Source organism: Muntiacus reevesi, chromosome 7, assembly GCF_963930625.1.
Source record: "Muntiacus reevesi chromosome 7, mMunRee1.1, whole genome shotgun sequence".
Lineage (NCBI taxonomy): Eukaryota > Metazoa > Chordata > Mammalia > Artiodactyla > Cervidae > Muntiacus > Muntiacus reevesi.
The window spans coordinates 73,769,725-74,054,512 of record NC_089255.1 but is presented as its reverse complement, the minus strand read 5'-3'; the positions used below and the strand labels follow the sequence as shown (position 1 = coordinate 74,054,512).

Below are 284,788 nucleotides of genomic sequence, written 5' to 3'. Positions count from 1 at the left end.
TGTATACAAGAATGTCATCTTGGAAAGGCATGGCTATTTCCTAAATTTAGAAAACACATATACTGGGCTTACTGAGTGCTGCTATTTAAAGTAATGAAACAATTTGAGTGTGCGCCCCTGAGGACAAATTTCTGTTGAGCTGTTCCTTTCTAGGATATTCAACACTAATATGCAATGGAAATAATTTTTAAAACAAAAAAGGGGAAAAAATTTCCAAACCCAAAAGGCTACTTTTATCTACTGCAGAAAAAATAAACAACTATGTTAAATCCACTATTATCTCCTGTCTCATATTTAGATACCTAGTTTTCTAGAATTTGATCTTTTTAAGGAGTTTTATGTTTCCTGGGCTTAACAAATGTCCAGACTGGCGACAGAAGGTATTTTGTTTTAAGCAAAAATCCTTAGGTCAAAGTTCTGTTTTTATAGCTGTTCCTTTCTAGAATATATAATATGGTCATAAACTATAGAAACATATATCTTTCAAACCTTTTACTTTAAAACTTTTTATCTTCTTTAGGAAAACATGCATCTATACTAAGTCTATTAGTATTTCCACACCTGACATTGAGATTGCTGGCTGCCTGGAAATCGATCAGTTAAGGCAGTTTGAGTTTCATGGGTCTGAACAGTCACTAGAGAGGGTCACAGAGGTAAACAGTGACTACAGTACAAAGACTCAGAACCAGCAAATGCCTTTCCATTTCTTGCTAGAGAGTTCAGCAGGAGGACTTAGTTATAGCAGTAGAAAGACTGTTTCTTAAAAGACCACATTTAATTTTAAAGTCTACTCCACACACACAGTAGAAATAGAGGCCAGAGCTCAGCAAACAAACACAAGTCTCATGAATCAAAAATAGTTAAAATCCACTCTCTCCAAGGTTTTTACTGCTTTCAAATTCTGCTTTCACTCACTAGACATTACTAGTAGAATGTCAACCTCTCACTGGAAATGAAGAAAAAAATAATAAAGCCAATATGGGAAAATGTGTGAAGCTAGACAACTATTTGAAATTTCAACCAACCTACCCAATGACAAGTTTTCATTAAGTGCATAAAGGCTCTGTAATATGCCAGGTACACTGGCAGACATGGGAAAAGGAGAGGACAAGGTCTGACCTTGCAAAATTTACAGTGCAACTTGACAGAAAGAAAAAACCTAACATATGGTATAATTTGGAAAAACTGTTAAATCAGTAAGACTGATTATACCTATAATCTTTAATTTATAGGCAGTCTGGAATCCAAATTTCATTCCAGGTCAATTATTTGGAATGCAGAAGCAGTTTCCCACAGAAGTAACATTACACAAAGCAGTTAGGTTCCCAGGGAAATCCAGGGAGTCTTTTAAATTTATACTGCACAAGTCCTATAGAATCTAACCACACAGAGAATGTTTCTGTGGGAAAATATGTCCAGAATTCTCACTTGGGATGCCAGGAACATATCTTCTTGTGCTGCCAGGAATATGGTGGGATCAGGACACTTTTCACCCAAATTGGCCAAGTTAGGACAATCAGAATTCCCCTTAGTCATTCACAGAGATCTTCAAAGGCTCCACCTGGGCAAAGCCTGAGGGAAGTGATCTGGAAGAAATGGTGGGATGGGTGGAATCCTCTTTGGGCAAGATCAGATCCTGTGTTTTACACCAAGGGTCCCATGGGCCTCTTTCCTCTATTGCTGCTGCTACTGCTAAGTTGCTTCAGTTATGTCCAACTCTGTGTGACCCCATAGACGACAGTCCACCAGGCTCCCCTGTCCCTGGGATTCTCCAGGAAAGAACACTGGAGTGGGTTGCCATTTCCTTTTCTGGGCTTCCCCTATGGCTCAGCTGGTAAAGAATCCATCCGCAATGCAGGAGACCTAGGTTCGATCCCTGGGTTGGGAAGATCCCCTGGAGAAGGGAAAGGCTACCCACTCCAGTATTCAATCCAGGGCTGCAAAGAGTCGGACATGACTGAGTGACTTCCCTCTATTAGTACCTGCTAATTCTGACCCTCGGTCCTCTCCTTCCCTGGTCCATACACAAAGAAAAAGCAGTCTCAGTTTCCCTCTTCTTTCCTGAGGCAAAAATATAGCCCTTTTAATGGATTTTAGGGTAATATAAAAAATACAGGATGCCTGTAATCACAACTTATTTTCCATTTAAGCTCTGTACTTATGTCTCTACTTTCCCCTCAATACTTGCCATCAGAAAACCTTATTTTAACAACATTGTTTGTTAAAAATGAATCTGTTTAAAAACAGAATCTTTATCTTTTAGAGTTCATACTGAAATATTTACAGAAGTAGGAAACGTTTGGGATTTGCTTCAAAGTAATCCTGAGAGGTACAAATAAAGCAAACTGAAGCTGAGAACTGAAGATTAATACACTACTCTGCCTTTTTCTCTTTGGCCACACCCCGTGACACGCAGAACTTCCCTGACCAGGGAGTGTACCTGAGGTCCCTGCAGTGGAAGCATGGAGTCTTAACCATGGGACCTCTGGAAGTCCTAGTCTGCCTACTTCTGATTTAAATTTCTCATAAGACATTTCAAACAAAGCAAAACATTACCAATGGTGGAATCCCACCCTGAACCTGAACTACTATTGGAATAAGATGGGGGCTGGAGTGGGGTGAGGCTGAGGAAAGTAAGTCACAGCAGCTGAGATGAGGAGTCCTTGGGGTCATCAGGCTGAGATGGAAGTTACCAATTGGCTAGTCACGAGTTGGGGGCTGCAATGGATACAAGAAGAGTTCAAAAAAGGGCTGGATTACTAAGCAGCAGCAGGAGGCACAATTTAAGTACAGCTTAAAAGAGGTAAGGTTTAGTTCGCTTGAACATAGTGAAAGGGACAAGTTAAGTAAAGGAAAGAGCAGAAATACAGACAGTGATACAGAACAGGGCAAGCACCTCGCGTGAGGAGCAGCAGAGCAGTGTCAGGAGATTAATTTGAGGGCGGTGTGCACAACTACAGCATACAGACTGCTGCAGTCCTCTAGGTTTGAGCGGAATCGTCCTTCACATGAAGCGTGACACTGGAGCCAAACAAAAGAGAGAAACAAAGGGAGGAAGGAGGGCAGACAGGACATCAAGGTTAGAGGAGGAGATCTATAGGCTTCACCAGAGACTGAGTATACGTGTGCTCGGTATCTGAGAGAGTAAAGAGAAGGTTCCTAGACCAGAGGCCAAAGCTCAGGAGAAAAGATGTTAGGGAGAAATAGGAAAGGAAACCACAGAGAAAGCAAGGGAACTTTCAAAATGATTTAAAAAGAAAGAAAAAAGTCTAGCACTATGGACCCCAGAGGACAAAATGCTCCAAAAAGACCATGGTTAACAAAATCAGAGTCAGAAAGATGTTAAAAGAGAGATGAGAAAGCAATCTCACAGGATTTGGCTACATTATAGGGAATCTATGAGAGAATAATTTCAGTAAAGTGAAAATGAAATTTGAAAGTAAAGTGAAATTTGAAATTCGAAAGTAAAGTGAAAACCAATTTGTAGATTGTTAGGAGAAGCAAAAGGAAATAAAGGAAAATAGGGTAAAGAGCTATTCAAGTAAAGAAGCAAAAGGAAGGAGAGAGATGATCAGAGATGAATCAAAGAAGCAACTGAGTGAAACGAAAGGATTTTAATTTACTTTTAACAAATAGAGAAGAACTAAATATATTTAATGTAAAAATGCTTTAAATCTCATTGAGAAAAAGCTAGGAGGAGAGAAGGTAACATGAAGTTCCTGAGGAAATGGTTTGTGGGGATAACAGAGAGGAAATAAAAATTTCTACAACAGGAGGGAAGGAGGAGAGACTAAAGCTGGGACAATGCTATGAACGGTGTGCAAAAGGAAAGCAGTGAGAAATGAGAGAAGGGGAGGCTGCCAACCCAGTGAGAACCTTGGGATGGGAAGCTTGGACAGTATACAGGAGCTAAAGGCAGCTATTTTAGACAAAGCCAAAGAGGTAGTCTGAAAGCATCATTTTAAGACAAATATGCTGATAGCAAAATAAAGAACATGGGGGTGGCAGGGAGTGGATGTTGGGAAAGAGAGGACTGGAGGTAGAGTCCAGTTTAAGAATTTTTTCCCAAGAGAATTCCACACTCTCTAGGCATTGTGACTACAGCCATCTTCCCTGCCCTTCTTCCTTCCCCAAAGGAACTTCTGGGACAGCTTTGAAAATGGCTGTGCTCGGTCATGATGGAAAATCTGCTAGGCTCTGGTCTCAGGGTGCTGGCACACTATGGCTCAATTAGGGCATGAACAGGCAATCTCAAGATTCACTTAGGGACTCTAAAAACCTCACAGGAGCTTCCGGAACCGCTGGAAAATAGTTATAAGCACACCTGTCCTTCCATGAATGGAGAGAGATGCTCCTTTAAGTACTTGACATGTTCACTGCCCTATTTGGTCACTACTCATTCACGTGAGACCTTGATTTTGCCCAAAGAGACACCTATCAGATAAGAATCTTTGAGGCATAATTTTTGGATGCTGGGGAGATGTGGTCAGGATGTTATTTAGATGGACCACAAGATATTAGACCAGATTCTGACAGGTGAGTAAGTGCCTTCTTACTTACTTACTTACTTACTACTTCATTATACCACATTGAAGTAAAAATGAAAGTGGTTCTCTTGCACTATTTTATAAGATTCTACTGTAGAAGATTTTTTCCCTAATCATAGTAGTACCAAAAGAAAATTCCCTTGAGAGTAAAAAGCTCTTATCTGCTGTTTATATCCTATGAACATGTAGTTCACAGGAAATAACTAACTGAATCTTGAAAGCGGAGGCAGTGAGGGATGGACACAGGTGAGTGTGTCCTTGGGCTTTCCAGTTTGTCTGTGGCTCTCCCCCACTGTCCAGCTTTTCTTCCTCACCGTTAGATCTGTGGATCTTCAGCAACTGCAGGCCTATACTAGCCTGTAGGATTTTGTAGAATTCTTCACATGCTCTCACAGTTGTATAAGGACTAATCTTTTAATAGATCCCTATGCTCTACCCTTACAGTGGTTCAGCTTCTCTCCTCCAACCATGATACACCTACTGTTTTACTTCTCAAATAATATTCAAATATCCTATCAAAATTGAGACCAGAGTTGCTGACTACAGTCCAAGGGAAACAAAGATAATCTCACTATCATGATTTCCATGCTCTATAAGAATGGTGGCAGTGGGCAGACCAACACTTAAAGCCAACGATTGTGCAATCAAATAACTGGGTAGAGAAAAAAGAGGCACAGGGGTAACCTTGTAAGAAGCCATAAGGTGCTATTCTTTATAAGCAAAAATGACAGGACAGAGATATCATCTGTAAGGCATGCATTTTGCTTTGTGATTCTTGTGAAGACAGGTTTGAACAGATCCACCCACATCTAAAGTGTCTGTCTCAGTTTGCACAAGTGGAAGAGAGGGACGGTCTCCTCTAATATCTGCGAGCACTTCATTTATGAAGATTATACCTAGATTTGTCAAGGGTACTCTTCTTATCCCCCTTCCCCTCAATAACACACCCACATATATACATTTACCTGAAATTCATCCATGATACTGAATGTATACTCATGCCTGGCTATTACGTGATGACAATTCTTACAAAGATCTGCTGAAACAGAGAGAGACTTAAAAAATTAAATCTTAGATGGTGTCTGAAGACAGTAAAATTTCTATTCTTAGCATGGTATTGCTTTAAAAGAATCTTAACTCTGTCAAATTTAACACAAAAGAAATCCATTGTAATGTCCACCTTGATAAAAAAAAAATACAGACTCTATTACACAGCAACACTATATAATTAAGGGCCTGAACTCAGAGACTTAATGTGCAATTCCCACTAGAAGCTCAGGTAATCAATTAACAGATACGTGTATTTTTTAAACTAGCTGGACCTACCTAATTATATAGGAGCTTTTATTCTCAGGAATGATAGAAACTGTGCTACTACCCAAACAAACAAAAAGCTAACACAAGACATTAAAGTGAATTTAGCAGTAACAAGACTCTAGTAAAAACAGTATTATAATAACTATTATATATTGAGTGCTTATTGTGTGCCAGATACTGTTTTAAACACTTTTTATCTGTTTACTCAATCTTCTCAAAAACCCAACAAGGTAGATACTATTCTTACCACCTTTGTGAAGTGAAGTTAAAGTCACTCAGTCATGTCCAACTCTTTGCGACCCCATGGACATACATGGAATTCTCCAGGCCAGAATACTGAGGTGGGTGGCCATTCCCCTTTCCAGGGGATCTTCCCAACCCAGGGATCGGGTCTCCCACATTACAGGTGGATTCCCTACCAGCTGAGCCATCAGGGAAGCCGTTTGTAAGGATAAGGAAAGAAAGGCACACTGTGTGTAAGTAACTAGGAAGACCACGCTGAGTTAGGAAGTGTTGGAACCAGAATTCAAACCAAGCTTTCTCACTCCAGAGCCCTTGCTTTTGACCACTCTCCTCTATCTAGAAAAATAAAAACTATATATGCTAAAAGAAAGAAGATTCTTCTAATGTAGAACATTTTTCTTTTTTCTGACTCTATTCTAAAGGCTTAGTGTCTTTTATACCCTTCTTTAAAAATGTCATTATTAACACATTTATTTCACATAGTCAGAACATACCAAAAAATCAGGAGACAATCAAAAAGGAAATGTGAATAGTTAAATCAGCTGCCACAATATCTGAGCACTAAAGTGCACATGTACATAAATTTACTCAAAGATTCTTAGTGCCAACCTCAGAACTGATTTTTTTATTATACATAGTTATTTTTTTCATTTCCCAGTATAAAGGATGAAGAACAGCACATGAAGATGGCATCCATCCTTACAGCAGCAAAAGAAACGATAGACTGACAGGAACAAAAGACACAAAAGCTATAAAACCAGAAATAAAACTTAAAAAAACAGTTTCTCAGAGCCATTTAGTGTAAGGACAAACAGGCCTAAACACTTAAGAGCTGCTGAAGTACATCATTGCATTATACTATAGTAGAAGGTGAAAATTCACATGGATGACCCTAAGTTTAAAAAAAAAAAAATCCCTATATCTTGTTTCAGAAGACATAGTCTTTAAAGATAAACAAAAGAAAACTGGTGCCTAATTATAAGCTTCAGCTATCTGCAAGTCATTTATATGGAATATATGATGTTGCTAGATACATGAGATGTTACCTATATTCTCCTCTTAAAAAACTAGTATTATGCGTTGCAGTGCGATAGTAATATAGACCTCATAATACTCTGCACAACCTAATTCCCAAAAGATGACATCTACTAACAGACTTAGATGTTAAAGAGTCTACTTACGATCATAGGTAACTATTTCTTCTCCGTCTTCCTCTTTCAAAGATTTGTTTGTGATCAGCATAAAATCTCGCTTACCGCACACTGCACAGCCTGTAAAGTTCAGCAAGAAAGATCCATTTTCCAGGCAGATGTTACCCTAAAGTAAGAAAAATAGGGATTTAATTTTCTTTTGGGGGGGGGGATTTAATTTTCTTATATTTCAAAATCCTTGGAGAAAATCATTAACAGACTTAAACTCTCTAAAGTCAAAAAACATGACCACAATTTACTTGCTTGAAGTTTGTGCCAAGTAACTTTTGAAGTTACTAGCTTTCCTCTAGAAGTATTATTCATAGTAAATAAACCTGAGGCAGTGTTAGAGCTCTAAGTCTCTGAAGTCTGCAACTGTGTTTAAGAGAGAAGACTAAATGCAATTGGATATTTAGAAACAACTTAATGAAGTCTTAATATAACACATGAAAAGGAAAAGTTAGAAAAGTCTAATAGCCAACACCACTAAATGAGGTATCATAAAACTAGAATGAAAATTTAATCAAAATGGAAACTCTGAACCAATAATAAAAATGACCTTATGCAATGTGATGCTCAATTGACTGTTGAAAAAGCATTTTCTCAAGCCTTAAAAATATCAGAAAATAGAGAAATAAACTTTTTTTTTTTTTTTTTTTTTTAAAACTTTCAGCTCTTATAGATACCAGTCCTTAGGATATACGTGATTCATGCGGAGAAGGTAATTTCTGTAATTTATCAGATTGACATCGTGACATTTAAGAGAGAAAGAAACTGTAACTAAGAAACTGTAAATAACATATGTTCCTGGCTCAAATGAGGTCTTTGTTGAAGCCTTACTAGTAATTGTTCAGAACTTAATCCATAAGCAACCTAGTTAGTCTTATTTATTTTATATTGAGGTACAGTTAGCTCCAAGTGTACAGCACAGCGATTCAGTTATACATACACATGTATCTATTCTTTTTCAAGTTCTTTTCCTAATTAGATGGGTAGTGTTGTTCAGTTGCTAAGTCATGTCCGATTCTCTGTGACCCCATGGACTAGAGCATGCCAGGCTTCCCCTTCCTTCACAATCTCCCGGAGTTTGCTCAAACTCATGACCATTAAGTTGGTGATGCTATTCACCCATCTCATCCTCTGTTGCCCGCTTCTCCTCCTGACCTCAATCTTTCCCAGCATCAGGGTCTTTTCCAATGAGTTGTCTCTTTGCATCAGGTGGCCAAAGTATTGGACCTTAAGCTTCAGTATCAGTCCTTCCAATGAATATTCAGGGTTGATTTCTTTGAGGATTGACTGGTTTGATCTCCTTGCTGTCCAAGGGACTCTCAAGAGTTTTTTCCAGCACAATTCAAAAGCATCAATTTTTAGCACTCAGTCTTTTTTTTCTTTTTTTCTTTTTCAGTCTTCTTTTACAGTCCAACTCTCACATCCATACATGACTACTGGAAAAAAACAGTTTTGACTATACAGACCTTTATTGGCAAAGTAATGTCTCTGCTTTTTAATATGCTGTCTGGGTTTGTCATAGCTTTTCTTCCAAGGAGCAAGCATCCTTTAATTTCGTGGCTGCAGTCACTGTCCACAGTAATTTTGGAGTCCAAGAAAATAAAATCTGCCTCTATTTCAACTTTTCCCCCAACTATTTGCCATGAAGTAACAGGACCAGATGCCATGATCTTAGGTTTTTTAAGGTTGAGTTTTAAGTCAGTTTTTTTCACTCTCTTTCAACTTCATCAAGAGGCACTTTAGTTCCTCTTCACCTTCTACCATCAGAGTGGTATCATGTGCATACACCTGAGGTTGTTGACATTTCTCCTGGCAATCTTGATTCCAGCTTGTTATTTACCCAGCCTGGCATTTCACATGATGTACTCTGCATAAAAATTAAATAAGCAGGGTGACAATATACAGCCTTGATGCACTCAATTCCCAATTATGAACCAGTCCACTGCTCTATGTCCGGTTCTAACTATTGCTTCTTGACCTTCATACAGGTTTCTCAGGAGGCAGGTCAGGTGGTCTGGTATTCCCATCTCTTTCAGAATTTTCCACAGTTTATTGTGATCTGCACAGTCAAAAGCCTTAGTGTAGTCAATGAAATAGATGTTTTTCTAGAATTCCCTTGCTTTTTCTACAATCCAACAAAAGTTGGCAATTTGATCTCTGGTTCCTCTGCCTTTTCTAAATCCAGCTTATATATCTGGAAGTTCTTGGTTTATATACTGTTGAAGCCTAGCTTGAAGGATTTTGAGCATTACCTTGCTAGCATGTGAAACGAGGGCAATTCAATGGTAGTTTGAACATTCCTTGGCATTGCCTTTCTGAGACTGAAATAACTGACCAGACCGGAATAAACTGACCTTTTCCAGTCCTGTGGCCATTGTTGAGTTTTCCAAATGTTCTGGCATATTGAGTGCAGCACTTTAACAGCATTATCTTTTAGGATTTTAAATAGCTCAGCTAGAATTAATAAACTTTGACAAAAAGCCTGTTGAGGTCTGAACTGGTACTGCCTTGAATTCAGAAAAGTTGATTATCAAAGACTCCAAGATATTAAGGAATTTTTTTTAAAACTCTTAAAAGAATAAAGATCTAAATATCATGTTCAAATAAATTATTAACAGCACTCTGAGCAGAAGTGCACACATAAACACAGGCACTTTATACAATATGGTCTAAACTCTGTAATCTGACCATACAAGCAGGCCAAATGTAAACTCTAAATACTGAAGGAAGAGAAGAGATACATATGTACCTGTTGTGAGGTAAGGAAATAAATTCTTGAAATGGCAAAATGTAAGTAAAGCACCTAAAAAACTGATGGGGCTTTCTCTAAGGGCCCTGATCACTTGAAAGTGAGGGTAACCTTCATCAGTGAGGCATGATTATTTTATTAGATGAAGCAAGATTATTAATGTCCAAATTTGGGAAAGAAAACTAAAGAATACAGTACTCAGAGAAGCGTTTGAGGTTTTCACAGCAGGAGGGAAGAGAAGAATAAAATCTAAATCAACTTCGCAGTAATAATAGTGAGCTATAACAGTTTCAAGAAGACAGGAAAAAAGTCAAAAGTTAACAATCTTTAGAAAATGTGGTTCAGTCAAATCCTGGTTGAAGATCTGTAAAGGTATATAAATACGCAGGAAGAAATGGTTAAATACTATGATGATAATCAGTATGAAAGTATACTATGATAAAATCTTACAAATTTGAGAAATCTGCAAAGATATTGACAAGGATTGGGCCAGTTTGTTTCTTTCAAAAAACTATTATTTCAGATGGTGTAACTTATCAGTGTATGTTTTGACAAGGAGTACTTAAATCTGGAAAATACAGCTTTTAAAGAACCAAATTTTAATTTTGCTGATTTTCTCTATTTTCTATCTCCTACTTCATTCATTGCCACTCTAATCTGTATCATTTCTTGTGCTTGCTTTGGGTTCAGTCTGCTCTTGCTTTTTCACTGTCTTAAAATGGAAAGTTAAGTTACTGATTCCAGATTGTTTTTATTTTTTTTTTCCAGATTGTTTTTAAAATATTTATTTATCTGGCTGTTCCAGGTCTTAGTTGTGGCATGTAGAATCTAGTCCCCTGACCATGGTTCAAACCCGACACCCCTGCGCTGGGAGCAAGGAGTCTTAGCCGCTGGACCACCAGGACAGTCCCCTGTGTTTTGTTTTGTTTTTAATACAGACATTTTAAAATGCAGAACATCATTTTAAAGCATCCATTTCCATACAACTGCTTTACAAATTGTATATCAGACTCCAATTTAATTAAATATGGTTTGATGCTAAACAACAATTTGGGCTTCCCAGGTGGTGCAGTGGTAAAGAATCTGCCTGCCAGTACAGGCAATGACATGAGTTCGAGTCCTGGGTCGGGGAAAATTCCCTGGAGTAAGCTATGGCAACCCACTCCAGTATTCTTGCCTGGAGAAACCCATGGACAGAGGAGCCTAGCAGGCTATACTCCATAGGGTCGCCAGGAGTCAGACATGACTGAGCAAATATGCACATGCACACAACAATCTGAGTACATGAACTTTCATAGTTTAATTTTAAAGTAAAGTATATAAAAAATAATTTCTAATTTACACATGTAACTAATTTACACTGATTGCTTCCCTCTGATTAGTCTAAATTTATGCTCTATTTCTGTATTGCTGCTACATTACTAAGAATGTTAAAGCTGAAACGAACTATATGAAGTATAGATTTCATTTCTAGTTTGATATAGGAATGTTTTATTACAATTTTGTGCCTAATCAGTTATTTTAGAAAATGCAGTAGAGTTCTAGTTCTAACTGGTTTGCTAAATGCTTTTCTAAATGGAAAAAAGTAATCTGGTTCATAGTTGAGTAAAAAAAGTTGAGTTCAAAAAATTAGTATGGTTCATTTCCAATTTGATTCAAGTCTGAGTTCAAATTCTTGGCGTAATATTACAAACAAGAGGGCCAGAGCTCTGTAAGAAATCTCCTAGGCTGTGAAAAACATTTGCCACCAAAGTCCAGACATTTTAGGAAACCAAGTGAAATGAAAGTCCCTCAGTTGTGTCCGACTCTTTGTGACCCCATGGACTATACAGTCCATGGAATTCTCCAGGCCAGAATACCGAAGTGGTTAGCTTTTCCCTTCTCTAGGGGATCTTCCCAACCCAGGAATCAAACCCAGGTCTCCTGCATTGCAGGTGGATTCTTTACCAGCTGAGCCGCAAGGGAAGCCCAAAGATAAATAATTAAATATTTATTACCTACTCATTCGGCATTTAGACCTATCCAGCATGTTAACCTATTATTTTTCTCTGCCAAATTTAATAAGTGGACTATACTTGCTACTACCACCTTAGTACCTTTACCTTTGCCAGGTTCAAGCAGAATGGCTTCTGCTCTTACTGTCCTTAAAAATATCTCATGACTTCAAAAAATCCCAGAGTTGGAGGGAACCCTGAGACTTCAGGACATCATTTAGTCTCTACTGAATGAAAGGAAGAGTTCAATTTCTCTAAGGTTACCCATTCCATTAAAAAAAAAAATTTTGTTAGAAAGTTCTTTACTCTGATTTAAAGCCTATAGCCCCCTAACATCCATCCACTAATTATTTCTGAATCTGCCTTCTGGAATTTCAAATAAAAGTCCAATTCTTCCTCGTGACAGTTTTTAATCATTTTAGAACAGAATAAAAATCAGAGAAAACTGCTTCAGGCACTTTCCTGGTTTTCCAATCACCTCAAAGCTTTACTTTTATTTTCTTCCTATACTTTTATTTTCTTCTTCCTGTACTTTTATTTTCACATTCAAAATTAATTTAATCCTTGAAGCTCTTTTATTTCTTCCTATACTTTTATTTTCACTTTCTAAGTTAATTTAATCCTTGAAGCTCAGTTCTCAGTGCTGGCTGATTCTCTACATTCTTTTCCTAAGTGAACAAATTCTTTCTGACTCCTTTATTTGGTTGACTCATCTGTGTGAGTCTCTTACCAAAACTGTCTTCCTGTATTTTTACCCTATTCCTGGAATGTTACAGTTTCAACATCAGATGAAACATGATTTAAAAAAAAAAAGCAATCTGATCATTTGCTCCCCCAATTTTGGTTCTCCTTCCCATATGGCTCAAACTTCTGTAATACTTTCAAACTTCCCAGCTGCCAAGATAGAAAACTCTTGAGATTATGAATGCTCTTCCCTTCTTCCCTCCTACATTAAATTGGTTTAGCCCTGTTAATTCTTTCTTTGATAATGAAGTCTTCATCATCTCATACCTATACTACAGCTGCCATTTGGTTTCCCCAAAGGCTCTGTAGGGCTGTCCTTTTACATTTTCCCCCATCCCATCACCTCAACATACAACCATTTGATCCACTTTCCTATATAGCAGATTTCAGAGTCATTTCTTATTTTTTTTTGGATGGCTGCCCAAAGTCTAAAGTGTATAGTCTAAACTTCAATATAATTTTTGTCTTTTGATGAGCTCAACTCTTAAAAATCCATCCATATATATATATATATATTTTTTTTTTTTTTTTTTTTCCTTCCCCCCCTGGCCTCACCTCGGCATATGGGATCTTCATTCCCGGACCAGGGATTGAACCTGTTTCCCCTGCAGTGGAAGCCTGGAGGCAGGGAATTACCCAATTTAATATATGATATTATCCACAGCAAACATCTTCCTCATGGTGCTTATAATGTGCAGTTTTCAGTACTGGATTCACAAAAATCTCTCTTTAAACTTAAAAACAAAAAGTATGAAATAGACCACAATACAGAAAAGTATGTGAAATGTAAAGGTATGGCATAAGGCCTCTACTTATTAAATGTTAGTAGGACTGCAGTTGCGATAACCAAAAATATCTCCCGCTCTTGTCAAATGCCCCTCAGGAGGCAAAACTGCTCGCAGTTGAGAGCCACTACTCCATTCACTCAAGGCGTTCCATTCTATGACCACACCACATTTTTCCAGCCTGGCAACCCACTCCACTATTCTTGCCTGGAGAATCCCATGGACAGAGGAGCCTGGCAGGCTATAGTCCACGGGGTCGCAAGAGTCACAGGACTTAGCGGCTAAACCACCACCACCACCACAAACAACGCTGTTATGAACATTCTTATACCAGTCTCCAGGAACATGCATTTATTTCTCCAGAATCGGAACCACCAGGTTATTCAGCATACATCCTTTTTTTTTTTTTAATAGTGCTAGACCTTTATTTTCAAAGAGGTTACATCATATGAGTGTTCATGATGTATTATAAAACCCTCCCAAAAGACTAAGACTTACTCAAATTATTAAGAGACAGAAACAACTACATCTCCCAGCCTATATGAGAATCCTTGTTATTTCCCCCTGCCTTCAGTTCCTCCTTTCCTTTTCCACCCCAGTCACAAGTATCCTTTAAGTCTGAAGTGAATTCCACCTTTCTTTGGGGAGAACACCACTATTTCCTATTGCTCTCCCCTTTCTCTACACCTGAATAGCATTTAGGTACTAGTCAGTTTTTGCTAGTCACGTGATTCCTGTAAATGTAGACTCTTCGACCGCTCGCAAGTTACACGCAAATGTTCAGTAAGTATACGTTGAACGAAATGAGAATAAACAAGCTTCACAATCTCCTGAACTTGAAAGGAACAGCGATTTCAAAGAAAGTTAACAGTAAGGAAACCAGAATTCCAGTCTTGCCTTTCATACTAACTAGAAAGTGAACTTTGGAAGAGATTTCCCGCCTCCAGGCGTTAATTTCATCAGCAAAATTGGGTTCTACAGATGACTTCAGAGGTCCCTTCTAGCGCTCGAATTTGGGAGGAGCACTGAATGCCATCAAATCAAGCTTGAGGATAAAACCAGGGTAGGGGTGGGGGCTTCCTCTGTTCTCGGCTAGGTTGTTGGTGGTAGTGGCAGGCTTTTTTTTCCCTCCCCTGGAGCTCAAGAGAAGCGAAGCGACGGCTGCTCCCAGTCTCCAGGGTGGGGATCTGCAGAAAACGACGGCTGCAGGCCGTACCCCTATTAGGTGCTAAATACAGCTACCGGGTCACTGGCTGGGGTGCAGCGGCGGAGGCCGCCCCACGCCAGACCTCCCAGGGTTACGAGAAGCCTCAGGGGCGGCCATGGGGCAAGGGAGCGGGCAGTTCTCGGCGCCCACTCGCTCACCCGGTTGGGATATTCCTTCTCCACACAGTCCACACACATCGCGACGCCGTTAACAGCGAAGATCCTTCGGGACTTCCGGGAAGACGAAACCTCGCGAGAGTTCAAAGAAGGTCGCCGCATGCGCCCAGAGTTCTAGATCCTGAAGTATTTGGTCTCAGGAACCAATTCCAAGTCTCCGCCCCTTATCAACGGTTGTTAGGGCAGAGTCTGGTCTCTCAGACAACAACTGAGAGCCAAGGGGACTTGGAAACCTTCGTAATAGAGCGGAAGGGACATGGACCTTGTGGCGGGAAGGGGAAAGGGATCTTGGACCAAGCAAAATTCTAATGGGTGCCTTCCTGAGGCTAGGCTGACAGAAAGGCAAGTCACAATACTCACGAGAGGGAATTGTTTCTCACTTCCTCGACTTCCTCCATATACATAAAGCTGAAATTATAATTTGGATACATTTTTATACCATTTCATAGGGCAGTGAGAGTGATAGTTCAGATCTTGGCATGTGAATAAGCAATAAATGAAGTGTTTGGGAAGAGCCACTTATAGCTCTGCAGAGAATCTCTTAAAAAGAACACAAAGTGTTAATAAGAAATGACCATCCCAGAGTCCTCTGGAGGGAACCAAGGAAATGAGTGGTTAAAGGTCTTATCTAGGATAACAAAGCTACTCTGCCAACCAAGATAAGTTTTGGTTCCTACCCTGCTCTCTGCGTCTTTTTAATACAATAGCCAGTAGCCACATGTGGCTATAAAAGCACTTTTAATGTGGCAAATTTGAACTGAAATGTGTTGTAAGTACATCCTGCACACTAGCTTTAGAAGACTTAGTATGAAAAAAATGTAAAATATTTCATAAGTAATTTTTATATTGATTACATGTTGAAATAATGGGGCTAAATAAAAAATTATTAAAATGAATTTCACCTGTTTTTTAAATCTGGCTACTGTCAAATTGAAAATTACAAATGTAACTTGCATTTTATTTCTACTACTTGGGGCTGGCCTATGCAGTTCTCTCGATCCATTTTTAAATGTGTCATCTGTTTTTAAAGCCTAATGCTGACAATTTTACTAACTACTGTATCTATTTTATTCAGTTCTATAGACATTTGTTGAATGCCTTCACTATGCAAAGAATTGTGGGAACAACAGGAAGTTGAAAAATACATTGTTCTTTCCTACTGTCCAGATACTCACAAGGGAGTCTGAGAGAGAAAATAAGCACAAATACGTATAATTAACTGGCAGATTGTGGTGTAGGCGCATAAAATGGACAGACTACTTCCAGGTGGATTGGGAAAGAGGAGTTTAGATTGTGAAGAATGTGTAAGATTTCAAAATGCAGAGAGTTTTAGTACATGAATTTCAGGTGGACCATGCCAAGGCGTTTGGATTTTATCCTGCAGGTAATAAGGAGCCACTGAAAGTTTGAGCAGGAGAGGGATAACATAATGTGATTTAGAAAGATTATTTTAGCAGCATTTTATTGGGGTTGATTAGGACTGGAAGAAATTGGACATGGAAAGGCAGACACTAACAGGAACCACCAGGGGGAGATGTATAGCTTTCTGTCTCATCAATAATAGAAAACATGCATGATTAAAAAAAAAAAACTTAACAAATAGAAAATTACGCTGCAGTCAAAGATCTCAAAGATTCAGTTTTTAGCATGAACTGATTTAATTTTCTGAGGCATAAAAGACAATCTTCATATTTACCAGCATCTTTTCTACCTTCCCAGCGTGAGGTAGTATCTTGTTACTAAAATGAGCAAGTGAGTAAAAGGCCATCTTATTCACAGGCATAAAAATTCGAGAGCTGATGGCTATCCACCTGATCTTGGGTGGCCTCAGCCTGCAGCTCTTGAAGCAGGCTTTCAGTTCCCCAGCCAGAGACTGAAGTCAGACTGCAGCAGTGAGAGTATAACAAGACCCAGGTTTGAACAGCTTTGCAGAAAGTGAACTTCCACAATGAAATGGAAAGTAGTGAAACAGTGAAGTGTTTATCAGGAGAAAGAAGAGTAAATGTGGACAGACACACAGGCGAGCTCAGAGAGAGTCACACCCTCGTGTGCTGGCTTAGTTGCCCAGTCATGTCTGACTCTTTCTGACCCCATGACTGTAGCCCACCAGGCTCCTCTGTCCATGGGGATTCTCCAGGCAAGAATACTGGAGTGGGTTGCCATGCCCTCCTCTAGGGAATCTTCCCAACCCAGGGATCGAACCCAGGTCTCCCGCATTTCAGATGGATTCTTTACTGTCTGAGCCACCAGGTAAGCCCAGTTCTGCATCCACATGTGATTTAACTCAGGGCTTGCCTGTTTGTGCATGCATCTCTTAACCAAGATAGATTCTAACTAAAAGGCCTGTGGATGGGTTGACATCACTCCCTTTTTGATCTCCCAGGAGCCTGTCTACACATGCATAGTTAGGAAGGTCTTCTTGACCTCAAAAAAGAGAAATATGTTGTCTCTATTTGGGCAGGGCTTAGCTCCTCCTTTGCTTCATCTTGGAGTATCTGTCCACAGGGGCAGACTCCAGCTGCTCAGCCTGGGGCCCCTCTATCTCCTGCTTCACACCCAGTGAAGTTTTCCATCCAAATCTATGTCCAGGGGAGACAGGCAGCAAATGAGACTGGTGGCAGGAGGTGAGCAGGATCAGAAACTGAAGTGTGATTATGGTAACAAACTTGAAGTTCTCTCAGATTGACAGGTGGAAGAAAAGAAAATAGAAACTGCAAAACAGAAGCAGATTAGCACCTGAAAGGAATGGACCAAGTAGTGGTATAAAACTAGCAAAAAAACAAAAAAACAAACAAAAAAAAAAAACAGTTGCAAAGAAATGTATTTTCTTTTCTTTTACATTAACTATATAAAACAAAGTTTGCAATAACAATTTACGGGTTACCTTCTAATAGCATTTTCACTGAGACAATACCCACAGGAATCTTTAATAAATATGTGACATCAATAATGTATATCATACCTGCCCATGTGTTGCAATTTATTCATGATATTATCTTTTGGTAAAAGGAATCCATTTAGGAAACTAAATGTTAAAATGGTTCAATTTCATATGCTAAACTACATTTCTGGGGCAAGATTTAAGTTTTCCGTTAAGACTGCAAATTGAATCTCTTTTTAACATCCTTCTTTTCTAGTACCTTTTTTCTTTTGCCTTTTATGATGCTTGAAGCCCAGAGGCTGCAAGGATGCAATGCGAGCATGCCTGTCCTCTTCATCCTTTGTTGAAAGGGATAAGGAAGCACCCCAGAGCCTTAATTACACAAGTGGAAGGAAGCTCATCTCCAAGCAGAAGCTCTTTTGCTGGGTGAAGTTATGTGTCATTCTTTCCATTGTCTCCGAGGGAAGTCATGAAACAGGAGTGGTGTCTTTACCTGACTTCACCTCCCCGGGATGAATGAATTAGCAGCAATCCTGGGTTACCCCTGTGAGCCCAGGCAAGCCTGGCTAAAGGCAGGTACAACAGAGCTTCTGAAAATTCAGGGCTGGCCTCTGTTTTTTTAATCTCAGTAGCCAAGTTGGACTTTCTTCCTTTTATGTTTCTTATAGCTATTAAGGCTATAAACCCAAGCTTTTAAATATATGGCATTAAAAAGCATGGGACTAGCTACTGTTTCTTTTTATTCTGTTTTCCTCAGCTCTCCTCTCTTTTCACGCACAGATGATCATTTCCATATGCAATTTTCATGATTTATGTCAGAATCTAAGATGTAGTAGCCTTCGGGAAAATATTATCACTCAAATCTTACATGGATTTAATAATCAAAATGTATGTAACTGTGTTTTAGATATGCTTTTATTTTATTTTAATCTATTTCTAATATATGCCCCAAGGATATAGTAAGTTTCAGAGCAGACTTTTATTCACTACTACCTATATCAGCTCTGAGATGCCAATGAGTTTGGAATTTTCAGAAAAGTCAAGGGAGTGAGGAAAGGGAAACTAAGAGGCTCCTGTTTTGCCCTGGACAATGGCCAGCAGAGGGAGGGTTTGCATCAAGGAAATGCAGACACAAAAGCCATAGGAATCAAAAAGCTTGGGTAGGTGAGCGACTTTCACTTCACTTCACAAGGCTTGTGGGATCTTAGTTCCTCTACCAGGGATTGAACTCAGGTCCACAGCAGTGAAAGGCTGAGTCTTAACCACTAGACCACCAGAGAATTCCATGAAAAGGGTAGTTTTGACTTGGAATGGAGGAGGAGTACATAAACGGTACATGATAGTCTGAGGAAATAACTTAGTGATATAAAGTTAAAAGTTTAGATTCTAGCCCTAATCTTATCTTAATAAAAGTAGGGCCATAAGCAAGCCTCTTACTAGCTTGGCGTCAGTGTTTTTATCTGTAAAATAATGACAACAATGAATAGAACTACTATACAGGATTGCTTTATAAAATGGTACACAAATGTTTTAGATATATGAGTAAATACACATGATTCAAGCCTCCTAAGAAAAAGAACTCTGGCCATAAGCACAAGGTGGTAGAAGAGAGGATATTAAATTAGGAAAAGGGGATGGGTAATGACTAATAGCCTGCTCAGCTTCCCTTGTGGCTCAGCTGGTAAAGACTCCACCTGCAATGCAGGAGACCTGGGTTCGATCCCTGGGTTGGGAAGATCCCCTGGAGAAGGGAAAGGGTTCTGGCCTGGAGAATTCCATGGACTATACCCATGGGGTCACAAAGAGTCAGACATGGCGGAGCGACTTTCACTTTCAACACCTGCCCAATGTGTGAATCTATATCTAGCTGAATTGTATGAGACTCTGTATTTTAATTTGTGCAAGGTGGTTTGTGTGCACTTGGAAAGACTGAGTGAGTATGTTGCTTTGAAAAGGACGCTGTTGGGGAAGAATTGTGCTGGGGAGGGAAACCACAGGAAATGGAGAGCAAAAAGGCTACTCCAGAAAGCGGTCTTAGAAAGTTACCTAAAGGTCCAAAGAGACAGGCACTTCCCTGGTGACTCAGATGTTAAGGAATCTGCCTGCAATGCAGAAGACCCAGGTTCAATCCCTGGTTCAGGAAGACCCCCCTGGAGAAGAGAATGGCTAGTATTCTTACCTGGAGAATACTGTGAACAGAGGAGTCGGACATGACTGAGTGACTCACACACCACACAAAGAGGCAGGAGCTTTCTGTGCAAGTGCTACTTTGGGTTCATACCTCATCAACAATTCCCAGCCCTGTTGCTGGTTCCTTGTAATTTTTTCTCTTGAAAAAGCCACCTTTGAGAATTATGAGAAAGTGTATACCAAGGTCTGAGAGAACTGAGGCATATTATTAAACAACTATGCAAGTCAGTGGGTTTCACTTGTGGCTCAGCTGGTAAAGAATCTGTCTTCAATGTGGGAGACCTGGGTTCAATCTCTGGATTGGGAAGTTCCCCTGGAGAAGGGAAAGGCTACCCACTCCAGTATTCTGGCCTGGAGAATTCCATGGACTGTATAGTCATGGGGTTGCCAAGAGTCTGACATGACTGAGTGACTTTCACTTTCATGCAATTCAGCACTGAGACTGTAACAGAATCAGTCTCATTATGCCACTTAAAAAGCTCCATGATTCCCTATGGCCTTCAGGATAAAGACCAAGTTGCTTACTTCAATATTCACAGCCTTTTTAAAAATGTGGTCCCAGTCTACTTTTCTCACTGCATGTCCTTTTGCTGCATGTCCTTCTACTTTGCTCACTACCTCTCCTTTTACTGTCCTTTCCTCTTCATACACATTTCCTATTTGTAGTCTCCCCAAACTTCTCATGGCCCTACCACACTAACTTCTTCCAGGTCTTCTTTCAAGAAGTGTTTTTTGTTTGTGCTTTGCTCCCTCTGCCTAGAATGGCCCTTTCTCTGCCTGTTGGAGTTGTATTTAGTGTCTCAGATGCAGTTCTAACATAAGCTCTTCCAAGAAGACTGCATATTAGTTTCTTAAAATCACACTTAATTCATTCTTCAATATGGAAGCCACAGTCATCACTTCATTCTGAAATTCTTGAGAACAATGCCTGTTTCCCAGCTTTTAGCATTATGCCTGACACATAGTGGGTGCTCAGTAATGTTTTTTGATTGGTTGCAAAACCTGAACACACAATTTCATCCCACCTACCACCTTATACCAAATTCCATGGGCAAAAGCAATCACCATTCCACCTGTCTCATTTAGACTTCACTGTGTTCACTCCAGGTCATTTGCTTTAAATGATTTTAAAAAGTGAGAAGGAAAACATTTTTTAGGAGGAGTTTTGGTTAAAAAAAATTTTTTTTTAAGTTCAATATCCTTTTCTTTCACTCATCAAGAATTTATTGCTAAGTCATATCGTCATGCTGTGCCCACCAAAAGGAAGATTCTGCCTAAGGAACAGATGATTCAACAAGGAAAAGAAAAGTGCCCCAATATCATTCAACTTAACACCTCATTGCTGCTCTCTAGTAAATGATCTGTAAACTTAGAGTTCAGTTTGTCACCTCATTCCTGGAAATTTAACAATATCTTTCTGACTTAAATTGATTCTATACACTGCTTTTCCTTTTGTAGGTAATTAGACCCACAATGGTTTGTTGATTTGGGTTGAAGGGAGTAGGTGACTTCTACCAGTGTGATTTGTTAGTCCTCTCTCACCAATTCACTTAATACTTAAGATGTTGACATCAAAGAACCTTCCATCACAAAATTTTAAATGGTGTTCAAAATGTAAATATATCTGGAAGAAGTAATATTATAACATTAAAACTCAAGGATTCAATTTGGTTCCATTCATATAATGTTTGGAGTACCTATTCCATGCCTGCCTTCATTTGTGTGTTAGTCAGTTGTATCCGACTCTTGGCGACCTCATGAACTGTAGCCCACCAGGCTCCTCTGTTCATGGAGTTCTCCAGGTAAGAATACTGGAGTGGATTACCATTTTCTTCTCCAGGGGATCTCCCCGGCCCAGGGATTGAACCTGGGTCTCCCCCATTGCAGGCAGATTCTTTACCGTCTGAGCCATCAGCAGCTTGCAATCTGGGGGGAAATAAAACCCAATTATCACAATATAGTGTAATAATTGCTCTTAGGGATGTGATTGGGGCCCAGAGAAAGGGCAAGCATCTCAGGCTGGGGGAGGCTGGAGAGAGAAGGGACACAGTGTCAGCAAAGGTTGTCCAGAAGAGTTGATATTTCATTATTGGGAGAGAATTTGTAGTTGTTGTGCTCAGTCATGTGTGAATCTTTGCAGCCTCATGGACTGTTAGCCCCACCAGGCTCCTCTAGTATGGAATTCTCCAGGCAAGAATACTGGAGAAGGGTGCCATTTCCTCCTCCAATGGATCTTCCCGACCCGGGGATCAAACTGCATCTCTTGTGTCTCCTGCACTGGCAGGCAGATTCTCTACCACTAGCACAACCTGGGAGAATGAATACACGTCTATGTATAGCTGAGTCCCTTTGCTGTTTACCTGAAACTATGACAATGTTGTTAATCAGCTATATCCCGATACAACATAACAAGTTCCAAAAAAAAAGAAAGAATTGGTGGACAGTAGGGGTTATTGGGCAGGATGTTCTCTAGACGGGAGAACATGTGCAAAGTTACAGAGGCATGTGGAAACAAGTTTGTAAGGCTGGTGTATAAAGTAGGTAGCAATCAAGTGAAGGATAAAGTTTTGACCATAATGTCAGGGAAGACTCACTTCATAATTATGCATAATATAGTCCTGGTAGAAGTTAACATGTGATAAATTTTTAAGTTGCTCACCTTTCTTCCTGGTATATATATCAGCATTGCATTTTTCACCCAACTGGTTGTGTGGAGACACAGATATGGATTCACGCCCTGACCCTGGCCCTTATTAGCTGTGACACATTGGGCAAGGTTTTTAACTTCTCTGTGCCTTTCCCCTCATTTGCAAACTGGGAATACATCTACCTCATCAAGTTGTTGAAAGAATTAAAAGAGATAATCTACTTAGCATAAGGTCTGATATACATACTAAGTTAGCTATATTGATGAAAATGAGTCCAGAGAACCTAAAAAATATATAAGAACAAGTGGGCGGTAATCAAGGTATTGTAGTTAACTGCAGCCCCAGAGTATGCCAGAGGAAAAAGGACTGTCAAGAAGCTGTCTAACATCACACTCTGCCTCTAAGAAAATCAATGCTTAAATCAACAGTATTTGGCCCTGCCTGCCATCAAAGGCCCTAAGTATATGTGAGGAAAGATGAGGTAGGGAATTGAAAAAAATAAAATCTCAAGCAGAAAAAAAGAAATGAAAGAGAAAGGGGAAAGGAAGCAAAATGATCAGACAAAGGGGATAGGAGACACATTTCAGAGGCACATCTGCCATTAGTTGCCTATTTCTGGCTTAAACTTTCTGAAAGAGATGGTGACTTTGAGATAATGAAATGAAAGGTTTGGGAACAATAAGAGGTTATATATTCAGTGGTACCAGAGAGGGCTAGATATAAAAATATCCCAAGTAGAAGGAAGAGGGGCATCTCTGGGAGTATTTGAGAATCATCTTTTCCAAGGAGCTCTTCCTCAAACTTTGAGAACACTTAGAGACTTGCTAGGTAGATTATTATGTTTTTAAGACCACTGGTGTCAGGAAGGGCTGAGAGATTGCTACTCAACAGAAGGGAAAATGTTAGGACAAAGGTTTACAGATGAAATCTCTCTGAGAACCAAATTTTAGAAAAGCAATCCAGAGTAAACTTCCTTGTGTTATTCCATTTAGAAACATGAAGGCTGCCTGATGCTAGTCATCTAGTTGGTAGGAGGCATTTTAGTAAGATCCAAACCATCAGTAGTTTGAATGAATTGGTTTTCCTTTCAGGAGTTTTCCAACAGCCCCTGACACCATCATGTGCACCTTCATGTGAATATATATATATATATTTATTTGACTGCACCGGGTCTTAGTTGCAGCATGCAGGATCTAGTTCCCTGACCAGGGATTGAATCTGGGGCCCCTGCATGGGTAACGCCAAGTCTTAGTCACTCTACTGCCAGGGAAGTGCCTCCATGTGATTTTTGACTTGATGCTCTTTGGTAATGTGAATCTCTGTCCTGTGTTTACTCTTGAGAGATGATTCTGTCCTAATTATTTCTTTTCCACTTGTCTTTCATTTTTCAGTTTGTATTCTGGTTTATTTTTGGAACCTAAGCTATCATGACTGCCTGCTGCCTTTTTCTGTTCTTAGGCCTTAGTTTTTTCCTCTTTTGATTATTGCTAGTTTAGCAGGGATGATGCTAAAAATGGGGCAGATGTTAATTAAGCAAAACAAGTCAAGCAAGTCAAAACTTCTAAATATTTGGTTTCAGGTTAGTTAGAGACAGCAGCATTTTCTTAGATGTGGTTTTATTTTGATGTGAGTTACATAAGGCCTCTGGTTGAGACTGTCAGCTTTCTCCTGGGTGGCATCATGACAGAGCAATGGAGAGGAGATTCTGTCAAGATAGAGAGCAAGGACATAGCTAAGTAACAAGGCCACAAGGGAGAATCATGTGTCAGAGGCCACGACCCAGACCTCACCAAAATCTTGAAGAAATTTTTTGATGTTACTGTATCTTTCTAGGGACAAAGAGAATTTTGTCTCCCTGCCAGAATGATAATTCAGTGAATTTACAGCTTTTGTAAATTCACTTGTAGCCCAAGTTTCACTGCTAAATAACAGTGAAAACCTCATCACGATGAACAGACAATTCTTTGTATATTATGTGTAAGACACTGGCCAGGCAGCAGATGAACAAAGAGGGAGAATGCGTGATTTGTACTAAGATGATTGTCTGTCTTGAGGTAAAGCACATACACTTAAATACATCCATTCATTTTAACAAACAAACAAAACCTGCCAGGCAACACAGACTGAGTGCTAAATGAGTAATATGTAAGTAACTGATCATACGCCTCAGTTTGCCCCAGCTTATGCCTGTTGTTGCAGAGTACTCTGTAACTCTCAAACATCACAGTTGAGATAGTAAATTATATGGTCACCCTGTGTATAGACCAGTGGTCTAGGAATTAAGGGGAGGGAGTCCTTATCTGTGGGTAAGGCAGTTGGTGGGGAGTTCATGGAGCTGACAAAACTCGAGTTGGGTCTTAACAGAGGCAAGGGGAGAGCATTCTAACAAGAGTATCTAGGGCAAAGGTACCACCATGGATGTGGGAATAAAGATAGCCATGGCCCAGTTCCAGGGGACACTGCTCACATTATGTCTCTGTGCCTGATGCCCTCTGGATTGTGCAAGTGTTGGCTCTAAGGATGTGTCTTATTTGGGGAACGATTAGAAGATCCCTGTAGCTGGAAAAGAGAATTTGTGTAGAGGATGTGTGTGAGGTAAGAATAGAAGCAAGCAAAGAACAGAGAGTGGAGGATATTAAATGCCAGATTAAGAAATTTAAATTTTTATCCTGTGGTGGGTTGGAATTTAACTGAAGAGTTTTGAGCAGGAAATGATACTTTCAAGAAAAAGGTTTTAGAAGATTAGTATCCCCAACTGAAGTGTTTAGTGTACTGAAAGAAGAACTTGCTTCAGAAGTGTTGGAGGGACTTCCCTGGTGATCCATTGGTTAACAATCAGCCTTCCTAGGCAGAGGATGCGGGTTCGATCGGTGGTCCAGGCGGATCCCACATGGCTCAAGGCAGCTAAGCCCAACAAGAGAAGTCCTCACACTGGAACTAAAGAAAGCCCATGCACTGCAATGAACAGCCCACATGGCACAAAAACAGTGTTGGAAATACCTACGTATTAACGAGAGATGTGTTAACTGTCTACAGTAATGGCAGTAGAAAGAAATACGAGGAGACAGACTTGAGAGAATTTGCAAAGTCAGGATCGATAGTATGTTGGTAACTGGGCCAGTGATGCGAGGAGAGGAGACAATCAAGAATGACTCAAAATTTAGATCCTGAGAATTGAGAAAATGATAGGATCAGTGATAAATGTGGCAGAGTTGAGAGACGTTAGCTTTTAGGGGGCAGAGAGGAGCTTTGTTCCAGACACAAGGAGTTTGAGATGTCCATTTGAAAGTGTCCGACAGGATGTACTGGAGCTGAGAGAGGTAGTGATAGCTAGAGATGCGGATTTTAGGAATTCTGTAGATCATTGAATAATTGAATGAAAAAGTTTTCTCCTTCAATATCAGAAGTAGTAGGCAACCCAAATTGTCATTTGAATTGCAATTATATTTTGTAGAGTAGGAAGGAATACAACTTGCCAGGATTGCAGAAGAGAGATCCCTGAGGTGGAAGGAAACAGAATAGCGTGTAGTCAAGAAGAACAAAGGAAAAGAAAGGTTCAAGCTTGAGAGGTTGATTGACAGAACCAAACACTGGTCAAGGAGGACTAAGCTGAGAAAATTCATAGTTTTGGGTGGTGAGGATGACATGATTCTTTACTGTAATTGTGGAAATGGGCTCCATGTTATAAGGGTTAAAGGATGAGAGATGAGGATTTAAGGGACATAATAAATGAAGGCTGATCTTATGGCAGTAAAGAGAAGGAAAAAAATATGATGAAAGTTCAAGGATTAGCCAGGATTAAGGAAGGACTTTTTTAAAGAATATGATAAGGAATTCATGTTCTATATTAGACTGTAGATAGCACTTTATTTGCTTGGAATAAATTCTGATTTTTAAAATTGCTCATAGTACCTTTCTTCTTTTGAATTCCAAGCAAGAAGCTTACTAGAGCAAGAAAGGAAAAAATTACAGATAGGAAAAGAACTGATAAGAATTCAACAGTTAGTCATCAACAGGTGATGAAAATAGACCCAATCTCTCCCACATAACCAGGGCCCCTTTCTGTTCAAGTGGAAAGTATATGTATCTGTAGCTGGTGCAGACATTTAAGTTAGGAGAGGACAACTCTAAAACACCAAGAAGACGTGTCTTTTTTTTTTTAGGGTTCTCTAAACCCTGAAATCAACCCCCAGTTAAGAACCTTCAGTTCAGTTCAGTTCAGTCGCTCAGTCATGTCCAACTCTTTGCAGCACGCCAGGCCTCCCTGTCCATCACCAACTCCCAGAGTCCACCCAAACCCATGTCCATTGAGTCGGTGATGCCATCCAACCATCATAGTGGTCTGTAAATTTCACAGCCTGACATCCGTCCTGCTTGCCACTTGCTCGACCACCGCCCTAGTTCAGGCCCCCAGTGTGTCTCACTTTCACTGCTATAATAGCCTGTTTCCTGTCTCCCACTCCAGCTCTCCTGAGCACTGCTGGCAGAATAACTTCCTAAAGCACAGCTCTGATCCTATCTGTGCCTTGCTTAAAAGCCTTCAACAAATTCCAATTGTCAAATGAAACAGGTACAGGCCCCTCACTCTGGCTTTTAAAGCCAGCTACAGTAGGGCTTTGACTTAGCCTTTCTGTCTTAATCTCCACAATTTTCTTATATTCAAACTGATTTATAGCCATGAAAAAGAGAGAGTCAGTTGGTCTTTCTACCAGGATTGGTCATGTGAAATTTCTCCATGAAAAACAACAGGGGCTTCCCACAGAAAGGAAGGTAGGAGGTATGGGGTCATTTTCCTGGTCTTGTTAAATGTGATTTTACTATCTGAACTCTTCTCCAAAATTTTTTGTTTGCAAGTTGTATAGGACATTTACCAGAGTCTGCATTATAGTAGTCATTTGTGTGCTTTTCCTCTCTCCACCTTATGGGAGTGAATGCAGTCTGAGGACAAAAACTCTACGTCCTCATCTTTGATTGCCTCCACAGCCTAGTACTATGCCTTGCACTAGGGGCATTCAATACATTAAAAAAAGAATTCCCTGACTGTATTGAAAACAGGTTGTGGAGCCTTAAATAACTTTGTCTTGGCCTACAACCTCTCAATATGTCCTTACTCGATCCTATGAAGATGCAAATGTTTTTATTTTTCATGAAGCAACTGTATGTCCTTTACATGGATATCATGACATTATGTGTGTGCTATGCTGAGTTGCTCAGTCATGTCCAACTCTTTACGACCCCATGGACTGTTGCCTGCCAGGCTCCTCTGTCCATGGAATTTTCCAGGCAAGAATACTGGAGTGCGTTGCCATTTCCTTCTCCAGGGGATCTTCCTGACCCAAGGATCAAACCCATGTCTTTTGTATTTCCTGCATTGGCAGGCGGATTCTTTAACACTGAGCCACCTGGGAAGTAAATTATAAATAGCTAGAATACAGGAACTTTTTATTTTTTAACCTAGTGTGCATGTCATGTTCAACCTAAGGATTTATGTACATAACTCTCAATAAATGTTTTATAATAATAATTTTAATGATAAATCCATTCACAGTGGGTTATTTAATAAATCAAGTGTTCTTTTTTTTAAAAAAAAATGAGGTATATGGGATTTCCCTGGCAGTCTTGTGGCTAAAATTCCATGCTTCCACTGCAGGGGGCATAGGTTCAATCCCTGGTCGGGGAATTAAGATCTACTATGCTGCGTGGCCAAAAATAAAAGCAAAACAAAATTGAGGTATAATTGACTTATCTATTTCAGTTGTATACTGTAATGATTTGATATTTGCATATCACATACACATATATACAAATACCATATATATTGATATATATTTGTATGACAGTATTTGTATTGCTATGAAACGATCTCCACAATAAGACTAGTTAACATCTATCACTGCATATATTAATAGTCACAATTTTTTTTCTTATATTGAGAACTTTTACCATCTACTCTCTTAGCAACTTTCAAAAATGCAATACAGTATTATTAACTATAGTCACTATGCTATACATTGAAACCTTACCCATGACTTACTTATTTTCTAACTGTAGGTTATACCTTTTGATTTTCTTTGCCCATCTGGCCTGCTCCCCACCTCCACTTCTGGCAACCAATCTGTTCTCTGTATCTATGAATTCGTTTTTTCTTTGTTTGTTTGTTTTAAGATTCCACAAATGAGATCATATAGTATTTATCTTTTTTGTCTGACTTATTTCACTTAGCATAGAGATCCCCTGGAGGAAAGCATGGCAACCCACTCCAGTATTCTTGCCTGGAGAATCTCCATGGATGGGGGAGCCTGGCAGGCTGTAGTCCATGGCGTCACAAAGAGTCAGACAAAATTGAGCAACAAAGCACAATATCCTCAAGGTCCATCCATATTGTCACCAGTGGCAAGATTTCATTATCTTTTATGGCTGAAAAATATTCCATGTGTGTGTATATAAGTACACACATTTCTTTATCCATTCATCCACTGATGGACACGCTTACATTGGTTCCAGATCTTGGCTATTGTGCATGGGAGTGCAAATACCTTTTTGAGTTAGTGTTTTCACTTTCTTTGGATAAATATCCAGTGGCACTAAAAAGCAAAGTTGCTGGATCATATGGTAGTTCTATTTTTAACTTTTTGAGGAAACTTCATACTGTTTTTCGTAGTGACTACACCGATTTACCTTCCCACCAACAGAGCACAGGTGTTCCCTTTTCTCTATATCCTCACAACGCTTATCTCTTGTCTTTTTGCTAATAACCATTTTAATGGATGTGAGTGATGTTGTTTTGATTTGCATTTTGCTGATATTTAATTATGTTGAGCATCTTTTCATGTAACTGTTGGCCATCTGTAAGTCTAGGGTCTTAGACTAGGATGGAAGAGTATGTAAAATTATGTATAAAAATGTTCGATTTTCTCTGGGGAGAGGGTCCATAGCTTCTATCAGATACTCACAGGTGTCTATCAAAGAGAAAAGAGTAAGAGCCATTTTTATGAATTACTATATCTGTGGAAATGTTTTCACTTTGTCCCTATTCATTTCTTGCGAAAGAATTTTTTAAAGTATCAGCAGTTGTCACACAGACAACAGAACTAGCACTGATAGAATCACTTAGAATTAATTCCTGATGCTTCTTCCAAACCTCTATGCTCTTCTCACTTCTGCTAAGAGACTTGCTTTGACTACACTGAAGCACTGAATAATGCAGTCACAGACACGTTGTTTAAGGATCTCACCATTTGTTACATGCATCTTCCTTTTCTCTCCTTTTAATATTAAGAGGGTTTTGCTGTTTTCACAAGAAATTTTTACTCTATGCTCACTATCAAAATCCCCAAGTAATCCCTTCTTTTTCATGCTGACACTTTGGCTGGTCCCACAGTTTTGGTTAAAAGTTAAAGTGAAAAAAACTCTTCTAACAGGGCCAGTCTCAACATTAGATCATTAAATTTTCCTGATAAACTTTAGAAAAAGGAAGTGAAAAGCAAGCATTGATCTTATTATTAAAAACTTGTGTTTTGTTTAATTTTCTTTTTTACAAAAATGATCTCTTCTCTCTGATTGTTAATGGTTTTTTTCTGTATCTTTCTTTCTTCCTTATTCCCTTTGTGATTCACTTCCCTCCAGTGGCTTAATTTAGTTAATGTTCTCATTAGTGCAACTTTTACTCCAGCAGATTTCCTGGGCTTTCACATCAGTGCATATGATAAACTCCATTAACAAGTCTGAACATTCAGGGAAAAGAAAGCAGTCATTCAAAGCAATGGGCTCTACCTCATTTGCTCTCATCTTCTGATCCAACTTTCTTGGCTATTTTGGAGCTTCTTCAGCAGATAATTCCATCCGAAGAAAATAAGCGCTGAGCTATGGCATCAAAGCTGATGGCTGAACAGACTTATTTCCTAATAGGTACTGTCCATATATGTCATCACCATCAGTGAAAAATAAGTGTATATTTTTAGATTCAAGAAAGACACAATCCCTCTGAATGTTTTTTAAGCCATTTTTTCAAATAGTGATATAGATTTGTCCTGATACACTCATCTTTTTCTTCCAATCTCCAAGGCTTCTCCAGACATGGTTAGGAGAATTGTATCATCTGGGTTATGGAATCAAAAACCTAAATGAACCACAACAGACTATTTGGTCTGACATTCTAAGTGATGTTTCTCAACCTATACTGTCAGATGGTAAAGAATCTGCCTGCAATGCAGGAGACTTAGGTTAGATCCCTGGGTTGGGAAGATCCTCTGGAGAAGGGAATGGCTACCAACTCCTGTATTCAGGCCTGGAGAATTGCATGGACAGAGGAGCCTGGTGGGCTAAAATCCATGGGGTCTCAAAGAGTCAAACATGACGGAGTGACTACCACTTTCACTTTACTTTCACTGTTTGTTGGTAGTGACTGGAGAGTCTTAAAAAATTGATATTTGGGTCTCATCTTTAAAAGTTCTGATTTAATTGGTGAGGGTGTGGTGTCGGAGTGAGGATCTTTAATAGCTAATAATGTGTGTGTGTGCTCATTCACGTCCAGTTCTTTTCAACCCCATGGACTATAGTCTGCCAGGCTTCTCTGTCCATGGGATTTTCCAGGCAAGAATACTGGAGCGGGTTGCCATTTCCTACTCCAGGGCATCTTCCCCACCCAAGGATTGAACCCGCGTTTCCTACGTTGGCAGGTGGATTCTTTACCACTACACCACCTGGTCCCCAAAAGTCCCCAAAAGCTAATACAGTGACAGGCAAAGTTGAGGGCCAGCCCTCTAAAGTAAAACAGGACTAATACAATCAGCTTCAATCAATGAAGCCAAAATGAAGTTATCCATATGATGTCATAATACTGTTGTAAGACAGTAGAGGGCAGAGTTGACAAATTTATATAAACTGTTTTAGGAAAGAGCGATTAGTAATGTAATCTTCAGGTAATCTAACATAATCTAATGTAAACATTGTACTCTGTAGTCATCTTTTGTCACAAAGCTTTCATTTACTGCTAAAGACAAATTACTTTTTGTATGCTGGAATTTACTGGGAAGCCCCTTAGTGATGCCTGATCAATAGTGTTATTACATAATTTGTGCATTTTTGAGAGAGCAAAGGGACACTATTGATGATTCTGCCAGGACAATAAGTGTAAGCCACGATTGTCTTAGGTAAGGGACATGTCACCTTAAGGTCACCATGTCTTCTGTGGGATCTAGTAAAAGAGCCAGAATTTGTAACATGGCTTAGGAAGTAAAGTAATCAGTGGTGACTATGTACTTATACTGATTATTACAGTCTTCAGTATTACATTTATGTATGTTCGTCTATTACTGTTTAAGCATCTCCGGCAATTGAAAAGAAAGTAAAGACGTGTTTGATAATGACTGTATCAAGCATTATACAGTCTGCTTGAGAAAAGAAAATTAATACATGAAGCTGCATGGTTTTCAAAGCTGAGTGATAATTGATAAGTATCAAGATTGATTAGGCAACCTTAGGAAAATCAAACAGTTAAGGCAGAAGTGGTAAAGAATACCTTACAGAGATGCTTCGCCTTGGATTGAATCCAATGGCTGGTCTGAAGGCTTGACAAGTCTTCCCACTGTGCACAAGATGTGTGAGGGAGTGAGCATGTATCAGGCAAATCCAGCATGTGATGACTGAGAGGATGTTGAAAAACAGATCAGCTCTGCCCAATTTGTGTAACAACTGTTTTTTACCTTCAAGGCACATATTTATTTTATTATCTGAATTACCGATGAAACTATTCACTCATTGTTTTCCTTTAGTTCACTGCTGTTTTGTCCTTACCCTAACTAACCCTCTTCTCTATCAAAACTTGCTCACAGGAAAGGATCTAATATTTGCTACTTATATTTAATAATATTTTCCCCAAATTAAAAATAACTTTGTCATTTTTTATGAAAATGTTCTATACGTACAAATAACCAAATATTATAGAAGAATAGAGAAGGAAGTAAGAATTACTCTTAATCCTATTAACTAAAAATAACTTAAGATTTTTTTAGAGTATCCTTCCTTAGTCAATTTGGGATTATTTGATGGCTACTTAAACAGTATGTCATGATGTCTTTCCATATCAATAAACATAAAACCACATCATCACTTAACTGGTTACATAGAAGGTGTGCGTGTGTATGTGTATACCCACTATACTTGGTTTAGTGGGTTTAATTGTGATGAACATTGAATTCCCAATTTTTCCTTTTAAGAACATTATTATAATGAGTATGTTTTTACTACAAGTGTAAAATATAGAAAGCTAGAGCTGAAAGAGTCCTTGGAGACTAGCTAGTTCAATGCTATCATTTTGTGGAAGAAAAATGAAGACAGTGAAAGGATAACAAGGAGTAGAAGCCAGGTCTTTTTACTCTATCTACTGATCTTTTCAGATAAGCCTATTACTATCTTTTAAAAAATTGTTTGGCTATTAAAATGCCACTAAGTGGCATTGACTTTTCCTTACTCCAGTGGCTGAAAGCCTGTACCTTAAAAGCTGACTCTTCCCAAGGTCATTTGCATTTTAATATTGGTTGTTAGCTATGGAATAAGTTAAAAGATTCATATATAGATAATATTAGATCTTTGGAATGAGGGTAGGGAAAGCCTTAAGTGCTTGAAATAGTATGGGGCAAGCTCCGACTTCAATTTCTGGCCATATTTGGTAGAGGGGAAGAGTGGGAGTTGAGAAATAGGTTTAAGCAGTAGTTGAGGTCAGTAAAGAAACACGTGTTCATTCACAGCTTTGAAACACTTCCAAAAGAAGGGTCCAAAACTTTCACTTCTTTTGGTTTCTGCTATGGAAGGTCCAGAGCTAGATGCTTAAGTAGGTGTATTTTGATGTTGAGGATGATGATGGAATAGAACAAGCAGCACTGAGTTGTTACTTAAACATACTCAGCGTGCTGCTGCTACTGCTAAGTCACTTCAGTCGTGTCCGACTCTGTGCGACCCCATAGACGGCAGCCCACCAGGCTCCCCTGTCCCTGGGATTCTCCAGGCAAGAGTACTGGAGTGGGTTGCCATTGCCTTCTCTGATACTCAGTATATTTGGGGCCAAGTTTTTAATCTAATTATTGACTTAAAAATTAGTTTATAATATAGATCATTTACATTAACTATCATGGGATCTGTTAATTAAAAAAACTGCTTTCTAGATAAATAACCATTTCGTTAGAAAGGGATTTGGAGTTCTGTGTGATTTTTGGAGAATTACTTGAACTCTGAGTTTCTGGGTTTCTTTGTCTGGCAATAAGGATAATGATAGCAATTTACTTCATGAAATTGAATAAAAATGATTGTATGGCATTTGGCAAAAAGAAAATGATAAATCTTTAAAAAATATAATTTGCCATACACAAAGGAAAATGAAGAAAAATGATGTTTTTTATAAGAACTAGTTATTTTAACAAAACATATCATGTTTGAGTTTCTTGTAGACTTTAAAGCATTCAAGAAATATTCAAGCAGAAGTTGAGCAGCTGCAGAAATATCCCACTGAATAGAAAATGAGATGAATTTGCAGAGGTAATGAAACCTTTCATTGCAATATCTTTCCAAATTTTATTGAAAATTTCCCAAAGGTTTTGGTTAATATTATGGGGAAAAAATGTGTAAATTTGGAAACTGCTCACAAATTAAAGCAATTAACAAGATCATTTATGCTGGCAATAATTATCACATAAGCACAAAATGGTTTAATGGTTGAATTGTTAGCACTCTAGCTGTCATTCTTTGTTAACAAACTCAAGTTTTAAATTATATTTTCTCCCCTTGATTTGAGTTCCTGGCCTGATAAATATTTATAAAAGGAGAGAACAAAGGTTTCAGGTTTAGGTACTTCTGATTATCCGCATACAGATTATTCACTTTGTGGAGCACCCAAGATAGAACGTTAATGTCAAAACAAGTTCAACTCACTGCTTATAATGCTTTTTGATCCATCTTCCTATATTTTTAATCTTTTGGCATATTGGAGCATGGGGGTTGAAGAGGGGCGACTGCCCAAGGATGAAGTCTGAAAACAGCACTGAGATGGTGGAATAAACAGAGACAAAGTTCACAAATCCGAACCATCACTATTGTATTTGCTGTACCTCATTATTGGAGATAATTGGATAATTATTGGAGATAATTGGAGATAATGGCAATGCACACCAGTACTCTTGCCTGGAGAATTCCACGGGCAGGCTACAGTCCACGGGGTCACAGAGTTGGACACAACTGAGCGACTAACACTTTATGAATGAAACATTGGAAGGTGGCAGGTGAACTTGGTAGTGGGTGTGAACATAAAGCCTACTTTATTGATTCCATTTCTCATCCACGGACAGTAAGTTCAGGTGTGAATGTGTCAAGGTGACTGAGGAGTTGGTAAAATTCAGACATAAATACTACCAGCTATGTCTTAGGGATGTGAATTTATTTAGATAACGACCTAAACATAAACAGGAAAATGATTCCCCATAGAAAAATCACAAATATATATATATTTACATCAAATAGAAATAACCTTGAATTACCTGCTTCTTTGGTTGACCTCCAGAATTGCAACTCTCTTTCAGTTTCGATGATTTGTTTACTCATTAGTTTATTCATTCCCTCATTCATGCGTCAGGCCTTTATTAAGTATATCTTGTGTGTCAGGAACTGTGCTAAGTCCTGGGAAACTTAAAACGGTATTCCAAAAGCAACAGGGAGCCATTGGATGATTTAAAATAGTGGAGTGACATGATCAGATTTCCTTTTCTGAAAGTGTATGTTGGCTGCTCTGTGGGGGAAGAATTGAAAGAAAGTGAAACTGGAGAATGGTACAACAATTAGGAGGCTTGTAAGAAGCAATTCATGTGAGAAAAGATGAGGTCTGGGTTATGGACTAAATTATGGCCCAGCCCCCCAAATTCATATGTTAAAATGCTAGCTCCCCAGTACCTCAGAAAGGGACCAGATTTGGAGACAGAGCCTTTAAAGAGGCAGTTAAGGTAAAATAAGGTCATATGGCCAGCCCTAATCCCGTATGGCTAGTGTCCTCACAAGAGGAGATTAGGATACAGACACAAAGACCATGAGAAGACAGAGGGAAAAGATGGCCCCATCTTTGAGTTGTAAACCGAAGAGGGTCAGAAGAAACAACCCTGCCAGTATCTTGATCTCAGACAGCTAATCTCCAGCATTGTGAGAAAACAAATTTTGCTATTTAAGCCACCCAATCTGTGGTATTCATCACGGAAGCCGGAGCAAACTGTTAGTAGTACAGCCTGAACAAGGCAATTGCAGAACAGAAGTGCCTTCAGACATCAGTTTATCAGTACACCCCAACATAAGCCTGGTATTACACGTGCACAAACTCACATCCTTTAGGTAACAGGAAATCTAATCCTGAAAAGGAAGGAAAGCTCAGGCTCAGCTATGGAAGGAAAGATGCTCAAAGCCTGGTTAGTTCTTCCATGTACTGGTGCATAACGGGACGTAAGCCTTGCTCTTCCACTTCTTTCCATTATTGGAGGGAAATATGAAATCAGCTTCACTTGCTGCTTTAAAGAGTGGTCAGTTTGGTATTTAGCTTCAGGTTCCTTCCAGGGACTGATCTGTTTGAGGCACTGGAAGGGGAAGTTTGGTCCTTTGTCCTCTGCACCCCTACATTGTAAATGATTTTCCAACCAGTCCTGCTGCTGCTTTGTCTTCAGAATTTGTGGAGAGTGTGGTTCCCCTAGATGTTTCCAGAAATGGAATGGAAATTTCAGCCAAATTTTATGAAATGCATCTCTTGGAGACAAGGTAAATAAGGAGGGAACATTAGTTTTTTAAACCCTAAGCACTATTTTGAAGTTTTCTCTTCATTATCATGAGTTCTTGATTTTTCCATTGTTAGCAAGAATTTGAATGAAGGGAATATTGGGTAGGGTTGGGTTTATTTGGTTTGGTATTTCTGTTTTTAAGTAGCTTTCTGATACACATTCATTTCTAAGTCACAGGAGTTTTAAATTTCAAACAAATAACTTTGGTTTTATGGTTCAGTAAAAAATAACTTTAGGATTAATTTCACTCAAGGCACAGGAAGGTAGTCTAGCCTATATTCTTGGTTTATGGTTTAATTTTTTTCAAGTTCTTGGGTCTTAATTAAATCAAATTAAATCATAAATTTTAAACTATACCTAAAATTTGTAAACTATGTTTAAAAATCTCCATCTTGCTTTAAGCTGCTTTTACTGAATCTGAAAATTCATAGTTTTCTTCAACTCTGAGAAATTTTATTCTACTTTCTCATTATAATCATCTCATCTATGCTCTCTTTGCTCTTCTTTTGTAACTTCTGTTGAACAGATACTGGAGCTGAGGATCTCACCTCCATGGCTTTCAACCATTCTCACAAACTTCCCATCACCCTGTTTTTCACCCTGTGTTTGAGGAGAATTTGTTTCCACTAATCTGCTCTTTTGGGGAAGGAAATGGCAACCCACTCCAGTAGTCTTGCCTGGAGAATCCCATGGACAAAGGAGCCTGGCGGGCTACAGTCCATGGGGTCGCAAAGAGTTGGACATGACTGAGCGACTAACACACACAATCTCCTCTGACTCGATCGGTTCTTCTGATCAGCTAATGCATTTTAAATTTCAGGAACTACTTTTTAAATTTCTATGTTTTCTCACTGATTATTTTTCATGGATACAACATCCTTTCAAATCTTGCTGAATAAAATTTAAAATCATTTAAAATTTATCTTCTGTTTCCTTTTCTTAGTTTCCTCTGATAATACTTCTTTGTTAGTTGAGTTTGGTGCTTTTCTTTCATGGTATTGGCTCCCCTCCCCTGACAGAATCTTTGGTGATTTTGATTGTCTGATCATTTTTATTTGAGAATCAGTTTGCTTGCCTGTTCTGTTAATCATAGCCTGTCTTCAGGACCTGTGAAGGAAGGGTACAGCATGCTATCCAGAGAGAGTGAAAGTTCCCTCTCACTTTCAGGGGTCAGTGGATACTTGGACTCTGCCCCTCTGGTCCCAAAAGCCCCACTAACTTCATCCCACAGACAAACATTTGATATCTAATGCCAGCAGGGGAGGAGGCTCTTCAGTGAATTATTCTATCCTAGGTTCCCCTTCACCTCTTGTATCCTTTGACTCTGGCTTGGAATCCCCCTAAATGATTCCTTCTCCTGAACCTGTTTTGATTTCCTCTCATTTTGTTTTTCTCTAGATCAGGTCCTGTCTCTCTTTTATATTTCAGCATTTCCTAAGAATTTCTGGAAAATTGATCACATTTTTTCTTATTTCCTTGAGCTGTTAGATTTCTATTCTCTTTAAGACATATATTTTTTTTTATGAGATTTGGGATGGAAGAGAATATAGATGTGTAGGCTCAATCCACCATCTTGATCCAATCTCTATGTATTATTTTCTTTATTATCTCTAACTGTTTATCAAATAATACAAGCTCAATGTAAAAATTCAGAGAATACAGAAATACAAAACTCCTTCTTGTGTCAGATTCCTCTAATGTCCCAACTTATATCCTCTTTTCTCCTACTGATTTTAGCTGGAGCTGGGTCGACATTTCTGTGAGAGCTTACCCTCTCTCCCTGTATAAGTAGAAGTCCCAATTCTTGGTTGACAACTTCTGTCTCAAATGCACACCTTCTCTCTGGCCCTGGAACTGTAGATTGCCTGTTACAAGTTTGCTCGGTAGCTCAGAAGTGTGGGGTGTCAATATGGAATAGGGGTTAGGGTGGCAGCCCCTTGACCAACCAGGATGAGGGCCAATCTCCCACCTTTCCTTTTCTTTAAAAAAATTAACTAATTAATTTTTGACTCTGCTGGGTTTTCACTGCTGCACTAGGCATTTCTCCAGTTGTGGTGAGCGAGGGCTATTATTGTCCAGCTGCAGTGTGTGGGCTTCTCATTGCAGTGGCATCTCTTGCTGTGGAGCATGCACTCTGAGGGCATGAGAGCTTCAGTAGCTGCAGCACCTGGGTTCAGAATTGCAGTTCGAGGGCTCTAGAGCACAGGCTCAATAGTTGTGACTCATGGGCTTACTTGTGGCTTCCCAGGTGGTTCAGTGGTAAAGAATCCGCCTGCCAATGCAGGAATCTTGAGTTCGATCCCTGGATCGGGAAGATCCCCTGGAGGAGGAAATGGCAACACACTCCAGTGTGGACAGAGGAGCCTGCAGGGTTCCACAGGGTGGCAAAGAGTCATACACGACTTAACACCTGAGCACAGGTGCATGGGTTTAGTTGCTCTGTAGCATGTTGGATCTTCCCAGATTAGGGATTGAACCCGCGTCTATGGCACTGGCAGGCAGACTCTCCAATACTGAGTCACCAGGGAAGCCCCCATCTCTCTGATGGACAATTCCAGGAGGTTTTAGGTACTCTTCTCAGAAAGTCCCTACAAAATTAATCCCTGCTGCCCACAACAATGACTTCAGTTTTGAACCCTTATATGAGCTTGTCCTTCTTACCTATTTCACTCTGCCCAATTTCTCATTCCCACTCCCTGGGATCTGCCATTTCCCTCCCTCATTTGACAATACCCTTTTCCTCTGTACTTCTAAACTTCCTCTCTCCCTCAGTCCTAATTTATCATTTCACTGTAACTCTATTAGCTCTAAAGCATTTGGAGATGCTGTCAGGATAACAAGCTCTGGAGCAAATGAGGTTGTATTGAATTATTTAGCTTTCAGCTGAAGTGGAGATAACTAAAGCAGCTGGGCTGGTTTGTAAAATCCTGGGGTAATCTGTCCACTGATTTGGTGCTTTTATCATATTAATTTTTTCCTTGTGGTTGAAAATTATAAATTTTAGGGCTATAAAGAAATATATGTGGGCAACTTCAGTTTAGAGCCACAATCCTAAAGCTAAGGAATTATCTGTTTCTGTAGTATATAATTATGTAGCTGCAGAGCTGCAATTCTATGGAATCATGAATCTATTTAATAAGTTTATTCACACAAGGCTTTTTAAAAACATAAATACATAATTTACTCCATTTTTTTCTTTCAAAAATAGATCAAGGATTTCTACTTGAGATATATGATAGTCTCAGCCTTTGAAGCTGGCCTGTTTTTCTTGAGTGTTCCTTGTCAGAATTTGGTTCTTAATTTTTAAATGAAAGAGGCCTTTTTGTTTCTAACTCAGTAAAAAAAAAAAAAAAAAAAATGAACTCTTAAATGTTATCAGAAAGGGAAAAGGGTGGATCATTGCTAAATCTAATGCATGACCACAAATATTCTTCTATTATCTTCCCTATATTACTAGAGTGTCTTGGGAAATTGAGCTTAATAAGGATCCAGAAACCAAGATGGGGGTGTGGAGAGTTGTGTGATTTTGTGACATCTGTGGGGTTTGCCCCACTTAACACAAATCAGGGTCTAAATACTCACTCTCAAGACGTGTGACTGCAGCAGGAAGTGAAGTATCTTTGCATATGTTCAGTATATAGACTAAGCACTCACATCTGGCACTTAAACACCCTTTTCCTGGTGAATCCTGGAAAACAGCATAATTATACTCCCAAGCAAATAACTCAGGAGCAAGTCTGTTGCGTTGTAAAGAACACCAGGCATCATCAAAGTTAAAACTCTTTTCTACATCTTTGCACTTCACATCGCCACTGCCATCTCCAAAACACCTGAGATTCCCTGGGCTGTTGTCTGGATAGAAACCGTCCCAGCACGGCTGATGGAGAAGAGATGAAAACTGCGGCAAGGTGTATCACCAAGCCTTACTGAACAATGACCTTGTATAGTAAGAAAGTCAAGAAAGTGGACAGGCTTGCAAGCTGCCACTTCTGTGTCTCTCCCGAGGTGAGCGGAGGTGCTGTTGTGTTTCCTCTTTGGCACCAGCGTTTCTAGTGTTTTCTCGGGCCTACAGCATCCCACCCCACCCAGGCTTGCGGTGAGAAGCCTCGGCTCCCTGGAAACCAGGGCCGGCCAGGAGGTGTCGGTGGGCAGGGGTGGCAGCTTGCCTGTTGATTACAGTCCCTGTAACGTGCAAGCCGTGGGACTGCGCGCTGTGCCCCTCCGGCTTTGCCGGGTCCGCCCAGACCCCACCAGGTTTGCAGAGACACTGAGCTCTCGGGCTGGGGGTGAGGGTCTCCAGCCCAGTGCCCACGCCAGCCCTCCCGGCGTCTGCTCTTACTGCCAGCCCCGAGAAGCCTGCTCCACAGTGCGCTTCCTAACACACCAACCCCCGGGAACAATCTCTCTCCCAAACCCGCCGCAGCGAGGGCGCGCTGCCCGGGCGCCCGCCCCTCCAAACCTACGGCCTCAGCGGGTCTTTTAACATATTTGAAAAGCCTGACTGTATACAGTGGGGACGCGGGGTGGGAAAGGTTGGAGGGCTCGTTTTCCTGGCCAGGCTTGCCGTTCTGGGTGCACGAATTAGGCCGGAGCTGCAGCCAAATCTTTTCCCCGCTGCATGGGGCTCGGGGTAGCGCGCGGTGAGGGGAGGTGAGCGGCGATGGGGGCGCTGCGGACCGCTCCGGCTTCGGGTGGCTCGGACTCGGGCCGTCCTCCGGGAGGCGGAGGCTGGCCGGGGGAGCCGGGCGGAGGCCGGGCAGGTGGCCCGGGGCTCGGAGGCTGATTGGCAGGTGCGGGAGTGGGTGGGGAAGGCGGGGGCTGGGCCTGGCGCTGCGGGAGGCTGCGGCCCCGCCTCTCCGCCCCCGCCGCGGGACTATCTGGTCCCGGCAGCAGCGATGTCCCCAGGCAGGAATGTCCCTCCTCAGATAATGTTATTTATATCTCTGGGCGGGTCCGCGGCTCGGCAGCACCAGGCGCCCGGCGGCCGCTGTGCCAGGAGCCCCGCGCTGCCCTCCTCCCCCTGCGCCGCCGCCGCTGCCGCCCCCGGGCTCGGGGTGGCCGCCGCTACAGCCCCAGCGCAGGTGAGTCCCGGGAGGGCCCGGCGGCCGGAGGGAGCTGGGTGCGGGTGAGGATGCGCGAGACTGGGGCGCGCGGCGCGAGCGCAGAGGAGACGCTGGGCCCAGGGGGCGCGTGACGCACGGCGCCCGGGGGACCGGGTGGGGGCCCAGCGCTGGGTGCCGGCGTAGAGCCCGCGGGAGGCCCTGGCGGCTGCGGCAGAGATCGCCCCGGGCGCGGGAATCCGCGTGGGTTTCGGAGGCGCTTAGCGAGCTGGGCGCTTGCTTTGGAGAGCCGGATCCTGGAGCATCGCCCGGGGGCGCTGGGAGGGCTGTGAGCAGGATGCGTGTTCTGCTCCCGGAGCTGCCTCCCCCAGAACCCTGGCATGGGCACGAGAAGGGTCTGCCTTTAGCCTGTCCGACCTCCCCGCTCCCTTCTCTGCTGGGTTTCTCAGCCCTGGGGCTGCTCAGATTCCCTTCTGGGGAACTTGTCTGCGCGCTGCTGGCAGCTCCGCGCTCAGGCAGGGAGGGAAGGGCAGCGGAGGGGCCCGGGGAACGAAGCGGAGTGGCCGGGTGCAGCCCCAAGGAGAGGAGCTCAGCGTGCCCCAAGCCATCCTCCAAGGACCCTTACCCTTCCACTCCTAAAGAGTTCCACTCCTCCAAGCTGCTACACTCTACAGTCACCTGCCTCACCAGTTTCTCTTTCTCCAACAACTTGGCCCTGAGAAGCAGCAGAAAGTGGGAGAAATTAACAGCGTTAACACAAGCCCCAACTTCCACCAACTCGCCCAGACTTCCAAGGGTGGGGAAGTAGCGGCGGGCTTGAGTACCGTTTCCGTGACAACGAGCCCCAGGTAGGGTTCTTGATTTTCAGCCTATTAATATCCAAACCACTGTTTGCAGTGAGCAATTAGAGGCGCCAGGAGTTACTAATAACACGCTGAAGGAAAATGAAAAGAAGCCATGGTTTAGTTTCTTAGGTGCTTCAGATGCGGGTGGTAGTGGTGGATAATCTAGTGACAGTATTTTTGCACTCAGAACTCCTGTGCCGAGAGTCTAGGCTGTCACTTCTAGGTGGGAGGCAGCCGTGCAAGACCCACAGCGGTGAGTTAGTCACGATCTATATACTTCAGTTCCTAAGGGAAGTGATTCAGGTGGCTCTTGAATGAGAGGAGTCTGCAAATCAAAAATTTTAGGCACCTGTATACTATCTGCTACCTGATTCTTAGTTTCACAGATGGTACCAAATTTTATTCTAGAATTCCCTCTTTGATCATCCTCTGGTCCTATGACCTAGAGCAGGTCATTTCCTATTCCAGTTTCAGACTTTAACTCTTTTGCTAGGAGTCCTGGGTTCCAGAAAGTCTTGGGCAACTCTTTTTTTTTTTTTTTTTTTGTAAATGCAAAATATTTAAGAGTGCTGAGTGCTCAGTATCCAGCACAGCTAGGCTTGCACTTGCCCAAAGGCTGTGGGCTAATTAGAAAAAGGAATATTAAGTTCACATTGACGAAAAGCCCACCAGCCTTGAGACCACCTGACTTCTCAGAGGTGAATCATTTACACAGAACTTTATCAAACCCTGAAGTTAAGTATAGCTGAAAGACATCAGCCCTACACTAAAAAAATGTGGCCTTTAGACACCCCCGCCCCTTAGCTCTTGCTCTTAGCTTTATAGGTGGTCCAGTCACAATGACTGGGGATGAGCCAGTCCTGTTAATCCCAGTTCTCGGAAGACTCAGTCTGCTTGTGGAATTGAAAGCACCCCAAACCTTCCAGGCATCCAGGACGGGCCTGGGTGCACAGGCGTATCAAGTTTTCCTGAGTGGCTTGCTCTGCTGAGAGCTGGAATACCGCCTTTTACTCTGGTCATTGCTTCTTCCAAGTGTTCTGAAGGCGTCTTTTAGCAGAACACCTGCTAGATGGTTAGCTTCAGAGTAGGTAAAGGTTGGCCGGAGGTAGACTCCCACCTGGGACCCTATATAACAAACTAAAAATGACTGTTTTAGGCAAGTTAGCTGTGAATGAAAGTGTTGAACTAAATTAAAAATCTGACAAATCTGCCACAGTTCTGGACATAAGCTGTTTTTAGTAAATAAAAATAATGGACTTTTTTTTCCCCCCATTTTTTACATACCAAACCAATGCCTAACCCGGTACCTGGCTGTGGTGGACACTCAGTTAATCTTTGCTACATGAATGAGAGAATGAGTAAATGAACGCTCAGACTTTTCTTTATATTATCCTACTCAGTTGTCACTCTCCAAGGTAGCTCATATTATCAGCATTATCAGCGAAGAAACAGGTTCAAGGAGATTAAATAGTTTGCCTCATGTCACACAGCTGATGAGTGGTGGGGCTAGGATTCAGACTCAGCTGGTCAACCTTCTTTTTGAGATTTGGCAGTCAGCAGTGGATACAGAAGTACAAGGTGGAAAGAGCTGGTTATAGGGTTGTCTCTTAGCATCACAGTCTTTCACTGTCCAGACCTTCGGTGATACTTCTGCATATATCAGAGAAGCTTTAAAAATATTGCTGAAGGGACGGGCCACCACCCGGACTGTTCCCACCAGTGCTCCCTTCCCCATGACAAGCTGCTGCTGACTTGTCCTCCACGGGAGATCCTCCAACCCTAGCAGGATGAAACTTGCTATTCTGAACCAATCCTGCAAAGCCCCCAAGGTTCACTTTCAAATCACATGGGTTATTTCTCTCACATGGTGGCCACTTTCCGGAAGATCTGTTTTGCAGGAACAAAATAATCATGAATATCAGTCAACGCTTTGAGGAAGAGCAGGTATCAATGTTAAAATAAGCTATTTACATCCTGTTGTAAAATATATATATATATATATATTGCTGAAGGTATTGGAGACTCACTTGCTCAGAGATAGTTAGCCATGCCCATTATGTGCCTGTCATTGTTTCAAGGACAGAATTGTAATTTTGGCAGTAGTCAAAGCATAGATTTTTTTTGAAAACAGATTTTCCTTTCAGTCGTGGACGTGGCCAGGAGGGCTTGATGATGCATGGGGACAGGGTGATAGGACAGAAGATAATTATAAAAAATTCATGAGGCAACGCTGTTGGACTGGGAAGGGACCTTGGAGGTCACTGAGTCTAGCCTTCTTTTTTGTGTAGCTGTTTGCTTAAAGGTGAGACCCAGTGGTAACATACCTGATGATTTATGTACAGTGGTGGTATGGACCTTCCCTGCTTCTTATCATTTTAGCCTGTTTCTTTCCTTTCTCCCTCTCAAGGCCAGTATTGGGTTTATTTCCCGAAGTTCTGCCTAATATTAAGCCACTGCCGTTTTCTTTCCTTTGAGAGAGATTGTGAGAGGGTATATTTTCATGTCCAATACTTCCATCCTAGTAAAATCTTTAAAAGGTATTGGAGATAGGATAGAAGACATGAAGGGGCATTCAACTCTAAACTGCTCCATAACCTCCCCATCGCCTGTTAGGTGTGCAGATGTGTGCGTTTTTGCACAATAGGTATTAATATCTTGAGTTGATACAGATTTTAAGGCAGATAATTACATAGCATTTCTGGAGCAGTGGAGAATGAAAAGATTTTAGAGATTTATTGGGACTGTCAAATACCTGTTTTAATCTAAACCCAGTCGCTAAATTGCTCTTGAAGTATGTTGTTCCAAATTTCAAAATCAAACACAAAATTATGCTCTCTGTTCAAGACCTGAAATAGTAGGAAATGTGACCAGCAGAAAGTTTAGAGTGATATAAAGTACATTTCTTCATAAATTTTAAATTATGACCTGCAGATTAACATTTATCAGTTGACTTGGGAGGATCAAGAATGAAAGTAACTCTGCTATGTGGGCTGATGAGAAATTTAGTTTTGAAATGAGGACTGGCAGGGAAGTTCATGGATACTGGGTGCTGAAATCATATGGATATGACTAGTTGAAAATTACCATGGAAAGAAGTATTTTATCTTAAAAGTAGTTTATATCGACTTAGGTTTTTTGTTTTTTTTTTTTTTTCCAGACAGCTGTTCAGTTACTCCTCTGCTTTAGATAAGAAATCTGGGGAGGAAGAGTAAATGCGATGGTCTGTGTGCCAGAATCGTTATGGAGCATTTGCTGGGTTTATCACAGAGAGGCAGTTTTCGCTCTAACAACCCCAGAGGTGAAGGTTACCTGGTTTCAGAGATGGAGCTGGTGATTGAGGGAAGGTGTGGGAGGCAGTCAGGAGAATTCACTGTCAGGTCTGGCTGCACTCACTGAATTGTCAGCTCCCCTTGGTAAATATTTAGAAAATGTCATAGCGTGTTTCCCTTTGTTGCTGTGTTTATTTCTTAACTCACAAGCCCCGCACTCCACCTTCTTCCATTTTCATCCAGCCTTAGCTGACTATCAAACCACCAGGGGATTCCGAGCCTTCCAGCTCACAGTCTTAGAGGGGGTCATAGGCAGAAAATGCCTCCTCAGTGGATTGCTATCTAGCTAGCTTATGACATTCCCAGGCCTCCTTTTCATCTTTCTTTTGCCTTTTCCTGGTAACTAGAGATATTACAAAGCTGTCATGTCTTCCTACCTCAGCGAGGCCTTTTCAGGCTTTGTCATTATGTTTAATTTCTACATTATACCTGTGCAGACCTGGCCAAGGGTATAATTACAAGGGCAATTAAAACCCAGACACGTATCATGTTAGCAGTGGGGGCAAAAGTGGGGCTTCCTTTCTTCTCTTCATTTGAATGCTATAAATTTAGCAACTGAAAAGGTACAGGGCTTAAAAAAAAGAAAAAAAAAAAAAAGACTTTGTGATGAACTGGGCTCAGATCATCCAGGATATTTATGAAAAGAATAACAGGGCACCTTGACAGCTAAAGAACAATAATTGCTTTGAATTATGTTCAGCTCAAGAGTTTCCTCCATCATGAAAAGGAGAAACTTGGATCATCCTGAAAATAGGTTGAAAATCATTTCCATTTATACCAGATGTAAATGTGGGTGTGGCTCACTTGAGAATTCAAAGCACCTCAAAATGAAGCATACCTTGAAGACATAACTTACTGGAAAGAGACTTCTAGCCTCATTCTGTCCCTCTGCTCACTTTCGGCCTATTCCCAGCAGCCCCTTTGTTGTTAAGTTGCTCAGTCGTGTCTGACTCTTTTTCGACCCCATGGACTGCAGCACACCGGCTTCCCTGTCCTTTACCATCTCCTGGAGCTTGCTCAAGCTCATGTCCATTGATTTGGTGATGTCATCCGACTGTCTCATCCTCTGTCATCCTCTTCTCCTCCAGCCTTCAATCTTTCCCAGCATCAGGGTCTTTTTTTTTTTTTTTAAATTGAAGGATAATTGCTTTACAGAATTTTGTGGTTTTCGGTAAGACATCAACAAGAATCAGCCATAGGTACACCTATGTCCCCTCCCTCCCATCTCCCTCCCCGTCATCAGGGTCTCTTTTCAATGAGTTAGTGCTTCCCATCAGGTGGCCAAAGTTTTGGAGCTTCAGTTTCAGCGTCAGTCCTTCTGATGAATATTCAGGACCGGTTTCCTTTAGGATTGACTGATTTGATCTCCTAGCTGTCCATAGGACTCTCAAGAATCTTTTCCAACACCACAGTTCAAAAGCATCAGTTCTGCGCTCAGCCTTCTTTATGATCCAACTCTTGTATCCATACATGACTACTGGAAAAACCATAGCTTTGACTAGATGGACCTTTGTTGACAAAGTAATGTCTCTGCTTTTTAATATGCTGTCTAGGTTGGTCATAGCTTTTCTTCCAAGGAGCAAGTGTCTTTTAATTTCACGGCTGCAGTCACCATCTTCAGTGATTTTGGAGCCTGAGAAAATAAAGTCTGTCACTGTTTCCATTGTTTCCCTATCTATTTGCCATGAAGTGATGGAATCGGATGCCATGATCTTGATTTTTTTGAATGTTGAGTTTTAAGCCAGCTTTTTCACTCTCCTCTTTCACCTTCATCAAGAGGCTTTTTAGTTCCTCTTTGCTTTCTGCCATAAGGGTGGTATCATCTGCATATCTGAGGTTTTTGATATTTCTCACAGCAATTTTGATTCCAGCTTGTGCTTCATCCAGTCCAGCATTTTGCATGATGTACTCTGCATATGAGTTAAATAAGCAGGGTGACAATATACAGCCTTGATCTACTCCTTTCTCAATTTGGAACCAGTTCATTGTTCCATGTCCGATTCTAACTGTTGCTGCTTGACATGCATACAGATTTCTCAGAAGGCAGGTCAGGTGGTCTGGTATTCCCGTCTCTTGAAGAATTTTCCACAGTTTGTTGTGATCCATACAGTCAAAGGCTTTAGTGTAGTCAATGAAGCAGAATTAGATGCTTTTCTGGATTTCTTTTGCCTTTTCTATGATCCAACAGGTGTTGGCAGTTTAATCTCTGGTTCCTCTGCCTTTCTAAATCCAGCTTGAACATCTGGGAGTTCTCGGTTCTGTTGAAGCCCCTTAGGAGTGTTCAGTCAGTTTCATCTTCCTGAATATTTCCTTCAGGGTGAAAGAATTAGAAAAGGCCTTTCATAATACTTACTCCAAGCCATAAGTCATAGAGCCTTAGAGCTGGAAAGGCCTGAGAGAGCCACCTGAGAAATATTTAGAAAGAGCAAACGTTGGATACCTACTGTATGCATTACAATGTCACATCCTGCACATTATATCCTGTCACATGAGGACATAAAAAGGTGTCCAATGGAGATTCACTGATCTGGTAGGGAAAGGACTTGCAAACAGTGATTCTGCAGGACGCCTGAGAAATAGCCCACTGGGGAAGAGTCTAATTCAGGCTGGACAGTGTCTGGGGTTTTCCTGATGGAGGAAAGGAAAATGGGCTCAGGTGGGACCCTACCACATAGCCTGTCAGAGACATGCAATAGTGTGTGATTAGATTAGGAGAAGAGAAGTAGTTCTCTGTGCCTGGAGTATAGAATGGGCTAGATATGTGACCCTAAAGATGGTATGAGTTTAGTGTGTGAAGAAGTTGAACCATTGAAGGTTCAAGTTGAAGTCAATAAACATTTTGAGCAGAGGAGAGACCTGATCAGATCCTTGTTTAGACAAAAATCACTGGAGGCTGCAAAGGGAATGTGAACTAGAGATCAGCCAGTATGAGATGATGACCACACATGATATATGATTCACTTAGTTTTCAGGAGGCCTTTGTTAAGTGTGTTGCTTCATTTTATCCTACAATGACCATGTGACGAAACAGGATCAGAAACATACAAGGGTTTGTCAAAAATCCCTGAATTTGTGGTAGAACTTGACTTCAGTCAGTTTCCTTATTTCAAGGCTGGGGCTTTGTCCAGATCTTCTCAGTGGAATAGTTGAATATTCTGCACCTTCTGGTTGAGATAGTAACTGCTTTCTTTCTCCTTCAGAACTTTTAGTCTAAGTTCTTTGTTCCTGGAGAAAAGGAGAAGAAAATTTGTTACAGTATTTTCTCTGTAGCCACAAAACCTTAAGAATGGCCCATCAGCTTCTACACAGGTGATGTTACAAAGTAGTGTCAAGCATACATGTGGATTCCCAGTATGCTATCGATAAGTGATGGATTTATATATCTATTAATTAATGTTTTGGCTTCTTCAGTCTCTTACCCCAAATTTACTGGGTGTTATTATGCACATGTCTCATTTTGGGCTTCAAGAACCTCTTTTTGTCCAGTGATCCTGTGTGCCTTGATTTGTGCTTACTTCAGTCTTCAACAGATGCTTAATGAGCTCTCATTTACTTGCCAGACATATTTTAGGCCCAGGGGATACAGCAGTGAAGATGGTGAAAATAGTCTGACATCATGCAGCACATTCTCGTTGGGTTAGACAGGTGCTAAACAACAGCAAACCACAGATGAACATCTATCATAATTTTAGGTGATATAAAAGAAAAAATAGTGCGAAGAGGAAAAGATGGAGGTGATTCTACTAGTTGATGTAGGATGGCTGGGAAGGGCCTCTCTGAATTTTCTGTTGAGTTGAGACCCAAATGAAACAAAGAACAGGAATGAGGATGTTTGGGGGTAAGAGATTCAGGTTGAGCTGGAGGGTCCAGAGACGGGTGTCACAGCTATGCCCATGGAGTGGCAGGAAGCCAGTATGACTGGAGTGGAGGGAGCCAGAGGGGAGCACAGGATGTAATGTTGGGGAGGAAACTGGGTCTGGATCATGCAGGCTTTGTATCCAGGTGACAGCTTTGGGTTTCAGCCCTACAATTGGAAGTCACAGGAAGTTGTGGGCAGGGAGTGACTTGTTCATATTGGTGTTTTAGGAGAATTTTTCTGGCTGTCCTGTGGAAGATTGATTGTAGGGGAGTGAAATGAAAGCTACTGCAAGTGGTCCAGGGTAGAGATGTAGACCCAGTGTGATGGTGGTGGGGGTGGAGAGATGCAGCTGGCTTCTGGAAGAATCAGTTAAGTAGAGTTGATGGAACTTGGATACAGAAGATGGGAGAAAAAGAATAAGTCAAGGATGATTCAACTGGTTTTGATCTGAGCTACTAGAATGAAAAAGTCATATAGTGAGATGGGGATATGTCTTATCAAATGTACTGTGGGCTACTATTTTTAATTTTTGTTTTCATTGAGGAGTTGATTTGGAATAGACTCAGGCAGGTAATACCAGAAAGGTGTTTTATTATGAGTGACTCATCTGTTTGTTTTGAGGTAAAGTCTCAAATGTGCGGTTAGTTCTCTATGCTTTGTACCTTTACTTTTAGGTCATTCTCACAACATCTCCTTTATGTGATAGAAATTAAGACACAATACAGACAAGATTGAGATACATTTCACTTTCTGTAATTAGAAATGTTTTCAATTTGCTGATTAGAGCCCACTTTTTAACACTTTTTGGTTATCATTTAAAAAAAGAACTTTTAAAATTATAAAGTGAATGGTTGAAAAGTGTATCCACCCTGTACAAGGGAACACGGTGAAAAGTAAAAGTCTTTCTTCCCCTCCCTTCAGTCCTGCTCCTAAAAGGTTACCAATGTCAACCGTATCCTGTGTATCCTTTGAGAAAAATTCAATGCATCTATAAGTATATGACCTGAGACATACTTCCCGAGTCCTGAACATTTCTCCCAGAGTCCTTTCCATCAGTCTTCCTGGAACATTCCTGGCCCAAGTAATCTGTCCCTTATCCTAGTTTGCTAAAGGGCTAGTTGCATGTACTACTTAATTTGAACATAATTATATACTTCTTCTATTGCTATTTAACTGCTCTTGAAAAGTTTTATTGCTCAGTTGTGTCCGACTCTTTGCAATCCCATGGACTGTCCATGGGATTCTCCAGGCAGGAATACTGGAATGGGTTGCCATTTCCTTGTGTCCATCTATTATTCAACAAGACATATCTTAAGAGGAAGAACTGATTTGAATTGTATTTTATCAGATTATAATTTGATATGAATTGTAGTCACGGGTCTTACATAAAACTCTGCCTAATGATTTTACACATAGAAATTCAGTCAGTCATTTTTGGAATGTGCACTTTGACAGTCAATCCCTAGTGGGATGATGCTGGTACACTGGGATTATTTTAATTAAAACTTGTCAGATGATAGCTGCTGACAGAGCCATCTTCTTAGTGGGTCACAAAGGTGTCCATTCCCAGGGAATGGTAACTGGATACTGCTCCTTTGGATGAAGAGCTTTCTAATATGCTCAGGCTCGGTCTCTCATCCCCTCTTCAGATGGCATTGCATCTAAATGTCAGAAACAAGATATTTTTATTTGCCCTGAAATGATAAAGAACTGGTATTTAATGAGCATGCATTCACGCATGCTCAGTCACTTCAGTCATGTCTGACTCTTGCGACCCTATAGACTGTAACCCTCCAGGCTCCTCTGTCTGTGGGATTCTCCAGGCAAGAATACTGGAGTAGGTTACCATGCCCTCTGCCAGGAAATCTTCCCAATTCAGGGATCGAACCTGCCTCTCCTGCATTGCAGGCTGATTCTTTACCGCTGAGTCGCCAGGGAAGCCCTTAATGAGCATGGCAGCCATTCAATTTTGTAAATTACAAAAAGCATGTGTAACATAAAAGTTACCACTTTAACTATTTTAAGTGCTCAGTTCAGTGACATAGGGCTTCCCTTGTGGCTCAGCTGGTTAAGAATGCACGTGCAATGTGGGAGACCTGGGTTTGATCCCTGGATTGGGAAGATCTCCTGGAGAAGGGAAAGGCTACCCACTCCAGTATTCTGGCCTGGAGAATCCCATGGACTGTATAGTCCATGCAAAGAGTGGGACACGACTGAGCAACTTTCACTTTCAGTGACATAAGCACTTGCTTACTGTTGTATAACCATCATCACCATCCATGTCCAGAATGTTTCTCATTTTCTAAAACTCAAACTCTGTACCCACTGAACACTGATTCCCATGAATCCCCTAGCAACCACCACTTTACTTTCTGTCTCTTTGTATTTGAGCACTCTATGTGCCGCATGTAAATATTAATAGAATCAAATAATCCTGTATTTGTTCTTTTGTGACTGGCTTATTTCATTTAGTATGTTTTCAAAGTTCACTCATGTTGTCATATGGGTCAGAATTCCCTTCCTGAATAATATTCCATTGTATGTATTTTTTTTTTTCACATCTTTATCTGTTCATCCATTGATGGGCACCTGAGTTGCTTCCATTCTTGGCTGTTGTGATTAATGCTGCTATGAACATGGATATACAAACTTCTCTTCCAGAGTCTGCTTTCCCTTCTTTTGGGTATATACTCAGAAGTTACCCCAGTATATTGCTGGATAGTTCTATTTTTAGCTTTTTAAGAAACCAAACCATGCAGTTTTAATATTTCTCCCCGATATTTGTTGTTTTCAAAGGGAAGGACAAAATCTGTTAACAGCCTCACCTTTGGGACTGAACTGATCTTGAAAATTTTTCCTTTGAGAGCTCTACCTTAAGCAGGTAGTTTGTCATCAAAGTTCTTCAATTTGTCCATTTATTAGTTACCTATTTTTAAACTATAGACTTTTAGAGGACAGGCAAGAGATGTTTAATTTGCTTTGTAGCACATGGAGCCCAAGCTCAAGGGGTAAGGGTGTAAATATTACATGATGATTATTTTAGCCAAAATATCTCCTTGAGCTGAATGACAAGAGTTTGGGCTGCTTCCAGCTCCTTTTCTTCTTGCTGTTTGCCCTTGGGCAAAGAACCTTCTTTTCTGACATATTTTTTCAGTGGTCTGTGTGTGTGTGTGTGTGTGTGTGTGTGTGTGTGTGTGTGTGTGATGGCACCTTAATATTTATTATTGTCCTTTAAATTGCTTCAGATTTTCTTGTAATGACTGAATGTTACCTCATCTGACAGCCCCTCTCCTTCCCCAGGACCTGGGGTAGCACCGAGTGCTTCCTCCTGCATATTTTTCTGTGCGGCATATTATATGAGCATCTTTCTCATTCTTTTGTTGCAGGAAGGATCATCTTGTTTTTTAATTGGCCACTTGCCTTCTACACCTTTAGGCCATGCTTCTTGTGATAGGGAACAGGATTGCACTCTTTTTTTTAAGTTAATATTCCCAGCACCTAGAGTCATGGTTGGTACATGGAGGGGAGTGACTCAAAAATAGTTATTGATTTAAAAAGTAAAGACTAATGAAATATTATTATATAATATAATAATGAAACATTACTATAATTGCATAATTAGAATAATGAGTTTTTCTAATTCAACATTTGTTATGTGCTGGCACTATGCTGAGAGTTTTTATATGTATTTGTTATTTCTATTATCATCCTAATTAGATGAAAAAATCAGTCTTAGAGGAGTTTAATTACCCTAAATTACATACCTAGAGGATCAAAGTTGAACCCTGGTGTATTTTTCTAGAGTGCTCGCCTGGAGTCACCACACCCATCATGTTTGGATATACATCAATATTCCACAGGTCTTAATTCTAAGATTTTTTTTCTTTTATCCTGCATCTTTAATGATCTGAATTTGGAAAGATAATTTAGTTGTATACCTTTATGTGTTACTGTATATTTTCAATGATTTACCTTATAGGCTGGAATCCCCTGATTAGCTGTTAATAAATAATTAATGTTCTGAATCCTGTTTCTAAAATAGTTCTTTGACATCTGAGGATGAAGATGCTACTTAGTATGATACAACATACCCTCTGTCATAAGTCAGCTCTCCATGTTGCTGTTTGAAGGGGTCTGATATTGTCAGACACAGTGGCCTCCTACCAGACCCAAGTCCCAGATTCTCTGCAGTATTTGACTGGTAACCACTCTTGCTTTGAAACTATGCCCTCTCTTGGCATCCTTTTTTCTCCTCCCAACTTGCTTACCATTGCATCTTTCTGGTTTTTCTGTCTCTTCCTCTCTGTACTGTGCTAAGTCACTTCAGTCATATCTGACTCTTGGAGACCCTATGGACTTAGCCCATTCTCTGTCCATGGGATTCTCCAGGCAAGAATACTGGAGTGGGTTGCCATTCCTCCAGGGTATCTTCCCAACCCAGGGATCAAACCCACATCTCCTTCCTCTCTACTAGTCTGTAACTATTGGGGTGGCCAATGCATCCAAATCTGTCTCTTTAGCCCCAGTCTCCTCTCTCAGTTCCAGGTCTGCCTTCAGGCTGTCTACTCACTGTCTCCATTTGGCTGTAATAAGAGGTCCAAACTCCCTATGTGGCAATAGGACTTCTCAGTCCCTTTCTTTGCCCCTAGACCTGCTCGTCTGCCCTTTTTCATAGCTAGGTTCATGTTGTCACCATCCTCCCAAGTAAGAACCTCAGCAACTTTGTAGTTTTTCTTCTTTTCACACTTCTACATCCTGTTGGCTGCCAGCTCCTATTCATTTTTTCTCTTAACAATTTCAAGTTAGTTTCTTTCTTTCAATTTCCACTGTCCCTATTCTTATCTTATGTTTGAGTAATTGGCTTCCAGTCTCGGTCTTCCTAACCTAATCTCAGAATTATTTTTAAAAACGAGACTGACTGAGTCGTTCAACTGCTTGAAAATCCTTAATGGCTCCCTGTTGCCCCCAAATAAAGTTTAAACAGACAGACAGGGACCTTTGCAACTTGTTCCAACCTTCTTTCCAAGCTTCCCTCTCCATTAACCCCACGTTGGGATTTTTTTTTTTTTTGGCCACACTGAGTGGCATGCAGGATCTTAGTTTCCTGACCTGGGATTGAACTGTGTGTCCTGTGTTGGGAGCTCAGTCTTAACCACTGAACCACCAGGGAAGTCCTCATTTATCCCACATTGGATGCTTATGACTGTTTACACTTGGGGTGCATTTTCATGCCTCCATGACTTTTTTTATTGTTTCCTAGGCCTGGAATATCATTTTCCTTTTGCTCGGCCTTGAACTTTTACAGAAATGCCACTAAAGGCCCTGATCAAACATAACCACTTTGATTCTTTCCCTCTTCCCTAACCCAGGAAGACACCTCACTCTCCTCTGAGTTCTTACCCTGTCACTTTTCACATGGTACCCTGGCTGCTTGTATACAGGGGTGGCTTTCCTCTAGATTATGACGTCCTTGAAGAAGAGATATTTGTCTGATTACCATGGTTGCCTACCTCAGGGTCTGGCTCATGTTTGATGCTCAAAAAATGCTGGTTGAGGGGACTTCCATAGTGGTCCAGTGGTTATGATTTTGCCTTTCAATGCAGGGGGCGCAGGTTCGATCCCTTGTTGGGGAACTCAGATCCCACATGGTTGAGTTGGGTGATAAGGGAAGTTTTAAGAATATCCAACACAGAAAATAATCCCCCACATTTTGACCTATAGAAGATTGTGAAGAAGGGTTAATGGGAGGCATGGGCTGTTGCCAGGGGTGGGTAAGGAGCAGAGTGCGTGCTTTAGACCTGAGGAGGCTATCTTCCCACCTCTGTATTCCCTGATTGCTTTTTGCTTAGTGGAGGGAAAAATAACCTCTGACTTTTAAGTTACATCATCAGAATATGTGTATTGCTAGAAAAATTTAGTTACTCATCAAGAATACAGTCACTCCTACCTCATTTTTCAGTGAATATTTGAGGCTGCCCCTCAGAATGTAGCTATGTAAGGCTCTTTCAGTGGGTGTTTTAGGCCAATATACACAAGATTTGCTTTATAATGGTGAAGAGTTAAGAAAGGCATTTCAGAAAAAAGACCCCAAAATTCCTGTATAGAGGTTTTGTTTTTTTCTGGGTGCATTATAACCTTTGTTTGTCCTTAAGGCATGTCAAAGTAGAAACAACCTTGTAATATATTACAACACTTATTTCTTGGTATGTTCTGCCCTCCTTCTTGCCTTACCCAGACAAAAAGTGAGTTTCACCAGGGGCTGGACTCCCAGCATACTGCTTGCTCAGGCCTTTGAGAGTGTTTTGTTTCTTTCAACAAAACTCTTTGTCATGGACACACTCCCACTGCAATCCAGCCACTCTCTCCTTTTGCTGTGTTCTGTGCCCAATTGATAGGAGTTGTTTTTTAGCTTCCAAAGGATATGAGTGGGGCTGCTAGGCCTTTATAAACATGTGCAGAGGTTCTGAGGGGAACCAATAAATGAAAGGTCCTCATAATGCCTTGGAAAGGGACCTCCCTGGTGGTCGAGTGGTTAAAACTCCCCGCTTCCACTGCAGCGGCAATGACTTCGACCCCTGGTAGGGAAACCAAAATCCTGCATGGTACAGCCAAAAAGATTTTATTAAAATGCCTTGGAACGATGTGTCTGGGATAAAGAGGGCCATAGAGGGACCCGGAGGTAAGGAAACAAAGGAAGACGGGACTCGACCAAGACAACCAAAGGCCCCAGGGAGCCCTGAGGGGCATTATTAGGTCAGTGGTGAGCAGACAACAGTCAGCAAATCTGATGCAGAGGTAACAGTGAGCATAGGGTCAACTCATAGCAACCTCTAGAAGGTCTAGATAGAATGGCATGGAGGTCAGTGGTCACTATCCGTCTCAAGGATTACTAGGTGCCATCGTAAAGGCTACCAGCAGGCCGACTACTGGTTAGTGGCCTGTCTGCATGCTTTTTGAATGACAAGCCTTTTTCTTTTATTTTCAGGGATGATTTACTTTGTAGTACGTTAGCTGTGCTCTCGTCTCGGTTTTCCCATTTAAAATCTAGGCTACTGCTGACGGCTCAGGCTCTCCTTTCTCTGCAAGGTGGATGTGTGCATTCTGTACGTGCTTTCTGCAGCTGCTGGGAAATCTCGATGCCCAGATGCTTCAAGTCTGAAGCAGGAGGGTCTCTCACAGTAGAAAGTTATCAGAAGAACAGAGGTGTTTACAGGCACAGAGAGTGAGGTGCTGTTTTAGCTCCGAAGCAGACTGCTCTGGGGCAGGAAGTAGATACCCTCTGCAAGGCAGGGACCCGCACCTGTGAGGACAAACGAGGTCACTTGCATTCAAAGCCGTGTGCAGTCACTTTGTCCAGGAGACTGGAAAAATACCCAGACCAGCAGCAGGTCGTTGGGTGAGCTGGTAGGTGCGTAGAAGAGCAGGTAACTCAGTACTGTGCCCTCAATGTAGCGACTCCATCGGCAGCCTTGGTTTAGCTGCTCTCACTGCTTCTGACCCAGAAAACACTCAGAAAATGACTGCAGTGAGACACATCTGCAAGGTGAAGCTTTCAGTCCAGGTGGGGGGAGGGATGCGGAGCTGATCCCAGGGGTTCAATACTTACTTCCTAAATGTGCTGGGAGTGAGCTTGGTTTATGCTCTGACCCAGGGGAAGTCACTTTACATCTCGCCCTGTTTCCACCAGCGAATAGCGCCTTCTGCTTGTTTTGCATAAGCCTTGTGCCTCCTCTGCGGAAGAGGCAGGGAATGAACTGGGAGCTATAAAACTCCTGGCGTCATAAATCTTTGCAAACAGCAGTCTAGTGAGCAGTGTATTTGGTTGGCAAGTAATCATCACAGTCTATACTTGGTTTCTCTGCCTGTGAAATGGTGGGAAAGCTTTCTCATTGAAATGTGAAAAAGGTCAAAATGAAATTTTCCTTTTTAAAAACCTGATGCTTAAAGCATCAAAACAGCTCAAAGAGAGATGTTCTACAGATAAAATGTACTCTCTGAGCGCCTTGCAGACATCCCCTAATAATCTAGAAATTTTCTCCGAAGAACATCTGGTTCAGCTCCTCAGCTCCCTTTTTTTATAAAACCAGTAAGGGAGATCTGCAGAGGGATGGTGGTTTGCCTGAGGTTGCAAAGTTAGCTGGTTGCAGGGCTACAAGTGGAACCCAGTTCTCTTAATCCATGGTGTAGTCCTGCCTCTCTCCCTGTTTCTCCTCCTCTCTTTCCTCCTCCTCTTCCTACAGCTCTTAAAAACTGGCTTTAAAAAATTGCAACATGAACACATACCCATGATAAAAATAATTCAAACAGTACAGAAGAGTGTGAATAGCACTCCTAAACCTATTACTGGAGGCAACCACCATTAACTATTTCTCATATATCCCTCTAGAGATTTTCTAGGCATGTATAGACATATACACATAGATATAGGCATGTGGTTGTGTTAGTGTATGTATGTGCATATGTATGTGTATGTAACACACACAGGTTTGTGTATGCATATGTAAGTGTATATAACACATATAGGTTTATATATGTACATATGTGTGTAACATATATACATGCACATCTGTGTATATGTATGTTGTGGTTGTTTTTTGTACTATTCTGCACCTTGCTCTTTTCATTTAATGATGAGACGCTTTGGATGTCTTCTGTATCAGATTATTAGATTGCCTGCTTTCATTCTTTTAAAAAAAAAATTGTTTGGCTGCACCGGGTCTTAGTTGTGGCATATAGGATCCAGTTCCCTGATCAGGGATCAAACCCAGGCCCCCCACATTGGGGATGCAGAATCATAGCCACTGGATCACCATGGAAGTTCCACCTTCTTGCATTCTTAAAAGCAGTATGGTATCATATACTCCTATCTCTTCATGATGACTTTAATACGTACAAGCAGCACCATGGAGTTTATCATGTTACCGATGTAATAATATTTTATATTAGCATCCAGGGAAGGGAAGAACTTCTGTCAAGGTCAGATGGTTTGAGAAATCTGAGACCTTGCTTCTGTTTCCTGTTGCTAGTTAACTTGTGGGCCCCTGTCGTATGTCAGGTATCATGCTTGGGACTTTAAGTGCCTTAACTGATTTAATTTCTCACAACAGTCCATTGAGTTAGATGTAATTCCTCTTTTACTGGCAAGGAGATTGAGGCTGGTCAAGCCAACTTCGTTTAAGGATCACACAGTCAGTCAAGTGCCAGACTCCAGGTTTGAACCCAGCTCTGCTTGACTCCAGAGCCTTTTTCATAGTCTGAGATCTGGGATGCTAGGAAGAATTGTTATAGTGGGTTTGAAGTTCAGTTTTCATAACTTCCAAGTTTTGCTGGTATAGACCTAGCTAAGGGTGTAGTTAGGAGGGACTAGTGGTAAAGAACCCCCCTGCCAGTGCAGGAGACATAAGAGACAAGGGTTTGATCCTGGGTCGAGAAGATCCCCTGGAGGAGGGCATGGAAACCCATTTCAGTATTCTTGCCTGGAGAATCCCATGGACAGAGGAGCCTGGGGAACTACAGTCCATAGGGTCACAAAGAGATGAGTAAAATGACTTAGCACAGCACGAGGATCCGCCGCATACACCATCCATGATGTGGAGGACCAGGTAGCTGTGGAGCAGAGAGAGAATGATGTCAGGAGCAAGGACAAGAGGTGGCTGCGTTTCAGGGCGCAGTACTGTCTGAGCTAGACTGTGAGGGAAACACAGAGGTGATTGATACACAGCGCTCTGCTCTGCATTGGGAAGTTTCTGGTTTGGCAGTGGGAGAGACTTGTGTGGGACTGAGCGTATCACAAACTGCTCCAGGGTCTCTAGGAAGCTAGGACTGGTCTGGACCAGGGATCCTGGGAAGGCAGCCCTCACTGAGGAGCAGCCATCTGAACTGATCCTAGAGACAAGTGCCAGTTGCCCTCTGGCCACAGAGGGGAGAGGGCATGCCACAGGGCAGATGAGGGCACGTGGAACATAGGAGTCTGGTATGGGTGCAGCAGAGGATGAGGTAGTGACAGGGGGCCTAAGAGGTAGGGTGGGGTTGGACTGTAGCAGCCTTGAATGCTGTGGAAAGAGCTTGTGGTTCAGATCCCAGGTCCTGGAGCACTATCCAGATATTTGAACATGGGAGTGATATGCTGTCCCTTGTGTTTTAAGACATTTCCTAAAGAAAGATAGAGCTTCCATTGTGGCACAGAAATATAACAAAAGGCTCAAGTGGGTCCAAGTCAGGGCAATGGAAATGGAAGGGAGGGGATGAATTCAAGAGATTCTAAGAAGTCAGAATGAGAAGTCTGATCTTCCTGTGTGAGATCAGACCCATTGTTTCTCTTTGTGAGCCCTGACACATAAAGGGTCAAACATGTTAAAATTTGCCAGTATCCTGTATTAAATACAATGCTTTTGCTGCCAAAAATATTTGAAGGGATTTTGGAATTATTTTTTAGCAAGTATATTAGTTTTTTTAATTGAAATATAGTTGATTTACAATATGTTAGCTTTAGGTTTATAGCACAGTGATTCCTGTATATGTATATATAAATAACACACATATACATACATATGTATATGTGTGTGTGTGTGTGTGTGTGTGTGTGTGTGTGTATATATATATATATAGCTGTTGTTGTTTAGTTGCTAAGTAACTTCCAACTCTTTGCAACCCCATGGACTGTAGCCTGCCAGGCTCTTCTGTCCATGGGATTTCCCAGGCAAGAATACTGGAGTGGGTTGTCATTTCCTCCTCCAGGAGATCTTTTCAACTCAGAGATCAAATCTGTATCTTCTGCATTGACAGGCAGATTCTTTACCACTGAGCCACCAGGGAAGCTCATATATATGTATATATAGCCTTTTTCTAATTCTTTTCTCTTATGGTTATTATAAAATATTGAGTATCATTCTCTGTACTATATAGTAGGTCCTTACTGGTTATCTATTTTATATAGAGAGTGTAAATATATGAAGGACAGGGAAGCCTGGCATGCTGCAATCCATGGGGTCACAAAGAGTCAGACATGACTGAGTGACTGAAAACAGTAATATGTCAGTCCCAAACTCCTAGGTCATCCCTCCTTCCATTGATATTATTCTTAATTTTGATTTCACAGTCTTAATTTTATACTTTGGCACAAGTCAGTTTTTTTTCAAGTTAGAGTATTTTTGCCGGTCCTTAAAACTCAGTGGCACAGAAGTAGAGGGGAAGGGGAGCTGATGAATATGACAGCGTTCTCTAGCTCAGGTGTCTGGCATATTGGCATTGCTGATTTACTGAGATTCACATCTTAGAAGAAGGAGCAGCTCTGAGAGTGGGGAAGAGGCATAAAGAAAGAGTTCAGGTGACACTGTGGAGTGGGACGTATCAGCGGCGTGTTTCAGTGGAGCTTCTGCAGTGATTCTGGAGGCCAGAAACCGCTGGGGCTGGGGTGGTTGATCTGACAGCCCTGGGTCAGCCCAGAAAGAAGAGAGGGTCACGTGAAGGCAGAGAGCAGACTTGAACTTTGGGTAATAGCCACATTTAAGGGATGGGTGGAGGATCTTGAGAACATGACTGTGATGTAGCAACAGACTGAGGATGAAGGAACCAAGGAAATATAAAGTCGTGCAAATCTAGCTTCAAGAAAAAGATGGTTAATAGTGTCTGATGCAGGAGGAGCCTGAGAGGAAAGGCTGAGAGGATGCCATTAGCCATATAAGAGGCTCAAGTGACCCTCAAAAGTTTTAGTGGAAGGTTTCACTCAAATTATCAGGAATGAGAGTGAAGCCATGGTGAGGAGCAGAAGGCGGTGAATGCGGACCACAAATAACGTTTGGAGGGATATGATTTTGCACTGAGAGGCTGAGGAATCTTTATCTTTCAAAAGGAAGCTGGACTGAGAAAGGATTGGTTGGCTGGTGGAGGTCTCTGGGGGGCAGAGAAAGTACTGAGTGGTAAAGGAGTCGACCAGCCTGGTCACACCTGTGCCCTGACGTGGATGAAGTGTGATCTGTATTTTTTTCGACTCCAAAATCACTGCAGATGGTGACTGCAGCCATGAAATTAAAAGACACTTGCTCCTTGGAAGAAAAGCTATGACCAACCTAGGCGGCATATTAAAAAACAGAGATGTTACTTTGCCAACAAAAGTCCATCTAGTCAAACCTGTGGTTTTTCCAATAGTCATGTATGGATGTGAGAGTTGGACTATAAAGAAAGCTGAGCGCTGAAGAATTGATGCTTTGAACTGTGGTGTTGCAGAAGACTCTTGAGAGTCCCACGGACTGCAAACTAGGAGATCAAACTAGTCAATCCTAAAAGAAATCATTCCTGAATATTCACTGGAAGGACTGATGCTGAAGTTGAAATTCCAATACTTTGGCCATCTGATGAGAAGAACTGACTCCTTGGAAAAGACTCTGATGCTGGGAAAATTTGAAGGCAGGAGGAGAAGGGGACAATAGAGGTTGAGATTGTTGGATGGCATCACCTACTTGATGGACTTGAGTTTGAGTAGGCTCCAGGAATTGGTGATGGACAGGGAAGCCTGGCGTGCCGCAGACCATGGGGTCGCAAAGAGTTGGACACGACCGAGTACCTGAACAGAACTGAACTGAACTGGTCTTGCAAAGTTTATCAAGCATTTCCACATACAAGGCCCCATGATGGGATCCCAGTGCATCCCACAGTCCTGTGAGGCTGTGAGGTGACTCTGCTCCTCAAGAACAGGGGCTTTATGTTGACAGCTTGTTCTCTGTGCCTTGAGTAGTGCCTATCATGGGATGATGGATGCATCAGGCTGCCAGTCCCACAACATACCGAGGCAGGCTCCATCCCTTCTCTTTTTTCATGTTCTACTGTGGGACATATGATGTAAATTGGGATGCTTAGTTATAATGCAAACATTCTTGCAGGCACGCCTTGCACCTACCTGCAGTTCCCTCCCCTTAGTGGCCCACCATCTCAGGTCCTGGCTGTCTTAAAAATGTGGACAAGTAAGTTTGCACTGGGACTCCTTCTCTGCCTCTCCGTGCCGAATTCTGGGGCATCTCTGGACTTTCTGTAGAAGCAGGGAAATAATATATGATGATCCTTAAGGAGAAACAAAGGGGCTCATTCAATGAGTTGGTGAAAGATGAGTCTCCTTTGTTGATGGAGATAAGAGAGGATCTGGTTTCCTGAAAGCTCTCTGGGTGTGAATGCGCTTGCTTTGCTTGGTTCGTGTCACCAGGGGATTTCCTTGATGCCCAATGAACAAGAGGCATCTTTGCTAGGAAGTCCAGCTCCTACCACCTCAAGCTATATTTTGGGGAAAGGCAGAGACCCAAGGATCAGGCTGTATTTGGCGTGGTTCTCTTCGATTCTAAGAGTATGAGGCATTTTATTCAATGGGAAGAATCTGACTTATGTCTTAGCAATTTTACCTTTCCTGATTGTGATGAGGTGGGAGACTTAACTTGTTATTTATAGCCTTTTCAGGGATACTTATTTTCCTTTCTATTTATAAATATCGTAAGAAGTTTTACTGATGTTAAATATTGCAGAAATACAGACCATAGAAAATGCAAGTTCCTCATTATCCACCTTCCTTATCTACTAGATAATCATTCACTAAAATTTGATGCATATTCTGCCAATATGTTTTACATATATGCTAATAAAATATATGGTTGCTATTTATTTTTACAGAAAACGATTTCTATTATGCATACTTTACTGTTTGACAGTTTAATTATTTTACTCATCAGTATACAAGGTCATCTTTCCACATATGTATACTTGTATATTTTCCTCATTCAACATGGTTTCAATGTATGAAGAAATCATACTACTTAACCGTTTCTTTTTGTCCATGCAGCACAGCTTGGCAGGATCTCAGGTCCCCAGCCAGGGACTGAACATAGGCCATGACAGTGAAAGCCTGAAATCCTTAACCATAGGCTACCAGGGAACTCACTTAATCAGTTTTCTTTTTTTAATTTACTTATTTACATTAAGTGATATGTTAGCATCCAGCATATAGTTATCTCTTTTTAGTTGCAGCATGCGAACTCTTAGTTGTGGCATGTGGGATCTAGTTCCCTGATTGGGGATCAAATCCGGGTCTCCTACATTGGGAGCACGACATATTAGCCACAGGACTGCTAGGAAAGTCCCTAACCAACTTTTTTTTTTAACCAATTTTTAATGATGCCAAATTAGATTATTTTTATTTTTGTGTTTTTTGGCTTTAATCAATAATATGGAGCTAGTTTGAAACTCCTGGAAGCAGATAAATTGTTTAAGCTAAAGTGTGCATGCATGCTCAGTCATGTCTGACTCTTTGCAACTCCATAAACTGTAGCCTGCCAGGCTCCTCTATCCATGGGATTTTCCAGGCAAGAATATGGGAGTGGGTTGCCATTTCTACCTCCAGGAGATCTTTCTGATTCAGGGATTGAAGCCACGTCTCTTGTGTCTCCTGCATTGAGCAGGTGACTTCTTTACCCATGAGCCACCTGGGAAGCCCCATTTAAGCTCAAAGGGCTAGAAAATGAGGCCAAGTTTGTTGGGGAAGTGGAAGGCTGTCTCCATGATTCTCTCCATTCTCTCCTGACAGACAGGATAGGGAAAGACCTCTCCTGCAGCCCAGGGCAGTCCCCTGCCCCATCTCCCCAGCAGGACCCTGGCACAGACATTTTGTGATGAAGTGTACTTGGACCAGATTACACTGCCATTTTGTTTTGCTTCTCCTGCTTCCTTCCTTCCTTCCTGTCTTCCTCCCATCTTCCTTCCTCTTTTTTACTCAGTGTCCAGTTGCAGCTTCCCTCCCAGTCTCCTCTCTTCAGTCCCCCATGAATGTCCAGGCTCTGCCGCCTTCCTCTCCCACAGCCGGCCTCCCACCACTCCTGACTTTGTTCTCATTTTATCCCCTGCTCATGTTTCCAGTTTCTCGAGGTGGTGCCCTTGTTAGTATCCTCTGGCTTCCCCCATGGTCTCATCTGTAAAATATTTTAAATCTACTGCTCTCCCAAGTCACTTGCCCTACCCTTTAAAGGATTTAATATCAATACAAACCAAGCTTAACACAGCTGCCCCTTTGTGCCACGTGCCTGGTACTTATCCTCACCCTCTGTTCACTGTACTCTGAATAGTAAATTTCCATCCCTCATGAGGCGACTTCACTTCTAGTGGAAACTCCTGCTCTGTGTTGTTGCAGAGAGTACAAGTTTTGGCTATGACCTGACCTGGCTTCGAATCTAGGTTTCAACACTTACTAGCTCTGTGGCCTCGGCAGGTAATTTAATCTTTTTGATCTTCATTTTCCTCTTTGGTAAAATGGAGAATAAACATAGCTATCTTGCAGATAGGATTGCGCTATGGACTGAATAAAAATGTGTGTCAGATGGCAAATGGGAGGTGAGCAAAAATGATAGTTGCTATTGTCATGTAACTTGGTTTTTCTTTAGCAAATTTGTTAATTTTTAGTTAATCTCATTACGTGGTATAAGGGATCAAAGAACCAATGTATCCAAGGTTCTACTAGAAATGGATCCTATAATGATGTATAAAAATTTGAACATAAATATTTGGCCAATATTTTTGGCAATAGTAAACAACATATTAATAATAAAATGAAAATTTGGGGCAATAATTTAGATGTCTTTTTTAAGTCCCTTGTGCTAGAAAGAAAGCATTTGTATTTTCCAGAGAATGGCAGTTTCCATTTATCTCGAATGATTTTTAGAATCTGGATTTTTTTCTCTCTCTGAGGTCCAGCAACTGAGTTGAAGAATGCTCTTTGTGGTTTAGTCCTTGCTACAAATATGCATAAAGAGTTTCTCAGCAAAGACTTTCCCAGTTCATTTGGGAGTTTGTCATAGATTAAAATGGCACTGGTTCTCTGCTACCCTCAGAAACCAGCATGTTTGGTTCCTTGCAGAAGGCCTGCTGGGTTTTGCGGTTTCATGCACAGCATTCTGGAGTCACTTGGTTTGGAGTCCATTCTTCATCTACTGATTTCTAGTGCTAATCCACCGAAGTGATGCACTGGACAGCATGGGAAAATGATAAGGAGATTAAAACACAGGCAAATTTTCTTCAAGTCCCAAAGGAAAACCAAGCTCTTTGTTCCCTGCACACAGAGGTCGTGAACTGGTCCAAGTCCTCCAGCAGATCAATAGCAGGTAGACCTTGCTTTTTATCACTTGTACCAGCGAGGCTATGGACTCTTCCAAACTTGGGGTGAGTTGTCTCCCCTTTCATGCCCACTAAGGAATAGATTTTGAGGACTTCTGTTCTCTAGGCAGAGCTCATGTCTTCTGAGGTGTTTTGAATTCTCGTATAGACAGGCATTCCATGAAGCCTGGGAATCTTTCATTGCCCTGGGTAGTTCAGTTTAGTCGCTCAGTCATGTCCAACTCTTTGCCACCCCATGAATCGCAGCACGCCAGGCCTCTCTGTCTATCACAAACTCCCGGAGTTTACTCAAACTCATGCCCATTGAGTCGGTGATGCCATCCAGCCATCTCATCCTCTGTCACCCCCCTCTCCTCCTGCCCCCAATCCCTCCCAGCATCAGGGTCTTTTCCAGTGAGTCAACTCTCCACATGAGGTGGCCAAAGTATTGGAGTTTCAGCTTCAGCATCAGTCCTTCCAATGAACACCCAGGACTTGTCTCCTTCAGGATGGACTGATTGGATCTCCTTGCAGTCCAAGGGACTCTCAAGAGTCTTCTCCAACACCACAGTTCAAAAGCATCAATTTTTCAGCACTCAGCTTTCCTCACAGTCCAACTCTCACATCCATACATGACCACTGGAAAAACCATAGTCTTGACCAGACGGACCTTTGTTGGCAAAGTAATGTCTCTGCTTTTTAAAGTGCTATCTAGGTTGGTCATAACTTTCCTTCCAAGGAGTAAGCATCTTTTAATTTCATGGCTGCAGTCACCATCTGCAGTGATTTTGGAGCCCAAAAAAGTAAAGTCTGACACTGTTTCTACTGTCTCCCCATCTATTTCCCATGAGGTGATGGGACCAGATGCCTTGATCTTCATTTTCTGAATGTTAAGCTTTAAGCCAACTTTTTCACTCTCCTCTTTCACTTTCATCAATGCCCTGGATAGAGGGGTTAGAAAACTCAAGCCATTCTCTTTGTAAAGCTTGCTCCTGCTGATCCTTTGGGGGCAGGCAGGTTGGATAGTACAATCTCTTCCTTTTCAAGTGGAGGAAGGCTTTGTGAGTAAGAGAAATGACTCACCAAGAGCATCCCAAAGTTACCATCAGCAGGACTGAATTTCCCCATCAAAGCCTGGCCACTCTTACTCCCTGGCTGAACTTGGCTGAGCCTTGAGGGGCGTCGTGCTGAGCTCACTGAGCAGATGGCTCCGAGGCAGGTCTGTGGAGCTGACGAAGTTGGTTGGTCTGATGCAGAGGGGAAGAACTTGGTGGTGGGCTCCTCCCAGCCCCACCTCCGGATCTTCCCTCTCAGGTGGCGGTTGTGTGGAGTCCTGGGGATGAGGCTCAGAGAGGGATCCTGGCCTGACCTTGTAACCTGAGCCTCCGGAAGCGCGTGTCTGTGGAGGTGAGCTGCCTTGTAGAACAACAGCAGGCCTGTCTGCTCCCGAAGCCCGGTGCCTGGAGAGACGGCCTCCCTGGCTTCACTGCTTTTTGCCGGCTGAGTCAGTAAAAGCTATAGACCCAGCGTTAGCCCGTGGCTTTCTCTTCCCTCCCCCGAACCAGGCAAGGAGGCTCCGAGGCCCGCTGGGCACTGTGTGTCCTTGCCATCTGCCAGGCCTCGCTCCTCGGGCCAGAGCCTGGGCTTCTGCCAAGGCTTCCGCGGCTCTGCCCAGCGTCCAGCCCGGCAGGCCTCTTGGTGACACCGGCCGGGGTCCCGCTGGGGTCCCGCTCCAGTCCTGGGCGGTGTGGCTGAGAGAAGGTGGGAGGGGTTCAGAACTTCCTGCCCTGCTGGTGTTCAGACACCACACTCAGTTGCTTGCTCTGTTTAATATGTCTATGTGTGTGTTTCGACTTTTGTGGTCCCAGTGGCTGCAAGATGAACGATATCGAAGATCCACGTTTGGAGGCCACTTACTTAAGAAGAGCCTCTCTTTCTCTTCAGCCAGGTACATTATCTTAGGACACAAGGGGCCATGATATCTTGTGATAGAAATACTTTATCTAACACAATCTCTTTCTCTTTTATCAACTCGAACTATAAAGAATAATTGTTTAAGGGGTTGTTTTCATATTTCAAAAAGAATAGTGTTTAGGGGGTGTGTCAGGGTCCCCATGTCGGTGTACTCATTGAATCACCTAGACTTTTCTTCTTCTCCTGGGCATCTCCTTGAAGGTTGTTCTGTTTGTCTCACACATTTTTGCCTTCTCTTGTTGCTTTTTCCAAGCTGCTGTTTGTCTGTTTTATCACTCTTCCCAGCATTCTGCTGGTTGGGAAGCCCTTTGCTTGGTTGGTGGCACATGGGGGTCACCCCAGTCTTCCACGGAGCCTGCTACTCGCAGGAGGCCCTGCTGGCACTCGGCCAGCATGGTGGTGAGAGGTGCCTACTTTCTGGCGACCTGCCGTCAGTCACTGAAGGGCCAGGGTCCCCAGGGTGATTTCACGGGGCGCCACTTCCTGAAAGCCGTGAGCGTGGAGCCAGGCCCATCTAAGGACGTCAGCCGCCCTTCTCAGCCAGCCTCTTCTCAGCCAGCCTCTCTGTGCACAGAGAACTCATTTGTAGGCAAGTTTCTGGGGTGTGGTAGCGCTTTTGTTTTGTTCACCAGGAAATAATGCCAGGTTTCTCCGTGTTCCACTTAGCGAAGGGCAGAGTCTTGGCCTGGAGTGGCAATTGTCTCCCAGATTCCCAGAGGGTGGGGTGGGCAGGGGGTGATTTGAAGAGTGTCCCTCTTCCCCACGTGGCTTTCCGGGCCTGGCCTAGTGAATGGGCATTCTACAATATCAGCTGAGGCCTAAGCGATATAGCGAGTCTGGAATTGGACCCTGTGGTGAAGGGAGAAAGAATAGTGTCCAGTAACAAGTCTGGAAGGTTTTGACCCAATGATAAGTACTGACGTGTACACCGTGGGAGACCCCAAGCTCTTCTGAATTTGTCATCCTTCCCTCTCTCTTGCTGTTTTCCTAGAGCCTCTAGACACGCCCAGGTTTCTCTCATTGGTTAACTGTCCTCTGGCCCTGAATCTCTATCTTGTTATTGTTATTGCTTTAGTCACTAAGTCGTGTCCAACTCTTTTGCAACCCCATGGTCTGTAGCCCCCTAGACTCCTCTGTCCATGGGATTTCCCAGGCAAGAATACTGGCGTGGGTTGCCATTTCTGTCTCTAGGGGATCTTCCCAACCCAGGGATTGAACCTCTGTCTCCTGCATTGGCAGGCACATTCTTTCCCACTGAGCCACTTGGGAAGCCCCACATCTCTGTCTACCCACCCTCAAAGCTTCATACCCTCCCTCAGCAAACACTGTGAAGGAATGGGCTATACTTATGATTTTTCTGTCATTTATTCCACTCCCCATGTCCCTGGGCTTCCATCCCCGCAACTTTACAGAAACTTTTCTCACTGTGGTCACCGGTTGTGGATTACTACACTCCCTGGGTACCTGATGCTGCTCTTTGCTCCCTGCTTCCAGAAATCCTTCCCCCCAAGACTTCTAGGTATGGTCACCTCCTGCCTTCCCTTGGTCTTTGCTGGCAGCTCCTCCTCAGTGTACCCCCAGGAAGGAGCTCCCCAGGGATCCTCCTCAGCTTCCTTTCTGACCACTTATCGCCTGTTTTGGGATAATCTTGCCCACTTTTGGTGGTTCTGATGCCACCTATTTATCGTTGATGATTCAAACATGCCTCCAACCCAGATGATTTCCTTAGGACTTGAACACTCAGCCTCCAGCTAAGCATTTCCCTTGGAGGTCTCACAGGTGCCTAGGAACTCTATTGCTGGCCTCGTACAAGCTCTTGCCCCATTTGTTGCCTACTGATTGTTCTTCCATAGGTATCAATGTAAGGGCCACTTGCTCAGGGAAGCTGTCCCATGTCCCCCGGGGCTAGGTGAAGCTTCCTTGTTAACCTTTAGCCTAGTACTCTACACTTTCCTCTGTAACATTATGCAATTTATAAATGATAAATTAATTATTTGTAAATGTTCATTGGCTATTTGCCTCCTCCACTGCACTAAAAGCACCATGAGAGCAAAAAGCCTCTCTCTTTTGCTTCATTATCACTTCTCCAGCACTTAACACCATGGCTAACACAGCTTTAGGGCTTGATATGTGTTTCTAATGCATTGAAATCTTCATTCCTTCCCCCAAACTTATTCCTTTTCTTGTAACCACCCTCTTGGTTAATAGACCCACCATCCACTTAGGCACTCAAGGTGAAGTCATTCTTGACTTCTCCCCTCTTCTAACTTGCCATTTCCACTAAACCATCAGTATCCTGAATAGTTTTGTGACCTGATCTCTCTTCGCCACCTTGACTACCAGAACCATAGTTTGTGGCCCATGGCATCTCTTGTCTCTGAGACTATTCCTACTATAACATCCTAAACATCTTCTCTGCCTGTTATCTTGTCCCTCCCCCTTTAAATCAATCCCTCCACACACCTACCAGAGGGATCTTTCTAGAAGGCAAATCCAGCCACTCCATCCATTTAGAACCCTTCACTGATTCCCTGTTACTCAATTTCCTTAGCATGGAATAGAAAGGCCAACTGTGATAGGGCACTTGTCCATTTCTCATCCTTCAGCAGGCTCCTGGCAGTTTCCCATTGACTCCAGGCTGTTTCTTCCTTCCTTCATGCCTGGGGTATGCTTTCCTCTTACTGGGAATGCCTTTGCCTGCCAGGCCTGCCTCCTCTTCTCCGTCTCCCACAACTGTACCCGGATAACTCCTGACTCATCCCTACTCCTGGCTTCCCTGGTGGCTCAGATGGTAAAAAATCTGCCTGCAATGCAGGAGACCTGGGTTCAATCCCTGGATTGACAAGATCCCCTGGAGAAGGAAGCAGCTACCCACTCCAGTATTCTGGCCTGCAGAATTCCATGAACAGAGGATCTTGGCAGGCTACAGTCCATGGGGTCTCAAAGAGTCGGACATGACTAAGCGACTTTCACTTCACTGATTTCCTACCCACACACACTTGCAGAGGCCTCCTATTCACTTCTGCTGTGCTCCCGTAAAGCATTGGGTTTTTCTCTCTCTCCACATTGGGGTTACTGTCCAATGTAACCCCCAAACAGGGTTTTTATGACTGTCTCACATACTCATCCCCCAGCGCCTAAGAACAAGGACCAGGTTTTAATCATCTTTGAAACTCCCATGCCTAGCGGAGTATCTGGCACATAGTATGCCTTTTAAAGAAAAGAACGGATGAGCTCAGAACAATGGAATTGAGGAACAAACTACTACTATTGATATTAATAGGTATTTTTTACGCTCTTTCTAGGTGCCAAGAATTTTTCTGGGTATTTTACATATTTGAAGTTCTTAATCTTTTGTAACCATCTCATATAGTAAGTAATGTTAGTTATCTGCGTTTATAGATGAAGGAACCGAGGCACAAAGAGGTTAAGTTATTTTTGACTAGGTGGCCCAGCAAGTAAATGGCAGAGCTGGAATTTGAATTCTGGTGGTCTGCTCCAGAGCCCTGGCTCTGAGTCCTGTCACTGTACTGCCTTTCTGTTAGCAGAGATAACATCCATGGACTTTTAAAAACCTGTGCCTCTAACTTGTTGTGCTGTTCAGAGAGTCTGATATGGGTCTTTGTCCTTGGAGGGTTAAAAGAATCCAAAAAGGGCTAAGTGAGCAGGGAATGGGTCTCTCTAGACATTCTCCCATCCAAGTACTAACCAGGCCTGACTCTGCTTAACTTCCAAGATCAGATGAAATCTGGCGTGTTCAGGGTGGTATGGCCATAGACTCTAGGCATTTCTATGAGAAGTGAGTTATTATCAGGGAAGCAGTGTTAGGTTTATGAGGAATATGACCAGTAGATAGACAGAAAGCAGCCCATATCAGGCCAGCTTGTCCTACATTTAGCACTTCTGTGTCTAATGCCTCAAAGACCACCGTCAACCGTCTAGTCCTTTGACTATCACTCTATTGGACAAGGGTGGAAACGCATTAAACTCTGGCATCGTTGGTCCCTCAGAGCAGAGTTTGATGGGAAGAAAAGGAAGGGGGAGAGAGAGAGAGAATGATGGCATCATCGGGAGAAGAGGCTGTGGAGAATAGGGAAACTGAGGTCCCCATAAAATAATTTAACAGGCAACCTAAAGAATGAGAAGAAAATATGAATTGCTGGTCTTCTACCTATTTGTATTTCCCCCACAGTTGGAACCTACATTTAGAAGAAGGGATGTGAGTATCGTAGTCTAGGTGACAGTGCAGTCTGGGCTCTAGGAGCAGCGGGGTTACAGGCAGGCCTTGGGTGAGGGGTCTGAAACCCGAAGGCCTTTGTCAATGTGTGTGTTTTGATTATTAGGGATGGGGGGAACTGAGGAACAGTGGATTGTTTTGAAAATAAAACTCGGTTGAGTCAATTAGTTCTAAAATCCTGCTGAAAAGTCCAAAGATGGGATTGTAAAGAGACCATCCACAGGTACGTGTGACCAGCATCCAGGGAGGCGGTTATCTTGTCAGCACATCTGTTGTCCTGCTCTCTTCACAGGTGAGAAAGCACGAGTTGGCCAACTTTTTTGTAAATGGCAAGGTTTTTCTGCATTTTTTTACTTTGCAGGCCACAGTCTCTGTCACATACTTTGTTTTACCATCCTTTCAAAATGTAAAATCTACTCTGCATTCATGGGCTGTACAAAAGGATGCTGGGGCTGTCATTGGATTTCTCCTGGTCTAGAGTATAACCCAGCTGTAGCTTCAGGCTCTGCCTTGTGCTAGGAGTGAGTACTCCAGAAACCCCAGGTTATGCTAAATAAACTTTGTCTTTGAGTAGTAGAGCCCTCATGGCGTGAGATGGGTTAATACACTACATCAAGAATCTTCAAACCAAATTTCTTGTTGTTGTTTGGTCGCTAAGTTATGTCCAACACTTTGCGATCCCATGGACTGTAGCCTGCCAAGCGCCTCTGTCCATGGGATTTCCCAGGCAAGAATGCTGAAGTGGGTGCCATTTCCTTCGCCAGAGGATCTCCCTGACCAAGGAGGGGACTGAACACGTGTTTCCTACACTGTAGGTGGATTCTTTACCACAGAGTTATCTGTTCAAACTATATACTGCAGACAAATCTAGAATTCACTTAGGAGTTTCTGGTTATTGGTAAAGGTGTGCAGGATTTTGTTGGCCACAAAGCCCCTCTTCCAGTTCTTTTGGGGACAAGGGGAACACAGGTGAGTTTTGATGAATGACTACAGCAAATGTCCAACCCTACTCTGAGGGTGACTTCATACTAGGAATGGCTCTCATCTTAGTGAGTAAGGTGGGAATCCCTGACATTGGAGCTGGAGAAGGACCTGAAATTAGTAAAATTTCATTCAATAGCCAACAGTGTGAAATGTTCCACTCTTAAGAGAGGAGATGCCCAAGCACTGCTTTGTCTGGGTTGAGTTAGGTTTAGGTGCCCAAGTTTTAATAAAATGGGGACAAAAATTCCAATTATATTGTTACCATTGTTTCCCCCCCCAGGGGACTAAGGTAATTTAAATGTTGCTTTGACACACTCACTTGTCATGTATAGAGTAGGTTTTTAGAATTATTGAGAACAAAGAGAGTAACAGGGCTAACCCACCATTTGTCCAACCCCTACTCAATGGATAGAGTAACTTTGGCTTGCGTTTTCTTTTTCATGTCAGTTATCAGGTTCATGGTCAACTTATTTTGAAGCCAATAGGAGGTATGTGTTTGGAATTCAGAATTTCTTTCTTTTCTCTACTTCTTTTTAGTAAACTATGACCAAGGAGTCAATGACCAAGTGATATATTGACAATATTGCAAGAAACATGATAGAAACTTTAAGGGGATCGATTCAGAATTAGCCTGGAATTGAGAATTTCTTAGATTTGAAAAATTATACTATTTTTAGGGTGGCGTCCTATAATTGAGCATGATATTTTGGCAGTAAAACTTACATTCACATGAAAAATTAGCCTAACCAGTTCAAGGTAGACTCTGCCATCAAATGAATTACAAATTTTTCTGTGCTTTCAAAGCTTTTTGAATTTCAGAATTGTTGCAGATAAGGGATTATGATCTGTATGATGTCTAACTGGGTCTGAAAATTCTGTGAGTATAGATGTGTCCAGTTATGGTGCATGCACATAGTAGGTGCTCATTAAAAGTCAATTAATTTTTTTTAACATAAATGTGATGTAAGTCAAGAGTGTTATGCTTCTGTTAAACAACCAACTCTTATTTATTTTTCTGTTTTTTTTTATTTCAAAATGTATTTTCAAAAATGTTGAGTCTCCCTTATAAGCTGTAACTAAAACAAAAACTGCCTTGATGGATCATAGGTTGAAGGTAGTAAATAAAATAAAAGCAATTGGACTCTGAGTGTAGGTGGGTGAAGCACTGGCTAGTTTTATAATTCAGTAATGTAATATGCACAAGAATTGACATATTAACAGTCAGTTAATGAAAATAATGTCAGAGGAGGTTTGTTGGGCTATAGCCTTAACTACTTATCTAAACCATGAACTGAAAATGACTAAGTGATGACAATATTGCAAAGTTGTCAACAGGAGAGGAACCATGAGGTCATACTTTCTAAACATCTGGCTGCCCTTCACAGGGATAAGTCTCTCTGAGGAGATCCCAGTTAGACAGAAATGAGGGAAATTGGAGTGGGTATTAATGAGACCAGGGGAAAAAAAAAAGGAATATGATTTTTAAGGATCCTCACTAAAAGCCAAAAGGATTTGGATGATGATATTAGAAAACAAGTATACTAAGAATGATTTTCTTTAAGTATGTGTCTATAATCAGACTTCTATCTTTATATTGAAGGTAAACTAGGAGGAGCCATTGTTTGGTTGTTATTTTTTTAAGGTAGATTTAAATGGCGGTAAAAGAATTAAAGTAAAACATAAAACGTATAAATGTGATGGTTGTGGGTCATCAGAGGGGGTCATGAAAAAGCCTCTATTCTCAGAGGATGTTTAAGGGTGGCCTTGGCTGTCTTGCAGGGTATCAAAATGAGGGCACAGATGAGAGGGCTGAGAGCATTTTACAGGGAAGGTAAAATGGTCACCTGGTCAAAAGCTGTAGTGGAAGTGAAGGTGTGTGTTGATGTGGAACAACATCATCCTACTCATTGCCTACAATCCTACCCAGTCCTACTCATCCAATCATCCTACAACATTGCCTACTCATCCACAGGTTGGCATTGAACAGGAAGCTTGTTTTCTCTTTTTTCCCCTACTTTTTCCTCTTTTTTATTCATATTTATTCATTTGTTTTTATTTCAAATTGAAGTATAACTGATTTACAATGTTGTGTTAGTTTCTGGTGTACAACGAAGTAAGTCAATTATGCATATACATATGTATTCTCTTTCATATTCTTTCCCATTATGGTTTATTACAGATTATTGAATATAGTTCCCTGTGCTATACAGTAAGACCCTTGTGGTTTATTTTGTATATTATGGTTTGTATTTGCTAATCCCAAACTCCTAATTTATCCCTCCCCTACCCCCTTTCCACTTAGATAACCGTAAGTTTGTTTTCTATGTCAGTGATTCTGTTTCATAGATAAGTTCATTTGTATCATATTTTAGACTCCACATGTGATACCATATGGTATTTGTCTTTCCCTATCTGGCTGATTTCACTTAGTATAATAATCTCCAGGTCTATCCATGCTGTTGCAAATGACATTATTTCATTCTTTTTATGGCTAAATAGTATTCCACCATGTATGTGTGTGTGTGTGTGTCTCACACACACACATATATATATCAGTCTTCTTTATTCATTCATCTGTAGATGGACATTAAGGTTATTACCATGTCTCAGCTATTGCGAATAGTGGAAGGCAGCTTCTTTTCAAGAGCTGGCCTGCTGTGTCCAACATAACGGCAAAGGGTGGCTTCCCTGTTAGCCATGGATTCCACAGTGAGTTTCAAGCAGTTTATTTAGACTCTGGCTGGAAAAGGAAGGGACTATAACAGGTCAGCGCTTCCCAACAGCTAGCACTATGTCTCATGGTAGTAAATGCTCTCACTTCAGGCTCTGAGTCCTGCTTGCTGTTTTAACTTAGGAATTTGGTGGTTCCTCCAGTCTGGGGTTTACATTTCTGAGTTAATGTTCTGATTCAAGGCCAGTGTGTCCTGAAGGAGCCACAGTCGATCTGTCAAGGTACCTGAAGTCTAGATGAATAGGCTTTTCTCTACTCATCCACTCATCCTCCAGTGCCCACTGGATCCAGCTTGGAAAAGTCTTCCTAGAAGCCCACATGAGGGTCCTCTTAACCTGAGCTATGGTCTGTAGCTGAAGAGTGCTATCTGCAGATATGTTCTGCCCATTCTGCTCTATATGGCTGGGCTACACCTTCAAATGGGGCCAGGATTTTGGTCTTTGATGTTTCTTTGGGAGAAGACCAGCAGCCAAGTTGGTTTTAAACAGGCCTGTTGAATCATTGTTTTGTAGTGAAACTCTACTTCAATTACGTGGGTTTTTTTTAAACTAAATGTGCTAAAAAGTGGTTAGGCTTGATGCTGCAAAGCTTGTGGAAAACTGGGGAAATCACACCTGGAGATGATTTGACATTTAGACAAGTGGCTTTTATGGCTGTTAAGACTTACGGGGCACTTCTCCAGCGGTCCAGTGGTTAAGGCTTCTCTTTCCAGCGTAGGGGGTACAAGTTCAATCCCTGGTCGGGGAGCTAAGATCCCACATTCCTCAGGGTCAAAAAACCAAAATATAAAACAGAAACTATATTATAACAAATTCAGTATAGACCTAAAAATGGTCTACATAAAAAAATCTTTAAAAAAAAAAAAAAAACATATGGGGATGTGGAGCTACTGGTGGATGGTGGGTTCCTGATAGCTTAATGGGCTGCCTGCAGACCACCCTAGGCCTTAATATCCATGCTTTCAACAAATGCTTCTATACACACACATAGACACACACATACACACACACGCACACACACGCACACACAGATGCACATACATACACACAGCTCCTCTGCCCTGAGATTGTGGCTAGAGCTCCTGATGTCCTCTTTTACCTTATCAAGCAGAACTAGAGCAAATTGGAATTTGATTGTTGAGTTGACTTCTTTCTTGCTGTCAGCCTTCAAGAATTTGAAGGATCACTCTGTATAATCAGTGAGACAAAGGCCCAATTTAAACAAGCCGTGCATGTATATGGTTTATGCAGCCCCTGACTGCACTCAGTTACAACATCTCCTTGTCATCATCTTATTGTAAGGTAATTATGAGTTCCTTGAAGGCAGGAGATACTGTCTGTCTTTCCCCACAGTAAGCAGCCATAAGCCCTGCAGGTGCTCAGTGACTATTAATTGAATTAATCAACTGCCACAATGCAGGTGCACACATTTATCTGCCTTGTGCTTCCATCCCGCTATAGATACAACTTGTGCATTCAGCTGCCCCAGGAGCATGGCTCCCCACCCCCACCCCCCATATCTGCAGGGCTTCCTGCAGCTGCCTGTCGTCTAGTCCCCTGTTGTTCTGCAGGGTGTGAGGCCCACCAGTCCTCTTACACACAGCTCACATGATACATACACCAACTTTGAGGGTCTCTACAACCCTGCTTTCTCTCCCTCCCTCAGTGTTTCCTGACCCTTCGAAGGGTTTGAGGAGAATGGGTTGAAGGAGAATGAGGTCCACCTCCCACTCCACTTCTGGGGCAGGGTTTTTAATTACCATGTGGGCTTTTGTTCTTTTGTTGAGATCAGGCTTCTCAGTGCAGGGAGAAGGGAATTCCAGTCATCCTGACGCATTATAATCAAGTTACTTACCACAAGTCAGGAGTAACAGTTCTCTGCTTTCATTCTGATCACAGCAGGTGATACAGGGAAGAAGCAGCTCGAATTTCACTAGGTGCTTTAAGCTGTGGCTGCAACAGTGCTTTACGGTGGTGGTTTTCCATCTTTTAAGAACCGTTCAGCCAGTAAACATTTTATCTCGACTCTGTGATCTACCGACTTTATGCATAAAACGTAGTTCTGTGTTTTTAAAAAACAATCAGCATTGGCCCCAAATGTCTGACCATGAAATATATTTAACAAATGACTAGCATATATTAAAAACCAAAATGCTAAACTTTAGAGTCAAAATTAATTTGACTCAGAAATGAAGGGAGTAGATGAGGCTGTTGCTGAGTCCTTGTTTCCCAATGTTGGAGATGCACAGCAAGGGTACCCCTTGACCCCGAAAAACAATAACTTCATATTGTCAATGGCTGTTGTGCTAAGTCACTTCAGTCATGTCCAACTCTTTAAGACCTTATAGTTACAGGTTACTTTGGATCTTTCATTTTCCCGTGTTTTTGCGTGTTTGTGCATCCCTCTGACCCCATGGACTGTAGCCCGCCAGGCTCCTCTGTCCTTGGGGATTCTCCAGGCAAGAATACTTGAGTGGGTGGCCATGCTCTCCTCCAGGGGATCTTCCCAACCCAGAGATCAAACTTGCGTCTCTTACGCCTCCTGCATTAGTAGGAAGGTTCTTTACCACTAGCACCACCTAGGAAGCCTGTCAAAGGCTCTTACCTCGTGGCAAGTCTGATGCTGGATGGTCCCGTTGCCTCCTGATAGTAGTGTCATACAAAGAACTAGGGGACAACTTTCTTCTCATCTCTAGAGTCCTACAGTTTGGTAAAACTTTAAGAGCACATAGTGCTCAGAAAATATTTGTGGAATGAATGGATGATTCAGAGATAGCAAGTTTTGTTCTCCTGGTTGCTGGAAAGAGGCGAATGGCAGGTATTTTGTAATAGGTTGACAGTTTCCAGAGACACACAGACCACTTGTGCCCTTCAGTCAGTATCTGTTCTGTGTTCATGAGCTTTCTGTACGTGTTCACAATATATATATATCAATAGTTATGCAAAGTTATTGATGTTTGGCAGGCTAAATAGCTACTTCTGTTCAAAGGCAAAGGCTTGTTGTGTGCGGGTATTTTCTGATAAGGATGTCCACACGCAGTGGGTGTAGCAAGCTGTGTAGGTACAAAGAGAGATAAGTTGGGGAGTGGGCTATTCTGCCAAACCCAGATAATGGGCCAGGGCTTAGAGGAGTTCACTTCATACGGGGAGCCCCGGGCTGGTTTGGTTATGGGTTACTTTGGATCTTTCATCTTCTAGTGTTTTTGTGTGTCTGTGTATCCCTCTGTCTGTCTCTTTTACAAGGGAGTGTTATATGTAGACAGAACAATAGCTCGAGGTCTCTGGACATCCAGCTCTTATATCTGGTTGGTTAGTGACCTGAAATGGTCGGGCCTTTATGCGGAGCAGAGTGCTTGCCTCTTCTAAGGTGGCTTGCTGTGGTCACAAAGGGAACAGGATGCAGACAGACTGCTACACACCAAGTGGAAATCTTAGAGTAGGTGGGATCCCCGGAATGTGTTTTAAATGTATTTGGGGTAGAGTTGGGATGCAGTGTTGGGGAGAATAGTAAACCTGACTTTTATACATAGAAGGTGTTTCTATAATGGGAGCTCTAGTATCATCTTCACGTTTCTTTTTGACTGAAGCCCTGCTAGGTGTCAACATGGATTACTGGACTGTTAACAAAGTTAAAATTTACCATGAGTGGCAATTCATCCTAAAGTTGTGCTGTTAGACCAGGGTCAGAGCAGTTGTGGGTTGCACCCCACCCCTTGCTTCTACAGTTGTGTGACCTGGGGAAGTTTCTGAACTCCAGTAAGCTTCACTTTCTTCCTTTGTAAAATGGAGAAAGTGGAAATTACTCGCAGCTGGTTTCATTGTCAATACACTTCTATGTGTAGGCCTGGCATTTGGCATAATATATCTCATGTACTGAGTCATCGCTGAATACCTGTGTTACTGTTTTTGTTATTGTTATTATCGTTAATGTTCTATGATGGTGTTCTACAAACATTTGTTGTTGGAGATACAAATTCCTGTTGTGCGTTGGGACCTGATCTCTTCCCTTGAATAGCCAGAGGTCTGGCTGCATAGAATGAAGGGAGAGGGTTTAGATGAGGAGAGCTGTGGACAGTTCACAACTGAGGGCATTCATTCACTGGTAATCAAGGGTAACTGTAAAAATAAAGGAAGGCTGGGTTTTCTAGCCCTCATTTTTACACAGAAACTCCTGCTAAGCAACTCTTGGCAGGCCCCACTGTCACTTATTCATGTGAGGACAGTCTACTTAGCTTGGGGGCACCATTTTGAGGATGGGTAGACTGCTAATGTCGGATCTCCACTGCAGCCTGTTTTATTGGATTTTCTAAAGGCCTGGCATATAACACTTATATAATTAAAAAATGATCTAGGGACTTCCTGGCGGTCCAGTGTTTAAGACTTTGCCTTCCAATGTAGGTGGTCTTCGATCCCTGGTCAGGGAACTAAGATCCCACATACGTCAGGGCCAAAAAACCCAAAACATAAAAACAGAAGCAATACTGTGACAAATTTCAGTAAAGACTTTCAAAATGGTCCACATCAAAAAATCTTCTAAAAAATATAATAAAACATATTAGGTTGGCTGAAAGGAAATATACCAAATTAATAATGGCCTTGTCCTAGGCTGTTCTGGGAGGTTGGCTGGTGGTGGTGGTGGTGGAATGGTTCAGGTCAAGGCACAGGAGCTAATGCTAGGAGAAGATGGTTAGCGTCCGTGTTCACCATGCCTGCCAAGCGACCCAGGGTGGGGAAGCTGCCCAGGTGCGGCAGGCAGCATCCTCCTCTATGCAAAGCCACTCTTGTCTCACAGCCCAGCTTCTCAGGTTAGTTTGACAGCTGATGGCCTTTATCCAGAGAAGGCAGCTTGAGCAAGCCAGAAACCTGTCCTAACTCTCAACAGAATGTCACTCCCATCCCTTTCTTCTAGCCTGAGAAGTAAGGATTGTGATGGAATAAGGGCACTGTGATGGACTGTGACCAAGTGGAAATGAGAAAGTCAGGAAGTTACCTTTGTGTTTGTTGTGAAGAAGTGTCATGAATATTCAAACACCGATTTTATCCCCACCCCCACCCCATGGAATAAAGACATCTTTCCCTTCTTTGGAAGGAAAGAGAGGGCGTCAGATGACAAATCTGGAGGGGGATCAGCATGACTGCTCTGCATCCCTCCCCAAGTCTTCGACACGCGGGAGATGGTTGCTTCCTCGTGTCTGCTCCTGACATCATCAAAACTTGAGAAGTGCAAAAGTATAGCCTGCTTGTTTTAATCAGAAGTCTGTCATCCAGCATTTAGAGGATCTGCACAGATACCAAAAAGGGCGAGATGGCCAGTCCCTGAGTAGATGCCATGTAAACACTGGATAATATTTCTGATGGTTAAAGAAACCCTCTACTTCTGCATATCCCTGGCTTTGAAGCGCCATCAGTAGAGGCGGGGGAAGAGTAGTTGCTGTTTTCTTGCTGGAGAAACTGAGGTACCAAGAGGGGCAACAATTCATTCTTCTCAGTTGTGAGGCCAGCCACAGACCTGATACAGCACACACATCTTCAGGGCTGCACTCCGAGCCGGGCATTCTGTTAGACACTCTTAAATGCATCATCTCATTGGATCCGAGCGGCAGTGCTGTGAGGTGATGACTGTCAACTCCACCTTGTTTTTATTGGAGTCTAATTGCTTTACAATGTTCTGTTAGTTTCTGCTGTACAATGAAGTGGATCATCTATATGTATGCATGTATCTCCTCCCTCTTGAACCTCGCTCCCACCCCCCAGATCCCACCAATCTAGGTTGTCACAGAACAGTGATCTGGGCTCCCTGTGCCATACAGAAGCTTCCCCCTAGCTATCTATGTACACACGGTAGTGTATATATGTCAGTGCTACTTCCTCAATTTGTTCCACCCTACTCTTCTCTCCCTATGTCCACAAGTCCATTCACTGCATCAATGTGTCTATTCCTGCCCTACCAACAGGCTCGTTAGTCCCATCTTCCTAGACTCCATGTATATGCGTTATGATACTTGTTTTTCTCTTTCTGACTTACTTCACTCTGTATGACAGACTCCAGGTCCATCCATATCCACAGGTCCATGCAAATAACCTGGTTTTGTCCCTTTTTATGGCTGAGTAATATTCTATTATAAATATGTACCAATCTTTATCCATTCATCTGTCGACAGACATTTACGTTGCTTCCATGTCCTGGCTATTGTAAGTAGTGCTGCACTGAACACTGGAGTACACATGTCTTTAATTCCACTTTATATATAGATGAAGAAACAGGAGCTTAAAGAGTTTAAAAAAAATGGCATAAGGCCACACACAGCTAGTGAGTGGCTAAAATCTGGGGTCATCCCATGGCTGCCTAACTCCAGATGTCCCCAACCAGTGGCGCGGCACTGCCCGGTTCACTTTCCCAAGTCAAAGTCACCTTAGTCTACTATTTCTGGACTAAATCCCCCGTGTGCTGCCCTGTGGTTCTTTCTGGAAGCTGGCTCAAGCCCTTGGAATGGTCGAGTATTGCTGCCACGTACTTGAGAATGTTGAGGCGTAGTGAGCTTTTGGGAGCTGCTTGCAGACTATTTTAGCAATGACCGCTCATTTCTCCACACCGTTCAGATGATGTCCCCTGGCTTATGTGTCCACCACCCTGGCCACACACATGCGCCTCCCTGGGAACGGCAGGCTCTTGGCACCTCTCACTGCCCTGGCCCCAGCCAAGCTATTTGGAGTCAGGCCTCTTTAAGAGAGGAATGTGGTAGCGGTTCCTTTGCAAGCAGCTCAGCCTGATTACGGGGTGAGGCACTGACTACTGTCCAGTTGCTGTCCAGTTCTGGGTAGCCCACTTCCAGTGCTCAGAACCCGGGGTACCCTGGCCTCGGCTGCGTTCAGCTGATAACATTTGCCGCGCTCTTTAACAGATGGGCGGAGAGTGTTATCAAGCTGCAGCACCTTGGAAAACCTACAGAAACCCTCTTCTGGCTCCACACATTGGGTTCCCCTTCTTCTGAAAATAGATGGATGTGTGTGGTGTTGTAGAGGGACCCTAAAATTAGACTGCAGCCTCAGAGAAGAGCTGGGGGATTAAACACAGAACATTTCCCTTCCGATGCTGCCGCTGGTTTGTCCTGGGAAAGTTACCCCACCTTGCTTTCCTGTCACCTCTGTGTCTATAAGGATTTGGGGGAGAAAGGTGCCTGGAGATCCTCAGAGGAAATGTGGATCTGATGCCCACTAGAGGCCTGATGTATCTGTGTTCTGAAATCTCAGGGTTGGATTAACTGTGACCCTAAAGGGCCTCTTGGCCTCCCAACATAGATCATCTTTCTTTCCTGTTGCCTTCCTTGATGTTCTTGTTGCCTGGTGTTGAGCTGGGTGTGGAAGAATCTGTCCCGGATGATTTAAAAACTGTTTACAGGCACCCTGCTCCTTTGATGTTTCATTCCTTCCTGCAGAGGGCTCAGGTCAGGCAGGGCTGTGATCACAGTGGTTAAGGGCAGGGGCTCTGAGTCTGATTGCCTGAGTTTGAATCCTGGCTCCATCACTTGCTGGCTAATGGACAGGGGCAAATCACCAAACTCTCTAAGCCTCAGTTTCCTCACCCATAAAATCGGGATAATAAGGGTTATAAGCAAATGAGACCCAAGTAAACTTAAAAAAATTTGACACAATGAAAAGGCAACCTACTGAATGGGAGAAAATATTTGCAAATGGTATGACAGGTAAGGGATTAATACCCAACATATATAAACAGCTCATACAATTCAACATGAAAAAAAAAAAAAAAAAAAACACCCAAACAGCTTGATTAGAAACATGCAAAAGACTTGAATAGACATTTTACCAAAGAGCACAGGCAGATGGCCAACAGGCACATGAAAAGATTCTCAGCATCACTAGTCATCAGGGAAATGCAAATCAAAGACACAGTGAGATATCACCTCATATCTGTCAGGATGGCTGTCATCAAAAAAACAAAAATAACATGTTGACAAGGATGTGGAGAAAAGGTAACCATCTTACACTGTTGGTGGGAATGTAAATTGTTGCAGCAATTGTGGAAAACAGTATGGATGTTTCTCAAAAAACTAAAGATAGAACTGTCAAACTATGATATGACCCAGCAATTCCACTCCTGGGTATATAGCCAAAAAGAACAAAAATACTAATTTGAAAAGATACATGTTCCCCGATATTTGTAGAAACATTATTTACAATTGCCAAAGTATGGAGGCAACCCCAGTGTCCATCAACAGATGAGTGGCTAAAGAAGATGTGGTAGATATATATACACAATAGAATGCTACTCAGCCATAAAAAAGAATGATTTGCCATTTGCAACAACATAGATGGACTTGGAAGTTATTATGCTAAATGAAATAAGTCTGACAGAAAAAAATGTATGATATCACATGACTTTTACAAGTATTTTCTCCCAGTCTGTGGCTTATATTTTCATTTTCTTAACAATATCTTTCAAAGAGCAGAAATTTTTATTTCTGATGTCAAATTAATGAGTTCTTTTCTTTTATAATACTCAGTCTTCTGTGGATCATACTTTTGATGTTGTACCGAAAATATTTTGCTTAACCCAACATTACAAAGATTTTTCTCCTGGTTTTTTTTTTTTCCTAGAGGTTTCAGGTTTTACATTTAGGTCTATAATCTATATTGAGTTACCCTCAATATGTGTTGTGAGGTAGAGTTTCATTTTATTTTTCATTTGATGTCCAGTTGTTCAATACCATTTGTTGAAAAAGACTACCCTTTCTCTGTTACATTGTTTTGACACCTTTGACAATAATCGTTTGCTTATTGATCCTGGACATGTTTTGTTCTGTTTATACTTAAGTATTTCATGGCTTTTGGGAAGTGCTTTATTCAATTAAAAAATGTTGAATTAATAAACAGTACCAAACTACCTGTGAATACTTATCTTGATTCTGTAGTCATATACAAGATGCTAGAATAGCATTGGAAAATTCATCAAAGTCCTTGTTTATGGTCAGGCCAGCGAGGCTGAAAGGTCTGAGTATAACTCTAGAAGGTAGGAAATAGGGCCTCATTCTGCATTTCTCTTGCTAAGTTCTTTGACTCTGGATGGCTCCTTCTCCCACCCAGGGTCTGCCTCCTAGCACAGGTCATATATTGAGTTAAGGCTACACCTTTCAGGGACTCTCTAGGCAAAGCTGGCTTTCCCTGTAGGTAGAATACACAGTTACCTCCCTCATAAAATTTGAATGTGCTGAGTGGTCTGTTCAACCAACCGCTTATCACCTATATGTCTGGTTTGGCTCCAGCGTTGTATCTTTTATATCCATCCTTTGAATAAGGTAATCTATTTTAATAAGGCACTTATTAAGATGAGTTTCCTGGGAGAGATACTCTGCCCCTTGGGAAGGTAGATACATTAGGTTCATTCAATTAACATGTACCAATTGAGTCCCTAGATATGCAAGGCAAAAGGAGAAGAGGGCAGCAGAGGATAGGATGGTTAGACAGAATCACCAACTCAATGAACATAACTTGAGCAAACTCCAGGAAATAGTGGAGGTCAGGGAACCCTGGCGTGCTGCAGTCCATGGGGTTGCAAAGAGTCAGACACAACTGAGTGACTGAACAACAGCAACAACCACAGGCAAAGACTTTCAAGGTGGAAATGGCATCCTTCTGTTTGCGGAGTTTACTGTGATAAGGAATTAGGTTGTCAGAGTCAATTTCGTTTTGAAGTAGGGATGGAAGTAGGTCTAAAGGAGGAATTAGACTTGAGTCATTAGACTCAGTAGAGGAACCTGGTATTAAGGGAGGTTGGAAAAGCTTAGATGCTTGAAGCAGAGTTGAAAGGGAAAGACAGTTACAGAAGAGGCAGAGGGGTAATGACAATAGACTCCACCAACTGTGAACGTTTCTTTTTGCTGTGAGAGTGTGTGTATTGAGCAGACTCAAAACTTGATACTGAGAGATACTGCATTTTTTTGGTAAATAAGAATACCTTGGGGTTATAGGGTACTTTGTAATTTATACATCATTTTCATATAACTTTATAGTATCTGTACAATAGCTTTGTATGGTAAATGATGAGTATATTGATTAGGGCATTGTAACTGCTCTAATAAAGAACTATGAAATAGAATGTTACTTCTGGCTCACATCATAGATGAGTAAATGAGTATAAGTTGTGGGGGAGACTTTGTTCCCCATAGTCATCCAGGAAAGCAGGTTCTTCTCATCTTGGCCCTTTAGTCTAGACCTTGAAGTGGTGTCACTTGTGCTCAATCAATCACACAGCCACACCTAACCACAGGGATGACTGGGAAATGCCTTCAAGTTGTTTGTAGAAAGAGCCATTCATCCATTGTTAGGCCTGATCCTGTGCATGGAAGCACAGGGTATTCCCATTTTACAGATGGGAAAACCAAGGTACAACATGGGTGAGTGACGTACAGATAGAAGAGCACATGACTGCTAAGTATAGGAGTTAGGATCTCAACCCGGGTCTGCTGTTTTGATAGAGCAGGCACAGTAATACTAACAGCAGCAATAACAATAATAATATCTAATAGTTTGTGAGTGTGGGCACATATAAAATGGGGTGTATATATTGGGTTGGACAAAAAGTTCATTTAGGTTTCTCCATGCTAATTCATGGAAAACCCGAAGGAACTTTTCAGCCAAGCCAATATAATGGTCTTAGTAAATTCCAGGTTCCCTTCCTCGCCTTGGGCTTTGCTGCATAGTCCTACAGAGAGCCAAGTCCTTTTCCTGAGGACCATGGGCAGCAGAGTGACTGCATGAGCCAGCAGTGGGGGCTTCCCCATCAGCAGCACCCAGGGAAGAAGGCTGAGTGGATTCCAGGAGCCGAGAGGTGCTCTCCCTGCAGGGTAGGGATTCATGCACAGGCGGGGCAGGCCCTGCGGGGCCGGAAGAGGCTGCCCATGGCTTTGCTGGGAGACAGGAGCCTTGCCAGCAACTTCTGTGTGTCTCCAGGGGACGGCCCAACTGCGTCAGGCTTGTGCCCTGGGCAAGGATGGGGAGTTCTTCCAGCCAGCTCCCGTTCCCTTGGGAGTCCTTGTGGGCCTGAGCAACATCTAAAAGATTAATTTTAATTGAATTATTTGAAAAGCTCTAATGTGAATGAATACCAAATTGGCACCCATAACTTATATATTATTTATAGGTTCAACTCTTAAAGTAGCTCTCTTTGTTTGGGTAGCAGAGCTGTATGGATAGAAACCATTCTGTGACTGATATTTCTGTGACATAAGAAAGAATATCTAAAGACTTCTCAGTTGAGTGGGGCGTGGCATCCCTATCTAGATGAGTTCTGGGTGAGAGGAGGCTGCTTTCATCAGTGTTTCAGTTCTGGGTGAGAAGAGGCAGCTTTCATCAGTGTTTCGGGTGAGGAGATTGAGGCGTGGGTTGAGTCAGAGCTGCTCTGAAAGGTTTCAAGATGGGATCTTAGGAGCTGGGCCCTGTTGCCACTGCCTGCTCTTCTGCCAGCACAGTCCAGCAAAAGAGGATGTGATGGCAGGCTTGTTATGTTGAAACAGCAGGGGCAACAGCGAGACTGTCAGGACCAGCCCGCGTCCACAGCACTCCTGTATGTGCCACGTTCCCAGCCTCTTCACCACCTTGACCTCCAGATTGGCCGTCTAATAGTGTGTCCTCTGCAGTAGCTGTTCTTAGCTCTTCAGGAGCCCTTCTCGGCATTTCTCACTTCTCACCCATTTGTTCAGCATCTTCTAGCCTCATTTTATGTTCCTGGAGCTATCCTGGGCAGTTGGGATGAAAAGAATGAAGAAGAATGTCCCTGGCTTCAAGCAACTTATTATCTATTGAGAAAGACAGAAAAATAGATTATTCTCCTAGGCCATAGAAGTGTTCTGATGGCAGTGAGGGGAGCCTGAAAGATGTGCCCCCACCTACTGCCACTGTAGGGGATGTGAGTGGAGATGGGGAGCTTTCTCAAAAGAAGTGAGGCTGAGATGAGTTCGAAAGGATAAGAAATTACTATGAAAAAGAGGGAGTATGTTTCAGGCTTACGTGCATACATGGGTGCGTGCTCAGTCATGTCCAACTATTTGCCACCCTATGGACTGTAGCCCTCCAGGCTCCTCTCTCCATGGGATTTCCCAGGCAAGAATACTGGAGTGGGTTGCTGTTCCCTTCTCTAGGGGACCTTTGCAACCCAGGGATTGAACCTCCGTTTCCTGAGTCTCCTGCAATGGCAGGCAGACCCTTCACCACAGAGCCACCATTTCAGGCTTAGGGAAAAGTATATGCAATAAGATGTCCAGAGAGAGCTGGGGACCTGATTCGAGTTTGTTACGACTGGGAAGTAGGATTGCGGAAGTAAGGAGGGTTGGATAGAATAATGTTCAGGTAGGGGATAAATCACAAAGGACTTTGACTATGATTTATTATGGGTTTTAAACTTCCTTCTGAGAGAGAGAGAGAAACTACTAAAGTATGGAAGTGACATCATATTTATATTCCAAGGTGATCTTTCTGACCACAAGGTAGAGGATGGGTCAGGATGGTAGGCAAAAGAGTAAACTTGGGTGCAAAGAACTCAGCAGGAAACCACTAGACTTGAGATGGCGGTGGTGAGAAGTGAGGGGGAGCCATGGAGACAGAGAAGAATGGAGATTTGAGAGACACTGAGGGCCTTAGTTGATGAGATCCTGGGTCCTATCACCCCACGTTTGGGTTTGGGCCATTGGGATATCAATGGACCAGGACCATGGGATGTAAGGACTGGGATGGTGATAGATTCAACTGGGGATAATGTTGAGTAGTCCTTCAGGTGGGTGTTCAGAAGGCAGTTGAAGGTGATAGATGGGAGTTGAGACAGACTTGGAAGCCATTCGCATGAAGTCATTTAGGTCATAAAGGTGCCAGAGATAGTCTAAGAAGAGTGCAGACAGACGAAGAGTGGAGGGACCTCAGGATAGAGCTCTGGGGAACATCACCGTTCAAGGACAGTAGGGGAAAAGAAGCCCACAGAGCAAACCAAGGAGGAAGGTCCAGACAGTTAAGGGAGAATGAGGAGTAAGTCCTGGAAGACAAAGGAGGTGATTTCAGGAAACTTGGGGACCACCAACAGAGCCTAAGCCTGCTGAGTAGTCAAGATAAAGGCCTGAAAAACATCTGCTGTTTTAAGGAACTAGGAAGGGAGGTGTCTGTGAATAGTTTCAAGAACAGCTTCAAGAACTGATGGAGGAAGCCAGCTATGCAGTAAGGAGTGAGTTAGGTATGGCATGAGAAGGTTCTCATGAATATATTATAGATAAATACACTGTATCTATTTTTACTTTAGAAGCCCAAGCTTCATCATACTTTGCAGTTCGTTGTCCTCATTTTCTAGTCAGGGCACCTCTCCTGGTTGGTTGGTTGGTTGGTTTCCTTTCATCTCCATTTCCCTAACTCCATCTAGAGGCAACCATTTTCATGCATTTAAAGAGTTTTCCTTTTGTTTAAATGGCTTCTCTGGTGGCTCATCTGGTAAAGAATCCACCTGCAAAACAGGAGACCTGGATTTGATCTTTGGGTTGGGAAGATCCCCTGCAGAAGGGAATGGCTACACACTCCAATATTCTTGCCTGGAGAATCCCGTGGACGGGTGGGCTATAGTCCATGGGGTTGCAGTCAGACACGACTGAGCGACTAACACTTTGAAATTATGTCAGTGGCATGCTATAAATCTCATTCTGTTTATTTTATTCACTATTTTTAAGGTCATCCATGTGTACATACATCCCATTTTACTGTCCATCCCCAAGTGATGGACACACGGTTTGAATTCACCCTCCCACCACCACAGTCAATGCTGCAGTGAACTTCCCTTCATATGTCCTCTTTTTTGACCTGTGTGAGAATTTCTTCAGTCTGTATGCCCAGGAACAGGGTTGTAGATATGTAGCCTGACTGAGAACTACACACTGGCTTCCAGAATGGCTGGGCCAGTCCACACTCCCACCAGCAAGCAGTATACAAGGTGCCTGCTCTGCACATCACCATCTTGTGTTATCCAGTTTGATAATGTTTGCTTCTGGTGTCTCCTTATTTTAATCAGCGTTTCTTGTTAGCTAAAGAACTTGAGCATCTCTTTTTAGGGTCTTAGCCTCTTGGATTTCCTCTTCTGTAAATCACCTGTTTTTATTCTTGGCAACTTTGTCAAGAAATTTGACTTTGAAAGGGAGGAATGAAAGGATGACAAGGAGGAGTTTTATTTAAGACGAGAAAGACTTGAACATGTTAAAATGAAGATGGAAGGAAGAAAAAACTAAAGACTCATCTTCCTCCCAGGATGAGAAAGATGGCTAGAAGAAAAGATGGTGAGGATCTGGCCTCACCAGGGATTAAAAATGAGACTGGGGGAGGGAGTAGGACTGAGGAGGAGGAGTCAGCACACAGATCAGCAGCAGCTTTCCTTGAGCCCACCTGATTGCCCCTGCACTTGGTGATCATAGAAGCACTGTGGGATCCATGGAGATGAATAGAAGGGGAAAGGTGACCTCCCTCAGCTTCTAGGAAAATGCTACATCATGTTTCTAAATGTGTGAAAATAGTATTTATTTTAAATTGGTGGAAGAAAGGGAAGATGCCTGAATTTCAGCATATGGGTTGCTGGCACAAAGTTGTAGACACACATGACCCAGAGGTGGGAGTGCAGGTCACGTGGACCCTCTTGGCTGGAGCAGAGTCAGCATAAGAGAGCGTATGCACTCGACACCAAATGACAGAGAACTCCAGGTCAGAGTGTGCGTCAGAGAGTTGCTGAAAACTAGGGAACAGAGGCAAGTCATTGTGAGGAGGGCTGTATAGATGGATCGAAGAGGTTGAGTGCAGACAAATTTGGGCCATTACCCATGTCCTGGTGGATAACGGAAAGGGCCTGAAGTGAAATGGAAGCTTTAGAACATAAAAGTATGATGGATAGAAGACACTTTACAGAGGCTTAATGACTGGCTGTGATGATGAATCAATATTGAATAAGTGCGCAATGCACATAAGTGGGCTGTGTGAATGCACAATGAATGGATCGGGAATAAAGTGGGATAGTGGATCTTGAGTTTGAGCTTAGGTCTTGAGGAGGAGGAGAATACTCACTGAGCACTTCTGTGTGGTGAGCACAGTGCTAGGCACTGCAATAGAATAATGGATGAGACAGGCTTGGCTGCTGCCTGTAAGGAATCTACAGTCTAGGTAGGGAGAGGCAAAAGCAAAGGTAAACTGACAAATGTGTGATTACAATTATGGTGAGGGCTGTGAAGGGGTCAAGCAAAGTGCCCGGACTGGGGATGACAAAGGACTTAGTCTATATGGCGTGCCTGGGGAGGACTTCCACATGGGACTGTTCTCTAAGAGGAGGCCTGAGGAAAGAGGAGGAGCCACACATGCAAAATGCCCCAGAAAGTGTCCCAAGCTGAGGACAAGGTGTGCACAAGAGCCAGAGCTGGGGGAAGTGACAACTGAGAAGAACTGAAAGAAGACTTGCAGGATGCAGGAAGTGGTGGAGGGGGACTGGATTGGGGAATGAGCTTGGAGCAGGAGGATGAAGCCAGACTGTGCAGGGCGCTAGGGCTATGGTAACATAACCTTTCTGCCATGATCACACCTAACATAATTGACTATCATTCCTGGTCATCATCTACTCTTCAGCCCACTATTCAGATACCCCTGTTTGTCTAAAAACGTGTTTGGGCGTGTTTTGATGTTGATTCAAGTTCCAAAGTATGTGATCCATTCACTGTTACATCTCCTGAGTCCCTTTTGATCTACAGTAGTCTGTACCCTCTGCCTCTTTTTCAGTCTATTTGTTTTAATGCCATTGACTTGTTGAAGAAGTAGAGCCAGTTGTCTGCAAAATGACCTACCTCCTGGATCTGTCTCTTTGTTACCTCTTGTCATTTAACTTGTCTCTTCAACGTATAATTCCTGTAAATGGAAAACTAGTTCTACAGACTTGATCAGATTGAGATTCAACTTTTTTGGTAAGAATATCATAGGCCATGATACTCTTCGTATTGCCTTATATCTGGAGACACAGCGTCTTGTTGTCTTATTGTTAATGATACTAAAACTCATCACTGAATTCAGGTGTTGGAAACTTGATCTTGTATAATTCTCCATCAACCTGTTATCTAATAGTTTCATTTTTCCTTATCTTTTCCAAATCAATTGTTTTATGAGAAATATCTCAACTGTTGTTGTTCAGTCACTAAGTCATGTCTGATTCTTTATGACCCCATGGACTACAACACGCCAGGCTTCCCTGTCCTTCACCATCTCCCAGAGCTTGCTCAAACTCATGTCCATTGCGTTAGTGATGCCATCCAACCATCTCCTTCTCTGCTGCCCCCTTCTCTTGGCCTCAATCTTTCCCAGCATCAGGGCCTTTTCCAATGAGTCAGCTCTTCACAATTATTTCAACCTATTCCTTTTAAAATTTATATTATTGAAGTATAGTTGATTTACAATGTGTTAATTTCTGCTATAGAGCAAAATGATCCTGTTTTACATATGTATACATTCTTTTTCATATTCTTTTCCATTGTATTTTATCACAGGATATTGAATATAGTTCCCTGTGCTTAAACAGTAGGACCTTGTTGTTTATCCATTTTATATATAATAGTTTCCATTGGCAATCCCAAACTCGCAGTCCATCCCTTCCTCATTCCCCTCTCCCTTAGAAACCACAACGTGTTCTTCATGTCTGTGAGTCTGTGTCTTTTTTGTAGATAAGTTCACTTATGTCATGTTTTAGATTTCATGTATAAGTAATATCATATTGTATTTGTCTTTCTCTTTCTGACTTCACCTAGTATGATCTCTAGGTTTATCCATGTTGCTGTTAATACAAGTGGCATTATTTCATTCTTTTCGGTAGCTCAGCAGTATTCCATTGTGTACATGGACCACATCTTCTTTATCCATTTATCGGTCAGTGGACATTTAGGTTATTTCCGTGTCTTAGCGGTTGTGAATAGTACTGCTATGAACCAAGGAGTGCCTGTATCTTTTTGAATAGTTTTGTCAGGGTATATGCCCAGGAGTGGGATTGCTGGATCATATAGCAACTCTATTTTTAGTTTTCTAAGAAACCTCCTTATTGTTTTCCAGTATGAAAATTTACATTCCCAACGGCAATGTAAGAGGCCTCCCTTTTCTCCATAGCCTCTCTAACATTGACAGTTTGCAGACTGCTTAATGACGGTCATTCTGACTGGTGTGAGGTGGTACCTCACTGTAGTTTTGATTTGCATTTCTCTAATAATTAGCATCTGCAGATGGTGACTGCAGCCATGAAATTAAAAGATGCTTACTCCTTGGAAGGAAAGTTATGACCAACCTAGATAGCATATTAAAAAGCAGAGACATTACTTTGCCAACAAAGGTCCATCTGGTCAAGACTATGGTTTTTCCAGTGGTCATGTATGGATGTGAGAGTTGGACTGTGAAGAAAGCTGAGCACCGAAATATTGATGCTTTTGAACTGTGGTGTTGGAGAAAACTCTTGAGAGTCCCTTGGACTGCAAGGAGATCCAACCAGTCCATCCTGAAGGAGATAAGTGCTGGGTGTTCATTGGAAGGACTGATGCTGAAGCTGAAACTCCAATATTTTGGCCACCTCATGCGAAGAGTTGACTCGTTGGAAAAGACCCTGATGCTGGGAGGGATTGGGGGCAGGAGGAGAGGGGGGTGACAGAGGATGAGATGGCTGGATGGCATCACCGACTCGATGAGCATGAGTTTGAGTAAACTCTGGGAGTTTGTAATGGACAGGAAAGCCTGGCGTGCTGCGATTCATGGGGTCTCAAAGAGTTGGACACGACTGAGCAACTGAACTGAACTGAATAATTAGCAACGTTGAGCATCTTTTCATGTGCCTGTTTGCCATCTGAATGTTTTCTTTGGAAATGTCTGTTTAGGTCTTTTGCCCATTTTTTGATTGGTTGTTTGTTTTTATTGTTGAATTGTATGAGCTTTTTATATATTTTGAAAATTAAGACCTTGTTGGTCACATCCTTTGCAAATATTTTCTCCCAGTCTCTAGGTATTTTAACCTATTCTTGACTACTACAAATATTGAGACCATACTACCTCCCTGTGCAGTTTTCATCAGAGAAGAGCGAAGTAACTAGAAAAGTCTTCATGGAAGAACAGCAATTGGGCATTCAGGTTTTCAATTTGATGACCATAGAAATTGCTTATTTGTGGGGAGGAGGCCAGTGGCTATCTTGAAAGAAGTAAGCTTCGGAGAGATAAGTAGGACAGGGTTATAATAGCTTTCTGTAAATGTAGATATTAAGCCCAAGAATCAGAAGAGAAGATAATCTTTAAAAACCATGTAGGGACTTGCCTGGTGGCCCAGTGGTAAAGACTCTGGATTGCCAATGCAGAGGGCCCTAGTTTGATCCCTGATGGTGGAACTAGATCCCACATGCCACAACTAAGTTTTTTTTTTTTTTTAATGTATATTAAGAATATCACCTCTTCCCTCTTGTCTTTAATCATTCCCAGTAGACATTTGCCTCTGTGTTGGATGTGAGGTGCTGATAGGTGTTAAGATAGAGGGTTGATGGGCCAATCCCTGTATCAGAGCTGGGCAGCACCTGTTCCCCAATCAGATCCCTGCAAGAACTGTTGGGGCCAGGATCCCACCCCTCCTCCCCCATCCAAGCAGCTGCAGCATGACTGAAGCCAGTTCTTAGTAGGAGATTTTTCCATGATGAAGACAGGCAAGTTGTGACATGTGGGCCTGAAGTCCCTGCCTGTTGATAGAAACTGGAGCAGAAGGGCTGGGCAAAGCCTTACCCAACAGTAGTGAACCGGAACGGCCAGGATGTTGCAGATAGATGGGGATCCTTGATGGTGGCCACCATGGAGAGAAGTCTTGAGACTTTAAGAACCCCCAAACCATACCCTGCTAATGATGAACTGGCAGCCAGGCTGGGTTGGGATGGGAGCTGTGGAATGTGGGAAAGCAGAGCATGCTCTGAGGAGGCAGCAGCTTGGCCCAGACACAGCTGGTGATGTCCAGAGGCAGGAATGGTCAGCCACAGGTGGTAACGCTTGTCTGGGCGTCACTGTCACCCCTTGGTCCCCAAACTCCCCTGTTCTGCTGTGCTGGGAGCCGTGGGTTCAGCCTCAGCCATACTGAGGCTGAGCCGTAATTTCTAGGTGGAGACGTCTGCTAGACAGATGGAGGTGCCAGACTGGAGCTGGGGGATGGGGAGGCGGTGGGGGTGGAGATAGATTTAGAGTATGCTGCACTGGGCCTCTCACTGGTTCTCGTGCTGTTTCAGTGAGTGCTTATGTATTTATTCTTTAAGGTGTCTGTGAATATGCAGTGAGATTACGTTCAAAGGGAGTAGAGGAATGTTCTGTTTTGGTAAAAAGCATTGGCAGGAAGGTTCCAGGGAAACTTTAGGATTTACTCTTCTGACCTGGGTTGGCATGGTGCCAAAACACATTAAAAGCAGTCTAGAGGTAGCATAAAGGGGCAGGACAAAATAGGAAGCAAGTAAGGGGTCAAATCTTATAGCTAAAGACAAAGATAGAGAGAATCTAAGATCTCTGCTTATGGAAGACTGTATTTAAGCTATTGCAATAGCCTGTACCCATGACCCTGCTAAGGAAACACAGCATCAGCCTGTATTTCTTCCATTTCTCACACCTGGGCTTTGTTACTGCTCATATTTATGTAGTCCAGGAAAGAGGAGATGGGGTGCAGAGAGGAAGAAAAAAGCATCCGTCGTCTTCTGCTCAGCTACCATGACAGCCACTTCCTGGGTTGCTACCTACCCCAGGGATTAACAGGACATAGCACATGGGGTTGAAATTCCAAGGCCTATCACTTGATCTCAAAAGCAGATGATGCCTAGGCACACCAGAAAAGGGTGGAGCTGCGGGTTGCATCAGTGATATTGTGAAATCCATTTCCCAGGCAGGCGCTCGTTATGCAAGGGAGTGTGCTGTGTAATCGCATGAGCTTTTCAGTACAGAGCTGTGGGCAAGTTTTCTAGCGACCCATCCCATCCCACTCAAAAGTGTATCCTGGAGTCATGGGGTGACAGACGCCTCCAGGTGAGGCTGAGCCTCAGATTGTGGTTTTGGAGACAGACTTGCTTAGCTGCTTGTCAGGCCGGTAGATGGACAGGGAAGGCGGGTTCCCCTGGACACAGACCAGAGAAGACCCAGCTACACTCTGATGAGGCCCTGGTGGTGGGTCATGAGAAGGACTTCTAGGGGGCTTCAGAGTAAACTACAGAGTAGATGGACATGGAACTACTTCTTATATCTTTTTTTCCCTGGATTTGCTGGCAGGGAAGTGAGGTGCAGTTTGGGGCCTGTTTTTAGCCATTTAATTGCTGTCTGCCATACTTAGGGCTTAGATGGTAAAGAATCTGCCTGAAATGTGGGAGACCCAGGTTCTGTCCCTGGGTCAGGAAGATCCCCTGGAGAGGAGAATGGCTATCGACTCCAGTATTCTTGCCTGGAGAATTCCGTGGACAGAGGAGCCTGGTGAGCCACAGTCCACGGGGTCGCAAAGAGCTGGACACGACTGAGTAACTAACATACTCATGAAGGGCCAGTCTGACTGCAGAAATTACTTATGTCCTTAAAAACATGACTGAACCGCCTCAGCTCCAGCTTCGCCTCCAAGACCAATTTGAATGTCATTTTCATGGCCCCACATTCGGCTAGGTGTTCCCACCATGTGTCCCCAGCATATGCTATTCTTTTCAGTCATGGTGGTTTCATGGTGCACCATGGTGATCCCGTGGTGCAGGGGACATTGTAGAGGTTATGGGTGACCCTGGGTTGAATTTGTTTCTAGGCGAGTTTTGCTTTGTTTTCCTGGAATCACCATCTGTAGCTTTCCTTTTTTTCTTATTTTCTTCTCCTGCCTCTCACACCCGATTCTCTCATTGCCACTGAGCACATCAGCCCACCCCTACCCCCTTGGCCCTGGTGGGATGCCATCTGGGCAGGCGACTGGGGTGGGCAAGGCTGGGGAGGCAGAGGAAGAGGGCCTTTCTTTAGTTTCTGAGTCTCTTTCCTTGGTATTTGTCTTTGGGATCTGATCCTTCTAAAGAAAAAAGAAAAAAACACCTTGAGTTGTGTATTTAGACACGCACATGTGTCTTTTCACGTTCCCGGCAGAGCCGCTGCCTGGCTGCTACGTCCTCCGAGCTCCGGTCGCAGGAGGCAGGGCGGGTTTAAGCAGGATGAATGGCTGTCGAGTGGCTGCTCCTCTGCACCCAGGGCCATCAATCTTGTCTTGAACGCCCGGCCTGCTGGTCTGCCCGCTCAGGCTCATCTTTCTGGGGCAGACTTATTTACGGAGCCACGGCAAAGGTAATCTCACTCCCCAGGCCCCACGGCCAGCCTGGGCCTCGCTCAGCTCAGCCACTCTTAAAAATAGCCCGAGATGAGAAGGAGAGCCAGGGTCCGGTTACCTCCTGCACGCAGGATCTGATCTCATCTCCCCGCGTGCGTCTGGCAGCTCAGCCCAGTTCAGACGATCAGCCTGTTGGTCCCGCCCCGCTCACAGCTCCGAGCTGCTGGTGATGTCCCTTAAGGGGTCCCCCCCAGCCACCTCTGCCTGGCCAGCTGAGTGGGACATCTCAACCCTGAAAGCAACACACCTGACTGTGGAAGATGACAGGTTGTCAGAAGGGACGAGAGTGTTCTGGGTCCCAGATCTGGAATCACAGGGCGGACCTGGTGGGGTGATGGCTGACTCCCCCATCTTTACCCTCCCCTCCCCCAGTAGCAAATATCTTGGCAAACTCTGGAAGCTGAGGAGTGCCCTCTGCCTCTTGGGCCATGTTCTTTCCTCACCTTCTTCTTTAAAATCCACCTGCCCACTCGAAGGGGGTACAGCGGCCCCTTCCCAGGCTGGCCTCCTTCCCAGCCAACAGCCGTCACTCCCTAGATGACCTTGGGGAGGCTTCATCCTAGCAGGCCCTGATTTTCTCCCTTGCACAATTAGGGTGGATAACTCAGGCTCCAGTCTTAGCTCAGAAGGGATGTGGTGGGATTGATTAGTCAGATGAGGGAAAAAGCCTGAAGGGATTCTGTCTGAAAAACAAGGGCCCTGGTGCTGCAGTGATGTTGGGCTGGTTAGCTTGCTTCATTTCTTCCTCAGGCACACGTCTGCTTCGGTGGCTGCGTGTGTGTGTTGGATGACTGTGTGTGTGTGTGTGTGCGCACGCTCCTGGAGGGAGTGGCTTACCTCACAGCTCACTAGTTGTCAACACTTGTCATTTGTCTGCCTCACGGCCTCCCCACCCCCGCCCCCTTTTGTCCTCTTGGATAGGAAGGCTCCGGGCTCCCTGTTCTCTTTTACAGACTTGATCTTGGAGTCCCTTAAGCTCCCTGGGGGGATGACTGAAGCACAGGTACAGGTTAGGCAGTTAAGACTGAAGGGAAGCCCGTCTTGCTTCAAAAGCCCAGGACATCAGGTCGTAGCCTGGCTGCTCTAGCCTCCCTCTCCCTGACCTTGCCCTCATCCTCCAGCTACATCATAAGATTGCTAAATTTTGCCACACCCTTTCTCACCGTCAGAACTTTGCACCTGCTCTTTATACCTTTTTTTGGGACTCATTCCTTTCCATCTTCCCTTTATAGGAAGCCTCCAAGCTTCCTCTAGGAACCCACTTAAACTCTCTTTCCCCTGACACCCAGCGTCCAGCATCACACTACCCTGTTCTTTCCCAGTGTGGCACAGCATCACACCTTATTGTACTTGCTGCTTTAATCATCCTGCTTGCTGCCAGGATATAAGCTCCATGAGGACAGGGCCCTTCTGTCTCACTCATAAGGTGCTATGCCTGGCATATCACCCCCCACCTCATAGGGACTTGGCGCATATGTGAATTAATCATGAATGAAAGCATAAACGTGATACGTGACAGGCGAGTGAGGACCCAGGGCTCCTGCCGCCCGTGTGCATAGCATGGATGAACACACACAGCTCTGTTGTCTGTGGGATCCCCTCGCCACCCCACCCCACCATCATGCTGACAGCCTCGAAGGGACAACAGGCTGATCTGGCTCCATGGTCTGTCCCGAGATGCAACCAGAGAGCTTGTTCAAGCACCTGGGCACAGTTCAGAGAAGGCAAAAGCAAGAGCCAGCTTTCTGACTATTGGCTGCAGGCCAAGAACTCGGAGGGCTCTTGGGAGCCTCTGGGAGGAGTTGACGTTCCCCAGCGCAGCTTCCGGGCTGGTGGCACCGGTGGCATCTCAAAGCTAATGCTTGCCCCGCTCCCTCCTGATTCATGTTTGAGTCAGACTCCACCAGCTCCCAGCTTCTCCCTCTCCTGCCCTGTCCCCACCTCGCCTCCAGGTTGGGTCCCCAGGTCACAGGGTAGCGTTGCTCTGCCCAGTTCGTCCCAGCCAGCCTCTGGCTCCCAGGAGAGCCCCCGCCTCTCTGGCCGTAGCAGCGGGTTTGGAGGAAGCAGGCTTGCTGCGTCTGACATCTCCACCTGCTGGCCGTCCTGACCCTTGCTGCCTGCAACCCTCTGTCCCTGCTGGCACCGTCCCAGTTACTGTTGCTGCTGCTGCAATATTTTCTACCTGGTGACCCGGTGACCCCGGGTAGGAAGCATGGCCAGGCGCAGGGCACCCTGTGCTGCTCCCACAAAGATCAGCTCCTATCGGCTGCTCCAAATAAGTTTCCCCTGAGACAAAGTCCGAGGGGCTGGGTGCTAACCCTCTGACTGTGTTACTGTCACCCCCACCCCCCAGGGACCCTTCCATGAAGACTGAGGCAGGCGTAGCTGCGGACAGCCTGCTGACATGACATCAGCCACGGAGCTTGAAAACGTGGGCAACCAGCCACCGTACAGCCGGATCAATGCCCGCTGGGACGGCCCGGATGATGAGCTGGATAATGACAACAGCTCAGCCAGGCTCTTTGAGAGGTCCCGGATCAAGGCCTTGGCAGGTACTCTTTGGGGCCATGGGGGTTAGGACAGCCGCTCTCCTAATCCCGAGGTTCACCGCCCTCCCGCCTGTGATGAATCCCCTGGGTGTGTTGGCGTGAGCCCTGGCAGGGAGGCGATGGAGAAGTGGCCACGTGGCTCAGAGGCCAGGGCCCCTTGGGAGTGAGCACAGGGCAGGCAGCCCCTCCCCCTACGTGTCCTCCACTTTCTTCCAGGTGGGAAGTGGTGCCAGGTGGGCCCTGTCCTCTGCCCTGAATGACCTGTGGCCGCAGTTAGAAGTAAAGAGGAGGTCTGGGTGAAAGAGCCTGTGAGGGGTGGGTCAACTGAGCAGAGGGGCGTGGGCCTCATTCTGTATCTCGATCTCCTGCCTGGCCCTGGATAGGGGAATTCTCATCATCTCCTCTGGGGCCCCAAAAGGAAAAAGGGTGATTCGATAGGAAATGGAGAACAGATAAGATCTTCCCCACACTGCCTCAGAGAGGAGGATTTTCTGGACTAAACCTCTTATACTTAAACTGGAATTAGATTTTTACTTAGGTTCATGATAGATGTATGTCTGTGTATGTGTGGGGTGGGGGGAGAGGGAGGGAGGGAGAGGGAGAGGCAGAGAGAGATCTTCAAATCTCTAGTGGAAATGGCTTCTCTTTCCCCTGCTGGCTGAGATCTGATTCTGAGATTTTTTTTTTTTTTCCCCCACCAATCACTATGACTATTGCCTCCCTGGAACCTGTCCCAGGGTAGCTGTGTTCTGACCCTAAGTCCTCAACCAATAAAGAAAACTTAGGTCCTGTGGTGGTTGGGGGGGGTGGGGGGGTGGTATGTGTGGTTTTATCCCAGGAAAGGGGTGGATTCCTTCACCTGCTCCATCAGTGACTGGCCCAGATCAGACTTGTTTCCCCGACATTGGTTGTTCCATCTTCCACCTGGTACGAAGCGCACAGCCTTTCCCGTGAGCACTCTCTGGGGTGATTCTCCCTCTGCCAGTGCTCATGGCCCTCTCTGAGCTTCCTGGTGTTTCTCTTCCACCTTCCCTCCCCGCATTCTGCTCCCAGGTACCCAGGTCCCCAGTATATTGAGGCATGAGCAGGGCCCCTCTGAGACCATGATGACAGCTCACCTCAGTAGTGTCCGGGCTTCCCATCCCTGTAAAAGGGATGGTGTGTCTCTTTGTGATGGTGAGGAATCTTTTCAGGTCTCAGCCGTCACCCATATGATCCTTGCTCTTTGCAGGAAACTCCCTTTCTTCTTCCCTCCTTTCCTCCTCACCACCCCTGACCCCACAAATCCTTCCTTGGTTTTCCTTGGCAATGTGTAACAGCACCAGTCCCTTGCTTTTGCTTATGTAATTTTAACCTCTTTAGATAACCAAACTTGAAGCCTTTGCCTTTGCCAGTCTGGTTTGACTTTGTTTGTGTGTCTTGTGCTGGCTAGGACTGGCTGCAGTGACCCTGAGATACAACTGGGGGGAGAGGGTAATGTACTCTGTAAAGTTTGTCAAAGGGCAGCTTGAGGGGTGGGGCTGTCTTTTGTGTTTCACAGGTAGCCTGTTTTTGAAGAAACCGGGGTAAATTCCATTTTAACCATTATCAATCATATTCCTACTATGTGCAAAGCCGAACCCCTACCCAGACATAAATGTGGATAGGGGGAGCATAGAGTTGGATTCAACATAATATCTGTCTCTGAGGAGTTTATGATCTATTAGGGAAATAAATGATGTTCATAATTAATTAGCAAGAATAGAATTAGAGAAGAACTATGGGAAAGACACATAATTAGCCATGAGGGAACAAAGCGGGAGACACAGGGAGAATCAGGGACTTGTTTGTGGGAGAGGTGGTCCTTGGGCTGAGGACTGAAGGGTGTGTGTGGCTCTCAGGACAATGGGCTTAGAGCTGGTCCAGTTGGCTGATAGGTATGGCAGCCTGGTCTGATTGATGCACACAGCCTGGGAAACTGGTGGAAGTAAGCTGAGCCAGTTGATCGGGAAAGAGGGTCCTTCAGCCTGTGTATTCCTCACTGCAAGTGTGCATCTCCTCTATCAAAGCATCTGAAAGCCCCCTTGGGAGGAGCAGAACCACAGAATATAGAGTTACATGCCTGGATCTCAGCCATTTAGAACATCTGGCTAGCAAGTAAACACACAAGTTTGGGGCCTATTCAGGGGTTTTTTTAAACAAATAAAACCCTAACAAGTTAACTGACTTTCCTTTCCTGAGAGTCTACTCTGAGTGATCTGTGGGAGAAACTAAAGCTTTGAGAAGGTCCGAGGTAGAGTGGTTGAAATAACCATTCTGGTGGGTGGGCAGAGCAGAAGCAGGGAGCAATAGCCTCCCACTCCCAGATCCCCACTGGTTTTAACTTCTTGATGTTTTTCTCTTCAGCGCTGTCTTTGGCAGCACTGGCAGTCTAGGCATCGGTTGGCCTCTCCAAAGAGGCTGAGGGAGCTGAAGCTGCCTTTGGTCACCACCATTTCTGCATTCTCCATGGCCACTCCCCCACTCCTAGGTGTATTACTGCAAGGAAGGCATGCAGCCCTGTTTTTCTTTTAAGATGGTGGTGATCTGCTTCGTGGGTATACGTGATGGGGCTGGAGAGGTTGGCCTGGCCTTTTCCATCTGAAATTGAAGGTCTTGGAGTGAGGAGGAAAATGTCACAAGACCCAGATTCAGGTCCTGGCTCCACCATTGAGGCTACCGCCAAGGAGGACAGTTCACTCAGTCTCCTGTTTTACAAAATGAAGACCGTAGTATTTTCCCAAGATTGTTGTGAAGATCAAGTAAGATAAGGTTTATGAAAGTTTTTTATTAATTAAATTTCTGGATGAATATTAGTATTTACAGGAAATCTACTTGGGAATGGTATTTTTTTTCCTAGCCCAGTGGCTTGTGGGGTCTTAGTTCCCTGACCGAGGATTGAACCCAAGCCCTCAGCAGTGAAAGTGCAGAGTCCTAACCACTCGGCTGTCAGGGGACTCCCAGGAATGTTAATAGTATCTTTCTGTCCCTTGTCTTCTCCCAACTTCAAATATTTGAGATCATCAGTCCAGACAATGTCCCAGTTACCTTGGCCTGTTCCAGGGCCATTTTCTACCTTCTTAACTCCCACCCCACTTTGTCTTAGAAGGGTTGGGTCTGAAAAGGAGCAGGAACCCCACTTTGTCTTAGAAGGGTTGAGTCTGAAAAGGAGCAGGAACCAGTGAAATTAGGCTAATGCTTGTGCCTGGAGCGCTTGGCTTGGTCCCCAGGGACCCAGTGGCCATGGGGACGATGCCCCCTGCTGCGCAGCACTTTCTTCTCAGCACACCTGGATCCCAGGTGTGTCTCTGCCATTAGCTGGGTGATGGGAGGACCCGAGAAACCAAGTACCATGCAGCCGTGTTAGATGCCCTTCTTAGTGTGGCGGCGCCTCCTGGTCCCTCTCTACTTAGAGACCCGTGGTTAGAAGACTTGCATTTGGCTAAGTGGACTCTGTCTATTCTGCCTCCTAAGTCACCTTCCTCAAAGCGCCAGAGGAGACAGTCTCTCTCCTGCCTTTCAAATCATCCCCAGCTCTTCCTCCTGGAGTCAAAATAAACAAGCCATCTGGTTATTCTGCCTGGAAACCTCCACGTTGGTATACAGATACCTGACTTCTCTCCAGAATGAATTACTCTGCATTTGAAACTGGATCAGCCTGACTAAAGCAAAGGGGGAGGTGGGTAAGAAGATGCTGCAGGAGGCTCCTGGATGGGGATGGATTTGACCTTGGCGATGCAAGGGGAGGTTTGGAAGCCCGGGAGGTCCCCAGGCAAATGCTGCTCTCAGTGTTGGCCTCTAAAGCTGGCAGCGCTTCTTGAGGTTCGGTGGTGGGTGAGTCCTGAGGCTTCTTCCCGAATAGGAGGCCGTCCTCCACTTTGATGCCTGCGTCTGGCACCTGCCTACTTGTGGGACTTGCCTTGAAAGCCTGGAGGCAGGAAGGCAGCTGGAGAGCCCGAGTTCACATCCCTCCAAGAGGTTCCAGCCTTTGTGTCTCCCCGAGCCCCCTCACTGCCACTCACCCCATTTCCTGTCCTTCACCCTGGGCGCCATTGGGTAAACACTTGCGGTCTGGAGGAGGGACTGCAGGCTATGGGGAATTTCTGGCCCGAACGCCTGCCGTCTGTGCCCTCGCTCCTCATGCCAGAGGAGGCCTCTGCGCTGCACACACCCTTGCACTTGATTGTGTAACCCTGAGATTTGGGTGAAGACGCTGCCTCAGGGCAGATATGACCCAGCTAGGGGGCTGGGAGTGGAGGAAAGCAACAGAAAGGTGCCCTGAGAAGAGAAACCTGGGCCTTAACCTCCTCCCCACGTCCCCTGCCTGTCTTACACACACAAAGCTCAGCTTCCCCGCCTCTCAAGCGCCGCCCGTGGTGTAACTTCCAGCTCCTCGGTGCAGAGACATCTGGATGGCGGTGATGCAGAGAGCAGACTGGGGCCTCCTGGGAGGCTCTGGGGAGGGGAGGACCGACGTGTCCTTCCTCCGCTTCTTTGGCTCCTTGAACACTTACTATGGGACAGACTACACAGAGCCTCCCTTTTAAGACCAAGTACGTGAAACTGTGTAGCCCACTCTGCTTTAGCCTCTAAATCGGAATGCAAGTGATGTTTCGAACTAGAGACGTGGCTCCTTCCCGAGTTCTCTCTTTGTCGCCTTCTTACTAGAAGTGAGGTGAGGCCGATGGTGAGTTTGGTCAAGGATGATTCAGAGAACACAACAGGGCAATAGGTGCCCTGCAGGCTGTGTCCCTGTGCTCTGAAGCATATGGTTGCTCCACTTGGAACCTGGAACGTCTTTCAGACCCACTGAACCAGGCCCCAAGGTTAAGGTCTGTGGCCAGCTCCATCAGAGCTTCAGGAGTGTGGTCCTCGGACACAGCGGTCGGTGCTGCTCCCCAACCACTGGCCTTGACACCCCAGACACTCCCCAGGGAGGGTGCTGTGGATTCCTGCCTGTTCTTGGTGGCAAAAAGTGATGCCTGGCCTCCTCCCACCTCCCCCTTTCCCCACCTGCCCCAGGATGATGCTGAGTCCAGGTGCCCTGGTTGCCTGAGAAGGGCTTTGTATCCAGAGGGTGAATGATTTCTTTCAGAAAGCAGGGTTTCACTACGATTGTGCCAGGAGGGTTCAGCAACTTCTTGGCAGCCTGGTAAGATGACAATTTCAAAAGCAGCTGCTGGAGACCAAAAGGCATCCATCAGGTGTACACAGCCCAAATGTCTCTCTTAAGCTACCTGTGAGAACAAAGATGGTGTCATTAGTGAGAGCTTTTTAAGATGTTTTCTTCTCCGATTTCAAAACGTGGAGTGGAGTTCTATTTAGAGACCACATATTGGGAAGATGTACTATTCACGGAAATATCTTTAATCATCAGCCATCATTTTAATGTACTGTCAGAAGGGAAAAAAAATGGTTCAGCAGCTTTCTCTTGGAGGTCAGCCATTGTGAGTCCTCCTCTTTCCCCTGAGACAAGCCACTGTGCAGAGAAGGCTGCCAGTTACCTGTGCAGCCCAACCTACGAGAGAGGCCATCGTGCTGACTGCGCTGTGTGGTCAGGGCAGTTTTCTCCTGCCCAGGACATAACCCTTTCTCCCATCATCCCCTCTCAATAGAAGCTGTTCTTCCTCTCTGAGAATGCTTTGCAGAACTGCAGCTCTTCCCCTTCTCTGGGTGACTGCTATCTATCATCATGAAGATGTTTTATCAAATATTAATACCCCGAGGTTAATAATGAGACGCTGTTCCCTCCCCGTGGCGTGCAGTCTGAGTGAGCCATGTTAATAGCTTCCTTCATCTTTAGGCCATTCCTGTGAACTGTCAGCTTCGTTCCCAAAGGCAGGTCCTGACACCAGACCTTGCCTGTGCTTCTGGCTCCTGGGAGCAGCTGACAATCCCGCCCCTCTACCCCCACGGGGCAACCCCTGCCCGCTGCTTGGCTGAAGAGGTGCCAAGAGTGTCATTTTCAGAGCAACTGTAGCAATTGTTCATTTTCCCTTTATATCTTGTCACAGAGAAAGAATGACAGGGAGCCCAGTAGCTGAGTCCCTGGCAGCATTTTGTTTCCAAACCCTTTGGCCTTCAGACTCTGAAAACTGGATCAACCAGGGAGTCTCAGTCTACAGTCTAGTGAGAAAGAAATTGATCAAATAGTCACACATGAGAGAGTAGCCTTGAAACATACCGTATGTAAAATAGATAGCTCAGTGGGAATTTTCTGTACCTCACAGGGAGCTCAGCCCAGTGCTCTGTGACAGCCTGGAGGGGTAGGATGGGAGTGAGAGGTGGGAGGGAGGTTCAGGAGGGAGGGGACACATGTATTCCTATGGCTGATTCATGTTGCTGTATGGCAGAGACCAACACAACATTGTAAAGCAATTATCTCCCAATTAAAAATTAAAAAAAAAATAACCACACATGTGTCTTTGTACACATAGACAGGTATGTCATGACAAATTAGGATAAATGCTATGAAGACTTACTAGGAATTGTGCATTTATAACATAACCCACAGTTTATAATTCATCCAAGGAGGAGTGGGGGCTTGTTTGAATAAGAGTGTGGGATGAGTGAGTGGAGGTAGGAGGGGCAGGTGAGAACCAAGTCACCAGGGACCTTCAAGGCCCTGGGTATCTTCAGGGTCCTGGCAGGAAGCAGCAGGTAACTCATAGTGGTGATGTTTATGAGGGGATGGCTTGCAAAGGACCGGCAGAGTTGAAGGGTCAAAGGGTGGGAACTTTCAGCAGAAAGAGCTGTAGGCTTTCAGGACAAAGGCTGTGGCCTTCAGGAAAGGGCCTGACAGACAGACGGTGCTGCTCCCAACCCGTCAGCATGTATCCCAACCCACCACAAAGAAGTGATGTAGTTACATTTAGCTTTGAAAGATCACTGTAGCCTCAAGGGGGAGAACAGGTTATGGTGAGGCTCCACAAATGTCCAAGAAAGAGAAGGTGGCGGGGAGAGTCAGCTTGGTGGCCACTGGGAGCAGGAAAGTGGTTCGTCCCCACCACATAATTCTTCTGTCCTGTTGCCATCACAGACTTTCCCCAGTGTGGTGACCTCAGCCAACTTACTTTCCTGCTCCTCCAGGCCTCGGTTTCCTCACCTGTAATGTAAGGGGCTTGAACCAGACATCGCAGAAGGACTTTCCAGCTCGGAACCTGGGGAGAAGCTCCCTGAGGCAGGGCTGACCATGTGTTTTTACCCTGAACCTCGGAGCTTTGGCTCCTGGCTTGGGGGAAGGGGAATCGACCCTTTTCAGTAAATCAGTGGGTTCTCCAGAAATTCTCTGTGTTCATTAACAGCTAGGCTGAGGCCGAATCCTAGACCGTCTTTGACTTCTGCGGCCTCATGTTCTCAGCAAGTATCCTCTCTCCACGCGGCCACCACCTGCGTGCGTGACAGCAGGGCTTGGTGTTTGTTCAGCTGCTTCGTGTTCTAGGTGCTTTTTATCCAGATCTCACTGGCCCGTCAACCACTCTGAAGTTGGCAAGGTGTAACTATTACCCTCCCCTTTCTAGATAAGGGAAGTCCCGCAGCAGGAAGGGCCAGGACAAGCCTAGAATCCCAGGCTATTACGATCAGCCCTCTGCTGTTGAGGCGACAGCACTTGAATGTCCTTCAGGTCTGCATTATCTCCTCCTCGGCACTCCATCTGAGACATCTCTTCCCATGTTTCCTTTCACCACCAGCCTCTTGAGCCTCTTTAATCAAAACCCTGAACTCATTTTTACTTCTGTCTTACAGCCTCCAAATGCTGTCACCTGCCAGGGCCAGCTGCTCCTTGTCCTGTGACGTTGTCCAGATCATCTCCTGTCATTTCATTCCCACAGTTCACATGTCAGTGAGGCCTCGGCACATCAGACAGACTTTTGCTGCTGCCTCTGAGCGAGTTTCCTGGGCTCCAGCCTCTCCCTTGTCCAATCCCATTTATGCAGGGTGGTTAGGATCTTTCTCCTGCAGCAAATTTTTAGTGAGGTATCACTTTATCTGGCTCTTCCTTTCCTGGAGGATAAGGTTCAGTTTCCATAGACTGTCCTTTGACTTCTTTGCTCTGGTAAACTCTTCTCACCCTCACCCCAAAAGCATGCACGCATATACCTTCATGCACATATGCACATACACATTTGGGATTGCAAGGTTCCACCAGAGACCCCTCCTTCCTTCCCTGCCATTCTAGAAGTATTATCATCTTCAAGCCCTGGATCAAAACTAGCCTTCTTCACATGCTGTGCTGTGCTTAGTCGCTCAGTCATGTCCAATTCTTTGCCGCCCCGTGGGCTGTAGCCCGCCAGTCTCCTCTGTCTCTGGGGATTCTCCAGGCAAGACTACTGGAGTGGGTTGCCATGCCCTCCTCCAGGGGATCTTCCCAACCCAGGGATCGAACCCAGGTCTCCCACATTGCAGGCAGATTCTTTAGCACCTAAGCCACCAGGGAAGACTGGTGGCTTCATTTGTTCACATGAAATATTTTAAATTTAAACTTTTCCTATAATATATAAAAACCCTATTTTATTAAAAAATACATTAAAATCCTCTTTTATATTTTAAAATTAGAGTGATTTATATCTTTAAACATTTCTACTACATAAGAATATATATTTAGCATAGAAAAGATTAGAAAAACTGATTAAAAAGAAAGTATAGACATTTGTGAATATCCCATATAGATACTGTAATGTCTATGGATACATTTTTGTATTTATACATATACATAGACTGTGTATATATATGTATAAATATGAACATCATCTATAATCTTAGACTGTTTTTCACTGAGAAATATATTATGAATATCTTTTCATGCCTGTAAATATGCAGATTATCATTTTCATGGCTTTATAGTCTTCCTTTCTGTTAATGTACCCAGGTCTAGTTAACCAGCATCTTAGTGTTTAACTCTGCTCACTTTTAGAGTCAGTCTTGTGTACTTTATTCTTGCATTTAAAGGAATCTGTATATATTCAAATATGCATTGGCATGTGTAGTAAGCATCTTTAAGTTTTCTCTTAGGTTCAGCCCTAGTTGGCTTTGAAATCCTTTGGGGCGGAAGAACTGTACCCAAGCTGTTCACAATACCAGTATGATGAAAGTTGGTTGGCGGAAAGAACAATTCCTCCCCAAACTAAACAGGAAGAGTAGAATTTGTGCAAGCAGGATGGTTTATGACGTATCCCTGAGAGTCTGCCCCATGCTAGGCTTTATAATAGGTTGGTATCTATACCATTGGGGTTTGTCACAAGTTCAGATATCCCTCTCTCAGATTCTATAAGTTCTTGACTTCCTGGCGTGAAATGGAGGGAAATCCCTTTGTAAACCTGCAAAAAAAGTAAATGCTTATTTCCAGGCCCAGGCTATTGATCCATGGCCTCCCTTGGTACCTTTTCTCCCACTTGCCTTTCTGACCACCTAGCTTTACCCAAAGCTTAAAGCCATGCACTGGTGAAAATTCAGACTTCCTTAAGAAGGATACATTTTGACTTTTAATCAGTCATTTGTTCTTTGGGATTTGAGTTCTATGTCCCATTTTTCTTTATGACATCTGTTGTTTCTTATTATAAAAGTTATGTATGTACATTGCAGACATTTTAGTAAACATAGATAAGCAAAACAAAGTGTCACCCACAGTCTTAACACCCAGCTATAATATAGTATATCGTTAGCTTTTTTCTATGAATCTATGTATATAGGTCTAAAATATTATATTGTAGTTTTATATTATACAGGTAGTTTTATAATCTGAATTTTCCCTTAAAATATAATATCTTTTCTTGCTATTGGAAGTTCTTCCACTTTATATATATATATATAAATGTGCCAAAATTATTAAATAATCCTCTGTTGGATATTTAGGCTACTATTCTCTACTTTAAAAATTTTTTTTATTTTCTACTTTTGAGAGCAGGTTTCTAACAGAGATAAGAGAGAGAGACATGAAACAGTCAAGGAATTTTATAGGAAGCCATAGCAGGAATAAATAGATGGACCACCCTTACCTGCCTCTTGAGAAACCTGTATGCAGGTCAGGAAGCAACAGTTAGAACTGGACATGGAACAAAGACTGGTTCCAAATCAGGAAAAGAGTACGTCAAGACTGTATATTGTCACCCTGCTTATTTAACTTCTATACAGAGTACATCATGTGAAATACCAAGCTGAAAGAAGCACAAGCTGGAATCAAGATTGCTGGGAAAAATATCAATAATCTCAAATACACAGATGACACCACCCTTATGGCAGAAAACAATGAAGAACTAAAGAACCTCTTGATGCAAGTGAAAGAGGAGAGTGAAAAGGTTGGCTTACAACTCAACAGTCGGAAAACTAAGATCATGGCATCTGGTCCCATCACGTCATGGCAAATAGATGGGGAAACAATGGAAAGAGTGACACACATTTTGGGGGGGTGGGCAGATGGTGACTGTAGCCTTGAAATTAAAAGATGCTTACTCCTTGGAAGAAAAGCTATGTCCAACCTAGATAGCATATTAAAAAGCAGAGACATTACTTTGTCAACAAAGGTCAGTCTAGTCAAAGCTATGGTTTTTCCAGTAGTCATGTATGGATGTGAGAGTTGGACTATAAAGAAAGTGAAAGAAACTGAAAGTGAAGTCGCTCAGTCGTGTCCAACTCTTTGCAACCCCATGGACTGTAGCTCCCAGGCTCCTCGGTCCATGGGATTTTCTAGGCATGAATACTGGAGTGGGTTGCTATTTCCCTCTCCAGGGGAATATTCCTGACCCAGGGATTGAACCCAGGTCTCCCTGAGCTTTACCATCTGAGCTACCAGGGAAGCACATAAAGAAAGCTGAGTGCCAAAGAATTGATGCTTTTGAACGGTGGTGTTGGAGAAGACCCTTGAGAGTCCCTTGGATAAGGAGATCCAACCAGTCCATCCTAAAGGAAATCAGTCCTGAATATTCATTGGAAGGACTGATGCTAAAGCTGAAACTCCAATCCTTTGGATGCAAAGAGCAGACTCATTTGAAAAGACCCTGATGCTGGGAAAGATTGAAGGCAGGAGGAGAAGGCAACAGAGGATGAGATGATTGGATGGCATCGTTCACACACTGGACGTGAATTTGAGCAAACTCTGGGAGACAGTGAAGGACAGGGAAGCCTGGTGTGCTGCAGTCCATGGGGTCACAAAAGGTCAGACACAACTGAACAACAACAATTCCCATCTCAGTTCTCCAGACTCAGTTATTTTCCCATAACCAGCGTTATCAGCTTTTCATGTATCTTTCCAGGTATGTTTTTTGCACATATTAGCAAATAGTCTATATTGTTTTTCTCAAATTTTCCCCACCTATTTTGTACCTTATTGTCCTTTTTTCCCCACCCGGTGTATCTTGAAGATCATTTTATATTAGTACACAAATGGGCTTCTCATTCTTTTTGCAGATATTCCATGGTCTAGACATAATTTTAATTTAACCAGTCCTCTACTGGTAGACATGTAGAGTGTTTCCAATCTTCCGTTATTTCCAAAAATGCAGTGAATAAACTGATATGTGTCATTTTGCAAATGTATGTCTATCTGAAGGATAAATCCCTAGAAATGGAATTACTGGGTCCCAAAGTAAGTACAATTATAATTCTGATCCATCTTGCCAAATTGCCTTTTACACCCTCTCCAAAAACATATGACTGTTTTCTCCCCCACTTCCTTGCCAACATGGTATTTTATCACACTTTTGGATCTTTGTGAATCTGATAAGTAAAACATAGTGTCTTGATGTACTTTGATTTTACTTTTGTACTTTTAGTATGAAAATTTTCAAGCATGCAAAAAAGTAGAGAAAAAGTAAAATGAATTATCACCTAGATTTAAGAACTGTTAATACTTGGCCATATTTGCTTGTTCATGTTGGGGCTGAAATATTTTTAAAGTAAAGTGAAGATTATCATGACATTCTACTCTTATTTTATGATAATAGGTTAGCATGAATATCTGAATAACAAGAGCATTTCCCACTTAACTATAATACTGTCACTACACCTAATAAAATGAATAATTCCCTTATACAATCTAATACCCAATTAATATTCAAATTTTCCTGTTGTCTCAAAGATGTCTTTTATCATTAGTTTGTTTAAACTAATTAAGGACTGTGTATTAGGTTTATGTGTGTATGTATGTTTTTAATTTGTATTTCTATTATGAGTAGCTTGGATAATTTTTTATACATCTGAGAGACTTTTATAATTTTTTTCTGTTAACTCTTTGTTCACATTCTTATTTCGTTATGCTATTGGATTATTGGTCTTTTTTCTCATTAGTTTATAGATGTTCTTTACCTACAAGGTAAGTTAGCCCTTTGTGATGTGAGTTACAAATACTTTGCCTCATTTGTCTGACTTTGCTTATGGTATTTATCCCACACAAACATTTTTTATGCACTTGAACTGTTAGTCTTTCATTTTATGACTTTGGATTTTGTGTTGGAATTAGAAATCCCTTCCCTACACTAACATAAAAAACATTCTACTATAATTGATTTTGGTATTTTTATGGGTTTTTTTTTACATTTCAATTTTTGACCCAAATGAAATTTGTCTTAGAGTATGAGATGTGAATTTAACTTAATTTTTCCTGGATGGTCACCTAGTCTTATCAGTTCAGTTCAGTCATTCAGTCGTGTCTGACTCTTTGCAACCCCATGGACCACAGCACACCAGGCCTCCCTGTCCATCACCAACTCCTGGAGTTTACCCAAACCCATGTTCATTGAGTCAGTGATGCCATCCAACCATCTCATCCTCTGTCGTCCCCTTCTCCTCCTGCCTTCAATCTTTCCCAGCATCAGGGTCTTTTCAAATGAGTCAGTTCTTTGCATCAGGTGGCCAAAGTATTGGAGTTTCAGCTTCAACATCAGTCCTTCCAGTGAACACCCAGGACTTATCTCACTGGTTGGATCTCCTTGCACCCCAAGGAACTCTCAAGAGCCTTCTCCAACACCACAGTTCAAAAGCATCAATTCTTCTGCGCTCAGCTTTCTTTATAGTCCAACTCTCACATCCATACATGACTACTGGAAAAACCATAGCCTTGACTAGATGGACCTTTGTTGACAGAGTAATGTCTCTGCTTTTTAATATGTTGTCTAGGTTGGTCATAATTTTGCTTCCAAGGAGTAAGCGTCTTTTAATTTCATGGCTGCAATCACCATCTGCAGTGATTTTGGAGCTCCAAAAAATAAAGCCTGTCACTGTTTCCACTGTTTCCCCATCTATCTGCCGTGAAGTGATGGGACCAGATGCCATGATCTCGGTTTTCTGAATGTTGAGTTTTAAGCCAATTTTTTCACTCTCCTCTTTCACTTGGATCAAGAGGCTCTTTAGTTCTTCTTCACTTTCTGCCATAAGGGTGATATTATCTGCATATCTGAGGTTATATTTCCCGGCAGTCTTGATTCCAGCTTGTGCTTTATCCAGTCCAGTGTTTCTCATGATGTACTCTGCATAGAAGTTAAATATGCAGGGTGACAATATACAGCCTTGACATACTCCTTTTCCTATTTGGAACCAGTCTGTTGTTCCATGTCCAGTTCTAACTGTTGCTTCCTGACCTGCATATAGATTTCTCAAGAGGCAAGTCAGGTGGTCTGGTATTCCCATCTCTTTCAGAATTTTCCACAGTTTATTGTGATCCACACAGTAAAAGGCTTTGGCATAGTCAGTAAAGTGGAAATACATGTTTTTCTGAAACTCTTGCTTTTTCGATGATCCAGCAGATGTTGGCAATTTGCTCTCTGGTTCCTCTGCCTTTTCTAAAACCAGCTTGAACATCTGGAAGTTCACGGTTCAGGTATTACTGAAGTCTGGGTTGGAGAATTTTCAGCATTACTTTACTAGCATGTGAGATGAGTGCAGTTGTGTGGTAGTTTGAGCATTCTTTGACATTGCCTTTCTTTGGGATTGGAATGAAAACTGACCTTTTCCAGTCCTGTGGCCACTGCTGAGTTTTCCAAATTCGCTGGCATATTGAGTGCAGCATTTTCACAACATCCTCTTTTAGGATTTGAAATAGCTCAACTGGATTCCATCACCTCCACTAGTTTGTTAGTAGTGAAGATTCCCAAGGCCCACTTGACTTCACATTCTAGGATGTCTGGTTCTAGCTGAGTGATCACACCATCATGATTATGTGGGTCATGAAGATCTTTTTTGTACAGTTCTTCTGTGTATTCTTGCCACCTCTTCTTAATATCTTCTGCTTCTGTTAGGTCCATATCATTTCTGTCTTTTATTGAGCCCATCTTTGCATGAAATGTTCCCTTGGTATCTCTAAGTTTCTTGAAGAGATCTTATCATCAGCACCCTATACCCAATAATCCATCTTTCCTCTTCATATTTGAAGTGTCACCTTTATCAGATGTTAAATGCCTGTATATATACTTGGGACTATTTCTGTTCAATTAATTTGTTTATCCATATGATAGTATCACACAGTTTCATTATTATAACTTTATAGTATAATATTTGTTAGAAAAAACACCTGGGAAGGTTGGTTACCTTTATTACTCTTCTTTTCTGAAATTTTCCTAGCTATTTTTATCATGAGTTTTCTAGTTGTTTTTCTAGTTTCCCCTGAAACTTAAATTATATATATTTTTAAATAATATTAAATATATAAATTTAGGATAAATTGACATCTTTATGATATTGAGTTTTCCTATTCAAGAATTTTGTGTGATTTTTCCATTTGTTCAAGTCTTTGGTGAGTCTTTGGAGACTTTCTAGATGTATATAGAATTTGCCCAATTATTTTCAAATTTAAGCTGAAATGTTTTGTCATTTTATGATCATTGGGAGTTTTCCAAATTCCTTTTTCAGGAAATGATCTTGCCATCACTCAATGGGTCCTTTAGCCTCTAGGATTAAATCTGAACTTTTTAGCTTTTCCTTCAAGCCTTTCCACATCCGATTTAAAACCTGTTTTCCACGTATTTTCTTGTTACCTGTAGCTAGTCAGCAACTCTTGAACAAGCACCACCCTTTTATGTATCCCATGTCACGGGTCCCCTCCTTCCTCCTCTGCCTGTGCAAAATGATTTTCTTCATGAGCCCCTTCTTAAGTGATCCAATTAGAAATGACCTCTCTCCTCTTTGATCCTTGACCATTTATTCTATGTGCCTTTTATCTGATAATAATCCAATATTACCTTGTGACAGCTTTTGTATTATTAAAATGAACTGCCCTTTCTCTCTTAGGTGGCTATAAAACTATTAGTGGGTCTTTGTCTTGTTTCCTCAACTAGATTGCGAGGCCTTTGGGGAGACTGAGCCTGTCTCATCCTTCTTGCAGCCTCTGGGCCCTGCAGGCAGTGATGATAGTAGCATCAATGATAACAATGATAGTTCACATTTACCGCAAACTTTCTCTGTGCCAGGTAGATTTTAAGCACTTTCCATGTGTGAACTCATTAGCAGGTAAATACTTGAGTTGTGTTGGGTTTATTTGACCTCAAACTAAACCTTTGAAGGGGAAGGTAAAAGAAAGATCAGCTGGTCACAATACCCAGACAGTGATTCTAGCTTGCTGGGCAGAGAGGAAGGCGAATTTTCTAGAGAAGAAGGAGGATGACCAGAGTCAAGGAAGGGAGGGGAGAGAAACAGGCAGGAATGGAGAGGCCCTGAGCTTGATGGTTGTGGAGATGAGTATTTTCCGAGGTTCTGGTGGTTTCAAGTCAGGCCATGCGGTGGACTTGCCCCTTGCTTTATACTGGCAGAGTTAGGGCCCTGGAAATAAGGCCTGGCCCATGGCAGGGCTTTGTTGAGGCCTCTTTTCCACAGTGGTTCCCTGCAGGATGGCCCGGGTCCCCTGGGGACAGCAGTCCCAATGCTTGACTGTCTTCCTCGTCTGTCCACACCCCAGGGTTCCCAGCCCAACTTGCTCTGCTCGTCTGCGCCCCTCTCCTGCACTCAGACAGCTTTGCTGAGCACCTGATGGGAGTGAGCGTGGAGCATGTTGATGAGAAGCGGCCAGGGCTACAAGCTGACGGAAATCCTCCCCACCTCAGGGCCTGCCTCTCCACAACAGTCATGAGCCTCTTGGAATATTTCCCCCATCTCAATACTACAGACGGTTTCAGGGTGCCTGCCTGGTGTCCTAGGCAATTGCATACCAGCCTTCAAGTAAAAGGCAGTCAGGAGGCTGCCTGCCTGAGCTCTAAACCTGCAGCTCCAGCATTTAGGGACCCCATACGCATTATTTGTTGAGAACTGAAGAGCTCTAAGGGTGATTTACATCTGCACTGACCCACATGCCAGGTAGGCAGCCTAGAATCAAATTCCATGTCCCAGCTAGAAGCTCTTCCTTACACTTTGCTGAGCACAAGTAAACAGGTCTCAGCACCCACATAATGAACTCTTTTGATTCTTAAAGACAAGAAAAGGTGAAGGAAAGAAAGGACTTTGACTTTTTGAGACAGTTACCTCTTAAGGGACAAAAAATCCCAGCCCCTTGGACAAACCCTCCACAACGACTGGAAGGGTTAGCCTCTTATGGAGCTGGTCTGATCTCTAGGGAATGCATCATGGCATGGGGCTGAGGCTGGCTCTGTTGAATCTAAACATGTTCCCACTTAAATTCAATTGCTTTCCTTCCAATATATCATCAAAAGTTCAGTTACATTTTGCTGAAGCAGACCTTGAAATCAGGGAAGGGTCCAGTAGCATAAGGGGATTTTCCCCCCTGGAACTTTGCCCAGAGTCCCAGAACGAATAAGCCACATTTTAACTTTATATTTATTATGGTGGATTTGTATAGTCAGTTGTAGTATTTTTCCTCTTCTTAGAAGTCTTATGTAGATGGTTTCCATAGAATTCTTTACACATGACTCCAGAGCTTATCATATTTATAATCAAGTTTGTCTGTGTCAAGGAGGGGACTCTTCCTGTCCTTGAATGCCCCACCTCCACTCGGAGCCTGGCACCTAATGACTGTACAATGAGCAATTGCTGAATGAATGAATAAGCGAATAAAGGGTCTGAGTTGCTAACACCAAAATAGCCACGAAGTGGAAAGGAATTGGATGCTGTGAGCCTCAGGAACCGCCAGGAGTATCCCCTTGAGGCCATGCTGGCCGGGCTCCTCTTGTTGTTGTTAAGTCAGATATTTAATCATTGAAGAAGCCAGCCCTTCCACGGTTTGGGCTCAGCTGAGCTGACATTTAGCCTGCTTTCACGTCGCTGACGTTCCCTCCTGGCTGGACTGCTCAGAGTCTGCCCTGTCTGTGACCAACCTAAGCACACTCTCTCCGGGGACCCTCTGTGACCCAGCCATACTGCCAGGTCAGCTCCCACCTTGAACCCTCAGCCACCATGCCCAAAAGCAGTTTGCCAAAGGCTGTTCACTAAACTGCTCTCCTTGTTTCTATCTTTTCTGCTCCTCTTCTCTCTTTCTTTTACCCTGTCCCCCATTCTTTTTGAAGTCCCAGTCCCTGTCTTCTCTCCAGCATCTCAATCAAGCTTCCCAGCCCTAACCAGACAGATCCCAACATTTATTTTACAGTAACTGTTTTAATGGAAGTACTAAGAGGTACCCACCTGAACTGGCAAAGCCTGGGCCAGCAGCCTGTTTTGGACTGAGGCTCATTCAGGCCGAGGGTGTCAGCTTCCCAGGTCTGAAGATGGAAAATCATGCCTGCCATTCTGGAGGCAAGAAAGAGAACTTAGTGCACAGCCCAAGCCCCACGTGGATCGCATTTTCCACCTGGTCTCATCGTCTTCATGTTCTTCCTTCTCCTCTACATACCAGCAGCTCCTTGAGGGCAGGTAGTGTGTTTTGCTTTTATGTATCAGGAGCCCTGGCATAGGAGCTGGCCAAACCTCCACACAGCCAGCTACAGTACGGCTCTGGAGACCTACTGTGTGCCAGGCTCCAGGTTTTGGGGATATAGAGATGAACAAGACAGACAACTTTGCTGGACTCAAGAAGCCTGCAATCTTGCAGGAAAGACAGACTCTCAACTAATCCAAGTACGAGGAGAGAGAAATGAGCAATGCAGATGTAGGGTTCAGGGCACACCAGGTGAGACCCAACCTAGGGGTCACAAAAACTTCCCGGAGAAGCTCTGTTTCCACTAACTCTTAAAGGATGACTAGGAGTTAGGTGCAATGGATGGGATGAGGTAGAGGGGCAGAGAGAAAGCCTTCTAGACAGAGAGAGTATTTGTCGGATGAGTGGACAGGTGAACCTGAGGTTGAAATCTGAGCTCGCTGACCCAGGGGCACAGAGCTTTCTGATTGGCACAAGCAAGCAGGTGACTAGGTTTGGGGCACCTTGATACCATGGTGCTGGAAGTTACCTTCTCATTACCCTAGATATGGCGCATGGACCTGTGTCACCGAAAGGTTGCGCTCTGGTCACCAATGCTTCCCAGAGCAGGGATAGAACAGATGGGCTAGAATAAATATACCCACCTCCTCTGCCAGGGATGGGGCAATTCTGGGTTAAGGCGAAAAATCCTCTGGTCCCGTATCACATGGCAAATGGACTCTGCCAATCTCAGGCACCTCACCCAAGGCTCTTCTCCCAACCCAGATGAGCGGGAAGTTGTTCAGAAGAAGACCTTCACGAAATGGGTGAACTCACACCTGGCGCGCGTGTCCTGCCGCATCACCGACCTCTACAAGGACCTGCGGGACGGGCGGATGCTCATCAAGTTGCTGGAGGTGCTCTCCGGAGAGATGCTGGTAAAGCCCCTCCTCTGGGCCCTGTGGCTGGTCCTGGGTCCCCTCTGCAGCAAAGACACGGTCTGGGGCCTCTCTACTTCTCACAACCTGCAATAGTAATGATGCAATGTATCCATGTAACTGATTGGTTCTCTGAACTTATTCATCTAAAAATGTGCTGTGCTTAGTCACTTAGTCACATCCACCTCTTTGCAGCCCTAAAGACTGTAGCCCACCAGGCTCCTCTGTCCGTGGAATTTCCCAGGCAAGAATACTGGGATGGGTTGCCATTTCCTTCTCCAGGGTATCTTCCCAACCCAGGGATCAAACCTACATCTTTTGTGTCCCTTGGATTGGCAGGCAGATTCTTTACCACTAGCCCCACCTATATGTCCCAACATAAATGCAATGACTTTCCATCCAATATATCAATCAAAACTTTAGTTAATTTTGCTGAAGTGTCTCAGAATTTCTTGCTTTTTTCCTGGTCACTCCCACCTCCTTCATATTCCTTCAGAAAAAGAGCCCTTGACTTTCTTCTCTTGGGATCTGGTTATCTTTGTCTGGCCTGCAGTGAGTTTACCTTCAGCCTCCTAGCAAAGGCTAAGACAGATGCCATTACCCAGCTGAAGAATTTGCCTCCTTCATGGAACCAGGAGGAAAGAATGGAAGAGATTTTCTTGTGTGTCCATCACTCTTACAAGTGGAGATTTATTTCTGGCCCTCTCAGTTGTAACTCACCCAGCAGCAATGTTGCCCCTGCAGGAGAACCAGGTCAGGGCTCATGTTTTGTTCAGTCACTTCCACTGTGACCTTGGACCTACCAGGCAGGACCTTCTTTGTCTCATTTCTCCCCTGTGTAAAATGATACCTGTGCCTGATGATGTAGGCTAAGAGAGTGAAAGATTCCACGTTCTTCTGTTTCCTTTTCAACTCCAGGCTGAAGTTAAAGAATACCTCTTACCCTTCACTGAAGGCCCACTAGAGAGAGTTACCGCTAAGAACCCTTCAGATGATGCAATTACTCAGCAATGGTGGTCCCTTGAGCTTCAGTTGGGGCCATTCAAGGGTGAGGAGGGAGGAGGTTGGATGGCAGGATGAACCCATTATCAGTTACCAAACTGAAAGCCACTGTTATCACCAATCAGCAGTAAATAGTTCCTAGAAGTGTGCCTGGCACATAGTAAGTGCTCAGTTAACTCCCTGTTGTGTTATTCATCTGAATGTCATCTATTACCACTCACAAAGCTCTGTTTAGACTGAGGAACAGCACTGGTACAGCCCACTTGCAGAGCTCTGGGTGCTCAAAGAGGGAACCCCTGAACTTTGCTGAAAGGAAGAGGTTGAAACGTTGTCAAGGAGTGAGCTAGGAGGTGGAGTTGGTGTGGAGGGTGGATGCTGATGACAGGAGCTGGTCCAGGCATGACCGTGAGGTTCTCCCCTGCCCGTGGGGGCAATGCTGTCCCTCAGCCAAAGCCCACGAAGGGGAAGATGCGCATCCACTGCCTGGAGAATGTGGACAAGGCCCTGCAGTTCCTGAGGGAGCAGCGCGTGCACCTGGAGAACATGGGCTCCCACGACATCGTGGACGGCAACCACCGCCTGGTCCTCGGCCTCATCTGGACCATCATCCTGCGCTTCCAGGTGGGTCCCCGGGACCTAAGAAGATAGTGAACGAGTGTGAGTGTTCATGCATGTGTCCCCCGGGACAGTGCTTGTAGGACGGAGAGACCATCCTGAGCATCACCAGCTTGCTGAAGCTGAGCGCAAGCAGCTCAGCCAGTGTCGTGGTCGAGAGAGAAGCTAGAAACTGGGAGCTGGACTCAGATCTGGTTGCTTTCGCCAGATCTCCTTTTGCCCCCTTCCCCCTACATGGGTAACTCTTTGGTTTTCTAAATAGTTTGATTCAAAAATTGCAAAGACAGTGCAGAAGATCTGCTGCTGTGTTTTCCAGTCAGAAGCTTTTCTCTTCCCACCTTGAACGTCCATGTCTGTTATGTAAGGAAATTTAGGAAGCCCAAGGGAGGGAAAGCAGGGTCTTCCACCTGCTGGTTTGGGGCAGAAAGAACCTAGTTGGAGGAGGGAAGGGCCAGGAGGAGAAAAATAACACTCAACTCCCATCCCGAGGATCTCCTGCAAGTGGTCTCAGGTGTCCAGTCTCACTAACTGCAGATGTGTATGATGAAATGGTAATAACGGCAGAACCAGGGAGGATGAAAAGGCCCCAGGAGCCGCTAATCCAGATGCAACACCTTCCAACAGTCATGCCGTCCACGGCCCTCACAGCGTCGTGCCTCCTGAGGAGGAAAGAGGCCATCGTGCATTTATTCTCGGCCTCCCCTTTGAGTTTCTGATTGGAGCCATCTCCTCTGACCTGGGGAGTGCAGCAGGGTAGCAGGCCTCCGGGACTATAGGCCTCAGCCTGTGGTGTGGCTGCAGGGCTGGTAACCAGAGGAGGAAAGAGGGAGGGGGGTCTTCCAGAGAGCCCTGGGCCAGATGCAAATCTCAGTCTCCCTTCTCTTGTTCCCGTGCCCCCAGATTCAGGACATCGTTGTCCAAACTCAGGAAGGTCGTGAGACGCGCTCGGCCAAGGATGCGTTGCTCTTGTGGTGTCAGATGAAGACGGCAGGGTATGCCCTGGGGGACAGCTGCTACCGTGTTCTCACCACCCTCTTCACCCCACACCCACGTATTACCCAGAACTATAGCAGCTTGGACGTATTCAATGCACAGTCTATCCCGACCTGATTCTTAGAGGCCCGGAATATAGGATTCTATCCCAAAGTTGCCTGGGTCAGACCATGGGGTCTGGGGGTGGGGGGTGGTGGTGAGTGTCTCTTGGGCCCTTCGGATGGGGGAGCCTCTCTGTGGGACTTAACAGCTGCTGCCTTGTTGAAGCTGTTCGAGAAGGGTCAGGTCCACCCCTCTCCTTCACACACTTGTAGGGACCTCTAGAGAATCTGTTTCTTAGGTCTTAATGTTTCTCTTGGATGCAGCTACCCCCACGTCAATGTCACCAACTTCACCTCCAGCTGGAAGGATGGCCTGGCCTTTAACGCCCTGATCCACAAGCACCGGTAAGAAGGGGGAGTGGGCTGCGGGAGCCTGGGAACCCTTGGAGGGAGGGGGGTTTGGATACTTTGCACTTAGTGTGTAGGTTACTGTCCAAGCTCCACAGGAATGTTAAACCCGCTGTGCCTGCTCCTCTCACCCTCAACATCCTGCCTCCCTTAAATCCTCCTTCCCCACAGGCTGGTGCTCACAGATCCCTCCTCCAGCCCATGTCCTCTTCTCAGTCCTCTGGCTCAGCCACTTCCTTGCATCTGCCCAGGGTCTTTGCCCTGTTGGTGGGGGACACCATGCCCCCTGCCCTCTAATAGTCTGGCTTCATTCCCAGGCCCGACCTGATCGACTTCGATAAGCTGAAGGACTCCAACGCCCGGCACAACCTGGAACACGCCTTCGAAGTGGCCGAGCGTCAGCTGGGCATCATCCCGCTCCTTGACCCTGAAGGTGAGCCGGCACCCACCAGACGGGCAGGGCACCCGGAGGCGTGTGGTGGTGTTGGGCAAGCCGTGGGCACAAAGTGGGCCTGGGGGCCGGCCCAGGGCCCTGTTCCGTCTGCTCTTCAGCTCCAGACTGGCTCCGATGCCTCCCCTGCCCGCTCGGGAGCCATTGTAGTCTTGCCCACCTTGTTCCTTCTTCCTTGTTTTGTGGTTGTAATATGGATTTCATCCTGTGACTTAAACCGCAGCCCCATTCCTCTTCCACTCTCGCCTGTTACTCGGTACGTGTAGTTGAACTTCATGCTGGAGACACAGGGAGATGAACCCCTTGAGCCTGACATTTCCAGCTTCTAACTGGTCCTGAGAGCCCACGCTTTCCCCTTGCAGATGTCTTCACAGAAAACCCTGATGAGAAATCCATCATTACCTACGTGGTGGCATTTTACCACTACTTTTCCAAGATGAAGGTGCTGGCGGTGGAGGGCAAACGAGTCGGTAAGGTACGGAGCTTCTGTGAAACCAGGGCCCCCGGATCCCTGCTCACCGTGCAAAGGCCTTGACAGACGCTCCCTTTCTCTCCTAAGAGCTTTATGTCTGGACCCCAGCCATAGGAAAGGGCTCACATCACTCCCACCAACCTCCTCTGAAGCCAAGCATTGCCACATTAATGGCTCCCAAGCTGAATTCCAGTGCAGGTTGATGATCTGTCCTCAATGAGGTCATAGCTCCGGATCCACCTTCCTCCTGCAGACCTATATCTCATGAACTTTCCCTCAGGAACAAAACGGGCTTTTACTTGTTAGTCTATTGTGATGTCAGATCCCTCAGGCTCCCATAGCCTACCCGGGAGCCACCCCGTTCTACAGATCCTCCTGCTGGGTCCTCAGCTCCTCCAGGGTAGGGCCCATTTCTCATTCATCTTTGTGCACTGGTGTTGAGCAAAGGCAGTGCCTGGAAGCCTTCCACCCTTGTTGTTCAGTCACTCAGTCACACCCAACTCTGCGACCCCATGGACTGCAGCATGCCAGGCCTCCCCGTCCCTCACCATCTCCCAGAGCTTGCTCAAACTCCTGTCCATAGAGCCAGTGATGCCATCCAACTATCTCATCCTCTCTTGCCCCCTTCTCCTCATGCCCTCAATCTTTCCCAGCATCAGGGTCTTTTCCAATGACCTTGATCCTTAATACCCGTTTTTAAACAAACAGGACTTTGGCTCCTCTGGTGACTGATGTCCTGGGACAGTGAGCTTTCCAGTCTTTTACAGGATGCGGGAAGGGGAGCGGCTCTTGATCCCAAACACGGCCAGGTCCCTCCTGCACCTCCTGTCCAGCCCTCTACTCAGCAGTGGTCTTGGGCTCTGGGGACAAAGCCGACATAAACACTCTAGGGATTGCGAGGAGGAGGACCACCTCGACTGTGGTCCCCGCTGGCATCCTCACTGATGTCCTCACCCTTCTCATGAGGATGAGTCACAGGGTGATTCCCTAGGTGATTGACCACGCCATTGAGACCGAGAAGATGATTGAGAAGTACGGTGGGCTGGCCTCGGACCTGCTCACCTGGATCGAGCAGACCATCACCGTCCTGAATAGCCGCAAGTTCGCCAACTCCCTGGCTGGTGTCCAGCAGCAGCTGCAGGCCTTCAGCACCTACCGCACCGTCGAGAAGCCACCCAAGTAAGGGCCCGGGCACCCGGGAGGGTGGGCAGCAACTGCTGAGAAACGACCTCCCAAAGGTGGGAGGGCCTGGAGAAGGGGTCCCGGAGGCATATCCTGGAGGCTAGCGAGCTGCCTGCCTGTCACCTGCTTCATCCCGTCTTCTCTCCCTGCTCCCGAGCTGTCAGCCTGCAGGAAATGGGCATTGAGTAACCCCTGACTCATAGCCAAGGGAAGTACTTTCTCAGATCCAGATCCCTGAATGGGGAGCAGGAGTGAAATCTCAGGCTTCAGAGTCTCTTCAAAGAGCCTGTGCCGGAGACTTCCCCTTCCCTGCGCAGCGAGCTGCGGGTTTGTTCTCTGGTAACGACCTCTGCATCTGCAGCCCCAGAGCTCGCCACGCGCAGCCTCCTTGATCATCAGACACATCCTTCTTCTTCTCTCCGCCTGTCACTGCTCATCCATCAGCAGAGCACTTAGCCTGCCTCTCGGGACTCCTGCTCCACTGCGGTGTGTGCAGGGCCTGTGTGCACATATGCACATGCAAATACAGCCATGCGTGTGCACACACATGCACACATACACACACGGCATTCTAGCTCGCCTGCCCTCAGCTTGTCCAGCTCCCCTGAAACGGATTTCTAGCTCATCGGTGGTACCTGTGCTTTGCTTCTCCCCTGCTCATTCATTCATGACTCGCTAACTGGGAATGGCCAGACGCGGAGTCTAGAATGTACTATAAATAAATGTCTGATTTCTGGCCTGACACTAACCATGTTTAAAGTCCTAAATCCAATCCAAGTAATATCTCCCATGAGTCTACCAGGCACTGCACACAGGGGTGGTATCTCTTGGCTACGTAAGACAGTGTTCGAGGTCACAGACTCCTTGACGTGCCTATGAGCAGCAGGTATATGGGCTGGCCTCGGACTGGCCTGGGACCTTGCTTACCATCTGATCTGCAGCTGCCACAAGGAGGAGGGAAAAGTGGGTAGATAACTTGGCCACTTGCAGAAATGGGAAAATACTCAGTTACCTGGAGCTCGTCTGGACACTGGGTTCCAGACATCCATCCTGCTGCCATCCTCCCCTCCCCCTGAGATCCTCCCAGAGCCCAGCCTTTCCTCCCCCCTCAGAAGCATCTGGACTTTTGGACAGTTGTCAGGACAGCCAACTCATTAGTACTCAGGTGAAAGTTGCTTTCTGTGCAATATGTTCTTACGTGGATAATGCTGCTTCAAAGGCTTATTGACTCACACCATAAAAAACTGAGTAAAGAGCTAGTCAGGAGCCTTTAGCATTTGTAGAACAGGGAAGAATTTCTTTGTATTGATTGGTAAAACTTGATACCTACAGGAATTTGCAGAACACTTAGCCATTCCCCCATGGAAACAAATGATAAGCAAACACTGCAGTAGTTGTGTTTTCTTTGATTTATGTTGCAAAGACTCAGCCCCTATTAGGTCCCAGTTGGTGAGTATGATAGACTAATGTTGTAACAGGTAAAACATATAGATCCTCTATCTTTTTTTACTTTTTAAAAATTTTACTGAAGTATAGTTAATTTACAATGTTGTGTTTCTTTTTACTTTTTAAAGCGAAATATGCTTTGCTATCCAAGCTCCAAGATGCCAGGGTTCCACGTTTACTTAAACAAGAAAAATTGTCTGTGGGAATCTCCATACTCATCACCCAACCTCTGTTTTTTCAACAGGTTTCAGGAGAAGGGGAATCTGGAAGTCCTACTTTTTACCATCCAGTCCCGGATGAGAGCCAACAATCAGAAAGTTTATACGCCCCACGATGGGAAGCTGGTGTCCGACATCAACCGGGTACAGCGGCGTTTTTCATTTCTCGTTGCCAGGGGGTTGATTCAGCTCCTGAGAGCAGCACAGGGAATGGTCCTGGAAAGGGTTCAGTCAAGCCACTCTCTGTGCTGTTGTCAGTGACACAGCTGGCTATTGAGGGTGCTGTCTGAGCCTAGCCCTGAGGGGTCAGACTCTACCCACCATCCTTCCATTCAGGGGTGGGGAGAGGGGCAAGATAGGAGACAGGGATGAAGAGGTACAAACTACTACCTATCAAATAAGTAAGATACAAGGATTTAAGATACAGTATAAGGAATGTAGCCCCTATTTTATGATAACTTTATATGAAGTGTAATCTATACAAATATTGAACCACTATGTGATACACCTGAAACTAATACAATACCGTGAGTCAACTATACTTCAATTTAAAAAAAATAAAAAAGAAAAAGAGGCAGTTGCTACATAGTTCCAGCTCAAATGCCATGAGAATGGGGATTCAGCAGGCTTGCCAGTGGGTTAACTGAGCTTCTCCTAATGAGGGCATAGGGAATGGTAAGCCAAGCCACTCTGTGCTGTTAATAATGGCCAGCTGGCTGTTGAGGGTACTATACAAGCCTGGCACTGAGAGGTCAGGCTCTACCCACTGTCCACCTGTGCAGTCCCCTCCTCAGATGCCCAGAGTCCAGTTTATAGCATATTCTCCATAGAACCTGGAGAGCTTTTAGGGAATATCGACTACTTTTAATGAAGGCGAATGCCTTGACACTTTGGAGATTTGGAGGCCTACCACCACCTGGAAATTCCAGTGGAATGGTGGTGGCCATTTACTCAACAGGAATTTACTGAGCACCCACAGAGGCAATAACACTATATGAGACCAAGACCAATTTACGGGAAGGCCAGTGTAGGGGAAGAGGGACTGGGAGGTCGTGATCAGTGCTCCCTGAATCTTCAGTTGGCTTAAACAGGAAAACCGGAAGGCTAGGTTCTGTCTAGATTCCTCAAATCACTCAGTCCTGGTGAAAGAGTTGGGATGGTACCCCAAAATCCCAAGAGCTCTCCTCTGCCACCCCGCACAGGCCTGGGAAAGCCTGGAGGAAGCTGAGTACCAGCGGGAGCTGGCCCTGAGGGGTGAGCTCATCCGGCAGGAGAAGCTGGAGCAGCTGGCCCGGCGCTTTGACAGAAAAGCGGCCATGAGAGAGACGTGGCTCAATGAAAACCAGCGCCTCGTGGCCCAGGTAGTCGGGTGCACTTGGGACTGCGATGGTGGGGTGGGCGGAGCGGGATAAGCCTCTCCACAGGCCTTGCATCCCTGCTCCCTGTGATTGGGTGGGTCAGGATTGACATCTGAAAAGGAACTCTCCCAGATTGATTAAGTCTCACTTTTTAATTATTTATTTTTGGCTGCGCTGGGTCTTCATTGCAGTGCACGGGCTTAGTTGCAGCATGTGGGATATTAGTTCCCCTCCAGGGATCGAACCTGGGCCCCCTGCATTAGAAGCATGGAGTCTTATCCACTGGACCTCCAGGGAATTCCCTATTAAGTCTCATTTTAGGAAAGAGCCCCACAGTCCAAAAATGGCCCCAAAGGCTATCCCCCATGAACCAGGAGCATCACCCAGAGCCAGAGTTCAAGGCAACATTTCAGGTGTCCTCTGGGGATGTGATAGAAGCCATGCACCTTGTGGGTGTCAGACATGCCCCTTGGACGCTGGCCTTCAGGACTGTGTCACATTTCACTTACTAAAACCTGACCCCAGGACTGATTCTCCATGAGAGCATCTGTCCCTTCCCACTTGGATCTTGGCATCAAATCAATTCCATCCGGAAGGGCGAAAGCAAGCATTCTGAAAGAACTGGAGAGTGTGTAGTTACCCCAGAGAGCATGGGGCAAGCCCTCTGGGTGCAGCTGCAGGGTTTCCAGTAAGAAGCCCCTTCCTGCCCAGAACGGGGCAGGTCCCTCCAGGCAGGGTGGCGAGTGCCAGCAGGTGGGAAAGAGCTCTGTTCATGATAGTCACCCAGTGTTACACCCACACGGATAGTGCAGTGAGTGAAATCACGAGCTTCTTGCAAAGGTTCTTATGAGACATTTAGTCTTTGGAACTCGTCGCTGATAAGATAGGCTGGAAAAGCTGGCAGAAGTAACCTTTTGGGGAAAGACTTTCTCCTGCAGAAGTTGCTCCTAAAAGACCTGCCGTTTCTCTGAGCTTGGGGACCAACCGAGAGGACCCTAACCGAGCTGCCTGTTTTCCTTCCTGGGGGACAGGATAACTTCGGGTATGACCTGGCAGCAGTGGAGGCCGCCAAGAAGAAGCACGAGGCCATCGAGACGGACACGGCCGCCTATGAGGAGCGGGTGCGGGCCCTGGAGGACTTGGCCCAGGAGCTGGAGCTGGAGAACTACCATGACCAGAAGCGCATCACGGCCCGCAAGGACAACATCCTCCGCCTGTGGGACTACCTGCAGGAGCTGCTGGGGGCCCGGCGCCAGAGGCTGGAGAAGACGCTGGACCTGCAGAAGCTCTTCCAGGACATGCTGCATAGCATTGATTGGATGGACGGGATCAAGGTGGGCCTGGGCACCCCCACCCCACCCCCACCCCACCCCGTCCCCCTGGGGCTTCAGCAAGCTCTGCTTCCATAGGCACCTCCCAGCCCCACGGCCGAGTCAGAGCAGAGCATCTAAGGCAGCAGAGTGTCTGATGGCATCTGCCTCTCCACGGCTTGGCTCGCTCTGCTCCAGTCTGCTGTATCCCCAGTGATCAAGAAATCTGGGGTTCATAGTTACACAGGTGCCTGCCTGCAGGGCCTGGACGAGACAGACCTCCCTCAGGAGCCTGGAGAATCAGGCTCTGAGTAATCACAATCTGACTCTAGTTGGCTTCCAGACCTTGGCATCCAGGGCCCCTGAGAAGTCTGAGTCTCCTCTCTCGCTATCACAGTGGCTCTCAACTGAGGACGTGCATCAGACTGACTGGGGCTTGCTTTTTTTTTTAAGATTTTCTGATATAGGCCATTTTTTAATATCTTTTTTTTTTTCTTTTTCATTTGTTTTCATTGGAGACAAATTACAGTATTGTGGTGGTTTTTGCCATACATTTGCATGAATCAGCCATGGGTGTACATGTGTTCCCCATCCTGAAGATATAGGCCATTTTTAAAGTCTTTGTTGAATTTGTTGCAGTGTTGCTTATGTTTTATGTTGCGGGTTTTTTGGCCCTGAGGCATGTAGGATCTTAGCTCCCCGACCAGGGATCAAACCCATATCCCCTGTACTGGAAGGTGAAGTCTTAATCTCTGGACCATGAGGGAAGTCCCCCACGGAACTTTCTGAAAATACGTACACCCAGGTCCCACCCCTGGGGCACACACGGGCAGACTGAGTGTAGGACTTGAACTCTTGAAAGATGCTCCCTGGATGATTCTGATGGGCACCCCCAGTGGGAGCTCCTGCTCTGTAGCCTCTTTCCCATTGAGAAACTGCATTTTCCAGCTGCATCTGACACCCTGGTCCCCAGTGCCCTGGACCCTCACTTAGGAAGGTTATTCTCCTAGCACGTGGGTCTCTCCACCTCTCCTGACTCCCTCTGCCCTGTCTGTCCTCTTCGCCAGGCTCACCTCTTGTCTGCTGAGTTTGGGAAGCACTTGTTGGAGGTCGAGGACTTGCTACAGAAACACAAGTTGATGGAGGCTGACATTGCCATCCAAGGGGACAAAGTGAAGGCCATCACCACAGCCACCCTGCAGTTCACTGAGGGGTCAGGTGAGGCTGCGGGTTGAGGTTTTCCTGCTGAGGCCTCTGGCCCAGCACTCCAGCACACCCGGGTGGATAAATCTAGCTGTAGAATTCTGCCTCTTTCATCAACACGCGGTACAAGAAAGAAGTTTGAGGGAGAGCAAAATTGTTCAGAAAGCAGGAGACTGCTTCGGTCATCTGTTATCAGAAAGCTGTGTAAGCACCAAGAAGGCATCCTTCGTCTTTCATTCTCTCGGCTAGTTCAAGTTATGGTGGAGACAAGCTAGGTTTATAGCTTCTGGTCTTAGATAGGTGACCCCTGCTGCCTCTCGGAAGAATCATCTAGAAATTAATGCCTGGGTCTTTTAAAAAATAATTTCACATTGTGCATTTCTACTGAGAGTTGATCCAACTTTTAACCTCTCTTATTCCTGGAGTTTTAGTGGGAACTAATCCCACTAATTCCTGAAGATTTAGTGGAAACTCATTATAAAGAACTAATTAAAAGCCTGTCCTCTGAGCAACTGAGACCTCCTGCATCCCAATCCCATCCCAATCCCCAGTGAGATGGCAGGTTCTAGGTGTGGTTTTAGTCTGGCACCTGATCTGAAGCTTGCCCAGAGATAATGAAGCCCTTACCCTCTTTGTCCTTCCTCTTCCCATGTCACCCAGGGTACCAGCCTTGTGACCCCCAGGTCATCCGGGATCGCGTCAGCCACCTGGAAAAGTGCTTCGAGGAGCTGAGCAACACGGCAGCTGGGCGCAAGGCCCAGCTGGAGCAGTCCAAGCAGCTCTGTAAGTTCTTCTGGGAGATGGATGAGGCCGAGAGCTGGATCAAGGAGAAGGAGCAGATTTACTCCTCCCTGGACTATGGCAAGGACCTGACCAGCGTACTCATCCTGCAGCGGAAGCACAAGGCCTTTGAGGATGAGCTGCGCGGGCTGGATGCCCACCTAGACCAGATCTTCCGGGAGGCTGAGGACATGGTGGCACGCAAGCAGTTTGGGCACGACCGGATTGAGGTCCGGATCAAGAAGGTGTCTGACCAGTGGAATGAGCTGAAGGACCTGGCTGCCTTTTGCAAGAAAAACCTCCAGGACACTGAGAACTTCTTCCAGTTCCAGGGCGACGCGGATGATCTGAAGGCCTGGCTACAGGACGCCCACCGGCTGCTCTCGGGGGAGGATGTGGGGCAGGATGAAGGGGCCACACGGGCCCTGGGGAAAAAGCACAAGGACTTCCTGGAGGAGCTGGAGGAGAGCCGCGGAGTGATGCAGCACCTGGAACAGCAGGCTCGGGACTTTCCCCCAGGGTTCCAGGATTCCCCAGATGTGAGCAACCGGCTGCAGGCCCTCCGGGATCTCTACCAGCAGGTGGTGGCCCAGGCGGACATGCGGCGGCAGAGGCTGCAGGATGCCCTGGACCTGTACACGGTGTTTGGGGAGACAGACGCCTGTTTGCTGTGGATGGGCGAGAAGGAGAAGTGGCTGGCCCAGATGGAGATCCCGGACACACTGGAGGATCTGGAGGTCGTGCAGCACAGGTCAGAGCTGGCCCTCCCCTCTCACCGCCCCCTACAGTCTGCGCTCCTAGTCCCCAGATCAGCAAGCCTCTCTCTGAGAGGCTTTTGGGGACGCCCTTTGTCGCAGAGGCCAGGCACCAAGAGTCACGAGTTCTCATCTGGCTTTGGGTACTTCACCCCCAGGGCCTTTCCCAAAGGGGCTCTTTCTAGTCCAAGTGTTCGATGACTTTTCAGTGACAGCAGCCTTTGTTCAAATGAATTGTATGTGGGACCCCTGATATGTAACACAGAGGAAAGCGGAGGGGACGTGACTAAGGGGGAGGTGAGAGGCAAGACCCCATAAGCTCTTTCGGTGGCAGTCCCTAAACCACATGAACCCTCAGGGGCCTCAGAGACCAGTTTGTAAACTGTCAGTCCAAGGCCACTCTCATTTCCAGTATTTGAGTTCCATCAGCACTCTGGCATGGCAAGGCTTGCCCCCAGCATTCTGAGTACAGAATCCAAGGAGCTAAGAGCAAGAGGCTACTCCTTGAGCCTGCCCTGGTGGTCCCATGCCGATGCTGGAGGGACCTGGGTTCTTATCTCAGAGGGGTCAGCTTTCATAACAGGATGTCCACAGCCTCAGCAGCTCACCCTTCTCCTCCCCAGGACGGAGCACCTGACTGGGGAGGTATCCTTCAGGTAGAGGCAGTGGAATTAGGGTTCAGGAGCAGCAGCTGAGCCAGTGGAGGTGTGGCAAATGGTTTCTGTGGCCATCAACACCACCCACACCTCATTTTTCCTCCATCTCTGTTGAGACATCGGCCTGTATAAGTAACCAGGTCTCTCCTAGCCTCATCCAGGAAATGCTAAACCATGAAAGTGGACCCATGGACCAGAAAAGAGGGAGTGTCAGCACATCTTTCTCCTTTCTCCCCTCTTACCTGGTGGAAGGAGGTGGAAGAAGAAAGCAAGAACGGGGCAGAAAGCAAAAGCCGCTGCTGCCTTAGCAATCCTCATTTTCTCTGTCCACATCAGGTTTGACATCCTGGACCAGGAGATGAAGACGTTGATGACTCAGATTGATGGCGTGAACCTTGCTGCCAACAGCCTGGTAGAGAGTAATCACCCGTGCAGTGCAGAAGTGAAGAAGTGCCAGGATAACCTGAACACCAGGTGGGGTGTGGGGAGGGCTTGGAGATGGGGGCGTCTTTTCTAGCTCATCTGTGGGGTGTGGCCCAGAAGTCAGGAGGCCTGCTGTGTGTGCCAGGTTTGTACCCTCAGAGTTCCTGCCTCCATCTGCCATGATCTCCTTCGGACCCTGGAGCTCTAGCCCCAGGGAGGAGGGACCTGGGTGGTGACCAGCCCAGGGAGAGAGATGTGTTCCCAAAGCTGCAGTGCTGTGCCTGGAATGGGTGTGTGCTGAGCAATGGAGGAAATGCCCTGAGTGCATCCACAGTTAGAATCAGGCCATGTGGTTCTCAGGCCACATTTCCCTGGACGTCCTTAGGCGGGGAAGATTGCTTTCTGAGAGCTCTTAAGTACTGTCCATAAAAGAAAGCTCCTGCTTGTGCCAAGATGCAGCATTGATAATGAGACTGGCTTGAATGAAGAGGAGAATTAGCAAGAAGCCTTGAGCACACGCCATGGCCAGAAGGAAAAACAGGCCCTAAGGAGCCGTTGGAGAGGGACTGCTTTCAGTACAGGATGTGATTGCCACGGGTTCCTGGGGAGTCTCTGAGGACGGTGCATGCACCTGTGTTCCATTCGGTATCCTGGGCTCTACATGCGCAGCGCCACGTTCACTGCCTCGCCACCGCCCCAGCCCAGTACCCCACACCTGCCTGAGCCCTGCGCTGCCTGAGGCAACCTGGGAGGTGGGGTTAGGGAAGACTTGGCTGTAAAGAAAAGGAGCAGCACGGGGGGCTTAAGAGGACGCAAGGGGTAACCCCTGGTACTTGGAAGCCACCAGATTGTCTCAGCATCCGAAGACGGGGCTGTAGTTCAGGAGGGTCCTCTGCCAGCTGAGGTTTATGCCAAGGAGGAGGATGCCTCCAGTTCTTCTTTAGGCTTGGAGGTAACAGTGATACATGTATTTGTGTGTGTGTGTGTGTTTGAGAGACAGACAGGAAGAACTTGTCAGCCAGTAATCTACTGCTTTGAGGAGCTATAGTCAGAGAATGCTGTTATAGACCCCTAAGCCATGCACTGTCCTAAATGGAATACGCCAAGGTACTTGCCATCCTTAGAGGAAACCCGAGGCCTGAAAAGGTAAGATGGCTTTCCATTACACCTGAGAGTTGAAAGCTTCCTGAGCCACGTATCCCAGACAGCCTGCATCCTGCACAAATGCTTCCTCCACATGTAGCCCACCCCACTTGGGGTCAGTCCCTTTTGTTAGAAAGTTGGATCTCATCGTGAGTGGAAATCTGCCTCCTTGAAATTTATATACATCGGTTCTGGACTCTGCCTGTTAGAGATACTGAAACGTACTCCAGTTCTTCTTCCACGTGATAGCTCTTTGACTCTTTTTAAAGACAATTGTCCCCCTTCACCTGCACCCACGGTCCTGCCTCCATGTGGGTGCAGTTCTCTCTACAGGGTCCATCCTCCTCCAACAATATGGTCTAAATTGTGCTTGTTTTCAGGCCAGTACAGATTTCTCTCCCTCCCAGTTTCCAGGATGAAAAAGTATCTTTCCCTGACTGATTTAGAGCTTCATACTCTACCTTGTATTATAATTACTTTCATCTTTTAAGAAATTTTCTACTAGACTGTAAGTGAATGAAGAGCAGTATCTTATAGTGTCCACAATATCTTATACAGTGTCCACAGTATCTTATAGTGTCCACAGTGTCTTATTCAGTGTCCACGGTATCTTCTATAGCGTCCACAGCTCTGAGCGCCAAGATTTTATTGTCTGAGGCTCCCTCTGTTGGGAATATTCTTTTCACAGGTATCCTCACTCCCACACGTTACTCAGACTCTCAGGTCATGTCCTCTTCTTGGTGCAGTTCACACTGACCAACCCATTCACAGTATCACCTCCTCCTTCCCATCCAGCTCCTCTGCCTCAATACCTTTTTCTTGCTTCCTTTTAATTTTAAAGATTTTTTAAACTGTTTATTTATTTTTGGCTGCGCTGGGTCTTCACTGCTGCATTCAGGCTTTCTGTAGTTGCAAAAAGCGGAGTCTGCTCTCTAGCTGCAGTGAGCAGGGGTTACTCTCTCGTTGGTGTGTGGGCTTCTCATTGCAGTGGCTTCTCTTGTTGTGGAACCCAGGCTTTAGGCATGTGGGCTTCAATAGTTGCCATCCACAGGCCTTAGAAGTTACAGAAAAAGGGCTTAGATGCTCCGCAGCATGTGGGATCTTCCTGGATCAGAAAGTGAACCCCATGTCCCCTACATTGGCAGGCAGATTCTCAATCACTAGACCACCAGGGAAGTCCCCCTTTTTTTCCCCCTTTAAATTGGATTTTTTAAAACGGTTTATTGGGGGGATTTTGGCCACACCACATAGCATGTGAGATATTAGTCTCCCAGCCTGGTATTGAAGCAGCGTCCCCTGCATTACAAGTGCAAAGTCTTAACCACTGGACCACCAGGGACCAGTGCTTAACTTTTCTCCTTTGTACTTGTCACTACTTGATGGAGTAAACACTTACTTGCCTCTGCCCGTTTGAATGGGAGCACTTTACTTCATTTGTGGTTCTATCCCCAGAGCCTAGAACAGTGACTGGCACGAGACATGTACGTGATGGTTGTGTGATGTGAGTGACCGAGGACAGACCTGAAATGTGCCAGGCTCCGCACACCTGAGTCACTCAAGTACTTACCGAATATGTGATTACCTCCCACCATACACGTTCTGGTTGGCCAGTATTATCCTATAATATCTTGGGCCCAGGACCACACCTGGACTCCTGACATGGTCTGGCCAGTACTGCCTAGAGCAGCTCTAACAACGTCCCCCCTTTTGGAGATGCTGCAGGGAAGGGGAAGGTGGGTTTGGGAGGCAGACTAGACCCAAACGTCACCCTGTCCCTATGTGGCCCTTGCCTGGTGTCGCAGTGAGGCCATACCAAAAAAAGCCTGGAAAGTCACTATGGAACCTCCTTCCTAGGGGCACTGCCAGATGGTCTCCTGTGGCTTCTGGATGGAGTTGGGAGGCCTCCCAGCCCTGGGGCACCTTGCTTTCCTTTCACAGTAGTTTCAGATCACCTTGGGGGGAACCTCCAGCCCTTTTCCCTTAACATCCAGCCTCAGCAGCATCCGTCTAACAGGCACAAAACTCCCCAGAGGTCGGGGGCCTTACCTCTGGACTCGTCTCCCCTCTTTCCTGGAATTTCCCATCCTTTCTCTGGGCTCGTCCTCCTCTCTCTCTTGGAATTCCCAATCCTTCCCAGCCCTCCTCCCACTGCTTTGCAGACCTGTCTTCCACCCCCAGACTGAGATCGCCCTGGGAATGCCCACAATGCACTCGACCCAGTCCATCTGCCTCCTCTGTCCACTTCCATCCCCAGGCTTCAGAGATGAGTGACTCCGGGCCCTCTCCTTAAATAGCTCACTGCTGGTGATGCGTTCACTGGAGCACAGCTCAGATGACCACCATGAGACCTGCTCTTACCACCCCTCCTGCTCCTCACAGCTCCCTTAGTCCTCTCTGCCTGGTGTGTGCTGTGTACATTGTACTTTATACTATGGTTGTTTGATGAGTTTATCCTACTTTCTTTCTAACTCATACACTCCGTGGAGCAAAGTCTGGCTGTGACTGTATCTTCCCAAAGGCCCAAAGCCAGAGCAAAGTCTGGCTATGACCGTATGTTCCCAAAGCTCTTCATAATGCTTATACATTGTGGATATTCAAGAGAGATGAGCTCAATTAGCGACTGCACGTTCAGTGTACTCTCGTGTGCTTCCAGTTCACAGTGATGCAGAGTGAGTAAACCCAGGTCCAGGGGAGGTGTCCCTGGTGGTGTGGGCCCAGGCTATTGAGCAGCTCTTTAGAAGAGGCTTACTGTGGGCTGCAGACCAGTCGCAAGACATCTGCCCGACTTTTGCACGCTCCCCAGGCTCATTCCACACTGCACATGAAGGTTAAGATGATGTTTTAATTACAATCCCAGTTTCTCCTTCCCTCTTCCTCTTCTTCCTTCTCTTCACTACAACTCTTTTCTTTGACAGCCATGCTGGCTTTCCTTAGGCCCAGGGCACTTAGAACATGGTCTTAGACATTTGTGTGGTTCCTCTGTGGCAGCTGGGATCCTGTGTCATAAAGCTTTCTTATGATTGATAATGGGGCGTTTCTAATTATTTTCAGTATAAACATACCTCAGAAATAACGTGGGTTCAGTTGCAGGCCACCCCAGTAATCAAGTATCAAAATAAAATGAGTCACACACAAATTTGGGGAGTTCCCAGTGCATATAAAAGTTGTTTACACAGTACTGTAGTCTACTAAGTGCGCAACATCATTATGCCTAGGAAACAATGTACAAACATTAAAAATACTTTATCACTAAAAACTGCTCATCCTCTGAGCCTTCAGTGAATCAGAACCTTTTTGCAATAGTAACATCAAAGATCACTGCCCACAGAGCACCATACAAGTATAATAATGAGAGAGTTTGAAATATTGCAGTAATTACCAAAATATGATAGACATGAAGTGAGCAAATGTTGCAAAAATGGCACTAATAGATGTCTCAACAAAGGATTGCTACAAATCCTTGATTCATAAAAGAAAACAAAAATGAAAAAGCCCCATAGTATCTGTGAAGTACAGTAAAGCAAAGCTGAATAAAACGAGATATGCTTGCATTTCAAAACATCTGGGAAATTGTATGTTTGCCTGAATTTCAACTACATATAGAGCTTACATACAGAGCATCATGTTCCTTTATTGATGGTTGTAATAACATCATAGTTCGCCTCCTGCTAATAGAAGCTCTGGCAGTTCTGTTGTCTTGGGTAATATTGGATAAACTGACTCATCACAGTTTGCTAGAGAGATGACTCTTTTTTCAAAAATCTGGAAGGGACACCCTGGGGGAAGAGTTAAGGAAGAGGCTGTCTGACTCCCATCTCCTTCGGCAGGTGGCAGGACTTCCAGACCATGGTGTCCGAACGGCGGGAGGCCGTGGACTCGGCTCTCCGGGTGCACAATTACTGTGTGGACTGCGAGGAGACTGGCAAGTGGATTGTGGACAAGACAAAGGTGGTGGAGTCCACAAAGGACCTGGGACGGGACCTGGCAGGGGTCATTGCCATCCAGCGCAAGTTGTCGGGGCTGGAGCGTGACGTGGCTGCCATCCAGACCCGTTTGGGCATGCTGGAGCGGGAGTCACAGCGGTTGATGGAGTCACACCCCGAGCTGAAGACGGACATTGAGCAGAGGCAGGCGTACCTGGAGGAGCTGTGGCAGGGCCTAAAGCAGGCCTTGAAGAGCCAGGAGGCCTCCCTGGGGGAAGCCAGCCAGCTGCAGGCCTTCCTGCAGGATCTGGATGCCTTCCAGGCCTGGCTCTCCACGACCCAGAAGGATGTGGCCTCCAAGGACATGCCCGAGTCCCTCCCGGAGGCCGAGCAGCTCCTGCAGCAGCACGCGGCCATCAAGGACGACATCGACAGGCACCAGGAGAGCTACCAGAAAGTCAGGGTGTCTGGGGAGAAGGTGACCCATGGCCAGACGGACCCAGAGTACCTGCTCCTGGGCCAGCGGCTAGACGGCCTAGAGAAGGGCTGGGACGCCTTGAGCCGGATGTGGGAGAGCCGCAGCCAGGCCCTCACCCAGTGCCTCGGCTTCCAGGAGTTCCAGAAAGATGCCAAGCAGGCTGAGGCCATCCTCAGCAACCAGGTAGGGAGAGGCACTAGGGGCTGGGGGCATCTCTCAGGGCAAGAGAGAATTTGTAGGTTATCAGCCTGCAGAAGTGCTACAGGGCTCAGGGATCAAATTGTGCTTTTCTTAGCTTCTCTCTAGTTCAGGGGAGAGTCCTCTGTGTTCCTTATCGTGTGCCCTTTCCAGTCCCGTGTCCCAAACTGTGTCTTATTCTTGGGCCAGTGAGAGGCTTGTTCAGTCGCTCAGTCATGTCTGACTCTTTGTGACCCCGTGGACTGCAGTGTACCAGGCTTCCCTGTCCTTCCCCATCTCCTGGAGTTGGCTCAAACTCATGTGAGTTAGCGATGCCATCCAACCGTCTCGTCTTCTGTTATCCCCTTCTCCTCTTGCCTTCAGAGAAGTGAATTTTTCCCCTGGGTGGCTCTCCTTCCAGGTGGCTTCTGGCACCCTGCTCATCAGGTGCCCTGGGCAGGGGCAGGGAACAGGACTCAGGGACCTTCCCCCACAAGTGCAGGGGCTGCCGTTCATGCTGTGACCTGCATGGCTGCACACACAGCTCCTGCCTGGCAAGGGCCCCCTCCTCCACCTCCTCACCTCCATGCCTTGTCTGGAAACTTGCTTCGACAGGAATATACCCTGGCTCACTTGGAGCCCCCAGACTCCCTAGAAGCTGCAGAGGCCGGGATCCGGAAGTTTGAGGATTTCTTGATGTCTATGGAGAACAACCGGGATAAGGTTTTGAGTCCTGTGGACTCTGGCAACAAGCTGGTAGCTGAGGGGAACCTCTACTCAGACAAGATCAAGGAGAAGGTGCAGCTGATTGAGGACAGGTACTGTCTGCCCCGAGGGTCAGGGGGCCGGAGCCAGGTAGGGTAATGGTGCAGTCCACAGCACCCTCGTGACTTGTGGTTCCGGCTTTCCTTGCAGGCACAGGAAGAACAACGAGAAGGCCCAAGAGGCCTCAGAGCTTCTGAAAGACAACCTAGAGCTCCAGAACTTCCTGCAGAACTGCCAGGAGGTAAGGCTCCAGCCAGGCTGGCCACTTTGCAGGAGATTCCCTCTAGGAGCGTGGTGCCCTGGAGGTGGGAAGTCCTTTCTCACTCAGGAGTCTGGATTCCACGAGCAAGGAGCTCTGGGCACATGACGTTATTAAGTCCTTCATCCTCTAGAATCTTTGGTTTCACAAATTTTTTTTTTCAAATCTGTAAAGATATCTTTTAATTTGTCAAGTCTGGGGCAAGATTTCTCAAAAAGTGCCCCGAGGACTATCTGTATTAGAATCACCTAGGGCCCTGGTCAGGGTTGGCCTGAAAGTCCTGTGACCTTTGCATCCATATGGGGCCCAGTGTGTACAAGGGCCTCAAGTTTGGTTTATTACTCTGCTGTTGCCGTCTTGCAATTCTTAATGACTTTGAATATTCCAATTTTACACCAGGCCCTGCAAATTATGGAGCTGGTCCTGGCTCTAGTTGAATGCAGACTTCTGGGCCCCAGTTGGGCCCAGATGAATCAGAACTTAGGGGGTGAGATAGAGAGCAGCATTCTCAACAAGCGTTTTGGTTGGAGAACCACTGACTCAGAAGGTCCTCACTCAGCCTGGGGTGAGCTCTCCAGGAAGATCTTTGCCCTGTACTCCTAGGCCTCTCCATGAACAGTGCTTCCATGTGGAATGGGGCTTCCCCTGACATTTTTGTTGCTTCCATCCTCGTACCCCTTTCCTCTCAATTCAAGTGACTTTGTCCTCACCCATCTCGGCCCTTGGTACAAACCAAGCTTGGTGTAATGCCAAGACATCTTGGAAACATGAGAGACTCAATAGTTCTTCCTTCACTGTTATTATAGGGTCTGCTCTTGGCTTTGTCCTCAGATAACATTTTTTCACCCTACTGCCAAAGGGTGGGTTTAACCATCCATTCAGTAAACACATGCTGAGCTACTGCCAATAGGCCAGGCCCTGTCCTCAGTCCTGGAAATGTGGAGAGAAGTGTGAATATCCCTGGTGTTGTACTGCACATGCTCTAGAGGAGAAGACACAGTGGTGCCTGTGTTTCAGCCCTGAGACCTCACGGGTTAAATTTCCTGTGCTGGGAGTTAGGGATCCCGAGTCAGAGGGGAGTACTCTGCTGCATTCATACTCCCTCCCCTTGGCCTTCTTCTGCAGCCAGAGGTGGGCAGCAGGTCCAGCCATGAGCCCCTGGCCAAAGAGGGACTCTCAGGGACCATGGATCCCATTCTTTCTGCCCACAGCTCACTCTCTGGATCAATGACAAGCTGCTAACATCTCAGGATGTCTCCTATGACGAAGCTCGAAACCTTCACAACAAATGGCTGAAGCACCAGGCGTTCGTGGCAGAGCTGGCTTCCCACCAGGGGTGGCTGGAGAACCTTGACGCGGTGAGCAGAGCAAGTGGTGGGGTCTCTGCTTGGGGATTCTTCCTTGAGTAGGGCTGCACGTGGGGCACGGACGCTGGCCGGGAGCTTGCCGAGCAGTATAGGTCCTGGATGTGAAAAACTTCTCCAAGTAGTGGTTAAACCTTGGAACTCCTGATAATCCGATGGTAAACCTGCACAGAATGGGTGCCTCCTGTGGGTCACTTGAGTCTCATGACAGTCCAGGACACTAAGAACACAGGGCCTGAGTGTCCAGTGCCAGGACAGTAGTAATCTCTTGTCTGCCGTCCATCATCCTCACCAGAATGTCCTGCCCAGAGGCAGGAGGATCTCTGAGATGAGCAGAGTGGGCCAGGGACTACTGACCCTCATTGTTTGGATGGGCAGCACCACCAGGGAGTTGTCATTCATAACAGAGGTCCCATCTGTAATAAGCTTGTCCAGGGGCCCAAGTCAAAAATATGGCTGGAGTCAGGCCTGGGAGAAGAGAGAGAGGAGAAAGAGTAGCCTCTCACTCCTGTGACTGTCCGTAAAAAGCAGGCCTGGGAGCCACACGAGTTTGTATCCATCGTGGTTAAGCATGGGGCTCCAAGCCAGGCTGCCTGACTCCTTAACCTCCATGTGCCTCAATTTCTGCTGCCAATAACTCTGGAGGTGCAGAGTTTTTCACTAAGCCTCACCCAAGTTCTAGGCAGATCCATTGCCTCACTGACCTCTCCTCAGTTAGCACTTGGCAACCACCTGGGGCAAGGGGGCTCTCCGAGGGTCCTCTCCAAGGTCGTAGGGTGAACACTTCTTCTTCCCCACACAGGAAGGAAAGCAGCTGATGGAGGAGAAGCCCCAGTTTGCAGCCCTGGTGTCACAGAAGCTGGAAGCCCTGCACCGGCTCTGGGATGAGCTTCAGGCCAATACACAAGAGACGGCTCAGCGCCTATCAGCTGCCAGGAGCTCCGACCTGCGCTCGCAGACCCAGGCTGACCTCAACAAGTGGATCCGGGCCATGGAGGACCAGCTGCAGTCAGACGACCTGGGCAAGGACCTGACCAGCGTCAACAGGATGCTGGCTAAACTGAAGGTGAGTGAACGGGTTGCAGACTGGGGCCGTTGGCATGGAGGGAGTCTTGGCAGCAAATCTGCAACCTGAAAGGGAGTACCCTCCTGTCCCTTTAGCTAGGCTGACTTTTATCACATCTGTTGGTTTATAACCCAGCTCCTACCCTCTGCGGTGGGTAAGACAAGGTAATAAAAGCATGCATGAGAAGTATAGCATAGGTGGTCAGAGGGGCAAAAGATGAGGTGGGGGAAATCCAAGAAGACTCCCTGGGGAAGATTGAGCGCAAGCCAGGTCTTGGAGGATCAGTGGGACGTGGATGAGGAGGAGGAGGAGGGGCTGGCCAGGTGCAAGGGCTGGTGCCGACACCATCCTCTCATGTCCCAGCGCGTGGAGGACCAAGTGAATGTGCGCAAGGAGGAGCTGGAGGAGCTGTTCTCCCAGATGCCCTCGCTGGGAGAGGAGGCGGGGGATGAAGACCTGAGCATTGAGAAGCGGTTCCTGGATCTTCTAGAACCCTTGGGGAGGAGGAAGAAGCAGCTGGAATCATCCAGAGCCAAGCTGCAGATCAGCCGGGACTTAGAGGATGAGACGGTGAGTGGGCGCAGCGCCCCCCGCCTTCCCCAGCTGTCATCAGGGTGGCTGGCTGCTGCCCAGGGCAGTACTTGGCAGGGGATGTCTGGTCATCTCACCACCTCATTTCATAGGGTGGTTGTAATGATTACATTAAATATAAAAGTAATCCAGTGCCCTTTGAAGGGTGGCTCGCTCATGGCTTACCAGACAGACTTGGGCTCGAGGTCCAGCTATGTTGCCACCTGCCTTGAAGTGACCAGGAGCAAGTTACTTGGAAGCTCGGTTCAAAGTATCAGAATGCCCCTCCTTTTACAAAACACTGATGGGGTGTTGGGAGGAACCAGAGGGACACGGGAGGCAGAGCTGTGTCTGGCCCGTGGTGAGCGATGGAAGGTTAACTGTGGTTGTCATCCGCTGTCCCCTGCCCTCTGGTCTCCGCAGCTCTGGGTGGAAGAGAGGCTGCCTCTGGCCCAGTCGACTGACTATGGCACTAACCTGCAAACCGTGCAGCTGTTCATGAAGAAGAACCAGGTGAGTCCTGCCACCTGTCAGTCCCTCCTGCCCCGCCGCTCCCCAGCAGCAGATTACAGACCACTATTTCTTGTTAACAGTCTCAGGGTTCCCAGTCTGCGTGTGTATTCTCCTGCAGCTATGGTGATAGCAGAGAGAATTCTAGGGGAACCATGGGAGGTGGTGAGTGGGAATGGGGGTCCAGGTGCTTTCGAATTTGGGGCCATTCGGGGCACAGGCGAGTGTAGGACCTGGAGGCCGTGGCCTGGGCTCTCGTGTGCTTTGTAGCTTCTGTATTCCGTGGCCTCCCTGCGAGGAGGCTGATAGCTCCTGGGGTCTCTCTTGTTGCTGCTTTGTCCCTCTTTCAGGGCTAAACTTGACCTGTTAGGTCTCCTCAGAGCAAGTAGGCCTCTACTCTCTGAAACACATGAGGGTGCTTGTGGAGCTCTAACCCCCACTTCCTTTAGAGGAAGCCACTAAACTTGGACTCTGAGCCATAGGAGCAAACATCCATTGGCTGTTCTGCTGTTTTAGGCCTGATTGGGAACCTCTGTGTCCTTGGGCAGAAGCCTGGAAGCAAGCAAATGCTCTTCCTCTGTCAGGGCTGCAGGGAAGCCTGTGTCCTCTGGGAAGGCCGGTGGCATGGGTTTGTGGTCTGACCATGCGATCTGGCCAGGGGCTGACTGTACCCCTGCTCTTAGGCGGAGTCCGTCCTGGCTCAGGAAGTGGGGGCAGCTGCAGCCTCGATCAGGGAGAATCTGGGAACTTAGAGAAGAGCAGAGTGTCCCAGAGTGACAGTTGGTACTGCAGCAACTGGGGAAGGAAGGTCATGGCAGACAGTACTTCCTTCTTGCAAAAATGCCAGCAGCCAACATCTTCCCACAGAACCCAGCAACTGTGCAAGGGCCTGAATTAATTATACTAAAAGTGGTTTCTTGAAGGCTTCTTCTAACCCTTTGCTTCCAGTTGGCTTGGTCATGGCACTGAGGCTCCAGTGGCAGCATGTAGGGACCCGAACTAGAAGGTGGTGGAGGTGGGGCTTCCACTAACACATCAACCTCCAGTTAAAGGGGGAAGGCTGGGAGAAGACAGTATCCTTGAGGCCTCAGTTTCCTCTACTATAAAATGAGCCAACTCTAGTCCTTTCAACACTCACTCCTTTAGCCTCAGAGTTACTGCCAAATGATTTTCACTTCCCCAAGCTGAAGATGGCTATTTCAGGAGAAGGGCAAGAGTGATATGGATGGGGTTCCCCTTAACGTGAAGGGAAAGACAGTCTCTTCGGTGAGTGTGGCTGCTCCAGTAAAGATGATTTTAGGCTAGCCTCACTAAAGCCGAAATCCCATTTTATCATCCCTTCTATTGCAGTGGTCCGTGTGCATCAGACTCACCCAGAGGGCTTGTTAAAACACACTTGGCCAGGCTCCACCCTAGATCTTCTGCATCACACTCTGGGAGCAGAGCCTGATAGTTCGCGTTTCTATTAAGATCCTAGGTGATGCTGATGCTGCTGGCCTGGAACCCCACTTTGAGAACCACTGCTCTAATGGCCATCACTGTGACTAGAACCCAACCTGCAAGGTGCCTCCTGAAGGGTTCTCAACTCTAGCTGCACATTAAAATCACCCAAGGGAACCTTTAGACATACGAATGCCTGGGTCCCATCTCAGATCAATTAATCAGGATCTCTGGGGATGGGGTAGCCCTATCTATGTCTAGTTTCCCCAGTAATTCAATGTTCAACCACTGTCCAGCCTGGCCTGGCTCCCACCTCCCCCTGAATCTTCTGTCTTATCCCTTTCACCCTCCTTCACAGTATTCAAGTTTGCCTGACCCTTTGGACCATCCAGGTTTCCTTCCAGGGACTTCCTTGACACTGGCTCTGTCCCCCTGCCATCAACACTCATCCTCCAAATCTCTTTGGGGTTTCATTCTCTCATCAGTCACGTCTCACTCAGACGTTATCTATACAGAAAACGCTTCCTGGACCCCCAGCTAGAGTGGCCACTGCCACGCCTTGGAGAACAATCTTCATCTCTTTGCTTAAAAGGAGACAGAAATAGCCTTCTAGTATACCTGAAGAGTTCATAGATCTCAGGGAAAGTAAACAGGCGAGTGGAAGCTGACCCCCTGGGTTGTTTGAATACAATTGCAGAGACCACAGGAAATTGTCTTAATCGAGATCCCAAGCATCAGGTATAAGGTGCCTTTCAACAAGCTAGGTGACTTACAGGTATTGACAGTTCCATGTATTTTGAATGCTGACAGTCGCAACACTGGCCATGTATCCTGCTCTTGCCCATCACCAAAGTGGGAAGAAAATACCATGTTGGTAACCGAAGTCTCAAGCAGGAAATAATTCAAAGCTCAGAAAAGATTTGAGAAATAGAAAAAGGAGAAAACAAAACAAAATCCTACCCTGAATAAGGAGCAACTGCTGACTATTGTTTTATACAGAGTAAAAGTTGCTAAAATCAGATCTCAGAAGGCCATTTTAAGAGTCATTTTCCTCTCCTCCACCACACACAGCTAAGAAATCGAGCTCTACTGAAACAGGAGGAGTAGGGAACCATCAAGAACTCCGGCTCTGGGATCCAAGAGAGCCGTGTTCAAACCCCACCCGGTCACTCGAAGCCCACAGTGACCTAACCGCTCTGTGTTGGCGTCCAGTGCTTATCTCAGAAGCTCACAGGAGGGTGAGGGGAGAGCGGGTGGATGCAGCACTGCGCTGGGCACATGGTCACAGGCCGTTTTTACGGCCACACCTGCTCTGCTCAAGCTTCCCTAAGTGGTTCTGGGCGAGAGGGGCCCGGGAGAGGCCGTGGGCTGCCCTGCACGGTGGGAAGGCCAGCCCCTGAGCCCTTCCCCTCTGGCCGCAGACGCTGCAGAACGAGATCCTGGGCCACACGCCCCGGGTGGAAGACGTGCTGCACAGAGGCCAGCAGCTGGTGGCAGCGGCCGAGATCGACTGCCAGGACGTGGAGGAGCACCTGGGGCAGCTGCAAGGCTCGTGGGACACGCTGCGGGAGGCAGCGGCCGGCCGGCTGCAGCGCCTGCGGGAGGCCAGCGAGGCCCAGCAGTACTACCTGGACGCGGGCGAGGCCGAGGCCTGGATCAGCGAGCAGGAGTTCTACGTCTTCTCCGACGAGAACCCCCAGGTTGGCTCGGGCAGGGTCCAGGGCTGGGAGCCAAAACCAGCCGAGAAGAAGAGCCAGAGGGGAGATGGGCTGTCGGGGGGGGCACCTGGAATGCCATGTGTGAGGAGTGAGGGCAGGGGTCCGGGTGCCCTCAGGACGCCCCTCCTCTTGAGAACGTATGATGCACGTGCTTCACCCGGGTGCCCTGTTTGCCAGTTCGATTTGCTCTAACCCAAGAGTTCTTCACGTTTTTTGTGTCAGGGGCTCTATGCAGGTGAACTGTGGTGGGAGGGAGTGAGAGGCGAGGTAAGGGGGTCTCTAAAAGCTGGGGTGATACAGGAAGTTTTCATGAGCGGAGAGGTTGGACCAGGGCCTGGGAGGGTGGACGTCAGATGAGAATTGAGGGTGTCGAGAAGGTAGGACGTGGGCATTGCCAGGCACCGGGAGTAGCAGGAAGAGACCACGCGTGGTGCTCCTGGGGTGTCCCGCGACCCTGGCCCTCCCGCATCTCGGGCACCTCCCGGAGCTGGGCTGTGACCCCGATGAGATGAGCTCGTACCCTGACAGTCCGCTTCCTCCCAGGATGAAGAGAGTGCCATCGTGATGCTGAAGCGGCACTTGCGGCAGCAGCGGGCGGTGGAGGAGTATGGGAGGAACATCAAGCAGCTGGCCGGCCGGGCGCAGGGCCTGCTATCCGCAGGCCACCCCGAGGGGTGCGTGTGCCTCTGGGGGTGACCTGGCCAGGTCCTGGGCACAACCCACCCCCGCCAATCAGGATCTCTTCAGGTCCAAGGGGAAAACAGGAATGGTTTTCCCCAAGACTACGGGTTTGAGAAGGCTGCCTTCTGGGCTGCTGGTTGGCCCCAGGACCCTCTTGTGTCATGGTTTAGTGTGACTTCAAACAGGGCTGATGGAAGGAAGCCTGGTTGGCAAAGAGATTCAGGAACAGACTAGCAAAACTACCTGCGTGGTGAACTGAGAGCTCCGATCTTTGGTGGAGTTAGTCTTCTGCATCTTTCAGCCTAGTCTAACTTTGCTTTTTGTGTGTGTGGTCCAGAAGGCAGGTCAGGATCTTGCAGTGTCTCGGCAAAATCATTATGCACCATCTAAGCTGTTGAGTGGTGTGGGTGCAGCGTCAGTGGAGCCCAGCGGGTCAGGCATCTCAGGCTGCCCCCAGGCCTGGCCCTGTCCTCTGGGCACCCACAGCAGCCACCTCAGCGTCTCCTAAGGCCCCCCAGGGACTGAAGAGCCCCTGGTACTGCACATCCCTCCCTAAGGAGCCAAGCAGAGCCTCCTGCTGGTAGACCCGGGCTCAGACTGCCCCCAACCCCAGCCTCTTTGGAAGAATAGCAGAAAAGTTCTCCATCCAGACCAGTCTCTCTGAGCTTCCCAGAGTCAGGGGCAGGGATGGGAGGCAGCTCCTGGCAGGGGACACATTTCATCATCCCCTGAAGCATCATGGTCTAAGGGATGGTTCCTTTTCTCCCGGCTCTTCCCCATGAAAAGTCACTGCCATTCATGTCTTCTAAGCTGTGCTGCCCCATGCATTCGGGCCTCAGGGCTGGGAAGGAGGAGGCGGGCTCCTCGAAGCTGGCTGTCCTGGGTTCTCAGCCGCCCCCTCTGAGGACCTTTCTTGTTTTGAATCCCAGAGAACAGATCATCAGACTTCAGGGGCAGGTGGACAAGCAGTACGCAGGGCTGAAGGACATGGCGGAGGAGCGCAGGCGGAAGCTGGAGAACATGTACCACCTGTTCCAGCTCAAGAGGGAGGTGGATGACCTGGAGCAGTGGATCACAGAGAAGGACACGGTGGCCTCCTCCTCGGAAATGGGGCAAGACTTTGACCACGTGACTGTGAGTATCCACGGCCCCTGCTAGCTTTGTCTCCCTCTAATGCAGCAGACCCAGGAGCTGTCTCTCCCCCTCCACACTCACACACACACACACCTGCCAGGTGCAATGTGCCGCAGAGATGAGGGCTCCCCCGTGTGAGCTCAGGCACCCTGGGGAAGGTGTCAGAGCCCAGCTCCAGGCGGTGGCAGGTGCCACTGGGAGTCTACGTGATGACATTACTGAACCCCGAGCCCTGATAACCGATAGCCGCATTTCCATCTACCCTTGCCCAGGTGCTCCGGGACAAGTTCCGGGACTTTGCCCGGGAGACCGGGGCGATTGGGCAGGAGCGGGTGGACAACGTGAATGCCGTCATTGAGCGGCTCATCGACGCGGGCCACTCAGAGGCAGCCACCATCGCCGAATGGAAGGACGGGCTGAACGAGATGTGGGCGGACCTGCTAGAGCTCATCGACACGCGCATGCAGCTGCTGGCCGCCTCCTACGACCTGCAGCGCTACTTCTATACCGGTTCCGAGATCCTGGGCCTCATTGATGAGAAGCACCGTGAGCTGCCTGAGGATGTGGGGCTGGACGCCAGTACCGCGGAGTCCTTCCACCGTGTGCACACAGCTTTTGAGCGGGAGCTCCATCTGCTGGGGGAGCAGGTACCTCTGGCCCCCAGCTGTCCCTCCACCTTGCCCCCGGCTAGCATCCCTGGGACCCTCTCCTGGCTTCTAGAGGCCCTCTCCTGGCTTCTAGAGAGGAAATCTCTGCAACAGGCACCCCCTTAGAGAGACAACAGCTCCAGGCAGGAAGGCAGGGAGCAGAGGCTTTCAAATGTTCTTTAGCTTTAGAACTAGTTCCCTGGTGGCTCAGACAGTGAAGAGTCTGCCTGCAATGTGGGAGACCTGGGTTTGATCCCTGGGTCAGGAAGATCTCCTAGAGAAGGAAATGGTTACCCACTCCAGTATTCTTGCCTGGAAAATCCCATGGATAGAGAGCCTGGCGGGCTACAGTCCATGGGGTCGCAATGAGTCGGACATGACTGAGAGGCTAACACTTTAACTTTAAACTGAGCCTTTCCCAAAACCCAATGCAAAGTACTTTAAAATGCAGTTTATCTGGTTGTCAGAGTGTTACAGAATCATTAGTGAGTCCACATGTAGCACTTTTCTAGCACCAGGTACTGTTCTAAGCAATACACTCAGCCACACTCTGAGGAAGGGAGTAATGTCTTCTGCCTTTTCTAGATGAGGAAAGCAGGGCATAGAAGAGTAATTAAGTTGCCTGGAAACATGCAGCTAAGCAGTGGAGCCAGGATTCAGATCCTGGCAGTCTGGCTGTAGACTCTGAAACCTTAGCCATGGGGCTGTTTAGCCTTTCCAAGTGGGAGCTGGAGGGGGGCCCAAGATCAGCCTAGACTCCCCCTTCCCATCACAGGGTGCCCCCTAAGGCACTTCTATAGGCCCATAAGGTTCTGCAAAGTCCAGGGTGATGAAAAGGTTGAGGGGGAGTTCAGTCTCTTTGGGGGTGCTCACCGGGCTTCCAGTGGAACAGGGAGAGCTGGGCTCACTTGCAGTCCTGCACTGACGCAGTGGGATTTCAGGAAAAAGCACCGAAGTATTGATAGGCGGGGCCCCTGGGTCACCAAGAAGGGGACAGCCTAGGGATTTGTCATCCAACTGGAGGTGCCTTGGGGATGCCGGAGCCCTTGAGGCAGGTACAGCCCCACCAGGGTCTCGGGAGCGAGACTTCACTGCCCTGGGGCCTGCCTCGAACAGTGGATGGCATCACGAAGAAGGATCTGGAACAGGGAGTCGAGAGACACCTCCAGTCCCAGCTGTGCCCTCTCCGAGAGTGAGTGACCTTGGGCCAGTCATGAGCCTCCCTGCGGCCCAGTTTCCTTGTTTCAGAAACAGGGGTAAGAGCGGTACCTCTTTGATGAGATTGTTATAAAGACTGAGAGTCATAAAATGTGCTTAGAGCAGTGCCCAGTATATAATTACCCTCATAATCACACATCAAAGGGCACAGAGCCCCTCTCACTCCCAAATCCTCATCAGAGCCCAAAGGGCAGTTTGGGTCAGCAGAGATGCCAGGGCAGGGAGCCCTCTCTCCAGCGCCCAGAAGTGGGGAGCCGCCAGCACCATCCTCGGAAAGGAGACCCAGAGGAAGCAGACACTCTCATCCATCATAGGCCCAAGACATGTCAGCCTGGGGAACAACAGTCAGTTTTGCCCCATCACAGGTACAGCAGTTCCAGGACGTGGCCGCCCGCCTGCAAACAGCGTACGCCGGGGAGAAGGCAGACATCATCCAGAACAAGGAGCAGGAAGTGTCTGCCGCGTGGCAGGCGCTGCTCGATGCCTGTGCCGGGCGCCGCACCCAGTTGGTAGACACGGCAGACAAATTCCGCTTCTTCAGCATGGCCCGAGACCTCCTCTCCTGGATGGACAGCATCATCCGGCAGATTGAGACCCAGGAGAAGCCCAGGTGAGAGCAGCATCCCCACCCCTGGACCAGTTTGTCCCAGAGGCTGGAGGACCAGGATGCTGCTCTGAGGGCCTGTCCTGAAGAGATGTCCCGGACTGTGGGCACGCAGGACCCCCCAAGGGGCACCTGAGGCTGGGTCCAGGCAGAATCTTAGTGGCTCAGCTGCTACTGGGAGGACTGACCATTGCAGAGTAAAGGGAATCCTGAGAGTGCTGAGAACCACATCTGTCATTCAGATTCTATCATGAGGCGCGGTGGCCGTGGTTGTCAGTGAAAATAAGTAGTTTATACGTCAAAAGCTGGGCAGGTCCAGAAGTGGTCACTCTCCCCCTGGCATGGGCTTATGAGGACCATTTCCTTAAATTTCAGGAAAGGAGCTCATTGCCTGTGAGAGATAGAGGCAGGTATGTGGGCAGTTGGCCGGGATCAGAACTCACTACACACTTTGTGCCTGTCTCTGGCCCTCTGCCTCTAGGGCACCTGTCCTGGTGGTCAGACTTTTGTATTTAACATCTTGGTAGAGCTTATCATTCACATGCCTTGCAGTTCAGCCACTTAGAGTGTGCCAGACAGTGTTTGTTTTGCATAGTCACAGTTGGACGACCATCACCCCAGTATAAGTTTAGGATATTTTCATCACCTCAAAAAGAAGCCCAGTACCCCTCAGCAGTCATCACCCCCACTCCTATCTCTTTGTAGTCCTTGGCAACCTCTAATCTGCTTTGTGTATCTAAATTTGCCTATTGTAGACTTTTCACATGAGTGGGATCATAGAATGTGTGATCCTCTGGGACTGGCTTCTTTCACTGTCCACAGTCTTTCCAAGGTTCATCCGTGTAGCATGTATCAGTACTTCATTCCTCTCTATTGCCAAATGTAACATTCCTTCGTGTGTGTGTGTGTGTGTGTGTGTGTGTGGTTGCTGCACCCCTGCCCATGTCCTGACCACTGGCCGAGGGAGGACACTAGGGCCTCAGTGTTCCTGCTGGACCAGGCAGCTGGCAGGACTTCCCGGCTGTCCAGAGAGAGAGGAGGGAGTGGGGTCAGACTCCCAGGCAGATGGGCCCCCCCCCTTCTGATTGGGACTTGGTGTCAGGTGGGCCAGAGTCACCCCGAGTCTCCCTTTTCACCAAACTCCCAACCCTGCCCCCCAGGGACGTCTCCTCAGTGGAACTCCTCATGAAGTATCACCAGGGCATCCGGGCGGAGATCGAGACCCGCAGCAAGAACTTCAGCACCTGCCTGGAGCTCGGCGAGTCCCTCCTGCAGAGGCAGCACCAGGCCTCGGACGAGGTGGGCTGGCAGGACGGACACGGGTTCTCTCCTGTTCTCGCCTCCGCTCCTGCCGGGCCAGACAGCTTCCTGGGAGGGAGCCTGTGGGCCATGGAGGCTCATCTTTCTTTCGCCCCAGGAGCACTGGGGCTCTGTTCCGGCCCAGGGATTTACAGCCTCACCAAACCCATTCAAGGAGCTGGCTGCTTCAAAGGGAGAATGGGCTCATGACCCTCCTAAACCCTCTCATGTGTGTGTGCTTTGGGCTTGGCGACCCCCACCCCCTGGGTGAGGCACATGTTAACCTCAGAGAGGTTAAGTAATGTGGCCAAGGCTACACAGCTGACAGGGCCAAGACTTGAAGCCAGGGCTGTGTGACCAAGGCCAGCCGGCTTTGCAGGGCCCTTCCGCACACCACCTCCAACGGTGGCAGGAAGGGTTACCTACCAAAGTCTGAGCCACCTTCCCTTCCTCCCCGCAGATCAGGGAGAAGCTGGAGCAGGTGGTGTCCAGGAGGGAGGAGATGAAGGAGAAGTGGGAGGCCCGCTGGGAGCGGCTCCGCATGTGTGAGTGAAGCTGGGAGCCAGGCAGTCAGGGAGGGGCGGGTGCAGGGAGGGGTGATGTCACAAGGCGGTGGAGGAGAAGACCCCACCCCACCCCGCAGCACCACTCATCGGCAGAACTCAGGGCCGGGGGCCTCGGGGGGAGAAGACCCAGCAGACACGCTGCTGGAAGCCCACCTCTGACAGCCAGCACCCGCTTCCTGTCCACCCTCTGCCCCCGCCCCCGCCTCCTGCTGGACGGGCGTCCCCATAGAGCTGTGGCCTCTCCAGGGGTCAGGGTAAGGCCCTAGTGCGTCCCAGGTGCTTGACCTGCAGCGTGTGCTGCACAGAAGCAGCTCTGTCCCCCGCGGCTGGAAACCAGAGAGGCGGGGAGAGCCCACCACTCCGATCGAGGCTGCACAAGGACCTGGTCTCTGCCGTGGCCGCTTGTGCACGTCTGTGAGGGAGGGAGACAGCCTGGGAAGACAGCCCGGCTCCACGTCTGTCTGTGCGCCGACCTCCCCTAGGCTCCCTAGGCCCGGGGGGCGCTCACAGACCCCGGGCCTTGTCTCGGCAGTACTGGAGGTGTGTCAGTTTTTCCGGGATGCCTCCGTGGCTGAAGCGTGGCTGATCGCCCAGGAGCCCTACCTGGCCAGCCGGGACTATGGACACACGGTGGACAGTGTGGAAAAGCTCATCAAAAGGCATGAGGCTTTTGAGAAATCCGCGGCCAGCTGGGAAGAGCGCTTCGCTGCCCTAGAAAAGCCCACCACGGTGAGCGGGGGGCAAGGGGGTGACCCAGAGTGGTGGACAGCCACACCTTGGGGTTCCCTCCAGTCGAGAGTTCTTAGGCAGTTTTGGGGGACCTGTGGGCAGTGTAAAGGCTGAGCAAGTGGGGAGAGTGGGAAGGAAACACGAGTAGGAGGAAGGATGGATTTTTGAAGGCAAGAGACAAGAGGGGCCGATTCTGGAAGGAATGAACATCACATGTGTCGGGTACAGGGAGCCTCTTTCAAGGAAGTCTGTCTCCAAGCTGGCTCCCCTCGTGGCTGCTCTGACTCCTTGGCCTTTTCTTTCTCTAGCTTGAGCTCAAAGAGCGCCAGACCCCGGAGAGAACCGAGGAAGAGCCTGGGTGAGTGTGAGGAGGACTGGCTGGAGCACTCTGCTGAGGGGGGGCGAGGGGGAGGGGGAAGACGATGCTTCCACTTGAAACAGGCCCCCTGACATTTTGACACACCACATGTGACCTCTCACACCTGGGTCACTGGTCAGAGAAATCCAGAGTGCCTGGAGCTTAAAGGCAGAGAAGAGACTTCATTTCCCCCCAGTCCTGGGTGTCCTGCAGTCCTCATGGGAGAAGGATGAGGCGGGTGGGTCATGGCTGCTGCACCGTCGCCCCCCTGCTCTGGGAACCAGCTGAACACGTGTTCCGGAGGCCAGGCTGCCTGGAACCAGCCTTTTCTGAAGCATCTGCCCTCACTTTGCAGATTGTGGAGTGTCTGCCAGGCTGCAGACTTGGCTTGTGTTTTCTGGGGAGGAGGTGGGAAGCCAGGCCTTGGAGATGGGCTCCGGCCTCCTAGAGGTGCTCATTTCTGAAGCGGGACATTGTTTTCCATAGGCTTCAAGAGGAGGAAGGCGAGACAGCAGGGGAGGCTCCCCGAGGTCCCCACCGAGCCACCACTGAGAGAACGTCCCCGGTCAGTTCCCTGTCCCGTTTGTCTAGTTCCTGGGAGTCATTGCTGCCAGACACCCATCGTCCCGACTAGGCTCTGTGGGGGCAGAAGGCCAGGATGAACACACTTCCACCCCACCCCCCGCCCAGAATCCTTCCACCACTCTTCCTTTTTTACTTAGCTTTTCTTAATTTCTAGAATAATTCCCCTCCTCCCCTCAATCAAGAAGAAACTGACATGCCAGCCCACTGACATGACTCTCTTAGTTTGGTTTTATCTGGTCTAATAAATTTTGTTATATAAACACATCCCCATCTCCATCAGGGGAAACAGTTTATACAGCAGGGATGATCCCCTTTTATACACTGTCCTTTCCCCCCTGACACCGTCCCTAACTCAGTACCCCCTGCACACGCACACATCCACATACACACATACTCACAAATGGACCGTGCGGTCTCCCTGCCCCAACCGTGGCATTTAGGGGAGTGAAGTGGGCACGTTCACCCTTGAGTAGACTCCTTCCACTGAAACAGAGGCCCCTCCCCACTTTGCACCTTCCTGGCCTGATGCCTGTGGGTCAGTGAGTTGGAGACAGAGATGATTCTGAGGCAAGAACAGACTTGAGGGGGCCCTTCAGGAGGAAAAGAGACCCCCAGGTATTCTGCCTCAGAGGTTTCCAACTTGTAGAAGGGAGGATAGGGAGGTGGGGGTACCCAAGGCCCAGATGTCTTCAGGGCCTTGCCTGGCATAGATCCTTTAGCTGAAAGGACCCGGGAGGTCTATGCAGGAAGTGTGGGAGGTTGTGACCCCGGTTTTGGGGAAATGTCCTGGGAGCTGCTGACTGAGAAGAAAGCAAGAGCCCAGCATGTGCCTTGCATGGCTTTGCTGTTGCATGTCCACCACCTGTGCAGGTACCTAGTTGAGCTTGCCTGAACCTTTAGGAGTTCTTGGTGGGAATTTCTGGTACGACATCAACCCCAGAAAAATGCATTTCCTGTGCAGAATCTCCGTCTGATCTAGATTTCAGCCCTTCCCACATTTCTGAGACACACGCAGACACACACACACACACACACACACACACACACCCACCACAGACACACACACAGATATACACACACACACACACACACACACAGACACACACACACACACCCACCCACCACAGACACACACACTCTGAGCTGCCTCCAGCCCCACCAGAGGCCTCCCTTTCTGAGCTGCACCAGCCCATCGTGTCCAGCAGAGGGCGCTCCTGGGCTCCCGCTGGAGGGTCTCTCCCAGGAGTTACTTCTGAAGATCCCATGGTGGCAGTGTGGGGGTCTCCGGTGAACTTCGCCCTGCACCCCCCATTTCCCAGAGACAGCCCCACTGGAAGGAGAGAGAACTCTGGTGGGGGCTGGCACGGACTGCAGACCCTGGGGCTGTGACTTCCTGCCACCTGTGCTTCAGCTGTGCGTCCAGTGTGTCTGCATGCGGTGGTGTCCCAGGTCTGCGGGTTCCTTTGTGACCGCCTGAGCCATCCATCCATTGTCTATGTCATGTACGTCTGTGCAAATGTACTTACATGTGCATCAGAGCCGCCTCCATCCCACACCTGAATGCCGCTGGATTTGGGGGGAATAAAACCTGCTTGGACCTGAGAGTCTCTCTGGAAGAAGGGAGTGAGCCCACACTTGAGACCCTTTCCAGAGAGCCAGCCACCCTGCCAGATGGGGCAAGTGGCCTGTGCACGCTACCAGGAAGAGACCAGATGGCGAATCAAATGAACACCAGGCCCAAGGCCTCAAGCAAACAAACTTCCTGCTGCTTCTCCTTTCCCAGCCCTTTGTTGAGTTTTCATGAGGATCCATGGAACTCCAGGGGGGAGAGTGGGATACCCCCTTGTTCTTTGACATGAGAAGAGTGGAGAAAGAGTCCCATGCAGGTTGGAAAACCTTTCCAGAAGCCGCAGGCCCCTCCCAGGAAGGCCAGCTGAAGGAAGGTCCGCTGAGCCTTCTCTCGGGCTGGGCCTGGCTGTCACGCTGTCCTGTCTCTGTGGTCTGCTGCCAGGGCCCTGGGGGACAGATCCGTGCTGTGTGTGGTCTGGTGTCGGGGCCCTGTGGGACAAATCCATGCTGTGTGTGCTCTGGTGTCGGGGCCCTGGGGGATAGATCCGTGCTGTGTGCGCTCTGGTGTCGGGGTCCTATGGGATACCTGTGTGCACTGCGGCTTCCCGTGAAACCCATCACTAGTGCATAACGGCTTCCTGCTTGGGGGAGCAGACCAGGCACCTGAACCCCTGTCTGGACTGCTGCACAGCCCACGGTGAGCACCCTGCCAGCCCTGCCTGCTCCCCCCTTCCCTGGTGTGAGCCCGGGTGTGTGCACACACATACACACGGGCAGGGGCTGGAGCACTATTCCACGCATTCGGTTTTTCCCTCAAGCATATCATCATCGTACAATCCATTGCCTCCATCACCTCCTAGCTTTCCATGTTAGAGCATGTTCTGATTTAAAGGGAAAAAAATCCATTCTACAGGTAAGTATGCAGAGTGCGTGAGACCAAGAAGAAACAAGTTTTCACAAATGGCAAAATTCTTGGAGTGAAATTTTGGAAGTCTGGACATTGGGTTCTAGTCCTTCATTATAGCAATGTCATGCAAGATTTTAGACAAACCCCCTAACCTTGCCCTTTATAGAGCTCTCTCTGCAGGATTACAGAAAGTCCAGAATATTCCTGTATATGAACCATGTACCTAAATAAAGGGAGGGTTGGGAGAGAAGGATTTCCCTACTTTCATGGTGTTCTCAGCTCTGAGGAACCTGGGTCAGTGGTCAGGTGCCAGCTGGTGTGAGGCTGGAGATGGGAAGAGATGGCAAAGGGCTAGGGTGTTTTCCTTGGTTGCCTGGGGGAAAGAGGAAGGCAGGGTTGAACCTCTGCTCCTGCCAAGGCCAGGGCCCTGAAGGTGGCTCTGGGGTAGCAGAGGGGGACCTGGCAGCAGGCTGAGGCTCCCCCCATGACACCCTCCACTTTATATGTCTCCCCTTCACCTGGCTCTGGGGAGGGCTTGGAGGTCCTGCTAAGCATCCTCATCTGCTTGGCTCTGGCTACCTCGGAATCCTCAGAGTAACATTTGTGGTGAGATGCTGAGGTTGATTTATGGAGAAGAAATGGTATTGCAGAGGATCTGAGCCAACCCAGGCTTGGGGGCCCCCAGCCCCGGAGCCTCTTCTGTGCCCTGTGCCTGTCTCCTGGCCTCGAGAGGGAAGCAAGGCCTGCTCTAGGAACTCTCCCAGTGGAGCTGCTCTAATGAGGAGCGAGGACCCTGAAAAGGATTGGTGCTTCTAGAGGGCTGCCACAGCAAGAAAGAATCTGCCTTCGGGGTTCACTGTTTTGGGGCAAATGTGCCCTGTCTTACTCTGAGCCTCCAGGCTGGATTCCTCTGTGGTGCAAGGACTCTGGGGCCAGGTCGCTCCAGAAAGCAACTGCCTGGATGCGTTTCATTATCAGGCCTTCATCAGGTTGTCAGGGAAAACTCTCTTAGCCAAGCACAGCTCATAGACATCACTCTTCCCCATGACCTCCCAAGACTGCCTGCAGCTGGCTTCCCCGAGGGAAGACCCGCCAACTCATCTGGGATGAATAGGAGGGTCCAGACCCCCAGGTCCCTTGTCTCTCCCTTCCAGAGCTTTAGAGGTTGATGTGGCTTCAGGCAAGCTACCGGCACTTTCGAACATGAGGGGTAGCGTCCCGGGGCTGAGTGGATGGCAGCAGCTCACCTTTCCGCCAGTGCCTGGCGGCTCCAGCTGCTGTCACCACCTCGGCAGTACCCACCCCCGCACCCCCACCCCCAGCCCCCAGCCCCAGCCTCCACGGCAGGCAGCCTAGAGCTTTGATCCGCCGCCAGAGGGCCAGACTCTGACGTCCTTAGAGGGAAGGGATGTGGGTGTGCACGCAGCAGCTGTGTTTCTTCTTGCCTGAGCAAGCTCCCTCCATCCTTTCTACCGGATGGTTTCTCCCCTCCCACTCTGAGGCCAAACTGAGCTGCTGGTTCAGGCGTTTTTGCAGCGAAGGCAAATGGTGTGTTTGTCCGTAATGAGCAGACCCGATCTGGAAAGAACGTCAGTTTTCCCACGAACCTGGGTGTGTCTGTCTCCCCAGAATGCCTGAATCAGCATGGCAGGGCTGTGTCTGCCTACAGCCTGGCACCACGCCCTGGCTCTCCGGGGAAACTGGCTCTAGGCTCTTTCTGGACATCTGTCCGAGGCTGGGTGTGCCCCACTCTCTATGCTGAGGTTGGGCATGATCTTCCTGTCCCTGCTGCTCAAAGGCAGCCCCTAAGTTTGTCTGCCAGTCCATGTTTCAGAGCATCCCAGATCCTGATAGATCCAGCATGGGACTCAGTTAACACTGAAGGCATCTCAGAAATGGGGTCGGAAGTTGCCAACTTGACTGCTGGGTGTCAGATCCAGATGGGGGAGTCAATATCTTCCTTTTGGTCCGAGTGCCTGGCTCAGAGGCATTAAGCAGCTTCCAGTTCTTCACAGCAGGGACCTGAAGAGCCCACTTTGGTTGTAGGAATGGTGAAGACAGCCCCTGAGGAAGCCTCATTCTCTCTCCCAGGATGATCATGGGGGAGACCTTCCCTGCCCAAGGGGACCCTGCGCACTCCCCTCCGTCCCCCTGGCTTCACCTGGTGGCCTTCTGCTCTGCATCCCTCCCTTGTCTTCCCTGGTTTCCAGTGACTGGACTGTCACCGCAGTCCTTCATCTCTCGGTTCAGTCGCTCAGTCATGTCCAACTCTTTGCGACCCCATGGACTGCAGGACGCCAGGCCTCCCTGTCCATCACCAACTCCCGGAGTTTACTCAAACTCATGTCCATGGAGTCGGTGATGCCATCCAGCCATATCATTTCATCTCTTAAACATCCTCCAGAAGAATTCTAACAGTCGGCCCCCAGGGCACAGGGCTGAGCCACTCCTCATGAGAGCTTCTCCCCTCGGCCCCCCAACCTAGATGACTCCCCACCTGGCCAGCCTCAGCTCTTCCCACGTGTTTCCCTCTGTTTAGAAACAACTCTATTCCCTCTTCCGGCATTTGTCTCTGCTCACCCTCCATTCCCATCTCTCTGGCTGCTCTCAACTCTTCTCTTGCAAACAAGTGTCTTTTGAACAGCCTTCCCAGCCCATCTGCTGAGAGCCTTCTCACCCAGAAAATAAAAGCCCAGACCGCAGACATTTAGGGAAGGAAGAAGTTCTCAGCTGCAGAAGTGGCCAACTTCCCCTGCGCCATCGCCTCACGGGGCTATCTGGTTGCCTAAGGCATTCAAACGTAGGTTTTGTGTGGCCTCCAGCCCCTCTTCTGGCCCTTTTCAGCATGGCTGTGACAGTCCCGCTGCCTCAGCCCGTCAGCCATGCATCTTCTGTAACAGGCTCCCCCTTTAGACCATGAACCCCGCTGGATAGACCCTTTCTCCTGAGCAGCAGTGCCTCCCCATCTCTCGCAGAAGGATTTAGTGGGAAGAGCTCAGGGTTTGGGACCAGACCACTGCATCCTCATTTCACTCAGTAGTTGTGACTCTGGGCCCGTTACTCATTCTCCCTGACCCTCAGCTTCCCTCATCTATGAGGGAAGTGACACCCACCTCTCAGAAAGGGTGTGAGGATAGGAAAAGAGAGTGTAGGGAGGACACCTGGTAGGTGGCTGCCTTCATTTTCCCTTCATTCTTTTCTCCATCTCTCACCACGGTCCTTCATCTCTTCAACGTCCCCCATAAGAATTCTAACACTCGTTGCCAAAACCCTCCCAAACCAGCCTTCCCTCAGCGCCCCTCCCTGGAGACCCGCTACACACACTCGAAGCTCAGTTCTTGCTGTGAGGTAGGTGGGCAAGACCTCTCACAGCTAAGGTCGAATAGTCTTTGGGATGCATCCTCATACCCCATTTCTCACTTACCAGCATTTCCTTTAGAGAGACATTCACTTGCGTTTCCTTGCTTGTTCATGTATCTGGGGTCACTGAGCATCTTCTAGAACACCTGCGACCCTGTGGCCACACCCCAGGTGGTTTTTCTCCCTGGTTGGAGACTAGTGGTCTGTGTGCTGGCCCCCTTATGCCACCTGCTGGCTGGGTCTGGAACTACACCTTCAACCAAGGGGTTGGACCCATCCAGTCCCCCATCTCTTTCACCTTCTTGAAAGTCCTCTGGCGGGGAGACATCTGCCTGCGTTCCCCCACCCAAGTCAGCTTCCTAGCAAGACAGGACCCTAAAAAGTCAAGGGTCCAAGACTCTGCAAAGACTCTGAGGTGGCCACGCCCTGCCCGTCTGGAGCTCAGGCCTCTCCTTGTCTGATTACAGTCCTGTGAGATCCTAAAATGTTCTCCTGTCCATGCCCTTTCCTCCCCTGATGGTCCCCCAGCAGCCAAGGTTGCCTGTCCCCTACCCCTCTCCGACGCTTTGATCCCAGCAGCAGCGCACATACCTAGCTCAGATGAGTCCTACCCACCCACCAGTCCCCTGGGCCCCCAAACCAGAGAACAGAAGCTCCAGGCTTATTCCAGGCACCATCTTGGGCCCTTCTCTCTCCTGCTCTTACTCCCACTCATGGTCTAAACTCTCCATCCATCCCGACCCAACACCCAGAGTTTTTCCCAAGTGGCTGAATCCTCCTTTTTTCAGAGTGCCCCCCAGCTCCTCTGGACAAGGGCTCTAAGCTGGGCTATCCCTCAGGTGGAATCTATGCATCCTCCTGATGCCCGAAGGGCTGGAGCAGTACGCCTGCCTTCTGCCACCTATCACAGAGGATAGAAGGGAGTCAGATTGTCTCAGCTATTCAGGGCCTTTTAATAGAACCTGCCTGTCCCTACAGCACACACGTAGCCAGCACCCCCTCCTGGCATCTGCTGTCCACTGATCCCTCTGCCTGCAGAATCTGTATCAGAGCGCAGTATGGTTCCTGGGACAGCAGGAGAAGTGCCTCCCCTGCTCTCTTAGAAGATGGCACAAAACATATTTACTCCTGGAGACTATAAAAGGAGGACCCTTTTGCCCAAGCCATGCCCCTGTCTTTCTCCTGTGTCCCTTCCCCCAGCCCAGGAGGGAGAGGAGCCCTGGGTCTGAAATGAGCAGCTCCCACCCTCATTCTTGGCTCTCTCTGAAGGCCTTAGCCTTCAGGGTAGAGGGGCGAATATGTGTTTTAAATTGTCTCTATGTGAACAGTCAAGAGAACAGAAGAAATCTTTGCATACATCAGAAAACCCCTATTTTCCAAAGCCCACCCACAACCTGGCCGCTTTTGGTCACACTGGCCATGGTCTCTGACTGTCCCTGCCAGGGAATGTGGATCAAGCACCCATCAGGAGGAAACAGAAGAAAGGTGAAATTAAGTCGGGAGGCAGTCCTGGAAATAAGTGTGTTTTCAGAGGAGAGTTCCCAAAAGGAAAGGAGCATGGAAATGAAAGTATAGGAAGAAAATGTGGATACACAAGCCTGTAATAAAACCAGTCCTGGGAAGGTAAAGGCTGAGTGAGGGGGTGAACAAGGCCGAGAGGTTCTGCTGGGTTTTCCTCCCAACATCTGCCAGGGCATCTTCCATGAGCCACGAGGGAGTGCCAGAGGGCCTGGCCTATTGCCAGGAGGGGCAGAGAGGCCAGCTGGAGAGAGAGGGTGAAAGGCTTCACTACCTCCCCGACCTCTATGCCTGAGTCAGAGGGTTGGCCTGATTGGGTTCACAGAACCCAGGCTCCCAGGCTCAACCCGCCACTCCCGCCCTTCCTCCCTGCTGGAGGATGATCCAGGCAAGGCCTTAGGGCCTCCAGATCCTTGTGGTCAATTCCGGCTCATTGCCAACACTCAAAACATATAAATACTGCAAGATGCATAAAGATGGGTGTGGCCCAGCCACAACTCTCGAGAGGCTCTAAGACAAGGAAAAGATGAGAACCCTAAGGACGTGACAAAAAGCCAGGCTTGCCCAGATCTTCAATGCATGCTCTTAACTGGAAATGAAAGCTGTGTGACCCTGGGTAAGTCACTTAACGTCTGAGCTCAGATTGTCTCATGGATTGAAGGTGTTAGACTAGAGTAGTGATTTTCAACCTTTTCCATCCATATTATTCCTTTCTTTAAATAGGATCTTAGGGAACCCCAGATTAGTTTGTTGACTAGTCCTAATTTAGGGGATACAAACATGACCAGCTTTACCTTTCTTCCAACCACTGCCGTCAAACATCTCCACTGAACCTTCACCTCCCATTCCTTACTGCCAGCTCTGGCAGACGTTGATCATTTTTAACTGTTAAAAAGCCCAATCAGTCTCTTTCAGTTTGAAGCTTCGATCTGATGTCCAAAATGGTACCCAACTCCTCTCATTCTCCATTTCTCTATTTTGGATTTGATCCAAGGTCTGAAGGACCCACAGTGGGGAGCACAGGGTCTGCTCTTTCCTGGCTCCTCCCCAGCACTCTCCTGGCCTCCATCTTCAGTTGGGACAGGGAGTAGAAAAGAGGGCAGTGTCTCCTTACTGCCTGAGGTGGCTCTGGCCCTCCTGGGCTGTCAATGGCCTTGGTCCTTCAGGTTGTCCATATACCGCCTGCTTGGGGGCTACAAGATCCTTCCCACCTGGTGCTATAAGGTCTTCAGCAATCAGACCTTTGAGGCAGTTCGGGCCAGATGTCTCCAGCTAGGCTGCCTTCCTGGGCGATTATTTGGCACATAGAAGATCCACCCATTCCTGTCCCAGCTGACATTCTTGCGCTGCACTCGAGAACAGGCTGCCTCTTGCTCTCTCAGTCTGTCCTCTTCTCTTTCTTGATGCGGTGGCACAAAAGTGAATCAGCAAGGCTCTGCATAAGGAGCTACCCAGCCAGGGGACAAAAGTCTGCTCCCCTTTCTCATAGGCACCTGACATACAGCCCATGGCTGCACTAGAAGCCCCTAACTTGGCTTGGCTGGGGGCTGGGAGCATCCTGCCTTCCCTTCAGTTCAGTTCAGTTCAGTTGCTCAGTCGTGTCTGACTCTTTGTGACCCCATGGACTACAGCACGCCAGGCCTCCCTGTCCATCACCAACTCCCGGAGTTTACTCAAACTCATGTCCATTGAGTTGGTGATGCCATCCAACAATCTCATCCTCTCTCATCCCCTTCTCTTCCTGCCCTCAATCTTTCCCAGCATCAGGGTCTTTTCCAAAGAGTCAGTTTTTTGCATCAGGTGGCCAAAGTATTGGAGTTTCAGCTTCAACATCATTCCTTCCAATGAATATTCAGAACTGATTTCTTTTAGGATGGACTGGTTGGATCGCCTTGCTGTCCAAGGGACTCTCAAGAGTCTTCTCCAACACCACAATTCAAAGGCATCAATTCTTCAGCACTCAGCTTTCTTTATAGTCTAACTCTCACATCCTTACACGACTACTAGAAAAATCATAGCTTTGACTAGATGGACCTTTGTTGGCAAAGTAATGTCTCTGCTCTTTAATATGCTGTCTAGGTTGGTCATAGCTTTTCTTTCAAGGAGCAAGCATCTTTTAATTTCATGGCTGCAGTCACTATCTGCAGTGATTCTGGAGCTCAAAAATCTCTGTCACTGTTTCCCCATCTATTTGCCATGAAGTGATGGGACCAGATGCCATGATCTTAGTTTTGTGCCTTCCATGGGGAGGTGCAGGGAGGCAAAAGCCACAGCCTTTCCCTGGGGCATTGACTACTTAGGTGGTGATTGTCCATCAGCACACTTGAGCGCATGAAAAGCTTATTAAGAAATACCAATGTGCAGACCCCACTCCAAGCTAGTTAACTCAGCATCCTGAGGATGGGTCCTGCACATGTTTTGTTAAAGCTCTCAAGGTGATTGTTAAAGGCAGCCGGGGTTAGGAACCACTGCCTTCCTCCAGCAAATCCTCACCAAATGAAGGGGGTAGGACCAGTTATCCCTCCCATGAGCTGGGAGGGTCTGGGTTTCCCTGGTGGCTCCGTGTAAAAGCCACTCACCTGCCAATGCAGGAGACATGGGTTCAAATCCTGTGGGCAAGCCCCTGGCCCAGCCCCTTCAGCTCACTCTAAGGACCTTCTGCTCCTATTGAGGTTGGAGAGGGGGAAGAGTTTGGGGAAGCAGGCCAGGTAGACACCCACAGCAGGTTGGGGGAGGGCCAGGGTGGGTCGGGGAGGGCACAAGGTGAGGTCTGCTGACCTCCCTGCTCTGCCGAGAAGTGTCCGTCCCAGGTCTGGGCCCTCAGCAAGACGCGCTCCTCCCATATGCCCTGGAGCAGGGGGAAGAAGAGAGGCCGTGGCCCCAGGACCTGCAGCCGCCACCCCCGCCAGGGCCCCACGAGGACGGGCAGGAGGAGAAATCCAGCACAGACGAGAGGCCCTCCACAGAACCCCTCTTCAAGGTCCTCGACACACCGCTGAGCGAGGGCGACGAGCCTACTACGCTGCCGGCCCAGCGGGACCGCGGGCACAGCGTGCAGATGGAGGGCTTCCTGGGCCGGAAGCACGACCTGGAGGGGCCCAACAAGAAGGCCTCCAACAGGTGTGTCCGGGAGGGGCCGCGGGGCCGCAGGATGGGCAGAGCAATCCAGGCAGTCTGTGGGTGAGGAGGCCCTCCGCCTCGAATCTGAGAGTTCCCGGGCACCTTCTGGGCCAGCTCCGGGGGGCTACTGGGCATGGTGGGAAAGCCTGTCTTCAGCCGTGGGCCTGAGTTCAAATCCTATGACCGCGTACTAGTTACTCAGCCTCTAACCTGTAACATGGGGGTGGTGCCATGCCTGGTGCAGAGCAGACACTAGCTGGTACTATGCCAGCGCAGGGCAGCAGGTAGGGCTTGGTACTAACAAGACCTACCTGTCCTTGATCCAGTCCCGTTTTTTACCCAGTCTGGGCCTCAGTTTCCCCAGCCATAAAATAGGGAAGGAGAAAGAGATGACCTAAATGCCATCTGGAGGGCCCTCCTAGGAATGATATAACCCTGAGGAATTCATTCAGAGGCAGTTGTGCCCTTGAGTGTGGTCTACCCAGGGGATGCCGCGACCCAAAGTCTCTAGGGGCCTCTGCCTTCAGGCAGCGGTCCAGGGTCTCAGAGAAACAGGGCAGCATCAAGAGGTTGAAGCCAGCTCTATTCGTAGGGCCAGCTGGCAGCATACAGAAGGCCTGGCCTGGAGGACACACCAAAGCTATTTGAAATTCCAAAAATGAATTTGGGGCCTGACCACCCTGAAGAGGCTTATTGCTTTATATGAAGGATCTGCAGGAGAGGGGAAACTAGCATTTAAAAAGTACCTACCATGTGGCGGGCATTATATTAGGACTGACAAAGTTTTCACAACCACCCTGTGATATTGAGGTTTCCATTTTCCAGATGGGGGAAACCATCTCAGAGAGGTTGTCCTTTGTCCAAGGCAGGATTTTACTCCTTAGCAACTGCCTTACTTGGGCTGCCAGCTCAGAGAAGTTGGTGAGGGCCAGATCTGAGCAGAGGATCCCTGAGCTGGTGTCAGAAATCTAAATCTGGGCTTTGTGGAATGACACTGCAGCCAGCTTTGAACGGGTCAAGTTCTCTCTTTGACCTTCCAGTCCTTCCTCCCTATGTGTCCTGCTAGTTCTCCATCATTCTGCCCTCAAAAAGGAGTGGGGAGGGGGGGGTGTGAGGAAGAGGAGGAAGAAGCACTTAATGTTTCTCAGCACTCATTACTGTCAAAGGGCAACGTGCTCTGTATTTGTCAAAGAAGGAGCTCAGGTGAACTCCTTTATGAGTGTTGGTTGTTCTCACCAAACCTCCCATTTGAGTTGAGTCTTGATTTGTGCAAATATGTTCCTTTAAAAAAAGTGCTAGCACAGTATACCAGGCATTTATCATCAATAAAACAAAATACCCCTACCACCAAAACAAAACTCAGCTCTGTTTATGTTACAGTTCCGTAGTGAGACTCATGGGCTGTAGGGAGACTCAAACCCACTCGTGTTCTTGCCTGGAGAATCCCACGGACAGAGGAGCCTGGCGGGCTCTAGTCCATGGGGTCACAAGGAGTCAGACACAACTGAATGAACACAGGCACGAGTGAGACTCAGATATGCTGGTAGCTACGAAAGTGCTTTGAAAAGGTCTTTACACTGCTGGTCTTAGACTCAATAATTCTAGAACTATATCTCAAGGTAAGATCGGAGTTATAGGCAAAGATTAAAGCATCAGGATGTTTTGTTGCTGTTGACTCTTTTTACGACCCCATAGACAGGTGTTTCCCAGGCAAGAATACTGGAGTGGGTTGCCATTTCCTTCTCTAGAGGATCTTCCCAACCAGGAATCGAACCTGCACCTCCTTCATTGGCAGGCAGATTCTTCACCGCTGAGCCATCAGGGAAGCTCCATAAGGATGTTTATACTAATACTATTTCAACTGTGGATAAATTTTCTAGTATTAAAAGGTCCACCAATAAAGGGATTACTTTTATTTATGATAGGATACCACATAGCTATTAAAATTATTTTCAAGAAATATTTGAGAATTCAAATATTTGAGTATGGGGAAATACTCATGACATAGTGTTAAACTTAAAAGTACAAAATAAAATTGAATATACAGTATAATCCAATTTTAATTATATGTGAATAGAAAAGAAACCAGAAGGAAATAAATAAAATGTTAACAATATTAGACCTTGGTAGTGGAATTACATGCAGATGATTGGGGTTTTTTTGGCCATGCCACATGGCATGTGGGATCTTAGTTCCCCCACCAGGGATCGAATGTGTGCCCCATGCACTGGAAGTGCTGAGTTTTAACGACTGGGCTGCTAGGGAAATCCCACATACAGATTACTTTTAATTGCAATTTTTTTAGCCATAAAATGTATTACAATTGATCATGGTAAAATCGGTGTAGTTAAGAAAAATGGTAAAGCTGTGGGAACTGATTATAGAGGTGCTGTGTCAGGACTGTGGCAACCCTCTCCAGTATTCTTGCCTGGACAATCCTATGGGCGGAGGAGCCTGGCGGGCTACCATCCAGGTGATCACAAAGAATCAGATGCAACTGAGCAACTGAGCATGCAAGTGAGGACTGTAACCGACCTGTCTGTGTGCACCTTCACAGGTCCTGGAACAACCTGTACTGTGTGCTCAAGAACAGTGAGCTGGCCTTCTATAAGGATGCCAAGAATCTGGCCCTGGGGGTGCCCTACCATGGGGAGGAGCCCCTGGCCCTGAGACATGCCATCTGTGAGATTGCTGCCAACTACAAGAAGAAGAAGCACGTCTTCAAGCTGAGGTGAGGCCCTGCCTGTCCACTGCTCCTTCGCTGGTGGCCCGATTTGGCCTAAGTGGCCAGTCAAGCTTCCACTGTGCCTGACCGGCTGCAGGCCTGAGGTACCCCTCGGGGATTTTTTCCAATTAGAGAGGCTGGTGGCCCTGATTTCTGCCTCTCAAGGAGCTGTGCTGCCTGTCAGGGTCCTGGTCATGGGAAAGCTCGGGAGGCTGGGGGGTTAGATCTAGAGGTGGCCACGGGGGAAACCCTTTGTCCTAGGCTGAGCAACGGCAGCGAGTGGCTCTTCCACGGCAAGGATGAGGTAAGTGCAGGGCTGCCTGGCCCTGATCCCCCCCAACAAGGGGCAGGTGGGAGAGACCCGAACCCCTTGGCCTCAGGCTCCCTCAGAAAGGGTCCTAGAGGCGCCCCGGCCTTTGCGGGTCCTGACCCTCCCGCCCTGCAGGAGGAGATGCTGTCCTGGCTGCAGGGCGTGAGCACGGCCATCAACGAGTCCCAGAGCATCCGCGTCAAGGCACAGAGCCTGCCCCTTCCCCCCATCACCGGCCCCGACGCCAGCCTCGGCAAGAAAGACAAGGAGAAGAGATTCAGCTTCTTCCCCAAAAAGAAGTAGCCTCTCGGGCGCCCGGCGGGTGAAGCCGGTGCGTCGTTGGGACGTGCAGGGACTAGCGCCTCCCTCCTCGGCAGGGCTTTCCTCCCGCCCACGGCCCGGCCGCCTGCCTGCCGCCTGCCTGCTCTGAGCTGCCGGCCGGCCGACCGGGCGCGGGCCCCGCTGCACTGCGATCGCTGCCTTCGCCCGCCCGGCCCACGCCTGCCTCCGCGCCCTCCGCCCCGCACACAGCGAGCGCGGGCTCCAGGGACGCGGCTCCCAGCTCCGCGGGCCTCAGGGCCTCCGGGTCTGGGGGCAGGAAACGGTTTTTGAGGCCCACACCCTCCTCTCCCCACCCTCCTTACGGGGCCGAGGGGCGCCAGTCCCCACCCCCCTATTCCCACACAAGCTGGAAAAGAAGGCTTGATGGGGGTTCCTCAGATGCTGACAAGTTAAAGTGAGGTCGCTCAGTCGTATCCGACTCTTTGCGACCCCATGGACCGAAGCCTTCTCCGTCCATGGGATTTTCCAGGCAAGGGTACCGGAGTAGGTTGCCATTTTTTCTCCAGGGGATCTTCCTGCCCCAGGGATCGAACCTGGGTCTCCAGCATGGCGGGCAGACGCATTACCCTCTGAGCCACCAGGGAAGAATCCTGAGATGCTGCCCACTCCGAAAGCAAGTGTTGCTTAGGGTCCTGTCCCACTCGGTCGCAGCCAGGGGAAGAGAAGAGGTCCTTGGGAAGGCCCGACCTGCCCCCAGGGGCGTGAGGAGGGAATCTTCAGGTAGCTCTGGGCCAGGGGCCGCTGCCTCCCCACCTCAGGGGTCACCGCAGCCCCTCCTCCCACAAAAAGAGGGGGCATTGTCCAAACTCGATGGGTCCTAAGTGCAAGGGGCCTCCCGCCACCTCCAGCACCTCCCTGCTGCCACTGGGCCAGGCGGTGGTTGGACCGTAAGCTCTCAAGCCGGCCCTCTTTTTCAAAACTACAACCAGAGTTTAGGGCTCAGGCCGGAAGGTGGCAGATGAGACTTCCACACTGCCCCAGGCGCCACCTCTCCACCCTGGGGTCTGCCGCACTCCCAGTAACTGCCAGACCAGCAGTACCCCACTCAGACCCCAGGTCCCAGAGGGAGATAGTGCAGGTCCCCATACGAGATGGACACCGCAGCGCCTGCATTAGCGCATCCTAAAGCCAAATACTCCCTGCGTTCTGTCTGCAGCTGGCACCACCTGAGGGTGCTGGCTGGACCGACAGCAAAGTTCACGACCTGTCACCCTGAGGTGGCAGATGCAGCCACACCTGGGTATTACAACCCACGTAACAACCCCTGGAGAACTGGGACAAATGCTGGGGCCGGAGCCACTGAGGTGTGGCAAGTACCCTTGCGCAGGTCCTCCTGAAGGGCCTGGCCTGAGTCAGGGGGCTACATGGGTATCTGCCCCCCAATCCTGGGTACAGCCAAAAGGGGTCCTGCAGCCTTTCTCCCCAGGGATAACTGTTCCCGTGCTGCCAAAGTCAGACATCCGGAGGGAACAGACCACTGGTTCCACAGTATTCTTCCCACTACCCTCTGAAAGCAATACAGCTCCGGCCCAGCATCTTAACTTGGGTTAAGTCCAAAAGAGGGCTTGAGTTGCAGGCAGCAGACACTCCCCTGGGCAGAGCAGAAAGGACCCTGGGACCTACAGTTGCTGTTTCCATCACCTTCCCCATGGGAAGGAGCCTTAGACACACTGAGACGATCCCCCAGAAGTGGGTGAGGCAAAGGCAGAAACCACAGGCATAAGCATCTGGAGTTACTAGGCCTTCCCAGGAGCCCCTAGTGCTCCAGATCAATTACTACTATGTCAAGGGAAGGCAACTTTAGCAGACCAGAACCACAGGAGGGAAGTTCTCTGACGGGGCCTGACACGTGGTCCCATCTTGGGAGCCAGGGTCTTCATGTGTCCTCTATCCACCTATCCCTGTGGCCCTCTGTGCATCCACAGGGAACCTAATCTATACCACTCACCAACCTCTCTACACCTAGGGGAAACCAAGGCAGGAGGCAAAGAGGTAGTGACACTCACCTGGCAATAACAAAGGCCTCAGGTGCACCTGAAGGCATGTCCTGCTCCAGGATAGATAGCATGCTCCTTGCTGAAGAGCAGGTGGTGGCAAGTCTCTCTCGGCTGTCCCCATGGGCCAATCTGTGGGAGCCAAGACACTAGGGGCCACCCTCTCCCCTCCACGTGTACTTCTGAAGTGAGGAATTTCAGCAAGCAACTCCACAGTCCCAAGAATGAAAGGGCCTCAAGGAAAAGCTAGGATTTCACCACCCCTGGGCCCCTGGACTGGGCAAGGACAGCAGCCAGCTGCATGAGACCTACCATCTACCGACAACTTCCCATTCCCATGCACCCCTCTCCCACGTCACACAGGCCCCAAGACCCTTGACCAACTGGAATGAAACTGCAGGTACCCAGCTTTGGAACTCTGAGCCACATGGCAGGGGGGTGGTGGTTAAGCTCCTGGCGCCCTGGCAAGGATTTTTTTCTTTTCCTCCTTATATTTTCTACTTTGCAGTCTTTTAACAGTATCCCCAAACAGCTTCAGTCCACACCAGCATATCAGGCTTCCTCCCCAGAGCAGTTTAGAGGAAGCTCCTTCTGGGCATGGTCAGGTGGTCCCCCTGCCCTCTCTTCTTCCCCTTTGTCCCCTGGCCTCAATGGACTGTGGCTGAGGGAGGTCAGGAGGGTCCTCGGGAGGCTCGGCTTCCCTGCCACCCCACCCCTCCTTCCTGCCTATCGGAGGGCACGTAGAGTCCCCAAGGGTGGCCCTGGATCTCCTTCCTCCCTTCAGTGGGAGGGGGCAGAGATCCAGAAGACCCCATGGCTCGGTCCCTTGGACAAGCAAGCTCAGGGAGGATGCAACGGAGGAGGCGGCGGCAGACGACTGCAGCCCTGTCGGGCACAGACCATGCAATCTGGGGCTGGCCCTGGGGCCGACCGGGTCTTGTCCTCCACCTGCTCAAATGTGCTTCCACGAACCAGAGGAAACCCATTTACTAGTTTTTCTAATAAATCAATAATGCTCCATAATTCTATTTGGCCTGTTTCCCTTTGAACTGGACGAAGAGGGCTGGTTAAGTAAGCAAGGTGGGATCTGTGAACCCAGGACCACCATGGAGACAGAGGTACAGCCAGGCCGATGACTTGTCCCTGGAGTATCATAGAAACAACTCTGCCCAGGTGCTGTGCTTCACTTGTGACCCTGAGAAAACTCACTGATTCATGCATTCAGCCGTCTTGTGGGACTGCTACAGGGCTTTCCGCATGGAGAGCAGGACAGAGATCTGAATGTCAGAATCCACACACCTGGGGTTCATTTCCAGAGTGAGTGCGCGTTAAGTCCCTTCAGTCGTGTCCGACTTTTTGCGACCCTAGGGACTGTAGCCTGCCAGAGTCCTTTAACCATGGGATTCTCCAGGCAAGAATACTGGAGTGGGTTGCCATGTCCTCCTGCAGGTGATCTTCCCAACCCAGGGATCGAACCTGCATCTCTTCTGTCTCCTGTGTTAGCAGGTGGGTTCTTTACCTCTTGTGCCACCTGGGAAGCCCATCATCTCTGGAGAGGCAGTTTCAACTGGTCTGGGTGAATGAAACCTAGGTAGGAACCAGCACGCTCCTCGGCAACTGCGCAAGTGGCCACAGACCGTTCCAGGCAGCTGGTAGAACGTGGGCCAGACAGGCTCAGTTTCTGCCCAGGGAAGACTTCCTCTTGCCTCTGATACTTCCTTGACCTCATTAGACCAAGCAGACTCATCTTTAGGCTGAGTCTATCCTCCTAGGTCAGAAGACCTGCAAGACAGCTCTGCCACGGGGCCCTGCAGCCCCAGTTCTCCCAGGCTCCACACAAGGCTGGTCCACCAAAGGAAAGGGGCAGAACACCCAGTTAGAAATAGGGAGGCATTCCTACCCCTTGGGAATCAAAGACACTTTTGTGAATGAGATGAAGAATGAGGCTCCATCTCAGAAAACATGCACTTGTACCCCTCATCTGATACTGCAAGCCACCTAAGATATTCCTAGGCTCTAAGTTTAGAATCCTCACCCCCTAGGATGTCTCTTGGGAACCAAAGAGAGAGAGAATAAAAGGCACCAGTCACGGAAATATCTGCCTGTTAGAAAAACATCCCACCCTCCACCTTACCCCTTTCAATCCAACTTTGGCTTTTGGGAAAAAGAGCTAAAGGCTGGCATGGTACCCCCTGACCTTACCCTAGACAGAACGCCAGGCTATGGGTAGACAGAAGCCCACAGGAGTGCCAGGCTATGGGTAGACAGAAGCCCACAGGAGTAGAAATAACAGAGAAGAATAAGTCCCCTCCTGCACATTCTGCTGCCCCAGCCTCCCCCACCAGCACCTGGGTCTGTGGTTTGTGAGCATGGCTCCATATAAGTGCGTGTGAAAGCAAAAAGCCGAAGTCCCGCCTTCCCCTAAGACAGCTTAGGCACAATCAACCCTTCTCAACCCAGTCAGACCCCAGTAAGGAGACCACACACCGGTTGGTTGGTCAGCAGTGGTTATTACACCATTGGCAAATAATGAAATGTGTGTACATTAGCGACAACCACAGGGCCAGCAAGACAACACACAAAAGTACCTGAATAGAGTCCATGACATTTTTCCTGGGAGGGGAGAAGCCACACACATACACACACACACGCATACACGCACGTGCGCACGAGAACACTAACATACCACAGGATGGAAAGCAATAAATTATGGGCCACGTGCCTGCCTGGATCCTAAGAAAAGGCACAGTTAAAGAGCAAAGCCTCCCCAGGCCAGCTTCCTATGTGTCCCCTGGGTGGGCCCTGGGTCTGGCAGTGGCCAGGCAATGCTGGAGGCCTGAGCTGGGCTTGCTCTCCCTGGGAAGAGATGAGTTTAAATATCTGGCTTCTTACCAGAACTATATACAAGGAAAGTGGCCACACAGGCCTCACAGGGGAAAGGGGCTCGTATGGGCCTATGTCAAGTTGCCGGCAAGTCCCGGTCCACGGCAGGTGCTCTCCCAGGGGCGGCCTTTCTGAGGGTCAGGAAGGGGGTGAAGTGAGCAAGGTGAGACCAGCTACGGGCGCTGGTTCCTCCCTACCCCTCACCCGGATGATCCCCACCCCAGGACTCAGAGTCAGCCTATGGAGTTCAAGGCCTGGAATTTCTCCCTCAGGTTCCGCACTCTGCCCTGCTGGCTTTGGTCCGCTGGATCCCTGGGACCCTCTTCCTTAGGCCGATACTCTGCAGACTCCTGCAACTCCTGGTCCTTCCCCGTCTGGGCGGCTGCAGAGCTCGGTCCCTGCCCGCTGGCCGCCTCCAGCCCTGTGGCAGGGCCAGGCAGGGGCCCCTTCTCCATGACGATCATCCGCCGGTTGTCCTCCAGTGTGAGGTCTGCGGTGACATGCAGGGCCTCCCCTCTGTCAGGCTCACTTGGTGGAGACTCCCCAAGAGGCTGGGGCTGGGCCGCCTCTGGGCTCACCGGGGCCCTCCTGGCCTTGAGGCTGCTGCAGCGGCCCAACCTGCCAGAGGGAGCCAGCTGCGGCTCCCTCATGTTCTCCGGCAGCGAGCGGCTCCGGTTGACTGGCACTTTGCTGGGCCAGCCACCCTTGGTCTGGAGTGCCTCGTCCCGGGAGGCGTACTTGGAACAGAGCTCTCGGACATCGGGCCAGTTGAAGGTCTCAGTGTCGAAGGGGCTTCGGGGGCCGTGCCAGGCCCCTGGTGGGGTGGTCCTTGGACTGGTGGCTGAGGAGCTGAAGGAGATATGCCGTGGCGACATCTCCGTGGAAGAGCCAGGCCTGGGCGGGCTGCGCTCCTGGACCGCAGGCTGCTCGTGGTTGGAGAGAGGCGGCCCCGGCTTGCTCACACCTGTGGGGAGAGAGCGGGCCGCCTGAATCCCGGAGCGAAAGGACGTGAGGGCTCTCTGAACTAGCTGCGGCAGCTCCCCTTCTGGGCAAGGGTGGTTGCTGGGGTTTGGGGTGTGATGGGAGGCAAATCCCCTTTACCATCCGCAGCCCCCGTATCAAAGGGAAAATGGGAAAAAGGAAGAAAAGGTGGGGAACAGGAGTCAGGAATCAAAAGGAGACAAGAGCGTCTGCTCTCCTGGAAAAGAGAGGCCCATGGCCCCATGCCCTTGGGCTTTAGAACAGCTCCAGGGCTCACCTCAGCCCTCTTTCTGGTAGAGGTTCTTTAGGGGGTCACTTCCCCAGAAGCCAACTGGCTCCTAAAAGGTCCTCCTGACTCAGGCTTGCAGGAAGGGCCCCCTCCCCACCCTGTCGTACCTGTGCCACCGGCTGGTGCTCCAACCTCCTCCTGCATCAGGGGGATGGTGGAAGCCACCTTCTCCCACTGCAGCGGAGGCCTGGTCGTCACCGATCTGCTCTTGATCCGGAGGCTATACTGGCGAGCCAGCTGGTAGACCTTGTTCTTGACTCGCTCGCTCACGTGGCTATCCATCACGTGGGAGAGCTGCAGGATGTGGGGGTGCAGTGGGGTCACCAGCTTCCCCTGGGCGTCACTGCTCAGCTCCCTCACCAGCTCCTTCAGCTCCTGGGCCAGGTGGGTGGGGCTGCGGGGCTCGGTGGGGGAGGCGCTCTCTGGGGAGGCAGCCGCCGACTCCTCGGTGATGGCCGCCAGTTCGTGCTCCTCCAGGATAAACAGGGGCTCGTGCAGGTCAAAGCCATTGGCCTGGCCTTGGCCCGGGCCCTTCGGAGGGCTCCCCTTGGGAGACTCCATTCCTTCCCAGATCTTTACCATTTCCGAGGATGGGCGGAACTCAGCATCTGTGATAGGAGCTGGGTCCCCAGTGCCAGCCTGGCCTGGTCCTGGGCAGTCAAAGAGGGCTGCCCGTGAGCCCACCTGTCTCTTATGCCCCAGTGGAGCCTGCAGCTCCGGGTCTGGCTTGCGAAGGCTGTTGATTCTGGAGACCGAGTTTCTCACAAGCCCTTTGGGGATGAAGGAGAGGCTCTCCCGGCGCCGGACGCTAAAGCCTGCATCTTGGTGCTCTGCGTTTTCGTAGTACCTCTTGATTCTGTCCAGCAACTGCCGGTCTTGGGAGGAAAGTTTCGATTCCTTCGGGCAGGAAGACCTGTCTGGCTCTGCTGGGCAGCCTGGGCCCGGGGCCTCCATCCCATTGACAGAAGGTTCGCTCTCTGCGGCCACTCCCCCACTGAGGTCCGCTTCTGGAAGGAGCTGAGAGCCCAGGGAGTCTGTGGTGCTGCCACGCGGGGCCGGGCCCTTCTCACCACCCTCTAGGCTGACCACACTGCTGCTCCGGCTGGTCAGCCTTGGGGTCCCGAAGCCACTGGACTTGCCATCCTCCAGGGCCAGGCTGCTCCGCCGAGAGACACTGCTGACGAACAGCTCGGCAATGACGCTGGCCTGGTCCAGCACGGAGGGAGGCAGGAGGCTCTCAGGCTCGTGGGGCGCCCCCACCTCCTCTTCCTCGTCCTCGCTGCTCAGGGCCTTAGGGTCCTCGGTGCTCTCGGCCACCATGAATTCTGCCATGTCATCGGGGGGTTCCAGCCCCAGCAGCAGCTGGTGGGGGTCAAGTTGCATTTCGAGGGCCTCGTGGGCCTCTGTGTCTGAGGGCATCTCTTCGGTGCTGGGACCTTCCACAGCAGCAAACACCTCTTGTTCGGTCCCAGACTCGGTGTCTGGCTCAACCTGGGACAGCACAAAGGGCTTGCATGAGACAAAAACCTCCCTCATGGGACCTGTGGAATGTGGGGACAGGGTGGCCTACTCAATGCCTAGTGAGAAGGGGCTGCAGTTTAGGAAGGCAGGCAATCAGATTGAATAGCACTCAAAGTGAGGCAGCAAGGAGAAGATGGCTCTCAGCCACCCTGCAGCTGGGGTGCTGGGCCCATGTCCTCAAAGTCAAGGAGAATTCTAGAAATGCAGAGTGGCAGCACCTCTCAGCCTACCTGAGTGGTGCAGGGTCAGGGTGAGAACATGCAATACAGGGTCAGAGCCACGGCCCCAGGACTCCCCTTCTTCAAGCCCTAGTAGCTCCCCACAGGGAGGCTGTTCTGGGTTGAAACTTAAGCCTGAATGACTCCCCTGAAGGGCCAGGGTCTCCTGTGTGGGTCAGGATCCAGAGGGCAATAGGATCACATGCTGAAATTCTATCAGAGGGTAAAGATGGAGATCCGGTTCCTACCAGGCAGCCTTCACCCTTGTGCCCGACTCTGGCTTTGCCCAGCAGATGGCAAAGGAGGAAGCAAGGTCAGCAACTCCCTTCTGACCACATCAATGGTCATTTGAATCGTAAAATCAGCCAGTATAGGCAGCTTTCCAGAAGGGTCGTTAGGGAAAAGACAAGATAGCACTCTAAAATCTGAGGAACCAGAAGCTGATTCCAACCGTTCTAGTCTAGCATCTGCACAGCGGTACCCAGGAGCTAGGCCCACACTGTCCAACACAATGACTGCCAGCCACTCGTGATTCCCAAGCATCTGAAATGTGGGTAGTGCACGCTGCAAAAACTTCACACCGAAAAGTACAAAATACCTCATTAGTAGCTTTGATACTGACTATGTGTTGAAATGATAATAGTCTGGATATACTGGGTTAAATAATCCTTTACTGAGACTACTAGAATATTTAAAATTACACATGAGGCTCACATTGTATTATCATTGACCAGCACCACTCTAAACCCTTTTCCAATGTCACCCAGCCTATAAGTCTTGCCCTGGCTGTGAGGATCACCTTTGGAGGTCTAGATTTCTTGAAATTTTCCTTGTATCTCTGGGGAAGCAAGACTCCGTTGCATATAACCCACAGATAGCATTGGGCTGATGGTGGGGGTGGGGAGGAAAGAGTTCAGACTACTGGGTCACAGACCCAAATCTAACCTGAGCTCTGCCCCTTAGAAGCTGTGCAATGTCAGGCACGTCACCTAACCTCTCTGAGTCTCGATCTCCCTGGTAGAGCTGGTTCAAAAAACAGAAGGAAGAAACAGAACACCAGGCATATAGAAGGTCTCCAGTAGATATCAACACCTTAGTCCTTTGCCAGCTGGGACAAGCATGATTTAAATATCTGGCATGCTGGCAGGGCAGGGCCTATGCTCTCTGCAAGGAGGCCTAGCCAAAGGGACCTAAACTCTGGTCACTTCCAATAACTGTGTCCCTTGAAGAGACTGCATCTGCCCAGAGAAAGGGGTGCTGCCGCCACTCAGCAACTTTAGTCGTTTCCCACTCCACGACCCTATGGGCTGCAGCCCCCCAGGCTCCTCTGTCCATGGAATTCTCCAGGCAAGAACACTAGAGTAGGTTGCCATGCCTTTTCCTCCAGGGGATCTTCCTGATCCAGGAATCGAACCTGGATCTCCTGAATTGCAGGCAGGTTCTTTACCACAGAGCCACCAGGGAAGCCCCAGAGGGAGGAGTACTAATTTCTGATTCAGGGTTTTCTAATTCAGAGTAAGAAGCTGTCTGTCGCCAAGCCACGTGCCCATAGGCCAGACAAGTTTCCTGAAGGCATGAGAGTCCTGGGGAGCAAGATTCCCTGTCCCCATGGGCCTAACAGGAGAGCCATGTCCGAAAGTCCCGCCTACAAAGCTGGAGATCTGGGCTCAGGAGGGTATGCACAATCCCCATTCCACCTGCTGGCCGCTCACCTCCGGCAGGGAAGTCACAGACTCAAAGTTCAGGCACTTTTCCTCAGGAGTTGGAGACCGGCTCCTGGTCCTCCCGCAGCTCTTGGAGTCTTCAGACTCCCTGCGTTCCTTCCCCTGCAGCAAGCAGAGGGCAGTCATCAGCTTCCAGAACAACAGGGAGCTGGTCCCTTCTGCATCCCAACCCTGACAGCACCTCTTGAGGCCCAAGGGGGTTGGGCTACACCAAGATCCAGCCTTGGGCCTGCGCCATCCAGAGTCGGCCTGAACTGCCAAGTCTGGGAGACTCAGAAATCCCCACCAGGCATGCGCCCCTGGTGTGCTGACCTCCCCGCCACCCCAGCCTGCCCCATTAGTCATGCCCATTGAGTAGCATGCTGGTTAGCTCCAGTACTGGAACAACACATGCCGGGAGCTCACCAGGGCGTGACAGCGAGCCGGGGGTTAAGAAACACCATTGGCAGGAATGAAGGACCAAGGACGGCGGGGTGAGGAGAGCAGGGAAGGGGACTCACGGATGGGCATGCACGTGCCAGGGAGCATGCAAGGAGGAGGGGAGATCAAAGAGACACCTCACCATAGCGCCCCGGGAGAAAAGTAAAGCGTTGGCCCGATAGTGCCAGCAGTGGAGGGCGGCCAGCAGGGAGCTGGCAAAGTCGGCTACCTGCTCCGCCACTGCCAGGCTCTCCTCCTCCTCCTCCTCCTCCTCCGAACCTGAGGGCTCTGGCCTGGCCCCCTTCTCGCTGCCTTTGTGCCCTGCCAGGTCCTCCAGAGAGACCTGAAAGGCCTGCTCCTCCTCCTCCATCACCTCCTCCTGCTCCTCCTGGGCAGCCCCTTCGGCCTCCGACTGCAGGCCCCGAGCACAGGGGGGCTGTCCAAAGTCCAGGAGCGTGCCAACACTGCCCGCGTGCTGTGCAGAGCACAAGGCCCCCTCGTGACCAGCCTCTGGGCAACCCCCCTCCTCCTGCAGCTGCTGGGGTTGGGGAGGCTTCACGTCTACAGACACCCAACCTCTGGGCTCCCGAGCGGCGCAGGGGACTCTCAAGGTGGGAAGCTGGGCCTGGGGCCTGGGCAGGAACTCAGGACCCAGACAGGCCCTCCTGCCCCCAGGAGAGAGGGCAATATGAGAGGATCCAGGCTTGGGCCGGCCACTGGCAGGCTGCCACCCCAGGAATAGGGTACGGAAGGGTGCCCTGGGCTTATTCATCTCCAGGACCCTCAAGATAGAGCTTGGCACCCAGCAGGTGCTTGACAGGTGTTTGCTGAGTAAGTGACGATGATGAGGGCTGAGCCAGGCAGTTCCCCCCAACCTGTCCACAGTCCCCTCACCCCCGGCCTTACCTTCACTCTTGCAGCTCTGGCTGTTCCACCACCGCCAGGTCCCAGCACATGGGCAAGGGGGGAGGGAGAGGGGAGATCGGTGAGAAGAGCAAGCCCCCTTACACGGGCCTGAGGCCCAGGATCCCCCAGGAAAGGCCTCATCAGGGGCTCCTGCTCCCAGAATCTTCACAGGACTTCCAAAAGAATGGCTGAGAGCTCAGGAGCCCGGGGTGGGGGTCACTCACTCCTGCTATCAACCAAGGACCGGGAGACAGGGTGCGAGGTGTGTAGGGGGGAGCCCGGACAGCAAGGGTGAGACACCGTTCGCGTCGCCCCCACCCTGCCGGTCGCCCGCTCCTCCTGCTCAGCCTCACCCTAGGGCTTAAGGGGAGAGCCGACCACCCCTCCCTCACTCACCTTTCTCACTGAGTTGCCTGAACAGATGTCTGGTCGGCTCTGAGGAGGAGAGCAACAGGCAGAGTCAGGGCAGGCCGCAAACCGCCTGGCCCCACACTCACGGCGCCACCAGCCCATCACCAGCTCAAAGTCCACTCCAGCCGGGCCCCGGGGGCCCTGGGGCCTGACAAAGGCTGCCCTCTCGCCCAGTCCACAGGGAGACAGGGCCTAAGGCCACTGCCCGCCCCGGCTCGGGGGGCTCTGCTGCAACTGACAACCCCCCAGAACAAGGCCTGCCCACCAGAGCCTCTCTTAGGGACCCTGGCCCCCACCTCAAGCCCCACCTCCCTGCCCCGAGCACATCAGGGCATTAGTGACACCCAAGCCCCTTCACAGCGCCCCCGCTGGAAAGCAGAAGTTGCATCCGACTTTCTGTGGCCTTTAAGGCCTGGCACCACGAAGCCCCACTGCCCACTGGGGAGTGTTGCCCCGCTGGACAAGGGCTGCCCAGGCCCTGAGGATAGAATACACCCATTAGGCCGATGGTGTCAGCACCTTTCTGGGGACAGACCTGAGATAGAGAGGCAAGGATGAGAGGACAGGTCTAAGGAACCTCTCTACAGAGCCGTGCCCTTAGCCCCTACTGCCCCTGACCGCCTGGCATCAAGTGGCAGGCCCACTCTAAACTGGGAGTCAGAAGGGAGCCCTCCTGAGGTGTCTCAGCTGTCCCTGGACAGGAGAGTGTACTGAAGAACTGTTTTTTCTAAATGTGCACAGGCACACACACCTACACTCCACCTGCATCGAGGAAAGCAGACACCTTGTTGTTTTTAGAGAGAGAAATACAAAAGGCTCTACTCTTTCCATTTAAACCGTGTAATCAAGAATATTTAACAAGAATATTTAAGATGATGACAACGGCACCTTATTTACCCAGAGAGTGTACTTATCTGCCCATCCCAGCTCTCTGTAAGGACGAAGCAGAAATAGGTCTGGAGGCAGTCACAACAGATGACTGAGAACATGCCCTAACGCTCTTCCACTGGCCCGAATTCTCCCTCTCACTGAGGTCCTGACTGCTTTCACACACATTTCTTACACATTCAGTCAAATAATTTGTAACAGAAGAAGGAAGAAGTAAGAGCAACTACAGAAAAGCATGCAGACTAATAAGAAGGAACACCATTCAGTGAAAAGACAGAAGTGCTTAATTGCTCTATTGTGTCTGACTCTTTGCGACCTCATGGACTGTAGCCCGCCAGGCTCCTCTGTCCATGAGTTTTCCCAGGCGAGACACTGGAGTGGGTTGCCATTTCTTCCTCCAAGGGATCTTCCCAACCAAGGGATTGAACTCGTGTCTCCTGCTGCGTCTCCTGCATTGGCAAGCGAATTCTTTCCCTGATGGCTTAGTGGAAAGGAACCTGTCTGCCAATTCAGGAGACTCAGGCTCAATCCCTGGGTTGGGAAGATCCCCTGGAGGAAGAAGTGGCAACCCGCTCCAATATTATTCCCTAGGAAATCCCATGGATAGCCTATGGGTCACAAAAGAGTCGGACATAACTTAGCAACTCAACAACAACAACAAAACTAAAACACAGAGACAAAACCCAACTGTTTCAGTGTTTACAGGCTAAAACCTCAGCCTGGGGAAACTTCAGCTCTGAAACGGCTCATTTCCCAAGTGCCTCGCTTGCTGCAGCTGATGTTATGACAGGCAGTACTGTTATTACTGTCCGCACTGCCGCCACTTACTAAAGACCTCCACATATCAGAAGCTTCCAAGTCAAAGCTATGGCAAGTTAAGGGGGAATGTTAGAGAGATGAGAGAATTACAGAACAAAGGACAGAGAAGCAAGAAGGGCCAGAGACTTAGGAAGTAACACTCCCAGTTTGAGGCTTTTAACACATGGCACCAAAGACCTTTTGCAACCATGCCAAGTTTCCCTAAGGTTTGAGATCCACCAGGAACACCACCAAACAAAACACACAGAAGATTTCCAGACACTGCTCGGCTTCATCCTCCAGAAAACCAAACGTTTTATGTCAGTCCACACAATTGTTCAGGGGACCTGTGGGTCTTGCCAATCAAACCCCACGCACTGTGGGGATCCCAGCCAGGGCTCAGCTCCCATCACTACTTAGTTTTTCTCTTTAGGGGTCCCTGAGATGGTTCTCACCCCAATTCCCACCTCAGGTGGTTTGACAAGTGCCTGGCTGAAACCAGATCTATCCCCGGGCCTCAGACTGAATGAAGAGGGTAAAAATTGACACAGAAAACACACACACTCATCACTACAAGGATGAATAAAAGCAAGGTTTTCTCTTTTCACTAAATGCTTCATTTCAATACTCCAAGTACACAGCAACAAGCAGAGTCATGGAAGAAAACCCAGGAAAGGAGAACAGAACTCTTCCCTGAGACCCAAAGTAAATATTTCCTGTCTGGATCTGGTGCCACTTGAAATCCAACTCATTTTCCCCACGTCCTGCCTCTGCTGTGTTCCAGAAGTGGGCTGTGGACCATCCATGACGTCCGAGCATTACTCTGGCTGACTCCCAGTATTCCAAGTGGCAAAGGAGGAAGGAGTCAATTGCGGGGGTGCTGAGAAGGGGTGTCTGGAACAAGCCTTCCTAGGGCCTTGTTAAAGGAGAGCTGTCCAGCCCTGGGTATGCAGGAAGGGCCCAGAGGTGCCTGTGGAAGGCAGGAGGCTCCAGACACACCCATCCACACCGCACTAACCGCTCCCCCTGCCTCAGCCTTTCCTGGGCTTTCCAGAGAGGTGAGAGCGAGCCCCAAATGCTGCTGCAGAAGATTCATTCCCTGCTTGGTTAAAGGTTCTGAAAAGAAGCCTCTGTGCCCACAAAGTCCCTGCCTTACCAGACTGCCGGCGCCCCTGGTGCATGTGGGTGAACACATCGTCCTGGGAGCCCTTCTTCAGGCGCTCAGGGCTGTGGCGGTACCGATTGGGATCTGCACCCAAGAGAGATAACCAGGACTTTGGGATACCATCAGCCTTGGCGTGGACTCTGCCCAACCCCAACCACAACTCCGCTGCCCAGCCCAGCTCTAGGGCCACAAGCGTGCCGAGTTCTTCCATCCTCCCCCTGCACCAGGAACGCGAGGCACATAGCGTCCCGCCTGTCATCAGCACTGAGCCCTGGTCTAGCAGTAGACCCCCAGCCTTACAGAAGGAGCCTCCCCCATCCTCCCTGCTCTGTAGACTCTAAGTATCCAGCAAAGCTCCCCCAGGATACAGTCCGACCAAGAGACGAGCACCGTTAGGGACAAAGCGGGCAGGAAGGGTGAACTTACAATAGGAATCCATTTCCAAGATGGCTTCTTTGGCCTGGAAGGGAAGGAAACCCAACTCGTGGCTACCTTGCTATGAGCCATTTCTTCCTTGGCCCTGTCGCACCAGGGCCCCCCACAGGGCTGGTACAGAGGACCGCAGCACTGTGGTGGGCCAGGGTCCAGAAGGTGAGGCCCAGGGTTCCCCGGAGCTGGCTCTGAGGGACAGCCACTCCCAGCCCCCATCAGGCGCCCCAGAAACTCACCTTTTGGGGGATGGTGGTATGGTGGTTGTCCAGAATGAGCCTCTTGATGTGGTGAGTCCACCTCCGTTTCTCCTCCACCGTTTTGGCCTGGGAGGGCCCAAGAGAGAAGGAGGGGGTTACCATGACAGGTCCAAAGCCATCCGGCATGGGTCGGGCTTTGGCCTAGGGGGGCAGAGGCAGAAAGAAGGCTGGGGGTACTGTGAGCCTCCCTCAACTCCTCAGCACAAGCCCAAGAGATATCCCCAAGGACTTCTGCCTTCCAGGGGGAGACTCCGAGGCTCCCGCCACTGAGGGAGGAGCAGGTCTCGACCCAGCCTGCACCCCGCAGGCCCGCCCCTCACCTGGATGTTGTACTGCTGCTTGCCGTGCTTGTAATGCGTGACGGTGAAGCACAAGGACTCACGGGTGCTTTCGATCAGCATCAAGGAGGAACACTGGGGGGGCAGGGGGAGATGGCAGTCAAGCCCGCGGCGGGGAGCCAACCGGGGACCCCACTCCTCAAGGCTGTCAGGAGAGCCAGGGAGAGTACTCTTCAAGGGTGGAGCTGCGTCCACCCCAACCCGAGGCCCAGCCAAGTCTGGCGCAGAGTTGGAAAATGGAACCAGCCCGTTGGGAAGGCGGGAAGCAGGGGAGGAGGAGGTGTGGCCTGGTTACCGGGATGTGGCCCTTGTAGACAAAGTGGCCACCCCGCTTCTTGGTGATGAGCAGCACTTTGTCGAAGAGGAAGAAGGTCTTCTCGTTGCGCACACGGTGCACGCGGAATGTGCCCTCCAGGACGAGTTCCCCGTAGGTGGTCAGGTCTGGCCCCGTCCAGTTGAGGAGCAGAGACTGAATCTCCTACAACAGAAAGCCCCAAGCGCCAGGGTCAGGCTGCAGGAGACCCTGCTGGGACCACGCAGGGCCCCCTGGAGTCACCGTCTGGGTTTTACAGAGACATGCTGCACCAAGGGCTCCCCCCAGAGAAGCCCGTCTTCAAGGACACCACCCCTCAGCTCGCATTCCCTCTTCTAAGCCTCTTCCTGCCCGAGCACCCCTGCCTGCCGTCCCTCCAGCTCCCAGCTCCAGAGTACCTGGAGCCGGACCGCGTGCTCATGCCTCCTCTTCATGTCATTGATGTACCAGGCCACGCACGTCATGGTGTCAATGGCATCCTCCACCACCTCAAAGCCGTCCTCTTCCTCATCAAAATGCTTGGCGATCTCCTGTGTGGGGGACAGGAGCTGCGGCTCAAGGGCCCTGCCCCTCCCTCAGGCCCCCATGTCCTCGGGAGGAGCCCCGGGTTACCTGGAGCAGCAGGTGGTACTTGAGGATGCGCTGGACCGGCTTCAGGAGATAGGAGCCCAAGGGCAGTGAATGCTGCAGCAAGTCTTGCTGGTCCCGGAAGAACTTGGCCTGCTGCTTGTCCTGCATGCACTCGGTCAGGGCGGCCACTGAGCTGCCAGTGGGAAAGGAGCCGTCACCAGAGGGGGGTCTGGAGGGGGAGGTGGGGTGCTCTGGACTCGCCAGATGGCTCTGCCTCCCCCTCCATCCTAATTACTCACTTGGGGTAGTTATTGCAATACTGAGTGTAGATATCAAATTCTTGGCTCTAAAGAAAGACCAAAAACAGTGATTTCAGGGAAACTTGCATTTGCCTGTAAGCCTGGGTGTATCAAAGGCATGCCCCTGGGTCCCGGAGCACACTCTCCCCAAGCATCTGCAGATTCATCTCTGTATCCATCCGTCTCAGACATGCCATCCACCCAGCAGCCCCAGCGCCACCCCAAATGCCGTTGATATTCAAGGCAAGGCACCCAGCACTTCCCCTGGAGAGAGGCCCCTAGCAAGGCAAGATGGGGCCAGGACCCAGCCGTTCTTACCCTTTCCACAAAGCAGCTGGCCACGGCCACGGGGTCACTGTTGCAGCTGTCCAGGTCTCTGAGTAGCTGGCTGGGTGAAGGGGAGGTGCTCATCAGACCATGGACCACTCGCAGCCTCCGTGGTCACCAACACACCCCCTCCCCAACCTCCTGGTGCCCAGACACACACACATCAGCCCTGGTGTCAGTGAGCTCCGCCCGGGGCAGCAACTATGGAAAGGAGCCAGCACCGCAGCAAAGATGGGGGCAAAACAGAGCCATGCGCTCCACCAGCAAGAGAGGGAGAAGGCACACCAGTACCCACCTTGGGAGGGGACACAGCTCCTCTGCAGGCAGAAGGAGTCAAACACACAGAAGCAAACATTAAAGGAGGGAGGAGAGAGGGAGAACTAGCAAAGGGACCGAGGCCCCCAGTTCAGAAGGATGCAGAAAAGGGGAGAGGCAGGGTGAGTCCCAGCACTGCTTGTTCTGAGACGGGGGCATGAGAGGAACACCCGGCCTCCCCTCCTGAGCTCCTCCTTGCCCTAGCCCACACCCTCTGGTCCAAGTCTCTCCACCATCAGGCCTCTCAGCTTGCCCAGCAGGAAGTCCCTCTGCCATCCTACGGGGCCTGGGGCAAGGTTCCTCCTATCCCGTCAATGCTGCCCCCACAAGCTCTGCTCCTCCCGACCAGTGCCCTCTCCCTGGAGAGTCTGGGGGCCCTGGCAGCCACTCATGTGTGGTCTTCATGTAGCCCCTTTGGCCCTGAAGCAGCCCCTCGCCAGGCCTTGCTCAGCCTCCCTCTTCACTCCTTGCCGGGCTTCTATGTTCCCCTACCTAATGGATCAGATCACCTCCAGGGAGCCTCAGCTTCCCACAGAATCAGGGGGAAGGTGGAGAAGAATGAAGAGATCTGCACGTGGGGGACCAAGATGAGAGGGACGGGGGAAGAGCTTCACATGCAAGGGTGCAACAGTCCCGAGGGGGCGCTGGCCCAGCCTGGACCAAACATAAACACCGCCTCACACGAGCCCCTCTGCCCATCAGATAGCACACAGGCCCAAAGGCCCTCTCTCCTGAAGGGAGCTACTGTACTGGGAGGGACCACCCTTCCCCACTTCAGCGATGAGACCCTGGCCCACGTTATCACAGCCCCCGAGTAAGACCAGGCACGTCGGGGCTCCTCTCCAGGCCCTGAGATGGGGCTCACAGGAAGAACATGGGGTGTGTCAGGCTCACTCCATACCTGTTCAGTGCATAGATGCTTTCTATGTTCCCAAAGAGGGCGCTGACTTGCTCTGGGTTCAGCAGCCCAGGCGTATCAATGATCTTCAAGAGGTAGTCCTGCGTGGAGAGAGGCGTCAGAGCCCAGCCGCCGGCCCCCAGCCCCCAGCCCCCAGCCCCGGCACAATCCGGTCCAGTCCCATGGCCCCACTCCCCAACACGCCTCATTCCTGGGCTGCATTTTCCTGCTGTGACCATTTCCCAGGCGTCACCTACTGCCCTGGGACGGCTGGTTCCTCCTCACAAATAATAATACCCACTTGGAATTGCAGAATGTGACCTTCTTTGGAAATAGGGTCTTTGCAGATATAATGATTAAGGATCTTCAGGTGCTACCATACTGGATGTAGGGAGGGCCCTGAATCAAGTGACCAGTGTCCTTGTAAGAGGGGAGGACACAGACAGACTCAGAAAGGGCCGTGTGAAGACAGAGGCAGATACTGGGGAACACAGCTACAGGGCAAGGCACAGTGAGGGTTGCCAGCAGCAGCCAGGAGCTAGGGGAGAGCCCTGGAACACACTCTCCCTCAGAGTTTCCAGAAGAAACCAGCCCGGCTAGCATCTTGAGTTTTAACCTCCGGCCTCCTCAACCTGGACAGGATAAACGTAAGCATCTTCAGCTTGCCCTGTGTGTGGCTGCCTGTTAGGCAGGCCTAGGAAATGAGCACATGTCCCTCCAAAGGGCAGAGCGCTTCCTCAGCGGCAGCCACACAGTCACCTTCTCCCTTGCCCCTCCCAGTGTGAAACACCCGCGTTGGCCCTGCAAGGCCCTGCCTCTTCAATTTACAGAGGAGTCTAAGGCTGGGGCTACAGGTGCCTAAGACCCCACAGGCAGGAAACAAGAGGAATCTGGGCGCTGTGCAGGGAGGGGCCCAGAGCCAGTTTCTTCATCGTGGCTCCCTCTTGGCTAAACACAGGAGCCCCCACTCCCCATGAAGGGTGCCTACACCCCAACCATCCACAGAAGATCTGCTGGCCCAACCACTGACGGGACCCCCAAGTCAAGGCGGTGTGAGCGGCCAGCAGCATCCCGGGCAGGCGCCGTGAGGGAAGCAGATCCTGGAAGCAACATGTCAGGGAGAACTTCCCTCCTCCCGTGGGTGGAAGTAGGGTTTTGCCCAAGAACTGGGCCACCGGAAGCCAGAGGTCAGCCCCATCCCCGGAGAAGAGGGCTGTTCCTCCCGACCCCAGCCCCCCGAAGCCTCACCTCCACGATGCTACGCAGGTCCCGCACGTACGTGCGCTCCGTTTCCACGATTTCCCGCACCACGCGGCCCAGGTAGCCGAACTTGTCCGCAGGCGCCACCGGCCGCGTGCGTTTGCTGAAGGGCGACAGGGACCCCCGCAGCCAGCCGCTGGAGTTGTTGTTGCTGTTGGGGAGATGCTGGCCACACGGGGAGCCCTCCCCGTTCTCAGCCAAAGCCTCGGAGCCGCTGGGCTCCTCCATGGCCCCACGGCTGTCGCGGGAGGAGCCCGACGAGGAGGTCGTGGAGGTCAGGCTCGCCGGCCGCTCCTGGCTGCCGTTCTGGTGGAGGGACGCAGAGACGGGCATCCTGGCATCGCTGCCTGGCGGGGGCGTTCCGGGGAGGTTCTGGGCGGGACAGACAAAGGGTCAAACCTCTGGAATCCTCGCAGAAACAGAAAGTAAAAGGGTGGCTGCCAGGGGCTGGGGGAGGAGGGAATGGGGAGTTACTGTTTAATGGATACAGAGTTTCAGTTGTGCAAGATAATGGAAGTTCTATGGATGGAAGACAGTGATGGAACAATGTGAAGTACTCAATGCCACTGAACATTTTAAAATGTGGATTTTATGTTACACGTATTTTACCACAATTTTTAAAGCAACGATTCTGAATCTCAAGGAGGTCCCTTCCTTCCGATTGTATGAGCATCTATGAGGATGCCCAAATGACATTCCTGCCTGTCTCCAACAGTGCCACCTCCATCCTTCCCAGAGTGGAAGAAAGGTGGACCACATGCCAGATCAGCCAAGGGCTCAGAAAGCTGAGGCCCCAGAACACCTGGCAGCGGTCAGGGGTGCCTTCTAATGGAATCTGCAGCCCAGCCCCTCTGCTCCTGCACATCACCCAGCCTCCCAGAGCCTCTGCTCCTCACCAGCTGCCCTGGGGCTGTCCCCCCACAGTACGCAGTGAGCTGCTGGGTGTTCAGTTTGGTGCCCAGCACAAAGCGACAGCTCCGTAAGTCATCAAAACAGTGATAGTACTGGCAGGTGTCAAAAAGCACTCTCCAAGTGTCCACCATTCAAGGACCTGGCTCTTAACCTATATGTCAGACAGTATGTGGGACTGCAAAATCTCTGGGGCACCAGTGGCTTAACCTGGAACCTGAAACCTTCTGGATAGTGATGGGGCAGGCAGAGGAGATGATGCAAAGACTGAGCCCATGTCACCTCCGTGCCCCAGTCCCCGGTACTTGCTTCTGACTCAGCCAGGCTCCAGGGACGCAGGAAATTCCCCAGGGCTGAGGCACCGGTAGGTCTCCCAAAGCGAAGCTCCCTTTAGCACAGCCGGGTCAGGGCAGCAGAGCAAGCAGGAAACTGCTCCCAAGTGAGGCAAACATAGCCTCAGGTGGACTTTATTCCCTAAACAGATGGTGTGGCTCACAGGAAGGCCAGCCTGAAGCAGCAAGCTGGGGAGGCAGGGTGGTGGCTGTGGCCTTCGGGAAAGTCAAGGACACTCCACCCCCACCCCAGAGCACCAAAGCCCATCAACATCACTTTCCAGAATGTTCATTTGACTGCTATTTCCACAGGGAAAATGTTCTAAAGCATCTCTGCCAGCCCTACTGTCCCAATGCCTTCCACCCCTAGCTCTAGGGCTCAGAAGTCACTAGACCACAAGTTAGAGCTATGAGAAGGGTCGAGACGGTGCCATCACTCTGGCCATCTTGAATTTGCCCCCCTGGTTTTCTGTGCCTCTAACCCAACTTGGAACCAGTGTCCCCACCTGGGCTCTGGCTTTTGCAAGTGTTCCTGCTACCTGGCCATTACTTCCTCCCCAACACCCACGCCATACCCCTAGCCTGTGTCACTTATACCAACCCTTGGGTCTGTGAGAAGCCAGATACGCCCAGAAACCAAAACTGGGGGCCCCCTCTGTGTTCTCTTATAGCACCCCAGGGTCATCCCTTTTGTAGCACTCATTGTGTAAGACTCCCAGCTCTAGGCAGTGACCTAAGGGCAGGGACCTTAGAAAGTGATCCGCAAATGGCAAACGGATAATGATGGCAGATGAACCAGTATGACTACCAAGCTAAAGTCAGGAGCATGGAGACCTGTTTGCCATGCATGCTAGCCCAGCGAGGACCCTCCCAAGCACAGCAATTTCCCACTGCATGTCTCAGCTAGGCGAGGGGATTCCCTCCACGTGAGCCTCTCGTCTTGCAGATGAGGACACCGCGGCAGCACTGGGGCCAATCCTGACTGCTCCCTCCTTCCAGATGCAGTCAAAGGATTAATTAACAGGATCACCTTGGCGAAACCGAGCATCTCAGGAGAGCCCCTGGGAAACACAGCACTGCTGCTTTCTCCTTTAAGAGCCTTTAAGATGAACCAGCTAGTCATTTCTACCCACCGGTGGCCTGTCATTTCAGACAAAGAAAGAAAGAGACCCGAACTCCGCCCCAGCCCTTAACCCCAGGCCCGGTGGGACTTGCTGAACAGCCTCTGTGAAGTGATTGACCCTCTTGTGACTTAAAAATCTGTGTATCTCAGCAGTGAGTATTCATCTGTCCATGCACCATTATATATGACACTGTTTTGTGTTTCATTTAATTCAGCGAACCTATATTGAATATATGCAGTGCGTCAGGAAATGTGTCCTTCAAAGCAAGTGCACCATCAGGCACACCACCCCCCCCCCGCCACCCCCATCTCCCCTGAAGCCCCTGAGGGCTGTCAATTCCAGCTGGAACAAAACGGTAGGGACTTATGGCCTAAGACCTTTCCCAGATGAAACCTGGGGTCAGTCAGCCCCTATGGGGATGCTAAGCGGAAAAGGCCCAAGTCTCTAATGGACTTCACAGCTGACCAGGTCATGGCCTCAAAGTGAAGGATTAGTCACAGCCCCCCACCTCCACCCCACACACAGCCTCTCAAGAGATTTCTCTCTAAAGGGTATCTTCGAGGTCACTCATTAGGAACTCCATCACCATAGGGTCCCCGTGCACGTTGAAAAGCCCAGGAACTAACGCATCTTTTCTACTTGGGAGAAATTTTCTCTGACTGCACACAGCCATCTACCTGCAAACCAAGCTCATATTTTCATAGCGCCCATGCCCAAATCCTCCTGGGGTTAAAAGAAAGCATAATGACTAACAGCTAAAAATGGTCCAAGTGCTGTAAACATAATGACGCTTTTACCTCATAACAACTCTATGAGGTCAGTACTATTATTATCCCCATTTTACAGATGCAGAAACTGAGGCCACAGAAAGGGCATGCGGTAGAGCCTGAATCTGGACTCAGGTACTCAGGCTTCAGTGTGAGTGCTCTTCTGCCCCTGCCCACTGCTGGCTGCCTCCCTGATGGATTTCACACCAGCTAGAACCCCAGCAAAGGATTAGTCACAGCCCTAGATGCCATGGCTTTGCCTCAGCACAAACCATGGGGGACATGTTAAGACATAAAGGTCATGGCTTTTAATATTTTACTTCCCTCACAAAGGCCAAAGGAGGTAAAAAAAAAAAAAGAATTGAGAATTAAGATTCTTTAAGGCTATTTCTAGACCTCCTACTATGTGACCTTTGCCCATTTACCTTTTCCTTGGAACAACACAGAAAAATACATACTCCTGGTCAACGGACTGCAGGTCCTAGAGAAGGGAAGCAGCAGGAGGGCACGAGGATCAGATTGTAACTCCTCGGATGATAGGAGAAGCCCTGCAGTGACCAGGAGACCCAGGTTCACAAGGCTCTCGTTCTCTCCCCTGGGCAAGAGGACTTGCTGGAAAAGAATACAGAAACCCAGAAAGGAAGGGTAAAGAGCAAATGGAGACGTCAGAGCAGCTCAGGCAGAGTCCAGGTGGGACTGTTAGCAGACACCATCAGATAGTGAGGGAAAAGAGAGATCACACCCAGGGTGAGGGCCCTCTGCTTCTAAAAACCCAATCCCCACCCTTCTGTAGTGTTCCTGCCTGGAAAATTCCATGGACAGAGGAGCCTGGCAGGCTACAGTCCACGAGATCGCAGAGTTGGACACGACTGAGCAAGTGAGCGCACACACACCTCTCTGTAGTGGCATTCAGGCCCCCACAGAGACAGTGGAAGCACCTGCCTACGGAAGGGCTCCTGGGTAGAGGCAACCTTTCCCGCCTCTCCACAGACCATCACATCACCCCATATGGCAAGATTCACCCCAAGGCCAAGATTGGAACTCAGGGGTCTTTAAACTCATCTTGGAAGACACTGTCTGCTGGGGCAGTGGGTGCCTAGAGAAGGTGACAGACAGCAGCCAAAGCCCAAGCCACAGCCCACCGTATCACCCTGGTCTCCAGTTCCCTAAATATCCCTCCTCACTGACCTCTTCCATCTTTTAACAGGAATCAATCCAATCAATCATCAGTCAGTGAGTCAATCTTCTGGAAAACACTGTATCTCCCACACCTGAGAAGTCCTCTGTGATAGGGTCCCCGAGACCTTTCTGATCGGCCCCATAAGCTGCTCAGACATGCACCTTTAAGAGTTTGGGTGCAGGAGAGAAAGGGAGATCAGTTTTTCTTTTCTTTTCTTTTTAACTTTCTCTAAATTTAAACCTAATCCACACCCTTCCTCTGCTCACACCTCCCGGGGACCTTCCCTGAACATCCCCAGGCAGGCAGGCAGGCATGCTGCAGCAGGCCTCTGAGTTCCCCAGGACGGCTGACTGGGACCAGGTTCCACATCCTTCTCCTCCCTGCGAGGCCTCAGCTCTGTGTCCCCGATCTGACCCAGCCTTCTGCCTCCAACAGAAAAAAATGACCAGCCAAACCCACCAGAGCCCCCATGTTCTATCCTCAGGCATCTTGTCAATAAGGCAGTAGGACCCTGCTCCCCAACTCCACTCCAGCTTCAGAAAGAAGGGTCCCATGGGGACGCTCACCTGGATGGAATCTTCTGGAGAACCTCTGCTTCTCTAGTCCTGGGGACTCCCCAGGACTCAGTAACACTCCCTTTCAGCCCTCCCTCAGGGGCCAGTAGGCAGAGAAGGCTTGAGATGAGGAGGAAGCTGTGCCGGCCAGCGCTCGGAGACACTCCAGAAAAACATTTTGATTCAGAAAGGCTGGGTCCAGGTGTGGAGGCGGCTGACATCATCCTTTCACCTACTACCCTTCGCCCCACACCCGGGAGACGGAAGACCGACATGCCACACCTGCTCTGGAGGCAGATGGAGCGACTGAGGGGCTCCTCCAAGGGCAACTGCTCCAAAGTCCAGTGGCCCCGGGAGTGAAGGGGAGCAGTCACCTGGTACCTGCGTGTGGGCCGAGGCCCTCCCTCCCTGGGGACCGCAGGCGGCACAGCCCTCCTTCCCCACCTTCTCTCATCTCCTGACTCCCAACACCTGCTGGGTATTCCAGAGGTTCTTCAACCCGGGCAGCCACAGCCTGTCATCTTCCCCTCACTGCACTGTCAGGATCTGCTCATCCATAAGGTACCAGAGGGAGACACAGAGAAATGCTACAGCTCTTCCAGACAGACAGGGCGGAAGCAGTGTGAACTTCCAGGGATCTCACCTTGAGACCCTGAGCCCAGGTGTGCTACACGCGCACACACACAGAGCTTAGTATCACGAGGGTCTACACATACACACACACACACACACACACACACACACACACAGTGTGAACTTCCAGAGATCCCACCTCGAGATCCGAGTCCTTGTGTGCTATACACACACACACACACTCAGCTCAGTATCACGAGGGTCTACACACACAGAATGTGAACTTCCAGAGATCTCAGCTCGAGATCCTGAGCCCAGGTGTGCTACAGACACACACACACACACACACACACACACACACACACAAACAGCTCAGTATCACGACGGTCTACACGCACACACACACAGAATGTGAACTTCCAGAGATCTCAGCTCGAAATCCTGAGCCCAGGTGTGCCCCCCACACACACACACACAGCTCAGTATCACGAGGGTCTACACAGACACACACATGAGAACTTCTAGAGATCGCACCTCGAGATCCTAAGCCCAGGTGTGCCCTTACACAAACACACCATACACAGAGCTCAGTGTTACAAGGGTCTACACACACACACTCACACACACACACAATTTAACTTTCAGAGGAGCCCAGGTATACTACACACACACCCCAGCTCCGTCCCACCCAGCACTGGACCCACAGAAGCCCAGCTCCTGAGGACCTATTCCTACGGTTCTCCGGGCCAGCAGAGGGTGGGCAGAGGTGGGTGAGGCCACACCGGCAGAGGCCACCTCTCACCACACCCTCGAGGCTCTCCGGAGGACAAGGAGCATCCCTGAGAGGGGCTGGCTCTTTCCTCTCTCCCTCCGACCCTCCTGCCCCTCCCCGGGGACTCAGGGGCCCCAGCACCCTCAGAGAGGACAAGGGAAGCTCTCCAGGGACTGCGTTCCCTGTGAGCAACGTGACTATCACAGAGGCTGTGCGAGCAGGTGACCAGGGTTTCTGGGCCACCCAAACCCAGGCCAGCTGGCTCAAATTCCTGTTCCCTCATGAATTCATTTTCCCTCGTGAATTCCTTTTCCCACCACCCCAGAATTGCAGGGGGCCACCAAGTGTCCCTGAGTCAGCTGCTAGGAAGGAAAGACTCTGGTTGCCAACGGAGCCCTCCCACCAGAATTCTGGGACAGAGTCTGGGCCTCCAGACTAAAGCTCAGAAAACTCCCTCGGCCTGGCCTTGGAAGGGAAGGAAAGCCCCTGGCATCTCATGTCAGTGGGAGTAACGCTCACCCACACCTCCCTGTCTCCACCACGCGCAAGCCCAACATCTGCTCGTGTTACTTCTCAAACCTGCAAGGTGTCCCAGACATTCTCTCCCTCCACAAATGTGGTCCAATCATCATCCTCAGGAAAGCCTCCCCAACCATCACCAACCCATCCAACACACACAATGATGCAGGCCGAAAATGCTTCTCCCCCAGGAAAATCTACATCTTAATCCCTGGATACAAGGAGCCTATCTATGTAGGTAACCTTATATGGCAAAAGAAATTTTGCGGGTATGATCAAGTTAAGGATCTTGAGATGGGGAATATTGTTCTAGATTATGTGGGTAGGTTTGCGATAATCAGAGGGTTCTCACAAGAGGGAAGTAGCAGGAGTCGGAAGCTGACGTGACAGCAAAGACAGAGGGACAGAGCGAGAAACTGGTCGCTGCTAGGCTGCTGGCTTCATCGACGGAGGAAACAGACCACAAGTCAAGGGATCTAAGCAGCTTCAGGAAGCTGGAAAGGATAAGAAAACAAAATTTTCCCTGGAGACTCCAGAAGGAAAATAGCCCTGTAGGCCCAGACTGACATCTGACCTCCAGAACTATAAGATAATAAATGTCTGCTGTTTCATTTATTTTTCACTGTGCTGGGTCTCTGTCGCTGTGTGATCTTTTCTCTAGTTGCAGCAAGCAGGGGCTACTTTCTAGTTGTGGTGTGGGCTTCTCATCGTGGAGGCCTCTCTCGCTGCAGGGCCGGGGCTCTAGGACACAGGCTTCAGTAGTTGCGGCTCCCAGGCTCTAGAGCACGCGGGCTCAGTAGCTGTGGTGCAGGGTCTTAGTTGCTCCATGGTATGTGGGTCATCCCAGACCAGGGATCGAACCCGTGTCTCCTGCATTGGCAGGTGGATTCTTTCCCACTGAGCCACCAGGGAAGTCTGCACGGGTGCTGTTCGAAGGCACTAAGATGGCAGCGTGTGTTAACAGCGGCAACACTAACGCACAGGCACTTCTCTGAACTCAACTGAGCCAGAGTGTTGCATAAAGCACAGGTCAGGGTTCTCATGGGCAAGCTCTCCTTCCAGACTAGACAGTAAAAGCCTAGTGGGCTGGGCCTTCTTCCAACCCCAGAAGGCAATGCGTGCACTAGGTGTTCAATAAATTTCAGCACCTCTCCACTCCCACAGTAGTCAGACGAAAGATAAACAGTGGCCACAGTCAAGACCTGAGACAGTTCCTCCTTGTCTAATGAGTTTCCAATTAGTCACTGCCAGCAAGTTTCCGATTCACCAAGAGACATGCAGGAGCAGTGACTGCCCATTCACCCCAGCAGCCCCATACTCTAGGCCCCAAAAGAGGGACCTATGGCAGAGGCGTAGCTGCCCTGCCATGCCACATATTAATTGACCAGCCACAAAAACTGGAAGAAGAGGCCACTTTGGAGTTTGAAGAAGGGACTACAGCAAAATGGCCCTACAGCTACCCCAGGAAAAGCAGTCCACCAGGAGGTTTCATTGAAACTGAAGGCAAAGGAGAGCAATTACTGTGGATGGGAAATTGCTATTGCTCATAGCCAGGGGAGGTCACAACTTGTGACTAAGCAGGAAAATGACACAGACACAATGTCCCCAGAAGATGGAGGGGATGAAGACCATGCTAGAAATCACCAACACCTCCAGTGTTCTCAGAGGCCTCATCTCTCCCATCTCTAGAGGCTCACAGGACCAACCCTTCTTATCAGCAAAATTCAGAGACCCAGTCCCACAAATTAACAATCTAGTTGCTCCCCGTACACCCACTATAGGGGATGCTTGTTTTGAGGTTGCCAACCTTGAACCACACCTTCAACAGTTGCAGCATTTACTATTGCATCAGATTCAAAGGCATTGGAGAATCTCAGTGGGAAGCAACTGGGAACAGAGGGGCCCACTGGGTCTGAGTTCTCAGACGAGAAGGAGAGAATGAGCAAGTACCTCAGTGCATGAGAGCCCAGACAGCAGAGATTAAATGCAGTAAACGGAGTCACAGGCTTTGGAGTCAGGCAGACGTGGTTTGAAACCCAGTTGCTGTTTTACTAGCTATGGGTGGCCTTGGGCAAGTCATTGGACCTAACCAAACTTCAAGTTCCTTACCCATAAAATGAGCGCAGCAATACTACCAACTTCGCTGGTCTCCAAGAGCAAGAGGATACAAGTAGAGCAATGTGAACAAATGACACACAGTATAACTTTCATAAATGGTGGCAATGAGAAGGATGGATGAGTTACTATTTGTCCATAAGCATCAGGATAAGAGATTTTTCTGATGTGTGCCTAAGAAAGTAGACCCATATCTCAAGCCAATAATAAAGATACAAGTTTAATCATGTACCACCATGACCTAACCCTCCCCTCCCACTTCACCCCAATCCTGCCGATCATCCATCATCTATGATCCCAACACAGATTTGGACCATGATCTTTTAAGGGCAAATATAAAGCAATTCAGCTGGAAACAGAAACGAGTCTGATATCCAGGCCACACAGAAGGTCAAACCAGAAGACGAAGTTTGAATGAGTCAGTCCTATGCCGTAGCAGGCAGGGCGCATTCCTCTGGGTTCCGCAGGGAGAGAGCTGGAGAGGAACAACAGGCCTGAGCAGGAACAGAATTTAAGGTGACGTGAGGTAGGGAAGTGATCATTGGAAACCATCCTTGACACTGGTCCTTGGATTTTAAAGAAAAAATGTAATCCAACTCCAAGGTAGACAGATGAGAGAGCCAGGACATAGAGGGAAAAGCCCCAGTGTTTGCCCATTTCCTAAGTCACAGGGACTATCCAAGAGGGGAAGGCAGAAGAATAGACCTGGTACTCCAGCCAGCATGGCTCAAAACCAACATTAGTTCTACTCCTAACTTGCTGGACGGCAGGGAGCAGGGCAGTGAGCCATCTGTACCGCAAGGTCGACCCACTCATTTAGGGATAAGACTAACGGCCCTTCCCAAGTCATGAGCTTCAGAATTCACTGCTCAAGTATATTCAAGCACCCACTTTGCACAAAGACTGTGGCAGCCTTGTGGGTTGACACAAAGATGAATCACACACAGAACCCGCTCTGGAGAACAAATACTGTATCAGGAGAAACCAGACAAGCACATCAATGACAAAAGGAAGCGAGGACTTCCCCAGCAGTCCCGTGGTTAAAATTCGGTGCTTCCACTGCAGGAGGCACAGCTTCCGATCCCTGGTTGGGGAACTAAAATCCCACAAGTCATGCTGTGCGGCCAAAAAATACTACTACTAATAATAATAGTTTTTAAAAAATAGACATATCAACAGATTATCCACAAAGCAGTGCCTCAAGCGCTGACACAGAAGTGCACGTAAACTCTGCTGATGGAAGAAGCAGAAAGTGCCACCTGGGGGACCCAGGCAGCTTTAAAAGAGTGAGATTTTTGCTGAGTCTTAAATGATGACAAAGCTTCTGCCAGGTAAGGAAGAGCCCTAAGGGCATCTGGTACAAGGGTGGCAGCACGGGACAGTGGAGTCCCCAGAGGACCTGGACCACGAAGGAGAGAAAGAGATGGGGAGAATGTGCTAGGAAGAAGAATGACATCTATCCCAACCCCTGTGAAGTGGGAGGAAGCAAGGCCCCCAATAAATGTGGAGATATGAAACTACCCAGATACGAGATGTTTCTAAAAGCAGGGGGGCAAATGCCAAGTCTAGAAACTGAGATGCCAGGGCTTAACTAGAAGGGACTCTTCCCCTGGGATTCCAGAACAGCAGGTCCCAGCTGGGGGCATTGTGTGGGGGCGGGGGGGGGGGGGGGGCGGGGGCAGTCAGTGTTACCACCTGAGGGTTTTTCCCTTCCCCAAATTCCCTCCCCAAGCAAATCAGAACTAGGGAGGCTCCCCCAAACACAAGTTGGTCTTCAATTCCAAGCAACAGCAGCCCCCCGCCCCCCATTATGAACTGCTGCCATCAGTCACACACTCTGATCCTCCTGGCCCTCAGGCACAACAGCAAGAGCTCCAAGCAACGCCCCCTCATTGCTGTGGATGCCGACCCTGGTCCCGGCACCTGACCCAGACAACTTAGGAAAGTAGATTTCCCCAGGCCTGGCTTACAGACTCACACAACAATGTCAATTCTCAAAGGAAACCGGCCCTTCAGAGAGCAGGGCCTCCTGCATGACCCTGTCCCTCAGGGTTCCCTACCCCAGAGCCCGGGAGGCCCCTCTGCACCCCACAGCACCCGCCCCCACCCCACCCCAGATCCCTGCCTTCCCTTCTAAGGGGCCTCCACCAGGGAGGCCCGAGAAACTCATCCAACCAGTTTCCAGGTGGGAGGAAAGCAGCTTTCTCCCTCAGCTAAGCGATTACACATGCAGAGGGGGCAGCTGTCACCAAACCCTAGGTTCTGGGGCAGGCAGGTCCACATGGGCATGGCCCAGGTAGCAGTCCTGTTCCTGGAAAAGCCAGGCCTTGATTCAGGACTGAAGCTCAAGGCAGGGCAAGGCAGCAACCTGCTCCCGACCTCCTGGCTTCTGCAGCCCAGAGCTCTCGGAGCGGTGGACACGGCCCCAGCCTGGCGGTGTCCACCAGGGGAAGAGGCAGGGTCGGGGACAACATCCTTCCACCTGCCCAACCTGCCACCACCCCTAGATTTTATCTAAAATAACCACCCTCTGTGGATTCTGGGAAAAGGAAACTTCCGTAAAGAAGTGGGAGATTGATTAACTCTGCTTTTCCCAGGGTGTGCTGGGTCCCTCGACAAACAGTCCCTTCCCTAATCGCCCAACTCCGAGTGTTCAGAGATCAGAAGACCCTCCAAAGCCCCTTGCAGAACCATGTGCAGTAACTTGAAGAGGAACACGGGATTCTCGCCCTCGCCCGGCCTCGATGGACACATCCCCTGGAAGAAGCCTGGGCAGGATTTTGAAAAGGGACCAATTCAACCTGTCCTCAGTTTCTGAAGGCCCAAGGGAGAAATTTACCTCTCGCCCCAAAGCCAGTGGCCAGCCGGGTTTCATGGCAGAGTCTGGCAAGACTCGGAGGCCTTTGCTAGTTCTGCTCCTGCCCCATTCGCACCCCCTGGCCTGGCCAGCCGGGTACCTACCGCTTTCCTCAAAAGGGCTCCCATCTGAGCACCAAGAGGGCCGCGTGGGGCCCGGGAGCCGCATTCGGCCCCGGCAGCCGAGCAGTTAACAGGCTTGGGGCGAGCAGGGAGCTGCCACCAACAGCCTCGGGAATTAAAGCGCCCGCCGCCTCCTGCAAAACCTCTTCAATAAACGTCCTATTCAGAATCAGTTGCGCGTGTGGGTCATACTTTCTGCATTTCTTTCATTCCTGATGCCCGGGGGGCCCCTAACAGAGGAAATGGAGCTTCCCACCCCAACTCAGCAGGTCCCCACTGGGTGAAGACCCAGGTCACAGCCGGGCTAGGTGAGCGCCACCAACCGCTGAGGACGCGCAAGTGTCTCCAGCAATACAAGTCTGGGGACACTGCAGGAAGTCAAATAGTGAAGACACTTGAACAAAGCCGGAGCATTCACCAGCACAACAATAACCCATTTATGCGGCTCCTCCCCCACCTCAGGCCCTCAAAGCCTGAGGATATTAACCCTTACAACAGCCAGAGACAGAGGGGAGGGATGACCAGCGGCGGTTGGGAATTATTTCCCTGTTTTACAGATCAGGACACTGAGGCACAAGTGGCTCCCAAGATGCTGGGCTGGAATAACATCAATAGCAGGCAATGTGGTAATAAACACATTCTCTGAAGTCTCCCTGCCACAACTGTGTGTGTGCTGAGTTGCTTCAGTCATGTCTGACTCTTTGCAACCCCATGGACTGTAGCCGGCCAGGTTCCTCTGTCCATGGGATGGATTCTCCAGGCAAGAATACTGGAGTGGGTTGCCATCCCCTTCTCCAGGGGATCGTACCTGAGTCTCCTGCATTGCAGGTGGATTCTTTACCGCTAAGCCACTGGGGAAGCCGGTGAGGCAGAGCTATTTGCTCACCAAAAGCAGTGCAGCAGGAAAACCAGGGTTTGCTGGAATTCTGGTGCTCACTATCCTCAACCCCAACATCAGTGGGGCCAAGAGATACAGACAAAGACGGATGGAAAGGTGCCAACTCTGCCCACCTTGTGGGAATGCCTGCTGGCACTTTCTGCCCTTTTACAAGTAACACTATGCTCAGAACAAGTTTCTACAGCATGGAGCAAACCTCAGAAGGAGGCCAACATGGAGTCGGCTGGGAATTCGTAACCTGCCCATTGATGCCTCCAGAAACCACTTCTGTGTCAACACGTGACCCAGGGGCCAGCACACAGGTTGCCTTCTCTACTGCAACCTCATAGCAGGAGTGCTAATCCACACAGCTGACTCAGGGAACGGGCAAGTGTCCTAACTTGTTTTCTGTGTGTGCTGCCTTCTTTACTAAGTCACAGTCTCCTGAAGGTTAAGGACCAGATCTTCCCAGGGTTTTGTGCATTTTCTTCCCCCAGGGTTTCTGATGGTCCAGTCCCTACTACTGATTTTGGCAGCTGTAGGACTCATGCCAGAAGAAAGCTGAAGCACACAGGAAGGATGGTATTTTCTGGGCTCTTGTAACGGGAGGATGAGACATCTCCAGTGGAGTCACAGAAAAAGGTTTAGGGATGGATAGGCACTGTTCACCTCTTCTCTGCTGCCTGGTCAGGCACAACCCAGCTGGAAGTTGCATCATCAAGGCTCAGATAACTTCCATCTAAAAACAGGACTACTCACTCATATTTGTTGACAATATAAACCACACGCCAGGTGCTGGGGACACAGCAGTGAATAAGACAAATCCTTACTATTATAGAGCTTACACTCCAATATGGAAGACGGTCACAAAAGGCAGACAAATATCTAATATATTCCTGGACAGTGTTAAGTGTTATGAAAAAGATGAAGAAGAGAAATTTGAAAAGGCAGTATGGGGGTGGACAGTGTTAGTTAGGGAGGCCTGGGGAGGCTCTGTAAAGGTGACTCTTGGCAGAGACCTATATGAGAGGAAGCAGCCAGACATACAAAGTTCCTCTGCCAATCTTTTCCTCTGTCCCACCTCAGCCCCCCACCCGCATATTTGGTATGTCCTAGACCTCATCATCATAGTAAAGTAAAAGTGAAAGTCACTCAGTCGTGTCCAACTCTTTGCGACCCCATGGACTATACAGTCCATGGAATTCTCCAGGCCAGAATTCTGGAATGGGCAGCCTTTCCCTTCTCCAGGGGATCTTCCCAACCCAGGGATCAATCCCAGGTCGCCCACATTGCAGGCGGATTCTTTACCAGCTGAGCCACAAGGGAAGCCCATCATCATAGTAAGTGCAGACTTCTGATGCTTTTAAGCATTCCACTATTTCTCAGTATAAAAATTACTAACCACACAATAAAACAAACCATGACAAGCAAGTCAGAAGATGAAAGAAATTGATACTCCAAAAACTAGGAATAAAAGAAAAATCTGAAAAAGACTTTGAAAAAGTACTAAATGGAAATAAAATAGTTGACCTTTGAACAATATGGGGCTTCGGGGCAGTAGAAAGCCATGTATAACTTTAAACCCAGACCTCTGTATCCATGATTTCTCATCTGCAGATTCAACAAGCTGCAGATTGCGTGGTACTGTTGTTACTGTTTAGTTGCTGTATCCGACTCTTTTGAGACTCCCTGAGCCGGCCAGGTTCCTCTGTCCATGGGATTTCCCAGATAAGAATACTAGAATAGATTGCTATTTTCTTCTCCAGGGGATCTTCCCGACGCAGGAATCAAATACGCACGTCCTGTATTGGCAGGCAGATTCTTTACTACTGAGCCCCGTGTACTGAGCCTACAGTACATATTTATTGAAAAAATCCACATATAACTGAACCCACACATTTCATATCCAGATTTTTCAAAGGTTAATTGTATAGAATATTGACATGTTAAACCCAATGTAAGTTAAACAGAAAACTAAATACAGCTAAAGAAAGAATTAGTGAAATGGGGAAAAAAAAAAACTGAGGAAATTATCCTGAAGTAGATGCAAAGAGTAAGATAGAAAATATGAACATTAAGAGACAAGGTCCAGGGCTTCCCCGGTGGTCTAGTGGTTAAGAATCTGCCTGCCAATGCAGGGCACATGGGTTCGATCCCTGGTCTGGGAGGACCCCACATGCCACGGAGCAACTAAGCCCATCTACTGAAGCCCACACACCTAGAGCCCATACTTCGAAATGAGAAGCCCCTGCTCTCCGCATCTAGAGAAAGCCTGTGTGCAGCAATGAAGACTCAGGACAACCAAAACTTTTAAAAAAGTAAATAAATAAATCTTTAAAAAAATAAAAGAGAGAGAAAAGATCCAAAGAGTTCCAGAGAAAGAAAAGGAAAAGAATTAAGGGAGAGGCAATTTTCAAAGACAGAATGTACATGAATTTTCCAGAACTGAATATATCGACATCTGTCCTCATATTGAAAGCACAACTAAGTTAAAATTTTTAAAAGTCCACATTTAGACCTATCATATATAGTATAAATGCAGATTATCAAAGACAAAAAGAACATCTTAAAGGATTATAAGGAAATACTATGAACAAATATATGCTAATGAATTAGATAACTTTGATGCCATTCCTAGACAAATTCCTAGAATTGAGGATTTGGGAAGGAACAGAAAATCTGAAGAGATCTGTTAACAAGCAAAGAGTCTGAATTAATAATTTTTAAACTTCCAATAAAGAAAAGCCCAGGACTCAATGGCTTCACTGATGAATTTACCAAACATTTAAAGAATTAACAGCAATTCTTCACAAACTCTTCCAAAAATCAGAAGAGGAAAGAACACTTCCTACTCATTCTATGAGACCTGATAAAAGACCAAACAAAATATCACAAGGGAAAAAAAAGCTACAGGCCAGCATCCCTTATAAATGTGGCTATAAAAACCCTCAACAATATATTAACAAACTGAATCCAGCAACATATAAAAAGGAATATACACAATGACCATGTGAATCTATCCCAGAAATACAGGACTGGGTTAACATTCAAAACCAAAAATAAATTAATATAATTTTAATATTAATAGAATAAAATACAAAAATCATCTGGTCACCTTAATAGACCCAGAAAAAAACATTTGACAAAATCTGACACCCTTTCATGATAAAAACACCACACAAGCTAGGAATAGAAGGGAACATTCCCAGTCTTATAAAGAAGATACAAAAAACCCCACAGATACTTCATCTCAATGGAAAAAGAAGGAATGTTTTCCCCCTAAGATTAGGAATAAGACAAGAATTTCCCCTCATGACACTTCTATTCAACACTGTACTGGAGTTCTAGCCAGGAAAATTAAGCAAGAAAAAGATATGAAAGACACTCAGATTGAAAAGGAAGAAGTAAAAGTATTTCTAGTTGGCTTAAAACTCAACATTCAAAAAACTAAGATCATGGCATCCAGTCCCATCACTTCATGGCAAATAGATGGGGAAACAATGGCAACAGTGAGAGACTTTATTTTGGGGGGCTCCAAAATCACTGCAGATGGTGACTGCAGCCATGAAATTAAAAGAACTTGCTCCTTGGAAGAAAAGTTATGACCTAGATAGAATGTTAAAAAGCAGAGACATTGAGACATTACTTTGCCAACAAAGACCCGTCTAGTCAAAGCTATGTTTTTTCCAGTAGTCATGTATGGATGGATATGAGAGTTGGACTATAAAGAAAGCTGAGTGCTGAAGAATTGATGCTTTTGAACTGTGGTGCTGGAGAAGATTCTTGAGAGTCCCTTGGACTGAAAGGAGATCCAACCAGTCCATCCTAAAGGAAATCAGTCCTGAATATTCATTGGAAGGACTGATGCTGAAGCTGAAACTCCAATACCCTGGCAACCTGATGAGAAAAACTGACTCATTAGAAAAGACCCTGATGCTGGGAAAGACTGAAGGCAGGAGGAAAAGGCAACAACAGAGGATGAGATGGTTGGATGGCATCACCGACTCTATGGACATGAGTTTGAGTAAGCTCCAGGAGTTGGTGATGGACAGGGAGGCCTGGTGTGCTATAGTCCATGGGGTTGCAAAGAGTCGGAGACGACTGAGCAACTGAACTAAATTCATAGATGACATGATCTTATATATATAGAAAATCTTAAGAAATTCACAATGAAACAATTAGTGGACTCCACTAACGAAAGAGTCTAGTAAGATGGAAGGATACAAGAGCAATACACAAAAATCAATTGCATTCCTATATACTAGTAGCACACAATCCAAAATGCAATGAAGGGAAATGCCCTGGCGGTCCAGTGATTGGTACTCTACACTTTCCCTACCAAGGTAATGGGTTTAACCCCTAATGGGAGAACTAGGATCCTGCAAATTGAGTGGCTTACCCTCTCCCCCCAAGAAGCAAAACAATCCCATTTATAACAGCTTCACAAAGCACTGAAAACTTTGGAATATATTTAACAAAAGGAATGTAAGAATTGTTTATGGGAAGCTACAAAACACTTGAAAGGAACTGAAGACCTGAATAAATGGAAAGACATCCCATGTTCATGGATCAGAACACTTAACACTCTTAAAGTTAGCGATACCCAGTAAATTGATCTACAGACTCAATGCAATCTATTTCAAAATTCTAGCTGGCATTTTTGTAGAAATTGACAAGATGATCATAAAATTTGTATGGAAAAGCAAGGGAGCCAGAATAGCTAAAACAATCTTGAAAAAGAACAAAGTTGGAAGACTCACAGTTCCCAACTTCAAAACTGATTACAAAGCTATAGTTATCAAGACTGTACTGACATATAGATTAATGCGACAGAACCGAGAGTACAGAAATAAAACTTCACATTTATAGTCAATTGATTTTCATTAAGGGTACCAAAACTATTCAATAGGGAAAGAATAGTCTTTTCAACAATGTTAGCACAGCTATATTCACATGCATAAGAATGAATATCTAGTTCATATCATGCACAAAAATTAGGTCAAAATGGATCACAGACCTAAATGTAAAAGCTAAAACTATAAAACTCCTAAAAGAAAATATAGAGGTAAATTTTTGTGAACTTGGGCAAGCAGTGGTTTCTTAGATACAATAGGAAAAGTACAAGCAACAAAACAAAAAAATAGATAAATTGGACTTCATCAAGATTTAAAACTTATGTTTCAAAGGCACTATAAAGAAAATGAAAAGAAAGTAGACTAGATCATGTTACAATGTATACAAATATTGAATCATTAGGTTGTACATCTGGAATTAAATAATATATCAATTACACATCATTTTTGAAAAATTTTTAAAAGAGAGTGAAAAGATAAATCACAGAATGGGAGAAAACATTTGTAAACCTGATAATAGACTTGTATCCAGACTATATAAAGAACCCTTACAACAACAATAAAATAACCCAATTTTAAAATAGGCAACAATTTGAATAGATATTTCTCCAAAAAAATATACAAATGGTCAATAAGCACACACAAAAAAATGCTCAACATCATTAGTCATTAGGAAAATGCAAATCAAAATCACGATTAAATCTATTTCATACTCACTCTAAGATGGCTAAAATCAAAGCCATGTTCAATAACAAGTGTTGGTGAGGATAAACAGAAATTAGAACTCATATATTGCTGGTAAGAAATGGTGTAGCCTACTTAGAAAACAATTTAACAATTCCTCAAAAAGTTAACTTATAAATAATCATCTCCCAGTAGGTCATATAGAAGCTAGGAGATCTATATGCTGCGTACAAAAAGTTGTACACAATTGTTCATAGCAATATTATTTATAATACAAAAAAAGTGGAAACAGCTCAAATGTCTATCAACTGATGAATGTATAAACAAAATGTAGTAAATCCATATAATGGAATGAAAAAGAATGAAGAACTGATAACCTGCCACAACATGGATGACTCTTGAAAATATTATGTTAAATGAAAAGGCTAGTCAACAGAACGATATATTGTATGAACTCATTTATGTAAAAGATCCAGAACAGGCAAATCTAGAAAGATAAAAGTAGACTAGTGATTGCCTGGGGCTAGTGGATAGGGGAAATGATTGCAAAAAGTACAGTTTCTTTTAATAAACTGTGATAATAAAAATGGTTTAGATGGCTTCCCAGTTGGTACCAATGGTAAAGAACCTGCCTGTCAATGCAAGAGACTTAAAAGACTTGATTTTGATCCCTGGGTCAGAAGGATCCCCTGGAGAAGGGCATGGCAACCCACTGCAGTATTCTTGCCTGGAAAATCCCATGGACAGAAGATCCTGGTGGGCTACAGTCCACAGTGTCTCAAAAGAGGTGGACATGACTGAGGCCACTGGCACACACGATTAGACAGCAGAGGGGATCCCCTGGTGGTCCAGTGGTTAGGACTCTGCACCCTCACTGCCGAGGGCCTGGATTTGATCCCTGGTAGAGAACTAGGATCCCACAAGCTGAGCGGCAGGGCCAAAAGAGAAAAAAAAAAAAAAAAGAAAGAAAAGATTAGATAGCAAGGATGGTAATACAATTCTGTGCATATATACTAAAAAATGGGTAGATTTTAAGATATGGGAAATATATCTCGATAAAGCTATCAAATCAACTCTTAAAAAGTAAAAAGTCAACAGGAAAAGTATAGACTGCTTAATAACTAGCACTGGGAAAACTGGCTATTTCTCTGGAAAAAATAAAATCAGTTCCATCTTACAAGGCTGAGTGGTTCTCAACCTTGGCTGAACACAAAAGTTACCTGGGCCATTTCATAACCATGCCTGGGCCCTACCCCAAGGTATTTTCATTTTATTGGGCTGATCTGAAATGAAGCTCAGACAATAGTACTATTTTAAAAAGCTCCTCATGAGGTTTTAATATGTAACCAGAGAGAAGAACCATTGTCACATACAGAAAATACACTCTAGATGAATTTAAAATGTTAAGAGTAGAAGCAAAATTAAATATATATATATATATATATATATATATATATATATATATATATAATATACACACACTATATTTTCTATAGAATCAGAATAGGAAGGGGCTTCCCTGGTGGTCTGTGGTTAAGAATCTACCTTCCAATTCAGGCCTTCGAGGGCTTTCCTGGTGGCTCAGTGGTAAAGAATCCTCCTGCCAGTGCAGGAGACAAGGGTTCAATCTCTGATCCAGGAAGGTCCCGCATACCGAGGAGCAGCAAAGCCCGTGGGCGACGACTATTGAGCCCGTGCTCTAGAGCCCAGGAGCCACAATTGCGGAGTCCACATGCTTGCAACTACTGAGCCTGTGTGCTCAAGAGACACATCATTGAGAAGCCTGCACACCGCAGCTGCAGAGCAGCCGCTACTCACCACAACTAGAGAAAAGCCCGCGCAGCATGAAGACATAGCATGGCCAAAAATATATAAATAAAATTATATCTTAAAAGAGTAAGAAGACCTGGAGCTACAACGAAGAGCACACATACTACAACAAAGACTCAGTGCAGTTAAAAAAAAAAAAAAACTTTAAATAAAAAAAGATTTTTTAAGAACCCATTTAATAAAAATCAGGGTAGGAAAAGATTTCTTGATATGAACAAAAGACTGGCAAATGTGACATTAAAATTTAAATTTCCCTATGAAAAATAACTTTAATAAAGTTAAAACAATCCAGAGCTATATGTAATGAATAAAACCCACAAGAGATTATGAATCTGCCTGCAATGCAGGAAAACCAGGTTCAATATCTGGGTCGGAAAGATCCCCTCAAGGAGGAAATGGAAACCCACTCCAGTATTCTTGACTGAAGAATCCCATGGACAGAGGAGACTGATGGGTTACAGTTCATAGAGCCACAAAGAGTCGGGACAAGACTGAGCAACTAACACGATCACTTTGTTTCATTTAACACATATACATAGATTTTTTTTTTTAATTCCTAAAAATCAGCAAGAAAACGGCAACTAAAACTCTGCAAAAGTACCGAGAACCTGTAACTTGTCAAAGCGTGGGGAACTAGAAGCAAGGAAACAAAGGGACTTATCACCACACAACATTCTGGGGCTTGAATCATGCGGATGTATTACTTGGTTTAATTTTTTTTTTAATGCAAAAGGCAAAACCTCACAGAATTATAAACATGGATAGGCAATAAACATGAAAAACGCTCATCCCTATCTTCAATCAAAAGTGCTAATTTTAAGGAACAGTTTATAAAATAATTTTAAAATTACATCTACTAGATTACAAGACACAATCCAAATGTTAGTGAAATAGGGGCTCTTGTGTTTCTGGTAAGAACGTATACTGATTCACAAATCATGCAGGGACACTATTTGGCAGTATCTTGAAAAGCACAATTTATAACCCCATAATCCTACCACTGACACACATGGTAGAAAAGATTGACACATGGATGATAAACACAGGATACTGGTGAGAAAAATGGAAATAATCTAAAAGTCTGTTCATAAGGAAGCTATAATAAATGACAGATACCATGTTAACAGTTCAGTGAATAAACTAGATTTAAATATTTCAACATGGATAAATCTAGACAACAATGTTGATTCAACATGATGCTAAACATGTCAAAATCAAAACAACAAGAAACTGTAAATTACTTACAGACAACAGTAAAAAGTATGAAGACATGCATGGATGTGATAAACACTGTATTCAAGAGAATGTTACTTCTGAGGAGGGAGGAAAGAGAAAGCAATTAGGAGGAAAAAGCAAGCATTGACTGCATCTGTTTAACATTCTACCTCTACAATAAATGACAGAAATAAATTGGAGGAAATTACCATTTGCCAGATCTGGATGGTGAGAAGACAGGAGTAGGAGCTCCCACGCAGGGGCGGGCCCCACCACCCTGGAGACTGGAACAACCAGCATGGAGACTGCCCAGCACAGCACCCTCAGCAGCATCCAGAGCCCAAACAAAGGAACAAAAGCTCCTGATGGAAAGAGGCTTGGGATTTTTGAAATTGCAGCTCCTCCCTAACATTTTCTGGCCTCGGAAATGTTGTGCAGTACTCAGGTAGAAGCTTAAAAAATGTAAATGTATTAAAGGCATCCTTGTTTCCACTGAGGCAAGCACCCTCTGGGATAACTGGCAGTCTGCTATGGGTGGAGCTGAATTAAGTTTGGGCCCATCCTGGCTCCACAGTAACACAGTAAAAACTTGACCAGCTGGAACCCTTGCAGAGAGAGCTATCCAAAAGGCACATTTTTAAAGAGTGTGCCCAGTTTCCAAAGAGTCTGGGGTAGAGCTCAGATCATGTGCTCCAGAGCCATCTAGAAGTTCAGACCTCATCCCTGCTAAGTCTTCGGTGAGATCCCAGAAAAGTGACCTACCTTGTGTGGGTGGATTTAGTTTCCTCACCTGTAGTTGAGGGTATCACCACCTACCATGCCTTGTTGAGATTAGTGATATTACCTAAGAGTCAACACTTCAAAAATTGTAGTCAATCTGACCGGGACATCTTTCAAAAACACGTTACACACTTCCTTCCCTCCCTTCCTAAATAGTCAAGGAAACATCATTTAACCTCCGCTTGATGACTCAGGGTCACAATTACCAGCAAAGCAACAATTATCAAAATGATGATGCCCCCAAAGGCCAAGGTGTGCCAAGTCACTCCCCCTACATCAATAATGACCCCTGGCTCTTACACTCATGCCTGCTTTCCATAGTGTCTTGATCTCCATCCACTCCATCAATTGTCAATTGCATTGTGGTCATTTTTCCTCTCTACATTGGTCTCTTTACACTCTTTCCTTTGCTGCTGCCTTTCAGTTGTGGGCTTGGAAATTGGATGACACAATTCCTTTTATGTAGGAATAAAAGTTAAACAGGGTCTGAGGGAGCTGGTGTGAAAGAAAATGCAGCAACTTGAGTCCTGGTCTACCTGGAGACCTTACTGGCTACTTGCAAATAAGCAAGGCCACTGGGTGGCCATGTTGTAAATACGGTAGAAGAGGGGTTACAGGACATATTATGGGATGAACTATTTTCAAGACTAAAAGCATACTCTACTTTGGACACAACATGCAAGGGGCAAACTCTCAGCAGGCCTGGGAGGACTGGTCCCAGTGACCCAAGGCACCCTTTCACATGTCCAGGCTGGAGGAATACAGAGCTGCCTGCCCCTGGGCCACAGGTGCTGACCACAACTTCAACTTCTTAGAATCTTCTACTCTACTAGGAAAGAGCAGAACATTTGTGCAGAGTGTGAAAATTTCTCTAATTCCTAAAGTTTCATCACACAGTAGGGTTTTATTTATTCAACAAATGTTTACTGGAATCCTACTATGCAGCAAGCACCGGAGATGCAGCAATGCACAGGACAGACAGAGGCTGCAAGAATACTGGTTCCCTTTTCCTTTCAATAAACACTTGCCATCTATTGCTCAAGAATCTCTGACTTATACACATATGTGCACACAATCATATATATACATATATATACATGTATACATATATATACATGTATATATACACACACACAAACATACACCCACATAGTCTTGTGGCCTGGGGAGCAAAGTTTTTTTAGAGCTTCCAGTACCTGTAGAACCCATCTTTCCTCCCGAGATCCCATTACCATAGCGAAATAGACTTCACTCCTCTAGCATCCCTCCCTCCATTCTCAGCCAAATTCCAGCAACAACTAGAGCAACCCTAGAACCCTCAAATTCTGTTTCCCAAAAGGTAACATGTGCAGTCGTCACTGTGCCCACTGAAACCTCATTCAAGTCCTGTGGCCGGCCCCAGGGTCTGCTCAGCATGAAACAGAGTTTGAGAGTCCTTAAAAATCCATTCCTTGAGCTTAAGCCAGGAGGCTTCCCTCCCCAGAGGCCAGCCAGAGAACTGTAAAAAAAGTCCCATTCTCTCTCAGGTGGCATTCCCAGGCGGCAACGGTCCACCCAGGGCTAGGCTTGACCCCCACTGCCTTCTTCCTTTAACTCTATGGAACAAAACTAGAGCAGATGAGATCGCGGAGCCCAGACGGTTCTCAGGATGGGACCCCAGCACAAGCTCATCATGCACTGCTCTCCATGCTTTATGGGAACAAAGATGGCTCCAGCAGAGCCCCTGCCTTCAGAGAACTGCTCATCAAAATAAGAACAGAGCAGAGACCCTGTTCACAAGGCCAGTCTTTATCCCAGACAGCCTACACCCAGAGGGGTGGCCAGCGACTCTGGATGTACCTCCTTCATATCACAAATTAGTTGACCCTGCCCAGTTTTCATTCTCCTCTGACTTGAGGTCACCCAACATCACAAAATTGGTTGAGGCTGTTTAGGGCCCTCCCTGGAACTTCCTCTGAAGCCAGATTACACCTAGTTTTACCCGGTCTCCAGGCACCCACTAGCAGGCCCAAAAGGCTCCTTCACCATAGGGCCTCCCTGGCTGTCCTGAGCCTGAAACTGGGCTCTCGGAGGGCGCGGTCTGGCTGATGACCACTTCCCCAGCCCGCCCTCCACCGCCCATCGCCGCTTCCTGAGCCGGGCTCGGCCCCCAGGAAACCGCTCCCCGCTGCTTTTGACAGCAGCGGTCTTTGAGTTCAGGCACGTCCCTTTGAGGTCCTGATTCAGCTGAGAGGGGAAAAGACTCTTCAGATTGGCTGAGTGGAAGCAGAGCTGAGCGGAGTCCAGCCAGACTCGGCACTCACAGTGTCTGTCTGTCCGTGTTACTCGAAATTCTGGTCCCTGGTGGACCCTTTTTGAAACTTTTTCTGGGGCTGCCTGAGCATCGGTGAGCACTCTCGAACCTCTGCAGGCTCTCCTCAAACGGCTCCACCCACCATCTGCCCGACCTTCCCTGCCCCTCCCTCGTATTCACCAGCCTTTTCTCTTCTTCTCCCAGGGGAATTTATCTACAGAAGTTGGGGGAGAGACAGCTAGCCTTTCCAGCTGTGAGGCAGGGTAGAGAGGCCAGGGATGAAGGTGTGATTCATCAGTGCTAGCTGGAAGCAAGGGAAATTCCAGAACAAGGGTGGGTCAGGGCTGCCCCCAGTTCACCCTAGAAGCAGCACACACACCTGGGAAACCCACATCCTCAACAATGCCCCAGCCTTGAATCTAGGAGAGGGTTGAAGAGTCTCACCAACTACAAAAGTCTGCACTAGGTAGGGTTTCCATTTTCACCTGCCTCCAATTCCCCACTTGCCTCAAGCTTTTCATTTAGCAATGGCAATAAAGAGCTTGGGCTACCCCTGCAGAATTTGGTTGGAGAAATAACAAAATAGAAGACTCTCACTTACTGAAGACCTCTATAGACTCTGCTAAGCATCGAACAGACGTCAGCTCATTGATCACTCACAAAACCGTACGTGGTAGGTATGATGACTAACTCCACTTCACAGATGAGAAACACAGGCTCAAAGAAGGTTAGCACCGCAGGGCTAGGAAGCTGCCAAGCCCCACAGTGAGTTCCTTGAACTGGGTTTCAAGAACTGGAAACCAGAGACAGGGAAAATTCCTCCTTCAGGCATTATCGAAGAGCCCTTCCTCGGGATGTCTCCCAGGCCACCCCATCTCGAACACCATCCCACCCACTCCATGACAGTTCACATCCACCTTTCCTATCACATTGCTCTGCTCATCATTAACTTGCCTTCCATTATTTATCTTGCTTGTTGTCAGCTTCCCCCACTAGAAGTCAGCTCCATGAGGTCAATGACTCTAATATATTTTGTACACTGCAGTGTCCCCTGCATCCAGCATTCTATATAGCAGATGCCAAAAAACTCTTGAATGAATGAAAGAACCCTTTAAAATAGAACGAAGGGCTGTGAGTGTAGGAAGAAAAGGAGGATGATCCATCCATTCAGGGTGGAGCTGGTGACAGAAATCTGGCCAGGGTGAGCTGAGGGCTCCAGATGGGACCTACACGAGGAAATGAAGGTCTGCCAGGTCTCCGGTGGACTCCAGTAAAGCCTTCCTGCTGGCAGAAGTGACTTCCAGCTGCCAGGGCCCCAGCCTGAGGGCTTCTGCTGGGGAGGGCCAGTTTGCAACTCTGAAACAAAGGCCTATGGACACGCAGCTGGCCAGGACTGAGCAGCCGCTGGGTCCAGAGGGGCAGGCTGGGGTGGGGAGGCGGGGGACAAATGAGGAGCTGGAGACAGCCCTCAGGGCAGCTGCAAAGGCAGCACCTCCCAGTGCCCAGAGTCCCCTCAACCTCCGAATACAGCCGGGAAGAGCTAGATGGCTTCCCGATTAACCCTTCAAAGTCAGTGCTCAGCCTGGGCTTGAAGCAACCCCCAGGCTTGGAACCAGAGCCTTCATAAGTTTCTGAGAAGAGGGGCAGAGGTGAAGGGGCAAGCCGTACATCTGGAACACAATTGCTTTTCCCCTCCTGCCCTGGACAGCCCTCAGGCCACGGCCTTTGGCCGCCTCCAGCGTAAACACAGTGACCCTGGGATGGCTGTCGATTTGGTAGGGCAAATGTTTACCCTAGAGCTGAGCTATTACAGGCCGGGGGAGTGTCCACCGTTGGCTCCTGGTATCTACCATCTCCTTGTGGCACACAGGGGACCTTTCCAATACACTGTACAGCTCTCGGGGGCTCCTCCTAGCCACACTGAACCTTCATTTTGTATAGGAGTTTATGCAGCACTTTCCACATACCTGGCTTCCTCTGATCCTTACCAGGCCCCTCTAGGAGGAAAAGGAGGCAAGCCTCCAACTCTACTCAAGAGGAAACTGAGTCAGAAAAAAGCTTTGTGATTTAGGTCATATTGGGAAAAGCATGGGTTAGACCACGAGGAAACCTGAGTTCTGGTCCCTGTTTGCCCAGTAGGAGCCCGGCTCCAATCACCTCACATCTCTGGGCCCTGCTGCCTTCATGTGTAAATGGCACATCGGAGGTGACTTCCAGTTCAGATGACTCAGTCTTTGATGCTACACAGTAGAACCAGAGCTGGGCTCCCAGGCCAGGGCTCTACCCACTCTCCCCCTGTCCCACTTCCAATAAAAATCAGGAAAAACAAAACAAAAGCAAAGCCCAAGGCAGCTCTTCAGCAAATCACTCTCTGCTTCTAGGACTTGGTTTACCCCAAGCCTACTCCCTGCCCCACCCCCAAAGCAAGGTATCCCGGGCTTAGATATCCAAGGGTCTGGGAGTGGGGGCGGCAGAGAGAAGCCTATTAACAGCGGGGAGATGAGGTTTCCCAGGACCACAGCGAAGAGCATAACGGAGAGAAGGGGTACAACTTTTCTGGGTTCTTACTCCCTAGGTTTTCCGCCGGAAATGGCTGGGGTGAAGTCACTCCCAGCTAAGCCACTCAGCACTCCATCCCCAGTCGAGCAAAGGAGAGGGTGGAATGGCACTTGCCTGAAGGCAGGCAGGCAAGCAGCGCGCTCAGCGCGGCGCCCCGGGGGCTATCATTACTCTCCCTGCTTATTATCTCTTAAGCAAGGTCGGTGTGATGAGCAGCGCAGAGGTGGGGCTGAGGAGACTCCGGGAACCCAGTTAGGGTTCCCTGGAGGGTGATCCGGTCCGGATCGCCTCCTGGGGGCCCCACGAGAGGAGACAGGCAAGTGACTTCCAGGATGAATCTTACAGACCAGCCGCCCCCCCTCAGGCCACACCCCTCCCGCCTCCCACTATTACACTTCCCACTCCGTTCTTCCTTTTGTTTTTCAAAAGTAGCTCCAAAGAGTAAAAGTAGCGACCCGAAACCTCTTGAAATTGGCACGCCTTCTCCTAGCTTTCCAAACCAAATGGCTGAGAATAGGGAGAAAATGAACCAAACCGATTTCGGGAGTGGGCGAGGTCGAGGGAGACAGTGGCAGGCAGTGGCTTCTGTGCTTTCGGCTCCCCGACACCCCATTTCTGGCACCCACTCTAATCCCTCCAGGACGTGAGCTGAGATTCCCAGAGCGAGTACCGTGTGACACCAACCCGGAACAGGCTGCCGGCGCCCTCGGGCTCCCGGGGTCAGAGGCGCGGGTCCTTCCCCCAAAGGGTCCACTCCGCCCGGGCCCACAGTCCGCGGCAAGGACCAGCCCTCCGGCAACCTAGCGCGCAGTGGGCGCGGATGGGCGCAGCCTCGCGGGCTTCCCGGATTTCAAACTGAGCCCCTTGGAGCCACCCGGCGCATTCGCTCCTCTCGTTTCCGGGGTGGGGGCTAAAGGACAGACAATCTCTCCTGGCACGAGCCTCCCGCGCTCCAGCCCTTGGCTAGGAGTGTCGCCCTGGAAGCAGCCCACGCGGCCCAGAGCCCCCTTCTGCCTCCCCCGGGTCCTCACCCCGCAGGGCGCTGGGCCGGTGGCGCTGGCGGAGAGCGCGGAGAGAGCCGAGGAACACTCACCGAGCAGCGGCTGCCCCACCGGGGCCGGAACGCAAGGCGCGCGAAGCCACCCAGGTGCCGCCGCAACGCAGGCACAAGTTTGAAAGTCGCTCCGGGAAGGGGCCGGGACTGCCGGCCGCTCCCGCCCACCGCCAACCCCTTGGCGGCCGGGGCGCGGCCAGCTGCGAGCGCGGTCCCCGGGGACCCCAGCCCGCGCGCGCCTTCCCAGCGCCCAGCAGGAAGTCGGGGCCGAGCCGAGCTGGAGCAGCCACGGGAGGGGGCAGGGAGACCGGGAGGGCGGACCAGGAATTTTTCCAGTGGGTGGAGACTCGGGCCGGCGGCTGGAATCCCGCGATTGGCGGCTTGGCGGGGGCCGGGGGAAACCTCGCGGCACTGCGAGCTGGAGCCCGGGGTAAAGGCTGCGGCGGCGGCGGCGGCGGCGGCGGTGGGGCTCGCGCCCAGCTAATGATTAACGCCGCAGGTGGGGCTCGCGCGCGGCCCCGGCGGTGTGCGCCCGGAGGAACGCTAGCCGCCCCGGAGCCACCTAGACGCGCTAAGACACAAAGACGCACGTGGGGCGGGGGGCGAGGGGGTCCCCCTGGTGTCACAGACCTGATATCACCGCCTCCCAAGAGGGCACCGGACAGCCTAAACGGCCCCGATTTTACGAACAGGAAAGGTCCTTTAGTGGGGATCGGACTCGGGAGCCCTGACCCTTCCAAAGCCGGGCACCTCAGCTTTTGAGTCAGAAAGGCACGTCTCGAATTCCTCACCGAAATTCGGTTCCCGTGACCCTTTACAGATGTAAGTTCAAACCTCTGAGAAACGGGCAAGAAAGAGATGAAGTCGATAACTTAGAGACCACGAAGATACTGTTAGATGGGAAAAGCAAGAGGCAGAAGAAACCCGTGTAATAAGAGATTCATTTTGGTACAACAAAGAGAAACTGTCCCCTGTTCTGATGTCTGTATGTAATCACTTCGGCATGGAAAGGTGCACAGCTGGAAAAGTGAGGGGCGGAAGGCGGGACGGAGACATTCTATAAGGACCCGCTGGCGTTTGAGCAAGAGCATAAACTTTAAATAAACCGGAAATAATTCATCAATAAGTGAAGTCGCTCCGTCGTCTCCGACTCTGCGACCCCGTGGACTGTAGCCTGCCAGGCTCCTCCATCCGTGGGACTCTCCAGGCAAGAATACTGGAGTGGGTTGCCATTTCCCTCTCCAGAGGATCTTCCCGACCCAGGGATCGAACCGAGGTGTCCCGCATTGCGGGCAGATGCGTTACCCTCTGAGCCACCAGGGAAGCGCCAAAACATATGTTCGACGAGGATGGGATTTGAACCCACGCGTGCAGAGCACAATGGATTAGCAGTCCTTCGCCTTAACCACTCGGCCACCTCGTCCCAAACTTTAACTAAACCGGAAATAATTCATCAACAAAGGTGCTGTTTAAAAAAAAAAAAAAGATGCTGTCCCAGCACAATACAGGGAGAGAAGCCCGGGATTGGAGGAGGAATAGCATCAGAACCTCTGGGTACATTTGACTTTAGTGTGTAGAGATTAAATGTGTCTAGTAAAGGACGGATATTCCTGTTTAAAAACAAAACAAGCCCAAAAGAAAAGAAAAATAAGCTACTCCCGGGAAATGCAAGCCCCAGGTGATTTACAGGGAGGGGAGGGGCGGGCGCGGAAGGAAATGGCTTTCAGGTGACTTTGAAACTGGATCCAGGCCGAGGGTATGGTGAAGACAGCGGGGCTCCTGGCTACCCGTGGCGGGGGAAGGGGGTAGGCGCTCGGCCTGATCCGGGCGCACATTCCTCTGAGAGGGAGGGTCGCACATTCCTGCGGGAGGGAGCCTGCTCCAGCCTAGCAGAGCCCTGCCCGCGCCAAAGGGGAAGGTGAAAGAGATTGCGGAAGGTGGGGGCGGGGGCAGGGTCGGAGGTAAACAGCCGCCGCGGCTCAGCCAGAAACGGCCGGCCAGACTCCGGGCTCCGGGGGAAAAGGAGAAGCCCCAGACCTCTCCTGCGTTCCAGAGTGTAGTTCAGCCTCAGGCTTCTGCTTTTTCTTTGATCGTGCTTTCTTCTCTGATCACCCAAATCCTATCAGTCCTGCCCATCTCAGATTCCAGCTTCCAAAGAAGGCCTCTGGCTTAACTAAAGCCACAGGTGGTGCTGAGGCAAAGAATCCGCCTGCCATAGCAGGAGGTACAAGAGACAGAGGGTTCCATTCCTGGGTAGGGAAGTTCCCCTGGGGGAGGAAGGACAACCCACTCAGTATTCTTGCCTGGAGAATTCCAAGGACCGAGGAGGCTGGTGGGCTAGAGTCCGTAGCGTAGCAAAGAGTCCCGCTGGACTGTTACTGATACCTCATTGGTGAGCAGTACCCCTCACCCCCAGCCTGGACAGGTCAATGGAGATCGTAGTGGTGGTTGTCCAGTCACTCAGTCGGGTCCGGCTCTTTGCCACCCCATGGACTGCAGCACGCAGTTACTGATAGTAATAGTAACTCATTTAGTGAATGCTTACCATTTGCAGGGTTCCTGCTATGCTGCAGTATTTACAAACGCTGTCTCCCTGCATCCTCACAGCTGCCTTATGAGCTAGTGTTGGAAATCAGGTTCCTCTGCTTCCTTCTGAAAAGCCAATACTCGAGAGACAAGTGTTGGTTGGAAAGGAAACCTTGCTTTATTTGGGAGGCCATTCACCTGGGGAGATGGCTGACTCCTAGCCAAAAGCCAACTCTGGAGTCTCTGCTCCCTGTGGAAATTTTTTAAAAGGAGAATCATTTGGGGAACAGGTCAGTCTTTCTTACATTCTCCTGATCGGTTGGTGGTAAGGTAATAGGGCCCTATCCCAGGAATCTTGCCTGATACTCCACCTTGATGGGGTGGGGGGTGGGAGGTCGGGGACCTTAGTTTGTTCGTGTCCGACTCTTTGCAACCCCATGGACTGTAGCCTGCCAGGCTCCTCCATCCATGGGATTTTCCAGGCAAGAATACTGGAGTGGGTTGCCATTTCCTTCTCCAGGGGATCTTCCCAACCCAGGGATCAAATCCGGGTCCCCCGCATTGTAGGCAGATGCTTTTACCGTATGAGCCACCGGGGAAGTCCTTAGTTTCTGCAGAAGAACTCAAAGATGTCCTTAGTTTCTGCAGAAGAACTCAAAGAAGTCTTTAGTTTCTGCAGAAGAACTCAAAGATGTTGTGTGTATTCCTTGATTTGGACCACCTCGCCTAGTGGCCCAGTGGTAAAGAACCCACCTACACTGCAGGAGAGGTGGGTTTGATCACTGACCTCAGGAAGATCTCTAACCCTGCCCCATTTCTGCACCATCGTTTCTTAACTTTTCCTTCTTTGTTTCTGCATAACCTACCTTCCCTGATTAGTAGCTGTTTGAATCTGCCCTTTAGAACTCTAGGAGGCTGAACGAAATCTGTTTTCTACAAACGAGAAATGGGGAATACGGAAAGGATTTGTACCTGGGAGGGTCCCACAGGGTCTTTTTCCATTTCACTAGTAAGTATGCTTATCCCCATTTTACAGATGGGATAACAGGAGGTCCCAGGGGTCTAGCCACTTGGTCAATATTACATAACCAGCAAAACCCGAGCCTGACAAGTACAGTATTTGAGGGCTTACTATGCGCCAGCCATTATCCCAAGTCCTTTATACCAACAATTGCAGTCAGAGAAGAAGAACCTGAGGCAAAGTCAGCTAGTGTGTGGGAGACCTTAGCTTCATAATAAGGGAACACGGCTCTTCAGCATGTCTGCTTTATTTTTGACACTTGCCATTCAATTCACGCCTTGATTATGTCTTGCGCTGCTTCTACTTGTTTTAATGTATAGCTTATTTCCTAAAAAGAGTGTAATCTTGCCTTGTGGCAGAAGTCATATGGGACATATTCAGTAGTATTTGTTCCTTAGTCGTGTCCGACTCTGTGACTCCATGGACTATAGCCTGCCAGGTTCTCTGTCCATGGGATTCTCCAGGCAAGAATACTGGAGTAGATTGACATTCCCTTCTCCAGGGGATCTTCCCGACCAGGGATTGAACCTAGGTCTCCTGCATTGCAGGCAGACTCTTTACCATCATAGAGCAGTGTTGAACTCAGATGAAATAATCCAATCTTAAACCGGTTAGTCCTAAAGGAAATCAGCTCTGAATATTCATTGGAAGAACTGATGCTGAAGCTGAAGCTCCCAGAGTTTGGCCACCTGATGCAAAGAGCCGACTCATTGGAAAAGACCCTGATGCTGGGAAAGATTGAAGGCAGGAGGAGAAGGGGACGACAGAGGATGAGATGGTTGAATGGCATCACTGATTCAATGGACATGAATCTGAGCAAACTCCAGGAGATAGTGAAGGACAGGGAAGCCTGGCATGCTGCAGTTCATGGAGTTGCAGAGAGTTGGACATGACTTAGCGACTGAACAATAATAAGAATAAAGAATAAAACTGTCTGGCCCAGCAGCTCTAGACTGAAGCCACTCCGCAGCACAGAGCCTCTCCTTCAGCCGTTTGCTTTAGCGACCTCACCCTTTCTGCTATTAAGTCATTTATTATTATAATAACACCTTGTGTCTCAGTAATGCCTTTAATCCAAGATCTCAAAGTATTCTAACTCATCTTCAAAGTACCCCCACTGAAATGGGGAGTTGGACTTATTTTTCCCCATTTTATGGGTGAGAAAACCAAGACAACACAGAATTGGAATGACTCACTATGGAAATCAATGGCAGGGTTTCTTCTTCTAGCCCTTCCCCTCGTCCTTCCTTGGCTGCCAACATTTGCATCTAAATTTCAAATCCCAGAGACAAAGGCCATTGAGTTTTCACAATAAAGGACATTTCCAAACTGTCATCTCAGCTGCTCTATTGTGGTAGACCTCAGGAGAGGGAGGGGATGTAAACACAGTGAAGGTTCCCCGGGGCTCTATGCTTCCAGCCTGGAGAAGGAGCTAGGGCTGGTTGGCTGGGTGGGGAGTGAAAGCCTAAACTGGGAGGAAATCTCTGTCGAAGGGAATCCCTGCAACTTATAAAGCACCACCAAACTTTGAGGCCTCAAAGCTTCGAGTTTCAAGCTGCGTTTTAGCCATGTTTCTCAAAATCTGAATCACAAGCCATAACAACAGATACAATGGACCTCATCAACATATAAAACTTCTGTGCCTCAAAGGACATCAAGAAAGTGAAAAAATGCAAAGAATGGGAGAAGGATTTTGCAATCGTATATCTGATGAAAGACTGTATCTAGAATATGTAAAGAACTCCTTCAACTTTATAATAAAAAGGCAAATAAACCAAATTGTAAAATGGGCTGAGGATCTAAATAAGACATTTCTCCAAAGAAGATGTGCAAATGGAAAATAAGCACTTGAAAAGATATGCAGAGACATTAGCCATCATGGAAATGCAAATCAAAAGAAAACGAAATATCACTTCATACTTTTTTTTTTTTTTTTTGCCAGCGCTGGGTCTTAGTTGCAGCACACAGGAACCTCATTGCAGCAAGCAGGTAGGATCTAGTACCCTGACCCCTGCATTGGGGGCCTGGAGTCTTAACCACTGGACTACCAGGGAAGTCCTCACCTTTTAGGAAAGCTAAAATCAAAAGCACATAATAGGGGTGGGGGGAAAAGACACATAATAATAAATGTTAAGGAAGAAGTGGAAAAATTAGAACTCTCACTGTTAATGAATGTAAAATGGTGTAGCCACTTTGGAAAACAGTCTAGCAGTTCCTCGAAAGGTTAAATATGGACTTACCGTATGACCCAACAATTCTACTCCTAGGTATATACCCAAGAGGAATGAAAACATCTATCTGCACAAACCCTTGGACACAAATGTTCATAGCAGCATTATTCATAATAATCAAAAGGTAGGAACAATCCAAATGCCCATCAACTGATGAATGGATAAACAAAATGTATGTCCGTATAATGGACTATTATATAGTCACAAAAAGGAATGAAGTACTGATTCATGCTACAACATGGAAGAACTTGAAAAGATTATGCTCAGTGGAAGTCACTGGTCACTAGGACACACATATATGTAATACCATTTACTTGAACTGTCCAGAATAGGCAAATACGCACAAAGTAGATTAATGGTTGCATACAGCTGGAGTAGGGGTGAAGGGAGATTGGACGGGGGGAGGGTGATGTGCCTGCTAACAGGATTGGAGTTTCTTTTAGTAGTGATAAAATACTAAAAATATTTAATATGCTAAAAATCATTGAATTGTATATTGTAAATGGGCAAGTTGTGTGGTATGTGAAATGCATCTCAATAAATCTGTGTTTGTGTTTTTTTAAAGTGTGCCATTATGCTCCAGAGTTACCCAGGCTACCTATATTCAGAATCCTACCAGAATCTTCAGCGGTCAGGGACCCAACTCTTCATGTCCTCAGAGCACACGGAATGAAATTCACTATGCCTTACAAGACAGTGATTCAAAGCCATGTAGCCCCCAGGCTTCCTGAAATGAGTAGAATGGAAGGTCTGTAACTAACTCTCCATTAGAAGAAAGGGCAGTGACCCGGGCAAGGGGCAGTGGGTGCAAGGGAGCTGCTTCCTGAAGTTCTTTGTCAGTAACTTCTTTCCCTCAGTCTGGACTCCTTACTGAAAGTCACTCAGTCGTGTCCAACTCTTCGCAACCCCGTGGACTATACAGTCCATGGGATTCTCCAGGCCAGAATACTGGAGTGGGCAGCCTTTCCCTTCTCCAGGGGATCTTCCCAACCCAGGGATCGAGCCCAGGTCACCCACATTGCAGGCGGATTCTTTACCAGCTGAGCCACAAGGGAAGCCCCTGGATTCCTTAAGTGTCAGAAAAATCTTACATCGGGAAGGGGAAGAAAGTGTGGGGTGAAGGAGAGGAAGACAGCTCTTCTTCTTACTACATTCAGGCTCATGGCTGCTGCTGTGGAGAGGTCTTGAAGGAAATGAGCTGTTTATTTGACTTTACGTCTACAACAGAAACATTTGCCAATCACTTGTGGTTTTTCAAGAACCTGGGAGCACATGTGAACCATTTCTGGAGATCACTTTTGTTCACCCTTGTTATCAGTAGATAAAAGAGCTCTAAACCAGCATTTACAACTCCTGAGACCTGGGATTTGGCACTAAGACATCAGCCTTTGATGATCTAAAGGTGATTTATACACGAACATGCTATTCCTTCTATGACTTCTGGCCTCTTCTAGCTGAGACTTTTCAGACCTGAGTGTTCATAAAAATTGCCTGGAAAGTTTCTGACTCCGGACAGAAACAGACCCCAGGAATCTGTGATTTTTTAGTAAGGAAGTAAGTCAGAAAGACTTCTAGCCTTTGGGCCAGCAGTTTTTCTATTTGCATCACATCACTACCTGTCGATAAATGAAGTGTAAACATGGAATAGTCAAGCTTTACCCAGCCTAATGTTAAAGTGAAAAATTTTCTAAGGTGGGTTAAGAAACTATTAGCTGAGATGGTGTTTTGGGTTGTCTGTTGTACAGTTGCTCAATCATGTTCAACTCTTTGAGACCCCATAGACTGCAGCACGCCAGGCTTCCCTGTCCTTCAGTATCTCCCGAAGTTCGCTTAAACTCATATCCATTGAGTTGATGATGCCACCCAATGGTCTCATCCGCTGTTGCCCCCTTCTCCTCCTGCCCTCGATCTTTTCCAGCATCAGGGTCTTTTTCAATGAGTCAGTTCTTTGCATCAGGTGGCCAAAGAATTGGAATTTCAGCTTCAGCATTAGTCCTTCCAATGAATGTTTAGGGTTGATTTCCTTTAGGATTGACTGGATTGAACTTCTTGCTGTCCAAGGGACTCTTGAGAGTCTTCTCCAGCACCACAGTTAGAAAGCATCAATTCTTTAGTGCTCAACCTTCTTTATGGTCTAGCTCTCACATCCATACATGACTACTGAAAAACCATAACTTTGACTATATGGACCTGTGTTGGCAAAGTGATGTCTCTGCTTTTTAATATGCTGTCTAGGTTTGTCATAGCTTTTCTTCCAAGGATAAAACATCTTTTAATTTCATGGCTGCGGTCATGGACCACAGTGATTTTGTCTGAGTACTTCATATATCTATGCAATTGATATCCTAGAAGACTTGCCACTTCCACCTGAGAATTTTTCAGACCTGGGTGTTCATAAAAACTGCCTGGCAAGTTTCTGACTCAGCAACAGACCCTGGGAATCTGCATTTTTTAAATAAGCAAGTGAGTCAGATGTAAGAGAGATCCATTAGACCACACTTTAAAAAACATGAGTCTGAATTCTGCTCTGTGTCTTTTCCACTCCTGGTGCTTCCTCTCCCTCCCCTGAAACACAGGACTCAAGATAAAACCCCCCAAAATCCCTCCCAGTGCTCCAAAGATAAAAGGGTATGGCTTTTAAGAGCTCAGATGTTGGAATTAATCAGGCTATTATATTTAATCAGATGAAAGAGTTCCACCTTGATTCCATGTGTAGTGCTTAATCAACACCTTAGAGAGAAGCAGGGTGGGGTGCACCGACCAAGTCCTATACTGTAACTTTCAGAAGGCAAGTTAATAAGAGCTTAATTAGGAGGTAATTGCCCAGTTACTTGCAGATGGAGGCAGTTCTTCCTGACTGTAATTTTGGTTGTTGATGTTTTCCTCTCAGACAGGGGCCTCTGGGTTCCCTGGCTTCTCTGTCTCTTCCAGAGAGGACGGAGCTGCTGTGCCAAGGCGACAATGGGGCCCAGACCTGTGTACCCCTTCCTTTGGTTTCTGTGCCAGACCACACAGGAAACATGGGCTGATTACAACTGGATTAGGGCAGCTTGGACCAGGTCCATCTCGTTTCCTAAACCACCGGCATCTTCTCCACGGAGAATGAAGCGTCGACAGAAGGGTGGATGGAATAACTTTGTTTGTCCACCTGAACAGTGACAGGCTCCCAGTCATTCCCCACTTGGTCCTATCCTATTCTTGAAGGCACTCCCTTCAAAATCTCCAATCCCTTCAGAAGCAGGGCCTTGCCTGCTGTCTCTCTCCTGCTATATAACTGCCTTCCTATAGGCCTTAGAGGATTGCCAGGGTTTCTTCCAATCCTGAAAATCGTGGATTCTACCATCTGAAGTAACCCCACACTGGATCTTTCAGCTACAACAAGCTCTTTCCCCTTCACCTCCAAACTTGTCTAAGGAGAGAAGCCTGGCTTGTTAACTCCTGATTCTCTGATCCAAACACCCTTATCTCAGGACTGTGGTTGTCCTCAGCTTGTGCTGTGATGGGGACAACACAGTGCCAGGCTAGTCAACCATCCTTTGAGGATTGCCCAACAACCCTTGGAGACAGGTAGTATTCTCTCATTTTACAGATGAGAATACTGAGTCTCAGAGAGGTCAAGTACCAGGTCCCAGGTCCTGTGGTCCTTAATGGCAAACCCAGGACATGTTCCCAGGCCCCTCTGCAGCCTAAAATCATCAGGCTACCAAAGTAACCGACCCCAGCTCCCAAGGAGCCACTAAACCCAAGCAGAGAAGGTAGAGGCAACTTAAGCAAATTAAACCCAAGATAAGAAATGCCCCCACCCAGTTTAGCCCAACAAAACCAACTGAAAGTATAAATTGCTTTCAATTCACCAGAAAGCCTCTAGGCTCACTAGTGAGATACAACCTTGTTCCAGGGGCTGGAAAATTGAACCAAAGGGAAGAAAAGGAAGAATGTGTTCAGGGTCATAAAGCAGATGAGGGAGGGTGGGAAGCAAAAGTCTCTAAATACTTGGGACATGATGTCTCAAGCTAGCAGGCTATAAAAGGTGAGGCAAGGCCTTTGCCTGGCAGCCGTAGACTTTTAAGCCCTAATCATAGCTCTGCTGCCTGTTCCCAAGGAGTGGTCCCCTTGCTAGAACTCCAGAACATCCTGTCCTCTCTGCTCTGGGGAGATACAGAGGGAGCAAAGCCGGGATTTGCCAAGTGCTGCTGAAGGGAGTGGAGAGTTAGTCTCCTTCACGCTGAACTCAGAGGCTCCTGTGGCATCAAGTCCAGAACCTTCCTCAGCCCCAGATGTCCTCCATGCCACTCCTCCTCACTAAACCTCACAGGTCCCACGACAAGGTTCTCCCTCCCCCATGTCGCCTGCCTCCTTGTGGCCCCAGGGAAAGGCACTTTCTCAGGCATCCAGGCCAGGGTGGAGAGCTTTATAGTCCCCCTGGAAGCAGGATGGTTAAGAGCGCAGACTTGGGGGTCAACAGACCTGAATGCTAGCTCTGCTTCTTAGGCAAGCCATTTAATCTTTCTCTGCCTTGATTTCCTCATCTGGAAATGGAGTGAATAGTAGTAGTTCCTATCTAAGGAATAAGGGAGAAAATATCTATGAGGTACTTAGCACAGTTCCTAGTCCACAGAAAGGAATAACTAATACTGTTATTTTTATTTCTGCTTCTAGGTGTTAAGTATCCAAGCCCCACACCTCAATATCTTAGTTTTCCTATTGCCATGTCAAGTTAAAGAATCTTATAACTGGAAGAGGCCCTAGAAGTCACTTAATATAAAGAATCTATGGAATGCTCACACATATTTTTTTCTCTATGGTATGCTCATACATATATATCCCTAAGAATGAGATAATATCAGTAGAGTACTTAGCATGTGCCTGGGATATAATAAATGCTTGGTCAATGTCAGGGTTTGTGAGAGTTAATTTTATGTGTCAGCTTGACTGAATCACAGGATGTCCAGACATCTGGTTCAGTGTTGTTTTGGGTTGTCTGTGAGGATGTTTCCAGAAGAGATTAACATTTAAACTGGTGGCCTGAGTAAAGTGTACCACCCTCCCCAACATGTGGCCTGCATAGAACAAAAAGGTGAAAGAACTTTGAATTCACTCTCCATTTGATGGCTGAGCTGGGATGTAGATCATCTCCTGTTCTCAGCACTCTTGGTTCTCAGGCCTTCAGACTTGGCCTGGAACCTACAGCACTGGTGCTCTGGTTCTCAGGCCTTCCAAACCACACCACCAGCTTTCCTGGGTCTCCAGCTTAGAGATGGTGGCTCATGGGACTTCTCAGCCTCTATAAGCACATGAGCCAACACCTTATAATAAAACTTTTCATGTATATATCCATCTCCATCCTATTGGTTCTATTTCTGTGGAGAACCCTGACTCATACAGATTTTGTTATTCATTTGTTTATGTAGGAAGGTAATATTTACTAAGTTACCCCCATCTATCCATCCATCCAGTTGAGTGTTGTGGTTGCTGGGAGATACACACTTTAGAATAAGATGTAGCATTGCCCCAGGAGGGAAATGTGTAATCAAATCAAAAAAGAGAAGAGTCAGAAAACAATTAGAGAACAGCTGAGGGCCTAATTGTGTAGTATTTTCTATGCTCTCAGATGTGACAATGATCACACCTGAAGGGAGAGAAGAGATTCCCTCCCCTTTTAGGAATGACTCAGAATGCATACGCTCACATACTGTTAGCTTTCAAAGAATGCGGACATAAGGCTTATGTCAAAGATCTTCTCATCACTCAAAAGACCTTTAGGAACTTCCCTTGTGGTTCAGCAGTTAAGAATTGGCCTTCCAATGCCGGTAGTGAGGATTCGATCCCTGGTCGGAGAACTAAGATCCCACATGGCCATGGGGCAACTAAGCCCATGCACCACAACTAGAGAGCCGGCATGCCACAACTAAGATAGAATCAAAAATAGATCCAGAAGGAGGAGTGACCGTGGACTGGGGACCCTAGTTTCTCCCACGTGGCTCCTGCCCCAGCTCTGGAGGTGTTTCCAGAGAGGAGCCAATTCTGGCCTATGCCTTTCCTCACCCTACGCCCAGCCCCCTGGCCTGCACCCCTCCCCAAGGGAGCTCAGAGAAGTCTGAGCATATAGACATTTCTCTTCGCCAATATCCCAGGGGATCTAGGAGATGTTCCCTGGAAGGTCTTAGCCATCAGCAAAGATCTCCTCTCTCACCTCTTCTCCAGTCTCTTCCTCTGCTCCTCCTGCCCCTTTAGCCCCATTCCCTCTAGCTTGGCTAGAGGAATTGTCACCTCCCATCACTGTGGACACTTAAGTGGAGTTCATTTCCCACTGAGGAGAGCTGCATACAGACTGGCCTCTTGTGGCTCTCACACTTGTAACCACAAGTTTCTAGTCCACAAATATTCACTGAGGTGCTGTTATGTGCCAGGCCTTATGCTGGATCCTGTCAGAGACACAGAAGTGTCAGGCCCCATCTCTGACCTTGACCAAGTGAGAGAGAGTGACAAGCTGTGAACATGTAACAGTAAAATCTTTAGAGTGCCATTCTAGACAATGAAAGCAGACATTGATAAAAGACAGTCCTCAGTTCTTTGATGATTATAATTCATATTAGAGGGTAGAGGCTATTAGAAGCAAGAGGGTAGAGGCTGGGGTGGTCAGGGAAGGTTTCTTAAAAGAGGTGGGCTATTTTTTTAATAATTAAAAAAATATATATTTATCTTATTTATTTACTTGTTTGGCTGTGCCAGGTCTTAGTTACAGCATGTGGGATCTAGTTCCCTGACCAGGGATTGAACCTGGGCTACCTGTATGGGGAGCACAGAGTCTTAACTGCTGGACCCCCAGGGAAATCCCCAGTCTGACCATTCCTTGCTGCTATCTTAGCAAGGACCTGAACTTGATCTTTCAGTAGAGACTTCCTCCTACCAAATATCTCAACCTAAAGGGAACAGCTACCATTTCAGTATTCTGGCCTGAAGAATTTCATGGACTGTATAATCCATGGGGTCACAAAGACTCAGACATTACTGAGCAACTTTCACCTCAATGACTTTGTATTAGTTTTTTGGTTGCAAGTGACAGAGATCCAACATAAGCTAACTCTAGTAGAAAATTGTCTTTGATACTATCTTCAGCTTTAATTGCCTCTTATAACTGGAAAGTCCATGGAAGTCCAATAGTTTGCAAAGTATTGAGGTATGGCTGGCTCTAATAATATTCCAGGGCTCTGTCTTCTCTCCTTTTTCCTCTCTACTGAGATCCACTTTCCAGGCTGACTCTCACTGAGAGGCAGGAAAGCTGGCTGCTAGCAGGCCTAGATTCATAATCTCTGAACTTATCCACTCCACTGAGAAGAGACAAAGTATCCCTCCTAACTGTCTTCTCAGCCTCTTGTCAGCGACCCTGACAAGGCAGGTGAAAGAGATTCACTGACAGCTTCTAGGTCCCTCCACATCTCCACAAAAGACCCAATTTCATTCCTTTTTTTGGCCGAGAGTCTGTCATACAGAGTGAAGTCAGTCAGAAAGAGAAAAACAAACATTGCATATTAATGCATACATGTGGAATCTAGAAAAGTGGTACAGGTGAACGTATTTGCAGAGCAGGAATAGAGATGCAATGATGTAGAGAATCAACATGTGACCCCAGGGTGGGGAAGGGGAGGGTGGACTAGACTGAGAATAACACTGACGTATACACACTACCGTGTGTAAATAGTGGGAACCTGCTGTGTGGTGCAGGGAGCTCAATTTGGTGCTCTGTGATGACCTAGAAGCGTGGGGTGAGGGGTGGGGGGGAGGGAGGTCCGAGAGGGAGGGGACATATGTGTGTGTGTGTATGCACACTCTCATGTCTGACTCTTTGGGACCCCGTGGACTGTAGCCTGCCAGGCCCCTCTGTCCATGGGATTTCCCAGGCAAGAATACTGGAGTGGGTTGCCATTGCCTTCTCTAGGGGATCTTCCTGACCCAGGGATCCAGCCTGCATCTCTTGCATCTCGTGTATAGGCGTGTGGATTCTTTACCACTAGTGCCACCGATATTTGTATACATACAGCTGATTGACTTTGTTGTGCAGTGAAAACTAGCACAACATTGTAATGCAATTATACTCCAATAAAAAATATATTAACTTAAAAAAAAAGGTTCACTGATGGAGTCCCAAAGTTGGCTGTCATGTGGGGAATACGTGGTGCTGAGGGGTGGATCTAAAAGACAAAAAAGACAGTCTTGGACAGGTATGGGGAAGACGGCAAGGCTGTGTTACATTATTCTGGAAAACCTCATCTCCTGTTACAGACATCCCAGACAGACACATGTCCCCACTTCCTTCCAAACTCTAATGACCAGTCTTTTCACAGGGAAGCAAATGGTTAATTGCCAGGAGCCATGGCCTACAGACAACAACAGTCTATCAGAGGAAGATTAGTGACTGGATGACCACTGAGGTGTGGGGTTTTAGGACAGGGATCTAGATGAGAAGACCAGGTTAGGTGGGAGCATCCTCACACCCTGGAACATTCATGAAATAAATTTGGTGGCAAGCAGAACCAAATCCCTGCTGCAAGCCAGAACTCACTTAAATGGTTTGCAGGTGTACTCTGTCACTTCAGTCGTGTCTGACTCTTTGTGACCCCCTGAACTGCAAGCCTGCCAGGCTCTTCCATTCATGAGGATTTTCCAGGCAAGAATACTGGAGTGGGTTGCCATTTCCTCCTCCAGGGGATCTTTTCGATGCAGAGATTGAAACTACAGTTCCTGCAGCTCCTGCATTTTCAGGCGGATTCCTTACCACTTGAGCAACCTGGGAAGCTAGAGGGTGGTAGCTTCAGGTGGTGCCACCCTCAGGAAGAGCAAGATTTCAGAGCCCAAGGCTGCCCTGGACTCAGTCCTGAGTGGGGGTCTGAGGGCATTTCCACGCTACTCATTCTCTGCTTTTAGATTTCAATAGGCAGCACCCTGGATGCCCCTAGCCTAAGGAAACAGCAGTTTCAGTCACTTCAGATCACAATCATAGAGAAGAAAAGACAGGAGGCTTTTAGCAGCCTGTCAACAGAGTTTTCTTTGAGGATGGAAATGTTTTATGTTCGCAATGTGCAGTGTCCATATGGTAGCCACTGGCAATGTGGCTAAATGCAACCAAGGGGCTGAATTTTTTATTTTATTTAATTGAAGTGAATGTAAATCTTAATAGCCATGCGTGGCTAGAGGCTATGTATTAGACACAAAGCCTTGGAGAATATCCTTCCTTCACCCACCTCCAGGGCTTGAGAGAGAAAAGGCAGGATAAACTGGAACGGAACATCCCAATCAAGGATCTACGTCAGAAAAGGCAGATGGTGTAGAATGGGAAACAGGGAAGACCCCTGGTGTCAACTTCCTTCCTAGACACGGACATCAGCTGCCTGAACTCTGACAACTGTCACCCAGCCCCACCCCCCCAGGGCCATTGGCTCAGAGAAGGACCTCACAAAGGGTCATCTGAGGCTGCCAGGTGGCCCCGACACCACAGTCCAGCGAGGAAGGAAATCACTTCCACGCCTCCCAGTAGCCCTGTGGGGGACTCAGGGCCCCCCACCCCAGGCTTCGGAATTCCTATACCCCACTGTCTTCCCCTGCTTTGGGATGTGTCTCATGCCCTGCCTGAGGACCCAGTTCACACGTCCATTAATGGCCAGGTCCCTGCAGGGTTTCAGCTCCACATGTGTTGATCGAGTGCCTCCCAGATCATCAGAGGAAAAGCTGAACTTAAATAATTTCCTTTCCAAGAACAATCTGTCACCTAACACTGGGAAACTGTCCAAGCTAGCCAGCACTGGTGACATGGCTCCACCCTCAGCCTCCAGCCCAGAAAGGGATCTGCTCTACCAGGATGGTCAGAGACTAGGTGAATGGGTCCTGACAACCCAGCAGAGCCCTCCAACCAGCCTGTAACTCAACACAGGACACAGGTCTAAGACTCAAAATCAAAGAGTGAACTTGCGGAAAAGTGAGATGATTAATCAAATGCCTTTGCACTGAACTCAGATCACAGCTGCTCACAGGCACCAGAAGCCCTAGTAAGGCACTGGGTGGGTATGGGCAAGGCTGGGAGAATGCCAACAATGGAAAGTACCATGAAGGTGGATGGATGGGAGGAGGACTGTGTGTCAGGCTGGTGTCAACTTGGCTTCTTTCCATGTACCTTCCATGTCATTCATGCTTCTTCCAGCTTCCATACCATCTCAAGAAGTTGGGCTTTAACTAACTCTCTTGCTGTCAGGAGAATGAAGGCAGGAGCCCAAAAGTGTATGCCCTGAGCTTGCTTTGGTCTGAGAGTGACTTAAACAAGTTATAGGTCTTCTCTGACTGTAGTTTCTTTATCTGTTGGGGGTATCCTTTTTATTTTATCTATTTATTTGGTTGCATTGGGTCTCAGCTTCAGCACACAGGATCTTTCATGCCGCACACACTGTCTAGCTGTGGCACACGGGCTCCAGAGCACACAGGCTCAGTAGTTGTGGTACCCAGCGTGTAGGATCTTAGTTTCCTGACCAGGGTTCAAACCCAAGTCCCCTGCATTGCAAGGCAATTCTTAACCACTGGAGCATCAGGAAAGTCTCTGGGGTATCTATTTTTAGAAATAAATCAAGCTTCCATACCCATCCATGTTCATAGAAGCATTACTTGCAACAACAAAAAAGGTGAAAGCAACTCAAGGGTCTATCCACATATGATGAATAAAGAAAATATGATACATACATAGAATGAATATTATTAAGCCTTAAAAATGAGAGAAACCCTGCCACATACTACAACCTGGATGAAACTTGAGGACATCATGCTAAGTGAAATAAGCCAAATATTGTATGATTTCATTTATATGAGATACTTAAAGTAGTCAAATTCATAAAGACAGAAAATAACATGGTGGTTGCCAGGGGCTGGAGGGAGGAGAAATGAGGAACTATTGTTCAGTAGGTTTAGAGTTTCAGTTTCACAAGAGGAAAGTGTTCTAGAAGTCTCTTGCACAACAGTGAGTACAATTAACACTATTGAGCTGTAAACTTAACTTTTTCGTCATGATTTTGTAATATGTTTTTACCACAATAGAAATTTACAATTAATTAATTAAGCTTTTCTTATATTCTCTTATCATTCATTGTCATCACCACACATGCCCATTACAGAAAATGTGGAAAATTGAAAAAGAATTTCTCGTAAGTTTCATGAAAGTAAAACCAGCCTATCATTTAAGTGTAGTATCATGGGGTTTATAGGGAATAACAACACTTCCCTGCCTTACTCTGTTATTCCTTTCCAGAGACAACTGGCTTTACAGGTCTCAGCACTTAGATGGTCATCACCCTCCCACAAAGGAATTGGCTCCTCAACATTGGTTTATCAACCTCAGATGCCTCTGACTCCTGCCTAAGAAAGATGAGAATTTAGCCCAGTAACCAACTCTCACCCTTCTCCCTAATCCTCTTTATTTTTAGTCATGACAATTATCAGTTATTCTACTGGTTGTCTTTTTTCTAAAATATTTTTAAAACTTAAATTTATTTTTAAATTGAAGGATAATTGCTTTACAGAATTTTGCTGTTTTCTGTCAAACCTCAACATGAATCAGCCATAGGTATACATACATCCCCTCCCTTTTGAACCTCCCTCCCATCTCCCTCCCCATCCCACCCCTCTAGGTGGATACAGAGCCCCTGTTTGAATTTCCTGAGCCATACAGCAAATTCCAGTTGGCTATCTATTTTACACATGGTAATGTATGTTTCCATGTTACTCTTCCAATACATCTCACCCTCTCCCCTCTCCCCATGTCCATAAGTCTGTTCTCTGTCTCTTTCTCCATTACTGCCCTGTAAATAAATTCTTCAGTACCATTTTTCTAGATTCCATATATGTACGTTAGAATAGGTATTTATCTTTCTCTTTCTGACTTACTTCACTCTGTGTAATAGGTTCTAGGTTCATCCACTTCATTAGAACTGACTCAAACGCGTTTTCTTTTTTTAAATATTTTTTTTAATGATGTTTTTTATTTTTGGCTGAGCTGAGTCTCTGTTGCCGTGCGAGGGCTTTCTCTAGGTGCAGCCAATGGTGGCTACTCTCTAGTTGCAGTGCACAAGTTTCTTACCGCGGTGGCTTCTCTTGTTGCAGAACACAGCCTCTAGAGCGTGGACTCAGTGGTTGTGGCTTAATTGCCCCTCAGCAAGTGAAATCTTCTAAGACCAGGGATTGAACCCATGTCCCCTGCATTGGCAGATGTATTCTTAACCACTGGACCACCAGGAAAGTCCCTTAATATTTATTTGTCTGTGCCAGGTTTAGTTACATCATGTAGGATCTTCAATCATCCTCCCAGCATGGGAAATCAGTTGCAGCCTGTGAAATCTGTTTCCTGACCAGGGATTAAACCCTGGCCCCCCTCATTGGGAGCTCAGAGTCTTAGCCACTGGACCACCAGGGAAGTCCCTCTATTGGTTATCTTGCTAACTGTAAGCAATGTACTTAAAACTCACTTGATTACAGGCTGGGTTGATTTTTGATAGTCTCCTAACTCTGTAGAATGAGTTTACTAGGGCCTTTTACCTATCTTTCCATCAAGATGCCCCTTCCAGCCCCAACTTCTGTCAGTTGTATGCCTACATGTATATTGTTATGTTGATAATATTCGTTCCATTTTTCTCTTTCACAATAGATTGTCTCTAGGAGCTAACAGCAGCCCGCTGCGCTAACACCATTGAGGCTTTGCCAGTGTATTTCCTCCATGTGGCAGTACTGCATTTACCACGCCATGGGTCCACGGATGCAAGAGTTGACCTTTCAGGAGGCGAGTTTGGTGGACATGAGGAGCACCCGTTCTTGAGCAAATGCCTTGTTTCTACAGACTCTTCACAGTTAAAAACAGCAATGCAATAGCGCAGAGGTTATGGAGGACACTCTCTTAACTGAAGTCAACTGTTGTTAAATATAAGCCAGTCCCTTGTATGTCACCTAAAGAAAATCTTCCCAGGAGCCTAGATGGCACCTAATTAGCAACTCACTCCTTTGCATTGTGTCATCAAATATGCAAATGTTCCAGGGAGTGGCCGACACCAGGGTACAACCCATTTTATCAGATGGCTGCCTTCCTGTGTGTCAGGAAGGGTGAGCTGGCCCTGATAAGCAAGTCTTTGACACCAGGAAGGGAAGTGGGTGGCAGACAAGCCCTTCTTATTTTCTAGCTCCAAAGCAGGTCTCCAAGGCTGGGGAGGTGGGTGGTGGGCAGCAGCAGGAGAGCTTTAGGTGCCACCACTGCTCCAACTGTGCCCAGGGGCAGCATCCACCTCTCCAAGGCAGTGTGCGGGCCCCAGCTGCCCAGAGCCAAGGCGGGAAAGACAGCGAGGGGTTAGAAGGAACCAGGGAAGAAGGCTGAGCCTCTGGGCACGCTCGAAGGAAAACCAGAAGGGGCTTCAGAAAAGAAAAATTAAGGGGCTTCAGAAAGGAAGAGTCAAGGGATGTCCCAGCCTGTCTCTAAATTCTGGTCTAAGCTGAAGAAGGCTTTTTCTTGGCTGCACTGGGTCTTCATGTGGCACACAGGCTTTCTCTAGTTGAGGAGCACAGGTTCTAGAGCACATGGGCTCAGTAGTTGCAATTTTCTGGCTTCTCCAGTGCAACGTATGGGCTTAGTACAGTACCAGGGATTGAACTCAAGTCCCCTACATTGGAAGGAGCTTCCCTGGTGGCTCAGGTGGTGACGAATATGCCTACAATCCAGGAGACTCAGATTTGATCCCTGGGCTGGGAAAATCCCTGGAAAAGGCAATGGCAACCCACTTCAGTATTCCATGGACAGAGGAGCCTAAAGGGCTACAGACCATGGGGTTACAAAGAGTTGGACATCACTGAGCGACTAACATGCCATGCCATGCCCCTGTATTGAAAGCTGGATTCTTAACCCCTGGACCACCAGGGAAGTTCTTGCTCCCTACTTTTTTGCCACAGCTCATATTGTGAATTGCTTGCTTGGTGTTTGTCTCTACCATATGACTGCAGGCCCTATGAGGGTAGGGTCTGCCCTGTCTTTCCTCCACCCCTCCTCATCCCCAGCACAGTGCACGGCAGGTCCTACGTGTCCGAGTTCTATCCGCTGACTGAATGCAGCAATAGGCAAATCCTTGAGCACTGGGCTGTTTGGTTTGCAAATGCTCTTCTCCTCAGCAGATCTATAACATAACTCGTCACTGTCCTTCCACATCCTGGCAGTGTTGGCTCCTTCCAGGTGGACTGAATCCTATTGAAATGCTAAGAATCAAAAGCCTGGAGTTGTCTCTTCAGCCAAAGCAAGGGTCTTGGGATTTGGTTTATGGCGCTGGGGAAATCCAGGGCTAGAGTATTGCCCATCAGATTTCCCGGTTGTAGAGTGAATACCTGTGAAAGAAGAGGAGTGACCCAGGTGTCAGGGAAAGTGGCTTTGGGGGTCTTTATGGATATTTGACAATATTTGCTGTTATTACTGGATACACTCACACCTGTGGGAATTGACGTCCATACAAGATTCCTCGCTTTAGCTTTGTTCAAAATAGCACAAGATTAGGAACAACCTAAATGTCTCATCCACTGAGAACTAGTTAAATAAATGATGGTACCTCCACATAATAGAATTCAATGGAACCATGAAACAATGAGGAAGACATTTATGTACTGATATGGAACATTCTCCAAGCTATATGTATTGTTAAGTGAGAAAAACAGGCACAGAACAATGATTCTGTGGTTTGGGGAAGGAGGCTAGGTGGTTTGGGGATAGGATGAGAAGGGGACTTCACTTTATACCCATTCCCGCCTTTTGAATTTTGAATTATGTGACTTATCATTTAAATATAAATACAATTGAATTTTGAAATAAATAACAACAAATGTTTCTTTTATGCCAGGCTATATCTTTCAAATTCATTTTTTAGTTCGAGCACAGCTCTGTGAAATGGAGAACATTATTCCCATTTTCCAAATAAATAGATGAGACTCAGAGAAACAAGGCAAGTGCCTCAGTCCACACAGCCATGGAGTAGGGTAGCTGGGATCCAACCCGGAAGTCAAGCAGACTTCTAGGTTTGATCTGAGGCCTGAACCTCTCTTTCTGCCTCGGTTTTCTTTCTCCCAGTAAGATCAGTGTGTGCCACATCCCCAGGAGACCCGTTTATAAGCAGCCACTAAGGAGCCAACTCAAGGAAGCCTGTGCCCAGGACACAGCAGAGCTCTTAGCAGGGAGGTTCTGGGAGCGAGTCTAAGGCGCGTGTGTATGTGAGTGTAAGAGTGTGTGAGAAAGTACAGCTGTGTGTGAGTGTCTGGGCAGACGGGAATGTGTGCACCTGTGTGAGCGTGTGAGCCTTGTGAGAGGGTGTGTGCAGGTGTGTGTTTCTGGGTGTATGTGAACATGTGTGGGCTTGTGAGGGTGGGTGTGAGCACGTGTAAGTCTGTAAAGCGTGTGTGAGTGTGTGCACTGCGGCCTGGCAGGCCTGAGAGGGGGAAACCCATCACGGAGATGAGTGAGGGACACAGGAGACAGAAAGTAGAGCAGGAACCTCCGTGGGGAGTGGGAGGAGGAGTGGGGAGTGGAGGCTGGGGCGGGCCCAGGTGGAGCTTGGGGGAAGGTGGGGGAGAAGGCCTGTGGCCTAGAAGAGCCCCTGGGTGCCTGGGGCCAGATGTCTGCAGGGCCCCTACGCCTCAGGTCAAGGGCCCAGGAAGCACCATTCCTACCCTAGGCTGGGGCCTCCCCAGGCCCCATCTACACCTGATGAGGGGGGCTGATCACCTGAGACCCAGCGGAAGCAATAATTAACCAGGTAAGGAAACGTGTGTCGCTGGAGGTGCAGGTGGAAGAATCCACATACAGCGACTCACGAGCTGGAGGCTGCCGCCCTCTGCCCTCAGTGCCACCTAAATAACACTCCTGGGCCACACGCTGGAGCTGAGATGACTCGCTGCCTCCGTCCCTCTGCTCCTGCGAGCCTGGAGGTGGAGGGAAGGGGGCCTGGGTCCGGCGGGTAGAGGGTGGGGGAGGGGATGTTTTCAGAGCAGCTCGGCTGGGCTCAGAGGGTCCAGCGTCTGCACTGCGGGCGGTCTCCTGTCCACGCAGATGTGGCCCTGGCGCCCTCCACACCTCATCCTGGCTGGATGTGGCCCTCTCTCCACAGGGTCCAGGGGTTAGTGTGGTTAATGTGGCAGTCCAGCCTCTGTTCTGTCAACTGAAAAAAAAAAATGCAATTCTCAACTTCTAGGTTGTGCATTTTCTTTTTAGTCAACATGACTGAATTTCCATGTGTATGTGTGTATACACCATGTGAGCCAGTGAAAGAGGTCCTGGAATGAGGATTGTCTTGCCCTTAGGTCTGAAGAAAGCATCACTTCCTGTTAAGAAAGCCTGCAGGTCTTCCCTGCTGCTCCAGTGGCTAAGACTCTGTGCTCCCAATATAGGGGGCCTGGGTTCGATCCCCGGTCAGGGAACTAGACCCCACAAAGTTAAACAAATAGATACATATCTTTTTATTTTATTTTTTTAAAAACATTTATTTATTTGGCTGTCTCCGGGTCTCTTGTTGTGGCACGTGGGATTTAGTCCCCTAACCAGGGATAGAACCCAGTTCCCCTGCATTGGGAGCTGGGTATCTTACCCACTGGACCACCAGGGAAGTCCCAATACATATCTTTTTTTAAAAGAGAGAAATAAATAAATAAATAAAGAGATGGAGAAAGCCTGAGCCACCAGGATATTGAGTAAGGAAAGGCATTGTTATGGACTGAATTTGAAGTCCCAGTCCACAGTACCTGTGAATGCAACTTTATTTGCAAATAAAGTTTTGCAGATATTCAAATAAAAATGAGGCCATCAGGGTGGGCTCTAGTCTAACACAACTGGTGACCTAACAATAAGAGAAAATGATGGACACGCACATAGAGTGGCCACCAGGTGAAGATGAAGGTAGACATTGGGGTGACGCATCCAGAGACCAGCGAGCACCAAAAATTGCCAGCAAGCCCCCAGGAACTGGGGGAGGGGCAGGAGCAGAACCTCCTCACACCCCTCAGAAAGAACCAGCCCTATCAGGGCCCTGACCTCGGACTCCTAGGCTCCACACCTGTGAGACAATAGTATCTGTTCTAGGCCACCTTGCTTTTGGAGCCCTGGGAGACGAATCCAGGCGCTGTGACAATGGTCAGTCACTCGTGCTTGAAGTCAGAGCTGAGCTCCACTCCCAGGGGCACCACTTACTGGTTTTGCCGCCTCAGGCAAGTCACTCCAAGCCTCTGAGCATCCTCTGCTCATACTTCACGTGGGACTAGAAAAGAGCACAGCCTTGGACTTCCCCTGTGGTTCAGTGGATAAGAATCCTCCTACTCAATGGTAAAGAATCCGCTGCTACTGCAGGCGACCCACGTTCGATTCCTGAGTCAGGAAGATCCCCTGGAGGAGGAAATGGCAACCTGCTGTAGTATTCTTGCCTGGAAAATCCCAGTTCATGGGGTCCCAGAGTCAGACGCGACTTAACAACTGAGCATGCAAGTATGCCAATGCAGGACATGGGTTCGATCCCTGGTTCAAGAAGATTCCACATGCTTCGGAGCAACTAAGCCTGTGCGTGGCAACTACTGAAGCCCTTGCATCTAGAGCCTGTGCTCCTACTGAACAAGAGAAACCATTGCAATGAGAAACCCGAGCATCAAAAACAAAGAGTAGCCCCTGCTGGCTACAACTAGAGAAAGCCTGGATGCAGCAACCCTGCTGCATGAGTTGAAGAAGACCCAGCACAGCCAAAAATAAATAAATAGAGCACAGTCTCCCAGGACTGTCCTGAGGATATGGATTTGGCCCCATGCCGGGCATATGGCCAACAGCTTAGAAAACTGTGGCTGCTATTGCTATTAAGAACACGCTTGTTTTCAGGATCTCTTTCAAAATTCCTGATAAAAAATAATCTCCAACATGCCTGACATCCAAACATGAGAAGCCAGAAAGCAGAAGAGAAGGTCCCATTTTTGGGGCCAGTTGCACACAATGCTGTGTGCTTTCCCAGAAGTAACTGAAATTAGAGCATCACAGACTTGGGAGTGTGAGACGCGAGTCTGGGGGAGGATCAGCAGGAGGGGATGGAAGGGGAGAGGTAAGTCTGATCTGGGATCCAAGGCAGGGGCCTTAAGAGGAAGCGACTCCCAGGCCTGAGTGCTCTAGGCCTGCCTCTGGCCAGTGGGGAGGTGCCGGGTGGGGGAGGCGCAGACCACAAACATCACTCCACTGGAGCCCGAGTCACCCGACCGCAATAATGCTCCTTTCTGCCATGGTGGAGACAGAGGGCATTGTGTGTGCGGGCTGTGGCTGAGACCCGAGGCCAGCAAGCCCCTCAGAAAGGCAGGATTGTCTTGGGCAACCTCCGTGGCCCGGGGCAGCCGGCCTGCACGTCACAACAAATCCAGAGCAAGTGAAGGGACAGCCGCTATCCAAGGACAGGGAGCCTTTGAGATGCCAGGCTTCCAGACTCCAAGGAGCCAGGAGAGAGGAAGAAAACAGGAGCTTTGGGAAACGCTGGGTAATTCAGAGCTGAGGGATCATTTTGAAGACCCTGGGTTAGAGCCTCAGGAAATCTGTTACACCCAGAACAGCTGTCAGGAAAATCAGTGGTTTAAGAGCAGGAGTGTGAGGTCAGCGTCTGGGTTCAAATTTCAATTGGAACGTTTCTGACTGAGCAACTTGGGGTAAAATTGTAGATGAGAAATAATTTCCTTCCCTCTAAGAACAAGGGAATCATAAGGATTAAATGGATTGATGTCTGGTCCATTTGTAGGCACTCAAGAAATATTAGCTATTATAATGATTTTTTTGTTTGTTTCTATTTTTTGGCTGCCAGCATGTGGGCTCTTAGTTCCCGACCAGGGATCAAACCCATGCCCCGTGCAGTGGAAGCCCAGCTTCTTCTTATTCTGTTTTTAAAAATTAATTTAGTTTTTAATTGAAGGATAATTCCTTTACAGAATTTTGTTTTCTGTCAAACAAAGCTCAGCTTCTTAAACACTGAACTGCCAAGAAAGTCCCTTATAATGATTTTATTAATCTATATTGTTCCAAATGAGATCAGAAGCTCAGAACGCTTAGCAGAGAGCCCTGTACCCAGTACAGAGATTCTTAATTAATGCTAGCCTTTGCTCTGCACCCCTGACATCTCTGCATCCCCAGTTTTCTAGGGCTGGGAAGGTGGCCTCTTTTCTTTACAGACATCCCTTCTCCGGCAGCGGCAGTGAGCGGAAGGGTTCAGGGAAACTGCTTGGACTCACACTGGGCAAATAATCCTGCTGGCTTCCTCTGCAGGGTTGGGCCCCAGCCAACCTGCCAGCAGCTTCTATTCTGCAGGTGGGAGAAGGCAGCCAAGTGCGGAGACCCTCCTTCACGTCTCCTGGGCTTTGCCTCCCTGAGAATCCATCTCCTGTGCTCTGCCTGAGCCTCCACCTGGCCTAGCTCTCCGGATGGGGTCTTTCCTCTGTCGCACATCCAGGCATCAGGAAGAGCCAACCTCCTCACCCCAGTCAGCGACCAAGCAAGCTTCCAAAGGCTTGGGCCAGCCTGGCGCGGCCCTCCCCACCTCTCGGTTCAGGACCCTGCAGAAATCGGGAGGGAATGCGTCTCCTGGGCTAGTGCCCAGTTCTGACTGAGGCTGGGCCAAGGGCCCCTCTGCATCCCTCCCCCACAGACACACAGGGCTTTCTAGTCAGATTATGCCATGGAAACTATGCACACGGACTGCCCCGTTCACATGGCCTTAGAAGAAAAAAATAGCAATCTTCTCCGTCTGCCAGTACCCACAGTCCTAGCAGGCTTCAGCTACCAAAGGAGGCCTCTCATGTGAAACAGGTCCCTGCAAAAATCTCAGGAGGACTTGTCTGGGGGTGGCCTCGAGTCACTCCCCTCCCCCAGCACACAGCCCTCTGCCCCCTCCTCAGATCTGGACAGCTCATTGGCCAGGGATAAGCAGCCTTATATGGCCATTTCCTTCTGAGAACAAATCTCATCTCCAGCATCTTCCTGAGACCTGAAAGCCCTATTCTGGTGCTCCTCCAGCCCCTGCCTACACCCCCCCACCCCAGCCCACTGCCCCCGAAGGATGGAGTCAACAGGACGTGTCCATTCAGAGTCCCCCTCGTCCTACTTTCTAGGCCTATGGTAGCCAGAAGCCACATGTGGCAACTTCAAAGTTCCTTAATGACAATGTTTCAGTTAAGAAATTCCATTCCTTGTGTGCACCAGCCACATTGAAAATGCTCAATTGCCACCCGAGGCTAGTGATGGCACAGTACAGATATAGAACATTTCCAAATGGAAGAAGGTGCAGTGGTGTAGCACTGCTCCAGACCAGGCTCCGGAATCCCCTGGTCAAAAGGCCCCCCGCCCCAATTTACCCCTCTCCCTCCCTTTCCCCTTTCCCCTCCAGTGACCATACGTTTGTTTTCTGCATCTATTTCTGTTCTGCAAATGAGTTCATTTGTACCATTTTGAAATTTTAGACATTTTTATCGATTTATTTTAATAGGAGAGCACTTTAAGAATGATTTGTTTATTCATTCATTCATTTTTTGGCTGTACGGGGTCTTTGCTGCTGTGCAGGCTTCTCTCTAGTTGCGGTGCTTGGGCTTCTCATTGCAGTGGCTTCTCTTGTCGAGGAGCGTGGGCTCTAGGGCTTGCAGACTTCCATAGGTGTGGCTCCCAGCTCTCGAGCAGCGGCGCGATAGTTGTGGCACCAAGGCTTAGTTGTTACACCGCGTGTGGGATCCTCCCATGGAGATCCTCCCATAACAGGGATCAAACCCGTGTCTCCTGCATTGGCAGGTGGATTCTTTGCCACTGAGTCACCAGGGAAGCCCTGTAGCACTTTTTAAAATTCCACATAAAAAAATAATAAATAAATAAAAATAAAATTCCACATATAAGTGATGGACTTCCCTGGTGGTTCAGTTGGTTAAGACATTTCTCCAAAGAAGACATACAGATGGCTAACAAACACATGAAAAGATGCTCAACATCACTCATTATTAGAGAAATGCAAATCAAAACCACAATGAGGTACCATTACACGCCAGTCAGGATTGCTGCTATCCAAAAGTCTACAAGCAATAAATGCTGGAGGGGGTGCGGAGAAAAGGGAACCCTCTTACACTGTTGGTGGGAATGCAAACTAGTACAGCCACTATGGAAAACAGTGTGGAGATTTCTTAAAAAACTGGAAATAGAACTGCCATATGACCCAGCAATCCCACTTCTGGGCATACACACCGAGGAAACCAGATCTGAAAGAGACACGTGCACCCCAATGTTCATTGCAGCACTGTTTATAATAGCCAGGACATGGAAGCAGCCTAGATGCCCATCAGCAGATGAATGGATAAGGAAGCTGTGGTACATATACACCATGGAATATTACTCAGCCGTTAAAAAGAATTCATTTGAATCAGTTCTAATGAGATGGATGAAACTGGAGCCCATTATACAGAGTGAAGTAAGCCAGAAAGATAAAGACCATTACAGCATACTAACACATATATATGGAATTTAGAAAGATGGTAATGATAACCCTATATGCAAAACAGAAAAAGAGACACAAAAGTACAGAATAGACTTTTGAACTCTGTGGGAGAAGATGAGGGTGGGATGTTTCAAAAGAATAGCATGTATATTATCTATGGTGAAACAGATCACTAGCCCAGGTGAGATGCATGAGACGAGTGCTCGGGCCTGGTGCACTGGGAGGACCCAGAGGAGTCGGGTGGAGAGGGAGGTGGGAGGGGGGATCGGGATGGGGAATACGTGTAACTCTATGGCTGATTCGTGACAATGTATGACAAAACCCACTGAAATATTGTGAAGTAATTGGCCTCCAACTAATAAAATAAAATTAAAAAAAAAAAAAAAAGAATTCACCTGCAATGCTGCTGCTGCGGCTTCTAAGTTGCTTCAGTCGTGTCTGACTCTGTGCGAACCCATAGACCGCAGCCCACCAGGCTCCTCCGTTCCTGGGATTCTCCAGGCAAGAACACTGGAGTGGGTGCCAATTCGATCCCTGGTTCGGGACGATCCCCTGGAGAAGAAAATGGCAACCCAGTCCAGTATTCTTGCCTGGGAAACCGCTTGGACAGAGGAGCCTGGTGGGCTATAGTCCATGGGGTCTGTTTGACTTAATTTACTCGGTATGATAATCTCTAGGTCCGCACTACAATAGATAAGTATTAGTAATAAGGACCTATTGTACAGCATGGTATTACTCAATGCTTTGTAATGTAGTGGCTCTATGGAAAAAGAATCTAAAACAGAGTAAGTGTATGTATATGTAGAGCTGATTCACTTTGCTGTGAACCTGAAGATAAAAACACAACACTGGAAATCAACTCTACTCCCATAAAAATTCGGGAAAAAAAAAAAGGCTACCAGTTAACTTGGGCCTGTGATGGCATCTCCCTGGGTCCGGCCTCCCTAGAGCAGACCCCATCACCAGTGTGCATATCACTAGCGGTAAAGGTAGCTGACAGGGGCTGTGGAACTGGAACCTGTGAGCTGAAGAGGCCCCTGCATGCTCATGAAGCCTCTCAAGGTGCAAGAAGAGCTGGAGTGGGAAGGAGGGGTAGGAAGGAGGAGGGGGGTGTCAGGGCCTGACCGGCTCTTCCTGTGTAGCCACATTCCCACGCAGAATCAGAGGATGCCAGGAACGCTAACTATAAACCTGGCCTTCTGGGTCTGGTCCTTATGAAAGAATACTTTTCCAGGTAGAAAGAGAGAACGCATTTTACTTAACTGTTAAACTTTTAAAATCTTGACTTTATTAAGATAGAATTTCCATACCAAGACTTCCCTGGTGGCTCAATGGTAAAGAATCTGCCTGCCAATGCAGATGAGGGTTCAATCCCTGGATTGGGAAGATCCCCTGGAGAAGGAAATGGCAACCCACTCCAGTATTCTTGCCCGGAAAATCCCATGGGCAAAGGAGCCTGGTGGGCTACAGTCCATGGGGTTGCAGAGTCAAACATAACTTAGTGACTAAACAACACAAGAACAGCAACAATTCCTATACCATGCCTATCAGTCAATGAAAATGAACAATTTGATGGTTTTTAGCATCTTCACAGATGTGTGCAACCTTAGTCACCATCATTTTTAGACCTTTTCATTACCTTGAAAAAAAAAACTGTGTCTTTTAGCTAACCCCCTCAACTGTTAAACATTTGATCTGTAGGCATGTGGCAGGTAACCTCCACTGATCTGCAAACTTGAACAGAAGTTATCTCCTTCTCACCATCTATGGTTAGCTCCCTGAGGCCAGAGGCCAGTTGTGATACTTGTGTGCTCCTCACCTGTACCATTCCTGCCACACAGTAGGACCCAGAATACTTGCTGGCTTCCTTGTTATTATTTTATTATTATTATTATTATTTGTGGCTGTGCTGGGCCTTCATTTTGCAACACTCGGACTTTCGCTAGTTGCAGTGAGTGGGAACTGCTCTTTATTTCGTTAGTAGGGTTTCTCATTGGGTGGCTTCTCTTGTGGAGCTCGGGCTTCAGTAGCTGTGGTACACGGGCTTAGCTGCCCCATGGCATGCAGAATCTTCCCCAGCTGGGACTGAACCTGTGTCCCCTGCATTGGCAGGCAGATTCTTAACCACTGGGCTATCAGGGATTCATTCCTTGTTATGATTATGATGCCTTTCTGTGGGCATGAGAGAAGTCCAGTGACCACAGGCAGGATGGGGAGGGGTCTGGACATCATGTTATGTGAGGAACCATGGACGTGTTAAGCCTGGAGAAGCTGGGGGATGGAGTGGATAGAATAATTGCTCAAACCAACCATCACACAGAAAAGGGACTGGGAGCCCTGGGTTAGAATTCCAGAAGCCAGGTTTCTAGCCAGAGGCAGGCTGAGCCGTGGCATGTGCAGGTGGAAAGGGAGTGAGCTTTCAGGACACGTTCACGCAGAGCCTGAAGGACCTCCTGCTTGGGGTGCCATAATGCGGCTTCCTGCTTCAACCAGGTCATGAGTGGGCCCAGAAGAATTCTGCGAGTTCTAAGAGTTCTACAAGTTCTAAGAGTTCTCTTCTGTTTCTGGGATCCTGGGCCTAGAACGCTCATAGGGCACAGGGATTTCTAAGGAGACACAGAAGCTTTGCTGTCTTTGTTTTCAATTTCCCACCAGCGCAGGATTCAGGCTTCTTCTCTTCCGAGTTCAGGTTCTAGCCCCTGGCTTCCCTCACTTCCCTCCACCAGCTCCCAGGGCTGCAGCTGGGGGCTGGCGCTGAGTGTCCCTCTGAGAGCCCGGGGTGTGTCTGCATGGGAAAGGTGACCGGGTTGGCATGCGGAGTTGAGAGTCTAGCAAGTGAGCTGAGACTAATAAACCCAAGAGACGACAGGTCCAAACACATCTCAGAGAAGTTTCGGGAGCCAGGGCCCAGGTTGCAGAACTGAACAAAGCGCCCTGTGTCAAGCTGGGCAGGAGACCACGCTGCCCTGACCTGGGAACAGGGGCCTCGCCCAAGACGGGGCTTGTACCTCCTTGGATGGGGGTGCGGGAGAGCAGGCTCCAGGTATCTGGGCCAGGGGTCAATGTGTGGTGACTCCAGTGACCAAGAGAGAGAGTTACTTGTCACTGGCTCAACAGAGAAAAGGGAAGGCGTGGTTCCTCCAGATTTATCATGATTGATACAGGTGGAGCTGAAGAGCACGGCCAAGGTCCTGGACACCCCCAAATGGATGCACAGATGGGGCTCCCTCTGGCTGGGGAAGAAGGAAAGGGCTCCCCTGTATCAAGTACCTGGCACTAGACTCAGCATTTTCACCACCTTACACTTACCTGGTGTGCACTCTGGGCCAGCTTCTGTCGAGCACCACATGGGTCCTAATGACCCCTCCAAAGAGGGAACTGAGTCACAGAGAGGCAGTCACCTGTCTGAGGTCACACACCTTGCCAGGATGGAGCCAGAGTTCCAACCCCGGTGCCCTGGCTCCAGGGCCAGGCCTCACCCACTCTGCTGGCTGCTGCCCTAGCGCCTTTTATTCATTCCCATGACAACCATGGGGGAGAACTCGCATGACCTCTATTTTCCACAAACATACAAGCTGAGGCACAGAACAGTGAAGTGTCTTGTCCTCAGTCATGCCCTAAATAAGCCTCGAATTCACGTTCCATCTGGGTTGGGAAAGCCCACACTGTCTCCCCCGCTGTCTCCAGGAGGAAATAAGGTGAAGGTTACATGGCTGGGTTTTTTCTTTTTCTTCTGCTTTTTTTTAAGTAAATGTTACTAAATTCTGTTAAGGGCTGCCAATGATCTTTATTTTTAAATTTATTTGTTTATTTATTTATTGACTGTGCTGGGTCTTTGCTGCTGCTCGAGCTTTGCTCTAGTTGTGGTGAGCCTTGGATGCTCCCTAGTTGTGGTGCGCAGGCTTCTCATGGCGGTGGTTTCTCTTATTGAGGAGCACAGACTCTAGAGCACAGGCTCAATAGTTGGGGTACACGGGCTTAGTTGCTTGGAGGCATGCAGGATCTTCCTGGATCAGGGATCAAACCCTCATCTCCTGCATTGGCAAGCAGATTCCTTACCATTCAACCACCTGGGAAGCCCATGAGTGTGTTTTTTTAAACATAAAATTTAGACTCCATTTTTAAATAAATAAAAAAAAATTATGATGGTCATATAATTGGGCTAGATAAACTGAGCCTCAGACAAATCAGTAGCAAGCAAGTGAGGCTTTGATTTAAATTTCTTCCACAGCATTGTTTTTGTAACCTCAGGTGCAGGCTGCTCACGCTGACGTCGTAGACTCTCTCCAGCTGCACAGGTGAGAGGAACACGGGTTTTACAAAAACCCTTTGTGGGATTGACCCTGTTTCCTGCTCGAGAATAAGTAATACCAGGCCCTGAATTAAATTTTTGCTTCTCTTGTCTTCTCACCAACCCCAACCCACAGCCTGCCTCTCAGCCTCTACTCCCCTCTGCTATGTCTAGAATAGTGAGAAAATGCTCTGTTCTCAGATTCAAAGACCAGGTCTGGTTCTGTTATCAATTATCTGTGTGAGGTCAACCTGTTGACTTAACCTCTCAAAGAAGCATGTGGAAAATGCAAACACTGAACCTAGTGACCTTCAAGGTCCCTTCCCACTCCAGAGCTGATGCTCAGTGTTGTTCATTCATTCAGTTAGCTTGAGACAGACGCCCGTGATACATGCCAAGATTACTATAACTGATCACTGGCCTCAAGGAGCCCACAACTCAGTGCTATGATACAAAGTCTGTGTGGCAAGTGTCCTAAGAGAGGCAAGTTGGTACCATGATGATTGAAAGCATAGAGTTCTTTTACTTACAAAACAGAAAGAGACTCACAGAGAATAAATTTATGATTGCTGGGGGAAGGGATAGCTAGGGAGTTTGGGATGGACATGTACACACTGCTATATTTAAAATGGTTAACCAACAAGGACCCACTGTACGCACATGGACCTTTACTCAATGCTATGTGGTAACTTGGATGGGAGAGGAGTTTGGGGGAGAACAGATACATGTATGTGTATGGCTGAATCCCTTCTCTGTTCTCCTGAAACTATCACAACATTGTTAATTGGCTATACCCCAGTACCAAATAGAAAGTTTAAAAAAAAAAAAGAAAAAGCATAGAGTTCTTGCTTGGAGGACCAAAAAAGCTTCAAGGAGAAGGACATCTCTGAGCTGAATGTCGCAAGATAAGAAGGTGGGAAGGGACATTCCAGCCAGAGAAACAGCATGTGCGGAGTCACACAGCTGCCCAGCACAGCATCACCAGTCCACTTTAAGCTGTTTGGCTGGACTAGAGGTTGTGTACATAGCAGAAGGACATGAGTCTTGAGAGATGGGGAAGTGCTGTGTGATATAGGCATGGGGAACTACAGAAGGATCTTAGGTGGAGACATGATATGGTGTGATATGTACTGGGAAAGTTCACATCAGTGGCAAGAAGGATGAAAGCAAGTAAGCAAGTCTGAATGTAGAAAGATTGATCAGAATCCTCCCAACAATCCAGGTGAGAACCAAAAGGGCCTGAATGTAGGCAGTAGTGACGGGGATGAGAGAGAGGAGAGAGATAGCCATTCTTGCAGGTGAAGGAGGAAGAAGGTTCAGTGATAGACTGAATATGAAACAAGCAGTCTAGGAGGCTTCTTAATCTCTGACTTGGGTGTCTGGGTAGATTAGAAACACAGAGGAGGTGGACTTCCTGTGGCTCGGTGGTTAAAGAATTCAACTTACAATGCAAGGGACGTGGGTTCAACTTCTGATCAGGGACCTAAGATCCCACATGCCTCAGAGTGACTAAGACTGGGCACCAAATACTGAGCCTGTGTGGCCTGGAGTTTGCATGCCACACCTAGAGAGCCCGTGTGCCACAGCTACTGAGTCCATGCGCCACAACCAAAGATCCTGCATGATGCAATGAAGATCCTATGTCCTGTAACTAAGACCCAACACAGCCACACAAATAAATAAATAAAAAGAGTGGGTAATGCATTAGAGGGGGGAGAAAAAGGAAACAGATGGAAGAGCAGGCTTGGGGGAAAACTGAAGAGATGACTTTGGGAAAGTTAATGAAGTGGTTGTCATTTATCTGAGTGGATGAGAATTCCCCCATTTTTTAAAAAAACTTGTATCATTTAAAACACTGACCCTTATTAGTATGCCGGCAAAAACACTCCCTTGATGGGAATTCCCTGGCAGTCCAATGGTTAGGACTTCACACTTACACTGCCATGAGCTCAATTCCTGGTCAGGAAACTAAGATCCTACAAGCCGAGCATCAGGGCCAAAACAAACAAACAAAAAATGCTTCCTTAGAAATGACTCCTTGTTCCTAAAATTCCACAGTAAGGGAGGTAGGTGTTTTAAAACACTTTCCTGACCAGTAAGCAACACTCTGTCACTGTACCATGGAGCTCATTGCCTAGGGAAAGAGAAGGGTGGATATTGTCTCGAACAGAACCCATGGGGCAGGGAAGAAGGAACATGCGACAAAAAGGAAGTCCCTGAAAAACAGAAAGAGGAAGTGCAAAGTCCTCTGCGGCTTGGGGGGGAGCGGGAGGGGTGGGAGGACAGAGCTGGTGCTGTTCCACCCATCTCAAACCCTGCTGCCAGCGTGGAGAACAGTAGAAAACCTCCACAGAGGTTGAGAGAAGACCAGAAACACAAAAGATGTGTGCGCAGCTCCCCCACTGGAGCCCTGGGGGATCACCCACACGACGTGTCCCCACATCCACCTGGGGTAGCTCAGGAAAGCAGAGACGGCTGCATGGTATGTTTAGTCTGGGAGAGGGACTGGAGATGTTCCCTACCCCCTGCCTTGCTGTTGCTGTTCAATCTCTAAGTCATGTCCGACTCTTTGTGACTCCAAGAACTGCAGCACGCCAGGCTTTCCTGCCCTTCACCATTTCCCAGGGTTTGCTCAAACTCATGTCTATTGAGTCAGTGATACCCTTCAGCCATCTCATCCTCTGTAACCCACTTCTCCTGCCCTCAATCTTTCCCAACATTAAGGTCTTTTCCAATGAGTCAGCTCTTTGCATCAGGTGGCCACAGTACTGAGCTACCCTGGTAGCTTAGATGGTAAAGAATCTACCTTCAATGCAGGAGACCCCGGGTTGATCCCTGTGTTGGGGGGATCTCTTAGAGAAGGGAATGGCAACCCACTCCAGTATTCTTGCCTAGAGAATTCCATGGACAGATCATAGGGTCGCAAAGAGTTGGATACAACTGAGCAACTAACACACACACACAGTACTGGAGCTTCAGCTTCAATGTCAGTCCTTCCGATGAATATTCAGGGTTGATTGCCTTTGTATTGACTGGTTTGATCTCATTGCTGTCCAAGGGACACTCAAGAGTCTTCTCCAGCACCGCAGTTCAAAAGAATCAATTCTTTGGCACTCAGCCTTCTTTACAGTCCAGCTTTCACGTCTGTATGTGACTACTGGAAAAACCATAGCTTTGACTATTTGGAAAATATGGCCTGGGAGAAACCCAGACATGTCCAAGGCTGCTTAGGGAACGCTGAGTTGCTTTGAAAATTGAGATCTTGTAGACCTGTCTTGGGAAGTGGAAAACAAGCAGATACATGGAACAGGTGCAGGTGTGTATGTACAGAACCAGCAGAACTAAGATAGGACCGATGAGCCAGGTAAACCAGCAGGCCCCACCAGCCAGGACTTCAATCATGGATGCCTGCAGACCTGGTGGATGAAGGGCATCTCTATAGAAGGCACTGAGGACCAGAGGACCACACAGGGTCCAGCATCCAGACCAGCCACCCTGTCCATTGTCCCAGAGTTATATACAGTGTGGGGGCAGAGGGGGGAAGGGGCAAGAGGGGTACACCTGGAGAGCCAGTAATAGTCCAGGCAGGGACTGAACTGAATATTTATCCAAAAGCAGCTGAACTTATCTAATAAAATGATTTTAAAGTGAAAGAGATTTGTTTTCCTTTAACTGGCAGGTTTAAATACTCCCTCCTAAGATTAATGGGAATAAGAATTTGTAAAGAAGCTTATGTTGGTTCTAAGAAATAAAAGCTTAAATTGTCTTCTTTTTTAATGTAGCTGAGCTGTAGTATGTAACTGTTGATGCCTTTCTCAGCTTGTTTTTAAGTCAGGTTCATGAGGCACAACTTATATACAGTACAGCTCTGTCTGCGGGTCTGGATATTTAATATCCTAATCCTGTTGGTTCTCTGGCACGGTTGCTTTTCTTTTCAAGCTCTTCCTTTTTGCCCTCTTTTCAAATCCCTCCCCACCCACCACCCTTCTCTCCTCCTCACTGGCTGGCCCTACCTCGCTGGGTAGCTGGGGAACCTACCCACTCTGGCCTCACTCCCTTTTCACTCCAAGCACCCCTCTTTACAAGCTTTTCATCCTCTGTCTTTCATGACCTCATTTTTTGTGCCCAGGCCATTTCATGATCTTGTCTGCCATAGATGCAGCCTACTGCCCAGCAACCTCCCAGCATCACTTGGTTGGTTGGTTGGTTTGGGCTTTGTTGACAGTTGGGTTTTTCTGTCTCAGTGAGGAAGAAGCAAGAAACCTCAGTACTGCAATTTCCTTCTCACCTCCTAGCGATGGTGACAGATTCTGAATCTCCAGGGCAGGGACGGTGTCTTGACGGCCCTGTTGAGTGTTGCCTTCACAGTGATGAAGAAATGAGGAGGTGAAAAGGTTAAGACAAGAGGGAACAGAATTTGTGCTCCTGCCCAGGGCTCAGTTTGTCTGACAAGGGAGGACCTCCGAGGTGTTTCTCTTCCTGCCTGTGTCAGACCTGTGTGAGCTGACTGTGCCTCGGAGAAGCCACACCCCTCTTCTTCACCCTCTGTGGGTCTTTGCAAAAGGTCTTGCGACTGAGTGTCTGTCGGGGTCTCAAGCAGGGAGGGAACTCACTGTTGGGGGCGGGTAGGGGCAAGCACATGGGAAAGAGCCCAGCTGTTGGCTGCTGGCTGTCTCCCTGCAGGATAGCTTTTCCCTGGTGTCACTGATGCCTGGACCCGACTCCCGGCCCAGCCAAAGGGAGCACAGGCTTCATTCAGACTTTTTGATGAAACTGGTTTCATCAAAGACCTTAGGCTTTATCAGTGCTCCAAGTATAGGAGAGGTAGGGATGCAGTGTCTGTGTTTATTCAATTCATGATCAAGTGACTTGGAATTCAGCTCTGTAGTCAGACTACCCAAGAGGCTTTGGGGTGGGCAGAAGACCTAAATAGACAATTCTCCAAAGAAGACATAGAAATGGCCAACAGACGCGTGAAAAGATGCTCAACATAGCTTAATTATTGGAGAATTGCAAATCAAAACTACAATGAGGTATCACCTCACACCAGTCAGAACGGCCATCATCAAAAAGTCTACAAATAATAAATACTGGAGAAGGTGTGTAGAAAAAAGAACCCTCTTACGTTGTTCGTAGCGATGTAAATTGGTACAGCTACTATGGAAAACAGTATGGAGGTTCCTTAAAAAACTAGAGTCACCATGTGATCCAGCAATCCCGTCCCTGGGCTTACATCCAGAGAAAATTCTAATTCAAAAAGATACATGCCATGTTCATAGCAGCACTATTTACAGTAACCAAGACATGGAGGCAACTTAAATGCCATTGAGAGATGAATGGACAAAGATGTGGGGTGTGTGTGTGTGTGTGTGTGTGTGTATATATATAACAGAAGGGCTTCCCTTGTAGCTCAGTGAGTAAAGAATCTGCCTGCAATGCAGGAGACCTGGGTTCACTCCCCAGGTCAGGAAGCTCCCTTGGAGAAGGAAATGGCAACCCACTCCAGTATTCTTGCTTGGAGTATCCAATGGACAAGAGGAGCCTAGCGGGCTACAGTCCATGGGGTCGCAAGAGACACCACTTAGTGACTAAACTAGCATCACCACCATGTGGAATAGAATATTACTCAGCCATGAAAAGAATGAAATAAAGCCATTTGCAGCAATATGGATGGACATAGAGATTATCATACTAAGTGAAATAAGTCAGACAGAGAAAGATAAATATCACATGTTATTACTTACATGTGGAATTTAAAAAAAATGATACAAATGGATTTATTTACAAAACAAATAGAAAGACATAGAAAAAGTTATGGTACCAAAGAGGAAAGAAATGGGAGAGAGAGAAATTAGAAGATTTGGATTAACAATTATACACTACTATGTATATAAAAAAAATAAACTGCTGCATAACACAGGTGGCTATATTCAATATCTTATAATAACCTATAATGGAAAAGAATCTGAAAATATATATATATATAAAACTGAATAACTTTGCTGTATACCTGAACATAACACAACATTGTAAATCAACTACACTCCAATTAAAAAAGAGATTTTGAGGAAGTCACCTAACGCCTCAGTTTCTCCATCTGTAAAATGAGGTGGTCATAGGAGTTAACCCACTGGATTACAGCAGAAATGGAGTGAGGGAATCCACAGGCACTTGGCACATAAGGTAGCTGCTATAGTGATGATTATTTCCAATTAGGTACTAAACATCCTAAAATCTCAGGGTGAAGCTAAAAAGCAGAAAACCTCCAAGTCTCAGGGTAAGGAAACTTACTGACACCCTCAATAACAGCAAACCCAGATCCACTAAGGTGGGTGACAGAAGCAAGGTTCTCATGGGGGTGGGGGAGAGGTGCAACTTTCCTTGCCAGTGGTGATACCAGTGAGATTAGGGAGAAATCTCCACGGGAAGGTGAATCTTGGGGACAGAAACAAAAGATCCAGCCACCCTTCCCATGCAGACAGCATCCGTGCAGCTGGGGTTGACCTTGGAGGAAGCGGGTTTGATTTTATTGAGGAAGCCAACACGTAACACGTTTCCTTGCGTCCAGTGTGGCCTCTGTGTTGTTCATGTTATTGGTTTCCAGGATGTGAAATGTCATCCTAGGACAGAGCCTGGAAAAGAATGGGCTGAATGCCTCCTTAGAGAGCTTTAGCCAATATTGAAGAAAGTGGGTTCACCTTCCCTTCAGACTTAAAATTCATTGCTATTTATAGAGCAGCAGTAACAGTTAAGGTAATAATGAAAGCAAACTTTTTTTTAGCAATTGCCATATAAAGCTCACAACAATCCTTTTAAGTGGGTATTATTACTATTTCTATTTTACAAAACAGGAAAGTGAGGTTTGATGAACTTAAACAGCCTGCTATAGCCACAAAGACAGTAGATGACTGATGGTAAATGTAAGCTTTTCTGTTTTGGGGGGTTTTGATTTCTTTTTTTTTCTTTTCTTTTTTTTTTTTATGCTTCACTGAGATATAATTGACAAATAACACTGTGGAAATATAGAGTATACAATGATCGACTTGATATTCATATATATTGTGAAATAATTACCATAATAAGGTTAGTTAATGCATCAGTGAACTCACATGGTTACCGTGTGTGTGTGTGTGTGTGTTGAGAGTATTTAATGTCTGTTTTTGGGCAAATTTCAAATATATGATATAGTATCGTGATCTATACTTTCAGGTGGCTCAGTAGTAAAGAATTCACCTGCCAAGCAAGAGACCTGGGATAGATCCCTGGGTCAGGAAGATGCCCTGGGTTGGGAAGATGCCCTGGAGAAGGGAATGGCAACCTACTCCAGTATTCTTGCCTGGGAAATCCCATGGACAGAGGAGCCCAGCAGTCTACAGTCCACAGGGTCGCAAAAGAGTTGGACAAGAGGAATTCCTTGGCGGTCCAGCGGTTAAGACTGTGCTTCCAATTCGAGGGGCTCAGGTTCGATCCCTGGTCAGGGAACTAAGATCCCACATGCCACACAGCTTGGCCCATAAATAAATATTAAAAAAAAAAAAAGAGTTGGACAAGAACCACAATGAAGTACCATTTCATGCCGGTCAGAATGGCTGCTATCAAAAAGTCTACAAACAATAAATCCTGGAGAGGGTGTGGTGAAAAGGGAACCCTTTTACACTGTTGGTGGGAATGCAAACTAGTACAGCCACTATGAGGAACAGTGTGGAGACTCCTTAAAAATCTGGAAATAGAACTGCCATATGACCTGGTAGCAGTCCCACTGCTGGGCACACACACTGTGGAAACCAGAATTGAAAGAGACACGTGTATCCCATTGTTCATTGCAGCACTGTTTACAATAGCTAAGACATGGAAGCAACCTAGATGTCCAGCGGCAGACAAATGGATAAGAAAGCTGTGGTACATATACACAATGGAATATTACTCAGCCATTAAAAAGAATGCATAATGCATTTGAATCAATTCTAATGAGGTGGATGACACCAGAGCCTATTATACAGAACAAAGTAAGTCAGGACGAAAAACATCAACACAGTATATTAACGCATATTGGAATTTAGAAAGATCGTAATGATGACCCTATATGCGAGACAGCAAAAGAGACACAGATGTAAAGAACAGACTTTTGAACTCTGTGGGAGAAGGTGAGGGTGGGATGATTTGAGAGAATAGCATCGAAACATGTATATTATCATATGTGAAATAGATCGCCAGTCCAGGTTCAATGCATGAGACAGGGTGCTCAGGGCTGGTGCACTGGGATGACACAGAAGGATGGGATCGGGAGGGAGGGGGGAGGGAGGGTCAGGATGGGGAACACATGTACACCCATGGCTGATTCATGTGAATGTATGACAAAAACCACCACAATATTGTAAAGTAATTAGCCTCCAATTAAAATAAATTTAAAAAAAGAAAAAAAAGAACAAAAAATAGCCAATACTCTTTATCTTTAAAAAAAAAAAAGAGAGTTGGACAAGACTCAGGGACTAAACAACAGTTGTGAACTCTAGTCACTGGGCTGTACATTAGATCCATCAAATTTGAGGCTATTTGAATTCAGAGCCTGAGTTCCTACCAATATTCTCTCTTTTAGAGGATTCTAGATCACATTTCAATCAGTGAGAAAAGCATGTGTAAGATCTTCGGGTATTTCCTTTCTCCTTAAAGTTCTGGGACATCTCCAGGCTCAGCCCTTGTAGAACAAATGGCTCCTTTCTGCCGCCTAGAGGACACAGCCTATACCATGGAGAATTAAAGGCAAGAAGGTAGTGGGGAAAAAAGTGTGCTCAGATCCAGACAGGTCCAGGCCTGCAGAAAACAAATCTAAAAAACAAACACCATTTAGTCCATGCAAAGTGGGTGGTAATGGGTTGGGGACTTTCTGGATCAGCAGTGAGAACAGTGTATCAAGGGCAAGACCTGCAGTCAGATTGGAGTCATTTTTGACATTTGCCCAGATAATTCATATGCTTACAAAAATGCACATGATTCATTCATCCTAAAAGGGTTTGAAGATCACCTTCCATTCACAGTCCACTGTCATTTTAGCAGCTGGCAGACCCCAAGGGACTCAAGGCTGAGTCCCTTCCTAAGGGAGGAGATGAAGGAGCCCCAGGCTGAACAGATTCTCCGCTGTGGACAGAAACTCCATAAAAGCAGAAACTCATAAAAGCAAGTGGAGGAGGCTGAACCCTGCCCAGATAAGAGATAAAAGACAATATATATATTCCGCATTCTTGAAGTTAAGGAGAGCTTCCCAACTACACATGTGCAGAAAGGCTACTTGGAGGTCAAAAGGGAGGGGGTGTCACTTCCTAGCAAGTGAAGTCAGATACCCATAGACCTCTTCACTAGACTCCATCTTCACTAAGAGATGAACTCACACACATGGAAGGACTCTGAGGTAAATCAAATACGGATTCAGAATCAGGCAAAGCAAGATGACTGGTCCAAGGAAACCCAGCAGAAATGCCTCACATAAGTGATTCAAACTATCACGAGGGCACGACTCTCTCTCTGAGCCCGCCCATGTGTCTATCCACACACACCCTTTTCCTCCCAAGAAACACCTTACTTGTTTCACGACTTTCCATCTCCATGTGGAAATTCATTTCTACACCGCTGACAGGCTAGGGCCTTGCCACTAGCCACTGTCCCTGGTGGTCTAGTGACCAGGATTCAGCGCTCTCCCTGCCGCTAACTGACCTCAATCTTTGGCCAGGAAAACAAATCCTGCTTCAAGCCGCTACAGGCCAAGGCTACCTGAGATTGTTCCCATGGTCAATTGCATCACCTCTCAGGTTCTGGGCTTCCTAACTGAGAGGATGGCTCATCTTCTAAATGGTGCAGGAGCCAGGAGACCCAGCTTGTGCTTGCAGACAGTAAAATTGTTCCCCTCCTAATCTCCCAGACCTGTTTCATTTTCAGAAACAGGAGAGGGTGAGTGGTCAAGATTCCCTCCTGCTTCAAGATTCCCAAGTCTCTTTCTGTCCCAGGTGAGAAGCTCCAGAGAAACCTTGGGTGACCTGCTCAGGAGGCTGGTCTCAACAGGGCACAGACAGCTCCTCCCGCCTCCCTGTTCAAAACTCTCCTGTGGTCTGCCTCCTCCTGAGGTTCAGAGCTTTTCATGTCCTTGTTTGCACTCACAGCCACGCTGTAGGAGCCTCCCTTTCACTGCCCTGTGAGGTGGACAGTTGACTTTCTGTTCACAGAAAGACCCTGAACATGAAGTTGGTTTGGAAAAGGAAAGTTCTCTACAAGCCCAGAAATAGAGCTTCCGAGATCATGACCTCTGGAGTTAGATCAGTCTTCAGATCCTGGCTCTCGCTACTCAGTAGTTGTGTGATTTGGGGCAAGTTACTCAGCCATTCTACCCTTGGTTTCCTCATCTGTAAAATGGGCATGAGAATAATACCTATACCATTGGGTTGTGGTGAAGATGAAGTGAGAAGATACCATGACAATTGTTGGGTTCATACCTGGTACATGATAGTTATTCTGGAATGTGCCCTGACTGCTACAATTGGGCATGGCAAGGTAGTTCACAGCTGATACCTCACACAGAAATTTAGTATCCAAGCAGCTCCTTGAGCTTGTCCTCTACAATGATCCAAAATGCTATTTGTCCCCTAACTCTTTTTTTTTTTTTTTTTTTTTCTTTTTGGCTGCACAGCTTGCAGGATCTTAGCTCCCTGACCAGGGATCAAACCCAGGCCCCAGCAGTGAAAGCACCAAGTCCTAACCACTAGACTGCCAGGGAATTCCACACCCTGCACTCTTGTTTAAAGATGTTCTTTTCTTTTTTAAACTATTTATTTATTTTGGCTGCACTGGGTCAACATTGCTGTGAGCAAGCTTTCTCTAGTTGCGGTGCACAGGTTTCCCATTGCAGTGGCTTCTCTTGTTTCAGAGCATGGGCTCTAGGCAAGCAGGCTTCAGTAGTTGCTCCAGAGCCTGGGGGATCTTCCCCAACTGGAAATCGAACTGGTGTCCCCTGTGTTGCAAGGCGGCTTCTTCTTTTTTTTTTTTAATAAAAAGTTTTATTGGAGAAAAATAGAACCACCACGTACACAGGGAAAAGAGCACAAAAATTCAACTGATACAGAACTGAAAGTCACAACTACCCAATGTTGTTTGCGATTACTTTTCAGTTTCTTAAATGGCTTCCATCAATTTTTTAAATAGCCTTGCCAATTTTCAGCTGAAATAGAATCAAGTTTTCAAAAAATTAAGAGCCTCAGTGAAGGGACCAGCTTTTAAGATAACAAAGGTGACACCAAGAGTCTCCTAATAGGACCAATTCTACCGAAAAATTCCTGAAGCACATAACTACTGAGTCTGGTAGAACAGTAGCTCAGAGACCATCAGGGATGAGTTAGAACACTGACTCAGACGGTCCAGTATGCAGAGAGGGCAAACAACAAAGCTGCATTTCCCTGTCAGATGAGTTCACGTAAGAAAACCAAGGAGGTGCTAAGAAAATACAGGCAATGGCTGCTCAAAATAATTAAGAAGGCATTTTAAATACCACATATTATTAGACAACAGTGTGTAAAGTGATGCAATTAGAAAACCGGCAACTTAGAAAAATATGGTCACAGGTCTTTGAGAACCCAAGAAAACAATCAACAGCAAACACTAGAGCTGAAAGTCTTCTCAGCTGAGGGTTGAAAGTGAAAGTGAAGTCGCTCAGTCACATCCGACTCTTTGCGACCCCGTGGACTGTAGCTCACCAGGCTCCTCCGTCGATGGGATTCTCCAGGCAAGGATACTGGAGTGGGTTGCCATTTCCTTCTCCAGCAAGGCAGATTCTTGATCATGGACCACCAGGGAAGCCTTAAATATCTTCTAATGAAGCTAAACTCCCTTTCCCAAATTCCTCCAGGTGAGTGCCCGTGGGTCCTTGGACTCACAGTGCCACTACCAAGTCACTGGCTGGCATGGCCTTCTGGGTTTGAGGCTTTGGGAAAAGTGATGCATGAGGGTCTAGAGTAGGCCAAGGCCTCAGAGGCGTCCTTCACAGGAGCCAGTCCAGCAAGCAAGAGCTAGGAGGGCTGAAGTGTGACCTTACCTGACACTTGGTTGTTTGCAGTTGGGAAATGAATAATTACTGCCTTTGCCCTAGAAACAAGCTCTGGCTTTTGACTAAAACAAAAATAAAATCCACAAAAACATCCAGCAAACAGGCATATGGAATTGACCAGAAAGAGTGCTAAGGTCTCAAGAACAAACTGTTTATTGATTGAAGCAAAAGGTCTTCATAAGAACTGGCTTCCGCAAAAATACAGCTTTTGAGTCTGCAGCATCTCACGCCAACCGAAGTGACCTGCAGTAGGTGGTGGGGCCCATGGGGCCCGTATAGAGATGATGGTCAGGTGTAGAAAGCACTGGGCTCTGGTCTTATGATTCACAAAGGGCCCCCTGCTCTGGCTTTGGACATCATCTCTAGATGACAGGATTGAGAGATGTTGATGGCAGATGTTGATGGGTAGATCTCTAAGTCCAAGTTCCATCACTGCCTGTAGAGCACTTCATGTCATAGATTTAAAATGTCAGGGCATTATAGCACAAAAGCATAGTTACGTTTACTCTATGTTTCTCTGGCAAAAGTATCAATCTGTCAAATATAAACTTTTAAAACATACCACAGTTCCCAGCAACCTTTTGAAGGGGGACATTTCTTCACATTTTAATATTTGTCGCTGTTCAGTCACTAAGTCCTGTCTGACTCTTTGCCACCCCATGGACTGAAGCACACTAGGCTTCTCTGTCCTTCACTATCTCTAGGGAGTTTGCTCAAACTCATGTCCATTGAGTCAGTGATGCCATCCAACCATCTCATCCTCTGTCATCCCCTTCTCCTCCTGCCCTCAATCTTTCCCAGCATCAGGGTCTTTGCCAATGAGTTGGCTACTAGGAACATTAAAAAATGCACATAACTGCAGGCTACTCTCAACCTCTAAGTGGCCCTGGCTAAAACCTGCTGTTGAGAACAAAGAATTCCTGCAAAAATGGTTTTTCCCTTTTACACATTGATTTTTCTCAGTACTTTTTTGCTTCTCGATAAGAGGAGACAACCTGGTAAAGTGTCCGTCTCCTCTTCTCATTTAGAGGAAATCTGTCTACAAGAACAAGCCCTGAAAATTCCCCTTGTTCAACCAAGCTGAAGGGCCTCTGAGCATATTCACACACGGAATGTCTGGCTCCCTCCCTACACCCACTCCACCAGGGTTTGAACTACAGACATAGCACATTTCTCTGTACTCCTGCCAGCTCTAAATCATGGCCTCACGTAGTACCAACTGGTTTTCTTTACCTCTTATGTAAATCTCCAAAGCCTGCAATAAAACACATCCAAACTCTCACTGGAGTACTTGCCACCTGCCCCTGTCCCCCTAAGATGAAGCTGTGATACTTGGCCTTGAAGTCTGGGATGTTTTTGTTAATGTGACACACCTCAGAAATCAGTTTCAAGAAAAAAGGGTAGAAGCCTCCCTCTTGAACTTCCTCTCTTGAAGTTAATAAAAATGTCAGTGATGGACTATGTCCAGCAGGACTGCTGGCAACCAATACACAGTCACAGATAAACTGTAGCCACGCTGTTTTCTCACACAGACTGCCAACGTCTCACCCTTTAGAGACCAGCTTTTCTTAGGAAACACAGATAGCACTAAAATCTCAAAAATCTGAGAGTTGATCCAGAGACCCCGGAGTTTCTGCTTCAGGGATGAAGTGTTCACTCAATATACATATCAGGAATTCCCTGGTGGTCCAGTGGTGAGGACTCCCACACTTCCAATACAGGAGGCCCAGGTTCGATCCCTGGTCAGGGAACTAAGAACACAAAAGTTTAGCATGCTCCCCCAAAAGGAAAAAATATGTATATTTTAAGGCAGAATTTTTAAAAGTTGGGGTACAATTCATATAATATAAACACCATCACCTTAAAGTTTACAGTTTAGTGTTTTTTAGTATATTTCCTGCATTGTGCAACTTCCATCTCTCTAATTCCAAAGGATTTCAATCATAACAGAAAGAAATCTCATGTGAAGAGATTTTTTTCTTTTTTTATTATCTCTTCCCTCCACCAACCCCTAACAACCACCAGGTTTTTTATGGATTTGTCTATTCTGGACACTTAATATAAGTGGATTCATATAATACTCAGCCTTTCATATCTGGCTTACTTCACTTAGCATAATGTTTTCAAGGTTGTAACAGTACGTCATTACTTTTTATGGTCAAATATTATTTCACTGTATGGATAGACCACATTCTATTCATGCATGCACGAGCTGATGGATGTTTGGGTATTTCTGCTTTTTGGTTATTATGAGTATTGCTGCAATGAACGTTTGCATACAAGTTTCTGTGTGGACACACGTTTGAAATTCTCTTGGGTAAATACCTACAGTAGAACTGCGCACACGATGGTGACTTTGTTTAACTTCCTGAGGAAGTGCCAGATTCTTCTCTCACTTGCTGCATGTTAACCAGCTCCCCTATCCTCTGTGCCAGGAACCAACAGCACAGTGGTGGACTGGCAGGCCTGGCCATGTGCCCTCTGGGGCATGCAATTCAGCAGAAGAAGACATTAAACAGATTATTAAAAATAATGATAAAAAACTTCACTAAAAAAAAAGATCACTTGTACAAATTCCAAGAAGGGGAAGTTCATGCCACTATGAGACTATAATACAAGGAGGCCTGAGCTGAGGATTGAACCAAGGTCACAGGACAAGAACACAGGCACTCTTGAAACAACAAATTTAGGACCTGTGATACCAGGAAAACATCCTTATTAACTAGAAATTGAAATGAACAAGTTCTTGTAATTAAGTGGGGTTTTGAAATTTCTCACCATTCAGAGGCAGAGAGGCTCCACCCGCCCCTGTGGAAGGTCTGAAGTGATTTATGGGAATATTTAGACATGGAAATGTGAAAAGGGAACAGGCCAATAATGCTTGAGGATAATAATGAATAAACTCTCTGGCTGCCTTCCTCCTCCTCTTTAAGGCCCAGGAGAATTTTCTCCCTTCTTCACTTGTCCCTGCCTTCCTGACTCAGACCTTTGCAGCTTTCCCTTCCTGCAGCCCTTCCCAACAGCCACTTACACAAAATCAACCACCTATTGTTTAAAGTAGCAGTTCAAATTCAGCCTATCACAGGAAGAAGGGAAGCTCTGGAAATGTCAGCAATTAATTCCCAGGAATGTGAAAGTTTAGTTTGACCTCAAGAGATTAACATTGCCGTATTTCAAGTGACAGAATTTTCTGAAGTTTTGTTCCTGTTGAAAGAATCTAAACTATGCGTACTGTGATCAAGGCACTGGGTTACGTGCTCTAGGGAGATACAGAGAAACGGGGGTGTTGGCCTCAGTCCTGTCCTTAAGAAAGTGTCCAGTGAAAGGGAAGAACCTGATGAAAGATATACACTGCACATGTGAGTCCCATGAGGCTGATGGATCCATAAGAGACAGAGTTATGTGGGGGAGGAAGAAAGGTCTCCTTGGGTTGTGTTGGGAACCCCAGACTTCACAAAGGAAGTGAGACTGAGGATAAACAAACAGGCTTTACACAGGCACCCAGCAGGGCAGATGACTTTCTAACATAGCAGATGACAGGTGCAAAGGCCCAGCAGTAGGAATTTGAAAGCTACGCTAGGTATAACATAGAGGTTCTTGAATGATGCTTTTTTTTTTTTAAATGAAGACACCTTGAAGTTTCTAGTTTTTATCGAATAGTCCCAGTAAGGTCTGAGGTTTCTCTTTCATCCCTAATCAAGGAGATCTCAAACTATCGGGGTGCAATGATCAGAAAGAGAACACTGCTGGCTATTCAGTTCCTTTTTCCCTTGCTTCACTCCAAGTGTGAGAAACATCCCATAAGCTTAGGGTCCCGTGGTACAGATGACAGTGAATATATGCAAAAGGGCTCTCTTCTGGCTGATCCTGGCTGGTGATGGGTCATTGGAGGAGCAGGGTGGGACCTCTGGGATAGGTTGGAAACCCTCCACCCATCCACACATACATAGGTCTTACCTATCAGATGTGGCATAGGGCTTTTTACCTTCCATCCTCCATTTTGTCACTGGTTGGTTCATTTCTGTCATCAGACAGAGTGCCTGATGAACTATGGATGGAGGTTTGTGACACTGTACAGGAGACAGGGATCAAGACCATCCCCAAGAAAAAGAAATGCAAAAAAGCAAAATGGCTGTCTGAGGAGGCCTTACAAATAGCTGTGAAAAGAAGAGAAGTGAAAAGCAAAGGAAAAAAGGAAAGATATACCCATTTGAATGCAGAGTTCCAAAGAATAGTGAAGAAAGATAAGAAAGCCTTCCTCAGTGATCAGTTCAGTTCAGTTCAATTCAGTCACTCAGTCGTGTCCAACTCTTTGCAACCCCATGAACTGCAGCATGTCAGGCCTCCCTGTCCATCAACAACTCCCAGAATTTACCCAAACTCATGTCCATTGATTCGGTGATGCCACCCAACCATCTCATCCTCTGTCGTCCCCTTCTCCTCCTGCCTTCAATCTTTCCCAGCATCAGGGTCTTTTCCAATGAGTCAGCTCTTCGCATCAGGTGGCCAAGGTATTGGAGTTTCAGCTTCAACATCAGTACTTCCAAAGAACACCCAGGACTGATATCCTTTAGGATGGACTGGTTGGATCTCCTTGCAGTTCAAGGGACTCTCAAGAGTCTTCTCCAACACCACAGTTCAAAAGCATCAATTCTTCGGTGCTCAGATTTCTTTGTAGTCCAACTCTCACATCCAAAATGACTACTGGAAAAACCATAGCCTTGACTAGATGGACCTTTGTTGATAAAGTAATGTCTCTGCTTTTTAATATGCTGTCTAGGTTGGTCATAACTTTCCTTCCAAGGAGTAAGCGTCTTTTAATTTCAAGGCTGCAATCACCATCTGCAATGATTTTGGAGCCCAAAAAAATAAAGTCAGCCCTCAGTGTAAAGAAATAGAGGGAAACAATAGAATGGGAAAGACTAGAGATCTCTTCAAGAAAATTAGAGATACCAGGGGAACATTTCATGCAAAAATGGGCTCAATAAAGGTCAGAAATGGTATGGACCTAACAGAAGCAGAAGATATTAAGAAGAGGTGGCAAGACTACATAGAAGAACTGTACAAAAAAGATCTTCACAACCCAGATAATCACGATGGTGTGATCACTCACCTAGAGTCAGACATCCTGGAATGTGATGTCAAGTGGGCCTTAGGAAGCATCACTATGAGCAAAACTAGTGGAGGTGATGGAATTCCAGCTGAGCTATTTCAAATCCTAAAAGATGATGCTGTGAAAGTGCTGCACTCAATATGCCAGCAAATTGGGAAAACTCAGCAGTGGCCACAGGACTGGAAAAGGTCAGTTTTCATCCCAATCCCAAAGAAAGGCAATGCCAAAGAATGCTCAAACAACTGCACAATTGCACTCATCTCACAGACTAGCAAAGTAATGCTCAAAATTTTCCAAGCCAAGCTTCAACAATACATGAACCGTGAACTTCCAGATGTTCAAGCTGGTTTTAGAAAAGGCAAAGGAACCAGAGATCAAATTGCCAACATCTGCTGGATCGTTGAAAAAGCAAGAGAGTTCCAGAAAAACATCTATTTCTGCTTTATTGACTATACCAAAGCCTTTGACTGTGTGGATCACAATAAACTGTGGAAAATTCTGAAAGAGATGGGGAATACCAGACCACCTGACTTGCCTCTTGAGAAATCTGTATGCAGGTCAGGAAGCAACAGTATGAACTGGACATTGAACAACAGACTGGTTCCAAATAGGAAAAGGAGTACGTCAAGGCTGTATATTGTCACCCTGCTTATTTAACTTCTATGCAGAGTACATCATGAGAAACGCTGGGCTGAATGAAGCACAAGCTGGAATCAAGATTGCTGGGAGAAATATCAATAACCTCAGATATGCAGATGATACCACCCTTATGGCAGAAAGTGAAGAACTAAGGAACCTCTTGATGAAAGTGAAAGAAGAGAGTGAAAGAGTTGGCTTGAAGCTCAACATTCAGAAAACTAAGATCATGGCATCCGGTCCCATCACTTCATGGCAAATAGATGGGGAAACAATGGAAACAGTGATAGACTTTATTTTTGGGGGCTCCAAAATCACGGCAGATGGTGACTGCAGCCATGAAATTAAAAGATGCTTATTTCTTGGAAGGAAAGTTATGACCAACCTAGATAGCATATTAAAAAGCAGAGACACTACTTTACCAACAAAGGTCCGTCTAATCAAGGCTATGGTTTTTCCAGTAGTCATGTATGGATTTGAGAGTTGGACTATAAAAAAAGCTGAACGCTGAAGAATTGATGCTTTTGAACTGTGATGTTGGAGAAGACTCTTGAGAGTCCCTTGGACTGCAAGGAGATCCAACTAGTCCATCCTAAAGGAGATCAGTCCTGAGTGTTCATTGGAAGGACTGATGTTGAAGCTGAAACTCCAATACTTTGGCCACCTGATGTGAAGAGCTGACTCACTGGAAAAGACCCTGATGCTGGGAAAGATTGAAGGTGGGAGAAGAAAGGGATGACAGAGGATGAGATGGTTGGATGGCATCACTGACTCAATGGACATGAGTCTGAGTAGACTCTGGGAGTTGGTGATGGACAGGGAGGCCTGGTGAGCTGCAGTCCATGGGGCTGCAAAGAGTCGGACACGACTGAGGGACTGAACTGGACTGAACTGAACTGAATTGGTTCATTTCTATACTCCCCAGACTTCCTCCACAGGAATCTTTGGAATTTCTCTGTTTCTTTCCTTTACCTGGGGCTTCCCAGGGGGCACTAGCAGGAAAGAACCCACCTGCCAATGCAGGAGACATAAGAGATGCTGGTTTGATCTCTGAGTCGGGAAGATCCCCTGGAGAATGGCATGGTTTTTATTGAATAGTCCCAGTAAAGTCTAAGGTTTCTCTTCAATCCCTCCAGTATTCTTGCCTGGAAAATCCCATGGACAGAGGAGCCTGGAAGACTACAGTCCATGGGGTTGCAAAGAGTTGGACATGACTGAAATGATTTAGCAGGTATGCACTTCCTCTACAGAACTGCTTCTCAATAAGGTTGCTGATGTCCTCCATGAGGAGTTTTAGAAAAGCATAGGTGCTGTTTTTGGTGGTCTTAATGCTGGAGAGGGCACTATTGACTTTTTAAAAATATTTATTTTTATTTACTTATCTGGCTGTATCAGGTCTGAGTTGTGGCACATTTTTTGTCGTGGCATGTGGAATCTAGTTCCTTGACCAGGGATCGAACCCAGGCTCCCTATGTTGGGAGCACAGAGTTTTAGCCACTGGATCACCAGGGAAGTCCCCACTACTGGGTTTTAGTAGGGAGAGATCACAGAGGCCAGAAGTCCTCCTGTGATTGTTGGAAAGTTCTGCAGGAATTGCCTTATATCTCCCATGACGTTCGAGTGTTCCCTGAGACATTCCTATTGGTAAAACAGCCTATTTGTAGATGAACAATCTATAGACTTCGAGCTTTGAAACCTATTGATAACTCCACATTACACATAAACACAGTGTGATTTTTGCAAGCTTTTATATGCTCAGATTTCCCCCAAGCCCCACCACCCTCCACCCTCACCCCAGGAATACAACTACCATGTAAACAGGGGAAATTGCGCTTTGTCTTGTGTAGAGTTTCACAGCATTCACCATTTTGGAAAATCACACTACCCACAGCGTCTCCACTTGTGTTTTTTGAGTCGCCCTTGGGACACACCTGTAGTAGTCTGCACCTGTGCTGCTCACATTCAAAGTGATGCTGTGAACAGATGCGGGAATCTGACTTCTCTACTGTCACTGTGAGAGCTGGAGAACTTGCTTTGAAAGACATAATATTTTATTATAAATTGGTTTCCTTTTCCCTTATATCACAGTTGGACATTTGTTACATCATATTTTCCAAAGATGCCACACCAATACATACCCCATGCCATCAGCATATGCTTCTTACAACATGGTATTTATATTACTCTATTGAATTGGCAGCAGCGGGCATTCTGTGGTCCCTTTGCTTGTATTTGACTAAACCTTTGTAACAGCCTTGACCAATAGGATGTGATGGAAGAACACTGTGTGAGTTATGAAACTAGGGGTAATGGTTAGTTTTATGTGTCAACTGGGCTGGGCCACAATGCCCAGATATTTGGTCAAACACTATTCTGGATGCTTCTGTGTGGATTTTTGGAGGATGAGATTAACATTTAAGTCTGCAGGCTTTGAGTTAAGCAGATTGCCCTCCATGATATGGCTGAGCCTCATTCAATCAGTTGAAGGCTCGAATAGAACCAAAGACTGACCTCTCACAACAAGACAAAATTCCATGGCAGACTGCTTTTGGACTTGAACTGCAACATTGGCACCCCTCTCTGGATCTCCAGAATACTGGCCCACTTTGTAGATTTGGACTTGCAGCCTCCATAATCACACGAACCTATTCCTAACTATGTGTGTGTCTATATATTTATAAATATATGTATGTATATGTATATTTATGTACCCTGAACACTGCAGGGATTAGGGGTGATGGTCCTCCACACAGTTGGAAATCTGCAGTTCCTCTGTACCCACAGTTCCACACCTAAGGATTCAATTAACTGAGGATGGTGTAGCACTATAATATTTACTCTTGAAAAAATATCCCTTTATAAATCCCTGGACCCATGCAGTTCAAATCCATATTGTTCAAGGGTCAGCTGTATGTATGTATAGATAGATAGACAGAGATAGATATAGATATAGATATCTTCTAGTGTTTTCTCTATCTCAATTACTCTGACATACCAGGTCATAAAAGGCAATGCAGCCTTCACCTTGCTCTCCCTGTTTCTCTGGGTACTTGCTTTTGGAAAGAAGCTGCCTTGTTGTGAGGAAGCCCAGAGCATGTATGGAAGCCACATGAGGATTTTCCCACCAGCAATGTCAATGAGGTTCCCAATTGAAAGCCAGGATCAATCACCAGACACATGAGTGAAGGCACATTTAAATGATTCCGACCCCTAGTCTTCGTCAACACCTGCCATCTGAAGCCCCAGATATCACAGGGCAGAGAATAGTCATTCTCACTGTGTTTAATCTGAATTCCTAACCAATAGAAATCTTGAGATAATAAATAATTTTGCTTCAAGACTGAGTTCAAAATTTTAATCTAAATGATTCAATACTTGAAAGACCAAGATGGATACGGTCTCTAAAGAGGGTGAAGATTAAAACTGCAAGGAAGGCTTTGCTCTCAAATCTGTTAAAACTAAATACTCCCTCCCTAATCTATGGACACCTTCACCCTCGGTGACCTCCTGAACAGGGGTTTTAAGTGATGAGGCCGAGTAGAGCCCAAACCACTCCCTCCAGTGTCTAGCTTAGAGAGATGCCACTTCCCCTCCCAGTGGCTACCCACCTGACCCTGAGGGTCTGGCCTCCCACATGTACTTTCAATCCCCTCCTGCCTACATTTGAGACCACTGATGGTCAGCCTTTAGGAATAAGCCACTGGCCAGGAATACCTGGCTGCCTTCCAGAACTTCTGGAATGAGGAGATTTAGATGGGCCCCCTCCGGATTCAGAGTGGAGCCCTCTGGACACCTAGAGGAAATTCAATCAAGCCCCAGGCTGTTCAGGAAGAGATAGATGCTTGCCCCAGCAAGGGACAGGAAACCTGGATTGTGAAGCAAGGGCTCCATCCCGGGGCTTTGCTTCAGACTTCAATGCTTTAGCCTGGGGATCTGAATTCAGGCCAAAGAAAATAATTCTGACTAGTGGCTGATCCCGAAGACAACAATGCCTATGGTGACGGTGACACGGTCTCAAAGCAGAGCAGCCAGGAGGGAACCCAGGAGGGACCCAGCCACAAAGTTGGAAAGCTAATGTTTGTACAATGACAGTTCTTCATCCCTTTGAAACATGTTCAGGCAGTAAAGATAGCTAGAGGTTATGGAAGGCTTGCCATGTGCAAGATGTCAGGGTAAACTTTTTAGCAACATTGTCTTTTTTTTTTTTTTTTTTTTCAATTTTTGGCCCTACCTGAATTCTCTGGTGGCTCAGATGGTAAGAATCTGCCTGCAGTACAGGAGACCAGGGTTTCATCCCTGGGTCAGAAGACCCCCTGGAGAAGGAAGTAGCTACCCATTCCGGTATTCTTGCCTGGAGATTTCCATGGACAGTGGAGCCTGGAGGGCTACAGTCCATGGGCTTCCAAAAAGTCAGACATGACTAAGAGACTGGCGGTCTCACTTCACTTCACTGTGGCATGGGGGACCTCAGTTCCCTGACCAGGGATAGACCCCAGGTTCCTTGCATTGCAAGGTGGATTCTTAACCACTGAACTACTGGGAATTCCCTCATTGAATTCTTCAAATTCAATGAAGCAAGTAGAGTATTAGCTATACTTCATAGAAGAAGAACCTGAGACTTGGTTTGCAAAAGAAGTCAGGTGTGTTGAATTTTAAAGCCCATCTTCCCACCCACTTTTGCTGTTATCCTGCTTTTAAAGGCAGAGCAACTGTTCCCCACTTAATTACTTGAGTGTGTGTTTCCCATGTTCAAGGACACATGGCAACATAACCACAGTACAACCATGGCAATCAGGAAATTGACACAGATTCAAGGGCATCGTCTAACCCACAGACTCATTCAGATTCCACTGCTTGTCTCTGTCTCTGATTACAGGTCCAGCATTCAAACCTGGATCACAGGTGCATTCACTTGCCATGTCCCTTCAGTCTCTTTCAGTCTAGGAGAGTTCTTCAGGATTTCCTCATCTTTCACGACCTTGATATTCTGAAGTGCACAGGCCAGTCCCACTATGGCGTGTTCCTCAGTTTGGGTTTGTCTGACACTTCCTCATGATGTATGTGTTTGAGGCAGGAATGCCACAGAAATATTGCTGTACTCTTCTCAGGGCATTGTATTAGGAGGCTCATGACATCAATTTTTCCTGTTACTGATAAACACAGAGGGACTTTGAACCAAGAACTTGGAGTCCATATGAGAAGAAAGACTGCAAGAGCCTGGAATTCTGTCCCCCACAACGAACACTTCAATGTACTTTGACCAATGGACCAACCAGACAGAGGCCAGAGCTGGTCTATAAGGGGAGCCATAGAATCACTTTGAAGTTATTAGGAGAGAATAGGTTGTGTTGGCCAAGACTCCACTCCTCCTAGGGAGGGAACCTGAATGGTTGGGAAGGAATTCCCCAACAAGCCATTTGGAGAAGAGGGTAAGGCCCCACACGGTATTCTCACACAGCTGAAAGAGTCAAAAGCTACATGCTGGGTAAGACCAAGAATGAAGCTGATATAGGAGGGGAGGAGAAAACAAGAAGCAAGGGAGGAAAGCAATGGGAAGAAAACAACATCATCCAAAGGGCTCAGAGTGTTTGTTTCAGGTACCTTCATGGGTGTTTAAAAAGGTGCAGGCAAAAACATAAAAAATAATAATAAAAAGGTGCAGGCACCTCAGTGTTTATGGCAGCCCTGTTTACAAAAACCAAGATGTGGAAGCAACCAAACTGTCCATCAATTGATGAATGGATAAAGAATGTATACTTACAAACACCCAATGGAATATTACTCAGCCATAAAAAGAACAAAGTAATGCCATTTGCAGCAACATGAATGAATCTGGAGACTGGCATACTAAGTGAAGTAAGCTAGACAGGAAAAGACAAATATCATATGATGTCACTTATATGTGGAATCTTAAATGATACAAATGAACCTGTAAATGAGCCTACAGACACAGAAAAAAAAACCTTATGGTTACCAAAAGGGGAAACTGTGGGGAGGGATAAATCAGTCGTTTGAGATGAACAGACACAGACTACTATATATAAGATAGGTAACCAACAAGGACCTACCATTTGGTACAGGGAACTATACTCAGTGTTTTATAATAACTTGTAAGGGAAAAGAATTGGAGAAAAGATATATACATACAACTGAATCACTTTGCTATACACCTGAAACTAACACAGCATTGTAAAGCAGATATACTTCAATTTAAAAAAGAAAAAGAAAAAAGAAGAACATACTTCATTTTGATGTACTTCTTATGCGCTGGACATGAAGCCAAACAACCTGTGTTAATACAGATCATTGGGTCAATTACTCAGTCTGGCCGACTCAGTTTTCTCATTTGTAAAATGAAGAGAAAATACCTCCCAGGATCGCCCCGAAACCCCGCCTCGTCACATACTCAGGCACTGTTGGTGGTGTGTCTGCTGTGTGACCCCATTGTTTCTTGGGCTGGGAATGCAACAGAGAACAAAACAGAAAAGAATGCTTTTTTTTTTTTGCCTCCACGGAGCTGACATTCTGGGGGCAGCCTTCCAGAGCGTTCTCTAAATTGTCGGGCACTGTGCACAGTTAAGGAATTCCTGCTCTTCAGGTTACAGTGAGTGTGACCTGTGTATTACTAAGAGAAGAGAGGTCTCCTCTCAATTCTGTTCAGACTGTGTCACCTGTGGAAGGAAATGTGCCCGTCTGGAAATCTGACAGAGCCGTGAAGAGCAGAAGAGCTCTGGAAGAACAGTGACCAAATTTCCCTTTACTCAGCCACAGTCATTGAGTCAGGAGCAAACTGGGCCTGTATGTGATTTTGGGAGTCTGGAGACAGCACTCCCGTTAGGGGAAACGTTTCTGCATTCAGTCTGTGGCTCCCTCTTGCCTTTCTCTCTCTGCTCCTTTCTTAAATCTGGGTCCTCGGGACTTCCCTGGTGTTCCAGTGGTTAAATTTCACCTTCCTGTGCAGGGGGTGCATGTTTGGTCCCTGGTCAGAGAGCTAAGGTCCCACATGTGTCCTGGCCAAAAAAAACCAAACCGTAAAACAGAAACAATATTGTAACAAATTCAATAAAGATTTTTTAAATGGTCCATATTTTTAAGAATCTAAAAAAAATAAACTGGGTCCACCCTGTGTGAAAGTGAAAGCGTTAGTCACTCAGTTGTGACCAACTCTTTGTGACCCCCACGGACGGTAGCCCGCTAGGGTCCTCTGTCCATGGGATTTCCCAGGCCAGAATACTGGAGTGGGTTGCCATTTCCTTCTCCAAAATATTTTTCTTCCAATTTTATTGAGATATAATTGACATGCTGTATTTAGTGGCTCAGTTGTGTCCGACTCTTTGTGACCCCATGGACTGTAGCCTGCCAGGTTCCTCTGTCCATGGGATTCTCCAGGCAGGAGTACTGGAGTGGGTTGCCATGCCCTTCTCCAGGGGATATTTCCGGTGCAGGGATCGAGCCCCCGCCATTGATGTCTCCTGCCTTGGCAGGTGGGTTCATTATCCTAGCTCCACCTAGGAAGCCGCCCTGTGTCACACCAACTCTCTCTTCCACAACTCTGCTTCCTTTTGCTTCAGCTGTGCAAGCTCTCATCTGGGAAATCTTTACGTTCCCATCCTTTTTAAACTTCTCCAATAGTCATGTGGTTTCCAGTTCTGAAAGCTAAAAGTATTACATGGCACCAGAGGAGGCGGACATGAACCATGTAACATGGGAGAGAGAGAACACAAATCCCACGACTGAAGCATAAACTTGTTTCTTATTTTATAAAACATTCCATTAGTTGGTTCCCCAAATAGGAGCGTTGCTTCCTGGTTTCTATGGTGATTTAAAGAATTTTCTCAAGCGTTAATATCCATATGAGACTGAACATGAATTCAACAAACCAGAGCTCTGTGAGAGCCAGAGCTATTACTGTTGGTGAGGGACAGTGCATCAGCCAAATGCCCGCCCAGCTCTGGATCGCAGCTGGCCAGGGGCACAGACCACAAGGCTCCTCTCCACCTGGGTTTCCGTTCTGATGTTAAGTGAACCCAGCTGCTTGGCTTTACTCATATTCACTGACTTTTTTCTGCTGAGGATGTTATTTTATTTTTAAGGGCAGTTTTAGATTCACAGCCAAATTCAAAGGAAGGTGCAGAGATGCCCCATATACCTCTTGCTCCCACAAATGCATAGCCTCCTATGTTATCCACATCTCCCACCAGAGTGGTATATTTATTATGACTGATGAACCCACATTGACACATCATAAGTACCCACAGTCCACTGCTGTTGCACATCCCATGGGTTTGGTCAAATATATAATGACTTGTGTTCATCATCATAGTATCATGCAGAGTATCTTAGTTAGTTAATTAAGTCGCTCAGTCGTGTCCAACTCTGCGACCCTGCGGACTGTAGCCCACCAGGCTCCTCCATCCATGGGATTCTCCAGGCAAGAATACTGGAGTGGGTTGCCATTTCCTTCTCCAGGGGATCTTCCCGACCTAGAGATCAAACCTAGGTCTCCTGCATTGCAGGTAGACGCTTTAACCTCTGAGCCACCAGGGAAGCAGAGTCTCTTAACCACCCTAAAAGTCCTCTGTGCATTCATTGATTTTTTTTGGACATATTTCATCCTTCTCTAAACCAACCATCCTCAGAGGCATTGCAACTTCCCCTCTTCCATCCATGATCACCTTATAGTACACTAGTGGTTTCTAGAACTTTCTCAGTGTTTTTCTAGATGTGTCTGATGTAATGTACAGGCTTTTCTGGGGAAGATCTGACCAATCTCCTCACTGAACTTTAATTCAATTTTAAAAACTCTGAGGATGTGGTAGGGAGTGTGGTCACAGATTCTAGAATAAGACAGCTCTGGTCCACATCCCAGCTCTTGCTTTTGTCCTCCAGCCTGTTACCTAATTTCTTTGTATTTCAATGGGGATGATAATAATATAATCTATCTCAGTTACCCTGAGAATTAAGTGAGTTAATACATGTATTGGTTCTGGATAAACGTCTGGTATACATTGTAAGTGTTCAACAAGTAATTGGCAAAACTGCTTACCCCAAGTCAGGCATTACCAGGTTTGGGGGACATAAAAAGGAATAAAACAGATTCTGATTTCAACAGGATTTTTCAAGGGAGCACCCCAAAAATACATACATAGAAAAATAGGGACATTTTATACCCTTATCATGAACATTTCTAAACAAGCTAATACTACATCATTTTTGTGTTCCCTATGGAAATTTGTTGCTATAGCATTAGCTTTGAATACCACTAAATAAAATAATTTTTGTTTATAACTTTTAAATGCCACCATCCATTAATTCATCAACATACTGAGCATCTACTATGTTCTCAGCACTATAAAGCCACTTAGGATGTAAATGTGATAAAGACACAAAACGTTAACACATCATTTTTCCCAGCCTCCCTCTTCATCTTCTCTCTATGCCCCACTCAAAAGTCTTTGTGGCTGATACCTGGTTCCTGGGGCTTCAGAGTAAAGGGGAGAGCTGAGAATTAAGAGAAGTTGACTTAATCTACACAGTTGAGATGGGGAGGGGTGTGAGGATTTGAGTGAGTTTAGGAGAAGAGAGATTTTGGTGTGATGAGTGATAACTTTGGAGAAATATGTGAGTGAAGAGGAACTTTAGAACTTTTGATGGACCCCAAGCAATATAATTCCTTTTACCTTGCCTCTCATTGAAATGTCAATAAACACTGCTTTTCAGCATTTTCAGAGCTTTTGAATGTGAAACTGGTGCCTCTTTTGAAAATGGCACCATGCCGAGACTGGCTGCACTGGCCAACTTCCATGAAGGCTGCCAGTGAGCCTTGTCTCCTGGTATTCATGCTTTTGTGTCATTCCCTCCCACGTTGAGTAGGGATAAACTGTAACAACAGTGCATGCTTCCCATATGGCACTAGTGATAAAGAGACCGCCTGCCAATGTAGTAGATGTAAGAGTCATGGGTTCGATTCCTGGTTTGGGAATATCCCCTGGAGAAGAGTATGGCAACCCACTCCAGTATTCTTGCCTTGAGAATCCCATGGACAAAGGAGACTGGTGGGCTACAGTCCATGGGGTCTCAAAGAGTCGGACACAACAAAACGACTTAGCACACACATATAACAATAGGATATTGTAGAAAGGAAAGAGTGGATCACTTACAGTCAGGTAAGTCAGCTGCCATATTATGAGGATACTTAAGCACTACTATGGGGAAGTCCATGTGAGTAAGAACCACCTCCCACCCCCACCGAGAACCAACACTTGAGTGAGTCTTCCCACAGTGCATCCCCCAGCCACCATCAAGGAATGGATCTTCCAACCTTGGCCAACATTTCACTGCAAGCTCATGAGAGATCCACAAGTCAGAACCATTCAGCTAAGCCACTCCCAAATTTCTGACCTGTGTGAGATAATAAACATTTACTGTAATTTTTAAATTTCTAAGATCTGGGGTAATTTGCTCTGCAGCAACAGGTAACTAGTGCTAATGGGGAGGTGGTCCAGCTTTATTAAGGTTACTCAAGTGTGCCTGCGTTTCCCAACTCAGTCTATGAGTAGACACAGAAAGAGCTATACCAGGATTTCACTGGTCTCTCGTCTCTTCTGCCAAGACCTGGACCTGCATTTCTCTAAATGAAACTTTACCCTGCCCTTATTTTAAAAAAAAGAGTATGTTTGTGAATTGGGAGAAGAGGGATAATTCTCACAGGTGTTTATGAACCTTCTTGTAAAAGGTTGCTGCTATGAGAGCGTGAACAACGCTGGGATTCCTGGCCTCTGGAGGAGAGGAATTCAATCCAGGGCCAGGGATAAGGCTTGATCGCTCAACACTTTTTTTTCCCCCACTCAACACTTTTGTGTGATAAATTTGAGAGTTCCACCAAGGCCCCTCATCCACGATATGCATTTTGAGATAGCCTTGTCACAGGGTGAGTCATCCTGGGCCATAAAACAATTGACATGAATCTTGAAGAAAGGCAAATTTCCAAGCAGACTCATAGTTTCATTAACATAGCTTAAGAGAACATTTCCATGAGCAAAACATACTGGTTTGTTGAGCCATTATTGGCTCTGAATCTTCGATGGAACCAACTTGAGGAAAGGAAGATTCTAAGGTAAGCACATAGTTCATTAACATAGCTTAAGAAAAATATTTCCAAAAGAAAAACACACTGGCTAGCTTTGAGAAAAGTTAAGTTCAGGTGGAACCAGGTGTCGTCATGGCAACACAGAATTTTAAAAAGAAACCTTTTAATTTTGTATCAGTTCAGTTCAGTCGATCAATCGTGTCCAACTCTTTGCGATCCCATGAACTGCAGCGCGCCAGGCTTCCCTGTCCATCACCAACTCCCAGAGCCTACTCAAACTCAAGTCCCCAAGTATTGTTTCTGAAGAACTCACTGGACCAAGGCTGGGAGAAGCTCTGTGTTGAAGAGCAGGAAGCTCTCCTCTTTGATGTTCTGCCCTTGCCCTGTAGTTTTATGAGGATTTTACTGACATAATTCCATTTTTGCTCACAACCCTGTGTTCCCTTAGGTCTCAGCCATGTGCCATGCGTTGGGTAGGGACATAATCAAGTGACAGCTATTATTAGGATCTTCAGCATCCTTTAGTGATTCAAACTTTGTTACTCAGCTGGGCTAGGCAAGGCAGAGGAACCAGAGATCAAATTGGCAACATCCATTGAATCATAGAAAAAGCAAGAGAATTCCAGAAAAACATCTACTTCTGCTTCATTGACTACACTAAAGCCTTCATGTGGATCACAATAAACTGTGGAAAATTCTTAAAGAGATGAGAATACCAGATCCTCATACCTGCCTCTTGAGAAATATGTATGCAGGTCGAGAAGCAACAGTTAGAACTGGACATGGAAAAATGGACTGGTTCCAAATTGGGAAAGGAGTACGTCAAGGTTGTATATTGTCACCCTGCTTATTTAACATATGCAGAGCACATTTTGTTTTTTTTTTTTTGCAGAGCACATTTTGCGAAATGCCAGGCTGGATGAAGCACAAGCTGGAATCAAGATTGCCAGGAGAAATAGGAATAATCTCAGATATGCAGATGACACCATCATTATTGCAGAAAGCAAAGAGGAACTAAAGAGCCTCTTGATGAAGGCTCTTTTCTTGGGCTCAGAAATCACTGCAGACAGTGACTGCAGCCATGAAGCTAAAAGACAGTTTCTCCTTGGAAGAAAAACTATGACAAACCTAGACAGCATATTAAAAGGCAGAGATATTACTTTGCCAACAAAGATCCATATAGTCAAAGCTATGACTTTTCCAGTAGTCATGTATGGATGTGAGAGCTAGACCATAAAGAAGGCTGAGTGCTGAAGAATTGATGTTTTTGAACTGTGGTGTTGGAGAAAACTCTTGAGAGCCCCTTGGCTCTTGAGAGCCCCTGCAAGGAGATCAAACGAGTCTATCCTAAAGGAGATCAGTCCTGAGTGTTCGCTGGAAGGACGGATGCTGATGCTGAAGCTGAAGATCCAATACTTGGCCACCTGATGCAAAGAGCTGACTCATTAGAAAAGACCATGATGCTGGGAAAGATTGAAAGCAGGAGAAGGGAACGACAGAGGACTAGATGGTTAGATGGCATCACCGACTCAATGGACATGAGGTTGAGCATCTGGGAGATGGTGAAGGACAGTGAAGCCCAGCATGCTGCAGCCCATGGGGTTGCAAAGAGTCAGACGCAACTGAGTGACTGAACAATAACAACAAAGGCATGGCTACGGGCTTCCCTGTAGCTCAGACTGAAGAATCTGCCTGCAATGCAGCAGACCCAGGTTCTATCCCTGGGTCAGGAAGATCCCCTGGAGAAGGGAATAGCTACACACTCCAATATTCTCACCTGGAGAGTTCCATGGACAGAGGAGCTTAGCAGGCTGTGGTCCATGGGGTCAAAAAGAGTCAGACATAACTGAGTGACTAACACTTCAGTTTTCAGGCATGGCTACGGGCAGCTCTAGGTGAGATCATGCCAGTTTGGCAATGCTGTGGAAGAAAATAACTCCCCAGGGAAGAAGAACTCTAATTAGTTGGGTGGGAGTCTCACGCTCACCTCATGGGCTGTCATGAAGAGGAAGCCAAGGAGCTGTGATAAGCAGTGCTGTGATCTGAATGTTTGTGTCGCCTCAAAATTCATATGTTGCCATCCTAACCCCCAAAGATGACAGATTTAGGAGGTGGGGTCTTTGGGCGTGCTTCTATGGAGCTCTCATGAAGGGGATTAGTGCCTTAGGAAAACTATCCCACTGGGAGCCCTTGTCTGCTTCCGCTAAGTGAGGGCACAGCTAGAAGGCAACACATGTGAACGAGGAAGTGGGCTCTCACCCAAACACAGCCGTGCTGGTGGGCTGATCTTGGACTTCTAACATTCAGAAGTGTGAGAAACACATTTCTGTTGCTTGTAATCCACTTTGTCTGTGATATTTTGTTATAGCAACCCAAATGGACGGAAACAACAGCTTCACCAGGATCACAGGGAGTTCACCAAAGGAAGGAGGCATGCTCTCACCCTCAATGCAATGGGGCCACTACTGGAGGTCACACGGCGCTGCCCAGGCAGGTCTGGAAACCTGGAGAAAGCCCAGAGCTCCACCACCTCATGTAGCCTGGCAGAAAAATGCACTGTGGTCATAGTACTCAGTCATAAAAAAGAATGAAATCATGCCATTTGCAGCAACATGGATGGACGTAGATATTATCTAACATACTGAAGTAAGTCAGATGGAGAAAGACAAATATCATACAATATCACTTAAAGGTGGAATCTTAAAAAAATTATGCAAAGGAATTTATTTACAAAACAAAAACAGACTCACAGGCTTAGAAAACAAACATGGTTATCAAAGGGGAAAGGGTCGGGAGGGATAAATTAGGAGGCTGGGATTAATAGATACAAACTACACACTACTAAATATATAGCAGATAAACAATAAGGATTTATTATATAGCACAGGGAACCATATTTAATATCTTGAAAAAGTGTGTGTGTATATACATGAAACACTTTGCTATATACATGAAACTAACACAACATTGTAATTCAACTGTACTCCAATTTTTTTTCCAATTTTTTTTTTAAAAAGGCCTACTCTAATTAAACACTTTGCTATATACACTTTGCTATATACATGAAACTAACACAACATTGTAATTCAACTGTACTCCAATGTTTTTTCCAATTTTTTTTTAAAAAGGCCTACTCTAATTAAAAATAATGTATTGTGGTCATGTAAAATGATGCAATGAGGATATACCCAACTATATCCAAAATGTGGGGATTTTGTAGGACAAAGAGTCTGGTTTCTGCAACAAATAAATGTGAGTAAAAGAGATGGCTCAGACAGTAAAGAATCTGCCTGCAATGCTGCAGACCTGGGTTTGATCCCTGGGTCGGAAAGGTCCCCTGGAGAAGGGCATGCCCACCCACTCCAGTATTCTTGCCTGGAGAATCCATGGACAGAGAAACCTGGTGGGCTACAGTCCATAGGGTCACAAACGGTAGGACATGACTGAGCAGCATGCATATGCACAGGGTTGTGTGCATGTGTAAATATTTTCCATGAAAGACCAGACAACAAATATTTTAGGCATGTAGGTCACACGATTTCTGTCACAACTATTCACCTCCGCTGGTGTGATGTGAACACCGGTCTAGACAATATAAACCACTGGGCATGGCTGTGTTCCAGTAAAACATTTTTTTTCCCCCACAAAAACAAGAGGCGGGTTGGTTTAGGCCATGGATTTGGCCAGTCCCAGCTCTAGTGCAAAAAAAGAAGAGGGGCAGGTAAGTGATAAAGATTGACAATGTTGATAATTGTTGAAGTGGGTTGAGGGGTACCCAGTGGTTCGTTCATTAGACAATTTTCTCTAGTTTGAATGTTTTGAGTATTTCCATAATAAAAAATTCAAGCACTCTGAAGAGATCCTTTTAGAAGGAAAGAACTATTTGCCTTTGACCTCTCTCCTTATCTCCCCACTTTATTTTTGCCTGTCCTTTTTTCGAATATGTTTCACACGCCCACTCACACAAACACACTTCCACTCTGATATATTTTTAAATCAAAATGAACTTTCTAGACAGCCCTGTCCCACAGAGGAATGCAGCAAAATTCTACGGCAAATCCTCGTGGTGGGGTCTCATATTCTTTCCCAGGAGACTCATAGGGCCTTTTCCTTTCAGAGGATTCATGCTCGTGGAAACGTTTTTCCTAAAATGGAGATTGTGAGCTTCAGGGCTGAGGCACGCTGCCCTTAGGGAAGCACTGTTGTTTTCTTACTTCTCGGCAGGAAATAGGAATGTCCCAGAGAGGATTAGAAAATTTGCCCCGACAGCTCTGGTGAAGGGCTGGGAACAGGGACTAGAGGCTGGAATCTGGTCAGAACATCTGGGAGTTCAAAGAAAGAAACATTCAACTATTCATCAGGCCCCATAAATTCTCTTTAAAAGCAGTTAATTATGAAACCGAGAGAACAGAGTGGAGCATGTTGTCAGAGCAAAGGAATTACATACATCTCACTTGAAACTGCCTTGAAAGTCTAGGGCTGAGTACATACGTCTTTTCAAATCAGGGCCTGAAGAGTACAGAGGCCAGAGGAGGTCTTGACCCTTCTGTTCCCAAACCCTTCAGCGAATGACAAAGTGAAAGTGAAAGTTAATCGCTCAGCCGTGTCCGACTCTTTGCGATCCCATGGACTGTAGCCTGTCAGGCTCCTCTGTCCATGGGATTCTCCAGGCAAGAATACTGGAGTGGGTAGTCATTCCCTTCTTCAGGGATCAGACCCGAGTTCCCAGCATTGCAGGCAGATTCTTTTTTTTTTCTTGCAGGCAGATTCTTCATGGCCTGAGCCACCAGGGAAGCCCAATGGAGGTAACGTAATTGTAGAATGAGATCATTTTGAAGGAGGAAACAGATAGAACAGGCTCCATCTTGAAAGCAGGACTCCATCTTGGGACAGACTGTGGACTTTGAGCTATATGCCCAGTATCAAGGGAAATGACATACCAATGGGAAAACCAGGCCCCCTGGGTGGAAGAGCCCCAGGGCTCGTACCTAGACTCTCTGTTGTCTAAAAAAATACCCTAATTATCTGTGTAACCAAATAGAATCATAAATTCTACTATGCTTATTGGGGTATGACCATAGGCCTATTGATAATTGTCCACTGTTAACTACCTAGGCTTAAGGCATGTGAATCACTTTCATTAACTTTGATTGTCTCTTTCTTTTCCTTTGTTCAGACTAGTTTCAGGGAATTTGGGGAGGTGGGTTTGGGCACGTACTCTTAGGGTATATAAGGTTTTCAGAAAAACTGGTCAGGGTCCTTGGCTCAGAGGAGACTCAGTCTTGGGCCCGCCGGTGTAATAAACTGCACTCCACTATCTGCATTGTCCTTCTGGGTGAGTTTGTTTCCCAGAACGCGTGGCTACAACAATTTCAGGAGGCAAGCACTGGAATTTACTACAGTCCTCTTAAAGGTTAAAAACACTGTCTAATTATGTCTATATTCTGCCCAGCCTACTAATCTCTCCCTCGAGCCACGGGCAGCCCCAGGTCTTGGGCCCATGGACTCTGCTGGCTGAGTTGCTGACGCTGGCACCAGCCAAGCTTGGGACTGGGTTTGCGGGGCAGGGCCTGCTGACATTCTCCAAGGGGCCAGCAGGTGGCAGTGTTTCCCCCACCGGCACACCCGACCAGGGTCTACCCTGAGGGGCTCTGGAAGAGAACTGAAGGACAAATCCACCCACCTATATATATATACATTTATTTTTAACTTACCATTTTTTTACATTTTATTTTTGAAACATTTCATTAAAAATAAGCAAGGTAGGCTTTCGTGAAGATGGTAGAAATAAGCAGGTTGCCTCCCTTCTCATGTCATTGGATGTCCTTGGCCCCCCGAGCCCCGCACCGTGTTGTTCCCAGTGGATCTGTCCTTCTGGAGACACCCAGGGAGATGGTTTCCAGCCCTTAACTTTCTCCACCTGTCCCACCGCCCCAGCACCTACCGTCAATCTGCTGCCCCACCTCTTCGAAAGCCAGGTCGGCACTATCCTCAGCTGCAATTCTGGGAGAACCAGGTACACTTCCTGAAGGAAGCTGTGAGGGAGACCGAGCCGTCCAAGAAGAATCCTGGGACCCCAGAGAGTAATGAATGGCCAACAGCTGTTGGTTGTAAGGAAAACCCATCAGGACCGATGGAGATTTTGCCAGGGCTGTGCCTGCGTGGCCCACCGGCAGCTACTGCAAAGTTAAATCATTAGCAAAGTTGGGAAGTGTTTTCTCTCCCACCGACAGCCTCCGTATAAATATTTCTTTCTACCCCTTGTCACACTGACTGAAGTCTCAGTACTTAGTACAGATTTTGACAATGGTCAGGTTTTCAAAAGCTTCCTATTAAAAATGTAAATGTGGCAGGGAGATCATCAAACTGGACTATGAATGGTATGGCTGTGGAGAGGGGCTGCTTCAGGGGGATTGGTAACTGACAAGCGTGTAGATAAATACGATAAAAAACTCCTTGGTAATTTTCCTAATGACAGTGGGAAACATTTTTTATATACAAAAGCAGAATTAACTTTAAAGTTAATTAGAAAGTTGAACAGCCCTAGAAATGCTTTTAAATAGCAGTCCACTTTAAATAATGCCCCAAAGGCCAAAGTTTTTAAAAAAAATAATTGTACAAATTCTTGTTAAGTTAAACTATCTAAGCTTTGCTGTAATACTGATTTCTCTTCAATATGTGATGGTACAAGAACAAGGCTAAGTGAAGGGGTAGTATTAAAAAGCAGAGACATTACTTTGCCGACAAAGGTCCGTCTAGTCAAAGCTAAGATTTTGGCAGTAGTCATGTACGGATGTGAGAGTTGGACTATAAAGAAAGCTGAGCACCAAATAATTGATGCTTTTTAACTGTGGTGTTGGAGAAGACTCTTGAGAGTCCCTTGGACTGCAAGGAGATCAAACCAGTCCATCCTAAAGGAGATCAGTCCTGGGTGTTCGTTGGAAGGACTGATGCTGAAGCTGAAACTTCAGTACTTTGGCCACCTGATGCAAGAACTGACTCATTGGAAAAGACCATGATGCTGGGAAAAGTTAAAGGCAGGAAGAGAAGGGGACGACAGAGAATGAGATGGTTGGATGTCATCACCAACTCGAAGGACATGAGTTTGATCAAGCTCCGGGAGCTGATGATGGACAGGTAAACCTGACGTGCTGCAGTCCATGGGGTTGCAAAGAGTCAGACACGACTGAGCAACTGAACTGAACTGAGCTAATTGCTGGGGAGTATTTTAAATCACAGAAGTAAAAAGTAATGTATTTATAATTATAGTAGGCTTAAGTTTATTTTTATGGGGAAGATTTTTCTTCCCTAAAATTGTTTCTGGAACAGCAAGCTGTTTCCATTACTAAAAATTGAAGTTGTTAGGAAAGAAGGAAACCTCAGAGATTTGGTTAGAGGAACAGACATCAGGGCTAGGAAATTTGGCAGAAGAAGCTAGGAAATTTGGGGGGGGGGGTACTTTTAATGTCTAGCTTTTACCTATTATCAGCTAACTTTTTTCTAGATTGTTTAATGCCTGCTGTATGCCATGTGGTATGATAGATACTTTGTATACATCGTTTTGCTTAGTAATAGGTCATTTTATGGATAAGAATCTGAGGCTTCAAAGTTAAATTGTCCAAGGTCACCAAACTTAATGAGCACTGGCCAGGATTCACATCAGAACTCAAGCCCCAATTCAAGAGTGTCCTGCCCTTTCTACTTGATCCCACTGCAGTCACGCCAGAGTAACCCAACATCACAAACCATGGGAAAGTGACCGGTGACTAGAGATTTCCAAAGATCCCCATAATACTATTTTTCTCAGGTCTTTATTGAAATGCAAGGATACAATTCTTATAATCAATCCACTCTCCTGACTTCCTGGGCTATCAAATGCTCCCCTGTGAGAAATGCTATACTTGGAAGGATTCTATATTTCTGTCCCTACAATCAGGACTAGTATTCTGACTTGGAGAATTCCACACAATGCAACACATTATTTAAAAGCAGGATTGGGCCTCTAGGACACATGGTCATCACAGCTAAGCTCTGATTCAGATTCCACGCCCTGTTTTTGTTCTCAACACATAGAATTTCTTACTCCTGGCAGCTCCCACCACCTGACACACATGCACAGGTTTGGGTGCCCACACACTTCTCTTGCTGACAGGCACCCTGGCCGTGCAGTGGCTCCAGGGAGGATAGGAGACATTAACCAGTCCGTCTTCAAGTGATTACAAAGGGAATGTTGTTGTGTGCAACAAAGAGGCAGTTTGTTTTGCTCTCAGGCCTCAGTGATCAGGGCCCGCCCACGGCATGGTTCCCATGTAATGGGATGATATATATTAAACTGGTATGCTTTCTTTCCACTTAAGTCATGATGTTCTATGGTTCTCCACCCATTTAATCAACAGGTTTCTATGTTTCAGGGAGAGAGATCCAGTGAGAACATCCAGTTCATTGCTCAGCTTTGGCTGCCAAATTCTTATTTGTTTGTTTGTTTTTTAAAGTAACTCCTCTGTCCACGGAATTTTTTTTAGGCAAGAATACTGGAGCAGGTTGCCATTTCCTACTCCAGGGGATCTTCTCAACCCAGAAATCCAGATTGCATCTCTTGCATCTCCTGCATTAGCAGGCAGATTCTTTACCGCTGTGCCACCTGGGAAGGCCATGTAATATATTAGTACAGTATTACATATATATATTTCAAAGACATACACATATGGTACACATGTATATCAGTGTATGATGACCTATGACCTCTGACCATCGACCTATGACTCGATTTATGAACTCTTACCTATGACCCTTGACATATGACTTCCAAACTTTGACTCCGATCCAAACCATCAACTCATGACTTCTGATGCTTTGACCCTTGACCTTTAACACCTGATCCCTTGACATATGCCTTATGACTCTTGAACTATGACCCTTGACAACCATACCAAAAAAGTGAAATGGCACAGCCATTGTGGAAGTCATTATAGCAGTTACTCAAAAACTTATGCATAGAATTAACATGATATGTTGATTCCTGACCTAAAACCTCTGAGGGTCAATCTATGACTTTTGACCTATGACCTTTTCACTCTCAACATGTGACCCCTGATCTTATGTGACCCTTGATCCATTTAATCTGCCCTGGCTCTACGTCAGACATCTCACCTGTGACCTGTAACCTAAGACTTCTGACCATTGAACTATGATCCTTGAAAGTGAAAGTGCAAGTTGCTCAGTTATGTCCAACTCTTTGTGACCCCATGGAAGAGGAGAAGACCTCATAGATTGACCCTATACAGTCCATGGAATTCTCCAGGCCAGAATACTAGAGTGGGTAGCCTTTCCCTTCAGGGGATTTTCCCAACCCAGGGATCAAACCCAGGTCTCCTGCACTGCAAGTGGATTCTTTACCAGCGGAGCCACAAGGGAAGCCTTGACACCATACCAAAAAAAAGTAAAATAGTCCACCCACTGTGGAAGTCATTATAGTCAGCTGATGAAAACTTACACATAGAATTACCATATGTCAATTCCTAAATATGACCTCTGATCATCGAACATTGACATATCACCCTTAAACTATGACCTATGGCCCTTGACCTATGACCTTGGTTCAAAGAAGGGTTACCACTCCTGAGGGCAGGGGTTCCTTGAAGTCTGTAGGCCCTAGTGCCCTGACGGGGTTCATCCCCAGAGGGGACAAAGGCTGAGCCTGCAGTGGTTCTGTTTTCCACCTAAGCCCCTTTAATGAAGCCACAGGAGTAGTGGGGTCAGAATTCTCCTTCTGAGAGACTTGCCTCAAACTCTGACACAGTGGTTTCACAAAGGAACAAGGGAATGAAGCTGAGTTCCTGACCGCCGCTCCCTTCTGGTTCTGTGTTGCTTCCAACAGCACCACCACCACCTGCACAGAGTCTGCTGTGACCCACCTGCCCCCACCTGGCCTTTCCTCTTCCACCCTGTGATGATTCTGGTGATATTTCTAGCCTGGACCCCTCTCCCAGGCCAGATGCATCTGCCCAACCTCTGCATCCCCATCTCACTGTGGGGGCTAACAGGCCCCTCAGAGAACTGTGACCCTGCTGCTCCCCACACCCAGGAGGCAGCCAAACCGACCCTGACTGTTGAAGCCAGACACCTGGTATAACCAAGCAGGACTTTATGGGGCTTTCCCAGGACAGACCCTCTCCCCCATATCCTCTGCTGTAGCTCCTCTCTGAAGTATCTAGATCGTAGTAGCATCTGAAACACACTTCCTTAGTTGCTTTACAGATGCTAAGATCACCACTAAATGGAAGAAATTAACTACTTGATGATCATGAACACATGGCCCCAGAGCTACTAGTTCCTGAGAATCTGTAAGGTTAAATACCTGGGCCTTCCCTGGTGGCTCACTGGTAAAAAATCCACTTGCCAGTGCAGGAG

At 47.0% G+C, this 284,788-nt stretch overlaps 3 protein-coding genes and 2 non-coding genes across 10 annotated transcripts in view; 2 read left to right on the top strand and 3 right to left on the bottom strand.

Annotated features, from left to right (window-relative positions):
- Positions 1–15,063, bottom strand: part of CHURC1 (churchill domain containing 1) — a 17,718-nt gene extending 2,655 nt beyond the window's left edge. The window contains exons 1-3 of one of the 3 annotated variants that reach the window (XM_065941287.1): positions 14,944–15,063; positions 7,289–7,424; positions 5,513–5,583 (exon numbers count right to left, since the gene is read on the bottom strand). In XM_065941287.1, coding sequence (XP_065797359.1) covers positions 5,513–5,583; positions 7,289–7,424; positions 14,944–15,063 — 327 coding nt within the window. Of the gene's footprint in view, positions 1–5,512; positions 5,587–7,288; positions 7,425–14,943 lie in introns of all 3 variants that reach the window. The other 2 variants (XM_065941288.1, XM_065941289.1) reach the window with 2 other exon arrangements.
- Positions 15,064–41,436: 26,373 nt separating this feature from the next.
- SPTB (spectrin beta, erythrocytic) lies at positions 41,437–169,700 on the top strand. The gene is made up of 36 exons (XM_065941784.1): positions 41,437–41,563; positions 99,370–99,568; positions 118,134–118,285; positions 119,735–119,908; positions 120,803–120,894; positions 121,261–121,341; positions 121,662–121,777; positions 122,158–122,270; positions 123,259–123,446; positions 125,140–125,257; positions 126,316–126,474; positions 127,503–127,805; positions 128,849–128,999; positions 129,645–130,515; positions 131,512–131,649; positions 136,569–137,325; positions 137,935–138,137; positions 138,235–138,325; positions 139,555–139,701; positions 140,510–140,773; positions 141,137–141,343; positions 141,767–141,856; positions 144,715–144,993; positions 145,555–145,685; positions 146,622–146,826; positions 147,099–147,477; positions 149,061–149,301; positions 150,456–150,594; positions 151,055–151,139; positions 151,693–151,889; positions 152,198–152,247; positions 152,734–152,812; positions 163,044–163,306; positions 165,864–166,037; positions 166,293–166,335; positions 166,477–169,700. Exons 2-36 carry the CDS (start codon positions 99,421–99,423, stop codon positions 166,642–166,644), a joined length of 6,996 nt encoding a protein of 2,331 aa, XP_065797856.1. The 5' UTR covers positions 41,437–41,563; positions 99,370–99,420; the 3' UTR covers positions 166,645–169,700.
- A 1,467-nt stretch (positions 169,701–171,167) lies between these two features.
- On the bottom strand, positions 171,168–214,136 carry PLEKHG3 (pleckstrin homology and RhoGEF domain containing G3). Of its 4 annotated transcripts, none has more exons than XM_065940618.1 (19): positions 190,769–190,988; positions 190,211–190,363; positions 185,879–186,262; positions 184,634–184,731; positions 183,409–183,478; positions 183,091–183,137; positions 182,834–182,984; positions 182,620–182,751; positions 182,204–182,386; positions 181,891–181,983; positions 181,550–181,636; positions 181,308–181,341; positions 180,873–180,965; positions 178,016–178,054; positions 177,620–177,639; positions 176,856–177,188; positions 176,282–176,395; positions 172,938–174,321; positions 171,168–172,524 (listed from the first exon to the last, which is right to left on the bottom strand). In XM_065940618.1, the coding sequence occupies exons 2-19, from the start codon at positions 190,217–190,219 to the stop codon at positions 171,794–171,796; spliced, it is 4,002 nt and encodes a 1,333-aa protein (XP_065796690.1). In that variant the 5' UTR covers positions 190,220–190,363; positions 190,769–190,988; the 3' UTR covers positions 171,168–171,793. The 4 variants fall into 4 exon arrangements, with proteins under 4 accessions (XP_065796690.1, XP_065796692.1, XP_065796691.1 ...); XM_065940620.1 differs by having other exon boundaries at positions 176,943–177,188; positions 190,769–190,987; XM_065940619.1 differs by lacking the exons at positions 190,211–190,363; positions 190,769–190,988 and adding an exon at positions 213,899–214,136.
- A 1,064-nt stretch (positions 214,137–215,200) lies between these two features.
- Positions 215,201–215,282, bottom strand: TRNAS-GCU (transfer RNA serine (anticodon GCU)). The gene has a single exon. It is a non-coding gene; the product is annotated as a tRNA-Ser (tRNA).
- Positions 215,283–259,217: 43,935 nt separating this feature from the next.
- TRNAG-UCC (transfer RNA glycine (anticodon UCC)) lies at positions 259,218–259,291 on the top strand. The gene has a single exon. It is a non-coding gene; the product is annotated as a tRNA-Gly (tRNA).
- Positions 259,292–284,788: the final 25,497 nt, after the last annotated feature.

Excerpts from the sequence above, each read along its gene's own strand:
- SPTB (XM_065941784.1), top strand. The coding sequence starts at position 99,421 with ATGACATCAGCCACGGAGCTTGAAAACGTGGGCAACCAGCCACCGTAC. Across the intron at positions 127,806-128,848 it reads ATTGGATGGACGGGATCAAG|GCTCACCTCTTGTCTGCTGA; the intron begins GTGGGCCTGGGC and ends CCTCTTCGCCAG. Across the intron at positions 144,994-145,554 it reads TCTCCGACGAGAACCCCCAG|GATGAAGAGAGTGCCATCGT; the intron begins GTTGGCTCGGGC and ends GCTTCCTCCCAG.
- PLEKHG3 (XM_065940618.1), bottom strand. Across the intron at positions 184,732-185,878 it reads ACCTGCGTAGCATCGTGGAG|GACTACCTCTTGAAGATCAT; the intron begins GTGAGGCTTCGG and ends CTCTCCACGCAG. Across the intron at positions 174,322-176,281 it reads CTGTGACTTCCCTGCCGGAG|GTTGAGCCAGACACCGAGTC; the intron begins GTGAGCGGCCAG and ends GTGCTGTCCCAG.